Raw genomic sequence first — 288,358 nt, 5'->3', positions numbered from 1 at the left:
TTTGCCTGTTGGTAAGCACCTGAGGCTTTCCGTCCTGGTGACCTTCTGTACTGGGCGCATCGTCCTTGCTCTACTCTTATCAGTCTAACTGCCTGCCACAGATAGAGTCAAGAAGGCTTGAAATGCCAGGCCGTGGCAGGGTAACCCAGAGTGGCTGAGGATGAGGAGGCAGAGTGACATGTGTATCTTTTATCATTCTTTTCTCTTTTTATTGTATTTTTTCCATGATCATTTATCCCTCTTATACCCACCTCCCCCCCCCCGCCACAGTCACCACCCTGCTGTCCATATCTGAGAGTCCATTTTCCTTTTTGCTTGATTCCTCAAACCCCCTAACCTTCCACCCCGCCCCTGCCCCCACCCCCAGCTGCCAGCCTGCTCTCTATCTATGAGTCTGTCTCCACTTTTTAGTTCAGTTTGTTCACTAGATTCCACATATGAGTGACTGGCTTATTTTACCTAGCATAATGTTCTCCAGGTCTGTCAATGCTGTCACAAAGGGCAAACTTTTCTTCTTTTTAACTGCTGAGTAGTATTCCATTGTTGTAAATATCCCATAGTTGTTTTATTCACTCATCTGTTATCATTCTGAATATGAGGTTCTGACCTCATCAATATTTCTCCAGAATCCACAAAAACTGATGTATCCATTTAAAGCCCTGATTACTCTTGTGAGAATATTACATGGAAATGGGTAGGCAGAAACATCCACTCTACACTCTGTGGGGATTCGACCTGTCTCTGAATTTAGCCTTCAAACTTCAGCAGAGAAGAACATGGAACAACCAGGAAAGTTCTTCCTATTTTCTCCTTCAGAGGATATTCATTTCTTGTAACTAACCAACCTTGCGCATTCACTTCTCTGCTTGGATTTCTCTGCTGGTGGTAGAATCAATTCTACCTTTAAGGCCTCCTGGATCTGAAGGTTTCCTTTTTCTTTCAGACTTTCTGTTTTACTAGGAACTTTAAATAAAGTCCAACAAAGCTAATGAAAGCCAGATCTGTTTAAATTTTGCCCAGGTAATTATAATTTATTTAACAGTGGCCATTTCTCTGGGAACATGTATTCACGCTAAAAAAAGATATTTTGAAGTTCACTACATATTAAAATGCAAATTGGTCTTCATATTAAAGATTTTTGGAAGTTCTCTGACAACACATTTAAATGCGAGTTGCTAAAGTGTAGATGCTAAAATTAAGATTGGAAATGTGATACACCTCCACGGAGGGGCCAGTGCTCTGACAGCAGAGAGAAAGCAGTGCTCCAGGCCCATTGTATTGTCGTCACACAGTCGGTCAGTGAGCAGGTCTGGACAGCAGTAGGGGGAAACGTCCCCCACTCCCAGTCATTCCTGTCCTATCCACACTTAGTTCTGCAAAATGGATCCGAGCAGAGCAGACTCATTGCAGCCTGGTAACCAGCATGTCATGTTGCCTGGACAGACAGGGGCAGGCAAAGCTCCTGACCCCCTCGTATGATGTACTTTGCCACTCTGCTTTGCCCTACTCACAGCCTCGCTCAGATTTCTCCCCTCTTTCCTGATGTCTCTGGAACTGGATTTTTACAGGAAACAGATCCCCATGGCAATGATGCAAGCCGATGCTTTCCTAATTCTGCTTTTGTGACACTGCAGGGCCCTTCTCATTATTCCAAAGGGTGCCATAGGATTCTCAAATAAAATTAGTTTTAACTCTCTCTAAATTTGTAAGTACATATGTGTCATTCTGTGGTCTGGGGCCTCTGGGTGGTGGAGGATGTGGGATGGCAGTTAGAGTGTGATAGAAATGAAATTAGTGATTTGCTCAAAAGACTCAAACATTTAATGTTAGTGATCATTTTTAGGATGGTGTGATTGCTTAAGAACAATGTGGAATGTGCTCTTAATTCCTAAAACATAGCTCACAGGTGAATATCTAAAATAGTCTGAGTCACGAGGAGAGCCCTAACCAGAGCCTGGTTCTGATATGGATCACTGACGCTTGCCCAGTTTCTTGTGGTTAGGGCCATTTCTTATTTAAGCAGGAGCTGCAACTACCAATGTCCCTAAAATTCTTATAAAAAACTTCTAATGTGTGAATCTTCTATGAGTTTGTTGGTACAGCCTATTCTATAATTTCCACCTGATTAGTATGTTTACTTCAATCACTGATACCTCTTCTCTTGAAAGTCACACTGTACAGAGACTGACTTCTGCCAAGATGGAGGCATAGGTGGAAACACTGTGCCTTCTCCCACAACCGAGTTTGAATACAACAAAGGTTTAGTAAACAAAGATGCAGCCAAAAAAAACAGAAAATCGAATTATACAGAAGTCCAACAACAACGAACAGTTCAACCAGGATCGGTAAGAGGGGCGGAGCCAGCAGTGGAGCAGGGTCAGGCAGGAAAGATCCCCTGACCCTGGTGTGTAGGCAGGTGGGGTAGCAGTGCGGACCCAGTGAGGGTGTGGGACAGGCTGACTGCAGTCACACATTCGTGCACAAATAAACCAGCATAGGAGTGAACAGTGGGACCTCGCAGCCCCAGCGATGGGAAGCAGCAGAGGGGACCGTCATTGCTTTCCTTTGACCCCGCCCCCGCTTACAGCAGCACAACCCAGCAACTGAGTTGCCCCACCCTGGTGAACACCTAGGGCTCCACTCCTCATATGTAATGGGCACGAACAATCCAAAATATGACTCAAGAAGAACTCAAAGCCCCAGAGCCGATAACTCTAAGTGAAAAAGAAATAGCGCACCTCTCAGATGCACAGTTCAAAATACTAGTGATCAGGATGCTCACAGAACTGGTTGATTATAGTCACAATTTAGAGGAACGTATGAAGGCTACACTAATTGAAATGGAGGGAAATGCACAGGAAACCAATAGTGATGGAAAGGAAACTGGGACTCAAATCAATGGAGTGGACCAGAAGGAAGAACAAGACATCCAACCAGAAAAGAATGAAGAAACAAGAATTCAAAAAAATGAGGAGAGGCTCAGGAACCTCCAGGACATCTTTAAANTCGGTCAGTGAGCAGGTCTGGACAGCAGTAGGGGGAAACGTCCCCCACTCCCAGTCATTCCTGTCCTATCCACACTTAGTTCTGCAAAATGGATCTGAGCAGAGCAGACTCATTGCAGCCTGGTAACCAGCATGTCATGTTGCCTGGACAGACAGGGGCAGGCAAAGCTCCTGACCCCCTCGTATGATGTACTTTGCGACTCTGCCTTGCCCTACTCACAGCCTCGCTCAGATTTCTCCCCTCTTTCCTGATGTCTCTGGAACTGGATTTTTACAGGAAACAGATCCCCATGGCAACGATACAAGCCGATGCCTTCCTAATTCTGCTTTTGTGACACTGCAGGGCCCTTCTCATTATTCTAAAGGGTGTCACAGAATTCTAAAAAAAATTAGTTTTAACTCTCTCTAAATTTGTAAGTACATATGTGTCATTCTGTGGTTTGGGGCCTCTGGGTGGTGGAGGATGTGGGATGGCAGTTAGAGTGTGATAGAAATGAAATTAGTGATTTGCTCAAAAGACTCAAACATTTAATGTTAGCGATCATTTTCAGGACTCTGGTTGCTTAAGAACAATGTGGAATGTGCTCTTAATTCCTAAAATGTAGCTCACAGGGGAATATCTAAAATAGTCTGGGACACGAGGAGAGCCTTTCTTGGCAGTGCCGACCATTCCAGCCTCTGGCCTTGGTTTTCCAGGTGACGTGTCTCTAGGGCCTTTCTACATGGCTGTGTGAGAAAATTTCCATGTGAACTAGGTCTCTCTGGTACTCTTCACTGAATTCTCTGTTTGAAGGTAATGTTTTGTTACACAAATAATACATGGGCACATTTTCCTCCAAGAGCTCTTTTGTTTTAAAACCAGTCCCATCCTCTCCCCTTTAAAGTCAACCTTTGTTGCGAATTGAGTATGTACCCTTGAAAACAGTTCTACTATATACCTCGTCTATGTATATTTACAGGGTGGGGCAAAAGTAGGTTTGTACTTGTTTGTATGGAAAATAATACATTAATAACAATAATAGAACAAACTGTTTTATGTACTCACAACTGTATATATCTTGATGACACATAGAACTATTGTATATATTTTAAAAGAAATTACACTCTATAAAATGATTTTTGTCTCTTAATATTTTTAGGGGGTTATCAATTTTGATGTTTGAAGCTTTAATATTGGCTTTTAGTATTATTTTACATAATTATATCACACTTTATTTAGCCAATCCCTTAATGGCAGACATTTAGTTGTAATTTTTTACTATTACAAGTAATGCTACAGGGAACACTTTTGCATGTGGTTCATATTAGGATAGATACTTAGAGCTGGAATTACTATGATCCTAGTGTGTCAAAGAATTTGCCCCTTTCTCTTAGCCCTCTATATCTGTCAGAAACCTAGAAACATTCCTTTTTGACTAATAGGTTGTGGTTTCCTGGAGGAAGAGATCTTATTCCCTATTGCAACTCTATTCCATAAATCTGCATAATTAAAAAATAACAGTACTGCAAGAAATTACACCCTGTGTTTTATCCACAGACATAGGATAGGCATGACAGACACACCTGTGTTTTATGCACAGCGTAAATGACAAGGTGGGAAGCAGAGCTCTGAGTGGTAGAGTCAGTGTCTGTTCAGTGTTGCTGCGCATCCATTGACTCTATATTCTTCCCTGAGGGTGAAAACCTCACTATATGGTCTTCCCCTAAGTGTTGTGTTCCTCTGTGGAAACTTCGCTAGAGGGCAGAAATAAAAGTTTGCAATTGTATGATTCTTAGTGTTCTTTGGCGAGTCTCAGTCTGGAAATACTGAGTCATCTGGTGAAGTCAGGCAGTGCCCATAGCTCCAAGTTGATGATGACGGCGATGCTCCATTGGGCTCATTGGAGTCCTTGCTGAGGAAACAAGCACCACAGACTAACTGCTGAATGACTTCCTCTTGTAGAATGCACGCTGAACTTAGAAAACAGGCAGGCATTTGCGTGCGGAAATACCAATCACAGGCAGCTGAGCTTGGAAAAAAACTTAGACCAATACCTTCATATTTCATCCCCAAAAATTGGATCTCAGAGGTGATATATCCTGTCCAAGATCACTTAGCAAGATAGGGCCAACATTATGAACCAGAGTTTTAAAACTAAACTTATTCGATTTTACATATAGTAACAATTCACTTTTTTTCTTTTTTGGTATACAGTTTTGTGAATTTTGACAAATTCACCCACAGAAGATAAAAAACAGTCCCATCATTACAAAAAAAATGATGTGCTGTGCTTTTGTAGTCAAATCCAACCTCCATCCCTAACTTTAGCAACTACAGATCTCTGAAACAGTGCTATTTCCAGAATTTCATATAAATGGGAGCATGCAGTATTTATTCATTTAAGCCTGGCTACTTTTATTTACATAAAGATTCCTTCATGTTTTTTAGTGTATTAGAAGTTTATTTCTTTTTGCTTCTGAATGTCATTGAATTATATGGATATACAGCAGTTTGAATTGTTCGTTCACCCACTGAAGGACAACTAGGTTGTTTTAACTTTTCATGATTACAAATAATGCAGCTCTATATATTTGTGTACAAGTTTTTGTGTAAACATAAGGTTGTATTTCTCTAGGGTGAATTACTAGAAGGATTATCATGTCATATAGTATGTATTGACGTGATGTATTATGTTATGTTATAGGCAATGGACGAATTGTTTGTCATTGTTACTGTACTCTTTTGCAGTTGCACCTGAATAAGGAGCTTTAAGTATTGTGAAGATTATTGGTTGTGGTGGTGGTTTTCCAGGCTGAGTCAGAAATCATGCCCTAGAAAAATAAAACAGATGAACCTGAAAAGTAGGATGGACTCAGTGACCTCACGAAGGAGAGCAGATGACGAAGATTGGAACCAGTATTGAATTCAGCAGAAAAGTTCACCACGTCCTCTAAAATGTGGTTGGTAATCAATCTGATTTGAAAATGTCATCAGATATTTAGGATGCACGTCCTTTTGGTTCTTATGATCCACAACGAGAAACCACAAGTACAGACCCTCCAGGTATGTCCCTGTCTGCTGGAGCATAAAACATCAGAGGAGGTGGTTCAGAAGAGGGATAGACAGACATAGAAAACAGCCATTAGATGTCCCCAACCACAGCTACTCTGCTTAAAGCTAACTGTGACCTCGGAGGGATGGCAGAAGGCAGACACTTTGCAGCAACCTTATTCAGGTAACATCTCTTCACCTCTATCCTTAGGCCAAGCCTGCTCTGGGATCTCTTTGGCTTTCTTCTCTGTCAGTAGGTTTCCCTGTATGTTTCTTTTCCTCTCCCACCCTCTTTTTTGTTCCTCTGCACTTGAAAGTAGGGCAAACCTGGCAGCTAATGTTGTTCTTCCTCATTTCTTTGTGTGCCAACCAGCCGTGCTTTGGGGAAAAGAGAGAATGTATGGAGTTGGGCATGAGGATATTGATGACATGACTTGGACAGTGTCTTCTTGCCTGGGCCTCAATATTTCCATCCTTACATAAGAAGAGTCTGGCTAAAGAAATTTACAATTGAATATAGTTACCCTATTTACTTTTATTAATATCACCTGATCCTTTCAATATCCTATGAAGTTCATATTTTTTTAGGCTCACATTTCTAAGAGATGGTGACAGAATTTGAACTCACATATGTATACATACATACATACATATGTATATATCTATCAATGAGTAGTTATATGTGAGTCATAAAAGCGTTGTGTACCTATGTATGAATCATAAAAATTATATTTAGCTATAGATATATATCCTGATTTTTGCTTCAGGATACATAATTTTTATGACCCAGGACCAACAATTCCATTATCAATCCATTCTTTGTGTTTGAACACATGAAGCTATCCTGGAAGCATAAACTTCACTAGGAAAAGAGGAACTTCAGGGTGGGAGGAACTGGTCCATCCCAGGAAATCAAATGACTTGGGTGACATCTTCCTGATTATGCAGGACAGACCTGCATTCACACCTGTGATCTGAAAATTCTTATAAATTCTTCGCATCCATATATACTAACATACATGAGTGTCCCAGTTGAGATGGTCTGTTGTAGGGTTGAGGGAGGATGGTAAGGAGCTATGAAAATTCCTAAGCAGGAGGAGTGGGGAAACTGAGACAAGAAAATTAAATGAGACCAAACATTTTGAGCAACTCACAGCCAAGCTGGTGAATCACAAGAACATTTATCTCTCTAGCCAAGTACTCTCGAGTGAATGGTTTATAGCACTTTTCCCTGACCAGAGAATGCATAGCTTAAATCTCCCTGGTCTGGGAAATAGAGAACAGAGACCCAATAAGTGCCACTTGTGCCAGCTAAACCTACGGACAGATGAAGTCACGGGAACAAATAACAAAAACCCCATTAAAAGCCAGTCAGACCCAAGAAAAGTAAAACAGTATAGCAGACTAAAGAATATTCCCACCGCCCCATATGCTCATTTTGACACATCAGCATATTAAAAAATGCATCTGGAAAGCTGATGAATATTCTGCTGAAGCCCTCTCCAAAGGTTCTCTCTCACCTGGAGAAAAAAGATTAAAAGCCCTCAGGATAAAAACTCAGTGCCGGGCATGTGTCCATGCCCATTCTCGAGTATCAACCTTTTACTTTCTCCTGAAGTCTAAGGGTCCCCAGGGAACAGTAGGCAGTGGCAGCTCAACTCAGGCTCACCCTCTAATCCTGTCTCCAGGCCTCCCTTCCTCTCTGACTTCACAGTGAGCTGTCGGCAGCCCTGCCTTGGCTCACTGCTGTTGCTTCTTCTACCCTAAGTCTTTCCTGTGTTTCACTGTCCCCAGTCCTCAGCTGGGGGACAGTGTTTAACTGTCAAAATCACCTGGACTCATGTTATGAAATCTTTCCTGTGGGAAGTCAAGGACCCACACACTGCAGGCTGGCCTGAAGCAAACCCGCTCTGGCTGGTTCACGTCCAGTAACAGGGTGAACCTATTTATAGGTAACATGCCTGAGGTGAGAACCCTGAGCCTAATTCCTCTTCCAAGCCAGGATGATGACTGTAAACTAGCTACTGGCAGAAAAAAAAGAAAAGAAAAGGAAAGAAAGACTTGTTTTAATTTTCTTCCCCTCTTTAGAACAGAAGGGCATTCTGGGGTCTGAATCCCTGGAGACCAGACCAGGGTGAGATAGTCATGGCCCAGTGTATGGAAGTGGCGTCACCTCCGGTAGGAGGGGTTGGAAAGCTGGCTTGGCAAGGGATTAGGAATTAACTATCTCAAGCATTTCCCCAGGCCTCTCCAAGCAGGACCTTAGGTGAGATTGAATGGCTGCCTTTCTTCAAGTGACCATGTTTCTTCTGGTATCCATCACCGGGGAACACGCTGTGTTTTCAGGTAAGCAAATGTATAGAGTCTTCAGAGAGAAGTGCCGGCTTTTCTTTTAGTTGTAGGGAAGAAAAGGAATACCTGGACTGGACGGAAAAAGTTTGGCTGAAACCTAGACCATGGGCTTGACTGTGCAAATTGCTATAAAATGGGCATTACTGTTAGAAATAGCATGATCTGAAAACGAAGCAACCCACTTCTATCCAAGGCACAGGTCAGGAAAAAACAAAAGGGCAATTTGAAATTATTTTGAACATACGGAAGATGAAACACAAACAGAAGTTTAGATGGAAATGAACATCGTTGCCTCCATGCCCTTTTGCTTTGATCCTACCATCCTGTATGTCCCCAATCTCATTAGTCTTTGTTTTCTTTCCTGTGTTTCTTTTTACTCAAATATACATACATACATCTTGTTATTTCTCCTCCTTTCTAACAGAAAAGATAGCATGCTATAGAGGTAGATGCCTGTAGTGTCTGTTTTTGTTTGTTGCTTTTTGTTTAATGCCCCATGTGGGAGTGAAACCATAGGTTCAGGTCCTTCCCTGCTCACCTTATTTCACTTAACATAATACTTAGTCTTGGATATTTTAAGTATCATCTGATGGGGAGAGACAGGGAAGGGCAGAACTGCAATAGGTCGTCTTTCCTTCTGCCACAGCCAGCTGGTCATCCTCTCTCCCCAGGCAACTCTCGCAGCCCTCACCCACACCAGTGAACCGTGTCCCTCAGCCTCCCTAGAGCCAAGGAGTTCCTAAGTTTTCTCATCATTCACTGTCATCTTGAGTCCAGCCTCTTGGCAGGAATAGGCCTAATACCCTATGTACTGTGTCATATTTAATTCTTATAATAGTGTTTCAAATGTGTGTACTTATGCCCGTTGTAGGGAATGGGAAACTGAAAACAACAAAAACGGAGTCACATAATAAAAAATGACATGGTTGGCAGGTTATGCCAGCACAAACCTAAACAGTTTTTACTCTTTTCTCAATGTCACAGCAAAGTTACGAATGAAGTTAGGACTATGAAAGTGAAAGAAAGAATAAATAGGTAGATAAAGTAGTTACCACCCACCAATTCTGTTGTAGCGCTTTGTGCAAAGGTATAATTAAATTACGTTTCCTTATTCGGTTAGTAACTTCACTGGGTGAAATCATATTCCATGGAAGCTATTTTTTAACGTGTTGTGTCTTTATCTGTAGGATTCTTCAAAATACGTGATCCCTCTAGATGGCCTAAGGTAAATTCAAATTTCTCAGTTCTGAATTCTGATTCTAACCTGATCACTCTCTAGACATAGAGACCCAAAACTTCACAGTGGGAAAGTAGAATGGGAAGGTTTCTGTGTGACCATGGAGATGTATCTCAACCTCTCCAGACTTAGATGTACTGTCAGATGACATAAGCATGACAAGAGAAAAATGTACCTCTGAGCATTAAGTGAAACAATACCTGTCACTTGCTCAGGGTCACAAGGTTAAATAGTACTATGTACAGGATTTATTCTCAGCCTCAATACAGGCCCTCATTCTTTTAAAAAAAATTTATTTGTCACTTGCAGTTGACATTTAGTATTATTTTACGTTAGTTTCAGGTGGACAGCCTAGTGGTTAGACAGCAATGTAATTTACAGCATGATTCCCTACTATTTCCTGGACCCACCTGGCATGGTACATGTACTTGGTACAATGTAATCGACTCTATTTCCTGGGCTGCACTTTACATCCCATGACTGTTTTGTAACTGCCAGGTTGTACATCCCCACACCCTCGCCTTTCTCACCAGCCCTGCAAGCCCCCTTCACCCTGGCCACCATCAGTCTGGCCTCAGTATCTGTGAGTGTTTCTGACAGACCCTTCCCCTTAACAGCCACATGTGAGCCCCTGTTCTCTTGAAGTTCACACCTTCCCTGTGATGAGCGTCTAGCATTGGGACTCCACGTTGAGATGAAAACTTTGCATTTGGGGTTTTAGCTGAGTGATGGGATGTTTGAAGACACTTCAGTCAGAAAAAAACTTTCCTGAATAAAGCCCAGAGCAGAGAAAATCCTTGAAAAAGATCAACTGACTAGTAATTTTTTATGTTATTTCTGGGTGGGGCAGAAGTGGCAGGATAGGAAAAATTGGGGGGTCAGGGATCTATCCATTGTTATCTACATAATGTTTTATAACATTTGCAGCCCCCGTGTGAAATGTACTACCCACCAGATCCTCTGAACGACTTGTTCTGCCCTAATGTCACCGCGTACGTGTGCAGCACACGTGGCCACACTTACCAGAACGAGTGTCACTTTTGTGTCGCTCAGTGGTAAGTCCCAGTTAAAGCGGCAATAATTTTCTCTTTATTTCTTGATCATAGAAATTTCAAATAATCTGAGCAAAGGAACTGGATTTACTAATGCATGGGATTTTAAAAAAAGAATGGCCTCTATTCACAAAATATTGCACACAGACTTCATATATAGTGATTTCTTTCTTTTTTTAAATGTAGTGCACAAAGTTGACTCATTAAAAGAAAGAAAATTTTACACAATTTTTTATCAAATTGTGTAGAGATATTAGTAGATAGTCTATATTCTAGCAATGACTAGAAATCCAGGCTTTAGAAGTCACTCAAATTATCTGTAGAACTCACTCTGACATACCTGTGAATAACACCTGTAATTGTTGTTTGGTATATACAAACAGATACAGACGCAAATGTAGGCTAGGTGTAGTTGTAAATATACATATGAGTAACAAAGTAGTTATGTGGTAAAATTGACAGTTGACTTTCAAGTAAATTCAATAGTAAATTTAGATTAAAAAATTAGTACTATTTGTGATTTATTTTAACTCCATTTGAAATTGTTTTTTATAAGTCAGCCTTGTTTCTTGTCAGTAACTCTCTTGTGACCAAGGGCCCCCTCAGGTTCAATAATTTGCTGGGAGAACTCAGGGAGCTCAGAAAAGCTGCTCTGTGCATGACAGTGGCTTACTGCAATGAAAGGACAGAGATTAAAGGCAGCAAGGGCAGGGAGCTCACGGGGTGGAGTCCAGAGAGGCCAGGCACAAGCTTCCCGCTGTCTTCTCCCAGTGGACTCACACAGGCAGTGCTATGTCACCCAGCAATGACATGTGACCGTATAGAGGAGGCATTGACAGCCTGGGAAGCTCACCAAAGCTTCAGTGCCCAGGCCACGTGTTGGGGGCCAGTCATCGAGCCATGCAGTACCTCGATGACTGACCCCCGAGGAAAGGGGGTCAAACTGATACAGAGTGGCTCAGGATGACAGGCATTCATCTGAGCATAAACTGCCTGGCCTGGGGTACAACCTGGACTACAAGCACACTTTTACCAGGCATGATATTCCTGGAACTAAGTGAGCACCCCAAGCCTGCTGAATTAACTGACTCTTTCATGCACATCTTCCTTTGGGAAGAATCCACATAGGCTCATGTGACCACCTCATGAGGACAGCAGCTGAGCACTGAAGGAAATAGGCTCAGGAGCTAATCCCAGAAAGAAAACTTTGCTCATCTTCAGAGCAAGGACTAGCCTCAGAATATGATTGAAATGTCCTCTCAAGGAAAAGCCTGAGAACTGGACATTGTGAATGAACGAAGTTTCTACCATTGCTGGCAGAGGAAGATGAATGGGTGATAGAAGGAGGGGAGTAATTCCTATGTCCCTGCTCTAAGCAGTGTTTTCAAGAAAAATTCTAGGAAATTGGACTCACAATCCTGACAGATACCCACCATTTATGAATAGTGTAAATCCTTTGGGAAAAGACAACTGAAGAGTGCAAGCCTTAGCCAGAATTGATACAGAATCACTGCCGCCATCCTCACAGGCCCCCAAACCTATTGAATATAGGGCCCTGATAATAGCAAGAAAATGGAGAGTTTATGAAACAGACACCAGACCCTTCAGAAGTCTGCAGTCTCACTTGGCGAAAAGAACATATGCACAGGAAAATCCATAAGAGAGAATGGCAGTGGCTGTATTCAGCCAAAACAGCATTTTAAGAAGTTTTGAATTGGTTGACAATATTTCAAAAATCAGACTTTACCCAAAAATACAGATTTCCATCTCATTTTGAAATATCAAACGTTCCACTCATAGTGAGCTAGGAGTTTGTATGTTAGAATAAGCAACAGTTGCTTCATAGTAGCTTCCCTTCCAAATGGGCTTGAAGCATTTCAGGCAGCCAGAAACCCACCTTCCTCCATTATGGTAAAGGTGGCCCACTTCACTTGTTTATATCACCAGCTTGGCTTGTATAACCAATTGCATGTATAACCCCTGACCCAAGTGAGTATTAAAGGTGAGCCTGACATAGGGGTCAGGATGGGGAGTCTCTGAAAGGAGGAGGAGGTTAAAGGCTTCTTAAAGAAAAAAATGCATAAGAAAATAGAATAGGCAATTCACACAGGGCCCATTGCTTGAGAAAACATTTGAAATTGATCAAATGTGTTATGCCTTAGGGAAATAAAGAAAAATTGTGTTGAAAGGAATGTTATGTATTCAGAGAACAGTAAGACGTAAGGATGGAAAGTTAGACAGAGGCTAACTTCTGGAAAACATAAATATTAGAGTGAGGAGAACAGACTGTAGTCTATGGACGTGTAAACTCAGCAAAAATTTAAGCAGAAATTATGAAATATGTGAATTATTATGCATTGCATTATTGCTATGGTTATCTTTTACTTCTTGGTAGAAAAATCTGGCGTTGCTATGCTGAATGCAAGGGCATCACAGTGGGAATGGTTTCAGGGATGGAATATTCTCTGTTGAAAAACTTCACAGAATGCTACTTGAATAGTCACAACATGGAGGAGGCCCAGGCACACTGTGGTGGTGGTGGAGGGGAATGGAGAAGAAATGGGTGCAAAGGGAACTGTAAAGCAGCACCTTGTGTTAGGGTATCATTCAAAAGATAAGAGAATGTGAAACCACGAGACTAATCTTTCCCTGTGATACTAACCTTCTTTTCTCTTCTCTTTAGGGACTATGGTTCACATATTCAATTTGATAAATATGGGAAATGTTCTGATAAGTAACAGAGTATTATACTTGCTTCTTCTTTCCACTACTGAATTCTGCAAATCATTTCATTTGGAATGTATACATTCTTTTGAGACTGTATAATAAACACTGCCCTATGCTGCACTCAGATTTGGTTTTTGTTCATTTTCTTTGGAACCCAAATCTGTAACAATTGGAAGACAAATCAAACTAATGGAGAATCAAATATTGCATTTATTACAAATAAACATGACAAAAGGTGGTCAGCATTCATCCCTGTTTCGAGACAGCTTTCCTTTGGCTCTGGTCTAAGTTCTGTTACCAAGTAGGCTCACCTCTCACTCTCCTGAATTAAATTAATTGCAGATCACAGGCCTACCTATCTGCAAAGTCAGCCCCTGTCTCTGTCATCTCACATAAAGACCTGAGCAAAAGAAAATATCCTGCACACATGTACCCACAGCAGTTGGAGGCTTTCTATATGGCATTCATGAGGGAAGCCCACCTTCACTAGGAGAGAAAAATTTTCACATGCTAATAGGAGGGATAAGAACAGCCAAGTGTTTGGGGGCAGACATATTTTGGAGAGAGCTAAAGAGCATTGATGTCATTTAACCACCTAATTCCAGGGTACCCAATTTTCATTCCAACCCATCATCACTATTACACAGATCAATAAAGTTCTCTTTTTTGCTTAATCTGGCTCATAATTTATCACCTAAATTGAAAAATCTGGACTAATACAGGATGAGGGAGTCATTTTTATGTTTCAGGCTGGGGAAATGAACAGTAAAAAAAAAAAAAAAAAGCCTTTGGCTTCTGTGTGCTCTGAGTCATTACTTATTATTGACACTAGATGTCAGCCTCACTCTTCCCGGTCTGAGTAGGTATTGAACTAGCAACTTTCAGAGGGAGAGGTACAACTCTGCCATCACCTTTCCAGCTAAACACAGCCTATCTTGGCAGGCAGCAGAGCACACCCTCCTCTCCTAGCTTCCTCCTTCCTGGCTCTGTACAAGCTTTTGTTTAGAGACCCAGGCTTACCCTATTTTAATGGCCCTGGGCTTCTGTGTGCTGTGTGAATTCTCCTGGTGGTCCTAATGCACATCTACATTTAAAAACTACATTCGTTCTCTTTTTAAATTGTATGAAATGTACTGGAGTGACTTTGGTTAATAAATTATATAACTTCCAAGTGTACAACCTAATCTATCATTTGTACACTGCATTGTATATTCACCACCCAGAGTCAGGCCTCCTTCTGTCACCATATATTTAACCCCCTTTACTCTTTTCTACCTGCCCTTTTCCCTTTGTGTCCATGAGTTTTTGTTTGTCTTGTGTATTCTTTTGTTGTTTTCAGTTTTACATCCTATATATGAATGAAATTGGATTTTTTTTACTTTTTCTGTCTGACTTATTTTGCTTAGCATGATATTCTCAAGATCCATCCATGTTGTCACAAATGCCAGTATTTCACCTTGCTTTATGGTTGAGTAATGCTGAGTTAATATGTCAGTGCAGGGAAGACTTACAGGACTATATACTGTAAAGGAAATATTAAAGAAGCTGAGCCATATAGTTTGGAGGGGAATAAAAAGGCCTTTCTAGGCACTCTAGAGCTGCCTTTCCATATCCGAAGAGGTCTACTTAGGAAGAGAGCAGACCCGTTCTATTGGGCTCGATCGTAGAGAACTACTAGGATGTATATAGAGATGGAGTTCTTTTCAATGGGGAAAAAAGTTTTTTTCAATATGGAAAAGCAGTTCAAGCTGAAAAAACAGCAGTAATCTACCTTGGCATGAGTCTGTATGTCAGATGTTATGAAAGTATGGGAAATTGGAGTGAATTCCTTCTTAATGCCCAAGAAAACACTAGCATCCCTTTAGATAGTAAGTGTCCTGTGAAATATGTAAGTGTCCAATACCAAATTAAGTTTGGGGAAAACTGAGTTAGACAGTGGAAAGAATTCTGTATTGCAAGAGCCTGTCATAAATAATTCCCCCAAATAAAATAGATTATTCAAGGTTTCCCAAAACTGGCTGACCAGAGAATCCTTTAGTCATGAAATACTAACTAACTTTTCATGGGATACCAGTGTCTTGAAGATTGAAGATCTGTGATTCTTCAATGGCTTCAAGAAATGATTGAAGAAACAATTGAAGAAAAGGATTCTTGGATCCTTTTTACATGCAGATTGAAGATCTGCATGTAAAAAGGACACGAATTTGGAGGTGGAGCTGCAGAGTCAGAATGTTCTAAATTGAATTGCATCTCCCTCAATTCATGTGTTGAAAACCTAATTCCTAGTGTAACTACATTTAGAGATAGTGCTTTCACAGAGGTAATTCAGGTCAGATGAAGTCATAAAGGCAGGGACCTAATGTAATAGGACTTTAATGCTTGTTAGAAAAGGAGGAGACACCAGGGGTCAGGCACATAAAGCAAAGGCCATGTGAGGACCCAGTGGGAAGATGGTTGTGTACAAGCCAAGGAGAGAGAGACCAGCCTGGCCAACACCTTAACCTTAAGCTTCCAGGCTCCAGGACTGTGAGAAAATTAGTATCTGTTGTTTATATCACCCATTCTTTGGTATTTTGTTATGGTAAGCTGAACAGACTAATATATGTGCTAAGGTTTGCCCACTCTGGGGTTACAGGTGTTTTCCTTCATCACTGAGCACAATAGACAAGATTTCACAAATAGGAGCTGGGAGGTGTGTGTGTATGTGTGTGTATATAGCCTAGATCCAGGTTCTGTGAGGTCATCAAGGAGCAACATGAACCAATAGGAAGAACTAGTCATAATGTTCATTCAGCAGTTCCATGATTGCAAGTATTTAGCTTCAGTCATTCAAAAACAGAAGAGAACCAAAACACAGTATGCCTGTGTGTGCTAACTCCCTGTTCCCAAGAGATGCAGGAGAGGAGGTCCTGCTAGACACAAGATCAAAATGCAAATGTCACTGTGCCTCAGTGCACACAGAGGTGCGATCACAGTGGGGGTTACCTTAAAAAAGGAAAAAGAGAAGCTAGAGTGTAAAAGTATCACACAAGAGAGGGAGAAGAGGACAGACCAAAAACTAGAGATAGTCCAGCCAAAACTAGGCCGCCAATTTTAAAACTGTCAAAAGAAGGCCCCCAGGTGTTGACCGGGGGTGTGCTGAATGCTGAGAAGGAAGGAGCTGGGGTGGGGTGGGGTTAGGGATGGGCTGATGCAGCTATGCAGAGGGAAAAAGAGAATCTCAAAGAAGTGTTACAACTTCTTGTCACTCACCCGAAGTCCTCAGCCTCATCCATCATTTGCACATGTTAGTTTTCCAAGGAGGGATTGTTAACTGGGAAACTTGAAGCCCTAACCCTAGGCTGATCTCACTAGATATTCAGGGAGTGGAAAGCACAGCATGGAAAGAGGAATGTCACACATTGCCCCTGCGACAGATGAGGGTACAAGGACAGAGAAAGAAGCCTTGTCTCCCTCTGGGCTCTCAATCATGCCCTGTCCCCATTGGGACCCTCCTTTTTTCAGGATGTTGCTCACACAGGGGAGGGCCAGGCACTTGGACCTAGTGCTCAACTCCCTCTGCCTCATTTGAGACAGCTGCTAACCTCTGGTTCTAGCAGTGTAACTCCTGTCATTCCAGTTTTCAACCTGTCTCCAAATCTAGGGTTTAGATTCAAGTGCCAAGGCAATACATGGGAGTAATTAAAACCATTGGCTCTTAATTTCAGCCATTCATTCCTCTAACTCTGTGCTGCCATAGCTATGTCACAGGGCAAACAACCACATCCATCCCATATGATTATTGTAAGTCTTGAATGCGACAGTGCACAAAGCAGGTGTAGCACAGTTCTAGCACCTAGTAAGTGCTTAATATATGGTTGATTTTCTTATTATAACTCTCACTTCCTATGGCCATTATTATATACTCACATTACTGCCCAGCTGTGGTTCCAGCTTCCCCATTTCCCTCCCACTAACTGACCCAGGAACTCTTCATTCAAGCCCTGCTCCAATTCCATTCTCTCACCCTTGTCTAACCTTCTAGTGAGCCACCTCCTCTCCCCATGGCACCTCAGCTCCATGGGGGAAGAAATGAGGGATTCGACATTCTCAAGCCTTTTCTTCCTCCATGTTTATGTTTTGATGTTTTCAATCCTTTCTTGCATTCCCTGGAGTGAAACCATTGTCATAGTGACCCCTCTGACAAGGCCTCAGGGTTTGGCCCCTTGCAGGAATATAAGGAAGAATAAAGAAACTGTCCTTGGCCAAAAAAATAATAGCTTGATAAAAAGTCTCCACAGGTTTCATCTTTCACTCCCAAAGGACCCTCCACAATCTGTGGCTCATTATGCAGCTTGAAAATTTTCTCTCCATGTAAAGGGCTGCCAAACCCCAAAGCAATCCACACCTGATCACTTGCCCTCACTTTTCCTCACCTCTTTAAATCCAAAGACATTTACCTCCACCCATTCTTCATCTATTTTATCTTTGGATACACCCTGAGGATCATTATCTCAGTCTCAGCCTGAGAAATTCTCCTGAAACTTAGCCTATGAGCCAAGTCTCCATACACAGTTGTTCATATTTCCCATACCCATTAAGTTCACACATAGCCCAAATCTTGACCTCTGAGCCCTCAACTACTCACAACTTGTGTGATCCACCAAGAACCTTCCTGAACACTTGGCTTCTTCCCAAGCCTACCACAATCTTCATGGCTCCCCCTCAAGTCTCTGATGTACACAGTCTTTATCCATAAAATCCCTCTTTCCCCATTTCTTACTCAGTGTCCTAACATACAGTATTTTGGGAGGGATATTCAGCATGGTACTTACTGGGCCTGCTCATGTCTACTGCTAATTTTGTCTAGTGGCCATTTTTATATTCCTGTCAACTCTGTGGTGTACTCCCATCAATGTCTGTGCCAAGCCTTCTCCATCCTTCTCTAGCTTGCAGACCAACCCAGTTCTTCCACTGCCAGAGTCAATCCAGCTTAACAGCTAGAGCCAACCCTATGGGGGCTCCCCTACTTCTTTCTCCCTCACCCTTTCAAAATATCTGTCTTTATTTTCATCTAGTCTTCTCTGTCCCTCATATCAGAGGCAACTGTGTTTCAAGTCATGCTTTTAATCTCACTTCCTCCTTTTCTATACTCCTATCCCTTCCCACCCTCCACCATGTGTCTGAACTTCCTTCTTCCCTTTGGCTTTGGGACATGCACTGTTGTCTCTCCTACACAGACCTTGCTGAAGGTTTAGCTTCTTCCATTCCCTCCTCCCTTTTACTATAAAACATCTAAAAAGTATTATAACTGTGTATTTCCACTTCACCCTGATCATCCTTTGATCCCATTCCCACCCACTATGTTAAAATGGCATTTTCAATCTGCAACAAAGACTCCACTTCTTGAAATGTAGTGGCTTTTTCTCAGTATTCACTCTCTCCACACATTCATTGCAACAAGAAAGCATATAATTAAATCCCTTTATTAGGACATTTGCTTCCCGCTTTTCCATGACTGACCTCAACACAGTCTTCTCCATTAATTCGTATCGTGATCTTGGGTGAGGTTACTTAAATCCTCTGAGCCTCAATTTACTCACTGGTAACATTAGACTCAAAACTTCCTTCCTCAGCAAGTCATCATGAAGCCCTTATTGCATAATTAGGCACCATCCTCAAGATGGGATTGTGGTCTAGGCATTCTGCCACACACTTGAAATTGTGTACATAATTTCACTTAACACTCAGAACCACTTTGGAAGGGAAATTATTTCTCTGTCATAGAGATGAGAAACTAACATATCCAGAGCTTAACCCATATACTCAAAGTCACAAAGTCAACATTTATTAAAAAACAAGATCCCAAATAAAATCCACTGGATCCCATGCCTATATGCTTACCTACTAGATTATATTAATCCTAGCCCTGGCTGGTGTAGCTCAATGGATTGAGTGTGGGCCTGTGACTCAGACGATTGGGGTTCGATTCTCAGTCAGGGCACATGCCTGGGTTGCAGGCCAGTTCCCTGCAGGCCAACTCCCAGCAGGGGATGCACGAAAGGCAACCATACATTGATGTTTCTCTCCCTCTCTCCTTCCCTTCCCCTCTAAAGATAAATAAATAAAATCTTTTAAAAAATAAAAATAGATTATATTAATCCCCAAACAGGTGCAAGAGTCGAAATTTTAGGAAGTCATGCAATGTCATTTGTTAATTAGCCTATTACCTTTTGTAGACACTGTGTTTCAGAATGCACTGAACATTAACCTGCCAAGCAGAGTACTGGTGGAGGAGAGTCAGCTGCTGTCCCCTAGGGCTTCATACACACGTCCTTCAGCTCAGCAGACAAGCAACCGCCATTGGGACATTCATGCCTGCATTGCCCAGTTATAGGCTACTCTCAGGAACCCAGAGTAGAGACTCGGCTCATCAGTCATCATCATCACCATCATCACAATTACAATAACACGCACTGCACTCTAGAGCAAATTTCTCATGAAAATGACACCAATTGTGTGAACTCTGTTGTGTCAAGCAACAGTTCCCACTCCACATGGGATGGAACTGAAGTTCCAGTTGTCAAGGGACAAGGTATGATCTCCTTCCATGTCCTCTGTGGTTGGGGCAGGCCACACAGGAAGGTGACAGTGGTGTCCCTTCTGGGCCTAAATACTTGCTTGTTGAACACAGAAACCCTCAAGGAGATACCTTCAGTTAACCTTGAGAACAAACGACATTCCAGACAATGACAGTTCTGCTCACCAGGGCCTGTTGAACACCTTGAAGCACTACCAGCTGATGACCATACAACTATGTGGCTCAATTAAAAAATAAATAGATTGTTTTAAGTTGCATAAAGCTTGGGATTAAATGTTACCACAACATAACCAGGTATTTCTGGTTGATACAGGCTCACAGCACACAGACAACTTGCCCAGGATCACGCAGCTAGAAAATGTCAGTATGCTTCTCCAAACTTCAGAAATGCCAAAGTCACTCTCTCTCCTACTAGGTCCCAACCTGCTTCATAGGTTTATTTCCTCAAAAATAAACAATAGTTTCCCAGAAGCCAAAATATAAGCATAAGTATGGTCTGTCCAACCTGGATTAAATATTCTCTTTTCTTGTGAAATAAAGAACTGATATTTTCACTCATTTCATAACTAGGCTGAATAGCCTATACTTAAGATCTTCTAATATATGAGGTTTAGAATTCTAACAGTTCCCACCTCTAGAAAAGACTGACAAATACTTGTCACCTCAAGTAATTAATGTGTTGGTCAGACAGGAATTAGCAATTAAGTGACAAGGACTGCAGCACCACCCAGGGTGTGACACTGTGCTTGCAGAGCTACTCAAAGCCAGCATTAACTCTAGATGACCTCATAGGAAAGGTGGAGAAGCCAGGCTTTGCCATATAAACATGGCCCCTTCCCTGCTATGACAGCCCTGAGCAGCCTCTGCCTCACAGCCACCTCCACCATGAAGGCCATTGGGGCTCTCCTCCTGCTCTGCATGGCGACCTACTTATGCAGCAGCTCAGGTGAGTGGAGGGTAGGTAGATAGTTTACAGCCATTAGACTTATTGTTCCAAATAACGTCTCTTGGGAGGTGAGCACCATAGAGAAATGTCTAGTCATGTGGATTTAAAGTATACTGGTTTAGAATAAATAGCATACTGGTTTAGGAAAGAAGCAGTCCTGGCCTGGGAAAAAAGAGAATCTTAGGTCCCTAATGGAATTGGGGGATTTGAGTTTAGGGTCTAAAAATCCTATCAAGGATTTTTATTTTCATCCAGGGAACAGAGAAATGAGCCTATTTCTTCCCAAGTGTTCCATTTCATAAGGACACTGGATGTTGCTATATACTATCAGGTACTAGATACAGAAAAACTTGGATGCCTCCCCAAATCAATCTGGGAGGAGTGTAACAGAACACAGTTCTCCAGAGGCCAGGCATCAACAGTTAAGCTTTTTATGTGGCTGGAAAATTAAATTTAAAAAAGATTCTAACACCTTAAAGACATTTTATTACATTCCTTTAGCTCATTTAGAAGGGGAAGAATATCAGAGATGGTGCTTCAGGTTCTTGGGAGTGGTGACTGCACCCTGCCTGTTGCTGTCTGACTTTGAACCATTATCAAAGTTACAATGAGCTTCCAAGAACAACCCTTGGGAATGAAGGGAGGAAATGTGGGTGATTCTCTTGCCTGAACCAAGGGTTTGTCTAATCCATTGGCCATTTGGCTTCCTAGGCAAACAGCTGGAATTTTGTGTAAGAATGGGGTGTGTGCTGAGACTTATTGCCAGAGGAAATACAGAGTCTTAATCTTATGGGATCAAATTTACATTAGTTCATGAGACTTCAAGACTTTGCTTTATTTTTAACATTTTGTATCTCCCTTTCAGAAGCTGCTAGTCTGCCTTTAACAACCGTGAGTACATTGAATTTCATTTTCATTTCAATCCATACTGACTGTCATTTGGTCAACCAATAATTATCAAATATATATGTAGGAGTAAGTCAGTATGTTTAGGGGGTAAAAGGTGGAGGGAAACACTGATAAAGAAATCTCTTCTGCTGTTTGACAAAATATGACATACATATAAATAACTAGAGCCTTAAAAAATTCAGAGTTAAAGGAGAGAGAGAGATGACTTTCAGCTGATGAAGTCTTCATGGAAAGCAACATGGAAGAGGCAGGACTTTGCTTAATTCACAGGCTCTGGATTCGGATCCCAACCTCATCACTTTCTAGCTTTTATGTTCTACAGATTCCCCCCCCCCCTTTTTAAATCTTCATCCAAGAATATGTTCATTGATTTTTAGGGAGAGAGAGAGATCAATCAGTTGCCTCCCATACACACTGGGGATTGAACCCACAAACTAGGTCTGTGACCCAACTGGGAATCAAACCAGCAACTTTTTGGTGTATGGGATGATGCTCCAACCAACTGAGCTACCCAGCCAGGGCCAACTTCCATCTTCTAAGCCATCCATTTCCCCTGTCCCCATCCCCTCACCTCTGTAAATAAGGATAAAAGTAGAACCTATTATATTTGGTTGTTCTGAAGATTAAACAGAGAAAATGCATGTCAGATTTAATTTTAATGCCTGGCATGGAAGTACACAGCAGTTGTTAACTGAATGTACCAGTCATAATAGAAGTGGTGCTAGCATTACTGGTTTCTGTCATAGTGATGGCATTAGTACCAGTAGAGGCAGTGGCAGCAGCATCAGAATATCTGAGCTGGAACTTCCAAAATGATATTTTGCTGCCTGTGCAACAAAGGCTGGGTTAGCCTAGCTTGGGGGCCAGGAACAAGGCAGGACATTTCTCTGGTGTCTGGCACAGGTGGACTGTGACATTTACAAGAAGTACCCAGTGGTGGCCATCCCGTGCCCCATCACCTACATGCCTGTCTGTGGTTCCGACTACATCACCTATGGAAACAAATGCCTGTTGTGTACTGAGAGCTTGTGAGTACCTCATGGGGGAGAAAGAAGCGGGGGCCAGTGTCCTCCCCTGCAAACCTCTCCTCTCTCCATGAGCCCGCTTAACTCTCCAACTAGAAGCAGCCTGTGCAGGTAGCAAACTGACTGTCTCACAGTCAGGCTAGGGCTGGGCCCCCATGGCTGCTGGCTTGGACTAGTTCTGTCTATCCCAGAACCTCCACTTCCTCTCTGTCAACTGAGGAAGTCCACTGGGACCATGTGTTTTCAAATAGCTGTCCCAGAGCCCAGTGGCTCTGTAGAGGCAAGTTAGAAGTCACCGAAAGTATTAAGGGGAGTATTCTGGGTCATCTCCAACTCCAAGTTCAGCTTTTGACTATTTTAAGTAGTGGAGTTCATACAATGTCTTGCTTGAAGTAAGTATCCTAAACCCCACACTAAAAATAATTGAAAACCACTATCCTACACAACTTTTAAGAGGTCTTAGCACAACTTGTTCCTTAGACAGACTTGTTCCTTAGAGGGCCTTCATCCTCCTCAACTTCCCAGTGGCTGCAAACATCTGTAGCCTTCAGAGGGATAGAGGGATAAGGCTATCACAAAGGGTTTTTTCCCCTTTTATCTAAAACAGGGGGATGCAAGCTGTCAGTGTTTGGACCTGCATCCCATGGACATGTTTACTTTGTGTATTTTATTTGGCTGGTGCAGTATTTTTTAAGGCAAACAAGTAGGAAGATATCACTTCTTTGGTACACAGCAGGCAACTTATCATTTACTGTTTTACAGCAAGTCCACTGTACTCACTGTTACCTCTCTTAGACCACGAAGTTGAGGCCACTCACCTTAGCTTTTGTCTCTTTCATCTTTGTGGTGGTCTTAACAAGCTGAAATATCAAGTTAGACCCTGAGCCCAGAAGGATGTGTCTGTTTTTATTCCTATGTGCAGGACATTTAGTTGATAAAAGGGAAGCTTCTCTAATGTGCATGCACACGGGGCTCTTGGCCTGGAAACTAGCTCATATTCAAGGACACTGGTGGGGACACTGAGGGGCAACTGTTGTCACCGAAGCAAGATCCAGCTCTGGCATAGGGCCCACTGACCAGGAAAGGCGAACGGCAGCCACTCCAACTTCCCTGGGCAGGATCCCTCCGTCTTTGTTGTTTTAAGACATGGGATGATGATCCTGGGACCTGGGATCAGTGGAAGCAGCAGGTGGGGTGTCAGTGTCACTAGACCAGGGAATTCTGCTTTGCCTCAGTCAGAGGCTGCCTGTGGCAAGAATGTTTCTTTTCAGATACTCTATTACCTCACCTGCAAAATGAGGTTCTGCCTCAGAAGCTCTGTGGGTCCCTTTCAGCTCTACTATTGTGTGAGATTTCCTCTAGGGCTAATGAATCTTGTTAACTGTGTCTTCCTGTAGGAAAAGTCATGGAAGGGTTCAGTTTCTTCATGAAGGAAGATGTTAACTCCTCTGCAGATGTGGGTGTGGAGCGACGATATCCTCAGCATCATCTTCATCATCCTTGGGCTCTGACGACCTTCTCCCTCAACATGGCAGAGATTCAGGAGTGGAAGGCAGGGGTGGAGTCATCTGTAGGGGGACAGAGTGGAGAAAGCTGTGTTTTCCTTCAAACTCGTACCTTAGTGACTAACTGGTTCCTTTTTGCATCTCATTAAAAGACCCCAGAGAGTTTATCTTTACTTTGGTTTGTCCTTGTTTCTTAGATTAAGGTGTACTATCTCAGTTTGCAAAAAAAAAAAAAAAAAATGAGGAACATATAAGTCTGATTGTTCAAACAGGAGAAAGTTTCGTACAAGGAATCCGGTTCAGTTCAATTAAAGGAGTTCGGTTCAATTAAAGCTCAACCTCTAGACAGGGAGATATACACAAATTAGAAAATAATTATACCCTCTAATAAATGCTTGTGTATAAATCTATACTAGGTACCATATTGGAGTAATCTCTTTGTGGTGTAAATCTGATTCTATTACTTCTCTTTTCAAAAATCCTTCATTTGTTACCCATTGCCCTGAGGATAAAACCCAGACTCCTGAGATGGCTTTGCCCGCCCAACCCCCTGTCCTTCTGTTGTCTCTGGAGGACACTGGCTCTAACATTCTCCCCCACCCCCGCAGGCCCTCTGTGTCTGCATGTGCACGGTGTCCTCTGCTGCAAATGTCCTTTACCCTTCGGTTTCAGCTCAAGTGTATCCCTCCTAGGAAGCCTCCTCTGAACTTTGTTTGGCAGAGAAATGGCTGAGGAGTCATGGGTTTGTTTGTAACCCAGTTCTGTCAAGTGCAAGCTGGACAACTTGGGCAGATACTTAAACCCTATGCTGGGCATATGGGGCTATCTCTGTCATGATTAAAGGAAGTCACACAAAGCACCCTACATGTGATGAATACACACAATAAATATGAGAGCCTTTTCCTGACTTCTCACCATTTGCTCATCTGCTATTTCATAGCATTTTGTATTAATGCTACTTGTCATGTTGTACTGAACAGTTGGTGGGTGTGTTCCCCTTCCCCTAGTAGATTGTGAGCTCTTTCAGGATAGGCCTATGCCTCTTTATATACTTAGTGATTAGTATGATGCTTCATCCATGGTGTTTCATAAACATTGCCAAGCTGCTATAGGCCATAGAGGAAGGTGAGTCCAGTTCTGCCTGGGGTATTGAGGAAGCCTCTCCTTGAGTTGTAATTCACCAAGCATGCATCAGTCAGGTAGGGGACAGGTGATTCCAGGTAAAGGGAAAAGCAAATACAAAGGCACAAAACTTGAACAACACATAAGAATTAATTACTGAACAGTTTCTCAATTCATAAAAAAATATAGATTGAGCACCCACCATGCTCATATCTGAAACCAAACTCAGTCTCAGCTGCCTGGCTTGCTCCACAGGCAGCACCCCAGTCTCAGGAAATAGTACAGCCACTCGGCAGTTGCTCCAACCAAAACCATGAGAGGCTTCTGTGAGTCTTCTCTTTCTCAAACTCCACTCCTAATCCATTAGCAGGTCCTGTTGGTGCCACTGTTAGGATAACTGCAAAGTCTAATCACTTTTTGCTGCTTCCAAATCTCCCACCGTAGTTAAAGTCTCTGTAGTCTTGCACTAGAACTACTGAAAACCCCTCCAGGTGAGAACTTTGGGGGCATCAATAAATCTGTGGCATAGACAAAAAAACTGAATTTGATAGTTTGGGGTGTATAATTAGCAAAGATATGGTAATTAACTGGAAGTGTTTACTGAGAGAGAGGAAGGCATTAAAGGTATGCAGTTATGCATTCAGTGGTCAGGTTTCTAGTTTCTGGCTTGAGTAGTTGGGTATTGAGACAAATTCTTTATGTCAAAACTGTCTTACATATTAAAATCTTAATTTTGTAATATTGCAGTCACTTTTAGTTATGAGAGTTTAGTGATGAATGTCTGTTCAGAAAAAATATGGATAGAGGCTATTCTCACATTCAGTAAAGGAATCATCCCTGTAGGCATTCTAAAAGGTAGCCCGCTGGCCTCCACCGGGACACTTAAATTGATAAAATTCTCATCACCTTTAGTCATTTTCAAACATCTCTGTTCATTACAAAGTTCCTTTTTCCCATAATATCTAGATCTGTCATTTCCAGTAAGGCCACAAAGATACATCATTTGCTTATTTTAAGATGGTTCCTAAGTGCTTTCTGAGTGTTTTCTTCTCCAGATCACTCTCTCCATCATTGTCTTCATTATCATTATCAAGCTTATGGTGATGCTGTTGTTATTAACTTTATTGTAAGTTTGTTAAAGACAAATTATTTGATACTTGTTAAAATGATAAGAAAGACATTATTCAAGGTATAGTCTCTAGTACCTTTATTCAATACACTTGTTGTAATAGGGGAACAAGATTTGGCTCATCTCCAAATACAAATGGGGATTTATTTCCAAGGAGCAGGATGAGGAAGCCAGTAGGTCAAAAATTACTAAGAGCAGATACCAAAGGTAGAAGATTCTTGCTAAACTAGATGGATGGAATTTTTGCGAAAGGCAGGCCAAGGGTTTATACATTACAGGTGGGGGATGAAGAACCTGACCATATGTCAGGGGTGATCAAAAGTCAGTGGTAGGGGGATTACTTAGCAGGATTCCATGCTAAGAGAGACCTGGACAGGCCGAAGACATGAGGTGTGGGGAGAGGCTGGGGGCAAGGTCAAGATGTAATAAGAAGAGAACTCAGAGAAATATAACTAAAGTTTGGTTAAAGAGAGTGTTTGTCAAGTTATAATGGGGACAGTGGCAAGGCTTCTCATTAGTCATGGTTGAATGTTCAAGTTGTAATACAGTCTTATCAATAGTTACTAAATGATTAAATGAAGATAAACTAAGGCTTCTAGCAGTTAAATAATTCGCACAAGGTCGTGCAGGGAATGGTAGACCTGCCAATGAATTTGTGTCTGCAAGACTCTTAAGGTTTCAGCTCTCAGTAAGAATATGACACCTGCTCTTACCTCCCACCTCTGACCATCCCAACACTGGTTTCAGCTGTCCTTATCTTTTCCAAGGGAAACAAATGTGAATTTTAGTCTCCCAGCCTTTGATACCACTTCCATTAAACATGTAAAGACAGTGACTTCCAATTTCTATCTACCAAAACTGCAGGAGCTGCTTCCAAGATTTACTCATAGGGTCACTCTATTCGAAAATTGTTACATTCTAAAATAAGTGTCCTTGTAGCCTTTATCAAAGTTTTTCAATGAAGCATGGTTTGAAGAAAACACAATTCAATTTGTTTAAAACATGGGAAAAGGATTGGTGGCTTGATTACTAAAAGTCACTGTATTAGCAGAAGATGTCACTCTCCATGTATGTGACTATGGCCCTGGTAAAGTCAACATCTTATTCTCCAACTATCAGTCTGCATTTGGGGAGTAGAGAATCACAGCCAAAGCTTTGGGGACAGTCCAGCCACTGCAGCCATTAGGTCCATTCTTGGTTAAGATGGTCCCAAAGCTTTTTATTATTGGCCTCAAAGAGGCCCTTCTCCCAGGGGCCCTTGACAAAGAAGTGTCCACCAAGGATCTGGAAAATAAACGTGGTTTGAGCACTCACTAGTTCCATTCATTGTGCCAGCTCCCCAAATTTGAGATTCGTGGGAAAATTATCTCCCTGATAAAGAGTATGGATCACCGCTAGTTTTAGCTTAGCCAAGACTTGGGTGTTGATGGGAAGAGGTCTGGAGTATAGACAAAAAAGGTGAAGAGATTAAGAAGTACAAGTTGGTTGTTACAGAATAGTCATGGGGATGTAGAGTACAGCATAAGAAATATAATAGCCAAAGAATATATATATGTGGCCCATGGACAATGGACAGTGGTGTGGGGATTGCCTGAGGGAGTTGGGGGTCTGGGTGGATAAGGGCAAAGGGGCAAAATTGGGACAACTCAATAGCATAAACAATAAAATATAATTTAAATTTAAAGAACAGCACAACATGACACCTCCCCCTCACCCCAAAGAGGAAGTTATTCTTGTTCCTCCTCGTTTAACTAGTTGGGTTGTCTTGAGGTTCAAAAAAAAAGACTGTGAAGGTGTTCTGTCAAAAAAAGAAAGACTTGATACCTTTTCTCTGTGCCCAGTCTGGTGTCTCAGTTGGCAACATTTTCCATTTGATGCTGGACAAGGAAGGGAGAAAGAGGGAAACCTGGGAATATGCCAACACCCATAAAGCTGCCATGCTAACAACTGTTCCTGGCAAAGGCAGTGCAACTGGCAGAAAATGCAGTAAAATTAACTTTCTTGTAACTTCACTTCCTTATCTGTAGAGCAAAGAAAATAGTAATAACTGTGTGACAGACTCATTATGAAGATCAAATTGTGTAACAGATGTGTAACTCTGAAACTTTTAAGGACATAAAAATAAAAGGATATAATGCCAGTTTTATTGGGTCCTATTACTTTTTACAAGGTCTTATGACCTATTAGAATGTCTTTCACAATAAAAGAACTTCTATACCCAGGAAAGAGGTGTTTCTGGCCTCTTTTCAGGATTCTGATTCCCGCACGTAGCTGTTTCACAATTGAGGAAGGAACTTTTGACACTATATAAGGCTGTACTGGCAGACACCAGAAAAACACTTCCCTTGCCTCCATCTGATTGCCCTTGACATCTCCAGCAGCATGAAAGCGACAGCCTTGCCCTGCTCTTGGCTCTGGCACTCACAACTACCGTCAGTGAGTATCTACCTCATAGCACTGCCCCTGCACAATACCGATTGCTCATGCCATCCTCTGCCTACATCATTCTGGGATGCATACATCACATAGATAACAAGGGGAACTTTTGGAAGGGCATTTTTTTTGTCTCCACCAATAAATCACTAAATCGTTATTGTATCAGACACTCAAGTGGACCTAAATGGTCAACTAAGGTGAAATTCTTACCCATACACTTTGTGTAATTTCTTTAGAAAGTGTCCATCCAGACTCTGCTCTGACTTGATATCATTACTTATAGAGACCTAATTTCTTCACAGAGCAGCCCAATCCATTGTTCGGCAGCATGAACTGTTACTCCCCTTCCACTATTGAGTTAAAATCTGACTTTCTAGAATCTTCAACCATGGTTGTCTATGATTGCTTACAGAAGAGCAGATGCTTCCTTAATAGAAAACTCCCTTGATTTTTAAAATATTTTCTGAGCTCTGATTATCAGGTAGAAAAGAATAAGACAAACTCCTTATTATTATAACAGCTTTTCTATCCTTTTGGCTACATTCTAATCCTGCTCCAAAATAAATAAGTAAGTAAATTAATGTGTTGAGCCTCAACCTTTGATATTATCTGAGACAAAAGTTCTGAAGAGACTCTTATATTTTTAGGAGAGGTTAAGAGAACTGAGACATTAATCAAAGATTTTTTCAGGTAAGATTAGATTCTTCCAGAGTTAATTTTTTTCTTGTACTTGTTTTTCTTACAGATGTAGAATGTGCCAGACATGGTCAGCAGGTCAGTACATCTATCTTTATATGAAAGTCCTACTTTTATGTAATTTTAAAGCCAGTATCAGTATATAATTACATTTTTAAGTACCAAAATTGCTTCTATTCAAAAACTGTAGACAGACCTTTCTGAAATGGAGGTAAAGGAACAAAATGGTTAGAAACTTAGCATCAGAGTTATAAAGTCCTTTCAATTCCAGCTCTTGGAACATGTGGCCATGGTAACAGGACTTGCCCCGTAAGATTACTGTGAGACTTAAAGCCATAGTGTATGGAAGGGTTCGGGGCAGTACCCACACAGAGTAAAACTCAGTAAGGACAAGTCCAGATTCTTATAATTTTTAAATGGACCACATATATCTTCGTCCTCTATCCTAAAGAATGAAGATTTTACAGTAAGCTTTCCTTCATGGTTCATATTAAGTAATGACTCCTGTTGAGAAAAATGTAGAAGTGAGAGCAAACATTTTTAAACCAAGTGCTTATCAGGCACTTGGGGTTCCTTTCTAGCTGTGTGACCCTCAGGCCTTACTCACCTCCTTTCACTGCTTTGAGTCATTTGTTTCAATACATTAAAGGAAACAGTGAGGTTAAGAACATAAATTTTGGACCCAGGCTAGCCTGAATTCAAACCTTCCTTCACAACTTAGTGGATGTGTGAGGAGGAAAGGGGTTCATGGGCATGAAGCCTTGGTAGTTTCCTGATTACATTGTAGTACATCAGTTCTGGCACTGGGGGCTGAGCAGGCAAGGAGAGGAAGGGAAATCATTCACGCTGGCATATTCTCAGCATGGAGCGCCACAATTTTTGTTCAGCTCCACTAGCCCATGAGGTCACTCTGCTGATACATCATGCTTCCCAATCTCTGTATTGCCAGCATTCAGCTCAGCCCAAGGATTTAGAAGGTTGCCTAGAGCTTAGTAACCGAAGGAACGAATAACTTAACTCCTACAACATAATTGAAGGGCAGGAGGAATTTGACTTTAAGGTTGAGCATACAGGTTATCCAAGTAGAAATATTCACCAATTAGTAAAATATCATGTTAGGAGTTCTTGGGTGGAAAGAGCTGGAACCGCAGTCTCCTGTATGGAACTGGAGTTTGTGCAGACCCGGAAGTAAAGCCAATGGATAGAAATAATAGCTATTATTCATTCAGTATTTTCCATGCCATGCAGTGCTAAACATTTTACACATATCTTCTCAGTTACATATTTGCTACTTAAATCTGACAATGTAGGTATATCACTTTCATTTTGCAGATAAAGAAACTAAGGCTTAGAGAGGTGAAATAATTGTCCCAGGGTTATATAGGCAGGATTTGAGTTCTAATGTATATTATTTTACTAGCCATACTCAGTTTGCTTATGGATGAAAATCCAGAAGATTCTTTCATGGTAATGGTCTTTTTCCTCCCACCATGTCTCATCATCTTGGCTTTGCTCCCTGAATTTCAAACAGTGGTTCACAACTACAATGTTAGCATACATTTTTCTGTCTATGTGCTGGTGATGGGTAGAATAAGTAATTTATTACCAAAAATTAATGGTAAAGTTGCCAGTGATGTGCTAGTTATTAAAACTATGGTATTTATTTTTATAACACATCTCACAATTATATTCAGATACAACTTTTCAAGTAAAAGAGAGAAATAGCAGGAAGGTGAATGTGACATGGGTGCTAAAGATGGATGCATTGGTGCTGTGGAATAGATTCCACATCTAAATAAATTTTGATTTGGTTACTGGCTACCACAAAGAAATTTACCACTCATGATTTTATATCTGATATAAAAATCTTGTATACTTGACCTATTTCAAAGAGATTAGAGGAGGACAAACAATGGGAATAAGAAGTGAATGCATTGAGAACCTTCTCAACTTGCTTGCAAAATTCTAAATCCTGGGAATAAAGATTTGGCTGAAGAAATGGAAGGTTTTTAATATGTATTTTCAGATTGATTGCAGTAAGTTTAAAAAGGCGCTACCAGAAGAAGGGAGAATTTGTTATTCCATATATGCACCAATTTGTGGATCTGATGGCAAAACTTATAGCAATGATTGCACCTTTTGTGATAAAGTTATGTAAGTATCAAAATATTTTTCTTTTCTATAGTTAAGGTCTAATAATTACGTGTTAAGATAAATGCATGTCTGACTTCTCCTTGCCCCGGCTGGTGTAGCTTGGTGGATTGAGCTTGGGCCTGCGAACCACACAATCGCGGTTCGATTCCCGGTCAGGGCACATGCCTGGGTTGCAGGCCAGTCCCAGCAGGGGACTCACAAGAGGCAACCATACATTGATATTTCTCTCCTTCTCTCCTTCCCTTCCTCTCTAAAGATGAATAAATAAAATCTTTAAAAAAAGATAAATGCATGTCAATTCCAAGAAGTGGTTTAGGGCATAAGGAATATGGTATCATCTCACCTTGACCCTGATGAACAGAATGCTCACCATTTACGTGATCTGGAGTCGCCCCCTGCTGTTACTGTATCCCAATGCCATCTGGTAGTAGTAATCAGAGAAGCCTAACATCTCTGCGTTGGAAGGAAACTAAAGGGTTATTTCCACTTTCAACTACTAATTGATTGCTTGAACTCCCTATACAAGAAAGTCACCAAGTCATCTCATAATCTGTTTCCTGGATTGAGGAATGTCCCTCCTCCTAGGCGTGCCAGTCTGCACCTATTAGAATGAGCCCTGTTTATTGTTGAGCTTCAGCTAAGTTTGAATACATTAGAACCACCTAATGATTGGTACCAAAGGGGGATGAGATCTAGAAAACCTAAAGAACTTCTTCTATTTTAAAGTATGATTTCTCCACAAAATATATATGTTAGAGCACCAACAAAAATTGAATTTATAAAATCAAATAGCCCATAGTAGTTTAAAGGTTACAAAGTAATTGTCTATAAGGTATATTAGCATCAGCTTAAAAATATTAAATGATAAATTATATACTGGAATGTATAGAAATATATAGTTCCTTTTAACTCTTTTCAAAATATACACGAATGAAAACAAACATCTCATATATGTGGTATATCCTTCTGGTTCTTTTTTAATAAGAAAAATATTATAATCATATCATAAGAGGTATCTAATTGTGCATCCCCTTTAAATTACCATTAAAATGTGTTTTCAGGGACATATACTGTCATGTATCTGGAGTATTGACCTTATGTAACCAGCACGAGCTGCTGAAACATTTCTCAATTGCAGTCACTCCTCCTAAACGCATCAGTAAATGCAGTGATATGTAAGAGGTCATTGGTGAAGTTTAGATGCTAATAAAGTGCCTATGGCTTCAGCATTTCTCATTTGCTACTCTTTCCTCTCCACAGGAGAACTGACAACAAACTTAAATTTGTACATTTTGGAAAGTGTTGAATCTATCTTGTGGTTTTACTACAAGAAACACATTTCTTCTTCCATACAATCTTGCCACCATTCTATCTTGATTTCTTTCTAGAATAAAGTAGACACATGTGAGATGAACATGTCTGACCTTTTTTGTTTACATTGAATCTTATAGACTTGTTTCACTTTTGAATGATGTCTGATAAGCCATCTCAGGGACACATTCCAGTGGGGAAAGGCCGATTACAACCGGTGATGGGAATGAGATGATCAAAAGACCTAAAGCTGATGCCTTCTTTCTCAAGCTAGGAAAACACTCCCTGGCATTACTTAGTTCTGAAAAGTGAACAGATAAAGAGGGTATTCAACTAATGCTTTATGAATGAACTAAATTAAGGTGAACTGTTGGGAACTTCTCTGCCTGGTTTCAGGAGTTGTAACTGCCCCCCATGGCTAAGGCTGAGTGAGCGACCTCTAGAATGCGACCTCTGGAATGCGAGCCACTAAGGAGACAAAGCTTGTCTCTGCTCCATCTCCTGCCCCCAACACTTGGTCAGTTAGTCTGTGGTGGGTATGACCTCTCAGAGGAGGGGCAACCCAAGCCAGGCATGATCACTGGGGAGGCCATCATGGAAGGACTCAGGGAGCTGCAACAAAGAGGGAGTAATGGACCCTCGCGCCCCCAGCTATTCTGACATAGCCTGAGTGCCCATTTCTGTCTGGGAGAAGCCCTTCCTGGCTCTAATTCACTTAAGCCTGAAAACCTGTGATGGGGAAGGCAATGCAGCCCTTTGCCAGCTAGAGTGGGATCCTGGGTGATCAGGCCTAAGAAAGAATAGGTAAAATCCTGTGAAACCTGCTTTGTTTAGAATGCTCTTATTTAAATGATAAGGGTCCAAGCAAGAAGTTTGTTCCTCAAAGCTTTATGGCTCTTTAGCTATCTGACCCTGAAAATAAGCCCTCATAGTTCTTTGAATGCTATCTATTGTTTGATCCTTACCTATATTCTTGTGCAAACGAACCCATAAAAGCCCCTTGAGGAAGGGGCTCTTGGCCTTTCTTCTGTGAGAGATTGGCTGCCTCTCCTCCCCAAACAGATCATGTCTTGGTAGTTTCACTTTCATCCGTGGTGAACGGGGGGATTTGCAGGCAAAGTTGCCCCCACAGTGAACTGAATTTGACTTCTATCAACAAATAAGCAAAGAAATGATAATGTCTTATCCCAGATCATCCTGAAGTCACATATCAACTCCTGATCCAGCTGTGGAATTTCTAAGTGCAGTAGCATTCTAATGAACAGCATGTAGTTTGCTTTCAGACTCTAAATGGTTTCTTGTAGTTCCCATAAACGAACCCGCAGACACTCAGAGAGAAAGGAATGCTTTTCTAGAGACTGTGGGGGAGTGCCCCAGATGATGAACACCTTGCACACCTACAGCCTAAGACTGCTCATTACATTCCCACCCTCTTGCAACACCACCGAGCAAATCCTTGTGATCTGGAACATCAAAAGAAAATTGCATAAAAGTTTAAAGGTGCAAGAATAAAATAACATAAAAACAATTCTTTGCCAAAATGTGTTACTAGAAGTGAAGCCTACTCAAACTCTAAGAAAGCTCACTCTGTCCCCTTTTTAATTAGTTATTCCTCATATTTAAGCACAGCAGGCATTACTACACCCAGTAAACCAGTCCTTCTGGAACAGGTAACTCCTGTCTGTCTCAGAAAACAAAGTTGAGCCAAAACATTAACTTCAGTATTTCAATTAACAATAGAAGTACAGATCGAGGAAATGGAAGTCAGATCTATAAATACATGTCTTAGCAAAACACATCCACCTGGACACACCCTAAAGACTGTTTAGAATTTCTTAAGGAAAACTAAAAAACCGAGTCAATATAAAATGAAGCTTTTTAAAGTGCCTACTTAAACACAAAAAAATAAAAAATGACTTTTCATTTTTTCATCCAAAAAATGAGAGATGCTTTTGAAGAGTTTGGGAAATTATCCTATTATTCCCAGTTGCTTCTCTCCTGGGACATGAGGCATTACTGCCCCCACCCCCCCCAAAAAAGTCTCAGGCTTAAATCTAAGGCTGGGTGAGCCAAGCCCTGTGTGACTCAAGACAGAGCAAGCCTGTGTGTGGGGTTTTGTTCAGCATGCACCCAGCTCTTCAATCTCACCCCACCCACATGCTCAAGCCTGAGGTTCTGACCACCAGCTGCCTCCCCAGCCTGGGGCCCCTACCAGAGCAGCCAGGCTCTGGTTCTCCATACATCCAGGTTGTGTTCCTTGCTTCTCTCCTCCTCTCCACTTTACCTCTTTTAGAAATGGATCCCAGTGGCAGACACCCAAAACACGGCAGACTTCTGCTGTGCCACACACCTCCCTGGACACCCTATCTATGTTTTGGCTGTCTGCCTGGGTTCCAGTTTTTCTTTTTGAGGTGCACAGATTGCCTGAACTACCATCCGTTTGCTGCCACACCCTGTAGATATTAACATGTGCACCCCGCCAGATTAAAATTATTTGGTTATAATACAAATGGTTAAGACATGTAAACGTTAATTAAGATAGTGATCATTATGCAAAATATATAACTATCCAATCATTATGCTGCACATATGAATCTAATATAATGTTACATATCAGTTATATCTTAGTTGTTTTTTAAAGCATTAAAAAACACCTAAAGATTTTTTATTTTTTATTTATTTATTTTTTATATTTTATTGATTATACCATTACAGTTGTTCTATGCCCCCCCTTCATTCCCCTCTCCCCGCACACTCCCTCCCCCACCATTCTCCCCCCTTAGTTTATAACCACGTGTCTCAAGTTCTTTAGATTCTATATTTCCCCCACTATTCTTGCCCTCCCCCTATCTATTTTCTACCTACTGTCTATGCTATTTTCTCTACCTTCTCCCCCCTTCTCCTCCTCCCACTCCCCTGTTGCTAACCCTCCATGTGTTCTTCATTTCTATGGTTCCACTCCTGATCTAGCTGTCCTCTTGGTTTGCTTTTGTTTTAGGTGTGGTTGTTAATAACTGTGAGTTTGCTGTCCTTTCACTGTTCATATTTTTCATCTTCTTTTTCTTAGATAAGTCCCTTTAACATTTCATATAATAAAGGGCTTGGTGATGATGAACTCCTTGAACTTGACCTTAACTGAGAAGCACCTTATCTGTCCTTCCATTCTAAATGAAAGTTTTGCTGGATAGAGCAATCTTGGCTGTAGGTCTTTGGATTTCATGACTTGGAATACTTCTTTCCAGACCCTTCTTGCCTGTAAGGTCTCTTTTGAGAAATCCACTGACAGTCTGATGGGTACTCCTTTGTAGGTGACTGTCCCCTTATCTCTTACTGCTTCTAGGATTCTCTCCTTCATTTTAGTCTTGGCTAATGTAATTATGATGTGCCTTGGTGTGTTCCTTCTTGGGTCCAACTTCTTTGGCACTCTCTGAGCTTCCTGGATTTCCTGGAAGTCTATTTCCTTTGCCAGACTGGGGAAGTTCTCCTTTATTATTTGTTCAAATAAGTTTTCCACTCGTGGCTGTTTCTTTCCCCCTTCTGGTACCCCTATAATCCGGATGTTGGAACGTTTAAAGATGTCCTGGAGGTTCCTAAGCCTCTCCTCATTTTTTTGAATTCTCATTTCTTCATTCCTTTCTGGTGGGATGTTTTGTTCTTCCTTCTGGTCCATTCCATTGATTTGAGTCCCAGTTTCCTTTCCATCGCTATTGGATTCCTGGACATCTCCCTTCATTTCAATTAGTTTAGCCTTCATATTTTCCTCTTATTTGTGACTATAATCAACCAGTTCTGTTAGCATCCTGATAAACAGTGTCTTGAATTGTGCGTCTGAGAGGCTGGCAATTTCTCGGTCGCTGAGAGTTATCGGCTCTGGGACTTTGAGTTCTTGCGCCATCTTTTGGGCTGTTCGTGCCTGTTCCGTAGCAGGATCGGAGCCCTAAGGTGTTCACCAGCGCAGGGCAACTAAGTCATTGGGTTGTGACGCTGTATGTGGGGGCGGGGTCAAAGAGGGACTATGGCGTCCCCTCTGCCACCTGCCACCTCGGCCCTCACCGGTGCCACAGCTGCTGCCGTCACTGGGCCCATGCATTTCGTCCCACTGCACGCGAGTGTGTCACCGCCGTCAGCCCTCGCCCCCTGGGGCCTGCGTGGTCCATCTCACTGTGCGTGAATGTGCGACCTCGGTCAGTCTGCCCCACACCCAAACTGGTTCCGGGCTGCCTGAGCATCTAGGTCGGGGGACCTGTCTTGCCCGACCCTGCTCGCTGCTGGCTCCGCCCCTCTTACCGTCCTCGTTGACCGTCCTCGTTGAACGGTTAGATATAGTCAGACTTCCGTATAATTCAATTTTCTGTCCTTTGGCTGTGTCTTTGTTTATCCAAACCTTAGTTGTATTCAAACTTGGTTGTGGGAGAAGGCACAGTGTTTCCACCTATGCCTCCATCTTGGTGGAAGTAAAGATTTTTTAAAATAAATAAACATGGGGGCTTTGGAGGTAGAGAGCCCTGGGGTCAAATCTAGGTTTGCCACTTCTGAGTAACTTTGAGTTAGTGGTTTGACCTCTGAGTTTCAGTTCCTGCATTTCAAAATGGGGGCAGCAGCAGTTCCTACAGACTGGCATGAACCAATGTGCATACACTACATAGTACTGGGCTAGGCACATAGTTGGCAAATAATTACTAAATGGTTTTAAAAATAATAAGAGCAAAATTCTGTGGTTGTCCTACATTTGCATCTGAAGCACAATGGATGGTTTTAATTTAGGTTCTGGACCCTGACTATCCTCTTGCCCCCGCATCATGCCTGCCTGAGCCCTGCCTGGCTGTGGCCTGAGAGGACATGCACCATGAACCTGCGGTTGGAGCACATGGTCACTGTTACAGCCACAGATGCCTGCAAAGTAGTCTGATTGCAATAAAATGAAAATACACAACCTCCCATCCAGGACTTCGGAAAGACTTTTAAAAAGTTATTTTCATTTTTGTTTTCTAAAAAAAAGTAGTACAAAAATATATATCATCTGGCTTTGAGACCCCTGAGAGCAGGAAATTGGGTCCTACCAATTAAAATGGGTAGTTGTTCTTTTCTGTCCTTCCTGACAAATGATAGGCAGTGCCTGACATATACATACATGGAATTTTTAAACTGTCAGGAAAAAAATCAAAACACACTTAGACTTAACGTACTCAAAGCTTTGTGATTGACATCCTAATGGTATTGAGAGTCTCACACTAAATTCTTCAGTGCTTGGAAATAACAGTAAGGAAATAACCTGTATTATTTGGCAAAGGACAAAGAGCCAAGAACCAACTGAATTCCTTTCCAGATGGAGAAATGTTTCTACATTCCATAGCTTCATAGAATCTATCCTGGGGGAGAAGAAAATGGGTTGGAATTAGGTGGGAGCTGGCTGCCTGAGTAGCAGTAAAGAATGGGAGTTAGGTAAGCAGCATGTAAATACTTGCAGAAACAGATCGTACTATTTTATTTCCTCTCATGTAATGTGAAACATTTTAAATTATTTATTTATTTTACTGTTGGAATTTCTATAGAAAACAAATTTTATCTTTATTGTTTAAAATACAGTTGCCATACAATATTATATTAGTTTCAGGTGTACAACATAGTAATTTGACTTTTATGTTCCTTACAAAGTGACCGTTCTAAGTCTAGTAACCATCTATCACCCTACAAACTTATATAACATTATTGACTATATTTCCTATTCTGTACATTACACCCCTGTAACTCATTTATTTTACAATTGAGAGTTTGTACCTCTTAGCCCCCTTCACATTTTTTACTACTTGTGCCATTTCTTAAGTTGCACGATAGACTTACGAGCATTTGTGTTGTTGTTTTATTACTGTTACTATCATTTAAACTGTGTATGTGTATTCTCTATGCTCTTTTCTAGATACGATATATGACAAAATAGAGGAAACGTAAGAAGGAGGACAAAGGAAAGAAGTAGGTGCTCTTAATGATCAACTGGCCCTGAATTTGGGAAGATTTGCCAAAGTGAAAAGCACCAACATTTTGGCCTGTAAGGCTTTCTCTTTCTTCTCCAATATCCATAGACCTCTGACACTTTTTCCTCAAGGACAGAAACTTACTGTATTCTTCTTCTAGAATGGTTCTACACTGGTCAGGAAACTAGTCCAAACAGAGGCCCCCTTCATAGAGAAAGTGAATATCTCCACTTTCTCTGTGAGAGTTCCCATGAAGAGCATGGCAAAAATTCGAGGGTACATAGAATATTCATGGTAGGGTACATAACGAGCACTCAATAGATTGTTTAAAAATATAAAACATTGATAGCCACCATCCTCATATTCAATGAAGGATTGTCTTAATGGGATTCCTAACAGATAATCACACAGCTTCTTCTCAGACTCAGTGAGAAGGGGCTCCCTCCTTCCACAGGAAACTCCTACTGTCAAAATTTCTTACCAAACTCAGATTCATCCCACTGACTTACCCTCATTTTTCCAGACTATAGTCCTTGGAGCCACAAAGAAAAGGTCTAATTGAGAAACCTTTCCATATTTTTAAGGTAGTTCTTACTTACCTCCCAAATGTTCTAACATTACTTGAAGTAAACTCTTGGGCCAGGTTCCTACACTAAATCATGGTCTCATTTCATTCACAAAACAACTCCAGTAATAAGTGTGTCTAAATACAATGTGAGTGCTTTATTATTTATCATGGTAATTCTAGCATCTAATTTAGTTCTGGAACGTGACAGGAGCTCCCCCCACCAAAAAAAAAAGAAAAAGAAAAATAAGTTAATGAATGAATCTGATTCTTTTTCCACTTAAGAAAAATAAGGTTTCATGGTGACAGAATTGCTGTCCAACATGAACAGGAAATGGTAGTTTATGATTGATAAGAGCTCTCTTTGACTCTAGAGCTCAGGCTCCAAAACACTGCACTGCTCTATTCCTTAGGCAACATCATAAGCTCTATCCTCAGAGGCGCTACCCGAAGAGATTCTGGCTGTCTTTATTCATTTGCAGGGAGATAAATGCAAGTTCTCTGTTGTACAGCCTTTCCAGGCCGTGGGCACTATGTCCATGAATGTTGAAGAACATCCTACTAGTCCACGAATATAAGAGGCAAGAGGAGCTGCCAGTGGTTTAGTCGTAGATTCATGGAATGGCTCTTTGAAATTGTCCTTTTGCACAGTCAAGAGGCCTTATAGCATTTAGCAAATAACATAAATAATTTTTTTTGAAATACTGATTCAATAGAAGTAAGTTACTTTCTAATATCTGACATAGTGAGATGAGCAAATGATGCCCTTGCTTTGGAAAAGGGCAGGGAAGTTGATGATATCACTGCCCTGGACACTAAATGCAGTGAGGGTCTCTGGCTCTTGATCTATCAAACTGTACTTGGCTTCTTAGTTTCTGTTTGGAGACAAAGCAATCACAGCCCAAAACATCCGGGACAGTCCAAGTTCTGCACCATTGTATTCTTAAGCTATCTACATGGACACTCATTCTTGTGCTTGAGGCTATCAGTGATCTCTCCCTTAGAAAACCTGAATAAGCAGCTTCCAACAGAGAGCAGGTATAGTTCCAGTAGATATCTGGCTAGCCCTCTCACTAGCTCCACTTGTACCACAAAATTTGGGGCTCTCCAGAGAGCCATGGTCTACCGTACAAGCATAATGGCTGCTTAAAGCTTATCAATCAAGATCAGTGATTTAATCTGTCTTGTGTCTAGTCTGGAACCAGATGAAGACTCCAAGTAACAGGCCCAGAGAGCTGTTGCTGATAGCCATGCTGATCACTCACCAGACACATGAAAATGACACTGTTGCAGAAAATGAGGACCAAACCTAGGAACCTGTCTTTAAGACTTATTTCAGACATTTGTTGATTCTGATACCTTAGGTAACTTCTCTAACACCCAGTTTCCTCTTCTGTAAACTGGAGATGATGGTACTACCCAAATCAGACTTACATGTGAATCAAATAACACATATGTGAAAACACATAGAACTGTATGTGCCATTCAAATGTAAAGTAGTATTAATTTGGGTCATATTATGTAATCATCTTTCACAATTAAATCTTTCCCACAATTCATTGAATTTTTTTAAAACCCATTCTAGGGTCTTGTTCTGGGAAATACACATTTCCTAATAGAGATGACACATCTGGCCAGGATATAATGCAAGCCTCAAAAGGGCTAGGCTAATAATAGCAGGTCACTTCTCCACCCCACCTTACTGTCCTTGGTCACTTTCAGGATCATAGGGAGCAATAGCCTTTTCTGATCCTAGAACTTTCAGTCCTCTTTAGACTCTCAGCTGAGAAGCTATGTCCAGGAACTTCTGAGATTCTTTCATTTTGGAGATGAGCAAGTCTGTTTTTTAAAATGCATTTTCCTCTCTCCCTCTGAATCACATAAACTCAGAGTTGAAATGGACCAGAAAGCTTATCTAACCCAACTTCCTAACACTATATATAAAGCTTCTTGGGAGATTCCTGAGAAGTGATCATTATTTAGTTTCTGCTTTGATACAAAAACTCTTTTAAAAAAACAAAACAAACCGCCCCCCCCCCCATTCTTGACCTGTGGAGTCAATAGGATATTTTGGTTTTATTGAATACAAATCAACATTGACTTAACTTTTTATCATGACTGTGAAAAGATTTTAATAATTTAAAATCTATTATTTATTTATTTATTATTTATTTATCCATTCTCTATTTACTGAGCACTGAAAATATGGCCTGACATCAATGAGCTAAACTAGCCCCTCATTATGATGACCACCTTCCCAGTCCAAGGTCCTTTTGTCTGTACTTCACTTTTACTCCAAAAGAGCTACCACGGCATCCCACTTTCGCTGAGTGAGTCAAAGCTGATTATTATTTTGATTCAAAACTGTGCGGAGAACCACATGTCAGCTGGCACAAAACTAATAACTGAAGCAAAATCTTTTTTCCAAAAACATTTGGTTCTGATTAGAGAAAATGACAATTTCACATATAATACAGATTTACTACTTTTATGTAATCTCAAAGTTGAGGTGAATTTTTCTATCTCAAAATCAAAACCTCTTCCATACATCTTATAATATGTAAAAGATCTGATTTAGAATCATTTATCTAGAATTATCACAGATAAATGATATGCCACGTAATTTTGTTATGTAGCTGAATATTTATCCATGTAGCTGTCAAGGTCAGTCTTATTGAAAGAATTTTAGATTTGAATCATTATTTAATGGAGTCAACAGAGCATAGTGTCCCAGTGTACTGGCTTTAGCATCAGACAATTCTGCTGGTTCCCGGCTTTGTGGCTATGTACATGAGTACAAGTTCCTCATTTATGTAATGAGAATAATTATTATACCCACATCATTGAATTACTATGAACTTAAATGCTATAATTTTTGCAAAGGGATAAATATTGCCCTTTGTGTATTGTAAGAATTCTAGGAGGTTTAGGTAGTATTATTATAAAATGTTGTGTTTCTTTACTTACTCTCCAGGGGATGAAGGATATGATTTACCCTTTTCATTTTGATTCATTGTGAGAATTGTTAATATTTTCATAGGTGGTAATAAAAACGTTCCACTGAGTGACAACCTTAATTCTCTTTAAGGCTGTTCCTTTTAAGTAAAAGAGAATACTACATAAGCAGAGAAGTTAAGAATATGAACTTGAAAGTCACAGACTTGGGTTCAAGTAATGAGTTCATCAATTACTAGCTATATGATCTTAGGAAATTTACTTTTCCTGGTTTAGATTTTCTTTTCTTAAGTACATATTAATAGTATCTACTGCAAGGATGGCAAGGGTTAAAAGGTAAGCCACATTTGGTGTTTTCAGAGGGTTTCCAGCAGTTAGCCAGGAGTTCCATAAATATCAGCTATTAGCATTTTGCTTCCCCAGGAAGCATGCAGGCTGTAAAAATGGCAACAAGAGTGTTGGTGGGATGAATGGGTGAGCTGGTCTTGAGAAATAAGTACAATTTTTTCCTAAGCAAACAATGAAAGGCAGTGAAGTACATGAACTTGATTTGTATGCAATGAGAATTTCATTGGACCTAAAACAAAAAATATCTGGCTGAGGATAGAGGGTGGAGGTTGGGTCGTGGGACTGAAGAGTTCTCCTAAGGCTCGGAAGGGGTAGCAAAGATCAGTGTGTGTGGTATTAAGCCATTCAGCCTCTGTCTTGCAGGTAGGTTCCTAAGTAAATCTGTGCTTCTGGAAAATCCATCTCTAAGCAAGAATTCCAGAGGTAGTAGAGATAATTTTAGCAAATACATATAGCCCTTTCTACATGCTAGCTACTATCCTAAAAATTATTTACTATTTGTGAAAATGCTGTATGAAATAGGTATTTATACCACACTTTACAGATAGGACAGTAAGCCACAGAAATCTTAAATAATTTCCCCACTGTTACAGAGAGAGGATTTGATCTGAAGAATTTTAGCAGCAGAGTCTCTACTTTTAACCACCAAACCAGGCTGCCTCTGCTTGACTATGAGGTCAACAGATGCTGAGAAATAAAAACAGGGAGTAGAGGAGGGAGCAGCTGTCTGGTGAACTGTGGAGGGTGGAGGCAGAGTGGAGAATGGGGAGAAGAGAGGAGAAAAGTTAAGGGATGTTTAGAAATTATAATATGCTTCTGCACAAGATTAGTGAGCAGGAAGACAGGAAGATAATTAGGGCATGGGTGATTATAGACAAATTTCAGTAACAGAACTGAGAAAGAGCTATAGCTCAAACAGAACTTTGAAAGTATCGACAAGTGAGGGACAAGTTTTCTAAGCCTAGTGGTAAAGTTTGATGCTAAGTAAATGCTTACCTGCTTATTATCTTATTTGTATTTATCATCTCTCCAGAAAATATGGAGTAATAAATTTGAGTTTTTATAGGCTGGAAGCTGAGGTGGTTCTGGAATAATTTATAGTGCATTCTAAGCCCCAGAGGTAATTATTTCCCAGGAAAAGGAGGCCTGGTTTTATGTACCACTATACATTTTATTGCTTTTAAATAAAACAAACTGGAAGACCTAAAGGAAATTCTTCCTGAAACTTTTTGGTATGAGAACTAAATATTTCGGGTTTACTATAGACCATTGTAAAGACTCTCTTTTTTTGTTTTGGTTTGCTTTTTCTAAACAGCAGTGAGACTCAGTAGCTCAAAGGGCTCAAGACACATGTTTTTTTCTAACCTAGGTCAGGGAAATAAGCCCTGTGATTTGCTTGGTTCATGTGAATATTTTTTGCTACGTGTCCTTCCCCCCACCCCCAGCAAGAATTAAGGAAACCTCTTTAAGCATAAGAAACTTACATTCCTGACTTCTGACAACCAGAAAGTCCATTTTTACCAGGCATGGTGGGTATCCCCTGTTTAGGACACTGAGAACTGCCCTGAATGGGACTCTCTGACTCTTTCCCCACTCCCAAGTAGATAGGGCTGAAGTATCTAAGAGTGAACCAAGACAAAGTTGTGCACGTTCTAATGGGTCAGTTTCTGTCTTTCCATCGCTTGTCTTTTTTCTGGTCCCTACAACCAGATCTGAGGTGTGTCTTGTACCCTAGTTGATCCCATGATCCTTGGCAATCAGGGAGGATAACTCCACCATCCTGAAACCCTTTCACATATCATTGACCAAACAAACAATTACTGGATGCCCAAATGAATGTTATGTGCTAGGCTCTGGTGTTCAAACAATGAACAAAATAGACATTGTCCCTGCTTGTATGAGTTTTTTCCATAGTCAGGGAGACATGACGTACCCAGTTCAGTAGCTTGAATATAATAGCCATCCAATATTGAATGAACAATACTTGGGCTTGAGCAGCATTCTCATTGTGTTATTCTCTACTTGAAAATCCCCCATGAATACTCTGAAAATTCATAAAAAAGGTTCCTGATTTTATGGAGCTTGCATTTGAGCTTGGGAGATAGGTAGTAGAGGGTATTTGCAAAAGCAAACAGTAATACAAGAACAGACACAGGCCATCAGAGGATGAGATAATTCCTTGGCTGGAACACTGTGAGAATGCTTTTGAAAGACCTGGGCCTTACTATGTAGATGGCACTAAAGCCTCTTACCCATCCTTCTCTTGGAGCCTCTTCCTGGATGAATTTTTGGCTTCTCTAACAATATTTTCTGTCTCTATTTTTTAAAAAGTATTTATTTTTTAATTTTTAGGCAGAAGGGAAAGGGTGGGAGAAAGAGAGGGAGAAAAACATCAATGTGTGATTGCCTCTTGTGTACCCCTTGCTGGGTACCTGGCCTGAAATCCAGGCATGTGCCCTGACTGGGAATTGAACCAGCCACCCTTTGGTTCGAAATCCAGAGCTCAATCCACTTAGCCACATCAGCCAGAGCTCTGTCTCCATTTTTGATGTTATCATTCCATGTTATGTATTTTTCTAGATAATCTAAACATAACTCTCTGCTAATAATCAAAACACCACTGGAGTATGGACCTCTTAAAGAAGAAGAGTGCATCTTGATTATCTTCTGCCCCATGGCCTAAATGAGTCTATGCATACCTAAAGGCCATTTAATAAGAAAGTGTTGAACTAACATTGAAGGTTACCCCCAGCCCAACTACTCATGATTTAGAGCTAGCACCCACTTAAGTCAAATTCTCTCCTCTGATGTTGGCAAATGTAGCTTCATTAAAATATTAAGGACCAGACCAAGATTTAGAATTCTCAGCCTCTGTCATGTTCCAGCATAGAATTAGTGGCATGGGAGAAGTTGTCACCAGGGCATTGCTCCCTCTTTTGGCCTGCAATCCATCCTCTCTCTCTACCCCTGTTCTCTCTGCCCCTTGGAAAGCCATGTTCACATGCACCTGCATACTGAAGCCTACATGTCCAATCTCTACCTCAAGCCCAGCACATAGTTCACCCCTGGGTCACATTGGGGTAAAGGGTATGCAGAGTAGCAACACAGTTTGCCTTGGGGGAACGAATTTGGAGCAGAAGTTCACAAAGGCCCTGTAAGCAGGGTCAAGTCTGCTTGGAAAGGGAGTTCAGGAATTCAGGGTTTCAGCTTATAGTCTAGAAGGGAAGACAACTGTGTATAGGGCATATGTCTTTGACCTGTAAGCTCTTAGCCCTATGGAGGTGCATGGCTATGAATAGCCAGAGGGAAGCCCTCTGGAACTTGCAGGCCTAGAGCACAGAAGCCCCTTTTGCATAGATTTAAAGATGATACTTAAGTGATACTTACCTTTCAGAACTATAATAAGTATTGACAAATAACATGGAAAGTATTCAAAACATATAACAATGTTAACAATGTTAAATAATATAAATGTAGCTGCTGCTGTAGCTATTATTATTGTTACTGTTATTATTATTATTAGAATGTACTTGAAAAACCATTAGATGCTACAGGAACTTGAGTATTATTTTGGTAATGCTGCCTCCTTAGAGGAGTCTCCTAATCCATTGGTTCTCAAACAGGTGAATCACACTCTATCATGTATTTTAAATGGGGTGTGTGTGTGTGTGTGTGTTTTACATGTCTGAGTCACACTCTGGACCTACTGAATCAGGATCTTTGTCTTACAGGGAGCAGGTGTTGAAGGCAGACACGTAAATATTAGAAAAATTCCCAAGAACAATTCATCCTAATTTTTCCCCCACACTTGTTTCTCTTTGCTAGTTAAACAACCAGAATGTACTTCTATGGAACTGAATTGAACAACAAAACAACGTTAAATCATGCTGCCTTGGCATAGCCTGTTAAGAATAAAATATGTACCCTGGGAAGCCATCTTGGTCTTTGGTGACCTGATAACTTAGCTCTCAGTATCTTATGTAAACAGACCATTTGAAGATGACTTCATAGTGGGGTCTGAGGCAGCACCGGATTGTCTAAAGGATGGAGCCTGTTGAGTTGCTAGGAAACTCTTGACTGAGGCAACCCTGGTGGGTGAGTCACATTGTTCATCATGGAAATGAAGAAAGCTGTCTTCCTTGTCTTCTTGGCCACTGGCTGTTTCTCATGTAAGGATTTACTAAAGAACCTTGGGGAGGAAGTAAACTTTTGACCTTCCAAGTGAAATAACAAGCCAGAGATAACTATTTTCTAGGTGTAGGGATTTTTGAAACCTTGAAGTTACTTTCAGAGATAAAGAATTTACTATTTCAACTACAGTGAATATCAGTGATTGAATCCATTTTTTAAATATTCCAAGATCTGCCACAGACAAATACAGACTTGAGATATTTTAAGGGATGATCTATAAGAAGTGTAATTAATATTTGACAAATAACTTGGCCTTTTGAGGCCATGATAATCAATTTCATCTCTCCTCCCTCTACTTCCTGATACTTTCCAGCCACACTCCCCCCACACACTCACACTGGCATTTCATGTGAGTGTGTGCACACACCTGAAGTGAGAGTGTCATCTACACAAAACAGTGTGTATTTCCAACATCACTTAGTAAGCAAACACAACCCGATGTTATCAACTCTCAAGAGAGGGCTCAGTGCTTCCTGGTTGGTCCAACAAAATGACACCAACCATGGAAGCCCGTGATGAGAGACTGAGTCTGCTGGCAGGTGGGCACAGGTGGAGGGGGAGGCAGGGAGGCTCCGCTGCAGCCCCTCAGAGTAGTCAAGGCTGTGGCGCAGAACATGAAATAGGAAGGGGCTGTTGATAGTTTGGTAAGCAGTTGTCAACACAGAGGTCCCAAACAAAGGAAAAGGCTTCCTCAGAAGCAGAGTTTGGGGAAAAAACAGTGTATTCAAGGCAGGCAACCATCAAAGACAAAGACAGGTAGCTAAGATTTGTGTCCACATGTAGCCAGCATGGCTATCAAGAGCTAGACATTTCCTTTTTTTATTGTTCTTCAAGTCCAGTTTTCTGCCTTTTGCCCCCATCCCTCCCCACCACCCTGTCCGTCTCCGTCTCCCTCCCCCATTTCCGCTCCCCCTTGCTGTTGTCCATGTGTCCTTTATAATTGTTCCTGGAAACCCCTCGCCCTTTCCCCCCTTTATTCCCTCCCTTCTCCTTTCTGATCAGACCCTTCTCTTAAATGGCCCACACAGTGAGGAGCCCAGCAGTAGATATACTGAGTCCCAGAGGACAAAGCTTGACTTTAGACCTCTCCTGCCCAAGGGTGGATTTTCAGATGGGATAGTAGTGTCCCAGGCATGAGGAGGGGAAGGAAGCAGTGTTTGGGAATCAGGCACGGCCAGATAAACCTTGCGTGGAAGAGCCACATGTTTTTCTCTGATGTTCATGGTTTATCAGATTTATCTGGTTACTTAATTTATCAGATTACTTAGTAAGCTAGTTAACTGTTCACATCTCACCGATACATTGTTTTATTTAATCCTTTTTTCTGAACATTTTTGTTTCAGATAATTTTGGTCAAATGTCACATAAGGTAAGCTTACTACTTCTTGTTCAAGAACAATTTTTCCAATCTTAGGCTTATAGTATTTCTAGTTAGTTGAAAAATATTAAACCACATGAAACTGCTAATATTTGACCATTTTTTAAATATCCGTTATGGCTCAATCCACTTTTGTCAAATCCTGGGGAAAACCAGGACTCATCCCCGTCTCTTGGTGCCCTTTTATCTTCTTATGCACCACTGGCGATTAAAACTCCCAGTTTTTGTTTTTAATTTTTTTCTCCCTCTAAATTTGTTTTTGCCCATATTTAAGTTCTCCTCACTTCTTGCCCAAGGCACTGCAGAGGCTGTCCTAAAGGAGGACACATTTTGATTGACTAAAAGGGTTTCAGAGGCACCTGGATAGTGATTGTGGTCATTTTCATCACTTCCCATCATGGTCTTCTTTCCTTTTAACAAGTTACAGGTTTATAGTCCACAGTCAAGGACCCCAAAGAAATCCCCAAGATTCTGGCTGCTGAATTTAAGATCAGGAAGTTGTAATGTTTGAAGTTTAAAAGGAGCCACTTTTTATTATTATCTCCACTCTGCACAAAATAAAATTCCCAAGGATTTATAATAGAAGCTATTAAGGGATTGTTGCAAGATGGAGGGTTTGACCTGTGAATTTTGTTTTAGAACATTTCGTGCAGTTATTATCAGAAGAAGTCCATACAACAGGAACGAATATGCTCCATGAGAGTCAGCCCACTATGTGCCACTAATAATGTTACATATCCCAATTCCTGTGTGTTCTGCTTTGCTCACATGTAAGTGAAAACACCAAACCCAAAACAGAATGCTCTTTTGAGAATATGCTGTGTAGCTGGCTGATAACGCTTCCACATATTTTAGAGAATGTGCGTGACCTCCTCAAGGTATGGTTATGTAAACGGAAAACAATGTCACTGGGGTTTCAGTTTCACTACTGAACCTACATCGGGAAGGGTAGCAGGGTATAAACAACCAAGATTCTGAGTCACCTCCTCCAACTCCAGCAGAGAAGCCTTCCTGGATCCATTTTGAACATTAGGTTTCATTACGAGGTCTTATTTGAAAAAAGGCTTTGTTCCTAAAATGTCTGAAAATCATAACTATAAGAAAAATCACCCTTTTCAAGATGAGACTAAATCATTGAGTCTCAGCGTGTGGTCAGGAGACCTTCGGGTGACCCCCCCCCCGTGGTTAAGTGACCTGGGGAAGTCCCCAAATCCCTCCATACCTCAATTCTTATCTACAAATCTGAGACTATCTGCATATTGTATATCTGCTTCACTTGCTAAACAAGCTCGGAACACACTGATTCTTTTTCCCTAACGTTTCCAAATATACAAAATTCTTTCTTGCTTTAGGACCTTTGGTCAAATTGTCCTCTCCCACAGGAATGTTTTCTCCATGCTGGCCTCAGGGCTGGTTCCTTATTATTTGGGTTTCAGCCTAAATACCTCTTCCTTACAGGTGCCTTCCTTGACCATCCTACCTAAAATAGATTTGCCTCTAATAGTTCCCATGTTAATATGCTGCTGTTTCCTTCGTAAGTCTTGTGTATAACTCCCAGATATTTTATTTTCCTGTTTCATTATTTTTGACCTATCACCAAATATAAGTCAAACAGGCAGTTTTGTGACTTAGTCCTAGCACTTAACACAACATCTGGCATCAAGTACGCATCATAAGTACCTGCTGAAGTACATACATACATACATATGTGGGAACTACATATTTTGGGGGAGAATGAATTGATAATGGGTATAAAAAGCATTTTTAAACTTAAAGCACCCTTTATAGGTAATTTTAAAAGTTTTATTACATGTATTGGTTCAATCTCTGAGAACTGAATATGTGGGTAAGAGTGGACACTGGATGTGTATTGGAATTTCAGGTCTTCTATTTAAACTCTGTGACCTAGGACAATAAGTTAACCTCAGTAACTACCTGAGAGTTTGGCTGTGAGAATTGAAAAAGATGATGCATAAAGGGGGCTTAGCACCGTGCCTTATATATACATGTCCACCCCATCTCAGCAGACAGCCATCACTTTGGTCACTTTACAGGTAAGGTAATATCTGGTTCAGAAAAATAAAAAGATTTTTCTGGGCCTCCTCAGTGATTCATTGTTTTCCCCTCCCTTCATTCTTTAACATATAAGGTTGCAAATTTGCTAAAAACTCTAATAATGTCTTACCATGATTACAAAGCAGAGGCGTCTCTGGGGTGAGGGGGTTGTAAGGGGAGAGGCAAATCTCCAGCTATGGGCTATGTATAATATAACATAGGCGCTTACAAACTGAGGCCTCTTCCCTTAAACTGCTTACTGTAGAACAGCCAGGCCAGTAGGAAGAAAGGTCTTATTCTACCAACGGTCTCTGAAGTATTTATGTCAATTTCTCTTAGAGCTTTGAATTTCACTCTTCATATTCAATACAACAGAGAATGCTAAAACCTCGAATGGGACGTGATTTTTCTTCATTTGTCATGAGTGGACCTGTTTGAATTGAGCATCGTCTTTCCTTTGAAATGTGTCATTTATTATTTGACCTTAATTTTTTTAATCAATAAATCTTACCTTATGGAAAGCTCCTCTTTAACTCAATATGTATTTAATGAGCTGTATTTAAAGGGCTGAGTAGAAGTGACCCCTGGCTTTAGGCAAGTCAGTCTGATGGGCTAATTAGACAATTCATTCATTTATTCAGTAAATAGTCTTTAATACTTAGGAAACTGAGAGACTTGGCTAGACTCTTTGTCCTCAGGGGTAATTAAAAGAGGTCTGGGCCCTTGTGCAGTTAACAAACCAGCGAGGGATCAAGAAAATGACTTATTTGAAACAAAATGATATAGCCAGGAGCTGAGCTTGACATTGCTATAGGTTGGTCTCCTACCCACAGCTAGGCCTTCGTGTTCCACAGAACACCAATATCTGACAAATCTGGTCTGTAACCAAAGATAATGCCGTTCCAAATGCACGTGTGAACACAGGTATTACATGAACATTATCCTACTTACAAATACCAACATCCCCTATCTAGACCAATACCAATGACTGCTGCTGCTTCACCAATTTCACTTCTATCCTTTGACTATCCTTTCCTCCTCCTAAATAAACTTTTTAGGATGCCAAATTACAGAATCACTCCCACTCCTAAGGAACTCCAATCCAAAGCAAAGACCATCTTCCCCCGAATTTCCCCAAATTAACCCAACAATCCCTAATCCTACACTCTTTCTAATGCTCTTTCAATGAGATGCCTTAGGGCTTACCGTGGCCATTCTCTCTCCCAGCAGTGAATAACAAGTTCAGCTGAAGTGTTTCTAGTGGTCTTTGGCTAGTGAGCACTGACAAATGTGACACTTGAAAATGGCTGCCGTGTTATGCCTGTAGCTCAAACTCCCTTTTCTCTCCTCTCCAGGGGCATCAAGAATATGAAAACAGGTGACACTTGAACTCTCAAATTAGGGGGTAGGGAATATTTTGTTCATGTATTTACTTGTTCATGGATTCATATGCTGCCTTCTTCCAAAAATAACATAGGCTGGCTAATATTTAGTGGGTTCTGGGGTCAGAGGGCAGCTCTCTGAGAACTGTCATCTAAAGGCATTCTGAGCAAAGAAACACCTACAGATAATGGAACCCTAAAGTAGGAGGGTGTCCAGAATGACACTGATGCTTAACAAGACACCCATTTCCCCACAGCTGATGCTCCCTCTACACTTTCCTCAGCCAGGGATGACATTTTTATCACACCTGCCTGAGTATCTACTCAACTCCCTGCTCCCACAGACAATGCTGGAGAGTCTTCATTTCCGTCTATATGCTCAGCCCCTACCCCTTTTCTGAAGGTAAGCTCAGTCAGGTCTCAGGATCTTTAAAAAATCACTTTTTTTCTTTAATCTTAAAGAATTTTAAAGGTTCTAGTTCAATCCTCAGGTAAATCAAAGTTACCTGATCTTGCTTGAACCTAATGATTTTCAAATAGAGCAGTACTATTCTCATAAGAGGCAGTTAAAATATGAGGGAACTTGATTTTTGCTCATCGCAGTGGCTGGAGGGGAACAACTAGCACCTAGTGGACTAAGGCCCTGCAATGCTCTGGACAGTCCCACCCAGTGGAGATTGAGCCATCGAAATGCCAATGGTATTCCTGTTGAAAAACATCTCATACTGCCCATGGACAGGCAATATCTTTCATACCCAATCTTCCTGCTTCTCCCTGTGCCCAGAATACCAGTAATCGATGATAGTATGTACACTCCACTGAGCTGGATGTGTTCTTAACACATCCCAGGCATGCCCTGACAATCAGATTTGGTATGGAAGACAAAACCTAATTGCCATTCCTGCCCTCACCTTTTCCCCTTTTAAGACTAAGAAAGCTTTGTGGTTCTCAAGACCAAGTCTTCACCTCGCACCTTAGTCCTATTTTATTATCTATCTCTGTATCCATGCCTTGGTCACCTGACTGCTCTCCCTGCACTTCTAATAAGACAAGGGCCCTGTCAGGAATGTGAGCTCTCTGGCTGGGAACCGCACCATCCCAATAGCTCTGTCAGCAAATGCCTGCATGCCAGCATTACCTCTCCGAACAAATGCAGTGGGTGAGCTACACCCTCTAGTGGGAAAACCACATATATCAAATAGTATATGGAACTTCTTTGGAAGAATAACATCCAAAAGAAAATCCAACTCAGAGTAAATGAAGGGAAGAAAGGCAAGGGTTTGAGGGTGGGTTCCATGACTCCTGGAAAGTGCAGAGGAATCTCTGAATTCAGACATAGCGAGATCCAGTGTCTCAAAAAATGTTGCGAAAAGTTTTCCTTCCATTGTTTGTATCCATGCATGTTTTCCTTGATGTTGTCTTCATTCTTGGATAGGCTTTGACCACCACCCCACTCAACCCACATCCTTGGAACAATTCCTGAATCAGTTGTTAAGGCTACAAGCATGCCTAACTCCCATTAAGTGAACTGACTCACAAAGCACTGTGGGAGCCAGGTGAGACAGTCCTCAGTATAGGATTAGAAAAAGGCAAAGAATTGTTGACCTAAGAAATATGGAGGCACCATTGCCAGGAGAATTGAATGCAAGTCAAGCAAAAATAGCAGATGTTTTGGCACTATCTTTTCTGGATACCATATTTCCACCCTCTGAGTACGAGGTTGCCCTCAGGCCTGCCTGAAGCTCCACCTCCTGCTATTTTCCTGTTTCACTACAATTAACTATGTAACCTATTTGCATCATAATAAATTATGACACTCCCAGGACCTGAAACACTACTATCCTGGTGGAAAGCAAGGAAATGTCACCCAGAGATCTAAGCCTCCTAGAAAACACACTTCATAACAATAGAAAATGATTTGACTTTCCCGTCCACAGACAATGGGAGGTCTGTTGTTCTAATGTCAGAGGACCCCAGGCCTTCATGTTCTCCCTCTTAAAACAGATAGTGACCAGAGGTAGGCAATTAATTGAAGTTGCATTATGGGCTTTTTTGTTGGGCACTGTGGACTCCCTCCTCTTCCCCCTTCCAGGCCTTGGGATGAATACACAGGTTCAGGGCTTTCTTTCCCAGACAGGGGAAATGATATATAGAATTTCAAGGGCTTCTCTCCTTCCCTGCCTTGGTTTACTATCCACCCTACCTAATTGCTAAAAGGCCTTTTTTGGTGACCAGGATGCCAGACGCTGGCCGATAACAGCAGCACAGTCTCCGAGTTCTTCTTATATTATCTCCTGCCTCATTTCAAGGCTTATTCAGAGTGGAAAAGTTTTCTGAAGATCTGGGATAATAAAGGGGAATAATGGTTAATACGGAATAAGAAATATGTCAGTGTTTTGATTAAGAGTGATAAAAATCCAACTGAAACTTAGTTTAGGCCAGACAAGAAACGTGTGGGGTCATGCATTTAGGAGGAATTTGGGTGGGTCTTAATTCAAACAGAGCAATATCCACAAGCTTAAGCAATACCAGGAGTCTTCCTCTCCACCTCTGCCCTCTGCTAGTCTATGAATTTCATTACCTGCTGGTTTCATCATCTTCTGTACACACTTCATATACACGATGAAATGATGGCTACTACCACACCAGGCCTGTGTCCTGACAGCTCATGAACCAGAAAGGAAAGCACTGGGAGTGAGGAGGATCCTGAGGCCCAGCCGGACACTCTTCTGATCAACATGCTACCACAGCCCCTGGACTTGGGAAATAGAAAGGCTTTGTAGGTGGTTGTCTTATAGCCCCCAAAAGATTGAATTTAAGCACAGAAATGATTAAATCACATCTATATGATTACTTCATGTTAAGAAAGTCTATAATTTTCATTTAAACTATTTGTCATAGATTAAGAAAATATGGCATATTAAAGAATATGCCATATTCTGTATAACTCCAATTTGAAATTTTTGAGTATTGATTTAAGCTTAGAACTTTAAGTTGAAAGAATAAGAATTTTATCTATATTATTGTTGGCATTTTGAGGAGAAGTTGTCATTTGACATATTTATATGTTTAACTGATTAGAGTTATAATATTTACTTGGCAGGGTTTTGTTTGTTAAATTTAAATGCTTAAAAGGAAAATTTGAGTATATTAGTTTTATCCATTCATTAATTCCTTCACTCAACAAAGCTTAACTGTATGCCAAACCCCCTCCCACTGCTTATTTTTGAGAAACTGATTCACCTATATAGTTACTTGTCTGTCTCCCCTTACCAAAACGAAGGTACCAACTTCTCACAATTGTTTCCTTGCCCCCCGTCCAGTGCTTACCCCCAGAGCAAATCCTCAGGAAATAATTAAGTGAATGAATAAATCATGTCAGGCTCAAAACACAACCAGCTTTTGAAAATGACAACTGTTTTCTCCCTGTCACTTTTGCAATTTAAGGACCACCCATTTCTGGCCCAGGATTGTGCACAGCTAGTTGGGCCCCAGGCATCTTCCATGTCTTTCCTGGTAACAGCTGAAGGAGGTTCATACACCTTTTGCCTACATGGGGCAATTTGTTCACTCCACCAAAAGCAGGAGAGTCATAGGTGTTGAGGGCAAACATGAGTCCCGTGTGCAGCTGAGTCCCATGTGCAGTTTGGGAAGAAAAATGAGATGGAAATGGTAGGCTAATACCAAAGCATTTGGGGCTTTGGCTGTCTCATACACAAGGTACAGGTGTATGCTTTGAGGTTTAAGGTTTAAGCAAAAAGGAGCCATTGCCACAATTCACAGGATACCTTAGGAAGCTACATCAGATTGTCATTTGGAGGAAAAAATTACAACAGTGCACAATTTAGTAAGCAGGAATGTGGGTTTTGAAGTCAGATTGCTCAAACTTCACAACAATTCTCTGCAATTCACTAGCCATGTGATGTTTAGCAAACTACTTAACCTCTCTGAACCTGAGTTGCATTACCTATAAAATGGGGCAGGCGATTACCTCATAGAGTTCATAGGAATTCAGTGTAATGATATATTTAAAATGATTGGCAGAGTCATATGGTGATTATGAAAATGCATAAACAAAAACAAACACAATTAAAACAAAAACCTATGAAAGAGAAGCTAGAGCCAGGATGAGACAGAGAGATGCAGTGAAGAAGTACTGAGACAGAAGCCTGTGGGTGGAAAAATGGTTGAAAGGAGTGTTTGCAATTATTTCAAGTGTAGTTGCCTGGAGACTGGACTGATTCAGCACCTTCTGTGCTGCTCTGGCATCCAATACTCCACTGTACCAGGATCTTCCACATTTCACTGAAATGTTCTCTCTAGATGAGGTCTCCCAGCCTGCCTAGGTGCAAAGAGTTTCCTAGCCACCTTTGCAGTCCTGGTATGGAACAAATTTCCAGGTCCCATTTGGTCTTTTAGTAAATGTTGGCATGATGAATAGCTCTTGGTATTTCAAAGGATTTTCTTTTCTCAAGAATAACCTCTTTAGCCCTGGCTGGTGTAGCTCAGTGGATTGAGCGCGGGCCTGCAAACCACACGATCGAGGTTCGATTCCCAGTCAGAGCACATGCCTGGGTTGCAGGCCAGTTCCCGGTCCCCGGCAGGGGACTCATGAGAGGCAACCATACATTGATATTTCTCTCCCTCTCTCCTTCCCTTCCCCTCTAAAGATAAATAAATAAATAAAATCTTTAAAAAAAGAATAACCTCTTTACCCTCATGCCTCTACAAATCAGGCTAAAGGACATGCACTAGATGTAGTGACAGGGAAAACATGGTAAGGTTAACTGTTAAAAAAAAAGCAGGTTCACTTTCCTAAGTTTCATCCTTAATCTTTTCACTTTCTTATAACATAACCTTGATCTTGTGCAGCATGGTCCAGATTAAAAATGAAAAGTAAAGGCTTTGTTACTCAATGCTCACTCAGAGCTCATGTTTATAAGATTCCCATGCAGGTTTTCTTCTTTTTCTTTTGCCTAATCTACCACCTTGTGTTTGGTTTTGAAACTGCAATCCTCTGCCTCTGTACCTATATACAACATCCTTTACAGGATTTCCTTATGTAACTTGGAGAACTTAGGGCACTTTAAAAGAAACTTCAGACACATCATATGCTAAAAATTCAGACTTTGTAACTTCAACTATAGCTGAGAAGAAAGGAAGGAATAGAGCAATCAAATAATAACTGCTAACCTTTGTACAGCTTTTGCTCTATGCCAGGCACTGCTCTAAGTGGATTACAGACATCACCCACAAAGAACAAATAAGAGCAAAGAATGTGCAAAAATTGGAACCCTTGTACACTGAGAATGTAAAATGGTATAGCTGCTATGGAGAAATGAAAGGCAGAATTGATCCAGCAATCCCACTTTGGGGGGCATGTATCCAAAAGAATGGAAAGCTGGATCTAGAAGAGATATTTGCACACTCACGTTCATGGAAGCATTATTCAACAATAGTCAAGAGATGGAAGAGCAGCCCAGATGTCCATCCACGGATGAGTGGGGGAAATGTAGAATATACATACAATGGGATATTATTCGGCCTTAAAAAGGGAGGAAATTCTGACCTGCTACCACATAAATGAACCTCAAAGACATAATGTTAAGTGAAAGAAGCCCAACAGTAAAGGACAAATATGATTCCACTTACATGAGGCACCTAGTGACAAAAAGTACAATGGGAATGATGGTAAAGGTTGGGATTAAAAGAGGAGCTGTCCTTTGGTGGGTACATAATTTCAATTTGGGAAGATGAAAATGTTCTGGAAGTGGCTGGTGATGTGGTTGCAGTGTTAATATGTATCCTTAATGCCACCAAACTGTTCACTTAAAATGGTAAATTTCATGATATGTATATTTTACCACTATTTTTTTTCTTTAAAAATCACTCGTGCAGATTTTTACTGGAGGGGCTACCTGCCTTCCTTTTTGATACCTGTGCTAATAAAATCTACATATGCCCCCCCCCCAAAAAATTAAAACAAACAAATGAGGTAGTTTGGTAAATTAAAGATGGTCACACATTCGATGCTGCTCCTTCAATAAGAGGTGAAATCTTATTCTTCCCTCCTTGACTCTGGGCTGGCTTAGTGGCTCTTTGACCAGCTGAATGTGACATAGGGTAAGTTCTGGGACTTTGAAGGTTAGATCTTAAGTCTTGTGCTGTCTCTTCCTTCTGCTCCTGATTACTTCCTGCCAGAACCTCAGCGCTGGGCTGTGACAAAGCCAGACCAGAGGGAGAGGTGGCCTGTAGGCATTCTAATACATAGCGCTAGCTGAGCTCGTCGGGGGGGCGGGGGGGCGGCTTCCAGCCTGAATTGGCAACATCGCAACACCCAGTTTTTCCTAAACTTAGCTGCAGTCTCAGCTGACATATAACCTCAAACTGAAACTGCCCCGCCGAGCCCGGTCACCTCACAGAATCATAACAAACTGTGCTAAGCACTAAATTCTGCAGTGGCTTGTTATGTAGGTACCATAACGATGTCCATCTTCACCTAACAAACCCGAGGCTTAGAGGTGAAGTGCTTGATTGTGGTCTCTGCGCCAGTTAAGTGGAGGAAGTCCTTCTTGAATCACCTCTCTCTGCCCCAAACCCTGCATTGCTGACCACTAAGAACAGGTTCTCAAATAAAACAGCTGTAATCGCTGGAGTCCTTACTATTTCCTCGGCGTCGGACTCTAGCGGCTTCCGGGGCGGTGACACTGTCTTGGGAAAGGACTGCCCCACCCATGCAGAGATGCCACTCTTAACATGGCGGCAGGGTATCGACGCCTGTGTCCCACGCCTAACAGGGTCCGGGTGCCGGCCCCGCTCCGGACCGGGGAGGGGGGTGGGGGGAAACAGCACTCCGGAAATGCCCGAACGACGGCGGAAGCGGAAACACAAAGCGGTGGGGGCCGCGGGAAGCGTCAGTCCCGATTCTCCCTCCTTCTCAACAGCCACAAATAACAGACGGAGGGTCGGCTTAGGTGAGGTGGCGGCCGGGTGGGCCCGCGGCCGGAAGGCGGGCCTCGGTGCCGGGGGCGTGTGCGGCGGCTGGATGCGGGCTCCTGGGCTCCCGGGCTCCCGACCGCCCGGGCTGTCGGTCTCGGCCTCTCTCGGGCCTGTGGCTCCCGGGAAGGCAGGGAATTGGGTTTGTGGTTCTTGGCCATCTAGGCCTTCGTTGTGGGGTTTGACTCCCTTTCTGAACGCGGCCCAAGATACGGAACACGCTCTTGCTCTCGATTTCTTGAGCAAAATGGGAGTAGTTGGCCTGGACAACGTGGGGGACCCCCATCCCACTCCCGGCGTCAAGAGTTCCACGATGTTAATGTTAAATCAGTGTTTAAGCCAGTAAATTGGGAAAAGCCAGAACCCATCGTAGGTAGAAGATGTCCCTGGGCAGGACTGAACGGATACGTCCTTGAGAGGCCACCAGTCCTGGGCTCCCAATCCCCGAGTTCTAGTCTTACTTCGTCCACTTTGCCCAGGTCCATTACCCTTTCTATGACACAATTTGCTTGTCGGTACAATGAATGTATTGGATGCCTCTGTTGTCCCTCCTAGCTCAGAAAGTCAGGTTCTCTACTCCCTCGCCGCGTCTTTCCTTTGGAGACAGACCTGAAAAGCATGTGTTTCTGGCCAGGAGGTCACTGATGAGAGATGTCTACCCTGTCTCTTTCCAGACCCCAAGCAGGCCCAGGGCAGTGGGGCACTTGGGAAGGTCCCCGAGCTTCCTGTGCAGTAGGAATCTGCCCTGAGGACTTTGTTTATAAACCCATACCGCCAGTGTAGAACATTCCAGTGTGAAAACTAGGAGACTAGTTTTTTTAGTCTTAAAACTTTCTCCTAACTTGCTCGTTCACTTTGGCAAATCTCTTCCTCTCTTTAAACTTGAGATTTCTCATCTGGCAAATGAAGGTGTTGGATTAGGGTCACTGGTTCTTAATCCCCTTTCCCATACTCCCAGCACAACTAAAGAACGAAATAATGGTTCTATCATATCAAGATTTTCTGGGGGATGGAAAATGGGGTTTGGAGGATACATATGTAGTCATATAGCCTGAAAAATCTGTGCTTATAATTTTTAACTTTCATTTTTGGACAGTTACTAAGGCTCTTTCCCACTCTAAAGTTTGCAGTGCTGTAATTCTTATGTCCTCTTTAGCTGAAGTATATAGACTTGTGTGTGTGTGTGTGTGTGTGTTTAAATGACTGTATGCCCTGGAGGTACACACTTTAGTAACAAAGGTACTAACATAGAATAGGAGAAAAAAGAGCAACTATATTTCACTGTGGTAAAGTGACACTGAAATAAAGTTGGACCGGCACTAGAGCTGAAGAGCTGGATCCTCGCTTCATTTAGAAGTGTTACTTTCTGGCTCTATGGCTTAGGGCAACCCAGCCTACTTCTCTGGGCCTCACTTTCCTTACCTGGAAAACGAGGGGTTGAACTGGATGATTCTTGATCCTTTCTGCACTATAATTCTGTTTTTATTTTTTGTTTTTGTTTTTTTAAATCTAAGCAGTTTGGTGAATATGGTGTGGCATTTCTTTAGGAAAGAGAGGCTACCCTAGGTAAGAGACATTGATGATTTTTGATATGAGAAAAGTGACCAAATTAAGTGACATGCAAGAGATTACTTTGACAGCAGTAAGCTGAAGCCCATAGAAACTGAAGAAAGGCATTAAACTGGAAGGGCAGGGAAGCCCTTGACCAGACAGGGTGATGAGGACATTGGGAAGTTTTAAGTGGGAGAACATATTTTTTATGAGGGTAATGAAAAGTAATTGAAGTTACAATAATTGAAATGACTTGAGTTGTGAGATACTGGTAGTAAAAGTCTAACTCCTTTGGGAGATTGAAAGCTTCATGGAAGGAAGACTTTGTCACCACCTACCCTCAAAAGGATGTATTACTTAAATGAGTGGTGATGGATAGACAGTAGCAATCAAGAAGAGGAGTTGCCACAGAGTTTTTAGTTACATACAAAATGAGAAATTGATTCAGAATTGTGAACATTTTTAAAAGAAGTTCCTAAGTTCTCTGGTTAGTTGTAAGGTAATGTGTATAATAAGAGACAGACATGTATCCTAGAGGGGCTGGTGTGATTGAGGAAAGGAGTAATTAGAATAATTTAGGGGTGGAGGAGGAGGTGGACGAGATGGAACAGAGATGGGAAGACTTTTAGGTGAAACAGTAAAGAAGTGAGTTTATGTAGGTCTTTTGTAGGTATCAGATGTTGTGAGAATTGTGAACAAGTGTTAAAACCTCTATAATAGAAATAGAGGATTAAAATGAAAGTAAGTTGATTTTGTAAGCAAGGAAATGTTGGTGCTCCTGTACAAGAAGTGTAGATAACCTTCAGGGCTAAGGATTAAAAGACTGGGATAAATTTGGGAGCAAACAGAAGGAACTGATTTAGTAGAGAATAGTGTATTTCTATTAGGAATGGGAGGAGCTTTGAACAGGCAGGTTGAAAAAAGAGCTTGCACGCCCAAGAGAAATTGTGTTATGGAAGGATCCAAGTTTAAAGAGCACTCACAAATAACACAGGATTGATATTTAGGATGTACTTGGGCCTCCAGGACAAAGATAATGCTTCCTATGGCTAAGGTCCTTCAAACAGATAGCCACAGAAGTAGGATGCCCCGTGCTGAAACAGATAGCCACAGAAGTAGGATGCCCCGTGCTGAAACAGATAGCCACAGAAGTAGGATGCCCCGTGCTGTTGTGGGCTACTGTGTGGAAGCCTTACGCAGATGGACCACAAACCTAATGTGTGAAGGAGGCTGCAGTCAGCAGCAGTTCTATCAGAGCACCCAGAAGTCCATCTGCAGGCATGAGGGTATATCTCTAGAATGCAGGGAGACGGCCCAGGTGCAGAGGACTGACTTGATAGGATGTGTAGTGTGGGTTCTCTGATGCTTAATCTATGTCCTGGAGTAGGTGACTGGTACTGTTGTCCATCTGCAAACTGAGGGCACCAGTTTTGGACAGGGAGCTCTGCGTGAGCTTCACTGTGTCTGTGCAGGGCCTGAAACTGTGTGTGTGTGTGTGTGTGTGTGTGTGTGTGTGTGTGTGTGTGTGTGTAGTTCAGCGTACATGGGTGTGGGTGTGTTTTGTTTTTCTCTGGGGATGAAGAGGTACAGCTTTCATCATAGTCACATACGGGTTCAGGGCCCAGAAAAAGTGAAGAAGTGTGTGTCTAGGTCCACCGTGAAGGCCCCTTCGACTTGGAACATTCTGTGATTCTACAGTTCTGTCAGAATGACATTTCTTTGAGATTTAGGGCCTAAGCCCCTAGAACTTGCTAACTTTAGAAATACCCAGTGCTGCACATTATACATTCTTCACATTTTTATTATACTCACCTGTTATTTATACTCAGCTCTTCCATTTTTATTAATTTGAATGTGGCCTGTACTGTATTTTTTCTGTGTATATTTTAAAATAAATGTTGTTTTACCTAGGCTTTATAGGGATAATTTCTGCCTTTGGTTTTCTGCTTTAGTCTACTCTGTTCTCTGCTTGCTTTCAGGTACTTTGAGCTCAAGTAATCAAGAGGGGAGATTTGCTCTTTGATACTGGAGATAACACAGCAATGGGCCCACGAAAGAAAAGTGTTAAAACGTGTCTCATGAATAATGACATCTCAGAGGAAACAGTATCAGATGAAACGAAGGACTATATGAATCAACTTTCACATGAAGTGCTTTGCCATATTTTTAGGTAAGATGATTATTTTGTTGTAGAAAGTTCTGTTGGACAGACATTCTCTAGACTGTGTTAACATTCTAGGCTTCTTGGAATTTTTATTGATGGGAAGATTTGTTGACTTTTGTTATTATGGTACTGTGTATACATAAGGCAGTGTTACAGATTTTTTTACTACAGCCTTTACAGTGAGAAACACATTTTTGCTCAGTAGACAAATAGTATGTGATTGAAACCAAGGTTTTGTGAAATGATACCCATCATCGCCATATGCTGTACACACATGAAAGTTGTTTTGTGGTAACATTTTTTGAAACCTTTTTAAATTATATTTTTGTCCATACTGCATTATAACAACAGTTAAACAATACCCCCCCCCCCCCGAAAAAAAAGAAGAAAACCTGACTTTCTTGTTTCCCCTGCTCTATTCTTTCAATCATTATCCATTCATTCAGTAAACAGACCCGAATATATTTTGTCTCTGGAGTTGAGGACCTGAGTTTGAATCCTAAACCTCTCATTTACTAGCTGTGGACCAGTGATAGGTATAAAGATGTTATAAGAAGGGTTCACTGAGATCATGCTTTTAAAGCACTTAACACACTGCATGCCATAAATGCTTGGTGTTTATAGTTATGCCTACATTCTACCTTTTTTTATATTGCTACAAGGTCTTCATAATTACTATTTTAGTCGTGTAACACAATAATTATCTTTGCCCTTATTTTCTGGCATCTGAATTGCTTCCAGTTTTTCTCTTATGCAATTAACTTTTGTAAGCATCTGGATTTTCAGTTATTTTAGATTATTTACTAGGGGAAATTTTCATATGAAGTTCTTAGAAATGTTTTGAAGTTTTAAAAAGTATTATATTTGCAAATTATGAAGTGTTTGAAAAGTAGAGTTCCTTTAGGGAACCGTGGCTACTTTATTTCACTTGGTTTTTCTTCTCTAATATAAATGTGCACTAGTCTTTATTTTCTTCAGTTTGTCGTTCTGTGACATAATGCAGTTTTTGTTAGTTCAGTTCTGTGTGGGATTACGAGGCCCAATTAAAATAACAGATTTTTTTCTTAAACATAAAAAAATGATACTAAAGTTCATCTTGTAGAAAGAAGTCTACTAGAATAGCCAAAATTTTTTGGAAAAAGAGTCTAACCCTACCAGATCCTTAAATATATTCTAAAATATACAGTAATTAAAGATCTGGAATTGAAAAAGATATCCAGACAGTGGGATAAAACAGACAAACTCCATGTGCAGGTTACATATGTGGATTCAAATATATTTGGGGATCCAGTTTATGATAAACTTGGTATTTTCATCAATGAGGAAAAACAATGGCTTACTCAGTGACGTCACAACCTGAAAACCATTTGGAGAAAATAATAAAAGCATGTTCTTATCTCATATCTGACAACTAAACTCTAAGTGCATCAATAAACTAGACAATAAAGCTATTAAAATTCCAGAAGAAGTCACAGGTAAAACTTCCCAGGCACGTGTGTTAGATGTTTGCTGAGTGACAGGAGGACATACTATGAACAAATTGGACCATTTTTAAAACTGAGAGTAGATCAGGTCATATTTCGCAGTTCAAGCAGAGTACTCGGATGTGAGGCAGTCCAGCAGAAGGGTGTTACTTGAGATCTAGTGCCAAAAAGCATGCAGCGAGTTGGCAACCCGTAAACAACTGTGAACTAAGCTGAGTACTTGAATTTGGTGTGAGATGTTTATTCTAAATAAGATGTATTTTTTAGGCTTCTAGAGTTTTTATCTGAGGACCCAAGTATTAGTTTTTTGATAACTACTTAGCATATTTTCATGAACCAAGACAAACCATGGTTTCCTTAAATAGGAAACCTAAGCCTTGCTGTGTGTGCTGTGTCAAACACAGATTTACTGAAATGTATTTGATCTGCTTTTTGAACTCAAACCCCTTACTACGTATCTATGAAGGAAAAGTAACATTTCTTTTTCAAAGGGTGAACGTGACATAACTTCACATGATTACCGAACTATTTGTACTTAAAGGGAGTGTAATGCTAACTTAGGCAAACAGTTTGGATAATAGTGATTTGGGGGAAATATTTTAGAGGCAGAAATTGATTTAGAAAAAAATTCAATATTTTTCATTGTTCATAAAATATGTAGTTGTATAGTTTCTATCCTACTTATATTTAACTTTTGGAGACTATAAATTAACTTAGAAGTAATACATTTTTTAAATAGAGAAATTAATTTGATTTGATTCTTTTTATTTAAAAAGTTTTAAAAGGGAAGAGACATGAGCTGGGATAGGGAAAAAACAGAATAGAGAAATACTCAGCAGGCATACTTGGACTTTTCTTTTAGAATGAGCTTAATTTTTAGAAATTAGACTTGACCCAGTGGTATGGACATCTCTTTCTTCCTCTTTCCTAGCTGTGGACTTTTTGTAGGTCATCTTCTGAGCTTGTTTCACTACTTGCAGAATAGAAAAATCAAAGCACCTACTTTATCAGTGAGGGTTCTAACAGGACACAAGATACACTGAGCTGGAATTTGAAGATAATTTAACGAAGGGACTGGTTAGAGTGGTGTGGGTAGGGTTAAGGGAATCAATGAGGAATGTTGAAGACTTCAACTAGGGGACCAACTAGAAACAGCAGAAAGCCTTTGCTGGGACCTGACTTGGCTAAAGTCAGCTGATAGCCAGAGGGGCAGGGCACACTGCCCAGCAGAGAAGGGGAGGGCTGTGTGGGAGGCACTGAACAACCTGCCTTGTAAAGTTGTGAAACAGTGACTTCCGTCTGCGACAGGATACCAGCCTAGTAAAGGGCAGCTTTTCCTTTTCTTTTTATTTTTATTAATCTTGTTATGCATGGGGGGGTGAGAAAGAGAATGAGATATTCTGATTTTTTAAAATATATATATATTGGTATTACTGGAAACAGAACAAAGGTAGAAGTTAATTGAAAAGTTTCAGGAAGGAAAAATAATGGGAGGTCGGAAAGAGGAAATTGCTGCTCAGATGAAGTGCTCTCACTTAACGCTTATGCAATACTTTTATCAGAGTATGTGATCTAAAAGGTAAAAGATCTAGGGAAAAAATGACCTACTACAAACCTAGTAGACATGTCTGTTGATGAAGAAAATAGAGCTTTTGCAGGGTGTGGTGTTGAGGGAGCAGAGAGTAGACTTTTAGCCACTACAGATGGATTCAGTGAAAGCTGTGAAATAAAATTGGCCACCTCAGATTGATCAGTACTCTCATTGTCCTTTTGTTCTCTTATCATCTTGCTTTGAATGCACAGAGCTTTCTTCCTTTTTTTTTTTTTTTTTTTTTAATTTTCTTTGTCCTTAAAAACGTAAAAGGAGAAAGGCAGGTTCTATCAAATGCCCTATGGAGGAAGCGCAATACTTTATTTAGATACTTGAGTATTTACTGACTTAGCTATTTTTAGTACAAAACCATAAATGCATGTTGAGCTTAAAACCCTGTGACTATTCCTAAGGTATTATTTCATTTGAGGAGTAGGAGAATGGAAGAAGGAAAAATAACCCATCGGGAAGAGGAAGTACTTAGCCACTTGATAAATTTGAGTTTCTTTCTCTCACAAAGGTACCTCCCTCTGCAGGATATCATGTGTATGGAATGTCTTTCCCGGAAGCTAAAGGAAGCAGTGACCCTGTATCTGAGAGTTGTGAGGGTTGTGGATCTCTGTGCAGGGCGGTGGTGGGAATACATGCCAAGTGGTAAGTAGATTTAACGTGTACATGTAGTTTTCTACTGGAAATTATCGATGTTTCCATCAAAGGTCACTTGTCATCAAATATTACTTGTCTTGACCTAGGCAATTGGACTCACCTTGTAGGTAAGGAGGCAGGATTTTATGTGAATTATTTAGGTTGGGTAAGTTTGATAAAATACATTTTGCCTGATGTATTACTATTTTAGTCATCTGTCGTTTTCATTTCCTGTTCCCTTCAGGAACTATATCAGCCCGTTCCACAGATACGTAATTAGAGAATATTATTGAGACTTATTAACTACGCATATGTTGACCATATTAGACAAAGTGTCCTTTGTTTTACAATGCAGGTTTTCATAATTTTCCTGTACCCCTTGATGGCACCCTCTGGTTAAACAGATATTCTAAAATATCAGGTAAACTAGACCAGTTTTTCTAAAGCTGCTCTAGTAGGCCACTTTTGGAACTTGAATTTCTTAAGCACTTTAAAAAGGCCTATACTAGCCCTGGCTGGCATAGCTCAGTGGATTGAGCCACAGGCCTGCGAACCACACAATCGCGGTTCAATTCCCAATCAGGGCACATGCCTGGGCTGCAGGCCAGTTCCCAGCAGGGGACTCACGAGAGGCAGCCATACATTGATATTTCTCTCCTACTCTCCTTACCTTCATCTCTAAAGGTAAATAAATAAAATTTTTTAAAAAGGCCTATACTAGGTCTTGGATATTTTCAAATAAGGTATTGGCCTTGCAGATGAAGAACTCGAAGTTAGTAGCCTTTCCACAACAAACGGACCTCAGATAAAGAGACTGTGAAGAAAGAAAGTTCATGACTTCAGTTAAGCAGAACATGGCTGAAAGGGAAGAATCAAAGTTAAGGACCAATCAGGCTTTTTTTTTTCCAGTTAACATCAGTCCATTAATTAATGCCATTTGGTTACTGTTCTTTGGCAACTTTAAATGTCTTATTTAACCATGTTTCATTGCATGTCTTTTTTAACCGCCTTTCAAAATATCCAGATCCTGATATTTTGAAAATGTGATGGGGCTGGGCACAGGGAGCCTTACTGATTGCTAAGGGCTGAGGAGATAATTGTTTTGCATTGTCCTATATGTGGAACAGGACAGACTACCTCTGGAATGCTGGAATATTGCACAGCTTGGGGTACTATATCTTTTCAACAGTGTCTTCTGTTAACTGGCAACTCTTGTCAGTTGGCAGTAGTTGGTTAACAGTATATACCCTTATGCGAAGCAGAGAACTGAGAGTAGAACTGAGCTTGGGAGAAGGCAAACCTTGTCTTTAAATACTTGAAAGAAACCATCTTAAGGGAAAGGGATTCATCTTATTCTGGAGAGTGATAATTTACTCCAGAAAAGAAAAAAGTAGGGCAGTATGAAAATGACTGGTATTCCTTACATTACATTGGCTTTAATGGAGGTTAGGCCAGCAGGAGTTCTGGAGAGGGGATCAGTGCACGGTGTAAAGCAGCAGGAGCAGAGGAGAGCTCCCAGTGGATACAGTTTTAGAAGAATTCGTATGCACACTGCTGGCTTCCTTCACACTGTGAGCCCGTGAGCCCGAGGCTTCCCAACCCTGCAGTGAATATTTAAAAGAGAGTCAAAGCAAACAGTCTCTAGTCTAGAATAAACTCTTACTAACTACTTACTAATGTCATCCTGGCCTATTCTTTGGAGTTTAAACCTTGATTCTTTATATAATCATGCTAAGATTTTTATATATTGATAATACATTATGGTTTTCTTATGTGATCTCTTTGGATTCTCATACCATCTCTGTAAAGAAGGTGTAAACTTTATCCACATTTAGTGTGAGTCAGTGTGTAATGTACAACAGAAGAGATTGGACATTGGCAGTGGTCAGATTTAGTTTTGAATTTGGGCTCTGTCACTTGGTGGCTTTTAAACTCTTTCAAGCTCTTTTTTTACATTTGTAGGTGGGATGATAACCTTGTTCATTGGGTTGTGATAATAGATGAGAACAAATGTAAAATTGTTAACCCATTGAATGCTTCAGTCAGTAAAGCTTACAATATAGGATAGTAATAACGTGTACATGTTAACGTGTACATGTTAACGTGTATAATAACCTAATAAAAAATCTTAGGTTTTGTTTTATTATTTTTTATTATTAGAGAGACCAAGTCATTTCTGAGGTCCCTTCTTACTCTTTACTTTTATGATTATAAAGTTAATATATCTGGATTAGCCTTGTACAGTGGTACAACTTTTGAAAACTTGAGTATGTAAGATTTAGTGATTTGGGGCTTCATTTTTATTAAGAGCTAATATTTTTATTTGTCATTAGTGAGCAGTTGGCTTTCTGACAGACTACATTAAAAAACAAAACACCCAGATAATAAAAAGTGTCAACTGTATGAGACTTTTCTCCCACCTTACCTCACCAGCACTTCTGCAATGGGAGTAAACTGCCTCCTCCTCTTCCCAGGTGGCTGATCCCCACTAGGGAGCATGGCTGGCCTCCCACATGAATAGACGTCTGTCAGTGCAGCATCCTCAAAGGGGGCATCACTTATGTTTTCTTAGGCACTGACTTGCATCCATCTGTCTTTTCCAAAAGAATGAATTGTCTAAAATAACAATTTGCAACTGGTGTGCACCCCCCCCCGCCCCCCCAGTTTTTAAGTGAACAATACCTGACTGTTTAGTCAGGGGCACAGACCTCTTTCCTTTTCAATGGTCAAATTTTAAAAAAAGGCATCAGCCAACACAATAGCTGTGAGGTGTGAATGCCCTGTTTTGAACCACAAACTTAGATTATATAATAGATTTGCATCTTATTGGTCATGTCACATAATAAGGCTGCATCTGTTAATCTTCATACCAGATATTCTTATATAGGCATATAAAAGTTACTTTTTAAAAGTCATTACTATTATTTTAATTTTTTTGTAAATCAAGAAATATGCCTCTTTTTTTTAAAGATTTTATTTATTTATATATCTTTAGAGGGGAAGGAGAGAGGGAGAGAAACATCAATGTATGGTTGCCTTTCGTACGTCCCCTGCTGGGATTTGGCCTGCAGGGAACTGGCCTGCAACCCAGGCATGTGCCATGACTGGGAATTGAATCGTGATCGTGTGGTTCGCAGGCCGGTGCTCAATACACTGAGCTGCACCAGCCAGGGCGAATTATACCTATTTTTTGTCAGATTGGCAAAAATATATATTTTTTGGTGTGCTACAGAATTTTAGTAGTTAGTTTACATGTGCCATGAGATGAAAATTTTGAAAATCGCTGGTTCAAAATATCTGAGGAGCAATAGTTCAACACAGGACGGAGCAGTTACTAGGAAATGGACAGACTAAGAGAATCTGGGTTGGGACAGATTGGGGTTAAAACAGCTTTCTGAAGATGAAGATCACATCTTACTCGTTTTTTCAGTTGCCTGCTCCACAGAGCCCTTGAGGTTTTATGAACCAGAGAGTACCTTTTGGGGAGGACGAAAGTGACTAGTAAATGTTGACAAACAGAAAAATGAACCTGGCACTAAATATCTTTGACCTTTTCAGGTTTCACAGATTCCAGTTTTCTGACACTATTGAAGAAGATGCCAGATGTCGAACAACTCTATGGCCTTCACCCTAGATACCTTGAGAGGCGAAGGGTACGGGGCCATGAAGCTTTTAGCATTCCAGGTGTTCTGGAAGCTTTGCAGGCATGCCCAAACTTAGTGGTGAGTGCATCTAGCTGAATACTTAACATCAACTCATTGATGAAATAAATCAAAAGAATGATAACACATGTTCACTCACAGGCAAATTTTACCCATAGCAAACTTTTAAGTTCCATTGCATGCTAAACATTTTATGGTACAGAAGTAGAAGCTTTGATGCTAAATTAAAAGCCTTTCTTATTCTTGCTTTGGCATTACATTCTAGGGTGTGGAGACTTCTCATTTGGAGTTGGTAGAGTCCATTTGGACATATATGCCACATGTTCATATTTTGGGGAAATTTCGGAATCGTAATGGAGCATTTCCAATCCCTCCTGAAAATAAACTGAAAATTCCTATAGGAGCAAAAATTCAAACTTTACATTTAGTTGGTGAGTACTATTTGTCAATTCACTTGTGGTTTCTTGAAATGCCATATAATTGAATATTCACTGAAAGGAAATAAGGATAATTTTAGAAATGGCTTTGTTGATTGGTGATGGCAAAAGATATGCCTATGAGGCTTGTAGAAAAATATCCCATTAAAGAGCCCAAGGTGGAGAATGGGAGAAATACTGCTTTACAAACAATCTATTCTCTTTTTGAAGACAGTTGGAGTAGTTTTGAAAGTTGTTGTGGGTTTTTTTATTTGTTTGTTTGTTTGTTTTTTTCAATGAGCCAGATCCTGCCCTGGTTTCCTGATGTTCATCCTTTGGTTCTGGCTCTGCCCTCTGGAGTATAGCCCTCCGGTGTAACTTTCTGTGACAGCAGCAACGTCTTCTCTTTGTACTCTGCCATATGGTACCCTCTATGGCTGGTGAAACAGAGGCACTGAATGTTTTATGTTAATTTATCCACTAGCCACATGTAGCTAGTGACTACTTTATAATACAGCTCAGCCCTAGAACATTGCATAATAAAAAATATCCTCACGATAAGGATTTTTTAGTAATTTTTTTAAAGAAATTGAGGTTTTTTTTCTTTTTAAAGATTTTATTTATTTGTCTTTAAGAGCGGAAGGGAAGGAGAGAGGGAGAGAAATATCAATGTATGGTTGCCTCTCATGAGTCCCCTGCTGGGAACTGGCCTGTAACCCAGGCATGTGCCCTGACTGGGAATCAGACCAGCAACCCTTTTGTTTGCAGGCTGGTGCTCAGTCCACTGAGCCACACCAGCCAGGGCAGAAATACTTTTTAAATCCTATCTTCCCATTGCTGCTTCTAAAGAAATAACAAGGTACTAGTCTGTTTATGGTTTGTTTTGATCGTTCTTTACAGGAGTGTTTTAAGCAAGTCAAACTTGATAGGCTTTAATTGGGTAATTCTGATAAAAATATCCCCAAAGGACACATTATCAAATTCAAAAATAGACTCTTTCATTTAGAAACAGAATACAGAGTTTCCTGGTGATTTTCTTGCTTGTTCTTTTTTGGAATATGTTTTAGGGGTGAATGTTCCTGAAATTCCTTGTATTCCAATGCTAAGGCATCTTTATATGAAGTGGGTAAGACTCACTAAACCACAGCCGTTCAAAGACTTTCTTTGCATCAGTTTACGGACTTTCGTCATGAGGAACTGTGCAGGTAATGGGTCTTTGTTATGGTGGAATTATACATATGCTATTCTAAAAATACCCTAAAGCAAACTCCACATCTACATTCATAAATAAAATTATATTTTGCAACTACTGTATGTTTTATAGTTTATTCCCCTCATGAAGATAAATATACGTTTTGTTTTAAAGACAGTAGATGCATGATTTGTGTCTGACCCATGAGAAAAAAAGGCATCACCATGTCTCTACATATTTCTAGGCACTTCAGCACTTTTACTTTTTATAGGAGTGTTTTAATATATTTCTGTTTGCTTTCTTTGTCTCTGGTCCCCTAATCATTCTGTGTGTAAAAGTTGTCTGATCTAATCTATTTACTTGAAAGCGTAAAACACTATGGTGCTAGTTTCCTAGTCAGAAACCTCCAATGTCTCCATTTCCCAAGAGTGTCAGCTGCAAACTATTCTGCTTTAAAGTTCACAATAACCAGGGACCTTCTTGATAGCTTTGTTTCTGCCTCTTTTCCGAGCCACACTTTCTTTTGTAGTCAGGTTTGCCTACGCACTGTCCACAGCCAAACACTTTCACTGGAGTGTTTCTCCTTATTCTCTCTGCATTGTCTTGTCCCGAGCGACATGCTTCCTTCCTCCTCTCCACTTGTACACGTCCTTCAGCTGTGCCTCTTTCCACTTCCCTTCCTCTTTTCTTTCTTTTTCATATGATATGGAAGATGGTGTTTTTGTACTTGATATGTTCTGCCTTTTTATATTTTTATAATTTTTCACATTAGTTTTGTCTCCGTGTCAGTCACAAGTTCTGTGATAGAACCATCTGTTGTGAACTTTTGTATGCTCAATATAACAGTCATTACATAGATGTTTAAATGACTGAGCTATGTTACTTGAATGAAGGATTAAACATCCAACTTAGTTTTTTCTCCCTTCATTATTTTGAGCTCAAAACTATTAAGACTTCAGGGAATTTATTTAAAAAAATACTGACTACCTCTCCCATGTTACTGACAAACCCTTATGCTAAATAAGTATACAGTGAGCAAGCCAATGCTTTCATTCTAACAAGTATAAACGGGAGAGAGCCGACTACTTGGTTGTCATTTCCCAAAAAAGAATTTAAGTTATTTTAGCTTCTAATTTGAAAATTTGTTTTTAAGGCAGTTTATATCATTTGATTGAATTTTGTTTTCCCTTTCCCCAGGTCCCACAAATTCCTTGAAATACGTCCCTTTAGTAACAGGCTTGGCCTCTGCCCGAAACTTGGAACATTTAGAAATGGTTCGAGTTCCTTTCCTTGGAGGTCTTATCCAGCATGTAGTGGAAGACAGTTGGAGATCAGGTAATTTTCTTTAGTTACTAAATATGCTATTTTATTAAAAAAGAATTTTAAAGGTTTCATTTATTTTTATAAAATGGAAGAGAGGGAGAAAAAGAGGGACATCAATGTGTGGTTGCCTCTTGTGCACCCCCTACTAGGGACCTGGCCTACAACCCAGGCATGTGCCCTGACTGGGAATCGAACCAGCAACCCTTTGATTAGCAGGCCAGCACTCAATCCACTGACCCACACCAGCCAGGGCTAGGTACTAAATATTTTAAAAATAGATTTTTAAAAATCAGCAAGCTTTTATTCTCTTTTGAGTCTTTTCAAAAGAAGATGCTTGTTAGTATTGGCACGTTCTATCTGGTGTATTTCATGGAGAATAAGTAACCGTGAGCACAGGCTGGCATTCATTTTCATTTAACAGTGTTAAACCTTCTTAAAATCATTGTAAGGCATGTTTTCCGGCTTGTCAATACTTTTTACTTAGTTAATAACATATCTGTTATATTTGGAATGTTTCTGAGAAATGTTAATAGGAATGTCTAATGTACTTTAGTATTAAGAGATGTTTTTTAACTTGGATACCTTAGATCTATGAAAGAATTCAGATATTAGTAACATGTTTTCATGTTTATCACTTGGCTATAGATCTGTCCATTAGATGATGGCTTTTAAAAGAAAAAAAAACACTTTATTCTCTAGGTCCTTTAATTATATTTTAAATAGAATGTTCTCCATGTTAATCATTTTTTTTCTCCCCACCGCCCCTCCATGTTAATCATTTCATTGAAATAAAAATACCAAGACATTTGGCTAGTTAGATAATTAATAGTTGAGAACTAACAATCTAACTTTGGATATTCAAAGTATAAATGAAAAATCAAGTACCATTGGTAACAGACATTATTATTAACAGTAGTAATGATGATAATGCTTGAAACCCAACAGAAATGCACACATATCTATGTTTACCAGGGATTGTTCCAGATTGTTTATAGTAACATTGTTCATGAATACCCCAAAATGGAAACAACCCAAATGCCTACCCGCAATAGCATGGAAAATTAAAATATAACACAGTCTTGCAATGGAATACTGTGCAAGAAGGAGATGAACAAACTAGCTGTAGGCAGCAATGTGGGTGAAATTCATAAACACAATGTTGAGTAAAAGAAGCTAGACAGTAAAGTGTACATATGATGTGATCTTATTTGTAAACATTCAGAACAAATCAGTCTTTCGTGAAAATTCGTGAGCCATATACATTGATAATTTGTGTACTTTATCCTCTGTATTTTGTACTAGTCTCAAAAACATGGAGCAAAACCAGTTAAAGTTAAAGTCGTGTAGATCTTATTCCTTATAAATACATTGGAGGTTCATACTTTGGCCAGAAAGTGTCAGGATCCCTTGTTTACAATTCTCTTGTGAGCTCTGGCTTCTGGAAATTCTTACCTAATAATCTAAATAGTTTGGACTAATTTTCACACACCATCAGAATGTCTTTTCAGAATGACAATATCTGTTTTCACTTTAGGAGATGACTAGTAGTCACAGTTGATCTTGAGATATTAGTTTGAATGGAAAAATAAACTTAGATTTACTTTTAAACAGATAATTTTCTAAAGTGTGAATAAATGATTTAATAAAAATACTGTGGTCAAGTGAAATGTCTTTTGTCTTGTTCCTTTTCTCCTTTAGGTGGTTTTAGAAATTTGCACACCATTGTTTTGGGGGCTTGCAAAAATGCTCTTGAAGTAGACCTTGGTTACCTCATCATCACTGCTGCTCGTAGGTATGTTTCCTCCTCACCTGTATCTTTTGTCTTAGAATGATATTTTTTCCCTGTTTTACAAAAATTGGGGGGGGAATATGTATGTGTGAAGTCCTATCATGCTTCATTCAGATTTAAAGTACACAGGAATTGTTTAAATAGCAGCATGGTTGTCACTTAGTGGTAGTTTTAAGCTGTAAGAGGTGACCAGTCCAGCTCCTCTTCAGACCCCGCAAGCTCTAACAGGCAGTGGTCTCGTTAGAGAAGAAAGCAGCCAGCCGTGGGCAAGTGCCTGAGTGCAGCACAAGTCAGCAGGCACACTGGTGCCCACAGCCCTCTCGGGAAGCTTTGTCTCAGCTGCGACAGCCTTCCAAATAAGTTTAGTTAGTTGGAGTTATTATTTGCTATTGAGGAACATTGTTTAAAATCAGCCTTTCAGGTTCTAACCTTATAACACCTTTGTATTTTTAATACATTTTCATATCATTTTATGCCACCATTCCTATTTCCTATGTTATTAAGAAGTCTACCTCTACTTTCTAATGTTTTATTTACATTGAATTAACTATTTTTCAGTTTATTAAAAAGCAGAGTTGTTTCATCAGTAGAATATTAAGAATATAAATAGAACAAAACTATTTTCTAAGTTTGAGTAAGTAGTTATTGTTACCTACTATAGAACTGTACTCTGTTCAAATGGACTTAACAGCTAGCATAGAAAAGATATGAGAAAAATACCAGCAGCAGATTCTTACCTAGACTTAATCAGGTTTAAGAAAGCACTGGAAAGGATATACGATTCTTATGGTGTAATTCATTGTTATTTAATAGAACTTCAGTGCACCACCTAAGATGTGCCCACACTTTGCAGAATGCCCCTTTAAAGGAAACATCTCTGATATTTTTTAATGGAGGGGAGAAAAGTTGTTTGCATTTGACACTTCAGTAAGGTAAACTTCTTTCAGAGCCTTACATTAGGAAGAACCTTTGATTCTGGTTGCTTTTATTTTACTGTAGTATGTATCTCTTTGTTCGTAGGTTACATGAAGTTCGGATCCAGCCTTCCCTCACCAAAGATGGCGTCTTTTCTGCCCTAAAGATGGCAGAATTGGAGTTCCCCCAGTTTGAAACCCTTCATCTGGGATATGTAGATGAGTTTTTGCTGCAGAGTAAGACTTACACCTTCTTTTATTCCTTAGAATTGCTGTAGGAAACTTTCTTGACAAGTGGAAGCCTGAACTGGGATGTTCTGTATTATCCTGAATATAAGGCAACTTAAAATCTTATGTGCTCTCACTCCTTGAAAAAGAAATTACTAATTTAAGCTTGAAGTGTCAGTATTTTTTTCGATATTGCCTTTGATTTTAGCATGTTATAGAAAATATGGTGATTATCAGAATGCCCTCCCCCTAAAAACCTTTACCTACATTTGATATTGTCTCCGCTCTGCTGCACACATTTCTTTCCCATTCTGCTTCATTTTTTTCACAGAATGTCATCCTTGGTTCCATTTGTTGAATTTGACCTACCACACTTCTTGAAGCTTTTGATGGTCCTCTCAGATGAGGTCCCATCCCCTGCCCGTGCTCTTCATTTCCATAATAAGCCCGCTGGGGCTTCTGGATTTCCCAGATAGTGTGAGCACGTAATGGTCAGTATTCATTTAATGACGATTGCTGTTGGAAGGCTTGTTCAGAGCCCTTTCTGGAATGTATTTACAATGGGGTCCTCACCCTTCGGGTTTGAGTGCATGTCAGTTCTTTATTCAAACATGACGTTAGTCATACATGCAAGAGTACCAGCATGTTTTTATTTTTACAAGAATTAGTTTCTTCCCTGTGTAGTCGACAAGAAGTTTTTTCTTCATCTGTCGCTATCATTCCAGGTGTTTTTTTTCCTGTGGATATAATTTGCGCTGTCAAAGAAGGCTTTGACAGAAGGCTGACTCCTCTGGTCAGGACAGTCCAGGTCCAACAGCACAGCTGTTGTCCTTTTTCATTTCTGACGTATGTACTATAGTGGGAGTTTTCTTTTTTTTCACTTTTTTTTAGTTGTAGTTTTCATTTATACAGGTAAAGGATTTTTAAAAATCCAGTCAGCTAGTTTACACAGCAATCACTTTTAATCTATATAGCTTTGACAAAGATCAGCTTTTCACTGACATAGCTTTAAAATGCTAAACTACTATAGTAATTTCATATAAAATCAGTGTATAGCAAGGCCTTCCATAAAGTTCTTAATAAATTCTTGGAACTTCAGCGAAAACAGTATTTGTATGATGAAACCAGTCTCACCCTAGACTCATCGATACAGAGACAGTGAAGTTCCTTTGGCATCTCATCAGCACTGTGGGGAAGGTGCTCTAATGCCTGCTATGTTTGGTGTCAGGGTTTTTTTTTTGGTTTTGATGAGGTTGCTCACATTCTCTGTCCTTCTACAATATCTGTGTAGTAACTTAAAATTGTTAGGTTGGTAACTGGTCTTTCTATAATTTTGTATTTTGTTCTCAAAAGCTTAAAATTACAAATTTTGTGTATTTAAGGTGGCCACATTTAGGCCCAGGGAAAGGTTATCTTTGAGGGTCACCTTTATAGCCAGATATTTCCCTATTGTGCTTGTTCCCCTCATCACATGTTTTTCAGAGAAAAACATGTTACCCTTGCCTACTATTATCTTGTACTTGCTGAATAACTCATTTCACAGTCTCTTTCATACTTAATAGTCTCTTAGCTTTGACCCTTCTGTAAGCTGTTCTTTTCTTCACATGTGCTGCAGTTCATCCATTTTTTCTCATATAAGTGCCCTCCTCTGCTTCTCCAAGCATAGCCCAGGATTCTCATTATCAGAATAAGATCTGGGTGCCTCTAAAAGACTAGAGAGGAAAGAGCGGTCCCAGGCCACACTCTTTCACTTAATGTCATCCTTCTCAGTAATTTAGATTTTGAATCAGCTCTTCAGGTGCTCCCCTAAAACTTGAGTCACTTTTTTGTTACACAGGGTCTGGCAAAATATAAATGAAGCATCACCCTTGTCCCTGATACATTTATGGTAGAAATGATAGTGCTCAGATGGGGAAATGGGCATCTGAAAAGCAGGCACTGTGTGTTAGGAATACGAGAAAAGTGACCCAAGGATCACTTAGTACTTACATGTACTAATACTGAGAGAGGGGTTCTTTGTTCACCCAGCCTTGTGGTCACAGAGCTGCATGCAAAGGTGATAGCACTCACTGAAAACCAGAAGCAATACAGAGTAGTCTTTAGGGCTGAAGCTTTGGAGAGACGGAGAGAGGTGGCTTTGAGGCCTGCCTATAATGAATCATGGGACCTCAGCAACTTACTTCTTTAGTCTATGTTTTCTCATTTGTTAAATGAAGGTAAAACTAACAAATGAGAAAATGTGGACTTTTATTATTACAATTTCTTACACTTAGAAAACATTCAGTAGTGTTTACTGAATGTAAAAATTTAGCATATCTATGGGCTGAATTAAAAAGAAACAAAAGTGAGTCCTTAGTGATGTCCTCAGAGTTTTGAAGGAATGTGATAATCAGGAGACCCCAAGAGCAGGAACACAGTGGTTGTCTCAAAGCACTGAGTGGAGGACGTGGATTTTTCATGTTAGGATGCAGCCTTTACCAGTCCTGTTAGCACTTAAGGAACAGGACTGGTCCAAGATTTACCTGGCCAGAGGGAAAAGGTAAGTTTTGAGTCCAGAGGGCAAGAAGAAACTTCTTACCAGGAGGTTGAAGAAAATTGCTCAGTTAAATTGTAAAAGATGGGTTAAGGTGAAATCTGCAAAAACTACTAGTAAATACGCAAAAGGGAGACTACAGGAGACAGACCATAAACTATATGGAAAGTGGAATTGGAAGAGTTTGGAGTGGGTTGGTTGTTATAAACGTGTTCCTAACTAAAGTTATAAATCCCTGTAATGTGCAGGGCGACTTCACCAGAGCAAGTGGGTTTCTCTGTGCTTTCATCAGTTGGTTACAGACTGTGAGAGATGTTTGAATTCTGTATTCCTAGTCCTATGCTGGACATTGAAGACATAGATGTGAACTAGACATAGTTTCTTTTTTCTTCAAATTGTTCATAGTCAAGTGGACCATCCTGCATGGTGAAGGGCAGGTAGATGGGAGAAGCGATGATAGAGGACCAGGAATGAGGTATGATTAACAATGGCATGAACTAGAATGGAGGGACCTCTTCTGCTTATACACACCCCCTCATCTTTTACCAGACAGTAGGCACTACAGCCCAGTGGCAGGGAAAGCGGGTGTACCTGAGTTAGAAGTCCATTTTCTCAGGATGGATACGGATTTACTAACCAACACAATGAGCTCTAAAAATTAATCTGAATTCCCCAAGTTTATTCTTCTGTACGTGCAGCCACACCCAGCTCCAAACACATGGTCCTTACACCTTTGTGTAAGGAGAAAGCTACCTTTTAAGGTATTATTTTCCTTTTTAAAGATAAAACTAAAACTTTACTGTAAGCATGCATTAATACAAGATATCCCTCAGTATTGCTTTAATTTGGCTTTCTTTTTGCCTTTTCTAAACATTTGGAAATAACTTTTCCTATTAGCTGCCCCTTAACTTTTAATATAAATTCTCACTTTGCAAAATAAATGTTAGTGTTTATACAGTATACCTAACCAGAAAATGTACCAGAATGACACAGAGTGATCTCAAATAGTGATCCTACTGGATGTTAAGATAAAGAATTGGAAATGCCCATGACACTTAACCTTCCTTTTTTTAATTAAAAAAAAATGGATTTCTCTTTCTAGGCAGAATGGCTAATGCGGATCTGGTGAAGTATGGTTTGGCTGATGTGGTAGAAAATCCTGGCATTATCACTGATATAGGGATGAAGGCAGTCAATGAAGTTTTTTCCTGTATCAAATATTTGGCAATTTACAATTGCCCCCATCTGCATAATCCATACAATTGGATCTCAGGTACTGTGGTCTTCAATATGGCTGTTTTTATATCGCGATAATATGTATCTCTGTGCTGTGAGTAGCATTCCTCGTATATAATGTAGATGATTTACATGATTGTTCATGCAAGTTCTGGGAACCTTTGATAACCAACTTGGAAGTATGTTCAGTGCTTCTTTGAATTCCTGATGTTTCTACCTAAAAATTTGCCCTGTCCAGGTTATGGATTCAAGTGCCCTGATCTTTATATATACTTCTTTGGGCCAGGTGCATACAATGAAGGTTAGAAATTGCTGCTTGGGATATTATACTTGTTTTCTCTGAGTTACCTTTCAAATGACACATTATCTGAAAGGATAAGGACAAAATAGGTATGTGTATATATGTATATAAATATATAAATTACATGACATACTAAACATTGACTTGTATTTAAATTTTTCACCTTAAAATTTTAGGCTGTTTGAGATACCTGCAGTGGTATTTTTCATTATTGATGGGGTTCATTTTTTTCCTAAGAGAGTGTATGATTTGTTCTTTAAAGGTCCTTAAATACCTAAATCCACAAACCTTTAAAGAAATCCAGAACTAAAGAATTTGCATTGTGATGTCCTCTTTAACCACACCACACCCCCTCCCTGGCACTTGCAGAACAGCCTCCTCTGCTGTGTGAGTCGCCTCCTAGGGGTGTTGTAGCTGCTCACAGTCTCGTCTCCAGGTCTGTTTATGGGCTCTGGGCCTCTGCTGAGGTCGACCCCTCATTAGAATGACCATATCTTACCCCCCAGAACTGAAACATCCTTGCCCCAGCTGTACCAAGAAGTTACTGGGAAATATAAACTTTAGGCTGTAGGGGGCATATAGATAGATCACTTAAAAAAATAACATTTATTGGGTTTTTGATTTGTTTGTTTTCTTCAATACAGAAGAGTATAAAGAAGAAAACAAAAAATGGCCTATAATCCCATCACTCAGAACTCCTGTTAACACTTAAAATAACTAAAAGTAATACATGCACTTGATAATATCAAACAGTACAGAAAGGTACAAAATGAAAAGTCTCCTCTTCTCAAAGGTAACCACCATCCACAGTTTCTTGTATCTTCTTCTGGACAGATTCTTTTGTGCATATTGTGGCCTATACATGTATAGCATTTAAAATGATTTATATGTACAAAAGGATCCTGCTATGTCTATACACTGTCCTATAGCTTGTCTTTTATAGTAAGAATATTTTTAGAGCTTTACATATCAGCAAGCGTCTTTAGTTCTCCATTCTATTAATAGCTGCATAATGTCCTATTAAGTGAATGCACCCATAATTCTTTAACTAGTGTCCTACTGTTGAATAAATATGTAGTTTGTTGAGTGAATCACATTTAAATAAAGGCAGATTGGTTACATGCTATCTAGCTCTCACAGTGAAATTAGGTAACAAACATCATAGTTTACAGTCGTCCAGTTTTAGAGAGCATGAGAAAAGTTACAGGATTTGAAAGTCCTTGTGACCTGTAGCAGAATTCATCAGTAATGGAAAAAGTATTACCTCAATTCTCTCTGGCGTTTCATCAACAGACCACTCAAGATGGACTCGATTGGTTGATATCAACTTAGTGAGGTGTCATGCTTTGAAGCTGGACTCCTTCGGCCAGTTTATTGAGTTGTTGCCCAGCCTGGAGTTTATTTCACTGGACCAGATGTTTCGGGAACCACCCAAAGTAAATCACATTTGACATCACTTTTGTTTATTTATTTTGGTACCCAAGGAAGAAAACAAACCAAGTGATATTCTTCTTTTTAATGACTTGCCTTTACAGTGTTATGGGACTCTACTGTCAGTGCAGTGAAGGCATAAAGGTTATAATGCTTGCGTGGCCTCTTTTCCTTATAAATGAGTATTAAGGGGTCTCTAGAGAAGGGGGAAAAAAGTAAGGAAAACTCTCTATCAGCCCTGTAAACGGAAGGTAAGGTAAGGTAAGAGAGCGAAGGTGGAAATTTGAGCTAAGACAAATTATTACTTGGACTATATTAATTGGGAGATTAAATCTAATCGGGAACCCACCTTGGAAGTGGTTTACTTTGCTGCTGTCTTTTTATTTATATGTACGTCCTGCAAAATTTGAGATTGCCTAGTTGAACAAAATGTTATTTTAAAACTGCTTAGCAAATAAAACTTATATTCCCACTGTAATAAAAACTTAATGCTTCAACTCACTATGTTCTGTGTTGTCAGCCCTTAGTGGCTGCATCCTCACTGTTGAAGCAGTGCAGTAGAGTGGGGGAAGCTCAGGATTTGGGGTCAGGATACTGGGGTTTAGGGTCCAGTGGCACCACTTACTTGGTCCTGTGCCATTGGGTAGCTCTCCTGCCACTGTGCATCTCATCTGTAAATCAAGCTGAGTAACAAATTCTCTTGCTCGAAGTGTTGTGAACCTTAAGTGAAGTCCTGTGTGTATATGTAAAAGCATTACATAAATCACTATGTAAATACTCTCAGAGAGAATGAAGCAAGGGGTTCATGTAGAGAATGAAGCAAGGGGTTTAAGCATGTGGTTTTGTCTTGCCTTAGGGCTGTGCTCGAGTAGGTCTGAGTGCAGGCACGGGAATTGGGGTGTCCTCGGCTCTCGTCAGCAACCAGAACTCCAACAACGACAACGATAACAATGCTCAAAATAACGCCAACATCCACGACAACAATCACCATCATCCAGATGACTCAGATGAGGAGAATGACTTCCGGCAAGATCTGCAGCCAGGAGAGCAGCAGTTTGCAGCTGATGGTAACCCAGATCTTTTGTGAGCTCCAGATAGAAACGAGTTTTACTTTGGATCACATTTCTCTGATTCTATTTTGTCCCCGCCCCTCAACTTCATTTTGTCACTTGACACATTGGGGTTCAAGTTGATAAGGTAAATGAAGGGGTGGATGAAATTTGCCTGTTTGCTTGTTTCAGACTTGTCCATGCAATGCCTCTTGCCACAGAATCCTTAAGGGTGCTTACCAAATGGGGAGGACTCATAGAACCCATGGGAATTAGGGTACAATGAGCCTCAGAGGCCTGGCTTAACTGAGATTTTACTTTGAGGATTTGGGCAAAAGAACATCTCTTTACCAATAGACAAGATTATTGAGTTTGACTATGGAGACCATTTTTGGACATTCCCAGAGCTGAAGAAAAGAATACCAATGATGTGGTAGACATTGTGTTAGGCATCTTTTACTTACCTTTCATCATTAAGTCCTTTACAACCATCAGCAAGTTAATTACATAAACTAGTAAAGGCCTGTGGGATTTCACTTATGTAACTATCCAGTTCTTAAAGAACTATCCAGTTCTTCAGTATTGACTGAGCACCTGCTGTGTGCCAACCCATGTGTTAGGTAGTTTCATTGGCCCCTCTGTTGGTGAGTGTGGAGAGAGTGACATTATTTCCTCACCAAATTGTCCACTTCTGCTAGACCTGTAAGAACTAGAGAAGGAATCTCTTCTAGCCATCTGTCTCTTGCTCATTTACCCATTCTTGTGGGCACAGTAATTAGTGAGAACTGGGAGCGCTGGTGGTCTGGAACTGCTCTTATAATGAAAATGTACTGTGTGTGGAGCATGATTTCCTGTAGGGTCGCTGTCAGGGATGCGGGCCCTTGTCTAGGAATCATCCGTGAGCACCGCCTTCACTTTTTCGCCTCTCAGTTCACTATGGAACTCTCGGTTTTGGTTCTCAACAAAGTCAGCAGTGACTTTATAGAAGCTAGTGGTCATTTCTCCAATTTCATCTTCTTTGACATCTCAGCAGCATTTGTCATTGATGCCCACTTCTACCTTCCTACGATAGTTTTGAAACTTGGCATCTCTGAAACCATTTTCCTGGTTTTCTTGCTAGATCATTGGGCATTCCTGCTCCGTGGTCTTTGATTGCACCACTTCCTCTATTTCACATTTCTTCTTGATCTCACTGTTTTTTCTACATGAGCTCATTCCATCTCATGACTTTCATAGCAACTGTATGCTAAGAATTCTAAACTGTTTTTGCCATCCTTCCTCTTCCTACTTATTGAAACACTACAGTAATATCTGGCTTCATGCTTCTTATTTCCACATGAGTACTCTTAGGCACTCAAACCTACAGCTAAATCTCTCCCCTGACACTCCCCCCTGCCAAGTTACATAGAAAGTTCTAGGGGTTAAAGAGGGAGAGTGAGGTCAGGTCAGGTATTATCTCTTTTGCCTTGTTGTCCCTGAGTGCCGTCATACTGGTCACTGGTTCCATGAGGAAATGGATTTCAGAGAACATAGACCGTCCGTGGGGCACTGACGGTAGATGTAGTGCAAAACTGCCCAAGCCCTGTGAACCAGTCGTTGTGTGGTTGGAGCTGATGAACTGATGGGCAGATGATGGAATCCACTGGCAAGTTACTTGGTCATAGGCTTCTCAGTACATCCTGGAGAATGCCTTTCATTGTGAAACGACTTACGGGTGCCAAAGGGGTCCGACATGTACCAGAACACTGTGTTTGGTTGAGGAGAGAACAATGGGACTCCAGTCTGCTAACGGAAACAGAAGCTTTTAGTTGATTAGAGACCCTCGTTTAAACAAATACTGAAAGTATTGTATTGTTAAATAAGAGCTTCAGATGCTGTGAAAGGCTGAGAAACAAAGCAGTGAGCCACATAAAAGCCAAGATTGAAGAATTAAACAGCTTCAACAAAAGGAAGTCTAAGAATACCAAAGGTGATGGCAGCATTTATGGAGAAATGAAGATTGGTATAAAATGTTAGGTTCCATGAGTCTCTCCAGGTTGACAATATATTCATTTGTACGTATTGCTGCATACATATCAATTGTGTTGATTCTTTTAAATAAAAAAATAAGCTGGAGAAAGGCTTTGTGACTTGTGGTCAAAACTGTGAGTAGAAAGAATTCAAATAAGAGAAACAAAATAAAGCGAAATAAGAAAAAAAGGGGGTACAGGGATTCAGAATTAAAAGGATGACCGAGATTAACATTTGAATTGACATGCTGACTTTCCTTAATGTAGAATGTTAAAACTTTCACACGAAGGCCTTTACTTAGTTTTGGACCAGCCCTGGAATCAAGCAGAGCTGCCCACTCTTTATTACCCGGTTGTATTTAACTTCATCTGCTTGCATTAACTTGGCTTGCCTCCTGAACGAGATTCTTTCAGGAACAGGATCTCTTTCTCTTTTGCTGGTTTTTTTTTTTTCCCCCGTTTCACTTACAGGGTTGGATGGCTGACTTCTCAGCAGTGCTTATTGCACACCCCTGGGTGCTAAGGATTTAGTGGTGCCCCAGGCAGCCGTGCACTGCCCTCTGGGGTGTGGCCGAGCCATGAATGTAGCGTCGTGTCAGCATTGTCCTGATGCAACCTGAGGTGATGCACACAGGCACAGGGTGCCAGGGCACTGGGTGGTGTGCCTTGAATCCTGCCTTGATGCCGTTAGATGTAATCTTACAAGAAGCTGGCAAAGCCAGGAGTTCTTTTATTTATGGTCCTCTTGAAAAAGTGACCATTTTATTTTAACACTAGTAAATTGACTGACTGAAGCTTTAGTGTTTATTTAGTAAATGGATTGAAACTTACTGGTCTGAAATTGCTCACTGTGCTTATCCCCTGGAAAATGTAAATAAAATGACACATTTGTATTTATTGATAGACACTAATAATTGTAGTGAAGACTGATGCAAAAAAAATTGAGTAATATTAAAATGTTAAAAATGTACTTCAAGGATTTGTTAGTAATCCTTGCCACACACTAGCCAAAAATGATAACATAGTCTCTAGAGAGTAGGAGAAGAAGCAATTAGAGCTTGCCTGCTCAGCACATCCTGGGTTAGCCAGCAGGTGCTATGAGACTAATTGTCGATAAGATGATTCTAAGGTCTTCCAGGAGTTGGCTCTTACTACTTTAAGGCAAACCAGCTTAGGGGAGACAAATAGTTGTCTCTTACAGCCGTCCCTGGTAGCATCTTCAGGAATGAACACGGTGCTTCCTCTCAGCTGTGTGCCTCTGTCTCTGCTTCCAGCTTCCAGGGATGGGCTTGCTCCACTCCGTGCTCCTTTCCCATCTGTGATTTCCTTTTCTGCGGAGTAATTGCATATATCTTGTTAATGTTGATATAGTGAAGCACAATTGTATGCTATTTTTCCATAATTGGTCTTACAGTCATGGGGCTGTTCATTTCTCAGGGGTGCCCCAGTTTTGGCTGCCATTTGTGGTTTTTTTAGACCTCTTCTGGTTTGACTTGGACTGTTTATTTTGTTTAAGCATTGAATGAGATGGAAGACATGGTACAAGAAGATGGAGAGGTGGTGGCTGAGAGTGGACACGAGACTCCAGCTCACGGTCAGGCAGTTATTCCTGTGGATGTTGACGAGGAGCAAGCAGGTAATCATGTGACTTTCATGATTCTGAAAACTAGGGCCTGGCTGGGCCAGGAACAGTTAACGATATGCTTTGTGCTACTTATTATTGAGGGTTGTGTTATGTTGATGTTCCCCTTGCTTCATGTGTGTATATTTTATTAAAGTTTGCTTTTGACTTTTTGTAACTGTGGTAACTCTTTATTGGCATGCATGTACATGCGTGTGAGTACAAAGAAAGAAAGCTCTCAAATTGTTGATGGGAAAATAAGTGACCTGATTAAATACTTTGATTTTCGTACAGCGTAACGGGAAAAAGGTAGGCGGGGTTCCTTGGAGCCTACATTTTATCGATAATATAAAGAGTGAATATCAGTCACTGTCCCGAGAGAGTTGGCTTGGACAAGCTACGGTTTACAGTGTGTTCTGGCAAGCAGATAAAACATTTTGTACATAAATATAAACACTCAAATAACCAAACTGTAGCATTTGTGTAGCCTTTCAGGAACATGTCTGCTCATCCAATGAGATGGACCTGTCTTTGGTTCACAGATGCAGAGTGCTCACCAGTCCCATGGGTGCTAAAGGTCCATCTACATTTCCTTTGCCCTCTGCTGTACATTTGCAAAGTTGGAAAAACAGCCCATTTTTTAAATGATTCTCATGCCTGTCATTTTGATTATATTAGCATGATTTGAGACTTCGAAATAGTGAAGGTCTTAAAGGGGGGTGCCGTGTAGCCTATTTCTATTTCCCTTTAGAAATGCATAATGTTGGTTGGCATATTAATCATACCTGAAGTTTCATAATGCTTTAGAGTCAGAGTGCTGTCACGGTGTCTCATCCAAGTGTATAGTCCATTGAAATGAGTGCTAGGGAGGCTACATGGAGCCAAGGCACCTCTGCAAGCCTGGGTTCCTGGAAACAGTGCTTTCAGTGAGAGCCTTTCTTGGGCAAAAAGTAACTATTAGGCCTGTGCTTTTTGTTTTAGGACCCAGTGGTCTTCAGCGTGTAGTGAAACCAACCCCCATTACTGTTCATGATTCAGAGAGTGATGACGAGGAAGACAGTCTAGAACTCCAGGAAGTCTGGATTCCTAAGAACGGTACTCGGCGTAACTCTGAGCGCGAAGAGAAAACTGGAGAGCCAGTGCAGTCCAGGGAGTTGTCAGGTGAGAGGTTATGTTGTCCTCTGACCTGTTAGTGGGAGTCGTGAGAACTGACCCACGAGGCCTTTGTTTTTTATGAAGCTGTCCCTGCTGCAGCGGTGGCGGGAAGCAGGAAAGGCAGCAGCCCGACAGAGAGGGACCTGGGCGGTGCTGTCCAGGGGGAGTGTCGCACAGCAGGACTGTGGGATCAGGGCTCAGGGCTCAGGGAAGAGCAGGCATCAGGACTGTGACTCCCAGGTGGAGGCTTTAGGATGTTGTGACATCAGGGGCTCAGGGATTAGTGGGAGGGATTAGTCATTGAGCCAGCCAGAGCACTGAAAACAGACATTGCCCAGTTCATAATCTGTGCAGCTGTGCTCAGTGAATGTTGGTGGCTAGCTTGGTGCTTGAGGGAGTCCTAACATATTTTCTTAAAATCCTCTGCCTCCCTTTAAATCTGGCCAGCAGCCTTCTGCCAAAATTTGCCTCACCAAAAAACTGTAATTCTCTTAATTTTTAGGTTCATACATCTTTCTTGTCTTTCCTACCCTTCTGTTTCTCAGAACCATATGCTTACCACTTTCAGCAAAGGATTAGGCTTTTATAAATTATCCACTCATTTTTCCTTGGGCACCCTACTCCTTAATATGCGAGGGTGTTTGATGCACATTTAACACCAAACTAGTAATATACATGCCCTTCTGTGTATGGAGAGCTCAGTTCTGTAGACTTGGAAAATTTACTGACCCTTGACTGATCACTCCATTCTTATTTTATTCCTTTTAAGAAATTCAGATATTTTTACACTGTGGTTGAAAGGAGCTTTAATGGAAACTCGAAGTTAGGGGAAGTAATGTGAACAAACCAGCTGACTAACCTCATGTTTCCTTGAAAGTTCAGTTTCTGAATTTAGAAACTAGATCTGTCAGCCTGACAAAACCTGAGTTGTTTAAGCATTTTTCATATATTCATTGAGCCTTACTGTGCCCCAGGTGCTGTATTAGGTGCTGGGAGGGATGCAAGGATGTGCATGTAATTCTGGGACTCTCTGGGGAACCTCTGGTCTGGTTGAAAGGTCAGGTCCGACATGTGTATAATAATGTTACAGGGAACATACTGCAGCAGTTTGGGGGTGGGGTGCAGAAGAAACTTAACAGAGATCCAAAGCTGAAGAATTGGTGAGAATAAAGCCCCCCATGTAGTAAGGCAGGGGAATGTTCAGGCCGGGCTGGGGTATAGAAAGTATCCAGAGGGGAGGAAAGTGGAATGTAAGTAGGGAATCAGATCAGATCATGGTGAGCCTTGAAGGCTGAGTTGAGGAGTGTATGAACCATGTGGGCACTAGGGAGCCATAGAGGATTTTTGAGCAGCTGAGTGATGTGGTCACTGTTAAACTTTAGTAAAATTAGTGTACATTGTTCCCTGTCCAGATTTGCTCTGACCTATTGTCCAGAATTTATACTGAAATCTTTTCTTTTCCTCGGGCCATTCTTCTTTTTCTATAAGCAGTAAGTGGAAAAGGCAAGACTCCACTTCGAAAGAGGTACAACTCCCATCAGATGGGCCAGTCGAAGCAGTTTCCCCTCGAGGAAAGCAGCTGTGAGAAAGGCTGTCAGGTCACCAGTGAGCAGATCAAAGCCGATATGAAAGCAGCTAGGGATATTCCTGAAAAGAAAAAAAACAAGGATGTTTATCCCAGCTGCAGCAGCACCACCGCCAGCACAGTGGGAAACTCCAGCTCGCTCAGCGCTGCTTCTCAAAGCCCTGACTGTGTAAGGATGGTGGACAGCGGCGGCTCTTCCGAGCCTAGCCCTACAGAAGTGGATGTGTCCAGGCAGTGTGTCTGCTCCCCCGCTGGGTCAGAGGACTCTGAGGCCATGGAGGAGGGAGATGCAGAGAGTTCTGTCTGCCCCAGATGCTGCTGTCACAGGCCTCAGGAATCCCAAAGGAGAACTAGCAGGTGTTCTGATGAGGAACGTCCTTCAACCAGCCGAGCCTGTGTTGTGAATGGCCCGGATGGTACGAGATCCGCCTTTTCCTTTAGGACTCTGCCACAAGGGGGGTCTTCAGGCTCAACACATGATGAGAGGACTAATGGGAGTGGCTCGGGGGCTACAGGTGAGGACAGGAGGGGGAGCTCCCAGCCTGAGAGTTGTGACGTGCAGTCTAATGAAGACTACCCTCGGAGGCCCCTAACAAGGGCCAGGAGCAGACTGTCCCATGTGCCGCTGGTATCTGAGTCAGGTATGATAATGCCGCCAGGACTGGCACCTGCAGGGTAGGACTTGAGGAGGAGGTGTTAGTGCGTTCCATGAGGTTTCCTATGTAAGGCCAGCTGGGCAGACTGAGTTCTGTGTTGGGGTTCTGTGATCCTACAGGTTTTGGGCTAATTTTCAGCAGTGATGGGGGAGGAGAGGGTGTGTAAAACAGCTTGCAAAGGATCCAACCCAGAAAAACTCAAAAAGTTAAGTTTCTAAGAAAAAAATGACACTGTGTATATTCACCCTACTTAGGACTCTGATTCTGATGTGTAAGTCCCAGCAGATAAACTCTGCTTCCCTCCCACACTTAGGAGTCTTACTGTGAGTGAAGTTTGCACCCTCTGCCAGGAGTTAGGACCTGAAGTTGCTGGGGTTGGAATATCCTCCTCCACAGTTACTTAGTTGTTTTTTCTGAGGTCTGGTTTCATTTCTATCTAGTAAAGTTTGCCAGGATATAAGCAGGTAAGTACTTCAGCTGAGAACTATTTTGATGAAGATACACTGAAAGCATATATATGTATATAATTTCATTAGTATTTATAATGTGTATACTAAGGCATTATGTTGGATGAGGGTTAACATGTTTTCTTAATCATAATTCTGTTTATGTATTCGACCTTATTTTTAAGTCATATCCTCTGCCTTTATTAAGTCATGTCTAGCTATCAATGAAGAATAATACATTTTTATTTTACCCAAGTCTCCCTCAATTTCGAAATCTTAAAATCAGCCCCAGAACATCACATCAGTATGTTTTTATATACTAAGTAGAGCTGATTGCATTGTGTAAAATTAAACTAATAAAAATAAGCTTTTATAAGATAAATATGAGAACTTATGTGCTAATCATCATAGTAGCATAAACTCAGATTTAAAGATAGGGGTTTTATTTGAAGATTTCATTATACTTTGCAAAAACTAGTCCTGCCATATGATGAAAATACATTTTTTCCAGCTTGAAGTTTAAATGTTCTGTGATATTTTTTATCCATGAGAGAATTCATCACTCTCACCATTTCGAAGTACGCGGTTCATTGGCAGTCAGTGTGTTCACATCATTGTGCAGCCGCCACCACTGCCCCTCAGAACTCTGGTTGCCCTGACCTGGAGCTCTGCCTGTGAAGCAGAAACTTGCTGGGATGGCCCTGTTGTTGCAGAGTTTTATTTTTTCGTATTTGTACAGTCAGATCTGTGTGTTTGTTTACCTTTATGATTTTTTTCTTTATGCTATGGAAGCTTTTCTGTCCAGCTGTTTCAGATAATTGTTCACCACTTCACATTCTTTTATTTGTTTATTTTAATCTGTGGGAACTAACTTGATTTATTTCAAATTATCTCCAAGTTGTGTCAGTACTATTTATTGGCATCCATTCCCCTGTCATTATTTTGAAATGCTTTTTTATCATGTATCTTTGATACACCTGAGTTTGTCTCTGGGCATTCGGTTCTAGTGCTCTGTCCTCTTTTATTCTTTGTCAGAACTTCCTTGATTAGTCATTTATTACTTATTTTCATAGTTGTATTTTATAATAACTTTGTCAAGCTCTCAAAACAAATCTTGGTTTTAATTTGGAATTCTGTTACATTATTGAAAAGATTATTGTCATTTTTGCAGCATTAAGACTTCCTATGTAGAGACTATTTTGTCTCCTATTTTGTAGAACTTTTTTTTTGGTTAAATAATTCCCTAGAATAAAAAAATTTCATTTATATAGTGCTTTTTCACTTTTAGTAAATTTCATGTTATCTTGATTTTTTTCAATTAGGGAAACTTCTAATGTATGTAACTAGTGTGTATATAGTTGGTAAATTTTGTTCTGATATTTTTTTAAGATTTTTTAAATTTATTTATCTTTAGAGGGGAAGGGAAGGAGAGAGGGAGAGAAACATCAATGTGTGGTTGCCTCTCATGTTTCCTCTGCTGGGAACTGGCCTGCAACCCAGGCATGTGCCCTGACTGGGAATTGAACCACGATACTCTGGTTTCTCAGGCCTGCACTCAATCCACTGAGCTATACCAGCCAGGGCTAAAAGAACAAACTTGATTGAGTTTTTAAATTGCTTTAAAAAAAACATTTGAAGTATTTATTTAGTTTTCAATTTATGGCCTTATGTAGTGTATGTTAGAAGCTAATATAATTGTCTTGTGAATTTTTATTTTGGGAATAAATAGCTATACGTTTTCTGTTTATCCTAATTGTATAATACTTTATAAATGTCACAGATTGACTGATTAGATTGTCAAAGAATAACATTTAGTATTAATATGGCATGGCTGTCATAAATACTAACCTGTTTCCCTAACACCTGAGATGGGAGGGGTCTACTTTTTTGGGTTTCTGTAGCATCTTCTTTGCTAACTTTAACTGTAGTATGTTGTCACTCTGTGTTTTACTGTCTTTCCAGTAGATTCTGAGCTCCATGAGGGCAGGGACAGTGTCTGCTTGTTCGCCATTATACTCCCAGCTTCTAGCGTAATGTCTCATGTGGTGTGGGACATGGTGAAAAATTGTGCAGTTAATAAGTGCTAGGAACCATCACATGAAGTATGTTGATGCTGGATGTTGAAATCACTGACAGTTGTCCCTAAACAAGATTAATTGTCTATAAACAGAGCAGGGGGCACAAAAAAAATAACAAGATAAATTCTGTTGTCCTTTTACATTGGGAAGCCTTTGTTTTTCAAGGTTATCAGCATATAAAGTATAAAAACATAAACCTCCACTTTGAGTGCTCTGGAGAGCAGGCGCCTAGTTTAGCTTTGTATCCCATATTCTAGTGAGGTAAGGGGGAGGGGAGTTTGAAAATCGACCCTAAAAGGAGAATGCTGCTGGAAGACCTTTCTTTCAACATGTCACAAAGGAATGGGGACCAAACTGCTGTTGTGTGTTTGTTCGCTTCCATTTTTGTGGTACAGGGACAGGGGGAGCGGCACCTGTTATTGGTTGTAGTGAGTGTGAATTTTGTCGGGTGAAATAAGCTGCCTTTCGAAGATGCCCTGTCAGTGAAGAGAATTTGATCTGACACGGAGTTCCCACAAGAATGGCATGTGAGGCAGCCTTTCCTGGGTTCCCAGATCAGTAGTTTTTATCTTTTTCAAGAACCCCAGGGTTTTGGTTGCGTTCAGGGAGATGTTGGAAGTTTGCTGGGTAGAACTTTTGAGTTGCATTTTAGACTTTTGGTTTCATGTGGTAAAAGTTCACAAGGATTTTAGGTGGTGGAGGAAAGGTTTGGTGTGTTTAAAAAAAAACAAACCTCGGACTAACTACAGTTCTCTAGAGTAACCCCAAGCCTTTGGGAATTTGTAATATTTGCATCTTATTTCCCTCTCTTTCTTAGTAATCTGTCATGTTTGAAGTTAGAGAATTACCAAGTGGAATGCTGTGATCTAGTCATGGTATGTGAAAGAGCAGTATGGTGGGATTTTACTCATGAAACTCAGTCTTTCTTCATTGGGTGTCTGCTGCAGAAAGACTATCAAAAATGAGGACTGACTTTTAGTGTCTTGTCTTAGAATATATACATGCTTGTTAAGTTGTGGAGATGAATTTAGAACTTGTATATAAAGTCATATTAGCTTTAATTAAACTGTAATGTTTTAGAGCACTATTGGCACGTGAGTTAGGGCCATGCTAACTAGGGTTTGGCAGATGAGAGACTGCAGATTCTCTAACATAGTGACTGCCACCAGATGTCCTGGGTTCAGCTGCTGGTTGCACTGGTTTTACCCTTTGCCAACTTCCGACACTTTACTTCCCTAATTTGTAAAATAAGGGGAATAATAAGTCTGTCTCAAAGGACTGCTAAAAGGATTAAATTATTTTAGTGCTAGTGAAACCCTTAGAAAAGTGCCTGATACACAGTAAGTGCTCAGTAAATATTTGTTGTTATTATTGTGTCATTTATGTGTCTGCAGTGCATTCATTCGTTCATTCAGTGAATGAGTGCAATTCATTCAATAAATATTCATTTTAGATTATTGCTAGTGGCTGACATGGATACAAAAATTGAGACAGCGTTGTTGCCCTCAAGGAGCTTTTTAGTTTAAATGGAGCAATAAAAGAAGTATACAGGGAATTACAGAACCTTATTAATGTTTGGGAATCCAGGTGATTTGTCAGAAAAAGTGACTTTTGAGATGGTGTTTTCAGGGATGGGTAGTATTTTCTTTCCAAAGTGGATTTAGGAAAGTTGTTCTGGGCAGAAGGACTAGAATGATTAATGGCTTCAGAGGCATTGACAATGGGGGCTGCCTAGGGTATGGGGCAGATGAAACTGACAGGTGGGCTGCAGCACGGCTCCAAAGCTCAGGCATTGAAATGCATTTATTAAGCAGTAGTTGAAAATTTAAAGTTGTTGGCAGGACACTGGTGAGTTTCTTTCACATGGCTTGCATGACTAGAGGTGGGAATGTTATGTAGATTGTTGGAATGGCCCAGGGGTGAGAAGGGGCTACCGTGTTTGTGACCATGGAGGGTAATCTGGTTTTGGAGCAATCAGCTGGGAATAGTGGTCTGACTATTCCCCTGGGGACCACGTTGTAGATTTGAGGGCTGCCTTGATGGAGTTTATATACATACAATTGAATGTGCTGTCTTGAAGGAAAGAAAGCAAGGCTAAAAGTTCCATATTCCTCTTGCTTTTTCTAGAGGTTGCTAAAACAAAGCCACGCCATTCTGTGAAGCGGAAGCGGACAGCAGATAAGTCCACCAGTACCAGTGACCCTGTGATTGAAGATGACCATGTGCAGGTGAAGAAAAAGCCCTCCCCTTTCAGTCCCGCCAAGGGCCTGAGTAATGTAAAGGAACCAGGGTTTCCACCATTGTACGCTTTCCTTGCTCTAAACAAAAGAAATCGGTCACAGCAGGTTCTCACTTGTGCCAGTGAAAACATTTAAGTTTTCCAAAGAAAGTACAGAAAGAGACCTCTAACTTTAAAATCTCTCTCCTCATAGGTCCTTGTGTTAAAGTCCAAAAACCTGGTGGGAGTCACCATGACCAACTGCGGAATCACAGACCTGGTGCTAAAGGACTGCCCCAAGATGATGTTCATCCATGGTGAGTACCAGGGCCTGTGTCGAGCATGGCGTCGTGAGCGCATGGACAGAATTAAGGGCTCATACACACTACATTACTGTGCTATTTTTCAAAGGAATCACAGTGTCGGATTATTTTTAATTCTCTCCCGCTCCGTAGTTCTTAAATAATTAGTAGTGTTTGTGACAGAGACTTGCTCTGTTCATCCTTTAAAATAGCCTCTCCTTCAGTTTTCAGCAAATGGTATTTGCTGCCTGATTTGACCGAATCAGATGGGCCTCAGCTTGAATCCTGTCTCTACTATGGGCCAACTGTGCAAGGCTGGATTTGTGTTGTGCGTGACTGTTTTCGGGGGGAGTGGTGACTAGGCCTTAAGCGCTTAACTGCTCCGGCTTTGGTTGACATGCTTAATCACAACCTGAATCATGGCACTTTATCATCAGTCCAGTGGTCCCATCTGTCCCTCGTTGCCAGGCCCATCAGCGTCCACCACCCATCCTCATGTGTTTAATGTTTGCCCTTTCAGTCCATCTTTCATGTGTTTGCTTATACACATGTTTGTCTCTGAAACCCTGTAGGGTGTTACTTTGTGTGAGTTTAAAAATGTTTAAATACATAGTATGTCCTGTACATGATCTGTTTATTTTTCTCTTTTCACTTATAATTACATTGTTGATACTTATCCATGTAAAATTATGAAGATATGACAAGTGTCTTGCCTTGGGACAGTTATATATAGTCTCTGTGTTCAGTTTTTTTCTGTTGTAAAGTGTGCCAAAGATGCTTACCTTATAAAGCATTTATGAAGGTTAAATGCTGTGATTGATGTGTGTGTGTGTGTGTATACACACATATACATCCACACAGTAGAGGGTCTGACCTCTAAAAGCCTAATAAGTAAGTGTTAAGTTGTATTATATTAGTATTGCAGAAAATAATTAGAGGCTTTCTTTTCTTGCACTTCTATAATACTGGTAGGAAACAAAACAAAACAAATTGTTGTCAAACATTTTACCATAAACTAGGAGACTCCCAGAAAGGAGAAATAAAACTGAGATTTAAACATAGAACCTCTCTCTTGAATTCTAGAATACACCAGACCGAGGTGGGGAGCCTGAGGCCCACTAAGTAACACCTTAAGAGGTGCATTCCCACCAATGAGGTCTTAACGCATCTAATAAATTATAGTTGCCTATGGTAGTTTCCTCCTAAAACAGGGCAGAGGCCCTTTAAAAGCTCAGAAGATCATAACAGCAGGGGAACCCAGCCTAGCTTAAGGCTGCAAATAAGAGCTTTTAGCTCTGTCCTCAGAGGTCACCCCTTTCTCTGTGATGATCGCTCTGAGAATTTTCACCTCTGCACTTGACTGGGTGGCTCTCTCTGTATCTTCTGTGACCTAGTGGTGGATCCCATCACCTCAGGCTCAGTCTTTTGCCCTTAAACCAAATCGTTTAGCTCACAGGACAGGGAACCTTAGATGGACAGGGAACCTTAGATAAGTAACTCAGTCGCCAGAAGACAGCTCAGTTATGTTGGGTGAGATGACCAAATGAAATTGGAATGACCTTCGCCATGTCTGGTTTTACAGCTAAGAACCATTGAACCCTCATCACCAGCTAGTCCTCTCTGCCTCTCCTCCTCTCCTGCCTCCTTTCTCCTGCCATGTCGCAGAAGAGATGAGTCGGAAAGGCTAGAGACTAGACTTGCCCCTTTTTCGAGTATCAGGTTAGCTACAGGGCCAGAGTGAGCAAGACGATGATATCTGGGTTAGAGGCCTTACAGAAGATGCCCTTATTGAGTTAAAAAGATCAGACACACCGGCCTTACAGTTTTATAGTATCTTTCACCTGATTCTCGCTGTTGAGTTGGACCAGGTTATAATCTATGATAAAAATTAAATCAGATTGAAATTTGGGATGAAAAAAAATGAAGATTTTTTTTCAACTTGGCATACTATTTTATACCTGCACTATTTGGCACAGCAGCCGGCGGCAGCATATGACTGTTGAACACTTAACCTGTGGCTAGTGCCTGGAAAACTGCATTGTTCATTGTAGTTAACCTAACTTTACGTAGCTGCAGATGGCCGATAGCTACCACATTGGACTACCTTCAGACCAATGATTACATATGTTTCTGGGTCTTTTAAGGTTTTACTTTTATACCCAGTGTAGGAATTAAAATCAGCTCTGCTTGTTTTCTGTGGGTAAATATAAAATAACATGTGAATTATTCCAGGTTTATTTGACCATCACCATAAACTGTAGACTGTAATTGTTACCATCATTTATTCTTTTCAGTAAACATTTCCTGAACAATTCCTATGTTTAGGCAAGTCATTCTGTGGGACCTGGATTCCTTGCCAGTAAAATTTTAGATGAGAGAAGGTACCTGACCTTCTAGCATATGGGTGACCCCCTTCTTTTGAACAGAACAGAGTCACATTTTCAAATTACTTAGAGAACCATGTGTTGTACTTTATGACAGTACGTAATGTTTGAGAGATTTATTACATCTGTAGTATTTCATGCGAAACACATTGGGCCAGTCCTCCAACTATGACTCTAGATAGGCTCGACGTTGCTCTATTACTTTGCAGAGATTTTTTGTGCAGCTTACCGTTGTTTTCACTTTGTAGCTACCAGGTGCAGGGTTCTGAAACATTTAAAAGTCGAAAACGCGCCAATTGTGAACCGATTTGATTACGCACAATGCAAGAAACTGAACATGGATCAGGTACTAGACCAGATACTCCGCATGCCTCCTGAGAGGAACCGCATCATATACCTACGCCCAATGCAGCAGGTACCAGGCTCAGCCCCTCTCTCAGGACATCTGAACCACAGTGATACTTTCTCTTAGTCTTCAGCCTTTGGGGATTTGGCGTGTACTCATTCGCTCACCCCACAGTCATGCTTCTTTAGATTCTACAGAGTTCTCTTAACCAGGCTAGGCAGTCTTGCCAGTCCTCCTTCATGCCTCTCTGCTCTATTTCAATGGGTTTTAAAAGGAAGTCACATGACGAGGGTGGCAGTTACTCTCACATTTTCATCCTCACTCCAGTTGCCTATGGTAACAGAACAGGTTGGTGTCACTGCCGGATTCAGTTCTGGTTCACTGCCCTATAGCTTGTGACTTAGCTTTTGTCTTAGTGTCTTCATCAGTAAAATCAGAGGAATAAAACCCTGGTGGTTAAATTCATACATGTGAAGTGTGGAGCAGTGGCTGGCATGTAGTAAGCAGTCCTATGATAGCTGCTATTATTACCATTTTTGTTACTGTGAAGAGTAAACATTTTATTGTACCTATACGAAATTATGGGTGTTGTTAGCTGAACCTTTCACAATATTCCTAAACCAAACTTGCTGTGTGTGCCTCTAATTTATATACTGATGTATATGACTTATTTCTCAATAAAACAATAAAAAATGTAGAGTAAACTCTACATTTAATGCCTGAAGGGAGTTTAAAGGAACTATCGAACAGTCTCTGCCTCCAGTGTTCAAGCCCAGTCCCCAAAGAGACGTTTGAACAAATTGTCGAGTGTCTACAATGTGCTGGGCTGAAAAAGACCAGGCAGCATCCTTTCCTTAGGGAGTTTGCCCTTTCCAGAGAAGGTGGGCATGAATGCCACTGGGCGGCCACAGGGGGCTTTCTAAGTAGAGATAAGGAAGAGGGCACTGCCTGAGGAGAAAGCAAGGGGAATGAAGGCCAGTGGGGTGGACGAGGAGCTGGGACTGTCCATGGTCAGTTTAGACAGGACCTGTGGTTCTGTAGTGCAGTCAGCACTTAACCCTGTGAGGACAGGCTCGGAAGTGAGCTCTGTGCTTCTGGGTGATTCTGGGTATTTACACAACAATGAAAGGTAAATCGCTGAGTTTGCTGAGCTTGCTGGACCTGACCTATTTGCTCAGCCTCCCTGCCAGCCTGTGTTCAGGTCCGAATGGGACATTTGATTTTCAGATCAGCCAAAGGTTTTAAAACATAGGGCCCCAGGAGATACTGTCCAAGCTCTAAGAGGTGGATTTCTAAGGTGCTCTGCTTTTTGGTCCAAAGCTCTCTGTGCTGTGTTCTGTAGGTGGACACACTGACGCTGGAGCAGAAGCTGTTCAGTGGTCCCTACCCCTATCACATCTGCATCATTCATGAGTTCAGTAACCCTCCCAACGTGCGGAACAAGGTGCGCATTCGCAGCTGGATGGACACCATAGCAAACATCAATCAGTAAGTCACCTGGGGCCCTTGGAGGCCCTTCTGCAAGGGCTCATGGAAGCAAATCCTGTTCTCTGTTTTTAGGTGATCTCATCTGGGCGTTTTCAGCACTGAGACCCATGAGATACAACATGTGAAAAACTGAGGCAGTGAGAGCCTAAAACTAGAAAGCCTGCATGTATTTGCAGCTTTTATTTTCAAATGTAAAGAAAAATTCCAGGAGCAGGCTGTGCTCGTACAGTTGACTTCCTTTTTTTAGCCTCAGGGCATAGAAAAGAGAGCCAGTTAAAAATCTTAAAATTGATTTTTACAACATCATAAAATTGGACTTTTAAGGCATTTGTTATATAAGCATTATGTTAAGCAACTTATACACCAAGACATTTGCTTAGAGAGTGGCTCTGTTTCTTTACCTGAAATGACTTTGAAGATAGTGAAGAAAGTGATTTTGGCCTGACTAGATATGTATTCTCTATATTCAGTCTTCTGTTAGGTATTTATTATTTAATTGGATATGTTCATTAGAATCTAGGGCTAGCACAGTTTTGACAGTTTGTTTCTACCCCACACCTCAACATAATTTCCAGTTTTGTAATTTTTATTTGATTTTTTTGTGCTGCCTCCAGAGAGCTCATTAAGTATGAATTCTTCCCTGAAGCCACGCGAACTGAAGATGACTTAAAGAAGTACCCCAGGTACCCCTGGGGCAGAGACATCTATACTTTAGAAGGTGAGCTGGCACAGATTGGTTGGAAAGCTGAACGTCTGTCACCTACGTAGGTGGAGAGTCATGTCCTTGGGAGATAGGAACGGGAGCCTGACAGTTGGTCCAGATATGGGTGCTTTGACCATCTGTAGGTAGCAGGGACCAGCTAACAGCTGCTCTCCCTGGATGAATCTTTACTATCCCAAAGGTAATGCAAGCAATGTTGAAACAGAGGGGAAGGAAATTAGAACTTGCTCTAGTTTGAGAGTTGGGAGTGGCTTGAATGCACCTGTCTCAGCCTCTTTATTTTATATACATCGAGGGAGGAAAAAAACATGCTGAGGCTTCATGAAAGCAGAGCCTGACCAGGACCCCATGACCAGATAGTGGCAGAATGGGAACTGGAATTTATATGTCCTGGTCCGATGATGCTCTTTCAGCCAAGAGGGGCGAGAGCACATTTCACATTCTGCTTACCAAGCACTGCATGTCCGGCCCAGTTACTACTTCCACAGTAGCACTGTTGACGTCTTCTTGTAGGTGTGGTGGACGGCGCCCCGTATTCCCTGATTTCCGACTTCCCTTGGCTGAGATCACTGCGGGCAGCAGAACCTAACAGCTTTGCCAGATACGATTTTGAAGACGATGAAGAAAGTAATTATGACCCCATTTGTGTTCTCTGGTTTGAGCCAATCCTACTGTGTTAGATACATCAGCTTGTTTGAGAGTTAGGGGCAGCACAGCTTCTAAATCACTTCCCATGTAAACATGTTTGTTTGCTTTTTGTTAATGTTTGGTTCTCCTCCAACAAAAAATGCCTCTAAATTTGTACAGTAGATAATCAGTTGCCTTACCAGGGATCTCTGAAGGCTGGTGGGAAGGACTCCTTCAGGTGGATTTCCCTACCTCAATGTTTTTATTTCCTATTTATAATTTTGTTACTCCTTATTGTCAATTATATTTCAGTTTTGTTCCACTTACATTAACTGTTCTTTTGCTACTTAAGAGCAGCCTCTTATTGGGTAGCATGGAGGAACTTAGGATTTAGATGCAGGAATTTGGGGGGGGAGCTTGAAGGAAGTTGTAAATGTTGTTGCTCTAGGTGTTGGCACCCTTGACAACTTACAGGATGTTTTCAAAACCTGTTTTATGAGTAAATGAATTTTATAAGCTCCATGTACATCCATGACTTACTGAACCTCTTGGGTGGGTTTTCACCCCGGGCCTCTACCCATCCATGTGTGCTGCCCGGGACATCAGCCGTGGCTGTGTAACCAGGCTGAGGGGCCTGCTCCATGGTCTCTGTGCACACCAGTGCCTTCCCATCACTGTGTATAGGCACGTCTCATGGACCAGCTTAATCGAATGACTTTCCAAAAGAGTCTGATAGTCATCCATGTTTCCCCTTTTCTTTCTCATTTCCAAGGCACCATCTATGCTCCTCGAAGGAAAGGGCAGCTGTCTGCAGACATCTGTATGGAAACGATAGGAGAAGAAATTTCAGAGATGCGTCAGATGAAGAAGGGTGTGTTTCAGCGAGTAGTGGCCATTTTTATCCACTACTGTGACGTCAATGGCGAGCCGGTCGAAGATGACTACATCTGACTGGGGCCTCCCGATTCCCAGCGTCTGCTGGAAAGCCGCCGGGCCATCGCTGCCAGAGAGAGCTCTGCGGGGACTGGGACCTCGGCTGGGTGTGGTGTACAGGAAATGCATAAGGAACCTTGAAGTTGTATACGGAGATTTGTACATAAAGGAACTATACAAAAACACTTCCTAAGTACCAGCTTTATATCATATGTTTATATAGTTTAATTTAAAAATTCATTTTAATGAAGGCAGATCATTGGAAAGAGTTCATTTTTTGACTTAGTTCATAAATGTCACTTTTTGGCTGAGCCCCCATTTACTAAATTCTTAATAATCACTGTCATCCCCTTAAATCTGTGCCTTTTCCTTCTCGAGCAAAGCAGTTTGAGTAAACCTGTTGGAGAGTCTCTGTGTCCCGTGAGCTTTCTTTGTGTTCCTAGTGAAAGAGCTGAGCCCTGTGGTCAGAGGCAGCCACACGTTTCTGTACAAAACTGTGGGGCTTTCTCCTCTTGGTATTACAGTTGCCATATTTCTTAAAATCAAATAAAAAGACTTGTGAGTTTAAAAAAACTGAGTTTTGAGGGGGAAATGGAAAAGTTTGTAAAGCATTTCTAGTTATTTATTTCCACATTCAATTGTGTATATGCTTTATCTTGAATATAAAAATAAAAGTTTATTAAAAACCTTTTTCTTGCTGTGGACCTAATCCCTCTTTTTAAAGAAGAATAGCAAATTACACAAGAAAGGAGGGGGTGGAGTGGTGTCAGGTTCCAGTGTAACTCACTCTCCTGTCTTGCGCTCTGAGTTCCGTGGCTGCACGGTTTCCAGCTCACAGAACCACAGGACGGAGAGAGCATGGAACAGCAATTCCCAGACCAGTCTCCGGAGATGGCTTCTGTCCTTCCTCAAGGAGAGAGGTTAACCTGACCTGGCAGCGGTCTCTGCAGCTTTAGAGTATCTGGTTAAGACAAAAAACCTTTTCAAAGCAGCACCTGCTTTGCCACGTGCTGGCTAAGTGACCTCAACAATTGCTTCACTGAAGGTCTGGGGGAAACCTTCCAGTCTTTTCAAAGTCATGTGCCATGTGATGACATTTCAGTTGACAGCAAACCCCAGGGACAATGGTGGTCCCACAAGATTATAGTGGAGGGAAAACATTCCTGTCCCCTGGTGATGGCATGGCCATCTGGTAGAATCCGCCCAGCACACTACCATCGTGGGGGCCCTGGCAGGTGGCTCTTAACGTTTCTGTAACTGACGAAGCTTGGACTGCAAGGGTCCTCTTTTAAAGCGGCTGGACTTCAGCAGCCACAGCCACAGCCCCAGGTAAAGGAGCCCAGCTGCATCCTGCTCTGAGGCTCCTTTGTCTCAGTGGCCTTGGTTGATTAAACTAACTGACCATTTGGGCTGCTTGACTCTTTTGTCTTCCCGTGCTTTATATTTTTGCTCTCAAGGTTTAAATTCACAAAGAACCCTGGAGACCCTGAGCTCCCACCCTGAACCCCAATTAAAGCAGAACCTCGGGCTCATGATCTCTACCCTCAAGTTTGCTGTGTGGCCTCAAGTGTCATGGGTCATTTCTAGGTCTGTAATAAACCTTATCTTCAAGTTTGCCTGGGGGTCATTGCTGAGGGCCACCTTGCAATCTGAAGAACAAGTCAGTCCAATCACAACACTGGTTGATGATAGGCTGAAACTGGCACAAAGCAATCACGTGTTTGCTGGTGTCCATGGACCCGTGGGCAGCCCCTCCTGGGAAAGTACAGTTTGTACAGCTACAGTAGTAACTACAGCATGTGGTTTTGTGTAAGTGCATCCTGCTGTTTGCACAGCAACAGAATCACCCAAGGACACATTTCTCAGAGCCTAACCCCCTTGGTACGTGGTAAACAAGCAATGAGTATGTGAGCGTGGTCTGTCCAGGCAGCAGCTCTTTGTCTACTTCAACCCCCTCCTTTACAGGAGAGTAACAAGCCCAGAGGGACGCTCACCAATGAATGGTCCAGAATTGGTTAAGGACAGATAGGACAAGTCCCAGTGGCTGATCCCCCTCTCCCACCCCAGGCTGCCTCTTTCTCCTTAATGTCTATAGAAATGCAAGGGTACCAGCAAGTTTTCTTAACACTAAAACAGTGTAAACAATAATCAGTGTCTTTCTCAAGGCTTTAGAAATTCTTCCCATTATGTTAGTAATGGGCATCTCTTCAGTACCTTGTTTTTAAGTCAGCTAACCTCCCTTTTACCTAACAGACCATGTCCCACTCTCCAGGTTATAACAATGGTCATTAAAAACAAGAAAGGTATAGAACATTCTATAATAGATATTTCAAATTAATACAAAACCCCAATCCTCAGTTTATTCAAACTTTCTCCACTGTAACCAAATAATCTAACTAATGCTTAGGTGAGCCACTAGAGGTCGCTGCTTTCTAACTTTTGTTGATCCATTGCGCTGTCTCACTCAGAGTAAGTGCAGCAGTTAGAGTAAGTACAGCAGAGGGGGCGCTGAAATCACCCTACAGCTGCCCAGACAGTGCCAACTGAAAAAAACGAAAAAGAATTTGGGAGATAACTACTACAGAAGGCAGTTGAACCGAGTGCTACAAAGCGATCATCCTGCAGCAGAGATCAGCACAGTTTTTATTCATAGAGCCAGATAGTAAATATTTTAGCCGCAACTACACACCACCACTCTTGTGAGAAAGCAGTCACAGAGGCTCCATCAACACATGGGCTTGGCTGTTACCAGAAAACTTTATTTATGGACACACATTTGAATTGCACATAATCTTTACATGTCACAAAATACCTTTTGATTTGTTTCCAGCCACTTAAAAAAGTAAAAACCATTCTTCGCTGACAGATTGGAGGCCTTACCTACCACTGGGCTGTGTCCTCTTTGTCCCCTCAAGGATGTGGAGCTGGCACATTCTGAAAGACCTTACGGGATGTCTTATGGAGGGAATCGTGAATTCATGCCAATGTTGGGGGAGGACTGGGTTTCTCTCACAGTGCTCAGGAGTCCTAATAACCCCTCCAAATAAGACCTGGCACCATCGTTCATACAGGGCTTTTGCATTTGGACTTGGAAGGCCTGGCTTTGGATTCTAACTCACTCACACGACTTCTGGGTGACGAAGAAATAAAGGGTCACAACCCTGACTCTGGAGCCTCAGTTTCCTCATCTGTAAAATGGTTAACAATGAATGGTATGCCCACAGCCCAGGGCAGTGTTGAGGGCCCCATGAGAGCCATCGGTGCATAGAAGGCGTGATGAGTGGGGGCAGTGTTGCTCCTACTGTAGTTCCCTTCAGTAGGATAGGGTTTTCCCTTTTCTAGTCCCTCCATATAACCTTTGCTTCCTCTGACCACACACCAGGCTAGCGGGAAGCAGAGAGAACTGGTGACTTTATTTAGAGGGAAAAAATGACACTATGAAAGCTTTTTTAGAAGTGTTTACCAAGTGCTTTCTATATATCCTCATTCTGACACTTTAAAATATGTCTTGTCCTTATGTCCCCCACTTTACTGTTGATGAAATTAGGGTTGAGCAGGTTAAAAATTTTGCTGAGAAACCCAAACATAGGAAGTGATGGAGCCAGCAGTCAGACTCCAAAGCCCATGCAGCTTGAGCGAAGTGTCCTGGCCCCTCAACGGGAGGGAAGAGGCCAGTGAGCCAGGTAAGGGAGTTGCCGCTGCCACTGAGACCTGAAGTCGTGCCAGCTGACCTTCACGTGGTTAGCACAGTCCCAGAAAAAGGAGGCTACTGAAATTCCGATGCCTTCAACACCCTGCTCAGATATGGGGTAGAGCTAGAACATAAAAGGCAATGCCACATACCATACAACCCTGGTCATAGGAAGTACACGCACAGCAACTAAAAGGAATGAAGAAGAGTCTGTGCTGATGTGAAATGATGTTGGAGGTGTGCCACTGAGAAAGGCAATTTGTAGATTATCTTATACAGACTCATCTTATTTCTACAGAAGAACAAAACTATTCATTTTATACATACATTTACACATGTGTAAATGCACAGAACAGTCTTGGATGATAGAAGCCAGGCAGTAAGAGCAGTTACTTCTTAGAGTAAGATCGAGTTGGAGTCAAAAAGTATTTTGCTGTATCTATATTATAATATTTTATAATGAGATTAGATTGCAGAAATACATTATTTGTATAACCCATCGTTTATATAGCCTCAAGATGTAGAATTTGTATATTTAGAAATCAAGTACATTTAAAGCAGAGGAGAAAGAAAACACTGTTAGAATGGAGTGGCCAGAAGTGACTCAGTCTCGATTTCTGTCCCAATACATACTCGTGTCCTTGCACAAAGTCTGTTTCCTTTTTGATAAAATGAAGTCAATGATCCCCCAACTCAAGGGGTGGTGAGAGGCTCGGAGATCCTGGGGTGCAGAGAAACCAGTGCGAGCACATCCACCAAGTGCAGTTTCCAGCCACAAAGGTGGGATGTCAAAGGGCCTCCCATGGGGGTCCCAGGGTGGGTCTGAAATATACAAGCATTAGGTCTCCCTGGTTCACACGTCTGACTCTCGGAGTGCATCACTGGTTGTTCAGTGACTTCTGGCTCCCAAATACTAAACAGGCTGGGAAAGATCAGTGCAGAAGGGCCTTTCCTGCTTGTCAATAATCTGCCTGTGTCTCCCTGTTGTTTAAAGATGGAAATTGACGACAGAAGGGTGCAGGAGAAAACAATCGAGCAAGCGAGATGCAGCGTTTCCCCTGGATCAGGCATTCCTTAGGTGCTCTCCGGGTCCCACGCTGGTGCAGAAGGGAGAGGATGCTTAGGCAACATGGGATGAGGGAGGCGACCACATCTGGCTTATCTGCTGCTCTCTCCCAGCATTGGGTCTGCCATGTGCATGTGGAATAAATTCAGCCTGACACTGAACAGGGCTGAGGCTTGAGCATCAGATTGCCTGTGTTCACAGTCAAGTCCACACTCCCCAGGTCTGTTTCCTTGGGCAGCAGATCTCTCATCCAAAGTCTGCTCATCTGTGAAGCAGGGGTGATTTGGGTATTTACGTTTATGTTGTACAATTTCATGGGGATTAAATGTAAAGCACTCTCCACAGTGCTAGCAGAAAGATGCTCAGTAAACGGTAGCTTCAGTTTTGATTCTATGTTATTACTATTATCATTAACTAAGATATGTTCTTGGTGAGCTGAAAAAGAAGGGAAAAATAAAACCTAACCTAGATCAAATATGAGGCGGGACCCAAAACAACCCAGAATTTATTTATAAAAAATTGTATATTTATTCTTACATGTTGAAACTTCAGTCACCTTCAAAGTACTCTCCATTTGATGTAATACACCTATTGAGACATTTTTCCTACTAGCCAGAATAGTTTCTGAACTCATCAGTTTTGATGCATTTTAGTGTTTCTGCCTTTTTTTGTTCCACCTCGTCCACATTGGTAAAATGTTTCCCTTTGAGGCTATTTTTTCATCCAGGGAAACAAACAAAAAAGTTTCCCAGGGTGGGATCAGGTGGATAAGGAGGGTGGGAACACAGGGGTCATGCTGGTTTTGGTCAAAAACTACTGAACATTCTGCACACAGTGTGGGCAGGAGCGTTCATAAATCACCCATCATGAAATTGGCAAATGAGTTTAAAGAGTCTTCCAAAAAAATTCACTGAAGCCTAATACAGCTTCTCACAACAACACCTGCTGGCACACCGATACAGATGGGTTCCTAGAACACTCACCTAGTAAGGAAATCCTGAATTGTAAGGGGCTCACCCTCCAGAAAATAATTCCAGGTATTTTGGGGTCCTCCCTCATATAATATTTTTTAAAAGATTAGTTTAGCTTCCCTCCTCTTTATGTTTCCAAAAGTGTGGAATACAGCTTGCAATTAAATCACATTAACTCATAAAGTTTGAAAGTTCATTCCTGGCAAATTCTCTCTCAACTTTCTTGCTCAAAGAGCCCATCGTCAGAGGCAGGGTGCCCCCATCTGCTCTCCCACACTCACTCGTCTCCCTTTCAACCATGGGCGCCTGGGCAGGCGCTGAGCGCTGGCTTCTCATCTGAACATAATAGCCTTGCCTTGTTGTCCTCTGTCTCCATGGCTGCTTTCTATTTATGGCAAGTAATATGATTTTCTATTTTGGGTACCGACAAAATGTTGCTTCCTGAAGTAAATTTATGTAAGTGAAGACTTGAATTGACTGAAATAAATATATTACATAAATCACAGTACCAGCAAGACACACATTTGGTAAAAACCCTGATGGTGGCCCTCGGAGAGTGCACGTTGGAAAACTCACAACCCTCCTAGCAGCTAGAGACTTTCCCCATTTTGTGGGTAAGACAAATGAGGCAAGTGCCCACAGTGATGTGATGTCCCACACTCAGAGTCACCCCTGATTTGTTTAAATCAAACAAAATGTTCAGCCTCAGTTTTCTAGGCGGGGTGGAAGGAAGATAGCAAAGTATGGTTAGGAGAGGTCAATGCATGTGCCTTTTTTTTTTTTTTTGGCACTCGACCAGCTGTTATTGGAAGGACTCTGACTGAGCAAAGCTGAGTAGTGGAGAAAAAGAGTAAAGCCACGCTGATCTCTTACAAAAGAGAGATTCAAAGAGAAAAGAGAAAAATAGGTTGGTAGACAGCACAGCACCAAGGAGACATCACTGTTGTTCTGAAAACAATATTAAAGGCCATTTAGTTGCAGCCTCTCCCAGTCCCTCCCTGGATCGCTCCCTCACCCCGTTCCCATCCCCACCAGCCCAGCTACACAGCAACTTTCTCAGGAAACAGCAAGTTAGCAGCATGGAGAGGACATGTCAATGAGATGAGGTGAAATCTCAGAAAGGACGAGTTTTTCTACCAACACATACTTGGGTGTCAGTTGAAGACATTGGTTTTTGATCTCTTTTCTAGCTACTAACCATAAGCTGGACAGGGAGCTTCTGGGCTGCTGCCTGGACAGCCTGTAGGCTGGAGAGTCAAGGTGAGAAGCAGCAGGGGTGAACCCCTTTATCCCAGTGTGGGGCAGTCTGGTTGCAGCATCCCTTGGTGATGGTCAAGGCTCTTCTGCCCCTCATCCCTCTCTTCTTGACCCTCCACACTCCCTGAGAAATGGTGGTCTTCTCAGAGAAGAGGACCAGATATGGGCCTTTTCCTTCCTTGGATGAGCTCCAAGTCTCCCCCTGCTGAGTCTTTCACACTTGTCGTAGGTTACCAGGATTCCCAAAATGCTGGGCTAGCAGCTGTCCAGACAGAACACATCTGGTCCTGTCCAGGGAACCACCAATGTGGGCCTTTGAAGCATCACCCACATCATCCCATTCTTGGTCAAAAAAACCCATAAAGTTTGCTGATGACCCTCTCTGCAAAGGAGACCATCTTCTTGACAATGACAAAGCCTCCTCTACCTGCAATGGCTGTCCTTTCCCTGGCCCGAGTGGCTGTGATCTCTATAGACACCCATCACGGACTGGCCCACAGAAGCGAGTCTAGAAGATATGGACCAGCGATGAGGTAAGGTCTCATCTTCCCACCTATCCTGCAATCTATGGGCCCTCTGCGTCCAAGTCACCCTTTAAGATGGTATACCTGCCACTGAGAATAAGATTTTATATAAGCAGGTACGGTTGCTAAGCTTCTGGGACAAGGAGCATCTCATAGGGAAGAAATCCTGCTCACACACAAATTCATGTGTGTGTGTGCACATGTGCATTTAATAGCAGATCCTGTTGACTTGAGGGGCATTAAACCAAGTTTACCTGTTGCCTTGAAGTGCAGCCCCTACTCCCCCTTACTGCGGTTTGGTTCTTGTGACTTGTCTTGGCCCCTCCTGAAGAAGTGCCCTGTGATTTGGGGAGAGCAGAAACCACCTCCAGACAGCAAGTGGAGGACTCTGGACCCCCACATTCTCTTATCTGCTCCTTTCCCATAAAAGTGAAGAAAGGAAAACAACCATGAGGAGGCTTGTGAATCCCCAGCGAGGGAGGGTCCCGTCAGTGGGGTAACTAAGCAGCCTCGTTTGCCTGGGTCTAACGAGTTGCTGGAATGTGTGGACTTCTGGTGTTAAAACCAGGATGGTGGCCACTCTAGTCCTATGTAGAGTTCGACCACCCTTCTTACTATGCCTGGGGGCAGAGAGAAAAGAGGGAGGGAGAATAGGTTCTGCCCTCCTGGCTGAAATAGGTGACAGCGAGGCAACTGTGGCCTCTGGGACTGCTCAGGAAGGAAAGCAGGGTCAGTAGGCCCAGTGGAGGGACAAGGGCAGCTGGTGAGGAACTTCTGGAGCACCTTTGCCTGCGTCTCACGTATGCACCCCACCTCCCACACACTGTCTGCTCCCGGGGCCCCTACCAAGACCAACAGTCAATCTCTTCCATAAGGCTTTTATCAGCAACCGAATGAAAGGCAACGGAGCCTCAGCCTGGGGGCAAAATTCACCCCAAGATAAGTAATTTGGTGGTAATGTGGACATCAGGAAGGCATCTCCTTAGGAGCCTGGAGAAGGGATGAGATGCTGGTAAGAAGATGCAGAAAAATGGTAGCTTAGCAGCTTCACAGGCTGGCCCAGTGGTGCTTCCCAGAAAGTAAGTTGGTCCAGGGCTCGGTCTTTGCCCAGATAAGCAAACTCCCCTGGCTGAGACAAGGAGCTTGAAAGCACAGGTCCTTGAAAGCCCCTAAAACGTGTCAGATTGCAGCAACTCAGTTCTGCTCTCTAGATCCAAGTGGTAGGACTGTTCTCAATTGCCATTCTTAGGAAAGGTGCGGATTCATTTGCATTGTCACGGAAGGGAAGTGCATTAAGATTCATTTCAAATGACCTCAAGCCAGTATGCCAATGAGAAAGTGTCACCTTTAAACAGACACACATACCAGGCCAGCTATAAAAATGCCTTTTGGTATTTGGTAGTGCATCTGAAACCAAAACCGAAGCATTGTTTCCAGAGCCGATACATGATTTTAAAAAGAAGACAAGAAAAATGTTCATGTCTATAAACCAAAATACATTGACTCCTCCATTGTCAGTACTTTGGTGCTTCTGGGCGGACCTCTTGGCTTTGATATCAACCTAATTTTGTTAAAAGAGCTTTGATTAATTCATCCACCAAAGCATGTCCAGAAGCAGATGGCCAGAATGGAGAGAAAACAGGAGCTGCCTAGTTCAGGAAGAATTAAAAGGGTGACTGGGTGGCAGATCACTGTTTTCTACTATCTCAGAGTTATGGAGAGGAAGAGGGGGCTGACTGCACAGCCCCAGTGGAGCGAGGACAGTCTCGTGCGCCAACAAAAAAGAACTTCTGTTACTCGGAGCTTCCCCACAACAGAAGGAGCTGAATTTGGGGGCAATGCAGTTCCCCGAGCTCCTGTCCCTGGAAGTATGCAAGCAGACACCGCCCTACTTCAGGGGTGCTGTGGATGATGCTACTACCCCTGTGTGAGGTGGGAGGCTGCACCTGACGACTCTCGAAGTCCTTTCTCTACTTTGGATCTGGTCCAACGCTGTGCTCCACATACCTGCCCTAGGCCCTCGGCCCCGCTGCCTTGTGCCCCACAGGTGGTGATGAGGGTCAGGAGAGGTGCCAGGGTGTCCTGTTCATGCAGACACGAATGAAATGAACGGCTTAGTTGTGTGCCATGTCCTCGATCAGAAGCATGATTCCAGGGACTCTGGGTCATTGTGTATGGGCAGTTTCTCGAGTTCCTGGTGATGCCCACTGTGCAGAACTGAGTACCTAAGGGGAAGGATGGAAAGCGTGAGAGCTCAACAGGCATCTTTCAAATGCACTAAAGAGAGCGCCCCACCAATCCTGACTTCCTTTCTACTGTGTGCTTCTGAGAGCATGGCCGAGTGGGGTGGGGGCACATATCATCAAAGCAAAGTTCAAAGAAATGCATCTAAATTGCTCATTTTAAAGCTGAGGAACTGACCGTCTGGAGGAAACAACAGGCCCAGAGTCACTCAGACAGTGAGAGGCAGAGCTGGGCCCAGAAGCCAGATTTCTTTCCTCCCTACGGAGCCTGGGGCTCTCGTGTTCCTCACAAAAATAGACCCTATGTTCCACCTCAAGCTGTACCCACATACGTCCACCAGGGTCTGTTCTGGGTTCAGCAGCATCAAAGATCTGGCTGAGGTCGCTAAACCACTCAGATCCTGGAAGACAATGTAGATATATCTGCCCCTTTGATTCCTGCTGGTGACATTTGGGACAGTAAACCCATTAGATGAATCAAACAGCAAGTTGACTCTAAGCATCACAGTGAAACGGACTGCTGACAAGTGCTTCCTGTTTTTCCATAGTACCACGCGGTGGTGCTCAGTAGGTTCATTGCATTTAGGTCGCTCTCGGTTGCAAGTGGGTCTTGTCATCAGTAACCCAGATTCCAGCGTCTGGCTGTGCTTGTTATAGAACTTCTAGAGACTTTAAGAGCTCCTTTGCCACTCACTTCCCTGAGGCCAATGTCAAACCCATTCAGTAAAACACACACACATACACACACCAGTTACTTATTTGACTTTATATGTGGACAACCAACTTGATGGTTTGTCATAAATTACATTAATGCTTTACTTTGAATTGTGATAGTTAATTGCTGACTTGTATCGACTGGCTGGTGTGTCTCAGGAGCAGTACTAAGCCCTCTCTGCGTATGAACCTTATTTAATCCCTCAACAGCCCTAGGAGATAGTATTGAGTTCATTTTTCAGTTAAGCAAAATGACAAGGGCTCACAGGTAGTATGTGAAAGTACAGCCTATCAGACCTGGTCTGTCTGATGACCCCGAGTGCTAAGCTGGTTCCCACGTGGCCATGGACAAGATGTGAATTTAGAGAAGTGAGTCTCAACAGGAGCACTGAGTAGGCATCCCTGGTTGCCATGGCACAGGCAGTGCCATTGGCATCTAGTGGGTAGAGACCGGGAGGCTGCTAAACATGGTCTAATATATGGCACAGTCTCCTGCAACAGAGAATTATCTGGCTTCAAAATGTCAATAGCACCAGGACCCAGAAACCTCAATCTAGACCGAGTCCCCAAACCAGCTTTGAGATATTCAGCAAGTTATTTAATCTCCCTCTGCCTCCCTTTCCTCCTCTGTGATGGAGGGTGATGACACCCACCTCACCATGCTGGTGTCCAGATTAAAGGACACAGTGCATGGAAACATAAGCCCGGGGCGTGCACGGGGAGAACCTCAACATACTGAAATGGGGAGGACTCTATTTCTTTCTTTACTTCACATCTCACTCAGTTATTGGTATATAGTAACAATGATGGTGATGTATGTACAGCAGTTTATCAGTTAAAATTTTTTCCCCTTTATTTTCTTGGACTTGAGATATAAAAGACAACCAGATGTTTTTTAATTTGGCAAGTCAGCATATTAAAGCAGAGCTAATTGATTTTTCCAATCATGGGTCCTTTAAAAGTAGCTCTGCAGGCCAGGCAAAGTGGGCAGTGAGACCATTTACAGGGAGGACAAAGTGAGGCTCTCAGCGGTTGAGTGAGTATTTGAGTCCCCTGGCAAGAAAGTGGCAGAGCCGGGCCAGGACCCCAGGGAGACTCCCACCCACAGCTCTTGCCCCCTAGTGGCTCTGTTAATGACTTAAATGCAGGTCTTCAAGAAAGGGCTTAGAACCTAACACCCCATTAAATGAGGATGCATTCCAGCACCTGAGGTACAGGGATATCTGTGAAATGATGCTTGTGCAGGAGAAAACTGAATGATAATAATGAGAAGTCATACACAGCTCAATCCACTGAGGAAGGAGGGTGTGTGTTGGCACTGGTTTTAGTAATTACATATGTGATTTCATCTGTATCATTCACTTTCATAGCTCTAAGTTGTAGCTACTATACTTAGGTCAACTTTACAGATGAGAAAATTGAGGATCAGAGAGGTTAAGCAATTACATAAGGTCATAGTTCCCGTGCAGCCCCAACTCTTAATCTCAAAACACACTTCCAAATCTGACCAGTAAGTCATTTTCACTGGCAATCAATGGCACTTCCTCCTTCTGTGTGGTCACACAAAAAGAGTGTCCCGCACTTCTACCGCAGCCTTCCACACATGTCTTGTGCTAATGAGTGAGTAGCTCAGGAGGAACTAGGAAGAGGTGTGGGGCTGGAGTGGCTATTCCAAGGAGTAGTTCCCTTCAGCCAGCGTGCGGTGGAGAGGCAGCAGGCCTCATTAGAGATGGGGGTGAGCAGACACACATGTTTCCTTGTTACAGCACCGGTGGGTCCTGTCACGGTGGTCTGGTGTGTGACACACAGGGTGCAGGGATCGTCTGAGATATCCTTGAAGGACTTCGGTTGAGGACAGTGCATCTCGAACAGTATGTGGCCTGCAGAGGTACTCCCCAGGTGTGGGTATGCCCAAGTCACTGTGAGATACATATCTTTGACCTGGTGTTTTCCCTTTGGTAGTTTGAATGGCTCTGGGATCATCTGGATGGCCACTTTACAAATCCACACGGCCTTGTGAATTTCAGTACCACATGCATTCAGGTTCCCCCAATGTCACAGTGACAGTGGCTGACTTTATGCATTTCTCTAACTGGTGTGCATGAACCACAAGCAGTGTCCGGGCATATTCATGGGGACCTACTCAGCCCTGATTCGAGCGATTCTGGGGAGAAGGAAGTACATGTTTCTGCAGACAAACAACAGCCTTTGACTCTGGCTCTACCACTGAATAGTTGTGTGACCTGGCTAAGCACATTAGTTCCAGATACCTCACAGCTTTGGTGTGATGATAAAATTAACATCTTTCAAGGGCTTAGCAAAGGGCTGGATACACAGTGAGTGCAGGAATCATCACTGTTAAGGAAACCAAGATCCAGAAAATGGGACCTTCTCAGGGTCGAATGGATGGGAGTGCAGGCCCTGGAGGCAGAATGCATGGGGTGAAAACCCAGATCCGGTACTGATGAGCTCTGTGCTTACTCCCAATGTTCTGGGTTGTTGTGGGCGTTACATGAGATTGTGTCCATAAAATGCTTAATAGAATAGTGCCAACCAACTAGAAAGGGCCCCACAAATGTCAATTACTACGGCTGCTATTTAATGACTAAGGTAACACTCGAACCCAGTACTTCATTGCTGATTCAGTGCAGAAATCCGTTCCTTAGCGGTTGATTAAATGTTTGTTCACTTAGCAGTTGATTGAAGGGCTGAAAGAGACCTTCAAGAGGACTTCACAGATCAAGAAACAACCCCCAAAAGGGGCTGTCATCTCTACAGAGTGGCAGTCTTGGGTCTCTATTTGGTGGAGGATCTTACTTGCAGCCCTGCAACTGCAGGTGGGAAGCAGATCCTAGAGGTGTGGGTGCACCTGGACAGAGTCAAGTCCAGGTGAAAACTCTCTTGTTGTCTCTCAAGCAACAGCAAGGCAGGAAGCAGCTCCCTCCCAGCTGGGTTCGTCCCCGCCTTTGCATTAATTTACTCAAACATGACAGGAGCCACATTAGGGTTGACAATTACCTGAGTCTACAGTTCATTCCCTGAGCAATTACCATCACACTCAGAATAGCCTGCGTGTGGTAATTAGTGGCATAATAATAGCCACCTTTGCTTGCCCAGCCTGGCATTATAAGGAAATGGTTCAACTTTATTTCCTATCACACCCTTATAACAGTGATCACACGGGGGCGCTTGTGAGATGTTTTAATTATTAAAATATAAGGTGCAAGGATTTAGAGATTCAACCCCAAGACAGAGAGCTTCATGGAAGTTAGAGCCCCAACACCTGAAAACAAGGATCTCATACTGGGTGTTTTCTGGACGTTCAGGAGGAAAGAGACTATCAAATTCTGGACATTTATGCATTTCACCACTTACTTACATAAAGCTATATTTTGAGTGCCTACCACAGTCCATACCCTGTGCCATGCCCTGGAGATATCAGGGCAGTTAGGAAAATCTACGCCATTCTTGTCCTCGTAGACCTCACAGTGGAATGCAGGAGACCCACGGTTAGAAGCCCAAGTGCTGCCATGAGAAGTGCGGGGAGGGAGAAGCATTTGATGATGCTATGAAAGCATGTCACAGGGCATGTGTCCAGGGTAGATTGTCAGGGCTCCGAGACCAAGGAACTGATAGAGATGAGAACTGAAAGATGGGTAGAGGTTAACCAGGCAGTGGGAAGGAGAATGGGTCAGCATGGGCCAGCAAAAGGGTAGCATGTGCAGAGGCCCCCTGCTGTGGGGGCAGGGGGCGCTGTGAGAACAGAACAGGGTCATACCAGTCTAAGCTGAGGGTTAAGGCTTGGGAGGCTCCCCAATGCTAAAGACGGCTGTGCTCACCCTAGGGGCGGTGGGAGGCAGACCTAGGCCGAAAGCAGAGTGGGCTCATGACGTCTTTATGTTCTGAAGAAACAATCTAGCTACAGTGTGTAGAGTAAACTGGAGTGAGGATGGCATGGGAGCCCAGAAGCAAATTAGGAGGTACATTAGCTTCCTGTTGCTGCTGTAACATATTACCTCAAACTTATTGGCTTAAAAGAACACAAATTCAGTACCTTACAGTTTGGGGGGCCAGACATCCAAAATGGGTCTCAATGAGATAACCCAAGGTGTTGGGTATAGCTCATTCTTTCTGGAGGCTCTAGGGGACAACACCGCTTCTTGCCTTTTCCAGCTCCTAGGATCTGCCCACATTCCTTGGTTTGTGGCCTTCCTGCTCTGACCTCTGCTTCTGTCATCACATCGCCCCTTCTGTCACTGACCCTCCAGCCTCTCTGTGACAAGGATGCTTTGGGATTGTGGTGGGCGCACCCACATAATCCAGGATAATCTCCCCAAGATTATCACAGCTTCCAAATCCCTTTTACCACCTAAGGTGGTATAGACCCAGGTTTTGGAGATTGGGATGTGGACCTCTTTGGACAGCTATTATTTTGTATGCCATGGGAGATTTTCAAGGTGTCCAGAGATGCTGGGGGCTGAGACATGTTGCAAAGTAGTCAGATTCAGGGTATATCTGGAAGGTAGAGCTGATGGGACTGTTGCTGCATTGGACACGGGGGCATGGGAGAAACGACATGGCCCAGGCAAAGGCACAGAGGCAGGCAAGAGCCCCGAGGGGCATGCTTCATTTGAGAAGTAGTCAGTGCTCCAAGAGGGCGTCCGGCATGGTGGGACACTCATGATGAGATGAGTGTCCTTATAGAAGAGGAACAGAGACCAGAGTATTGGCACCATCTCCACTAGCCCAATGTGAGGATGAGATGAGAGAGTGGGGACAGGAAGAGCATCTTCACCAGGAACTGAATGTGCTAGGACCTAGACCCTGCGTGTGCCAGCTCTAAAACTGAGAAACAAATGTCTGTTGTTTGGCCCCCAGTCTGTGGTGTTTTGCTAGAGCAGCCCAAGCTGACATATTCAGGGGTTCTCAAGGACTCAAAGAGAGAATGCGTATAAAGGGACAAGGAACTCAGTCTGGGTGGTGGAGTGGTGACTTTTTGCCCTTAGCTATTAATTTAGGAGAACTTGAGTCATGAAGAGAAAATGAATAGTCAGAAGGGCATGTATATGTATGTGTTTCTGTGAATCCTTCATCAGCAACCCTTCATTTATGCAGAGGTCAGGCACCTAATGACCAAAACCATCCAGAAACCTGCACTGAGCAGTTTTTTGTTTGTTTGTTTGTTCTTTGGAAGGTCTCTGAATCATCAGAGTAGTTGTCACAATGATGTGGACTTTTCTTGTTGTCTTCCTCAGTTTTTCACTCAGAATATTGGAACTTGGTTTGCACACAGCTCTCAGAATACGTAGAATCCATTTTGTAGGAAGAAGTGAATGGACAGACACAGACAGACTCACAATACAGGGACAGACTTACAGAGCATGCTCAGAGCTAGACAGGAACCGGTCTATTGCAGAAGAGCAGGAGGAAACTGGAGATAGAAGAGCAGCCACTTTGGGTTGAAACAGAAAACAGCCACAGACGAGGAAGAGCCAAACAGAAGTGGGGAAAGAAAAAAGAAAGGAAATGCAGAGGTTAGTGGACAGGTGACCTTGGCCTGAATGAGCAGTCTAGCAGCCTCCAGGTGCCTTCGGGAGGTGGGCGGGGCACCTAGTCATTGCACAGCATGGTTATGCCACACCACAGGTCTAAAAAGCACTTGTATAGGTAGTGTCTCATTTGAGTCCCACAGCAACCTGGGAAGTTCCCAGTGCAGGTTACTACCTTAATTGGCCAGCAAAGGAAACAGACACAGAGAGGAAGTGACCTACCCAGGTAGTTAGCAGCTAAGGCAGAACATAAGCGAGGTGTTGAGTTACTTTTCATGGGGTGAAAGGGCACTCTCCTCCCTCCCCTTCCTCCTCCTCATCACTAGCCAGGCCCATCCTACACTCCTCCCAGAAATTACCCCATACAATATGCCCTTTTATAATGTCCTCATATACAATTTTCCATACAATATTCATGTTAACCTTGTTAAGTAGGTTTATTAACCCCCATTTTTTTGACGAGGAACCTGCGGCTTAGATGCAATGTGACCAAGAAAATGTTCTTAGTGAGAAGGAAGACCGGCACTCGACCCCAGGACCCTCTGATTCAGAAGTTACACACCTTTAATCTCTAAGCATCGAGACTCTCAGAGACTCACCTCGCAAGACTGGCCTTTTTGAAACCTCAAATCCCCAGTCAGATTCTGGGCCAGGTCAGCAACAAGACGCTTTTCTTCTTGAACTCTGGATCCCATTCCAAAAAGGAAGAACCATCTGTGGCTCTCCCAGGTTTCCCAGAGATGCCCAAGGTCCCTGCATTAGGAAATCCCATGCAAATAGCCCCTTCACACCTTAAGGGCTCCCAGTTCTGCCACACTCTCCTAACTCTGCCCACTGGTTCCCTCAGCAAAACATTGAGCTCCATTTCAGACAAGGCAAGAGGCCAGGCAGAAAGCCAGGACCCTGGAATTGGGAGTTTTAAGGGATTTGATTGGATCAATTCAGCAAAACAGAAGCACAGATGATACCATCTTGGACCCTTTTCTTCAGCTCACCTTCTATGATATGTCTATGTTGAAGATATTTGAAGTATAGTTGGATAGGCATGGCTACTTCCTCCATACAGCCACCTCTGACCATCTTGGTGTGATATTCCCTTCCCCTCTTTCATATAGACATAGCACCTTCTGCTTCTATGATTTATTTGGCAATACAAGCAGCCTTGTGACAGCCGCTTATGTAGCTTGTTAATGGCAACCTGTGTGTGCATTTACACAGCATGTTTCCAAATAAATTATGAGACTGTTTGGGATAGAAACTATGACTTATTCCATCTAGCCCCATTAGGTATTTTATTGATCATTAGGGTGGTAGAGAGTCAGACATCCAGAATTCTAACCACAGCTTCATTCCTTGGGAGCCCCTCCTTCAAGGGCCTCCCCCTGCCCCACTTTCCACATTTATTACAACAGTCCCTCCCTGAGTGAGTTAGGGAGAGTGGTAACTGAAGCCAGCCATTCCCACTGTGTGCTCATTGTGCTGGGCGTGGGCTCATTAATTATTGGCTAGTACAACTCTCTAAGTTCATGATGTGGTTAGATAGTGATTCATACCCTTATCGGGGTTTCTCTAGTCCTTCATCAGCCCAGCGACAAGTCCTGGTATCTGCCCTTCCCCGACGAAGCTAAGGGTTACCACCATGCACATTTGATGAAAATCTCCCATGAAAATTTAAGGAAAAAAACTCAGAAACTTTAAGTGGACTTTAAGTAATCACTTAATATTTAAATATATGGGGATCTTTTTGCATGACATGCCTTCCTGGAAATCAGGCAGTCAGGACCTGTCCAGCCCATGCTGTGGTTTTGTGCAGGAGGCATTGAAGCCCCCCCTTGCTCTGGGTCTGCTGCACAACCCAGTGGTTCAAGTGTGCTTGTGGCTGGGGTGACAAATGGGGTGACGCATTGTAGAGTCTTACATGTATCATATATATAGTAAGTAGTACTTGATGTGTATATACATATTCACATACAGACATACAATCACACATATGTTGTTTTATGAGGCCTTAATAAGTATTTAATTAAAAAATTAACTACTCTTGCATATTCACATATATGTTTCCTTCTAAATGCAAATGACTATGTTGCTTTTCTTGAATTAGACCCTATGGAGTCTAATGAATGAACTTTTAAGAGTGCAACATATAGGTAAGTTATAAACATCTGAAAGTAGGGAGCAAATTCCAGCAAATAACAAACAAAACATTTCCCTGAGAAAATTTCAGAAGGTAGAACCCTTACAAACACTTTTCTGCAATTCACTGTACTTAAAAATGGGAGATGTGGTTAATGGGGTAGTCTGAAACAACAATTTAAAATAATAATTTAAAATAATAATATAAAATTAGAATCTAGATTTTCAAAAATTTAAACATTTGTATTAAAGGCCTTATTGATTGCCTCCCATCCACGTCAAGCTCGCTGAATCAACAGCCTGGTTTTCCTCTGACCTCTGGCTGTTTGTGTTTTCTCTGCCTGGAGTGAGCACCTAAGACACACCCGGTTGAATCTGTGTTTTCCTAAATGGGCACTGTTCCTTACATTTGTATCCCAGACCATGATCTTGCAAAGACCCTTGACACTGACTGTTTTACTTTTTACTCACCAAAACCCCATGAGTTTGGTATTGTGTAGATTTGAATGGAAAAGAAGGCACACATTCCTTTACCTGTAAACTTGAAAGAATCACACTAGACCATGCTGACTCAGCGGCCTTACCTTTCTTAAGTTCAACATGTTTGGTCCAGGCAGGGCCTTAGCCTGACAACAGAGGATGGAGCTGGGGTAAATCGCAGACCCAGGAAGCAGCACAATGAGGCTGCTGGGCTGTAGTTTGGATGGTGAGGTGGCAGGCCAGGGGCCAGTGGGTGGTTAGCTAACTGCCTGGCAGTAGGTATTAGAAAAACTCAAAGCCAAGAAGACAAGGCTTGGGAAACACAGAGGGAAGAGGCCAGGCCCAGAATAGAGACTCAGTATGCTTCAAACACCTGCATAGCTCCCGCAACCAGTTTGACATTCAAAGAACCCTACCTTTGCTGGTAAGCTCCACCTTCATTATTCCTGGAAGAACTCTTTGCTACTTAAAAGTGTCTGACCCACAAATATTAAGTTAACACCTTAAAATAATTTCCTATAGGCTCAGGAGAGAAGACTACTTCTTGCCCAACATAAGGAGCCACAAGAATGTTGCCCCTGGGCAGGGAGGCCATACAATCCTGTTCTTCAGACTGAGAGCCCTGGGTCTCCTGGACAATAGCTGGGGAACAAGGAACAGAGTTGATTCCAAGCAAAGCTACTGCCAGTCTCATAGGCAGACCATCAGCTTCCCCCTACAGGCAAATCCATGTCCTTAAAGGGCAGTCCCATTCTGCTCTACACATCAGGGGCAATGCTAAAGCTTCTTAAGGGTCCTTTTCATTACTTTGCAGCCATAACCTTGGGAAACATGACTTTACATACTTCCCAACAATAAACTCTATTTGAATCTACTGCCTCAAAAATAATCTGAGCCAAACTCTGGCTGGTGTGGCTCAGTGGATTAAGCACCCGCCCGCAAACCAAAGGGTCACCAGCTTGATTCCCAGTCAGGGCACATGCCAGGGTTGCAGGCCCAGCCCCCAGTAGGAGGTGAGTGAGAGGCAACCACACATTGATGTTTCTCTCCCTTTCTTTCTCCCTCCCTTTCCCTCTCTTTAAAAATAAATAAAATCTTTAAAAAAAATTTTAAAAATAATCTGAGCCAAATTTGGTTGAAATTAAACTTGCTTGGAAATGATGGGGATTCCTTTCATAAGCTGACTCTGCAACATTACCTATCTTTGTTGCCTCAACTTACTCTGAGGCTGTACCGCCACGATCTTAAAACTTGCTCCAAGCATCACTCTGAGAGCACATTTTGCTCGAATGTGATCCAGCCTTTGACCAAAACCAAGTAAAATACAGTTCAGATCCGAGAACACCAGCTCTGCTGCCAAAACGTTCTAGCTCTTCACCTCAGACATCCCCACTCCAGGTACCTCTGCTAGTTCCTCATGCACATTCTGAAGCCATTCCTGTCCTGGATAAGAACTATGAGAAGAGGGTTGGCTGCTGCTGATGAATTTCACTCCCTGCAGCATAAACAACAAGGTGCTGCAGGCTTCTCTTTGTTTGGTCAGGGCTTTTTCCATTAGACTTGGTCATCAGCCGTTGGCTGGTTACAAATGCAGTCCTGAGATCGAATGGCTGGAATCCAATTACCCCAGCTTCCTGTCTGCAGAGCTCTGCCTGGGAAGAACACAGTCATGTTTGCCTGCCCTGTCAGGCTCCCAGGACTCAAAGTATATCATTTGGAGAAAACTAACAAACAATAGATCCTCAGATGTTTTGATGTTGGAGCCCCATGGTGTGGAAAGAGGACACAGAACACAGAATCTGGTACAGAACACAGAATCTAGCACTCGTCTATCATCTGCCTCTTCTTGGCTCAGTGTCTACCCCTTCATTCTCTGAGCTCCAGCTTCTCATTTCTTAGAAAGAGGTAATAACAGCAACCACTGCAGTGCTGGGGGCTTCTAATGAGATGATGTATGTGAAAGAGCCGTGAAAACTATAACGATGGCAGGGATGGCGATGATAATAACAAGGTTAGCTGACATTTACTGAGTGCCTATCTGGGAAGTGCAACATAATGTGTATTTAATGGACACTATCTCCTTTAATACAAACATCTTTTAAAGACTTGGTGATGATGGTAATAATGATATGAATAACAACAGCTAACATTTCTCAAGTGTTTACCAGCCTCTAGCACTTCATGCATGTTAACGTGCATGACCCTTGCATTGTGGCAATAAGTACTATTACCATCTATGTGACATGACATGTGAGGAAAAGGAGATTACAGAAATTGGGTAATTGGCTCAAGATCATAGTGTTGGCACGAGGTCATAAGAATTCAAACACAGAACAAGAGTTAGCAAATGTTTTCTATTAAGGGCTAGATGGTTAGGTTTGGGAGTCATATATAATCTCTATTGGATTTCTTCTCTTTCTCCTCCTTCTCTTTTGTTCAGTTTTTTGTTGTCTACTATTTTTGTTTGTTATTACACTTCTTTACAAATGTGAAAACCATTCTCAGCTCATGGGTCACCCAGGAATAGGCCAATGGCCATGGGTCACCCAGGAACTTGGTCCACTGTAAATTTGTGGGCCCTTGCTCTAGAAATAATTTCCTTTTTTTTTTCAGGGAAACAGAAACTCAAGTGCTTAAGTAACTAAAATCAGGATTCTAATCCAGTTTTGCCTGCTTCCAGAAACCATGTCAATCCACACTCCACTGCTTTTGTGTCTGCCGTGGAAATGGGAGCTACTATCACTGAATTAGGAATGCTGGGCTCATCCCAGTCAATTTCCAGAGAGAACAGACTGTTCCCTGTTGCAGCAGACATGGAGACAAGACAGCAGTCTGAGACTGAGCAGATTCAATGGCTTGTACAGTGTCTGGCACACAGTAGGCATGCCATCAATAATTCTGATTTCTGACTGAATTCGTGATTCACCAAAACCTCTTCTGATGTTGCATTTGAATCTGTAAGTGAAAGCAATGACGCATTCTATTGTGTGGCTCATAGGATAGCTACAACCAGTTATGTGATAATTTCCATAGCACTCTCTTGAGAATAGAAAGATATTATTTAAAGAAATAGGATCTCTACAATGAATCATTCTGTTGACACAAATGGCACTTGGAGATTGTGTTTATGACTTTGAGATAAATACATCAACAAGCCAGATGCAGGACAATAGGGAGGACTCTGACTTAATCAAGTCAATATTTGTCATAGCCACTATTACAGTCTCACATTAAAGCAGACATTTTTATTTTAACCTTGGGTTTCTACATCAGGGAATCAGTGAAGTTCTTGGAATTGTATTCAAAATTCTGTGCATTGGTCCAGACTTTCATGGAAAGGCCATCAGTTTTATCAGGCTCTCAAAGAGTTTTATTATGCCCTAAATGGCCTAATGTTAGAACTATAATAAAATTGTTGCAGTATATTCGTTTCCTGATGAGGAAAAGGGAAAGATGAACTTGCTGGTGTGCAGCAATCAGAGTTAGGTTTTCCAGAGGCCCTTGTCAGTATAATGCTTTGTGAAACCCTCAGGACCCCCACAGAGGGTTCCACAGCAACTCACCAGGTCTGGGGTACACATTCACCCAGGAGATTAATCATCAGCTCAGGCTGGCTGCAGTGACCAGCACACAGGGCCAGCTGCAGGCTACAAGCAGCCACAGAATGAAGCCCCAGAGCCTCTCTCATTTCCTTCCCAGCCCCACGGCCAGGCCCAGAGACCCGGCAGTGACAAACCTGAGGCTATTTTTTTCCTTTTTTTGTATTGTTAGCACCTAGAAAAATGCCTGCCACATGGCCAGTGTTTAATACCAGCTGGTCTGAATGAACATGAAGAAAATAATGAAACTGATTAGTCCTTCCATTCCTGGGATGGTGAATAAGGTTGTTTCATTCTCTTACCTCTTGAGATACTCTATGTATATAAACTCATAGGTCTCTGTCAATTGGACAGCATTTTCACTTTGCACTGTTTGTTGGTGGTAAGGGTTTATGCCAAAGCAGGGAGTTAAAATGTTTCTTTTTGGTGTGTGGGCCAGAGAACATCTTTCTTTAGAGATTATGGTTGTGGCTCTAGGAAAGTAGGTGCTGTGGACCTAGACTGAGGTGGGCGAGAGTAGACTTTACAGGCAAGGCTGTCTGTGGAGCAGGCCTTGGCCTCTAAGTGGCAAGGGTGGGAGAAAAGCAGGGTGTGTCACACAGAGCAGGGAGGAGTTAAGTATGGAACTGACAGCTCAAAAGTGAAGTGAGACTTGGCCCATTTTTACTCATTCTGCTCTTGGTTGGACACAGTGTTGTGGATATGAACAACACATTGATGGGCTCCTGGGGGCCAATTATGTTTCTGAATAGAGTTGCTGAATACGGAAGATTTTCAGCATAAGGAAAAGTTTACAGGAGTGTCACTTTATTCTCTCTCTCTCTCTCTCTCTCTCTTTCTTTCTTTCTTGGGGAAGGAAGAGAGAAAGAGAAGGAGAGAAACACTGTATGCACCCCTATAGGGGACTGAACCTGCAGCCCAGGCATGTGCCCTGATGGGGAATCGAACTGGTGGCCTTTTGGTTTGTGAGACCATGCCCAACCAGCCACATCAGCTGGAGCACTTTACTGTTTTCTTTTTGTTTGTGGTCATGTGTACATGTGTGACTTAAAAAATGGATTAACCTATACAAGTGTAAAGGACAAAAGAACTACTGGTAGTTAAGTAGTATGAGGCAGGAGTGATTGGGAGTGAGCTCTCAGAGGTGCCAGTGAAACTAGAGGGAAAGAGGGTTTGCAGACTAAATACAGGACACACAGAAGGTAAAGAAGTCAGACATGACTTCCCACCAGGAGTACCAGATGAAGAATGACAACAACAGTAATACTTTGCATATGTTGCCTAGTCTCACATGTTTTAGAATACTGTGTCTTCAATGACTTCACTGGACTTATTACTTTTTGCCTGGCTTTTAGTTTTCATGACTGTATCTTTTCCTATCTCCTAATGTGGGAGTCATCAAAGGCCAATGAGCATTTACTGGTTGATTCACTTAATCTCTCCTGTAGCAACACAATACTTTTGCCAAGTAAATAAATACAATTTGGTATGAGTGAGGTAGGTTTGGACATTCATTTCATGGGAAATTTGAGACCAGGAGTGGCTTGCCAGAAATCCCCAGGCAGTGAGGGCAGAATTCAAGGTGGATTCAGATTTGGTGTTTTATATTGTTTTGTTTTTCCCATCACATAGGCTAACACAAGCTAAACCATCAGCTGCAGTAGGGAGGTTTGAATAACAAATAAATGCCAGGAAATTAGAAAATAAATAGCGTCGGCTCTCCACTGAGAGGGCTACTATTAGGTGACACAGAATTCTGGAATCCTGGTGACCTTTTCCTTTTGTGAGTTTGCTGTTTCTGCAGGGCTCTGGGTTGAGAGGAGATGAGTGACAAGGGTGACCCTGATAAGGCTACTCTTTCCTGGCTCCTTCCATTGAGTCACATCCCTTTGACCAACTGCCCGCCCTTGCTCTGGCTGGCTAGGACACGACTGGGACACATCTCACCAGGCCTGGGGCCTGGCTCAGCTGGCCAGCAGCTTTTCACTTGGCATTATGAAACCCTTGACTTCCTTCCCTCAAAGCCTTGGTCATGGATGACTCATAGTTCCCTCCACCACAAGTTCCTGAGGGTGATAGAGACTGGTAACAAGCTTTGGGAAAAGAATGTGGGGTGGAGGGTGGGTGTGGGCTGTGTTCTGGCCGAGAATTTCATTATTAAGCTGTGGCATATGTGTCTCCATTTGGACCCTGTTGACAAGAAGACCATATAACAATGATGACCATGCCAACTCAGGGCACCGAGGCTGGGATAAAATGATGTAACCCCTTAACGGCACTCAATACTGAGAAAGACTCGACCAAAATGAAATTATCTGACCTCTACCGAGTTTTTAAAAACAAAGATAATGTCTGACCTTTCATCCAAGTTTCCAGACCAGTTTACATGACTATCAGTCCAGGCTACCAGGATAGTCATTTGTTTTATAAAATGTCTTCTAATGTCAGAGGGAGTGTCTCTTCCAAATTTGATGGTATCACTTCTTACCTTCTACATAGGCAGAGAATTAAAAAATGGATTCTCAAGAGAGGCACATCTAAGTCCACATCCTGGCTCTGCTCATTATTACCTGTGTGACCTTGGTTCAGGGCCATTTCACTTATATACAAAAAGGAGGTTGTTATATAAAATAACAATGAAAGTGATAATAAAAAACCCCAATTATCTGGCAGGTGGTATTGTAATTGCCATCACATACACAATTTTATTTAAAATATACAACCTCACAAATTAAGTAGTGCTAACACCTCTATTTTACTCGTGAAGAAATGGAGGCTCAGGGACATTAACTAACTTGCCCAAGGAAACACAGCTGGCAAGTTGAGAAGCTAGAATTCAATTCAGACAATACTTTTATTTTTTTTGAGGATTAGATGTTATAAGATATATAAAGTGTCCAGAGAGTACTGACAACTTAGGTGCTCAATAAACAAGTCCCCTTGTCCTTTGGTGAAGAGTGACAAGGGGACCTCTCTTTACCTGAGTTTCCTATTGGTTAGGAAACTCGTGAGTTGGAGAAGGTAAAGAGACACTGAATGACAACTGAACTCCATTTCCTGCACATGCTCATCATGTCAATTGCCCCCGATTCTCTAACCAGATCCTGGACCATCTCCATCATCTTCTGAATAATGTGCATGCCCCTTTCATGAGTGGATAACTGGCATAGAAACAACCCCTGCCTTCCCCACTTCCCACCCCTGGTTCCTCAATACCCTTTGTACAGGACTCTGCATACAGCTTTGGAATTTCCAATGTCATGGGCTGCAGAGTATTAACAGTAACAGCTAACCTTCCATGAGTGCTTACTCTATGCCAGGGACTGTGCTCCACTGTTTAGCTTTGACTCACGGAATCCTCACAACCACACTCTGGGGCATGTGCCACTATTACCCTTGTGCTAAGAAGAAACTGAGGCTCAAATGGTCAAAACTTGCCCAAAGTCAAGACACAGTCATTGATGGAGCCTAAATCTAAGTCCATGTCTGTCTAAGGATAAAGCCGAAGTTCCTGACCATAGATAATTTCCCAATGTATATATAGTAAAACTTAAGCCAGAAGGGGCAGGAACACACAGAGTTGTATAGCAAGTCATCAAGATACTAGGGGAAAGGATACATTTTCTGGCATCTTCTTTAACATTCTCTATCACACTCTAGCCTGAGCTACTCTCTTGGTGTCTTGATCCCACCCTCCACCCACCCTGTGCTCAGTGCTGTCCCAATAAATGCCATTGGTGACAGACACAGTGACCAGTGGTCTCTAGGATTATACAATATCAAGTGACTCACCCAACTTTGGTCTGATTCATCACCATGTTCTATCAATACAACCTTTTAAGCTTAAGTTCTTTTTTCAATACACAGATATGAACTAAAGAATAAAAAACCTTGCTATGAGTCAGAAAAATAGTGGTATTTAAAAACCCTAATCCTTTTGCTCCTTGCAAGAAATAGGATGAATATCTTGATTTTATTCAAAACTGTCACAGAAAGGTTTTTCTCTTATCTGGAGTTTGCAGCTTTGGTGTCGGGTGAAGTATTCGAGCAGCAGTGGGATCTGGGGTTTAAAGAGCTCAGTGGGGTGGTGCAGTGTGGACGCTGTGAGCAGCTCCAAGTTCACCTGAAGATGGTGCTTCAGTGAATTTATTAGACAGCTCCAGCACACAAAAACCCGAATTGGGCATGAGAAAAAGAAATGACCTATAAGAATTGGTTCCTGTCCTCAAGGAGCCCAAAATCTGGTTTGGAAGCTCAGAAAAGAGTAGGATTAGTGAGCCCCAGGGAGAAACCTGGCTCAATGTCCTAAGAGAAGGACAAATAGAGTGCTTTTGGGTTTTGGAATAGGTCCAAAACCCCATGTTTTCCTGGAGGCTGGCAAAGACTTCAAGTAGAAGGCGGCACTGGAGATGGACTTTGTAAAAGATACTGGGAGACATACATCCAGTGGAAAGGAAGCAGGATCAATAGACTGAAGGTGGAAATGAGAAGAGAAAGTGTGTGGAACCTGGAGCACATGGTCTGCTCTGCAGGGATAGAGAAATAACTGGAGGTGAAGCTATAAATAGCAGACTTAGAAAAACTATGGAGAGCCCGGAGATTGGTAGGCAATTAATAATGTGGTAGGGATTTCAATCAAGAAATGGCTTGCTTATACTGCGTTGTGCAGCCTAAAGGCCCAGTCCAGATGAAAGATAGCATTGATTGCAGAAGGATGATGTCAGAAAGGATGGAGATAAGGAAATGCATGAGAAAAATCTGCTGATTATATAACCAGCTTGAATTTCCTCCAATATCTGATAAAATGAATAGTTTCACTAGCAAACCACTTTTGGGCTGGCCAAGATTTGGTGTTTACTTCTGATTAGATGCTATTTGGAATTACTTATTTAAAATCAATAAAGAACCACTGTGTAAATGCATCTTTGTTTACAGACAGCCAATACTCCAAGGAGAAAGAAGAGAGGCAAAGAGGGAAAATTGTGCAAGATGAGAATTCATCTGTTTCAAGGATGGTTCTCAGGATACCTCAGGTGACTCAGTTCCTTCTGCAAGTGATGTGTGGGGGAGAAAGGCTAGGCCAGCAGGGCTTGGGTAATCGCTTTGTTCTTGGGCAAATTCCAGGTCACCTTTCTGATGTGCAGCTCAGACATTTTCCCATCTACACAATGGGAAAATGATGCTTACCTGTAGGTTTTCATATACAATGCTTCCCACCAAGCCTGGCACATAGGAAGTAACTAATCAACAGTATTGAATGCTATTGAATTACTATCAGATTCCTCCCACTTTGCCCACATTTACTGAGCACCAGCCAGGCATGCACAGCTCATTTCTGCCCCAGAGTCTTGTGTTTGCTGGTATCCTTCAATGGCATCACATTCCTCTCATCAGCACATGACTGATAGCTCTTCAGCATATTGCCCCAGCTCACAGGGCTGGCCCCATTCTACACAGCTTTCCCTGACTACCCCAGAAATGTGCACACCTCAGCCTCATCTCTATTTTCCAAATTCTTTATAGTACTACACCTAAACTTGTCTAATTCATGTATATATGTTTCCTTGTTAATTTTCTGGTTCCCGATGAGAGAACAGAGATCTCATCAGTATTATTTATTAATTAACCTCTAACACAAAGTAGATGCCCCCCAAAATAAATCGGTGAACATTGTAGTGCTGTTGATAAAAGTAAGCTATATAACAAATAAAAACTATCTACCATATAGCAAATACTGAATCATTGCTAGTTTCTCACCCTTGGGTGAGTTGGGAGAGGGCTGCTCCAAAGTGAAGAAAAACTATTTAAAAGAAAAGGAAGAATGGAGACAGTGGCCTCAGGCTGGGCTGGTGGAGTGTCCAAGGTCTAGTTCTCTGTCTGGACATAGCAGATGCTTTGCAGGGGGCTTATGGCTCAGACTGTCATTCTAGGATAGAAGTTGCAAGACATTGAGCAATTTTTTAAATTTATTGATTTGAGAGGGGGGAGAAAGAGAAAGAGAGAGAGTTGTTGATTTACTTATTTACACATTCATTGGTTGCCTTGACTGGGTATTGAACCTGTAACTTTTGTGTAAGGGGACGACTGAACTACCCAACCAGGGCTAAGCTTTTTGTTTTTGTTTTTTGTATGGAGGAAGAAATTTTGTAAAAGAGTGAACAGTTGTGATTCTGAGGAAACACATCTGGATAAATACCACAGAGGCCTTATGAGTTTTTTAGAAAAACTATGGAGGAGGAAAACCAAACACCATCACAGACCTCTAGAGGAGAGTGTCTGGTTCAGCTGCTTAGAATTTTAAGCGGTGAAGGAGGCTCTTTCCAGGGATGAAACACAATGAGCAGAGATGGAGGATCCAGTTATACTGTATCCCACTGTATTTTGGCCCACGTGCAATGGATTTCCAGGTAAATTTGTGTGTGATTTGAAAGGAATCTGATTTGAAAACCTAATTCTTGTCCATCCTCTGTATCTGATATGTGAGATGGTGGAGGCCCCAAGAGTTAGACAGAGGAACTGGCACAAATACCCTGCCCCTGACCACCAATGGGTCTCTTTCCATTGACCCTACACAAAAGTAATAGCGCTGGTATTTCACTGACGTATACTCTAGGCCTAACACCCTAAAGGCTCCAGTGCATGGGGGCTGGACTCATGGAAGGTTCCTGTTGGGGGGGGGGAGTTCCTGAGGGCCCATGACACCAAAAAATGTTTCAGCAAAGAGGCACATGCTTAGTAGCCTCCATCCAAGCCCTGTGGACGTACATGCAGTTGGGAATGGATCCCAGGGCTTGTGCCCTGAGAGTGGCTGTGCTGGATCCTTCCCCACCCTCTGCTCTTGGATGACCATGGCAGAGAGATCTGTCCTAGTGCTCGGGGCCCTGACAAAGGTTCACACAGACAGGTAGAATCATGTCATCCAGTGGTCCTGGGCCTCTGGCTTCACCTTGAGAAGAACCTGATACTGGAGACAGAATGTTCTTCAGCGTCAAATGCCCAAAGCTTCAGAGGGATGGGTTGGTCTACGGAGCTTACAGAGAAGCTCCAGAGAACTGAGACAGGGGGCTGCTGTTGGTATTTTATTGCATGTTCAGAATTCAGTTATTGGTTTTAAGTCTTAAGATTTCCCTCAATATGTAATTTATATAAACATGTACAGAATGCACACATGTAAACATACATGTAATTTATTAATGTTTATCAATAAATAGAATTTATCAATTAAAAAAACAAGTCTACATAGGCTCCCATTTCTCTCAGAATACCTTTTTGGGACATGTATCAAAAAAGTCTGCATCATAAAGCCAAGGGTGCTTCCCACTGAAACAAATTGGACTCGAGGGTCCTAATGCCTCCCAAGTTCAGGCTTCAGGTAAATCACAGGTATAACTAACAATTTCATAAAGCTGAAGTTACAGCCATCATTAACATTTATAACCCTTTGAAATTATATAATGAAGTTCCACATTCTACGGAAGGGGCACACGTGTAGTTTACATGTTCTTTACAGGGAGGTTCAGTGCATTGTGGCCTGGACAAGTGGCCCCACTTGTAATTCTACTTTATTAACAATGTAAACAAAATTAAAGTGCTAGCAAAATAACATTAAATTATAACTAATAATCATTTACACAGACTGCCAGATTAGCAAAATTTCAAAAGTTATCTGGTTCAGTATTTTAGCAGATTCTTTGTGTAACATCCTTGTCAGCTGCTCATTCATAATCTGGTCCACATTTGAGGATTGTTGTTTTTTAAAATAGAATTTACAGGATAAGAATAATTTTGGTGAACATTTTCCTTCAAATAAATGTTTCATGGCAAAAGGCATTTGAATTTATTCCATGCTACTTTGAAGTTACATGAAGTTTGGCTCATTCTTACCAAAATTAGTCCCCATTATCTCCCAACCCATTCCTTTATTTTAACACAACAAAATTCCATCAAATGAAGGCTTGCAGTGGATATATTTGCAATGTCACATGGGTTGTACAACCTGGAGTAGCCAAAAGAAGAAAGATGGATGTGGAAGACTGGAGCCCCAAAAAGGTGCTCCCGTGGTATTGTTTTTTCAATATAAAAAGCTTATTCTCTAAATTGGTTCATCAAAAATTCTTCACTCTGGGGAGCTCAGAATCATCCAAACTAATAATAAACATACAGAATGGTACTTTACGATTTACAGGACGTTCTTTTACAAAAAATCATTTATCATCACAACAACTTTGTGATATAGGCAGGAGAGATTCTCCCAGAATCCAGAGGAGTCTGGCTATTAGTTCAGGGTCATACAGTAAGTCAGCCATTGATTCAGTGCATGTGCTCATGGAGGTGATGGTCAGCGCAGCAGCCGTCAGAGCACATAGTTTGGTTCTGACTGCCAGGTTCACAGCCTTGAGACTCAGAATCTTACTACTTCCTCCTTTGTGTTAGAAAAGAATCAACCTTGAAATGATCCTAAGTCCCAATCTAGTAAGGGAAGAGAACAGTGACTTGAAAATGCAAAGGGGATTGGTCTAGCAAGAGTCACGGTGCAAGGCAGGACTTAAACTTTCTTCACGTGTGATAAGAATGGATGCCTAGTTGAATCCACTTCTCGGACCAGTGAGAGTCCCGGCCTCCAAAGGAGCATTTCACATGGTGCAGTATTTCTCAACAACACTCGGGAGTTCTAAAGAACATTCTCTTGAGAGGCTTTTTCCCTTTCCTAAGGCAGGAGTTTCTCCCCAATAAAATGAAGTCTTCAAAGGACAGATTTTTTTTTCATTTGGATGGTTTGGGGTGGATCTCCTCTTCCATATTCCAAAGTCTCTTTTCTGTCCAGTTTGATTCCAGGACTAAAGTAAACATTAACAGAAATGGTAACTGACACTTCTTAAGCAGCAGAAACAAAGTGAGTATACAAAGTCCTGAGATGCTATCAAATCACAGCCAAGATCCAAGTTAAAACCTCCCATGGCTCTGGGATGTGATGTCATTTACTTCTTTGTGACATTCACTTTGGGGCAGTTGGTAGGAGCCATGGACTGAGCTTGGAATGAAAGACATCCAGATGAATATGAAGGGCAAAGCTGGCAAGGTCAAAGGTCTAGAGGCCCCAAGGAGGTGGCTAGTTTCTTTAAAACAGACAAAACACAGGTGGGCCATGGCTTTTAGAGGTAGCAGATGGCTGTAACTGCATCCAGTTGTCCTAGAAACAGAGAGGAATCTCAGAGATCCCCTAGTCCAAACTTCAGTAGACAGATATAGAGAGTGATGTCCAGGGATAGAAAGGTTGGGTCAAGATCTCACAACCTATCAGGAACAGAGCCATGTCTGGAATGCGGGTCCTTCAACTTCAAGTCAAGTACTGGTTTTCCACCTCCGGCACTGCTTGGTCCTGCCTCCTCCATGGCAGGGGCCTTGGGGTGGGGGTACTTCAGTGAATGACAGGTCTCAGCAGTGTGAGCTCCCAACAGTTCTTTCCTTCAAGAGCAACATGGCCAGAATTCAGGGTTACAAATTAGTCCTGTGGGTCACACCATGAGATCATGGAAAAGATTCCAAAGTCTGTTAATAAGCACTACAGAACGACCAGCCCTGCTCAGGGCTCCTTAGGACAAGATGTTGCTCTATCTAGTTCAGGAGCAAGGCAGGTGTCTCAGAGCTGAGGCCACAGCACTGGGGGGAAGCTATCTGTCTTCAGCTTCCTTCCATGATTGCTGCAAAGACCTGTTTTCCTTGGGCAGGTCTCTGCTGCAGTGTCTTCCATGATAAATAAGAGAAGCCTGTCCTGAAGAGGACTGCAACCAGACATAAGGCAGAGTAGGTGAAGTCTGTTGCTGACATGGGGGTTGGCCAGGAAGACACATGTTCGGACCCGGACACAGGCAGGCAAGTGTGCTGGTGTCTGGCACAGACCAAGATGAGATGAGACAGTGAACAGTTAAAACACACAAGATATGTGCACTTTTGAGCATGACTCTGACCAAGACAGGCACAAGAAGAATGTGTTTTGACAACACCTGTGAGCAGGCACAGAAAAGAAGGCATATTTAGCAACACCTAAGGCTGAGATAGGACACAGTGAGCAATCGTGATTGGAACACAAGGGAAACTGACCAGGCACAGTAAGGAGACAAGAGACAGTGTCAGGCAAGGATGAGAAGTCAGGAAGGAGTGCTGAGAAGTAAAACAAATCCCTTCATGGAAGGCAGGTATCTCTGGAACAGAACCCCCAGTGAACAAAGGGGCCGTGCTCTCCCCGGACTCTCTCAAACATCGCCTGCTGGAATCCCAGAGGAAAAGCCCCGTGGGCATGGAGGGCCTGCCCCAAAGGATGGATGGATGAATGGATGGAATGCTCTAGTGAAGAGAATATCAGGTGCAGTCATGCATGAGCAGCAGCTTAGGTAAGACCTGGCCCTCTCCCAGAGGGATGGCTGTCTTCTGAGTCACTGCCCCAGGGGACTAAGTGTCACAAGGGCTGAGCACCCACCAAAGGAGAAGTCGCTGGAGGGTGGCTCTGACTCTCCCACTGGCCACCACACTCCACTGCATCCCTGGAGAGACGAGAAGACCAGAGAACCTCAGAGTTGGAACGGGCATCACAGAGGATCTCATGAAAAGCCCACCCATGCAGAAAAGCCCCCCATGGCATGCAGATGAGGGGCTGGTTGGTCCCTGCATACGTATCTCCAGAGACTGACCAGGACATTTTATTTTTGAGCAATTTTACAGAAAGGGCTTGTTATTGTTATTAGAAAGCACTTATTAATGTTTAGCCAAAATCTGTCTTCCTAGTGGAACTACTGTGCCCTGCAGGGCCCCTTAAAATTCTTCCCTCTACTAATTATATCCTCCAAGTTTTCTCTCTCTGGGCTACACAATTCTCTAATAGTTCATGGGATATTATGGCTTCCAGAATAGTACCCATAATGAGCACTGTCCTCTGAACACAATCCTTATTTTATGATGATCTCTCTTAAAAGAGAGTACCAGGAAAGAGCACAAATCTACACAGTGAACCTCACACGTCATTCACTTTTCATCATCAGTTTAGGTGGCTTCAATGAACGTGGTCAACATTAAGTTCATTTCTGACAATGGCCATATACTATCAGCTTGTCAGCCTGTATGCTTTTGATACAAACAGTTGTCAATTCCTGTGGTTCTTTATCACATTGGTGCAGTTTATTGTGGTGCCTGTTTGAGTCAAAATATAGGACATTACCTTGGTCTCAGTTAAATTTCATTTTATTGATCTGGTATCATTTTAGCTCGTGGAGATCATTTGAAATAATAACAATCTACTCATTCAAGATGTGGTTATTTAGCATTGGCTCAAACTAGACTATAAGGATTTTACAAGCACATAGACAGGTCAGATACTTTATTGCTAACTAGACCTTTCAGTTCAGTGTCAGGACAGGGCCAACAAAGAGAATTGTGGTATGCCACCACAGACAGCCTTCACAGCAAACAGGTGACATTCGGTGCACCTGAGAATGGGCCCACCCATGGCAGGCTTTATCCAATGCCTTGCTGAAACGTCTCTGCCAAGTAGTAAATGAATGTGTCCTAATAGATACTGGAATTAGTTGGCATGCTTTCTTTACTTACTTACTTATTTTCTATCACCATTTATCCCCCTTATACCCTCTCCCATCTCCACCTACCCCCTGACCGTGCAATTGCCACATTGTTGTCTATGTTCATAGGGCATGATTTACTTTTAATGAAATGACACTGACTCTTGTTCTCACATGATCTGTGTTATAACTGTCTTAGATTTTGGGTAAGGTCTATTTCAAGCTATAAGTGTATAGTTTCCTGAGTCTAGCTTTAGTATTTCTTTAACAACTGGGTCAATATTTACTGGTTTCCAGGCTGCCATCATTTTTCCAGTCCTCCAAAGAGTACCAGTAGAGGTCCTACCAACCAGTTTCTTTAATCCCCTCTGGTATGATCCATCTTGGCTCAGAGACAGTAAAATGTTCTCCTGGATCCTGGACAGCAATTTTCTCCCTATAATGTTTTCTCATTTCCACTTGGAAGACTATTCTTATTAAAGCAGAATACACAAGACTTCTTCCCTAACTAATGAGATCTAACTATTCCTGGGTTTGCTACTTGCTCTGAATATACCTTTTGATTCATCTTTGGTTATACATTCCCTCTTCCAGATTTTCTACTTATCACTTGCAAGTATAAATTCACTACATAATTCAAGATGTGGTCTCATGTCCTCACACAGCTCCCCCAACATGTTTAACTGTCTCATTCATTGAACATACCTATTTTTTTAAAAAAAGAATGAATAGAAAGGAAGAAGGGTTTCTCACTTCTCATTAGCCAATTTCCCTTTGTATAATATTTATTTATTATCACTATTACCAATAATAAAACAACCACCCTTCAGGGCAGCCCCTGTGTGTTATGCATTAATTCATGTATTTTATTCTTTAACCAAGGAAACTGAGTTTCAGAGATTGTGCCCAAGCTTACTTCATTAATAAATGCCAAGACCAGGCCTTCCATTTAGGTCATTTTTGATACTAAATTCTGTGCTCTTACTTGTCCTGATATATCGTTACTGGTCATCTTGAGAACTGCCCCTCACAAGTCCAGCGCTGCTCTCTCTCACATTTTCTTGTTCCACTGTGATGGACTCCAAGGTGAAAGGAGTAGGTACAGGGATGCAGAGTTTACAGGAAGTCTACAGTGTAAAGTGGCCCCCATTTTACTGAAACACAGTGTGACTGAGAGGTTGACACAGGACTCTTCTGATAATCCCTCCTGCCCATTAAAGAGGCATGTGAATTTTCTGTGATGCAGGACTGGGGAGGCTAGGTGACATGGAAAAAACCCTGCAAAGGCAGAAAGAAACTATGGAGGACCAAGTCAAAGAAAAAGGTTGGGTTAATAAGCATAACAAAGAATGGGGAGAGAGGATGAAAGACCAGGCAGGAAGAGCCACAGAGCTGGGTGTCTGGGAAGGCACCAGAGCTACTGGAAGAATGATGAAGGTCCTTGAGAAGTATTTCCAAAAGGTTATATTGCCAGGAGGCGGGTAGAAGAAGGTAAAGCGGGGATAAAGGCAGACAGAAGGAGACTTAAATTTGGGTGGTAAACACACAACCCAACAGACAGATGATATATTGTAGAGTTTTACATTTGAAACCTACATAATTTTATTAACTATTGTCACTGTAATAAACTCAATAAATTTTTTAAACGTTTATGCTTGATAACTAAGCAAAAATAAATATAATGAAGGCTCTTCACTATCTACAGAAGAGAAAAAAAGATTGAGATTACTATAGGCTTGCTAATAGATGCCCAGTATCACTTCTTTTCATTCAGGACACATCAATATAGCCCTCGCCAAAGACAGAAAGAAGGGACAACAGCCTAACCTCTAACCCTATGGAAAACTCTCAACCAACTCTCTGTAGGCAGAGCAAATTGGGGACTTGAGAATAATGACAGAATGATCTCGTGTGCTGGTTGGCCTGTGTCACTGTCAGTTTACACTATTGTAGTAACCTAATTGTTAACACTTAACAGTTTAATGTCATCTGCCTTTTAGGTTTTCATTTAAGATACAAAAAATTATAACCAAATATGCTGCACCCCAAGAGACCTCTTTCCAGTACAAAAGATCACACTCAGCGCACATGGTTTTAACACTGAGTGAACCACTTTCACTTTCAGCTCCAAGGTCACCATACTAACTCAGCAAAGGAAGCAGCTGAATGCAGCAAGGTGAGCAGTCAAGCATGAGACAGGGAGCTGCGTTCTAATGCCTTTCTAGCCTCCCTCCATATGTGACTCGATGACTTAGTCCCTTGCTGTGCCTCACTTTCTCACCTTTTAAACAAGAAGGAAGATTATCTATAAGATCCTTTGCAGCTCTAACATTCTGATTGTATGAGTAGCAGAGATGGTGGTGACAGATGCAGACTTTCTGATTGGGCACCAGCTGTGTGTGGGACTATTCTCCAAAGCTGTGGGTAATTGCTTCAAATTTGGCTTTTAATATTCTATTGTTAGTATCTGATACTTTATATTCTGTGTAGAGGGAAGAGGTTTCACTGGAAACACAAGGGGGTGTAATTTTTGGATTTGTGTTAAAGAATCTGAAAGACCTCAATTTCTGAATCTGTGAAATTATATTGCAAAGCTGTTAAATGTATCTGAGCAGGATAGGCTAGGGAAGGGCTGATATGCCACAACTTAAAATGCAGCGAAATCACAACTGCCTCTCCTCAAACATATGCTGCATCAGAAACATTGGCAGAGTTGCTCAAAATCCCTGATGCAAAACACCATTAAAAAAGTATCTCCAGTACTTTAACAGAAGCATTTCTAAATAGTTTTTTGTTGTAATAGTTTTGTGAAAATCCTCTATAATTTATGAAGCATTTGTATATCTTCTCCCACATTTAATCTTCAACACAAATCTGTGAGGAAGGAGGATACAGAGTATTATTTTAATTTTAGAAGAGGAAGTAGGTTAGTGTAGGGACATGGATGGATTGATGGGTGCTGTGGATCCAGTGCTATGAATCAGGCATGCTGCCTCCCAAACCTGGAATTCTGTCCATGGGAAATGTGGAAATTATTTGTGTGGTGGGAAGAGTTTTGGGATGAAGTTTAATATTAACAGCTGATGAAATCAACTTATCACTATCTAACTTCTGTGTTCCAGAAGAGGAAGAAGGAGGAGGAGTTGGAGGGAAAGAAACACTGGCTAAGTCATCTTTCAGAGAGTGGCCCAGAGACTATGTGCACCGGAATTATCGTTGATAGCTGCAACGAACAGAGATTCCTGGGATCCACACCAAACCTCTGACAGCTGCCTGAGAGGGCAGAGGTGAAGTAGGAAGAGCAAAAATTTGAATTTTTATAAGGTACTCTCAGGTGATTCCTATACCGTGGGGGGATGATATTCCTTGACTAGGTGGATATCCAGGTACTCTACTCATCCCTGAGGCAGGGTTTAGGCCCCGAGACTTCCAGTGGGCAGCAAAGAGAAAATACAGGAGTGGGAAAGGCCAGAGCTGGCAGTATGAGGCTCTCAGTGGTGCTCCTTCTTCTACGAGGGATTGGAATGAAGTCACAGAAATGCATGCAGTTTAACAAAGTGGACAAGGGGGTATTTATTGGTTTTCATAACACTGATGAAGAAATGAGAAAAGACTTGGTGATGGATCATGAATATGAGAAGGCAAAAAATATGCAAAATGAATAAACAATATGTTTAAGGTATTCTTTATGTGATGAAAAAAATGGAATGTTTGGGTACAATGAGCTGATAAAAACTAATCAAATTGCCTGTAAATAGTTAGTACACACTAAGTTATCAGTAAGTTACCTTACTCAAAAGGCAATGCCTAAGGTCAGTTTCTTTATTCGACTTTAGATTCACTGTCAACTGGAATAGAATACTGACTAGGGAAGACCCAGTATTTTCCAAGCATGGGATATGTTCCATGGGTGATTTGCCAACCAAATGGGCTCAACATTAAATAATCTGAATCTCAGTAATTCACTATTTCTTTTGCTCTTTTGTTATTATTAAATCTGTTTTATATTGTTTTTTAAAATTTGTTTTTCACTTATAGTTGACATACAGTGCTAGTTTCAGCTGTAAAACAGTAGTCAGACATAGCTATATGCCTTCTCAAGGTGATCTGTCTGCTTATTTTAAAGAGAAAGGCTCAGTTTGGTTCCACTGTGGCTCTTCCAAGGCTGTCATAGCTAACAAATGGAGAGCAGGCCTCAGACTCCAAGCCTTTGGCAAGCAATAAGATCAAGTTAAATTTTAATAATAATTTATAGAAATTTTATTTTTGTTTCCATTGCATTATTTTTAAATCATCTTTCTCTACATGGTTTTACATTTAAGATCATGATATAATTTCCTTAACAAGTATATTTTAGAGTAAAAATGCATTTAAAGACAAAGAGTAAATCAGTAATCATACAGGTAGAATGCCAACATGGTAAAAAATTGTGCAAGGAGCAAGCAAGTGACAACAGCCCCTATCAGATGATGGGAAAACTGAATTGCAAGAGCATAATGCCTCATCAAGCACAGAGAGTAATGCATGCACTGGGTGGAAGATCTGGGATCGTGGGCCAGAGCTCCTTCTGCTATTTTGTGCTGCTTGCAGAAAGGACCCCCCCCCCCAAAGCTATGTCTGTACTGTTTAGAATGCCTAACCTTGCAGCCTGGGGACAAAATGCATTCCCAGGGCTCTTTAATTCCATCATGAACCTCAGCTATATGCATGTTTCAACCAAATCAAAGTACAAGATCAAACCAGTGGCTTATTCTAATCCCAAAGCACTTGCTTCCCTACTGCTCCACATGCACATATAACTAAGGTCAAGCCAGTCTCCTTGTGAGATGTTTTCCCATTGCTTACCACAATTCCTAAACAACAAAAGATTGGAACTTGGAGTTTTGGGGTTATCAGACTGCATGTTTTTTCTCCACAAAGTATCTGTATTATGACTGAACCTAAAAAATATCTAGGAGAAAATGCCTTAAAGGCATGGATCTGTAATAACAACAGCCCACATGTATTGAGTGTTTGGCTTATCTCACAGGATTTTCACAACAGTCGTATACCATAGGTTTATTATTTACAGGCTCTAGTTAAATGGAATGAGGCTTAGTATGCCCAGGCCCAACATCTAGAGAGAGGCCATCTAACTCAGAGTCTCACAGCATCAGCACCATGGAATGGGCATCTTCCCCAAACAGGCACCCCAGACTCCTGGACTCAGCAGAAAGAAACCAGTTCTGCTCTTGAGAAGCTGCCTAGACAGGAGGAGAGTGTGTCAGGTGTGTAAACGTCCTTAAGATCCCACAGAATCAGCTGATCTTCCAAGAGAAGGAGAAGCAGGTGGTAAGAGAGCCCAGAGGAGGAGCGGCTGTTATTACTCAAAGAATAAGGGGGCGGGTGGGGAAGTTTCAAGTGCTTGTGCTGAAACCATGCCTAGAGGAGTGAATAGGCTCAGGCAAGGCAGGACAGTCAGAGAGAACATTTGAGGCAGCAGAAACAATAATTCTGAGGCAGGACAATTCACTAGTTACTTGAGAAAAATAGATCAATCTTGCATGTATATTACCTAGGGAGTCAGGTTGGGGAGCATTGAGGGAAAGGAGCTGGAAAACCAGAGCGGGTCAAGTAAGAAGGACTTCATTCACCTTTCACTATCTGCCCACTGCAAGTCACACTATATTGCTCAAGGTTATTTTATTGAAACTCATTCCAGGTAGCATTTACAGTTTAAAATCTTATGGCCTTTCCATACTCTTAAATAATACATGAAAAATAGCTTCTCTCTCCATGGTTATACTATACACCTAGTCCCAAAAGAAAATCAGAGGTAGAAAAAGAATTATAATTTGCAAGTCTGTCAAGCAAAAGCCACCTGACAATCACCGAGCATGTGAACAACCTTGAGTACAATCCTAGGGTCCAGTCTTATGGAAAGCTGTGGATGAACTGGGTTGAATGCAGAAGTTGTCCAGGATGGTGTGTATGAGGGTGCAGGGGGTTCCAAAAGCAGGTCTTGAACCATCAGAAATAAGTGACATGGTAAAATCCCAACTGTGAACTCTTTCATGGTAGGAATCTTGCCTGTCTATAGCCCTGCTGTATCCCCACTACCTAGAACAGGGCCTGGACACCATATCCAGCATGTCATCAAAAGCTAATGGATGAATGAATAAGTTAGGCTGGAGCTAGAAATTCTGAGACTTGGATACTGATCTTTGTTCATTTGTTGATATACCAGCAAGATCTTGATTCTTTGGGGCTCAATTTTCTTGTCTGTAACATTGGATTCAGCAGTCTATTCAGGTTATTCTAAACAAGACTTTAACAAATGACTTCCTGGAAGAGCTATAGAAAACATTGGCAGGATGGGGTCTGTGCACACACACCCTCATATGGACATTTGTTTTGATCAGCGCACTTGTAGTTTTATTGTTCACAGTTCCAAGGAAAAGTCTATTGGAACAAAAGATTTCCACATCGGAAAAAATATTTAAAAACCACTGGACTGCCTGAGCTCTGTTACTACCTTTAGCTATAAAACTGATCTTTAATGAGGCTAAGATGCAGGGAAGTAAAATCTGACCAAACTTTGCAACACCTTTTGCTATTCAAACAAAAGAATGTCTTGCCTTGGGTAACAATGATAAGCTACCCCTCTTTGGGAAAAGAGATAGACAACTGCGTACCAGGTAAGTTGTAGAAGAGATCATGGCATTGGTTGGGATATTTGACCAGATCACTCCTGAAGCCCTTCCTGTGCCTGCGAATTGAATGTTCTGCATCCTTTCAAGAGTTTTCTGTTAACTGGCAAGGGGCATGGTTTCATAGTTAACAGCAAGGTCTTAGACCTCAGATGAACATTTATTAGAATCCTGGTCCTACCATTCACTACTGTAGAACATTGCCCAAGTTATTTAATCTCTCTGAGTCTCAGTTTCTTCATTGATAAAATGGGAATAATAATACCTGCTCCAGAGAGTCTATGAAGGATTCAGTGCGACAACATATGTAATGCTCTGAGATCCATGCGTGGTGTACAAATAAGTGCTCAGTAAATGGCAGATTCTAAGATGATGAGGTAAAGGTGAAGATGGTGATGTCTGGAACAGAAAACCAAAGCCAAATTATTCCTAAAGCAACTAATTATTTTACTGGACAATCACATATATATATGTACATATGTGTGTACATGTGTATGTATATGTATGTGTTCATACACATACTCCTTTCCCCAAATTCAGAAACTTAAAACAGACAACACTAATGCACAGAGAATAAAATTATTATACCAGCCAGCAAAGGAAATAAAAGTCTTAAAAAGATAAAAGGAACATAAGCAGGAATTAAACACAGGGTGGAGCAAAAGTAGGTTTATAGTTGTCCATATGGAAAATAATACAATAAATAATAATATAAGAATAAACTCCATGTTTTGTGTACACAACTGTAAACCTACTTTTGCCAACCCTGAATATTTGTTAGAGTTACCAAAATATAGATTCACTCATTCCTTAGAGAATATAAATCTCTCCAAGAACAATTCTAACTGTGAAATATTTCTAAGAATCCTGTTAAAAATAACCTGCAATAGGCATGGAAATGAGAAAAGACAGTTCTGTAATTATTTTGTGAAAACTAAGTTCTTAGCTCTTTGGGTGAACAGAGCCTACTTGGTTGGTTTGTTTACGTAACCAGAAGCCACTCGTTGGGTTTCCTCACTCAGGGGTCAAAGATGATTTCCCAGCATTTATAGTAAGACAGCAAGCAGCTAGGCCTTTCTGCACCACTCCTTCTCCCAAGTTCCTTCATCCCTGTAATTGAACTATTCTTTCTTCTTATGAACTTACTGTTCAGGAACTATTTTGTCCTTTATCAGGAGGACATTATAGGGATTTTGACACCAAACCATTTTCCTTCAGACCATGTTCTGACAATGCACCAGAGTTCCAGAAATAGGACCCTCCCTTATTAATCAGTGTTCCTGAGATTTTGCCAAGAAGGATGATGATGGGGATAATGAGAACACAACTTATCAATAACTTACATGTCCCATGCTCTGTATGCACAGCACCTCACACAACCCTCAAACAATCTCATGAGGCAAAAACCACCTTTGCTTCCATTTGGCACAGAAGGAAACAGAGGCACTGAGAGGTCAACTAACTCACCCAGGATCACACAGCTTCAAAGTGGCAGGACCTGAAGTCCAACTGAAGCCCATCAAATACCCAATGCTATGCTTTTAGCCATAACACTGAACAAAATGTTTTGCAGGATGAAGCAGGTACTGCTTTCCCTCATGTTTATCTGCACTGTAGAAGGACTCCCATGGTTCTGCCCACTCACACAATCACAAAGGGAGGGTCTGAGAACATCTTCACCCTCCTAGCCCTTTCTCAGCAATGCTGACTAATGATCTGTCAATGACTGCGGTGACTGATGGTCAGTCAACACTTCTAAGTGACAGGTGATCTTCCAACTTTCTCCTTCTCCTTTATTAAGAATTCCCTAGTAAGACAGTTATGTACCAAAATTCGTATTGCATACTAGAATGTGAGTATGTATTCCATTGTGCACTAAAATACATATTCTTAAAACTTCTATCCTCTGATCCTACTTCTCTTTCTTAAGACCTTGCAGAACAAGTTGGGTCCCTCTCTCCCATAACAGCCCTTAGATGTGTATAAAAACAGTGCTGATGACCTGGATCTTCTCTAAGCTCTAATTTCCTTACATTGTTTTTCATATGTCATGAATCCTACTAAGAAAACCATGGTTTTGACTCTCTCCCGAACACACTGTGTTGGCCCACACCTACTCTGGGCCAGGGACCCACACAGTTCCACTGGGGACTACTGCAGACTGCACACTTGGTTACACGGGGGAGTGGTTTTCTGGTGGCTCTGAGTGTGCTTTGGAGGCGATTCCTTCCTGAACAGCTGCTCTGACTAAATTGGGAGGGCTGTGCCCCTGCCAAGTACACGCTGTGAGAGAACAAGCTCACGGAGCCTGCCTTGTGGGAAGGGCTTATCCACAAAGTTACCAGCACTATAACCACAGAAACTGGGGGCCCTTCTTCCCAGAAACTCCACCAATCACCTTCTAACAGGGTTTCCCACCCCTTGTCTTGTTTTGGGAATGGATGTGGATTAAAGGGGGCCACTCGGTGCAGGGGCTGGTCTGGAGTGGGCAGATAAAAGCATTTACACCTCCTGGCATTGAGTGAAGAGGAGAGGAGGTTCTTTGCTGGGAAGCCCAGAGGATTAGTTTAAAGCAGGATTTTTCAACCTCAGCACTATTTTGTTGAGGGTGGTGGTGGCACTCTATGTGTGCTGTCATATTTCAGCAGCATCCCTGACCTCTGTCACTGCTGCCGGTAGTGCCCACCAGTTGTGATGACCAAAAATACCTCTAGACATTACAAAACATACCCTGGTAAACAAAACAGTCCCCGATTATAAACATCCCTATGTTTTTAATCCCTATATACTCAATAATATTATAATAACTATGTATACTGTCAGATGGGTGGGTAATAGATTTATTACTTTATAAAGTATACAAATGTTTAATCACTATGTTGTACACCTGAAACTAATATAATACTGTATGTCAATGATTGTTGAAAAATAAATAAAAATATTAAAAATGCTGAGTGATTTTGGAAATAAATCACTTTTAAAAGAGAGAGAGAAAAAAATACTGGTTGAAATGCACACTATCTCAGTTGTTTAACCTGTGGAGCTAGTCCTAAACTTGAAGTATTTTCTATTTGGACTCCCTCACTTTATTTGTACAGAGAGAGACAATGACTGCTTGGTGATTGGTAAGAGATGACAAGAAAAGCTTCCTGCTGTTTCCACAGCCCCAGTGGTTCCCAATCCAACTGCCCATAAGAGCTCCTAAAACATGTGCATTTTGGGTCCCCACCTGGACCAATTAGAATAGAATCTGTACAAGTGGAACCCAGGCTTGGGTGTTGCTTAAGAGCTCCCAGGTGACTCTAGTGTGCAGACAAGGTCAAGGGTCAGAGCACCACACCACACTGTCTCCATTCTGAACCTCAGATAAACCACCTTGGGCATCTCTGAGCTGAGTATTGTTTGCAGGCTTATCCTGCAGGGTGCCACACACAGCCCCTCCCTCCTGTGGGCACCAATCTCAGAGGGCTGCTGCACAGAACCCTAACACCCTAGTAACAGGTGCCCTTGAAGAACCAAAGAAGGGAAATTACACACAGAAAAGACCCAACTTGTTGGACACAGCATGTTTTATGCTCGGTCAAAGAGATGCCTACAGGTAACTTAAAAGCCAGAAGGCATATTCCAAATAATAGTCTCAACTCAACTGTTCAGCATAGGGCATGATGTACCCAGGAAACAATTGTTGTCTCATGTTGTTTAAACAATTATTTATACACAGTGTGTTTAATTTAATTTAGTTCATTTCTGGCTTTTCTTCTAGCAGAGGGAGCTCATCATTCTTTGTTTAAGGAGACATGAGTAGAACATCAAGACTTCTACTGACTAATTTCTTTAAAAATGCATATCAGGAAACCTAGTAAATAACTGGGGAAGGTTGTTTAACTGAGATAGGAACAATGCTATATATCACAATGCTACAATCACAATAATAGCAATGATAGTGGCTTCCACTCATTGAGCACTTTCTGGGTAACAGGCACTGGGCTCAGTTCTACACACACATTATGTCATATTTAACTTTACCAAAACCTCTAGAAGATAGGTTTTACTATTATTGCTATTTTACAGATGAGGAAACAGAGACCCAGAGATGTTTGGGCATATGCTAAAGGCTGTATCAATAGTAAAGGAAAAATCTTAGGATGGAAACCCAGGTGCGCGAGACTCCAGCACCTACAGCCATTAGGTCACATGGGACAGGATACAGGATGTCCCTTTGTTAGCACACCAAAGTTCATCTTTCCTAAGTCAGAGGCAGCAACTTTTCTTTTTTCTTTTTCTTTTTTATCTTCCCTTGAGGACATGTTTATCAATTTTGAGAAGAGGGGAAGGGAGGGAGAAAGAGAAGGATAGAAACATCAATGTGAGAGAGAAGCATTGATCCGTTGCCCTTTACAGGCACCCCAACTGGGGAAAGAACCCACACCCTAGGCATGTGCCCTGGCTGGAAATGAATCCATGACCCTTTGGTTTGTAGGATGACGTCTAGCCAACTCATATCTCATCTAGCCAACTTTACCAGCCAGGGCAAGAACATTTCTTGACAACGTGTCTCAGTACAGGGGATAGTGTTTAGGCCTCAGCACTTAGCCCAGAAGTAGGCAACCTGGAAGGCAGCTTAAGCCACTGATTACCAAAGTTTTGTAGGTATGTGCTATAAATAGCACAAACTTCTCTGATCCTGAATATTGGGTGAGGCATGTGGAATTCTTCTGATGTTATTCCCACTATATTCCTGGTGTGATCTCAGCAAGAACAAGGTTTTCTGGGAGGCTGCCTCAGGTTGGGATTGGGGCAGGATGGGAGACAGAACCAGCTTCATGGGTGTGTGACCAGTGCAATCATACAGGACCTCACAACCTGGTTTAATGCCCTGCTCATTGACATCTTGAAATTCTTCATAACTTTACCTTTGAACTTGTGAAGTCTGAAGGGCCCATGGAGAGTGCACAGGAGCAGAGGTGACCCAGTACGAGCATGCCTGTAGTTCCTTGTCACCCTATTGCATTTGTGATGCCCCAGGAACCCAGGATTCTGGCAGACTCCCCATGCAGAAAGAGTTTAGCAAGACTTAAACACAAAGTAAACACATTATACCTATGAAAAGTTTTCCTTTTTTTCCATCAACTCTCTGTTGGCAGCTTCTATAACATGCTTACCTTGTAACCGCTTTGAGTCTTGCTGACTACCAGGACTCCACCAGAATTGTGTGCTCACGTTTAATACCAATGCATCTGTGACTTAGTAACTGGGAATGCTGACAGCCCTGAGAGGCCACATTTTCCATTTGAACCAGGACTTGCCAAATGTAAAAAGAAAGCAGTGCTGTTCTAAGAAACAGGAGCCACCAAGGAGTCCTATCAAGTCTTCCCTCACTCACGTTGCTTCCCCGTATTAGCCAAGCACATATGCTGAAAATACCAACACAGAAAGCAAGGATAAGGGAGCAAACGATGGTTCCTTTCACTTTAAGTCCTTCTGTACTTATCCACAATCTTAAGGTAGTTGGATGTGTGTCTATCAACATGTTAAATAAAAAATTGTGTTAGTTTTTTCACTGTCTGATGAAAACAAAATACATAAGCATGTCTCAACTACAAAATACAGTTTATATAACTTGCACAATTCTGGTGATTACATATAAATACTCTGATGTTTGCATTTGAAACTGACATTGCACAATATAAAAATTAATGATACATTTCATGCTAAGAATTTAAAATGGTATTTTATTTTTCTACTAGAGAAAATAAATCCACTATGACAGGTTGAGAGAAAGACTGCCAATGAAAGACTTTACATTTTAGTACGTTAATGGCGATTTTTTTCCCTGCTCTTTGAACAAATAAGGCTCTGCATTTTCATTTTATGTTGGATTTGCAAGTTATATCACCAGCCCTGGAGGAGGTTGGGAGCGATAGGTCAAGGTCATTCTCATCTATCTTTGATTCACCCAGATTAAGTCTGCTTTGGCACAAGACAATGAGGTAAATGTTGAATCCAACTATAACCTCCAAAGTTCAATGTAAAGGCCCAAAAATGTCTTTTAAATGTCAAACAAAATTCCAACATTAGCAGAATCCTCTCAGGATCCAAAGTAAATAAAACCTAAATTATTTCCTCATCAATGGGTAATCTTCCAATCTACACAGTGTGAAGATTTTTATTTAAAAGGGGAATTCTGGTGTGTTGAGATTAGAAGTTGGCAAGTGGTGTCACTGTGGAAAAAAAGGATTATTCCAGTTATGAAATGAATATATTTTTAAAAGTGGTGAAAACTTATTTGAGTATACATAGTCCAGGTGAACAATAAGGTCTGGTAGAAACATCTACTCATTCATTCAACAAGTATATTAATTAAGCAATATGCTACATCCTAGGGAAACTTTTAGGAATGAAAAGAACATGTTACCAGTCCTTATTATTCACAGTCTGACTGGGGACACAGATGAAAAACAAGAAAAAAAGAAATACAACCATAAATTCTGATTGTTGTTACATAAAAGGAAAAACAGGGGCAATAACTCAGAAGAAGGAGTATTTATTCTCTCTCTCAAATCAATTAAAAATTTTAAAGAACCAAGAATTATAATATTTCTTAACCTTGAAGCACAATCAATGCTAGCAAACACTGGACTGTTCCAATTTATGAAAATCTATGACTATGATTCTCAAAGATACTATGCAAAAGAGTCCCTTGGAGACAATGTCATTTTCCCTAATTTGCTACAATTCAGTGAAGGTGACCCAAGATTCTCTGTTTTTACTAAATTCCCAAATGATTCTAAAGTGAGTGGTCTGCTTGCCATACTTTTAAAAAAATGATCAAGAAAAATAAAAACAAAGGCTACAAGGAAGGAGACATGATTATGTTCCCCAATCCTTCAACAATATTGCATGGAGAGTAATGGAAGAAATTGGGACACTCTGACTATAAAAGAAAAGCCTCAGAAAGGACATATAACTAAAATATACAGAAAGGACCATTTCAATGAAAAAGATGTAGCTTGGGTTTCTCTTGCTGGTCAGAGGAAGTCATAGCTGTGGAGACTTCAACTCAACAAAAGGAAGACCTTTAATCTCTAGACCTGCCCAACCATTAAGCAGGCTCATCCAGTGGTAAGATTCACTCACTGTAGGACCAGGAGTAGAGACATGGATGACCATCATCAATGATAACAAGGAAACTGTTTGTTGGGTAGCAATCCCTTTAGTAAACCTGTGCACAACTCCAGTGATGTTCACTGTACCATATATCTGCTTATGAGTTTCTTTCCTTCCCAGGAGTTCAGTGAGGCAGGACCTCTCATTTTACCAGCTCACACACAGTGTCTGACATATTAGATACTCAGTACATGGTTACTGTGAATTAAACCTCAGATTCTAATAAATCAAGTCCCAGACTGCACACCTGGACTTCAGGTGAGTTTCCTGTAACTTCAAAAGAAAACTTGAAATTAATAGCTATTTCATCTGGGTTCACAGGGAACCATTTGGTAAACCCTTGCTCTTCTTCAGGAAAGTTTTAAAGTCTCTTTCAATAAAGGTCTTACATTTTTCTTTTATATTTTTAAAGTAACTTTATTGCTTTTGTAGTTTTTTTTCTTAATTCCCATTCTAATTGGTTAATTCTAGTACATAGGAGTCCAGTGTCTAATAATGTTTGGGCTTCCTTGTGAAATGTCTCAGTTTCCTCAGTTTACAGAGGATTTTTCTGACTATATTGTTTTTAAATAATGGCAAATATCCCCCCCCCCATTTTTGTACCTCATATTTCTTTTTTCTGTCATTTGGCTTTTACATGTACAATGTTGAACAGTACAGTCAACAAGATATTCGTGCTTTATTATTGACTTGATCAGAAAAGCAGCCAATGTTTTCTCACTAGGTTCTTTCCTCTCTTCTCTGCCATTACATTTCATGTGTTTCCTAGAGTAGGAGAGACTCCCATGTGACTAAGGAGAAACTGGATGAGGCAAACCACTCTGGCACCAAATTAAGGATGTGACAAGGAGAGAGAAATTGGCTCCAAATTCACTATGGATCAGTTCACACACATGACAAACCTCTTAGAACCCACTGTCCATATGCTGGCGTTCTGCCTCTCTCAACACACATGTGCATGCACATTAAAACTGCCCCAAGAAATATTTATATATAACAATAATTCATGTTTGGAATCTATTTTTAAGAGGCTGTGTCACCTATGTGTCAAGATGAACTACTTCATCAACGAACCAATCAGTATCTTCACTTCTATTTTGATTGTGGGTTGGATATCCCTAAGAGAACACATGTCCGATAGAAGACAACCAATCACAATGGCACACATGTTTGCTACTGTGTTCAATAGTGCCATCTGAGTGATCAAAGTCCTCTAAGAAGAATGTATTGCAAAAGCATATTTTATTTCATTGACTACCCATTTGCTGTTTAATGAAAAAATGTTTTGTTGAGTCCAAGGGCCAAAGGATAGTACCAAGCATGGAAGACCTATCATTCTAAAACACTGGTCCGTTTTACCAAGCATGGAAGACCTATCATTCTAAAACACTGGCCTGTTTTTAATTCAGCTTGGAAGAATGAAATTTCACTCTTTCAAAAAAGCCTTAAGAGGAATAGGCCCCACAATGTCAGAGTGTTGCCCGAAGCTGGCTGCCCCTGATGTGATTCCAGGGTGTATGGAGACTGAGCCCTCTATACTATTGAAAATCTCAGAAAACAAAAAGCAAAAAAAAAAAAAAAAAAAACCCAGATAGTTTTCAATTTTGAGTGTTTTAATCTTCCATCAGCCTGATGACAATCATGAAGACATTTTATCAGCAAAAATGTGTTGATCATTTGATCATCACTGTTTCACAGACAGTGGACTATGTGGCACATAAATAAAAGTCATAGTTTCTACTGTTAAGAAATACTTGGTCTTATAGGAGTTCAACAGGAATTCCATTGTCTAAAGCATTTAAATACCAAGAAAAATAAAGGCTAGGGTAGGAATAGCAGGATAAAACTGATTTTACTTTTGATTGTTTAGGTTTTATGGTCCTTGGATTCATCTGAATTTGGAGATATCCCATTTATGGGATTTTTAAAGAAAAATGTAAATTTTTCTTACATTGCGTTAATAGAGTTGATCTGAGGAACTAATTGTATAATTTGTTAATTTAGCCATTAAGAGTTTAAGTTCCTACTATACATTAGGCCACAGTTTGTACACAGCAGTGAATACAACAGGCAGGATTCCTGTTTTAGGCAAGGGTTACACCCTAGCAGATTCAAGTTCCAGACAGTCTTCTCTCTGGATAGGCTGCCCCACTCTTAGAAGACTCCTCACCCCCATGGAAAAGTTCCTCAGACCAACTTCCTGCACTCTTCATGACCCTGTGAAGACAGGCAGGGACTGAGGTATAAAGGGTATATCCATAAACCCCCTCTAAACTGTGCTTTACAATCACACAGCAGACCTCCAGAAGCCACAGGGATAAAACAGTATGAAGTAGTAAAGCAGGGTTTCTGGTGCTGCCCTAGAAACCCTCAAACTCCTTCCACAACTGTTTCTATGGGAAAGGCCACCCAGTTCTAAACAACTGGCTCAGCAAACGCACTGCTGGGGAGACCTGTTTGTAAGGAGTTGGCGGCCTGAGCTCTGGCAACTGCTACCTCAAATACCTAGAAACTATCTGGCACCCACACAGAAGTTCTTGTACACATACTTTATTTTATAGTTGGATCCTTTCCACGGCACTTGCCAAGGCATAATTACTAAGAATGTCAGCCTATAGGAGTGTCCTTGGAGGCCCTTCCACTAGCCAGAGTCTTAACACCACCCTAGGCTTTAGCTGTGAGTCTGCCCACAGAGAAAGGAATCCATACTTCTGATCAACCCCTGGGGCAAGGTGTTTATGTTTCACAGCAACCCTATTTTCTCCCCTTCTTTTCTTCCACATGTCAATAAAAATGCCCCCATCTTCAGCTGCCAGAACAGCTGACTACTGTCATCACCAGGAAAATTAAATGCTTGTCTCAAAGAAGGGACCCTCATTAGAAATGCCTGTATCTCTCAGGACAAAGAAAGAAAATGCTGTTGGCAGTTCATCTTAGCTACAGGATGAATGTACTGATCACACATGGCTTTTCATGGCTGAGAACTCCAGGCCAGCATAGCCAGAAAGTTCTCAGAGTCTGGAAAGAGACATCATGACTAATCACTGAACATTCAGCTCTTTTCAACTCCAAAGTCACTCTCACCTCCATCAACTGAGGTGACCTTGGGTAAACCATGTGACCTTTCCATATTCTTTGTTATCCCACTTCCTTCCTCATCCTGTTCTCTCTCCCTGAAAAGGCTGCCTTGATTTCTCCACCAAGTCTCAAATTTCTACAAAATGTCATTCTGCAAAGCCTTCTCTGACTTACCTGAAGCCAAATCAGCTTCTTTCTTACACTTCCCCATTCTAGACTGTCCATACCTCATTAGGTCCTTTCTGACATGGCATTATTGTTGCATATGTATCATTATATTTATTTTAGTTTCTCATGTTATTTTATGGTCATCTTTGGGTATTAGGCTATCACTCCTAGACCTACTAACATTAATGACATTATCAATGGTATTAACAGTGTATGTGTTAGACCTGAATACAATCTCTAATTGTTACAAAAGCCCAGTGATGTATAATTATTTTTGCCATTTTTGCTATAGTTGAGGAAAGTAAAACCAGAAGAGATTATACAAATGGTTAGTCATGGCACCGAGAGTCAAAATAAAGTCTATTTTTCTTTAAAGTCCATGCTTTTAGCCCTTATCCTCTATAGTCCCTAAAAAATAGTAGATGATATTTACTAAGAGCTCGCCAGATGGCAGGCTCTGTACCACATACCCTACATACATTAGCTAACTTGATCCTCACAAAAACCTTGTAATGTAGATATCGTAATTATAATCTCAATTTTTAAAAAATTAAGGTTCACAATGGTTAAATGACTTTCCCAAGGTCACATAACTATGGAGAATGAATTTGAATGTAGGTCTGTCTCCTGGAGGGCCTGAGCACTTGCCCACTACTCTATTCCATGGCCAGATGGTAGGGTCTGTTTAATTTTTGCAAACACTGCACCAGTTTTCAAGAATAACCCGTCTGGAAACAGAAAACTGGACAGTTGCCCAGTTTTCTGATTCATGCCAATAAACCAAATTCACCAAGCCCCTAGGCACTCACCTTAACACATGTGTTGACCCATTAATGGTTGTGGTTGAACAGGGGACCGTCTGGCCCAGAATGGAAGGTCTTCGGTAGCGCTCATCATCACAACAGAGGATGATAAGAAAGGCACGTCGAAAAGACTTATTCAAGAAGGCGTAGAGAAAGGGGTTCAATCCAGAATTGATATAACCGAGCCAGAGGAAAGCAGTCCACACCTGCCCAGGGACAGTGTAGTCTATAAACGGATCCACAATATTGGTGACAAAGAATGGGGCCCAACAGAGGCAGAAGCAACCCATGATGATGCACAGGGTCTTGGCTGCTTTGGTCTCTGTCCGCATGCGATGAGTGCTGTGCTGGTCTGCCGGCTGGGGCCTGCCCTCCAAGGGTGCTCCTGCACGCTGTAACATCTGGATCTGGTGGGCATGCTCCTTGGCTGTGACATAGATGCGGTAATAGGCCAGCACCATGAGCAGGAATGGAATGTAGAAGGCCACCACAGAGCAGGTGATGGCATAGGGCTTGTTGACCATGAAGATACAGTATGTAGAGTTGGAGTTCTGGTGGAACTTTCTTTTTTCTATCTGAGAGGTGAAGGTGAGAGGGAAAGAGAAGGGGAAGAAAAAAGTGAAGAGGAAACAGCAGGATGGGAAGGAGGAAAATTGTAAGGAAAAGGAAAAAAAGAAGAGAAAAGGAGAAATTGAAGGTACAAAGAAGGTAGGGGAACATTGAATGAAAGGGAATAAAGAAAAAAAGGAAAAGAAAAGAAAAAAGGTTTATCAGCAGAGGTTCCTTGTTTACATCTCAGCCTACAGCACCTAGATAGAACCATGATGGTAGAAAAGGAGTATGATCAGATCCCAGGGCTCAGAGGGCTTGTTTATCCACAAGGGGCTGAAGGTCCCAGTGAAGAATGCAAATAACATAAGGACAAAATCGCTCTTCAATCTCTCTACCCAACCAGTGGTAGAGCTCCAGCTGTCTCCTACTCCCTGTCTGCTTGCATACAATGTACCTGAGAGTAAACATCTTTGAGGTGTGATTCTTCTTCACATCTATTCTGGCTATTATAATCTCAGCATTTCCCAGATAAAGTTGAGTCAACTTTATAGCTTATTAACTGCTATAAAAAATCTTTTAGGATTTTGATTGGCGTTAAGATAGAATCATTGAGGAAAACTGATAGCTCTACAATGTTAAGTCTTTGTGTACACAAACACAGTACTCTGTGCCCTTTACTGAAGTCTTTTAAAATTTATTTCAGTAATATTTTATATATTTGTGTAAATGTTTTACACTTATTTTGTTAGATTTATTCCTGAGTACTTGAGATTTCATTCTCTTGCAAATGGTACCATGTTAAAATTCTTAATCCTCACTGATTGTAGAATTTAGTGAATTTTTTTTGTATATTGACTATATATCCAGTAACTTTGTTAAATTAGTTACTAATATTTCATCTCTAGATGTTTTGAATTATCTCCACATACACACATATGTGATTTGTTAATAATGACAATTTCATTTCTTCCTTTTCAATATCAATATTTTTTCTTGCATTACTGAACTTGACAAGTCCTCCAGGATAATTTTGAAAAAAAAAGCAGTAAGATTAGACACCACTATTATGTTCCCAGTTTTAGGAGGGGAACTTTCAATATTTCCCTATTATGTACCATATTTGTAAGTTTTTAGTCAATGCTGTTTATTTGAGGAAGCTCTCTTCTGAGTCTTAGTCTGACGAGAGTTTTTTTAAAAAAAGAAATGGATACTAAATTTAGTCAATGCATTTTGGCAGTAACGAGATTATCATGTGGACTCTCCCTTCTTTCTCTATTAATACAGTGAATAACACTGACTGTGTTGCGTTCTGATGTACTAGATCCCTTTGGAAAGATTGAAAAGTTTTCTCCCCGCTCTAAGCTCTATATGGGAACAGCTGTTAGTCACCAGTCTCCTCTAGGAATAGTCCTTGGCTGAAGAGAGCTGTGTGACAAGATGACACTAAAATACAGAAGCAATTTGGTGTCTTATAGTATATTATAAAATTATAGTATATCTTTCTAATTGAATTGACATTTTACCATCATGAAATGCCTCATGTTATCTCAAGTGATGTTACTTGCCTTACATTTATTTTATCACTGATAATAGTACAGCTATATCAGCTTTCTTGTGGTGTTTGCATATTATATTTTTCTATTATTTTATATTTTCAAACTTTCTGTCATCTTATATTTCATGAGCCTCTCTTACAAGCAGAATATATTATGTGTTGATTAGTTGATGAAAATATTGTGACCAGAGACTTGGAGGAACCTAAACCTTTATTTCTGCCAGGAGTAAAGATTCAATATTTTCTAATTCAGTGTTTGCAGCAACTTTATGGAATCTAATTACCATGTATTCTGAATATGTGGATTCTGCTAGCTTCCCTTTGGGCTGATTCAATGTGCAAATGATTGGAAAACTTGAAATGCAGCTACAACATCATGAAGCAAAGACTAGACGTGTTGACAGTAAGGAGCTGCCCCATCCCCTGGTTCCACAAAGTAAACAGGAGATGCCTTTCATTCTCATAAATGGATATGCATTCCTTAGGTTATTTCCCTTGAAAATTCTACATCAGAAGGTAAGTGTTGTGCCCTCAAAAAGCTTGTGCTTCCAACGGTTTTCTCTATTAAGGAGTAAGTTTAACACAAACAGTAAGAGCTTAGTCTCTGGAGCCCAGGAAAGTTGGGCCTAGATGTGGTCACCACCCCTCCTGCCCCATGTGACCTTAGCTAATACTTCATCTCTCTGATCCTCATTTCCTGAGGACAATAAAAGGATCTACTGCACAGTCTTGTCAGGACACCCAACTTATGAACTTCACTTGTTCATAACAACAGTGATTCAACTCTTATGGGACTCAGCACACAGTAAGTGCTTGATATTTGTTGGTTGCTATTTCCTCATTGTTGGAAACTTAAATTTCATTTTCCCAAAGAATGATACAAGTAAAAGTTTGAAAGAAGAGGGATAGGATTCAAGAAAAGATCCATACAGTCCCTTATATGGGTCCCTTTTTACTTCTCCACTCCTGTGTCCCCAGCATTGCTCCCAGAAGCCCTGGGAACTCTTGTTCTGACATACCACATTCAAATCCTCGCCCAGCCTTGGTTTGTGTATCCTTTCCTGGACAAAGAACAAGGCAAGATTAGGGGCTGGGAATGGGGTAAAGAGAAGAAGAGGCAGTTCCTACTCTAACTGGTTCTATTGGGCCAGAGCTTGCTCTCAATCTCTCCTCTCTATTCCCCTTCCTGCCACAACATGTTCCTGGGATCAACTTTAAAGTGACAGCCTGACTACTTTCTTAGAGAATATATATCCCTGGTGATGAATCTAGACCTTAGCTTTTGATCATCATCACAAAGTATGTCCAAGCTGGATGATCTTAATAATCACCTAGACAGAAGGTGGTAAGCACCTGACACATGTTACCATGCTATTTTCCTACACCCTGGGGCACACTATTCTCCACAGGGGACCAATGGATCTCATCACAGCCCTGTGGAAAGTGGGTCAGTGAGAGGACTGGGCTTAGGGTTCAGCTCTCAGCTCTTGGTCCAGGGCTCACTTCATTCTCTAGAAGCTTCCACTCACATGACATGATTTCTGTGGATCACTGAAAATCTCAAAGACTCTCAGCATGAAACAGAAGGAAGACTTCTGGAAGCACTGGAGTCTGAATGCTAATCTTTGAATACCCATTTTGCTACATCCTAGGCATATTACTGGGCACGTTACTTCACCTTTCTGAGACTGTCTTTTCTCATCTGGATAAGGTGAGCAAAAGATATTTTAAGGATGATAAATAAAGAATTTTGCATTTTTTCTGGCATACAGTAAAGCACTAAAAAATGATAGCTTGCTTTTCTGCTGTTCTTGTGGCTCAGATTACTGTCAGAATCATTCTTGGGATATTCACCCAACTTGATACTGTTTGTTTATTTGGAATTCCAAGCAAACAAATGAATCAGACAGTTCACCAGTGGGAGTCTGCATGAGCCTACTCACCAAATCAATTATGCCAATGTTATTCCAGCCTTGCATTATAGGAAGAAAAGAGATAAACATGGGGATGACCCAGCAGCCTCCCAGCATTAATGTGATGCGCAGAGGTGTCATCTTGTTCCTATAGACCAAAGGCTGGCAGCAGATGGCATAGTACCTGGAGAGAGAATGGGGGTAGGTGCCAAGGGAGAGGAGAAATGAGAGGGAGAAGGAGGGAGAATAATTGATGAGAGAGAAGAGGGGAGGAGGAATGGGGAGAGGAAGGAGATATGAAGAGGAAATATTGGAAAGAGAAAAATTGGAGGGAAAGTAGATAATAAAAATAAGAAAGAAAGGAGAAATAATGGGGAGAAGGGGGAGAGTGGGTAGCAGAGGAAGGGAAGGAGAAAGGGGAGAGAAGAGAAAGAAGAACAGAGGAAAGAAAAAAGCAATTATACAACAAAATATTACACTGGCCGATGAATTTCTGTTAATATAAACATACATGTTAGATCACCCCTGAGAACTATTGCCTAGAGTCAGCCCCATATCCCTCACCCTCTTCCAGTGCCTGAGAAGCTGCACACACAGCTGAGGATCTGCTCTGTCTCAGGCACAGCTCCAACACTACCCTTGTGCCTGGGCATTTTGGGGGCTTCAGTCCAGCCCTCTGGGCCTCAGTGTCCAGACATCTGTGGTCCTCTTTGGTAACAACCTAAGGTGGCCCGACATCTGAGCTCTAAGATCTGTGTCTCAGATTTGTTCCCTTCCTCTTGATCATCCTCTTATACTAAAGGGATGCTCTAAGTCAGTGTTACATTGTGGTCTAGGGATTCCACCCTGTTCCCCTACATCAGACTCTTACCTGAGGAGACCTATTTAAAATACAGATACCAAGGATCTCCTGAATCAGAGCCTATTGAGGAAGGACCTGGAGTTTGCACTTTGACAAGCAGAAGCCATTGCTTCTATTTAGCTAAGTATGCCAGTCCCTCGTTCTCAGCACATACACTTCCTGACTGACTTGTTGTTGGTTAGGGCCAAGTGACTAATCTGGTCAGTGAGTGGTGAACAGAACTGACATATACTTCTGGGCTGGACCACTTTGTTGTATCTCTAAGGATGCCAACTTTCAAATGTTTTCTGTTTCATCATTTCCTGCTGTCTGATAGAGACTACCTCATCCCCATTTATCAGGGTCTGCTCTTTCTCACAGGACTCATTGTTCGTCTTTGAGTCCATGTTCTGTTTACCATACTGATTTTACTCTTCCAGACAGAGATGCAACCTGCCCCACTCAGTGACCAAGTCTCTAACTCCCAGGCTGTTCCTTGCCTGTTATTCGAGACTTGGAGATCACCACTTCCATTCCAGGCAGTTCACAGAATGGGGCAACAGGCAAAACATCACAGTAGGTCTATCAGCTATTCATTTTTGCAAGATTCTGAAGATTACATGCAAAAAGACAGCCTGGAGACTAAGTCTATTCTTTAAGGCTTTGTACCATTCAATGATGAGCCACCCCCTTATGCCCCTCATTTTAGGTAGTTCACTTTGTTAATTTTTTCCACCTCTTCTTTTCTTTTCTTAATTCCAAGCATAACTACTATAACAATGGCTGTATTTTTTGAAGAGGTGGTGGTGGGACGAGTTGGAGGGGGTGGAATGAGAAGGAGAGCTCAATGTTAAAGCATGAGAAGTGGGTGCCTTGGGAGGTGGGGGGAGTTATACTTTCCCTTCTAAGACACCAAGGAACAACTAGCTGGCCACACTGTGCTTCCTGTGGCCAGACTGAAACAGACTGCAAGGAACAGCAGACCAAAGAATGGAAGAGGGGATTAGTCAGGAATTCATTTTTTCTCTCTATAAAACTGACATCGTAGCCAACTCTAAATATAACTCAGTAATGGAAAGAATGATGGTTATCTGGAATTTCCTCCATGTTGTCTACTTTTAAGAAAGGCCAGTTATATCAGAATGGCCAATTTTACTGAATGGATACACTGATAATCATCAGAGGTTTATTGTTAACATGAAGATGATGAATTAGGTAGGTAGATATATATAACAAATTTTCCCCCGCCTCTTTCCTGCTAGAGGACCTGGATTAGACATTTGGCTGTGTCCATTAGCACCCTGCTTCTTTTTTCTTGGCAATAGCATCCCAAATCTTTGGGGAATTATCTCTGGTTTGTTGATGTAGTAGTGTTGGGAAAGCAAATGATGAGACTCTGACATTTCCAGCCAAGGAATCACCCAATCAGACAGTCTTCTGGGACTCCAGATGTCAGGCAGAATGACACAAAGATGTGAAAGGCAGGGCAGGTGCCCCTATTCCTGTAGCAACCTCCTGGTAGGGCTGGGAGTAGCCCCTTTCCTTGGGTCTTTGGGAAGCCATACTCTCTTGACCCTTCAGTTGCTCATTCTGTAGCTTGTACTTTAATTTAATAAGCCGTGTCATATCTCCCCAATGACTTCCCTTTGTGCTTAAGTTGATATTACGGGTGGAACTGTGCCAGCCTCTTCCAAAAGATATGTTGAAGTCCTAAACCTTGGTACCTTGGAAGGCAACTTCATTTGGGAATGGGATATTCACAGAGATAATCAAACTAAAATGAGGTCACTAGAGTGGGCCTTCCTCTAATAGGACTGACCTCCTCCTGAAAAGGGAAAGTGGGCACAGAGGCAGACATGCCCAGGGAGATGGCTTTGTGAGGACAGGGGCCTGAAATGATATATCCACAGGCCAAAAACCACAAAAGATTGCGAACAAACCACCGGGAGCTAGGAAGAGGCAGTTTATGGATTCAAATTCTTACCAAGGCCTTGGTGCCCTTGACGTAGTAGCCCTAAGTCAGCCACCTTGTATCCTTCTCATATCTTGTCTCATACCTTTCCAATTTTTGCTTTCCAGAAAAGAACCTAGAAAAATATCCTTCTGAAGGCTACATTCAAGAATCAAAATAAAGTAGATGAAAATAAATATTATTGAATAAAATGATTAATAAAAATTAAGTTCTAGTCCTAACTAATGGAATGTCATTAAAAATTCTAACTGTTGTCTATAAATTCAGGACCAGATAGAAATCTGATGATTTGTATCTATCATGGTTTTTTAAAATTCTTATATTTGGATTATATTACACCTGCAAATAACTAAATTTTGATCCTACCATGAACTTCCTCCAAAACATATGTCCAACACCATAAGACAGAAGTAGCTAGTTAAAATTTCAAGTTCTTTGGAGGCCAGGCAATGTACCCTGACTGAGTTAATAATAATAGCTCCTATCCATTTACTTAGCAAGGATTCTACCTGTGTGACCTTTTTCAATCCTCACTACCACTTTTGAAACAGGAACTATAATGTACCCATTTCACAGATCAGCAAACAGAAACACAGACTGTCATCATTTGCCCAAGGTCCCACAGGTAGTAAAAACCAGAACCAGCCCCAGCAGCCTGAATCAAGGGCCAGGATGTTAACCTCATTATATCTTTTGACTCTGCTACCTGTCCTAAATCCCCAAGGGGTTATTCTATTTCTTTACAAGCCACTTTAGGAAGAACCACAGGCTTTTGAACTGTGTGCTCTACTAAAGTAGCTGAATCACAACACATTGAAGAGAAAGGGATGTTTGTTCACAACCCAGGTGGATGGCATGCATAAATGAATGCAATTCTGCCAAATCTTGGGAAGAGACTTATCTACGGGGTCTGTTCCCTTGCTTTTCAATGGACATTTACCATCCTTATTTAACTGGAAAACCTTTACAGAATGGCTAAATGAATGTTCAAATGGCAAGTGAGGTCCCAGATGGCCAGCATGATCTGAAATGTGCAAAGTCACTTCTTATGCAAAAGATTTCAAACTATTGCTTTATAAAACTCCATTCAAACTGCCTTTGGTAGACCAGCCACCAGCTTTCCCAACTGCAGCCAGGTGTCAATGTGTGATCAAATTGCCTCTAAGTGTCTCTGGGGACACAATTTACTTTGACAACTCTGAAGACAGTTGTTTATTTTAAGCTCCATGCTAATCTCTTCTTCACTCCTGCAATTAAGGAAAAGTCTTCCTCCTCACTTCCTGCCCTCCTACCACAGGGAAGGAGCAAGCTGAACAAGTTGGAATTCTAGACTTTGTGAATTGATGAGAGATTTTAGCTTTATGTCTTCACATCAGGGGGCCTTAGCCATCTATTAGCTCTATAGCATTAGGCTGTTACTTTACCTCTCCAAGATCCAGCTTCCTTATTGTAAAGCATGGGTCATTTTGCCTACTTCTTCAATTAACTAAGGGAACTGATGACATAACATGTTTAAAACTTAGGACATTCCTGGGACATAAAGCTTAATAAATAGCAGTTATTAATTACTCCCATTCCCTCTCACCTCTCATCTTTTACATACAGGGTGGGACAAAAGCAGGTTTACAATTGTTCATATGAAAAAAATAATATAATAATTAATAAATAATAATACAAAAATAAACTTTGCAGACTCACAAATGTAAACCTACTTTTGCCCCATCCTGTATATTTGTTTTATACATATCGTAAATAGATTCAAATACAGTTTGTTTGCTTTTTTAAAGATTTTATTCATTTATTTTTAAAGGGAGGGTAAGGGAGGGAGAAAGACAGGGTGCGAAACATCAATGTGTGATTTCTTCTCAAGCATCCCTTGCTGGTGACCTGGCCCACAACCCAGGCATGTGCCCTGACTGGGAATCAAACAACTGACCCTTTGGTTCACGGGGCAGCACTCAATCTACTGAGCCACACCAGCCAGGGCTGAAATACATTTTGGAACCAGGGACTTTTAAACTATTTAACAAATAAAATAGAAGTCTCTCAGTTCAACATCTCTGCCAGTAGTTGATTATAAGAAACAAAGGTGAACGAATTGATCTCTAAAGAAGAACAGAGGCATCGAGACCACACTGACTGCCTGTAATGGAGCTGATTACCTGCAGCATCCTCTCAAGAACATAATCCAGGCCCAGCCCTCCTTCCTGAAATGGATGAAGGTGGCCTCCTGGATGATCACTGAGACCAAATCTCTAATCAGGGTCAGATAATGAAAGACATGGCAACCACAGAAGAGAAGAGATGAAATAGCAGTCGGCTGTTAAAACCCAAGGATTGGAATGAAAGCAGGAAAACAGAAACGTTTCACTGGATTCATTTTTCCACAACTCCTAATTCATAAAGCACAGCAAATGGTCTTTAAAATTTAGGACCAAGGGGATGAAGAGCTCTACTCAATTGCTACACATATGAGTTACAAGGGGGCTTTGCCTTAAGCAAGAAAATCAGTAGGTTCTAGTCCCAGCTCCTTCCAACTTTGGGGCAAATCAATTGGTGTCTGTTTTCCCTGTATAAAAGGGGAATTAATTATATCTGAGTTTTTATAAGAGGCTGTCACTGTGATTGATTAAAGGTGGCCACATATTATCTGATGGGGCCATCCACCCAGAGATGGGGAGTCTGCTCCACCTTTTCTCTTGGGTCCAGGATGCCCCAAGACCTCTGTGATCAACAGAGAGCATCAGAAGTGCTATGTGTCACTCCCAGGCTTATTTATCAAGAGGACTGTTGGTTTCTTGAACCCATAAGTGATTGTACAAAAATGCCTAACATGTATGAAACATGAGATCACATATAGAGACCTGGGACCACATGGAGAGGGGCCCAGTTGAACTCAGCTTTCCAGATGATCCTACCCAGGCACCATGTGTGTGATGCCCCGCCTTGGACATTCCAGGCCAGGCCAGCCTCCAGCTAAACACAACCAAGTGACTTCAACCAAGCACATATTCCTGAGGCACAAAATTGTGAGACTTAATAATAATGCATTGTTGTCCAAGTCATTAAGTTTGGGGGTAGATGTTATATGGCCACAGACAAATATACCATGGGTAAACAGGTGATACATAGCCTAGGATAATTGTGGGGTTCACTGGCTGGGTACCAGTTCCCCTCCTAGCAGGTGATCCAGCCAAGCACTGTTCCAGAGCTCTGAGAAAGAGATTGGTCTTTCTGCTCTTAGGTTTTGTTACATTTTAGTTCTTTGAGGAGGTGGAGAAGAGAGAAAAGCAGCAGTAGCTTCAAGAAGAAAAAAAAACCCACCCAAAACAAAGGCCTTTTGCTTTGGTTTCCAACAAGCTCAGCAAGCTGTCAGTCCTTTGGAGACTCGATAAAGAAGACCCCATCCCCGACCCAGTACAGGGATATTTGCAAGGAGACAGGGATAGGAAGGGAGGCTGAGAATATAGCCAAAAATGGAGGGAGAACTTCAGGTTTCAGGAAGGAAAAATGACAGGGGTGGGGAATAGGGAGAGACTCCTTTCTGTAAAGATCTGGAGGACATTAGACAGAGCCTTTGCAGGAATCACAGTCCCATATGCAATCTGCAGATTTAATATCTACTATGTTCCTCTCTGTTAAATATTCCTCTGTGCCATCCTGATAAGAAAACTTGCAAGAAGGGGAGTACCAGCTGTCTGGAAAAGTGCCCTACTGAGTTATCACAGACAAAGGAAAAAGGATAATCTGCCAAAAATGTCACCTGAAAACATTTTGGCAGGGCTAACTGGATACACACAAAGGTCAGAAAGATATACCTTATGACATATATGGGCCGAGCAGTCTACAGCAGACACTGGATGGCTGCCCCATGGTCCTTTCCAGACTCAGCTCAACAGTCACATCTCCTGGAAAGTTCTTTCTGGCCCCCAAAGGTGCAGGAAGAGACTTTTTTCTGTCAGAGATCTGAACTGGTTCCCCAGCTCTACCCTGGTTTTTTAGAGTACCTTGTATATATATATACATCTGTGATACAGCATTTCTCTCACTGTGTTGTGTCTGTTCATTTTCTTCTCTGAGACTACAACTACTCCTGTTCCTAGTGCACACACCACCCATTTACTGAGGGGATTATGTGTCGGGAAGCACATTCTGTGTTATATCTAATTTCTTATAACAACCTTGCAAGGCGGCTGTCACCACCCACATTTTCAACACGAGAATACTCAGGCCCAGAGAATTGAGTCCACTTGCCCAATATCACACAGCCAGAATACTGAAGAATTGAGACTTAAACCTACATGTGCTGAAGCCCAAGCCCTCATCATGCTAGTACCTGGGCAAGACTAGGCAAAAGCTTCACTGCCAGGACAAGGAAGGAAAATATGCAGTGTCCTATAAACTTTGTAAGCTGAGGACACATAGAAAGACATACTTAAAGATGAATTTGAGCCCTGGCTGGTGTGGCTCAGTGGATTAAGCATAGGCCTGTGAGCCAAACAACCACAGTTCAACTCCCAATCAGGATTGCAGGCCAGTTTCCAGCAGGGGACACACAAAAGGCAGCCAAACATTGATATTTCTCTCCCTCTCTCCTTCCCTTCCCCTCTAAGAATAAATAAATAAAATCTTTTTTAAAAAAAGATGAATTTGAGAGATAGTAACTAAGGAGCCACTGAAATAATCCAGAAATAGGATAGGGAAAAAAAGCAAGAGAAGAAGATGGATTTGGAAGATATTTATGAAAATGCAGCTATGATTTGTCATCCAGCTAGTTACATAGCTCAGTAAAAGTTGACCCCAAGGAATTACATTTAAGTGACAAATACATGCACCTTTGATGTAAAAAGTAGAAGAGGACATTAGTTTATAATAGAAATTTCCATAGTTGGAGCACTTCAGGCTTGAGAAAATAGGAAGATGCTTAAGGCAAGATGTTGAATAGACTGTTCAACAGCGTCCAGAGAACTCCAGGGCCTGTATGGGATAAGATTGCAGTAGAGACAAGAGCAGAGGGGCAAATGAAGCCAGATGATGGGTGTCTCTCCAAGAAGAGACACCTAGGGCTGGAAAGCTGAGGGTCTCACCTTGAAGGACACACTTATGGAGCAGGAAGTTCAACATAACTCTCGGTATCTGGGGAGGCACCCACAACAGCCACTAGGAATTTACATTTGGAAAGGAAAATAATAATGTCATAATACTCATGGCTAGCATTTACTGAATGCTTACTAGGTGCCATGCACTGGTTTATGTTCATTGCATGCACTCAGTAATCTAACCTTCCCAAACTCTAAATGCAACATACTATAATTAACATAGTTTTACTAATGGGAAGCTAAAACCCAGAAGATTTTAGTAACTTGTCCCAAATCACACAACTGATAACTGGTCAACTTGGCACTGAATCCAGGCAGTCTAACACTAGCACCTCAGGCCTCATTTTAACCACTTGCTATATAGTTTTCCTGAAGGGTCAGAAAAACTAACACCAAAGTTATAGCAAACAACCACAAGTCACCTGTCTAAATATGTGAAAAGCAGCTACTGTGGGCCTGTAAGGAGAACACAAGAATGAAAGAGACAAAAGCTGATTGTCAAGGAGATGACAGTCTGGGGTGGTACAGACAAATAAACCAATTGCTAAAATGAGGGATAATTTCTATGCTTGTATTTAACATTCTATGGGAGCTCAGAGGAAGAAACAACAAATCTTCTTTGGGAATGAAGCCTGGCCAGTGGGTGGAGAAGGTGACACTTTTTATCTGAGTATTGAAGAAGCGTGTAATGTTCACCAGGAAAAAGAAAGAAACTCAAGACACAGGAAGCAACACAGAGTTATGAGGAAGTACATCATACATAGGAAGTGATAGCAGACTGTTGTCATTGGGATCTGAGATGGGAAAGAAGACTGTAGACACCTTGGCAACAGCACTGAAAGACAAGGTCAGGGTTTAGCCTGTAGCTGATCATGTGCCACTAAAAAAACCTCTGTGGCTTCACACATGCTGTTTTCTGGAACTGTCATTCCCCACACCTCACCTACCGACATCTACATTGTCCACAGATCCCAGCTTCAGTATCGCTTCTTCTGAGAGCCAACCCTGCATTGGAGGCCACATGCTCCAACTTCTTCTTATTCTATTCCAATGGCCCCCAATTTTACTGTAATTGCCTATTAACTGTCTATATTCTCCATTAGACTAAAATCCCTTTGACTCAGAGGTTTTTCTAATTGTTCACAACTGTACTTCCTCAGCTCCTGGCAATTAGTAGGCACTCAACAAATATTTGATGAAATGAATATAAAAGTAAGATTCACTTTCCCTGGCATGAAATTCAACCTGGCAAAAATCATTGTGGTGTACAAAGCATGAACCTGCCCTCAAGGACCAGGTGAGAAGGAGAAAAGTACACCATGTGTTCCTTGCAGAAATGCATCTCAGTCCTGTTGGGAGAACAAATGTTATTGTGTGACATAAGTTCACAATGGAAAACACTTTTCATTTACACAAAATTGTGTTGTGCTCCAGGGATCTCATTAAGAAATGCAGAGACACTTAATTCCAGAATGGGATAGAATGTGCAACCTTAGAGTCAGAATTGTATGTTTTACAAAGTCAATCTGCTTTCAAAGAAAATCTGTGAAGGAGAAAGCACTGGAGGATTTTTGCAGTTAAAACACATCAAGATTCTGGGCTGCCAAGAGGAAGGGTGACAGTTCAGATAGATGGACATGTCAAAGAGAAAGCCTTGCAATGATATAGAGAACACCATCCTCAGTGAGCTGAAATAGGTTTTTTAAATGGAATTGCACTGAATGGCTAATGTAGAACAAAGTGCCCCAGACAAAGAGGACCAAAACGGTTAATTCTGCAGACTATGTCACATGAAGCCAGCGAAGGGTCTAGTGATGTTTAAACCAGTATAACCAAGACTTGGGGATGACACATCTCTCTATATTTTTGTGGACGCTTCATAAGGATACATGTAGGTCCTTTAGCCAGCCTAAGAGAAGTTGATGCCTATTCTTGTCTGTCCAACAGCTCTCTTTCCAGTAAGAACTGCCATTCGCCAGTGCTATATGTTGTGGGAAAGCCCACAGTCAAGGTGTCTCATATCTGCCAAGCAACTGAATGTGTCATCCCCACACCACAATGATTGGTCAAGGGAAGAGTGTTTGACTCCAGCAAAGCCAAACAAAGTTCTTCCAAACAAAGAGAAAGAGCATTTTGGTTTCTCTTCCAGTGGACTTAAGAGTTAAGGATGGTTTAAGACTCATGTTGCTTGAGACAAAGGGAGAGAGCTAAACTAGATGACATTGTTCAAATCCTAGCCACACCTGAAGCTAGACTTTTGAGCTAATTGAGCCAATCAATTTATTTTCTGTAACATGCTGCTGAAAAATACCTTACTAATATAGGATTTGAAAGGCAAGTTGGTTAAGAACACTACAGTCAGGCAATTCATTGGGGTATATACAGGGAAAGCCCTCTTCAAAGGCTAATTTAAAACATAAGTCCATTTGGGTAAGCTAAAAATATATTCATATAACAAGTCTGCTTACTACACATAAAATAAGTGGAATTTACAGGGAGCTACTATTTACAGTCACTACCTTAGGGTGTATAGCTGTGGAGGCAGTGAGAAAGAATTGGGGATGCTTTTATGTTTTACTTGTAAAATAATGATGTTTTGTACATGTTCAGATATTATATTCTTAGAAAACAGTAATGATTAGAAAAGACATTGTTGGAACAGATCAAACCCAAGGTCATGGAGATGGGTGTGAAGGTCCAAGGAGGGGGAATTTGCTGATAGGTGGGGGTGAGGGCTCCCTGGGTTGGGTAGGGGAGCTGGGGGGAGTGCAATATAGGGCATCCTATGAGAAAGCAGAGAGAACACATGTCTCAGAAGGATTTTTGCATTCCTGGTAATGCTCTGGCTTCAGAGGGAACACCCAACACTGGAGCCAGAATGTTCTCCATCAGTGAGGAATGCGCTGGCCCAGGAGCACTCTCTGAGCTAAAAGGTCACTGTGGATACTCTTGCATTCAAGAAGTGTTAACTTCCAGCAAAGAAAAATTTTCAGCTTAAAACATATAGTTCTGAAATTAGTAAAAGTGAAGCTATTTCTATCTCCAATCCAACTGACCATCCAGTCTGGACAGCACCACCCCTAGTGCCGACCCCACATAACCATCACTCATATGTACCAGATAGAAACATCTACATATTTATTTCATCAAAGTGGTATTATTTTAAACATTTAAGTCTGAAACTAGCTTTCCTTTGTTCTCACACAACACACCAGGAATATCTTTTTAGACAATACGCAAAGCCATTCCTCATGATTTTTAATAGCTGCATTAGAATATTCCACTTTTAAAACAACCACTTGGTTTTCATTCACTACAGAACCTTAGCTTTAAAATAAGCAATGGGGATCTTCTGGGCAAGACGGAGGTGTAGGCAGACACACTGTGCCTCCCCACACAACCAAAAGGACAACAACAATTTAAAAACAAAAAACAACCAGAACTGACAGAAAAATGAACTGTATGGAAGTCTGACAATCAAGAAATAAAAGAAGAAACATCCATCCAGACCAGTAGGAGGGGTGGAGTCAGGCAGCTGGGGCAGAGCAGCCAAGTGGTGGCTGGTGGACTCAGCGAGGTGGTAGATTGTGGAGGGGTGCAGCATGCAAGAAGGCTGGTGGACCTCGCAGTCCCACATTTGTGCGCAGATAAGCCAGGTGAAACTGGGGAGCAGGATGGGCTGTACAACCCAGGGCCCCAGCTTGAGGAAATAAAGCCTCAAGCCACTGATTGAGAATACCTGTGGAGACTGAAGTGCTGGGAGAAACTCTCAGCCTCACAGGAGAGTTCCTTGGAGAGACCTACCGGGTCCTAGAATGTACACAAACCCACCCACCTGGGAATCAGCACCAGAAGGGCCCAATTTGCTTGGGGGAAGCAGGGGAAGTGACTGAAATCTGGCAGAGAATGAAGTGCCATTGTTTCCTCTTGGACTCCTGCCCTACATAAAATGTCACAATGCAGCCACGTGGGTTGCCCCACCTTGGTTAACACCTAAGACTCCACCCCTCACTATGTAACAGGCATGTCAAGACAAAAAAAAAGGTCCAAACAAAAGAACAGATCAAAGCTCCAGAAAAAAATACAACTAAGCAACAAAGAGGTAGCCAACCTATCAGATGCATAGTTCAAAATACTGGTAATCAGGGTGCTCACAGAATTGGTTGAATTTGGTCACAAATTAGATGAAAAAATGAGGGCTACACTAAGTGAAATAAGGGAAAATGTACAGGGAACCAATAGTGATGGGAAGGAAACTGGGACTCAAATTATTGGTGTGGACCAGAGGGAATAAAGAAACATCCAATCAGAAAAGAATGAAGAAACAAGAATTCAAAAAAATGAGGAGAGGCTTAGGAACCTCCAGGACATCTTTAAATGTCCCAACATTCGAATTATGGGGGTACCAGAAGGAGAATAGGAAGAGCAACAAGTGCAAAAGTTCTGAGTAAAGCATAAAGGAGAACTTTCTCAATCTGGCAAAGAAAATAGACTTCCAGGAAGTCCAGGAAGCTCAGAGAGTCCCAAAGAAGTTGGACCCAAGGAAGCACACACCAAGGCACATCATAATTACATTAGCCAAGATTAAAATGAAGGAGAGAATCCTAGAAGCAGCAAGAGATAAGGGGACAGTCACCTACAAAGGAGTTCCCATCAGACTGTCAGCTGATTACTCAAAGGAGATCTTGCAGGAAAGATGGGGCTGGAAAGAAGTATTCCAAGTCATGAAAGGCAAGGACCTACATCCAAGATTGCTCTATCCAGCAAAGCTTTCATTTAGAATGGAAGGACAGATAAAGTACTTCTTAGATAAGGTCAAGTTCAAGGAGTTCATCATCACCAAGCCCTTATTACACAAAATATTAAAGGGATTTATCTAAAAAAAAGAAGATAAAAACATGTATAGTAAAATGACAGCAAACTCATAATTATTAAAAACCACACCTAAAACAAACAAAGAAAAACTAAACAAACAACTAGAACAGGACCAGAACTACAGAACCACAGAACCACAGAAATGGAGATCACATGGAGGGTTATCAAGAGGGGAGTGGGAGGGGGAGAGAGGGGGAAAAGGTACAGAGAATAAGTAGCATAGATGGTAGGTAGAAAATAGACAGGGGGAAAGCAAGAGTAGTGTGGGAAATGTAGAAGCCAAAGAACTTATATGTATGACACATGGACATAAACTAAGGGGGGGGGGGTGTGGGTGGGAGGGGATGTGGAGGGGAGTGAAGGGGGAAAGTGGGACAACTGTAATAGCATAATCAATAAAATATACTAAAATAAATAATAAAAATAAAATAAGCAATGGTACTTTATGCCTTAATGCAGTTTTGACCTCTCATGACCCATGCTATGGAATAAATGAGTTTTAATTATGCTTTAGAAGTTACTTTTAATGAGGCAATAGCTTTCATTAATAGGATTCAATTCTCAAAACACCCAGAATACCGTGGATGGAGAATGGCCATTGGGGAAAAGTTGTTTCATAATGTTCTACTTTGATCTAGGGGTCTGCCATCTGTGTGGAATTAGGAATCACAGGAAGCATTCTTGCTCAACAGGTACTACCCCTTATGAGTCATCTCCACAGATTCACAGCAGCTCTAGAGAGGAGGACAAGACACCTTGCCAGGAGTCCCAAGAAGAATGATGGCATTGCACCTCACTGAGACATTTACTCTGTGCTTTGCCCCAGCCTGGCCCAGCCCACCTGTTATGGGAGGGACACAGCCAAAACAGAGCTAGGTGATAAATACAATCATACTCTACCAGGCTAAAATTGTTGCCCTGCAATGTCCAGGGTGTACCTTCTAGCCCAATGAAATACCACTCTTGGGACAGGGAAACAACTGGCAAGTGACACAGACTCACTGAGAAAAACAAAACCATTTGACTCCATTTTACTCCTGGCATTGGAGTGTTTGATGTTCCCTATCAAAGAAGAAAATGAAATTATTGGCATCATTATTCAAAAAGAGAATATGCTGAACATTCCAGTTGTCCAACAATGTTTACCAAATACCTAAATCAGTACTTACATAATTACTGGTTAATGTCAATCTCCCCCATTAAAAGGTAGGTCCCATTAGGGCAGGGACCTTGTCTTTATTCACATGCTTGTGCTTTCTCCCACTGGGAGAGGCAGAGACATTTAAGAAAAATTAAGTGTAGTTTTAATGATAAGGTCTCCAGGGAGAATGGATTTGATGGGGTCAGAGAGGGCTTCTATAGGCCAGAGAGGATTGTGCTAAGATCTAAAAGGCACACAGGAGAGGAGGGGAAAGTTCCTTTCTCAAAGGAACTTTCCAAGCAGAGAGAGGAGCCAAGGTCTTGAGATGGCTGAGCACAGAGCACTGGAAAGGGAAAAAAGAAGGCAAGGTAGCTGCAGCCAGAAAGAAAGGCTGGCAAAAAAGCATGAAATGAGGCTGGGATGTAGGGAAGAGCACAAACCCCTACAGACCAAGGAGTTTGGTATTGATCTCCAATGTAATGAGTAGCCACTGAACAGTTTTCAGCAACAGAAAGACAGGATCAGAGTTGCATTTTTCAAAGATGGCTGTGAGGGCTTGTGAGAGGCAAGTGTCTTGGAAGGGCATAAAATAGATGTTGAGGAACAAGCAGAAGGTTCTGCAGTGACTCCCATGGAAGATGGTGTTAGAGTGGACTAGGATGATAGAGATGGGGAGAAACAGACTGGGTTCTGTTTAGGAAGGAAAACTAATAGGACTTATTATTTAAATGTAGGGGATAAAGTAAAAGCACATTAAGGATAACTATCCAGTTTCTGAATGATGCAGCTGCTAGAGCTATTCACTGAGAAGAAGGTCCAAGTTTGGCAAGAAAGATGGTGAGTTTCATGGATAGTTAAGAGAAACTGAAATTGACATCCACTAACATTGAGTGCTCTGCCAGCTGGGCCAATGCTATGCCTTGAACTCATCATCTAACTTACTCCTAACTGCAACCTTACAAAATAGGTGTCATTGCCCCTGTTTTTAGAGATGAGAAAACTGAGTCTCAGAAAGGCTTGACAAACTTATCACCAATCTCAGAGCTAAACATGGGCAGATCTGGGATTTGAACCAAATCTTGAGTTCTGAAGCAGATGGTTCTTAATGACCAGCCCATACTGCTTCGTGACAACTCAGGAAAAATTTCATGATTTCAAAAGTACTTGACAGTTAATATAGAACTCTAAAGTGAAATCTATATAGGAAACCTTTAGCCCTTCTGTCAGAGCTGCCCAGAGTGAACTCCACATCAGAAAGAGATTCTACTCTTCCCTCCATTCTTCACTCTCTACCTGGCTCATTTTCTTCCCCTGGCTTCTGCCCAAACCTCAAGGCCACCTCCAGTTGCCCTGATCCCTCAGCTTTGCCTTCTCCAAGTGTATTTGAGCAGTGATCACATGCAGGCTACCCTGGAGGATGTCTATGTGTTTTCTACTTCCTTATCTTGTATTTTTTTCTGATGTGAACTTTCACACAGTGTATACCAACTGTCATAAGAAGTCATTCATGTAATGAAATCAGATTATTATAAACAAGCTAATAAACATAAATGTCAAACTGTGACACACTATTTAGCTAGTCTAGCTGTCAACCAACCGTTCAGTTTTATCAACGTCATTATCTCCAGTTATAGATGGAATCTCATTATACATGCATTTAACTTAAGCATATTCAACTACAAGTTCCTGCAGAGGGAGAAAAATGAGAGAGAGAGAGGAGAGCAAGCACACTTTATATAACCTAGACTGTCACGCCTGCCATTCCAATCACTGAGCACTTGTCCCATTGGGATGGCTATGGATCTGCTGTTCCACCAGCTGGACTCAGTCCCTAAGGACTTCTCAGAGTGTGAGTAATTCTCTGGGAGACTCGGATTTTAGTGTTGAAAGGCACACATTTTAGATATACTACAGTCTTTGATTTTAGTCAACAATTTTCCTGTTCCTCAATGAAAGAAACAGTCACCTATCCCAAGACAGGAGGAAAAACTGGTCTGTTGGACTCTCAAGAGACAGTGAGAGATTGTCCCTGGTAATTCTGATAATGTGATTTGCACACCAGACTTTCCTTTGAGAATCAACCCCTAAGATATGGCAGTGCTGGCTGCATATGTTCGGCTAATCTTCTGACTTTTGAATTGCATTATTCCTTTACTGTTAGATACACAGGAGCTAGAATTAGTCAACAAAAAGTACTGATACAACTAAAATACCTACATCTCCACAGATGAGGCAAAGATGAAAATCATTAGGCTTCCTGAAGCCAAATGTGAAGAAAAAGAACAAAATTATACAACAGAATACAATGCTAGCCCTGGGTTTGGGGGGATTTTGTTATGATCTTTAACTTTCTGGAAAAAAGTCTCATAGTCACAGGGACATACCTAAATACACACCTAAAACTGTGATACAGCACACTTTCAAGAGAAGATCATGTTCAAACATAGAACCACCCCTGCTGCCTACCAGGCAGATGTATTAATTCTTGGCACTCAGCCCCCTCAGAACTTGATTCATGACACCAGTGTACAATTGTGAGCTCTACAGTAAACCCAATAGCTGGCACCTGTCTCTAATACATTGTAAGCCCCCTGCAGGCAAGGCCAAGACCTTCCTAAACTTTGTCTCCACAGGGCCTCCGAGAGTGCCCTCCACAAAGGCTGGAAAGTGAACGTACGTGAACAACCAGATTGAAGACTTTAAGACTCATTTCTAACAAATTGGGAAAAAAGAAAGACACACCCCAATAGTTACCAGGCCATTGTCTCTAGCCCAGAGCCCTGCTAGGCATGTTGCTCTGTCCTTACCTGTCCAGAGAAATGCAGCACAGGTGAAAAATGGATGCTGTTGTGAGCAGGACGTCTAGAGATGTCCGGACGAGGCAAAACATCTCCCCGTAAATCCAGATGTCCTGGACCAGCTCAATGGCACCAAAGGGCATTACCAGCACAGACACCAGCAGATCCGCAAAGGCAAGAGAGACAATGAAATAGTTGGTTTTTATTTTCCTGTGGGTGAAAAAGTACAAGGACGAGGCAGGGGGGCGGGGACAAAGGAAGGAAGTTTGGGAGAAAGGAGCAAGAGAGAAAAGAGGCGGAAAAGAAAGCAAAGAAAGAAGAAAAGACAGGAGGGATGAAAAAGAAAAGAAAGTCAAATGTGTAACATATCCCGTGAGATTCAGTTTCCCCTTCTGCAACATGGCTGGAAAGACCCTGCATGGTCCAGCCACTCCTAAATTCTTCACACTCTTCACTCCTCGTGTACCCAAAGCCCTCTCCTCCTCTCCCATGTGGCCACACTGGCCTGATCTGAGTCCCCTGTGTATGGAGCGACTCCCAGGGCCTCTCTACAGGGTGTTCTCCCTCCCTACTATCAGCCTAACTGCACCCACCAGTCTTACAGGTCTCAGTCTGGTCGTTCTCAGGGAAACTTCCAAGGTGTGCCCCTCACAAATGGCGTCAAACTCTACTCCCTCCGGCTCTTGGACTGACCGCCCTGTGCCTCACATTTGGGACACCAATCAGAAGTGTGCTTTTATGCTTTGTTGCACCTTACTGGATTAACACATGCCACGCTTAGAGAAGAAGGCAGTACATAAGACAGGACTGCATCTCCTATCCCCTTTCATGTCCTGGTGGCTCTCCATCCAGGCTGCATGCTGGAACCACCCAGTGAATTCTCATAAACATCGGTGCCAAGTTTCACCCCAGATTGACTAGTTAAGCAATTTGGGGTGATTAACATGCATCCACCCCAGAGCTGCCAGATAAAGTATAGGACACCTTGTTAAATTCGACTTTCAGATTAGTATAAGTATGTCCCAAATATTGCATGGGATGTACTTATACTACACAGTAGCAGTTTTTAAAAGGTCTCCAGGTGATCTTAATTGCAGTGAGTGTTCAGACTGATGACGTGGGAGGAGCCAAAGAGCCAGGTTTAAACCCTGGATGGGTCAGTAACTGGCCACTCCTTCTCTGAACCAACTGATAAAAATGGAGAAGTTAGATTAGATGTGCTCTCAACATACCATATTTTGCCATGTATAATGCACACCCACATTTTTGGCCCAAACTTTCAGGAAAAAAATCTTTCATTTTATTTTTAATTCAACGTTTATTTATTTATATTTAGAAGCAAAACCAATAAGCATAATCCAGGGTATTATTTTTTATACTGATATCATTATTGCTTTCTAGAGTTACACTTTTAATGCATAAGCATAAATAAAAGAATTAAAAACATTTATATAGATACAGAATTAGTATTACCCATGTATAATGCACACCCTTATTCCCCCCCCAAAAAAAAAATTGGGCAGAAAAGTGTGCACTATACATGGCAAAATATGGTATGTACATATAGTGATCACAACTTCTAAAAAACCCAGCCAAGTTAAACATAGAGAAAAAGACAAGATGGCAATGCAATTAAGTATTTACAGTGGTCATGTTAGAGTTGTGNGAGTTACACTTTTAATGCATAAGCATAAATAAAAGAATTAAAAACATTTATATAGATACAGAATTAGTATTACCCATGTATAATGCACACCCTTATTCCCCCCCCCCCAAAAAAAATTGGGCAGAAAAGTGTGCACTATACATGGCAAAATATGGTATGTACATATAGTGATCACAACTTTTAAAAAACCCAGCCAAGTTAAACATAGAGAAAAAGACAAGATGGCAATGCAATTAAGTATTTACAGTGGTCATGTTAGAGTTGTGAGATTGTGTCTGATCTTTTTTCCTTGCTCTATTTCCAGGTATTGTTCCCATGGATTTTCCCCCTTTTGTAATGACAAATTATAATGGATATTAGAAGTTCAGACCCCAACTCTCCACGGAGAGCCCAGAATACCACCCAGGTTTCCTCATGCAACTCACCTGAGCTGCCGGTCCCTGCACACAGCCACCATCACCAGAAGGTTGCCCAAGATGGCCATCAAGATCACCACTGAGAGAAATGTGAGCAGCACAACCTTCCCCACTGACCTAAAACCCTCCTTGGAACTGGAAGACACAGAGACAGACACACACATAAAGAAGTGAAGGAAACCTAGAGACACAGGCAAAAAAATTCATCTTTCCTTCATTCATCTTCAGGAAGGTAACTTCACCATCTATAGCTGAAACACACATTTATTGTGCAACTAGTACATGCCACTATGTGCGCCTGTCACTTTACATGATATCTTAGTGGAGTCTTACATTACAGGGAAGAGGAGGCTCAGACACATGAGTGAACTACCTGAGATCGCACCACTATTCTCCATCAGAGCCCTTGTGGCTCCCCTTCAGAGTGCTTCGTCAGCTTGTGCTTCCTCAGCTTGTCCTCAGAGATGTATTTCACTGATCCCTGTTTTGTGCATCTACCCACCTAGTAAGCTCCATGATGCAGGGACTTCATGTTTTATCCGTTGATAAAGTCAATTCCAATTTGTTATTCACACTTACTGAATGAAGGAAAGGTGGCATTGGATGGATGAATGGTGGTAATTGAACCAGGTCTGCATGAATACAAAGGCCACCTTGTTTTCAGGACCCCATTCCAGTCTGTGCAGAAGCTGCTGTGGACAGGTGAACTGTCTTCGGAACAGGCCATGGCTTGCAGATTGTCCTTACATAGCTGACCTGGCCTCAGATTCCGTGAAGTCCATTGGAAAGACAGCAGCCAATCAATGAACATAGGAACTCATTTTGCTGCCCTAAAACCACATTTCTTTTGTTGCCTAACGTAACAGTTCAGATTTGTGTTCCTGTTAATGTTGGCTTCTGATCTGATTCTATAAATACCTCTGTCCTAGTATAAATCATTTTGTTTTATCAACTTGGAAGTGAGTGTCCTCTATCAACAAAAGCATGCCTGTAGATTATTAAGAAGCTATAGAGCGGGGGAAAGGTCTTATTTCTATTAGGGTAATAAAAAGTTCTCTTTAAATGAACTTTCAAAAACTCTTAAAATTCTCATCCTCAGACCTCACATTTCAATATCAGCAACTGAGGCCCAGAAAGAGGAACCAAGTTCTCAGAGCATTTTGGCTCTGGAAGACTCTGCCTGACCTGTGAGCCCCACTACTGGACCCACAGTGTCCTAAGAATCAAGACATATCTGTCTTTGCTGAGCTCCTTCATCTGAAAACCAAGATGTGGCTGCTGGTCCCAAATGGCAGCAGCCCAGCACGTCCTGGCTCTGGCCTGTCCAAGACGTTTCCCAACCAGGCCTGATACAAAGGACTAGATGCTGACTAGAATGAGGAACCACTGTTACAATGATGGAAAAACTAGAGTGTCCCTCCACTTTGCTGACAAGTGTTTTTCTTAACTGATTGATTGACTGATTGATGGTCTATTTAGCTAGGGCTCAGATGAGAAGAAATTTGAGGTAAGTTCATGTAAATCACCCTCCCAAGCCTAAATCCCAACTATCAGCAGTACAAATATTGGACAGGGGATAGTTAATTTAATGAGAGAAAAGACCTTCATAGGGTGTTGTGGCTACCCCAAACTAATTTGACCTTTGGCATGTTAACTGAGGTAAAGTGTCTAACAAGGTAGTGACAGTGGCTTTTTCCTTGTCCTTCTCAGAGGCTCCAACTCAGAGCCCCTCTGAAACTTGTCCTCCGGGCCTCTGTATCAGCTGCGCCTTCTTCCTGGAATGCTTATTCCTGGCCTTCAGGTCTCAGATTAAGGCTAACCCCCACTTAATGTGTCACAGCCCACATTTTTCATTTTCTTTATAGCATTTGTTTTTATGTGAAATGATTTTTGCTACTGATTCTTGTCTGTGCCTACCCCCACCCCCCAGATCTACTTTACTTACCTCTTCCAGCACTATTTCCAGTGTCAGGCACAGCCTACTCTATAGTATCTGTAGTGCAGAGGTATGTGAAGTACCTAGAAGGTGCTCAATTATTTGCTTATTGAATGAAAGAAAGACATATAGTGTTCCTAATAATCAAGTTTATTCTTCAATGTCTTTGAAAACTGATTGAAAATACAAAGGAGATTTCACCCAGCAAAGACCCAGTACAAGACACAAAAGCTATTTTTAACTATCTGAAGGGCTGTCATTTGAAATAAGAGATCTGTGCAAGAATGCATTCAACAATACTTTCTGAGCACCTTCTCTGCACCAGGCATTGTTATATGTCCTAGGAAATCAGAAATAAGCAAAACAGAGAGCAGACAATGGACAGATAGAATTTATATCAAATGTCAGCTGGTGATCTGACTTTTTTTGCTTTATAGCAAAAAGTGTGGGAGGAAAGCATCATAGGACTGCCAGTATGAGGTGGATGATGGCTATTTACCAGGGTGATCAGAGAAAGCCCAGTGATAGGTGTGTTGTGTCACACTTTAGGCACTGCAGATGCTGCAAGGGAGTGGGAGGAGTGAGCAGGCTTCCAGCTGAGTTGGTTCTCAACTTTGGCTGCAAATTAAAAGGACCCAAGGATGTTGGTCGGCCCAGTGGATGTTAGGGCCCCACCCTCAAAGATGCTGATTTAATTAGCCTGGGTTGTAGCCTAATATTGGAATTGCTCCCAATTGATTCTAACTGCAACCAAGGTTGACAATCACGGCCAGAGGAGGGCAAGCTTTAGACAAGCTAGTAAGGACTTCCCGACAAGTAGGGATAACGGGCAGTAGGTTCCTGGTGCTGTCTTGAGCTCCCAGCTCAGAAAGTATTTAAGAATGCCTAGATACCACCTTGGCTGACATGGCTCAGTGGATTAAGTGCCAGCCTGTGAACCAAAATGTCACCAGTTTCATTCCCATTAGGTAGTCAGGGCACATGCCTGGGTTGTGGACCAGGTTCCCAGTTCGGGGTGTGAGAGGCAACCAATAGATGTTTCTTTCCATCTCTTTCTCCCTCCCTTCCCCTGTCTCAAAAAATAAATAAATAAAATATAAAAAACTGAAAAATTAAAAGAATGCCTAGTTGTCAATGAGTTACCACTTCATACCCATTAGGGTGGCTACTATATAAACAAAACAAAAGTGAAAAATAACAAGTGTGGAGAAATTGGCACCTTTGTGGATTGCTGGTGGGAACGTAAAATGGTGCAGCTGCTGTGGAAAACAGTTTAGAGGTTTCTCAAAAGGCTGAACATAGATAAAATTGAAAATTGAATAGATACAAACACACCAATGTTCACAGAAGCATTATTCATAGTAGCCAAAAGGTGAAAACAGCCCAGTGTCCATCAACAGATAAATAAACAGAATGTGGTATGTACATCCTATGGAATTTCATTCAGTCACAAATTTGTGACACATGCTATCACATGGATTAAACCTTAAACATACTGTGCAAAGTGAAATAAACTGCACACAAAATGATAAATATTGTATCATTCCACTTATATGAAGAGCCTAAAATAGGCAAATGAGGAGAGGAGGGAATGGGAAATTATTTAATGAGCACAGAGTTCCTGTTTGGGGCAATGCAAAATTTCTGGAAATGGGTAGTGGCGATGGTTGCGCACCATTGCGAATGTACTTATTGTCACTGAATTGCACATTTAAAATTGTTACTTTATGTATTAATGACAAAGTTTATGTTATGTGGATGACAACATATCAGGACATTGTATTGGAGGCAGGTGAGATTGTCAGATTTTAGGTCCCCTTCTCGTCTGTGGGCAATGAACATATCCTTAGAAAACAGATTGTCCATCAGCTGAGTCTTACTATTAGAACCATCTCCCCTGCACTTCTTTTCCTTTTGTAGGAGAAAAAATAGTTTTAGAGTCTGTGGTGCACATCTCCAGCTCCAGAGAAGGTGTATTTCAAACCAACTGAGAATGTCAGGGTCAGAGAACTCCAAGTTCAAAGTTATGGTTCATTTGTGGCATGCCAATTAGGAACTAGAAACAGCTAAACTTTAAACTGTGAGTGACAAGCATAATTTAACCACAGAAGGAGCTTTTTTAATTAGGCAGAAATGTCTGTGAAACTAAATGTTAAGGCCAGTAATGAAAATAAAAATAAATTAGGAATCACTTCTGTTAAATCCATGTTAGACCATTGGGTTACCTCTGACATCCTCCAAGAATTTCAGCCACTTCCAGACAGTTCCCATCTGACTGAAGATTTCTGTCCACTCCACTAAACAGGTTCTTTTAAGGTTACTTTATGGGAAAGTTTACTTTTTTTCTATTTTTCCTATTTCAGTGATGTCTTGATCCATTAATAAGGAAACTCCACAAACTTGTTGGTTCTATTTTCCATTTTCTCTGTTCTTAATAAAAGGAAACCTACAACAATAAGTCTGGGTAAATTTCCACATAGAACCCTAGTGAAAGTATGTGTGAAAGTGGACTATAAATGCCACTTTTATATTATGAATAAGTATCATTGTTATTAATATTAGAAGACCATATTAAGACCATATTAATATTAGAAGATATTTTAGGCCATGCTTTGTTATATCTCCCAGAACACACACACAGTGTACTCAGAATACTTTCTTTTCCTCCATCCCTCCTTTCTTTCCTCCTTCTCTTCCTTTCTTCTTCCTTCCCTCCCTCCTTCCTCTTCTTTTTGCACTGGCATAGTTCAGAATGGCCATGTAACTTTGAAATATCACTTACTTTTTCTGAGCCTCAGTTTCTTCATGGATCAATTGAGGAAGGCAGAATAAATGTTTAATCTATCAAATATGTATTGATTGCCAACTGCCTGTGGAGATGTGACTAAGTCTTGGGATACAACAGTACAGAGGTAAACTAAGCCTCCACCTTAAGGAGTTTACAGGACTGAAGAAGCAGACAATAAGCAAGTGCAAAACTAAAGAAATAAGGAATATGGTTTATGATCAGTGTATCAAAGTCACCCTCTCACACTTCAGTGTTCACAGGAATCTATTAGGGATATTGGTAAAACGCAGATTCTGATGCTTTTGGTTTGGGGATGAAGGCTGAAGTTCTGCATTTCTCACAAAGCCCAAGGGCCTTAGTGATGCTCAGGCTGCTGGTTCATGAGTGAGCTTCGGCTGTCAAGGGCTCTGACATGATGGTGTGACAGAAAACTCCTGGGTTAGAGGGAACTTTAGGTAATCAGGGGACACTGGAGGTGACAGTGGCTAAAACACAGACTGCTGGACCCACCCATATTTCAGTCTGTCTGGCATGGGACCCCAAAGTTTGGGGCATGCCCTTGACCCTAACCCTCATTGCAAATTACTTCCTTTTGTTCCTAAGTTTGGAACTTTCTGCTTAAAAGTGGGAAGATTTGGACATTGATTTATCAAGCACCTACCATATGGCAAACAATACACTAAGGAGGTTTCTGGTGTTGGACTGTTTCATCTTCACAATCACCATGTAATTTACTATCACGATGCTCTTTTTTTCAGACAAGATGGGTGCTCAGCGTGGTTAAGAGAGGTAAGATCCTACAACTATCAAGTCATGGACCTGAGATTTAGACCTGCACATTGTGAATATAAGTCCAATACTTTTCCCACTAAAAGTTGAACATGCTCATTTAAAATTGAATAACTTTCCTTAAAAAAAAAGACATGCTAAAGGGTTTTTTTTTTTTTTTGTCTAGACACTTAGTATCCAAAATGTTGATGATGGCAGCTTAAAATGCCTTATAAAAACATGCTGGCTATAGAAAATGTAGAAGTAAAAGAAACCCTTATAGGATGAAAATAATGCATAATAGAGTTTCTATGCGGTTCTAAAAGAACTCTTTTGGATTGTTTTTGAAGACCCTGCAGAAGAGAGCAGGAAGGCAGGTGGTTGGTACACAGCTGAGGAGGTCAGGTCTTTTTCAAATGTAAACACATGGAGGAAAATTCTTGTGGCAAGATCCTAACTGACTTTTCCAGGGCCTCAAAGATCACACGTATGGGGCATGAGAAAAACTTTAAAGCCCAAAAAGGATCTATCTGAATAGAGTGTAACGAAGTTCGAAGCTGCAAGGAATACATAGGATATCAAGATCAAAGCCACTGTTCTCTGTGGCCATATCTGAATGTCAAGCCTTGCCAAAATGCATGTGACAAGCTGAGGTCTGCATTTGGGAGGATTCTCACTACCTCGCAGTGTGTTCATGATCAGGGCTTCAACTCTTCCTGGAAACCAAATGCTCAATGATAAGTACCAGTAAATTACACCTTCAAGGTGGGTCTCACTTTAAGAAATCTAGACTTTCAAAATTGAGAATGAGCAAACAGTTCAGATAGATTGTTCTCTTTATAGTGTATTTTTATATGCAGATTCAGTGTAGGGTCTCTGGTTCATTTGTGCAAACATCCCTTTACCGACCTTGTTCAGGATGCCATATGTTCATCAGATACAGAAATGGCTTCCATTGGAATAATACACATGGCATGTTTTCAGTATTTGGCTGATCATTTCCTTGAAATTAATCTTGTGGTTATGAGAAATCCAGCCCAGGGGAAAATGTGGACCACACAAGGCCTCTCCAGTATGTTCAATCATTTACCTCAAGGATAAGGTCTCGAGGAAAAGCAGAATTTCCCATAACTTTGATAACAACCTGCTCCCTGTTCCCTTCCTACGGATGGCCTCTGTTTCTGGACCTAATGACTAATGGATCCAGCTCTGGCCCTGGCTTGCTCTTGCTAAGTATTATGATTTCTCTCCTCACCCCTGCTTCTGACAGTGTAAGAATCTTATACTCAGATGAAAAGAAGAAACTGCTTCATGTTGCTCTACTGCAAGGACTGACAAACATCAGCCGCGGGGCCGAATCTAGCCCACTGCCTGTTTCTGTAAATAACAGTTCATTGGAACAGTCACGGTCAATCACATATGTATTTTCTATGGCTGCTTTCCACTACAAAGGCATAGCTGAGTAGGTACAGCTATGTACTTTTATAAGCCACACAGAGACCATGTGGCTTATAAAGGCTGAGAATGTGAACTCTCTGACCCTTTATGAAGCAGGTTTGATGACTTCCGCTCGTTTGGGACCAGAGATAAGTTTAGTTTAAAGAAGAATATGGTATAGAAACACAAAGCTCTAAGAGCTTACTACAAGGAATGTATTTAACTGGAAGTCATTCATTTCTCTGAATTTTCTCACTCAGCAGAAAGCAGCATAATTCTAATTAACCAAGTCAGAAACCAGGCATTTTATTCCATTTCTTCTTCTCCTTTACTTGTCATTATTTATTCTGAGTATCTCTTTTTAAAATTATTTTTAATTTTTTCCAATTGTAATTTACATTCAATATTATTTTGTATTAGTTTCAGGTGTACAGCAAGAGTGGTATATCATCATCATATACATCATCATACATCATCATATACTTTACAAAGTGTCCCCCTGACATTTTCAGTACCCACCTGGTACCATACATAGATGATATTTCCTGTGCTGTACTTTACATCCCCATGTCTGTTTTGTAACTGCCAATCCATACTTCTCAATCCCTTCACCTATTTCACCTAAGTCTCCTCAAGGCCCCTCCCCTCTGACAACCTTCCGTCTATTCTCTGTATGGAAGAGACCGTTTCTGTTTTGTTTGTTCATTTATTTTTGTGAGTACCTCTTAGGTCTCTTCACTTCTCTTCAGTCTGCTGTCAATGCCCTATCCGAGGCCTTTCTGTTACCTTTGCCTAGACCAGTGGACAGCCACAACTGCCTGCTCCATCTTCAGTTATCAGTCCATTAGATGGCTTAACTTAATGTTTCCAAAATGAACTCTTGAGTTCCCTCACCCTCTATTTTCCAGCTGCTCAGGCCCAAAACCTTGGAGTAATTCTTCGCAGGTCTCTTCCTCTCATACCTCACCTAGGTCAACAAATTCTGTTCCCTCTGCCTTAGTAGCAGCTCCTGTTTCTGGCCCTTTCCCAGCTCCTCCCCCACCTGTTTTAACTACATCATCCTTTACCTGGGTGATGGCAAGTCTCCCTGCTTCCACTGTTTCTATATAAAGTCCACTCTTCTCCCAGTAAGAAGCATGAACTTGGTAAAATGCTTAGGTTGGGACATGTCATGGCCCTACTCACTACTCTTGAGATGGTTGGTTTGTCATCATACTGAGTAATACTGGAATAAACACTTGGAAACAATATAAAGTTCACCAATGTGGGAGTGGTTAATTAAATCATGGCACTTGATACACTTAGATTTCCTGCAGACTGTAAAAAGAATGAGAAGGGATCCACGCACATATAACAAAATGTAGAAAGACATGCATTGGTTCATAAACAATGAAACCAAGAAAGTGACTGTGGAGCAGAGGCAGAGAGATTTATCAGGAGGAGGTTTCAACTGTAAGCTATTGTAACATTTTATCTCTTAAGCTGGATTGTGGATGCAAAGGTATTCTTTCATTTTTCTCAGCAGCTTTTGTTATACATGAGATATTTTATTTTTAAAATGAAAATAATATATGTATAGCCCTGGCTGGTATAGTTCAGTGGATTGAGTGCAGGCCTGCAAACCAAAGGGTGGCCAGTTTGATTCCTAGTCAGGGCAAATGCTGGGGTTCTAGGTGAGGTCCCCAGGGGGTGCATGAGAGGCAACCACACATTAATGTTTCTCTCTCTCTCTTTCTCCTTCCCTTCCCTACTCTCCAATAATAAATAAATAAAATCTTTAAAAAAATAAAAGAATATATACATACATATACATATATATCTTTATGAGTATATATACATATACATATATATCTTTACATATACAATCAATAAAATTACAGAAAGAATAAAATATTAATAAAGTAATAAAAATATCTCCCAGTCACATAATTAAAGTAAAAAATCATAGACCCATACACCAATACACTGGTTTTATTCTCTTTTGAAAGAGAATAAAACCAGAAGAGTTATGCATGGTATCTATATATTTATTCAGAGGCTATGGCCATAAGAATGCACAAAAATTGTTAAAATATATTTGGAGCAGGGGAGTGGAAGCTGATGGGAGCCTTTTTCATTTGGGGTATTACTGGAATTTGAAACTATAGGAATATTTTGCACTTCCAGCAAACTCACAACCCTTCTCACTTCACACTAGAAAGTTAACACACTGCCCTTGCCAGATGGGGCACACAGGAGAGCATTCTTTTCTCCAAGCCATTGGGTGTGAGCTCTGCTCTAACTAGAAAACAAATGAACTCACTGATTCAGCAAGTCTTGGCCAAGAAATGTGAGCCTTGCTATAGGCATATATTTGCTCCTTTGTTCATTCAACCATGCCTTCATTTACTCCATCTTTTGTATATTTACTCAACAGAATATTTGAGAATCCACTCTGTTTCAGTCACTAAGAAGAGAATGAAGGCGTGGCTCCTTTACTTGGAGAGCTCAGAGGCTACTGGAGCAGACATAAATCCAATTGCATGTCTGTATAATTACAGCTGCTGTGGAGGCTATGAGAAGAAATGCACAGAGTGGCATTGACCCTGAGGGAGACCAGAAAATACTCTCCTGGGGGAGTGATAATACAGCTGTAATTTAAAGGAAGAATAGAGTGGATGAAAAGAGGCAGCACATGTCAGGGGCCAGTGCTGGAAGCACTGCAGTAAGAAGGACATGACTCACTCGGCTAACAGGAGAAGAGCAGCATAACCACAGGATGCAGTTGCCCAGGGCAGGTAGCATGACAGGATGTCAACAAGGGTCAGAACCGGAGGCAGAGCTAGGTAATTAGGTCTCTGTCATCAGTTCTGTAGAGAGTCACATTTTGTTTAATTGTTGGCATTAGACATGACATGATCAGCTTTGCCTGTTGACATGTCTGGAGTGAAGAGGGATAGGTGAGTTTTTTTTTTTTTAATGGACTTAGGCCTTAGTAATTTAAAAACCTTTTAATTATATGTCCTCCAGTACACTGATCTAGCACATGGCTCTTGGTAGAAGTAATACCACTCCTAGAGGCTGTTTGAAATATTTGTGGGCTTTGGTTGTGGTAATAACTGAGGAACACTCCAGGCATTTCAGAAGAGGACAGGGAAAGGGGACAGTATAATATGAGGAACAATCTCTTATAAAAAAAATAGCATCCCACATGCTCCATGATTTTAGAATGTCCTATCAGTCATCTGTGTGAGTGGAAAATGTGTTCATAATTAGCCAATCTAGACTTAACATCTTTTACATATAAACATAAATATTTTTGCATAGTCATTTATATATACAAAATGATAGGAAGCTTATGTTTTCATTTTGTTCAAATTAAGTGTTCACTCTATATCATAATGCCACTCATGTACTGGAGCTGCCAACACAATGTGCTTGCACCGGACTTTGTTGGTAGTTGCCACATTTCATGGTGATTTCACATACAAGGGCAGATATCTGACTGTTTTATTATGTTTTCTACTGTAGATGAACATTTACATTATGAAATGCATCTTATTTTATTATAAGTCACTTTCATTTTATTGCTTTTTGTATTCCAGTTAAGGCATTATGTGGGTAATTTTTCAAATTGTGTGCAGATAGATTACATTACTCATGATTTCACTTTAGTAGAGTCAAGCAGTGTTACAAAACACTTGTTTTAAAAGAGTGGGGTAGTTGTTGATCTATTATGGTTGAGAGCCATTGGTCTAGAACAGCATAATGGCTGTTCAAGCTCAAGAGCTTGGCTGTTTTCTTCGCTGGAACTTCAGGTGTCTTGTCTAGAATGAATGCATGACAAGCTCTTCTTGTTGGAGAAGAAGTTCCTGACTTCTCCGTACTGGGCAGTTCCAGTTAAAGAAGATCTGTGAATGTCGAAGGTTGAAAATAACAGAGCAGAGACCAAGGCTACATGCTACTACTCCTCTATTAAGAAAATTAGAAACACAACGCTCTACTTTCAAGCTTTTTTCATTCAGAGCCCTGAAGGATTTTTAATAGCTACAGTACACGCCTTCCATAAAAAGCTGTATTTCATTATCTTATGAATATCTAACTTGACAATATTGGCAAATCAAATTTGTGTGATTCTGGAGTGTGTGTGCATGCACGTTATTTTTTCTCAGAATAATTTATGGGGTGGAAATGCTTCCATGTGCTAGAAACCGCTGAGATAGAAAAATTAATTTTGTGGTTAGCTTGCAAATAAATGCTAGGATGCAATCTGTAATGTAATATAATATAATTTAATGTAGTATAATGTAGTGTAATGTAATAAAGAAATCCCTTTAGGGTTGACTGTAGCAGCTTTCCAATCCTTCAGGCCACTGTGGCCTCTCAGCTTGACTAATAAAGGGAGAAAAATAGGCTTCATTATCTAAGTGCCACTATGTGCCAGAAAGACTTCTGTTTTTCAAGCATTCTATTGTCAAAACAAGTCGATAAAGATAGGTGTTACTATTGTGTTTCATTTACAGGTGAAAAAACTGAGGCTCAAAAATCTGAATCGATGTAAGTACTAAATAGTAAATTCAGAATTTGAACCTTGGTCTTCTGAACTCCAGGGCCCCATGATGTACTAGGATAAATGTTTTAAAATGTTAGGGAAATTTTCATAATCAGTGGCATAACTTATGAAGATAATCTACATGTTAAAATGGTATCATCTGAAATATGGATGAATATAAATGCTTGCCTCTTATTCTGATAACTCATTTGAGAACTGCAAATCCTCAAACCTGCTCTCCTCCAATGAGCCTGTGCTTCATACTTCCTCAGTTACTCCAGTGTTGAAACCTTGAACTTGTCATTACCAATAGCTGCAACTCTTCAAGATCTCAGGTGTAAACATCTCCCTCTCCAACATCATTTCCTATCTTTAGAATTCATTCATCTAGCACTTTGATGCCAGCAGTTCTTTGACTCTTGGGATATTCCATCCATTGATCCTGAGACTTTTTCACTATCCCTCACCCTTCTCACCTTAAAACATGACACACTGTAGGCAATCTGTGGGGTCTTAACAATAGGAATGCTGAAATTTCTAGAAGTCTAAGGCTGCCCTGGGAATTATCCTGGATAATGATTATCCAGAGATACTAAAAAGATATTTAGACAGAGTTAACCAGAATTGTTTTTAGAAGGACTTTGAATTATTCCTTGTATCACAAACGAAATAGTTGAGGAAATAGGTATTTTAGCTTAGATACCGAGAGGCTCAGGTATTGGGGTAGCTTTTATCTCTGAAACACTGTCACATATCCCTAAAGGGTGTGACCTGACCCAATGAGAGAAGATACTGGAAGGCAGAATTCAACTGAAACAAAGAGAAAATGACAAATTCCTTTCTTCTCCCATTCTGGTTCAATCGACATGTGTAGCTGAAATGCTATATTGAGGTTTCTGAGAACGATTCTCCATCATCATTGTGTCAATCAGAATGGTTTAGATTGTACTCTGGTCACAGACAACCCCCATCTTCAGCAGCTGATAACTTTTTTTTCATCCCCTGTACATGCCCATTGTGGGTGGTCAGGGAATTCTGCTCATCGCATTCACTCAGGGACCCAGACTGATGTCACAGGAAGAGCCACCTCCTTAATGTTGTCAGTGGCCACACTGGAGGAAAAGAGAACTTGAGGAGTGGGAGGGGATGTGTGTCTGCATGTGTCACAAACTGGTAATGAAATGTTCACACCTGAAAGTGACTTACATCACTTCTACTCAATAGCTCATTGGCCAGAACTAGTCACATGGCCCCACCTAGCCATAAGGGAGCTCGGCTGTTCAAACCTGCAATGTGCCCAGGAGAGAAGAACAGTGAGTAGCACAACAAACACCACCACAGTGCTATGAGCAGCAGTGTACCTCATGGGTCCAGCTGAAGCATTCTGGTACTTTTCATTCCTGCCCTACACCAGAGTTGCCCTGCGAAGCCTCACAATGTAGTGAGCTCCCCAACACCAGAAGGCTGCAAGAAAAGGTTTCAGGAGTATAAGTCAATGGCACTGTCAAAGCTGTTCCTTCATCTAATAGACTAGAGGAACAATAAGGAAGCCCACACTGAAATGACAGGATTAGGCACAGTGGAACCCTGAACAACAGGTGCAGCCTGACCTTTAGACAGCAATAACTAGTTCTCAGACCAGCTACATGAATAGCCAAGCACTGTGGTGAATTTTGCTCAATTCAATACACCATAAAAATTGGTTGACTGTTCATGTTGAATCATTGCTTCTCTTCTCCACAAGAGAGTCCATCTCATTACCTCTCTCCCTAAGGATAAATCCTAATCAAAAAACTCAAACAGAAGGCAAGGCAAGGATTTCCACTGGGAGAAACCCCTATGACAAGATTTGTAGTGCTATCCATATTTCTTTGTAAAAACCGGAACCCAACTAGCAGACTCCCTATTCAGCTACAGACAGGACAGCAAGTGGTTGGGAGAGAATGGTCTGCGATTCACCCAAGCCCATTAGCAGCCAATCAGACTAATCTGTGTTGGATACAACACCCCAGATAAGGACAAATATGCATCTCCAGCCATACACATGCACACACACATAAAAATGACACGCCTGAATTCAGCCTTCAGTTAACAAATGCGTCCCAGCTATTCCTGTTTAATGCACCAACAGAGAGGTTAGGATTATTATTATAATTGATGCTTTCAGAAAAGAAAACTCAGATTCAAAAAGATTAATTTTATTCACTCATTCTTATCTAAGTAGGCCTATATATGTGGTGTTTCTGAGCACCTATATGGGTGTGTGTCAAAAACTGACTTCCTACCCTGTTGAGGTTTGTTATGGGGGAAAAACCACCTCATCCCCCACCAACACTTCCCCATTGCCAGAGTTAGTGAGAGAATATTGGGCTTGAGGGACCATGAGTCCTGTAATACATGGCACTTCTTATGTTCTCAGGGAAATTATTTATCTTTGACATTTTACATTAAGTCAAATTCCCACCCACCACTGAATTTATTTTATTTCTCATAAATAACCAATTGCCATAAAATAATTTTTTCTGGTTTCTGCTGTTAAAATGCCCTCACAGTGGAGCTCATGATAACACCCCAAGAGCAAGCAAGCACTATAGGATAATGAATTAAGTATGTGCACAAGAGAGTTAAACACCAAGCACTCTAGAAAATGAGCAACTCAGCTATAGATACAATGATTGCCTGGCTGCTGGTACTATGGCTCATTGACCAGTCAAGAGACTGGTGTATCTCTTCTCTGCCTCCCTGGCTCTACTTGTCTCTTCCCTCCAACTTGGAGTAAATACAGGCTCCTCTCAGCTTCCAGTTCTGGAGCTAGTACTGTCCTTAATGAAAGGAGAGGCAAGCAGCCCCTGCTCAGTTACAAAGAGGTCTGAACCTTGACTCAGCCTGCCTGTGATTGCAGTTTGGCCCCATTCAAACACCAGAGTTGCACACGAATTCACTAGTTCGCACTAGTGTGCACACTATTTCAGAACTGGATTCCTTTCTTTTCCTGTGCCTGATTTCTTTCTCCTCCCCTTCCATCATTAAGAAGCCTATGACACAGGAGTGAAAAAAATCAAACTAAACTAGGTAAACATAGCAATATTGATACATTTTGCACATATAATGCTCAGTATTCAAAAAAGCAAGTTGTAGGACTTACGCCAAGATGGAGGCGTAGGTGGAAACACTGTGCCTTCTCCCACAACCAAGTTTAAGGACAACAAAGTTTTAGTAAACAAAAATGCAGCCAAAACACAGAAAATTGAACTATACGGAAGTCTGACAACAATGAACCATTCAGCCAGACCAGTAAGAGGGGCGGAGCCAGCAGCGGAGCAGGGTCCGGCAGGAAAGATCCCCTGATCTTTCATGTATATTTGGGCACATTTGTGCACAGATAAACCAGCAAAAGAGGGAGCAGTGAGACAGACCGCACAGGCCCCAGTGGCCAGAAGCAGCAGAGGGGACCGCCATTGCCCTCTTTGACCCCGCCCCCACATACAGCATCACAACCCAGCCACTGAGTTGCCCTGCCCTGGTGAATGCCTAGGGCTCCACTCCTCATATGTAACGGGCACAAACAGACCAAAATATGGCTCAAGAACTCAAAGCCCCAGAGCCAACAACTCTAAGCAACCAAGAAATAGCCAACCTCTCAGATGCACAGTTCAAAACACTGGTGATCAGGATGCTCACGGAACTGGTTGATTTTAGTCACAAATTAGAGGAACAAATGAAGGCTAAACTAATTGAAATGAAGGGAAATGCACAGGAAACCAAAAGTGATGGAAAGGAAACTGGGACTCAAATCAAGGGAGTGGACCAGAAGGAAGAAAAAATGACCAAACAGAAAAAATGAAGAAACAAGAATTCAAAAAAATAAGGAGAAGCTTAGGAACCTCTAGTACATCTTTAAACATTCCAACATCCAAATTATAGGGGGACCAGAAGGGGAAAAGGAACAGCTATGAGTGGAAAACTTATTTGAACAAACAATAAAGGAGAACTTCCCCAGTCTGGCAAAGGAAATAGACTTCCAGGAAGTCCAGGAAGCTCAGAGAGTCCCAAAGAAGTTGACCCAAGGAGGAACACACCAAGGCACATCATCATTACATTAGCCAAGATTAAAATGAAGGAGATAATTCTAGAAGCAGCAAGAGATAAGGGGACAGTCACCTACAAAGGAGTTCCCATCAGACTGTCAGCTGATTTCTCAAAAGAGACCTTACAAGCAAGAAGGGGCTGGAAAGAAGTATTCCAAGTCATGAAATCCAAAGACCTACAGCCAAGATTGCTCAATCCAACAAAGCTTTCATTTGGAATAGAAGGACAGATAAAGTGCTTCTCAGATAAGATCAAGTTCAAGGAGTTCATCATCATCAAGCCCTTATTATATGAAATGTTAAAGGGACTTATCTAAGAAAAAGAAGATAAAAAATATGAACAGTGAAAGGACAGCAAACTCACAGTTATTAACAACCACACCTAAAACAAAAGCAAACCAAGAGGACAGCTAGATCAAGAGTGGAACCATAGAAATGAAGATCACATGGAGGGTTAGCAACAGGGGAGTGGGAGGAGGAGAAGGGGGGAGAAGGTACAGCAAATAAGTAGTATAGACAGTAGGTAGAAAATAGATAGCGGGGAGGGCAAGAATAGTAGGGGAAATATAGAATCTGAAGAACTTGAGACATGTGGTCATAAACTAAGGGGGGGTATGGTGGGGGAGGGGGTGTCCAGGGTAGAGGGGAATGAAGGGGGGGAATAGAAAAACTGTAATGGCATGATCAATAAAATATATTTTTAAAAAAGCAAGTTGTAGAAGAATACATTCAGTATATTATTTATATAAAGTTAAACCCATGACACATGATAATAATTAACATATTAATAATTAATCTTGTTTCTCCTATTTTCTAAGCCCAAGGATGGATGTGTGAGAATCTGCTACACTATGCTACATGTTATTCTGTTAGTCTTACCTATTTTATAATTAATTAATGATTTATTATGAAAATGTTAATTCACCAGGAAAAATTCAAACATTTCAAATAAACTGAAACCATACTTTGACTACCAGCTAACACCTAGTGCCAGGCACACTCCACGGGTATCTCCTGTTATTGGTTATTAGTTCTTTTCTAATCAACATTATAGCACTGTTTGAACAAGTGTGCCTTTACTTGCTATATAAGTAATAATACAACACGTATACTTTCATTAAACATCACCTCTTGGCCATGTAAAAATACCTCCATCTTAAACAAAAAATACATTTTCCTTGGCATTTAGCATTTTTTTCCACGGAGAAGGATAGAACAGCTAAGAAAATAATCTTTGGAGTCTTGCCTGGCTTCCAGTTAGTGCTTAATATTTACCGAGAGCAAGTTATTCAAGTTTTGTGTGTTTTAGGTTTCTCAGTTTTCAAACAGAAATAATCACAAGTACCAACTCCTAGGATTATTTGAGGATTAGAAGAGTCAAGTAAGGAACTTAGAAAATTGTCGGGCACATAGTGAGCGCTTGGTGATGATGACAATACTGATAATGATGATTTACAGCTACAGTCTAGGACTTAAGAGGAAGGCATCCTTATACCTTGCCCAATTCGCTGCTAGTCCATAAAGGAATCATGGTGCTCCTCTGCCCGCCTCTGATAATTGTGCTGCCTTTGGAAACCAGGTGCCCTTCAAAACACTGCAGAACCGTGGCAATGCCCACTCTTCTGGTTCCTGCACAGCAAGTTCCATTTGTCCAATTCCAGGCATTCTCTTCTTGCAGGGGAATTTCTTCAACTCTAGCTGCCAGTTCCTGCCAAGTTAACTTGACAACTGGAGAAATACACTTATGTATTTATATGCTACTATTATTTCTTTAAATTAATCCTGGGGACATGGCAAACCTTCCTTTTTCACAGTCATTCTAATAATGTTTTATACTGAGTTACACACAGAATACGTAACTTTCAGTCAATGTATTTTTCTCATAGTTCTCAGAGATTACTCCAAACTTATCCCATTATTTATGTGCATTTTATGATTACATTTAGCAATGTAAAATATCTAAGCCTATTTCTTGCCTACTGTAAAATTTGGAATTTGCATAAGTCCCCAGTGTAAGAGAGATTCAGAACAAAAGCTTTGAAGTCAGCCAGGCCTGAGTTCAAATCCTAGCTCTGCTATAAGCTACTGTATTTTGCTGTGTATAATGCACACTTTTTTGCCCAAATTTTTTAGGGAAAAATCAGGATGTGTATTATAGATGGGTAGTACCTGAAAAACTTTGTATCTGTTCTTGTGTTTTGTAATTATTTGTTACATAAAATTTCTCATAATTAATTTTTTAAAAGATTTTATTTATTTATTTATCTTTAGAGGGGAAGGAGAGAGGGAGAGAAACATCAATGTATGGTTGCCTTTTGTGTGCCCCCTGCTGGGAGTTGGCCTGCAGGGAACTGGCCTGCAACCCAGGCATGTGCCCTGACTGGGAATTGAACCACGATCCTCTGTTTCTCAGGCCTGTGCTCAATCCACTGAGCTACACCAGCCAGGGTGATATTTGTTACATAAAATTTCTTGTATCATAATATGTTCAAAAATAAATGCTAAAATTCCTTTATAATACAAAAAGTATATAAATATAAATAAATTAAAAATTGAATGGACTCACATGAACAAGTATAAAAGACACATGGACAATAACTAAGGGTGGGGGGTGGAAAGGAGAGGGAGGCGGGGAGCATGGGGTGGGGGGCGGGCAGGGTTGGGAATATAAGACAGAAACCTGTACTTGAACAAGAATTAAATAAAAATTATATTTTAAAAAAATTGAATTAAAACAAAAAAAATTTTTTCTTAAAGTTTGGGCCAAAAATATGGGTATGCATTATACATGGCATAATAATGGTAGTTGTGTGCCCCAAGGTAAGTATATTCATTTTCTATAGGTAGATAAGATGCTACCTCCCACTGAACAGCCTTAAAACAATACCTACTCACCCATTCACAGTTCTGTAGATCAAACGTCTGGGCCTGGTCTGACATGACACAATTAGGTTCTCCATTTCCGGTTTTTTCATCTGTCTTTTCATCACCCCTTTTGAAATGAACCTAAACTAGAAACTGCTTGGGTGCTGGTTAGGTCCCTAATGATTATTCATTATAGAATAGATAAAACAAAGCCTGTATTACCCACATTTTATAGACAAGACAACTGAAGAAACTGATGACATCTGTAAAGCAGTTATTATAGGCTCTGGCACACACACTGAGCAACCATAAATACCAGTGGCCACCACCATTGTTATCATCATCATCATCATCACTTACATAGTAAGAAGGAGAACCCCAAAAGCCTACAGTAGCAGCTACCACACACCCACTATTCACACAGTCCTGGCAATGACCATGGAGATGACAAGTACTTTGCAAGGCATTGCTGAGAAGCCACTGTTTTCTAGAAAGATGTTTGTTTTTTTTACTTATTTGTTTGTTTATTGACTGCTTTTCCACCCCCAGGAAGGGCTGCTATTGAAGCTCTGGGCCAGGAACACACCATAGCAAAATCCAGAAGCTTCTACCCTCTTAACACTGACTTGATGGTAGAATTTTCATTGCCCAGAGCAAATTACAGTCCTTTTAGCCTTTACATTTGATCTCTGTTTTCCGAGTAGACAACCTTCTTTATCTCATTTTACCCACCATTTATTTTCACTCTATCTTACCCAGCTCTCAGTGGAGACAAGTTGTCTTCAGAGGTTCTCCCGTATCTTATCAGAATCCATTTGGGGCCCATTAAACTAACTTCATTCTTCCCAAATGTCAATCCAGAATTGACTTAAACAAGGTCAGCAAAGAGTGGTACTCAAATAAGCTTTAGATTCCATCTGGTGCAAACTCTTTTTACTGATGGAAAAACTGAGGAAAGGCCTTTCTTCAAGTCACAAGGTCGTAGCAGAACCAGGACTTAGATGGGCATCAGGACTCACCTGGCTTCTGGTTTAGAGTCCTCAAGGCTCTGCTCAGTGACCTACTTCTTCCATCCTGTGTGTGTATGTGTGTGTATTTATATCTAAAAACCCAAACAAGGAATTATAAAGTACAAATAGTGCATAATAGCTTTAAAGTACTCCAGGGTAAACAGAGATTTTCTGTGGCAATTTGGGGGCCAGGCTATTCTACACATATGTTATTTGCTGACCAAGTAGATCAACTCTGCATATACCCCCAGGTTAAACATTGGATAATAATAAAGTAGTTTTAGAGACAGATTCCTGGATTTAACCAGGCTACCATATATGGAGGGCTTGCACTATAAAATGCATTATGAGCATTTTATTTGCATAAACTTTTTAACCTTAAAATAATCCTGTGATTTGGAAAAACTGACACTCAGAGAAGTCAGGTAATTTTCTCAAGGTTAAGCAGCTATCCAGGATGCAAGCCCAGGTCTGTTTCAGGCAGTGCCTTCAAGCACTATCACACTGCTTTCTGCATGATTGTTTCTTGTCCTGGGAAAAATACATGGTTCAGAGCTGGTGACGGAGGTTAGTAATACCAAGGATCCATATTCCTTTGAGCTTTTCATTTTGTCCCATTGAATGGCTGTTATAGCTCCAGACATCAAATTCAAGTTCAAGGGTAAGAGAAAGTAGGGATGATTCAGTAATGTCCATTCCTTTGCTTCAGAGAACAAAAGCCTCTCTCAACCCCTTAGCTGACTTAATGTTTTTTGGCTAAAATTCTACCTTGTCACCTCAGAAAGCACAATATTTTGGAAACATCGCACAAGAATGCCTTTCAGCAGGCAGACATTCTCCGTTTCCCACCCCCTACCTTATGTCACACCTGCTTGCTTCAGAAATTTATGTCACGTCCCTGGTCCATGAAGACATGTGAGCTTGCCATCTTTATATTAGGGCTAAGATGAAATTTTTTCAATTGTTAGCAGTAGATAACACTTGAATATGAGTGAATGATTCAGAACTAATTTTGTGGCATGGAGGACAATATTGTAAAGGTGTTTATATTGCATAAAATATCAGAGGCAGAAGAAATTTGAAAATTGTCTGGTTCTACTTCTTTCATTTAAAATGAGCAAAATGAAGCTTAGAAAAGGAAGGTGACTTGCTTAAGGTCACAGAGCAAGGTAGTGGCAGATTCAGGATGGGAACCCAAACTTGGTGGCGTAGTAGCACTGGAATGGCCTGATGCAGAGCACAGATGCCCTGAGGCCCCAGCAGTTAGAGGAGGCTGGGCACTGAGTGGCTGGTTTTCAGGTTTCCCTCCCAGCTGAACTCTGAAAGGTGGGATGCTCGCCCCTCCCCCATAATGATACATCTGTGCCTTCATCCTTCTTCACTAATTTGTATCTGTATCTGTCATTTTATATAACTAATTACTATTTATTCTTTCTAAGTAGGTTGTGTGGGAATCTAAATGGTGGGAGAGAAAGATGTTCCTTTAAGGAAGCCTTGGAAAAAAACAGGACAGGAATGAGGGGGAAACTCAGGCTACAGAATTCTCTTCTCCCTTCTTGCACACCCTCCCTCCTGAGCTCCAAGGAAAGTTCTATCAAGAAGTGAGAGTCAACAACACAGACTCAACATCTCTCAGCAGACATCAAAGCTGTGCTCAGAAGGTGCCCTCCAACCCCTACACTTTCCTAGCCATGCCTGCCTCTGCAAAGAGATTACGGCCTTCAGCTTTTTCTACCTATAGCTCCCTTCACTATGAGCCTCCTGCCACTACCCTTCTAACCGGATTTAGGGATCTTTGAAGTAATTTTAACCACGTGGGCAAGCAAGGTGAAAGGAATAAAAACACCACAACTCATAAGATTGCTTTTGCCACCACCCAGGTCTGGTTCTCCCTGCTCAATCACCAATCAGCTCTATGGTTATAGGACCAATAGATTTTTCTCAGGATCTGTCTGATTCACTCTCAGCACCATGTGGCATTGCTGATTAGGCTCTTTAAAAAAAACTTAAAACAATTTCTAATTATGAAACATTTCAAACAGTCTGAAAAGTAGAGAAAATAATACATTGAGCTGAGGAAGGAAGGATGGACTGACCAGACACCCAAGCCCAAGAAGTGTTTACTGGGGGAAACGTTGCCCCAGTGCAGAAGCACATCTCAGGGCAGGTCTCTAACTCAGCCGACTGAAGAGTAGCTTCCGGACTGGATGGTCCTGGACTTTAGAGCTAAAGCCTCCATTCCCTCACGCTGTGTCCCCCAAAGTTACCTCTAGAATAAAGTCAACATATACCACTCACAGGTATGCATTAATACTTTTATTATATATGGGTATAGACAAAACATCTACTGTTTTCAGTTTTCATATGTTTTATGTATTATGTTTCTGTGACTCATGGTATTGTGCTGCTTGTATTCTTTGTTATTCAGTGTCATGCTTTAGAGACCTATCTGTGGTACACACGCAGAGTTAGTTCATTTCCATTGCTGTGCCACCATATGAATAAAACACAAGCTATTTGTCCATTTTCTTATGAGGGACAATTAATCTGTTTCTACTCTTTTGCTATCATAAACAAGCTGCTATAAATATCCTCGTGCACAAGTTCAAAACTTTCTCTAGGGAAGAAGCCTAGAGGTGAAATTGCTAATTTATTGGGTATATGGTCCTTTGTTCTACTGCTTTACAAAACAGTTATACTAAAATTTGGCAAAATACAAATAAGGAAATTTTGACAAATGGCCTTTCAAAATAATTAATTCGCTCATTTAATCCTTCCACAAATAAGATTTCCTCTTTCTCTATATTCTGCCAACATTTGGTGTCTTTGATTTATTAATGCTTCCAATATGATGAATATCAAATTGTATCTCATTGTATGATAGCATTTACTTCCCTGATTTCTTGTGAGATTGTGTAGCTTTCCATTTATTTATTGGCCACTCAGTTTTCTTCTTTGGAGAATTGCCTCATTTCTATTTTTTACTTGGCTCATTTTGATTCTTCTTCCTATTCTTATATTGGGACTCTATACTGTGGATACTAATTCTTCATTGGTTCTATGTTTTACAAATAAGTTCTCTGTTTGTAAACTGATACTCATACTGAACATATATTACTTTTCCCTCTGTTCTCCATGCCGTCTAAATTTCTAGATTCTCTGTCTCTGCACTACAACTGTGACAATTTCCTCCCTTCTGTCTCTCAGTTCATTAATTCTCTCTTCACCTGTCGTTCAACTCACATTTAATTTTCCTGTGAGGATTTTTAATTTTAATTATTGTATTTTTCTTTTTATAAGTTTATTTGGTTATTTTTGCTTATTTTTATCACACTATCGCATGACTGTCTTATGATTTTGATTCTTTTAAAGCTTTATTGATTTTAAACAATGATTTTAAATTGTTTTTAAAAAAAGTTGGTCTATTATCTGAAGTTCTCAAAGTTAAAATCCTGCTAATTTGGGGGCCCTGCTGACTCTCACTGAAAACAACTCTTTCTGTCATATATTTTTCAATTTAGGATTGTTGAGTATGTATGTGGTGGGAGTTTATCTGCAAGAATTCTAGACATCCTAAGTCATCATAAGTATCTCCAGAGGAGTTTTGTTTTCTTCAGGCAAGAAACCTGGCAGGTCAAATTTTATTATATTTTCTTGGCTTACCAGTTCCTTGTCCACAGAAGCAGCAGAAATTTGAATCCCATATCTGTATCATGAAATGAGGCTTTTCATCATTTGTTTCTAAATCTTCTCTTCCTTCTGATTTTGTTCTAGTCAACTGACTAAGAAAGTAACACAGGACTTCTGGCCAAGATGGAGGCATAGGTGGAAACACTGCACCTCCTTGCACAGCCAAATTTAAGGACAACAAAGATTTAGAAACAAAAACACAACCAGAACAGACAGAAAATTGAACGGTGTCAATGTCTGACAACAACCACCCATTCATCAACCATTCATCCAAACCAGTAAGGAGGAGGAGTTGGCAGCCAGTGGAGAGGGGTCCCGGCAGGAAAAGGCGGTGGTTAGCAGACACGGGTGTGGGGAACAGACCCAGTGAGGCACACAAGACAGCTGGCTGACCAAGGACACACATTCAAGTGCAGATTAACCAGGCAAAAAAAAGGGGGGGGGGGCAGTGAGACAGACTGTGTAACCCAGGGCCCCAGACATGGGAAATAAAGCCTAAAAGCACCAATTGGAAAAATGTGGGGGTTGAGGTGCCAGGAATGGCTCCTAGCCTCACAGGAGAGTTCATGGGAGAGACCCACAGTGTCCTAGAATGTACACAAGCCCACCAACCCAGGAATCAGCACCAGAAGGGCCGAATTTGCTTGTGGGAATTGGCAAAGGGGACCGAAATCCGAGAGAGAACAGAACAAGCGCCATTGCTCCCTCTCTGACCCCACCCCCACATATAGCGTCACAACGCAGCAACTGGGTTGCCTTGCCTTGGTGAACACCTAAGGCTCCACCTCTCATACATAACAGGCATGAACAGACAAAAACATTATGGCTCAAACAGAAGAACAGATCAAAGCCCCAGAGTCAATACTTCTAAGCGACCAAGAGATAGCCAACCTATCAGGTGCACAGTTCAAAATACTGGTGATCAGGATGCTCACAGAACTGGCTGATTTTGGTCGCAAATTAGATGAAAAAAATGAAGGCTACACTACGTGAAATGAAGGAAAACGTACAGGGAACCAATAGTGATGGAAAGAAAACTGGGACTCAAATCAATGGAGTGGACCAGAAGGAAGAAACAAACAACCAAACAGAAAAGAATGGAGAAACAAGAATTCAAAAAAATGAGGAGAGGCTTAGGAACCTCCAGGACATCTTTAAATGTTCCAACATCCAAATTATGGGGGTACCAGAAGGAGCATAGAAAGAGCAACAAGTGCAAAAGTTACTTGAACAAATAATAAAGGAGAACTTCCCCAATCTGGCAAAGGAAATAGACTTCCAGGAAGTCCCAGAAGCTCAGAGAGTCCCAAAGAAGTTGGACCCAAGGAAGCACACACCAAGGCACATCATAATTACATTAGCCAAGATTAAAATGAAGGAGAGAATCCTAGAAGCAACAAGAGATAAGGGGACAGTCACCTACAAAGGAGTGCCCATCAGCTGTTCAGTTCCCAATCACCACCAGCTGATTTCTCAATAGAGACCTTGCAGGCAAGAAAGGGCTGGAAAGAAGTATTCCAAGTCATGAAATGCAAGGACCTACATCTAAGACTGCTCAATCAAGCAAAGCTTTCATTTAGAATGGAAGGGCAGATAAAGTGCTTCTCAGATAAGGTCAAGTTCAAGGAGTTCATCATCACCAAGCCCTTATTATACGAAATGTTAAAGAGACTTATCTAAGAAAAAGAAGATAAAAAATATGAACAGTGAAAGGACAGCAAACTCACAGTTATTAACAACCACACCTAAAACAAAAGCAAACTAAGAAGACAGCTAGATCAGGAGCAGAGCCACAAGAACAGAGATCACATGGAGGGTTAGCAACAGGGGAGTGGGAGGAGGAGAAGGGGAGAGAAGGTATAGAGAATAAGTAGCATAGACAGTAGGGAGAAAATAGACAGGGGGAGGGCAAGCATAGTGTGGGAAATGTAGAAGCTAAAGAACTTATGAAACATGGACATAAACTAAGGAGGGGGAATGTGGGTGGGAGGGGGTGTGCGGGGTGGAGGGGAATGAAGGGGGGAAATGGGGCAACTGTAATGGCATAATCAATAAAATATATTTTAAAAAAAGAAAGTAGTGCAGCATCATCCTTAATGCTTCCCATTTTCTTACTCATCCAAATATATGAGTCCTATTGCTTTTCTCTTTTTACTTTTTCAGTAATAAATCTACTTTCCTCCACCTCTAATGCAACAAATTTAATTTTTTATCTCATACCTGAAATAAACCTCCCAGACACCCCCTCTGCCACAAGACTGGACCTCCTCTAACTCCTTATCTACACAACTGCCTAAATGGACTCTCTAAAATTCAAATCCAATGTCACTCTTCTTAAAAACCTTTACTGCCCCTTCACTGACTTCAAAATAAAACCCAAAATCTAAGATGAAATTCAAGGCCATTGGTACTCTGATCTCTGTTTTAGGCTCTTATCTCTTACCAGTTTCCCCTCAATGCCTCCAAATGACCAATGCCTCAACCATACTAAATTTTCAATCTATTTCAAGTTCCCAAAATATATTTTGAATATGCTAGAAAAATCAATGAGTTGATCCATCAATCATAGCATGAGCTTCTCAGCATGAATTATTATCACACCTTTCCTGATGATGAAATTTCTTTAAATATTTGTCACTATACTTAGTAGCAAAAGCACATTAAATTGTAGTCAGTAACAATATCAAACATTTTAAGTGCTAGTAGAATTACTTTCATTTGTTTGTACTTTAGTCACAGGATAACATATATTCCTAATAATGATATATTTTATGTCCTACAAACATCCTGTCAATGACAAACAGAATAATAGAATCCTCATAAACAAATAAATGTTTGTCTTAAAGCAAGTAGGCTCTTAAAGAACTAGATTCTTAGATAATATGATTCACATTTATAAGAGTAAAAAATTGAGCACGGGGCGGGAGGGGGGCGGGCAGGGCTGGGAATATAAGACAGAAAGCTGTACTTGAACAAGAATTAAATTTTAAAAAAGAGAGTAAAAAGTTGAGGTTAAAGGAGTCTTTTCTAATTCAAAATCCTGTGAATCTGTGGGGTGTGTGTGTGTGTGTGTGTGTGTGCATGTGTGTGAAGCTGCCTAGTATCACAGTAGTGGCAATTCAGAAATTGAAATCATAGCATATTAGAACTGAAAGACCTTAGAGGTAATTTGGCCTCAGTGTTTCTCAAATTTTTTACTAGCCAGGAAGCTGTTTTTCCAAAGGAAATCTTAAAATCTAACACACAAGACAGATACATGTGAATCTACTCTGGCTTATTTTAAGGTATGGAAACACTGCAGCCCTAGACACATGCAATCCTTCGCTCCTCCACCAGGAACACACAGGATACACAGAGCCCAGTTTAAAAGTCACTGATCTACCCCAGCTCAGTCACTGTGCAAATGAAAGAATGGAGCCAAAGGGGCAATGATGTATATACACTCAAGCTCACTCTGTCAGGAGGAGGCAAAACCAGAACAGAACCTGAGCTCCCAAATCTCAGTGAATTTCTACGGCTGTGATTCTTCCTTTTTATAATAATTTCAAACCAATCTAAGAAAGCCAATAAGATTTCTCATTTCTAATGTTCCACACAAATGGATTAGTGTATGAAGTAACAAGTTTTCCCATTACTTTACTCCCCAGAAGCTTTGACGTAAGAAATGGTTGCTCATTGTAGAAAATTTCAAAAATAAAAAAAAGCAAACACATAAAAGATTGAGAACTCCAGAAATCCCACCTGGCAGAAATAACCACTGCTGCATTTTTTTCATATGTAAACAATTTATTTTAACCAAATATAATCACACAGGGGGTACTTGTCAGCATTTCTACTTACAAGTCACAAAGTCTTTTTTAGCTAATTTAGGTAGAGAAGACATTTATTAAAAGACATTAGGAAGTTCAAGAATCTCTAGGGAAGTTGGAAGGTCAAAGTTGGAGTCAATCCAACCAGGAAAACACTCAACAACATTTTGGAATTGCTCCAGAGAAAATTCCAGCACAACTACCACCACTGGGCACAGAGGCCACAGCTCACACTTTGGACTCTGGGATAGGCACAGGGCCAACACCACCTCTCCTGCCCCCCAAAGCAAGACAACGTATCTCCTATGGTAGCTGTGTCATCATATTCATCCCTTCCAAACACTTTAATAAGGTGAACCTGACTAACAGCACCAAGGACATGGGACATACCCTACCCACAGAGAGCAAAAAATGCCCCAGATGCAGGAAAGGTGTTCAATAATCCTGTGATGCAATGACATACATCTGTAGTAGGAGAAATCCTTATTTGTTTGTGTGGCTTTAATTTGTACTGACATCATTATATTAATTATTGGCTTGACAAAACTGACACATTGACCATCTATATAAATTATCTTACAGAAAGCAATTAATATTGATTCCAACTGTAATACCGAATCTGATTTGTCCTTTCCTATTCTCTTATGTGAGATATGAGAATATCTAGATCCTTTCTCCACCCTCTAGCATCCTCAAAATATTGTTTTAAAATCCTTTGTGGTTTAAATAATATAAATCCTAAAAATGATGTAACCCATTTATCGGTAGAAAATCCATTAAACTGTGGGCAGTAAGGGGAGTTACAGCAGAGGCACACTTACTTACTGCCCTGGCTAGTAATCCTTGCTACATCATGTTTTTATCTCTCTGACTTGGTTAAAAATATAGTATAGAAAATTGGTTGCCTCGGACACCAATCAGCAGCCCACAGACATCCAATTAATGCTGGATCAATTGCAGCATATGGCACTTGTGCTTGTATTACAACCTAGAGCAACAGCTGAGGACATAGTAATTAAGCAAATGCTAATGAGGTAACAATCCAAGAATGTGTAGATTATAGCTATTTGATACTCATTTTAAGTGACAAGCACAGTCTGTGCCTTAGAATGTGATTGATGATAGTGGCCTATTACTGGTCTCAGAATGTGTCCTGAGAAATTCTTTATTAATATTGTTATTATTATTATTCATTAAAATAGTACAATTACCACTAATTCATTAACGAGTAATCCTGCTTCATCTTCCTGAGGCAAACCTTAATTTCAGTTACTCCCAAACTTCGCCCCTTGATTGGCTCTTACTGTGTATTGGCTAGACCCTCCCCAGTCATTTGAAACTCTCTTCTCAAAGCCATTAGCAGCAGATGAAGGGTCACCAGTAAAAGAGTAGGTGGGATAGGACAGTCAGAAGAAGTGAGGAGAAAATGAGGGAAATAGAGATTGAGGTTCAGTGGGAGACAAAGAAATGGGACTGGAAGGTGATGCTCAGAAGGCCAGAAGTGAAGATCAGCATTAAGGGAAATCAGTGAAGGTGAGTGGTCCATGAGACCATCAAGCCACATAGCTTAGCATTTTAAAAAGTGCCTTGGTACATAGTAATTACTAAATAAACATTCACTGATAGATTCTGACCAAATTCTCTTCTACTTTAAATATATCTTCTCTTTAGTAGTGTGGCAGACTTGGCTGGAATTGCTGGCCTTCCTCTGGTAACAGAACTCACATGGAACGGTAGCATGGGTCATCAGTGTGATCCAGGCACAGCAGTTAGGGACACATATTTTAAAATGACTGACTAATATGTTCAAGGAAATAAATGACAAGATGAACAGAATTTCACAAGACAATTTCTGAGAACTTTTAAAAACTTAAGTGAAATTTCTAGACTATTAAAATGTAATTATTAAAATTAAAAATTTAATAGATGGATTTACCATATTTTTGGACTATAAGAGGCACTTCCCCCCAAATTTGGGAGGAAAAGGGAGGTGCATTTTATTGTCTGAATGTGGCTTACCTGGCTCCCTGGGTGGGGGGGCGACGTGGCAGTGGAGGAAGGTCACAGGAGGCAGGGGCAAGGTTGCCACTGCAGGAAGCAGGCAGCAGCAGGAGTGGGGAGATGCTGTAGGCCCTGGGCTGGAAGGAGGGGGTGTCCCAGAGGTGTGAAGCAAGGGAGGTAGGAGCGGAGTCCCCGCTGCAACATATTATAGTGCTAGGGAGGAAGGTATGGGAGGTGCGGGCACATTAGGAGAAGAAAGCCTGCAGTGCCCGTAGTTGCCTCCATCACATGACTGCTGTGTCTCCCCATTAACGTTAACATAGGCAAATCCCACTGCAGCCTCACCTGTCAATGAGGCCCTGTAGCTGTTGCAAAACTACAACTCCCATCATGCTTGGATAGGTTGGGGTGATGGGAGCTGTAATTTGGCAAAAGCTGCAGAGCCACACAGGTTGTGCAAAACTGTTGAGTTCTGTTTACATTTACATTGGTGAAAAATATGTTATTTATATTATTAAACACTTTACCACATTTTTTGCTTCATTTTTTCCCTATTTTCCTCCTCTAAAACTTAGGTGCGTCTTACAGTCCAGTGTATCTCATATTCCTAAAAATATGGTAATAACATATTAGATGTGAATAAGAGCATTAAAAACAGGGAGATAGATAAGTAGAAAACATACTGACTGAATAGTGAGGATAAAAATAGAATGGAGCCCTGGCTGGTGTAGCTCAGTGGATTAAGCACAGGCCCGTGAACCAAGGGGTTGCTGCTTTGATTCTTAGTTGGGGCACCTACCTGAGTTGCAGGCCAGGTCCCACATGAGGGGCATGTGAGGGACAACCACACAATGATTTTTCTCTCCCTCTCTCTCTCCCCTGACCCTCTCTCTAAAAATAAGTAACTAAAATCTTTTTTAAAAATAAAATAAAAATGCCATTATACGATAAAGTTTAAAAAATAGAATGGAAAATATTTTTTTAAATCTCATGGTAGATAGATAGGACACACTGAAAAGCCATACACTAACACAAAACCAATCAATATTTGAGGAAAGTGAAGAGATGGAAGAGGCCAAGGCAGTATTTAAATAAATTTCTGTAACTGCTAATATATACCAGACCCCAGATTCAGGAAATACTACAAATCCAACCAAAATAAAAACTAAGTAAAGGCACACCTAGGCACAACATAAAGAATAAAAATGCTTAAAACTCAAATACAACCAGAAATTTTCAAAAGCAGCCTGAAGAGAAAAGAGACACATTCTTTCAAAGGAGCAACAAAATTTAACACCTGACTTCCCAACAGTCAGTATGAAAGTCAAAACACAACAAAATTATATTTTTTGCAATGCTGAGAGACCACAAAATTGTCAACCTAGACATTGTATATCTAATAAAAATATCCTTCAAAGGTGAAATAAAAATAAAAACACTTGGAGGAAAGTAAAACTAAGAGAATTTATCACCCTCAGACCTGTACTATTAGGTAATAGCAGTAATAGCAGCAGCAGCAGCAGCAGCAGTAGCAGTAGGCCTGTACTAAAGGTAGTACTAAAGAGAGTTTTCCTCTCAAGGGAAATGACCCAGAGAAAACCATGGAAATGCAGAAAATAAGGAGCAAGGGGAAAGGTAAATATGTGAGTAAATAAAAATTATTATCACTGTGAAAACAATATAACATCTTGTGGTGCTTAAATTATACAGAGAGTTAATATGCAGAGCATAAGAGAAGTGGAGACACAAAGGAACAGACTAGAGTCCCAAAATAGCCCCCAACATAATCTTTACTGATTTGGGGTATTGAGTGCAATTGGAAAGAATGGCTTTTTAAATACATGGATATATCTTCTTGACCTTGAAGTAACCAAAGATTTCTTAAATAGAACATTAAAATAAAAGTCCAACTATAAAAGAATCCAATTGGCAAACTGGATTGCATTTTTAAGAACTTTTGTTCATCAAAAGCCCTGGCTGGTGTAGCTCAGTGTATTGAGCGCGGGCCTGCGAACCACACGATCGCAGTTCTATTCCCAGTCAGGGCACATGCCTGGGTTGCAGGCCAGTTCCCAGCAGGAGACTCATGAGAGGCAACCATACATTGATATTCATCTCCTTCTCTCCTTCCCTTCCCCTCTAAAGATAAATAAATAAAATCTTTAAAAAAAAAGAACTTTTGTTCATCAAGTCTCCTTTAAGAGAGTGGCAGAAAATATTTACTGTACATGGATTCGGGGATAGGAGGGAAGAACTTTAATTCACAAAATAGAAAAAGCCCTTAACAATCAATACGAAAAAAGAATGAATTCATAGTGAAATGGTCAAAAGACTTGAAAAAAAGAAACTTCATTATAAAAAGATACCAGCATTGGGAAGGATGTGGAGCATTAGGACCCTCACAAACTTTTGGTGAAAAACAGGTAACATCATCAGGCTGAACATTCTCGTATCTTGTCACTTAAGCCATCTCCCTACTAACTCAATGCACAGTAGAAATGGCTACACACACAGATACAGACACAAATCTGCAGAGCACTAATCATAATAACCTAAACCAGTAAACAACTCAAAAGCCCAACAGGAAAATGAATTAATAAATTAGGGTACACTCATATAATGGAATACATGCTTAAGTCTCATGAGAATGAACTGATTCAACAAGCAACAAAATGAATCAGTCTCAAAGATATAATGGTGAATGAAAGAGGCCAGACAGAAAAATGACAGAATGTATGATTCTGTAATATGAAATTCCAAATTAATCTATGACATCAGATGTTGGGATAATGATTCCCTTTGCTGGGGAAGGATAGCAACTGGGTGTTCTGACATTGCAAACACTGTATCTGTTACATAGGTTTTCTCAAGTTTCAGAAAATTTATCAAGATGTAACCCTACTGGGGCACATTTCTAGGTATATTTTATGCTTTAATAAAAAGTGTCCTAAAAAATAATTAATTCAGTTGCTTTCCTCACCATGCTCTTCCTCAATCTGTTTTCTTGAAGCCATTTCCTAGTCCTTCTGATGTTTCCCTGTGACTTTGTAACCCAATTTTCATTTGAAAGGATTCCCAAAACACCCTTATCAAAACTGACATTTTAACAGGATAATAACACCACTTACATAATATAAAAGGTTACAAATATAGAATGCATCATCCCTCCTGTAGCTGCAACTGTTGTAGAAGCAGGGAAGTCACAGCACAGCTATTCCAAAACTTGCATTTCTTGTACCACTTTGCTGAGCCAGCTGGGTAGGGGCATGGAGAAGATGGCTAGCTATGGAGTGTGTTAGATGAGAGGATGGAGGGAAAGCATTTTGTCAGCCACACACCATCATGTAAAATAAGATGAAATCACTATACCCATTCTATTATAGAGCTCAGGCATTAGAGAAACTCACTGAAATAGATCACATAACCACAATGAAGGGTGCTGACCCAGCTGGGTATCAAGGCCAATTGGATCTAGGCAATCTAATGTGGCGAGGATACTCTCCTGTGTGTTTCTCTTGGGTGATCCACAAAAGCTTCCTGGAGAAAGTGACATCTAGGGTGAGCCCTGGAGGATGTTGCCTAAGTAGGAGATGGGGAAGAATACTCCCAGTAGCAAGAGAATGAAATATAATGAAAAATGGAAGTGTAATAGAGTGCAGACAAGAGGGGGGACCAAAAAAGGGATTTGGAATGGGGTCCAGAACTCAGGTATCCAGGAACTATTAAGATGTCCTCCCCCTCCCCCCACCACAGGTGTGAGTTGGGGAAGGGACAAATGGAGCAGGGCCATTGAGAGCTGTTTTGTACAGCAAAGGCTTTACAGCTAACCTCTGGCATGGTCATTTAACATCTCTATAACCTTTAACTGGTTGCATAGATATGTTAAATAGCTGTGGCCATGCTATGAGCCAGGAGGAGGGAAGTGATTTCCACTCAAGACGTAACTGGAGGCAGGTTTCCTGAGTTACAGTGCCTGCATGAGAGCTTGGAAATGATTGGCTCCATGACATGAGGCCACACCTGCCCAGATTCACAATGGCAGCCCAGTAAACTTGGAATAATACAGGAATGCTGGCAAGTGTAGCCGATTGTAGGAGGAGTTGGAAATGGGGCTGCAAAGGTGGACTGGCGTGGGGCTTTAAAACTCAGACATGGCAGCCATTTAAGGAGAGGGAACCATGCCGCGGTGGCAGTGCAGAGAAAGAGCTACATGCTTCTGTCAGAGTGGAGACGCCCGCGGCCATGTGAAGGAAAGAACCACGTGGTTTTGGCCAGAGTGCAGACTCCTGCAGCTTTGGTAGAAAGGACCATGCAGCTTTGTGATGCTCCCTTTGACCACATGGCCTGGGAAGAAGGAGAGACTTTGCCTGGAAAATGGGTACAAAGAACTCTTGCCAGTAGACCATGAGAAGGTGCCACATGGCTTTGGAGTAATTAGAGATCCTGCTTGGACAGCAAAACAGCTGACAGTGCCAGTGGCCTGAAACATGGACATGTGCTTCTTTTCCAGAGTTACAGTACCCTGAATTAGGGCAGGGGGAGAAGGGAGCGCTGTGGGCATCTGTGGGTATCTTAAAGGACTTGGATATTTTAATGAAGACATTATGTCACTACTTCAAGCCTGTATAGCTTTAAATATACCGTTATTTTCACAAATCTCTGGCATTGAGAGATGTCTTTCCTCTGGTGGTGGACAGACAAGCCCAGTAGGTGGTCTGGACGGTATTAGTATACCATCCTCCAGACTCCAGGCTCCTGTGTATCTGTTCTGTAACAGAAGCACTGCATCAGGATGAAATGCAAGCAGTGAAGTGGAGACTGGTATAACTCATTACAGACAGACCAGGGGTCAAGTCAGAGAATTCTTTAAAAGCCATGTTTAAAGTTTAGACTTTAATCTGAGAACAAGGGGGCATTGCTCAAGTGTTTGAAGCAGGGAAGTGGCATAACAAGATCTTCCCTGTAGAAGCAACACTCCAGATGTAGTCCACAGAAGGGACTGAGGGGCGACCCTCAGTCAGTGTGACCAGGGCTGAGGCTGCTGCAATAAAGCAGGGGAGAGATCAAGACACTGAAGAGACTGTCAGAGAAATATGAAAATATTTCAGAGGGATCAGGGAGGTAGAAGCAGTGAGACTTCATATTTTATTGGTTTTTGAGTTTGACTGATGTTCATCTATCAGTTCTGAGGGCACTAATTAAGATGATAGATTCTATCGAGAATGTTAATACCTAAGGGATTCTTATGTCAGGAAGGGGACTGCTTGATATCTAACTCAGGATCCCTTTCATGTCTGCAGTACTTCAGTTCTGTAGTACTTTGTTTCTTGGATTCTGTGAAGATGGGGAATAAGAATGAATTATTACTAATTATTAATTTACCAGTTTCTTAAATAATAAAAGTAGAGATCCCCTTGTTGCCTGAAAATTGGTGATACATTGGACATAACAATAAAACACTACTTATAATGGAGTTGTATCATGCACTCATTTAACCTAATCTGAGAGAGAGGCGCCAGCTGAATATTGCAGGCAATTCTGCTCCATGCTCTGTGGAATGATCACATGCCCCCCAAATAAGCATGAGAAGAGAACTGGGTATCTGCTATTCCTTCATTCAACTGAGCTCCCACTGGCCCTCACTGGGTACAAATCTTGCCAATGTGCTTGTAATGCTAGTGATCAACATGCCCCCCCTCAAATACAAACTCGGCTACTTCATATAGTTATCAAGAGTGATCTATTGTTCCAACACTAGAAAAAATGGTGATGTCAGTTTATTGAAAGAGGGCATATTAATGCACTTTTGTATACCAGGCTTTATGCATACAGTTTAAAAAAATTTTAGGGTGATTTTTTTTACTATGTGAAAATACACCATAGATAGTGGCCTTAAGAAACTTTTGAGTAAAATCTGACTCCAGAGAAAGGTAAATTAATGAAATTCACATTCACTATCAGAGAAGTTGTAGAACCTAAAAATGTAAGTTTCACATGTTCCAGGAAGATGATAAGGGAAATCAGATAGTTTTCAAGAGCAACCCTAAGATGATGTTGTCCTTTCAACAAAACAATGCTCATCACAACTGCCCAAGAGAAAGAGGGAGTGGGGCTCTCTTGAACCCTCATGGCCTTGTAGATGGAAAGTTCCTGAAGGAACAATTAAGTTTCTAGGACTTCCTTTCTTGCAAACTGTTCAGATAAGATGCTGACTCAAGACTTTCAGTTGCTGATTGATTCCTCAGGTGAGATCAAAATGGTTTTTTGAAAAATGTTCACCTGCATAAACTTACTCAGATGCTCTAATTTAATTTGCAGCTGGGTACTTTCTTTTTCACTTTGTTTTCCATGGTCTCTTCCTCCTTCTACCCATTCTAGTTTGTTGATATAAAATAAAGGACAAGACTTTTCAGGGATTAAGATGCACACATACCAATTACACTAATGTTGCTAGGTAACAAGGGCCATGCATGAACCCAGTGAATGGATGTTGATCATCTGCATAAAGGAGAAATAGGAATCGGTGAGTTGACTGTCTTGATAACCAGCAAAGTTAGTACCTCTGACACACATGCTCCAGGATTCACCTGAGATGGGAAATGGCACACTTATGATAAACATTTCTGATGGTTCATTTTTCTAAAATGTATTTAAAATTCTCCTTGATGGAAAGTTGATAAAATATCACTTAATGATCATCAACTCAAGATGAGAAAGTAGTAAAAATGGCCTCTATTTCCCTAGTTCAGGACAGCATTATCTGTAGCTTAGTCTATTTTAAAAGCCTCCAGCCTGAACAGGCAGGTTTTCTCCCTTCCCCCTTCGGTGCATCTCATCTAGTGGACTAATTCCAAGGGTATTTTTTATATAAATACCCTTGCCCTATGTCAGTAACTCCCATGCTCTTTGATTAGCATTTACCCCCTTCAGTTGCTGTGAAAAATATTAAATTCTTGACAATATTTGCATCTGTTTTATTTTGTTCTTATTACAAAGCAATGCACAAACATTAAGAAAAAAGCAGAAAAACACAATACATAAACAAACATTCACATCCATTATCTTGTTCACAAGAGATAAACCACATAAATATCCTGGTGCATAGATTACTTTCTGTGCAAATATGAGAGATCTTTTTTACAGAATTGCATTACATGTATAACATAAGTAACAACTTGCCTTATAAACTCAATGATAGCCAATGTAGTTTTCAATAGCTTCTATACTATACCATAATTTAACCATTTCCATAAAACATTGGATAATTAACAGAATAAATGACAAGATAATTTTACTAATCTTATTGCATCTTCTTGTTCATCCCCTGAACCTAACCACATTTAACTGTATTAATTCCCAGTCTTACACCACTACTTCCTTCCCATTTCTACTAGTATTACTCTAGTTCAACTCTCTTAACTGGCCCCTTGTAGTGATGAAATAATCAGAAATCTCTAGCTTTAAATGGCAGAAAGCCCAACTCAAAGTGGCTCCAGCAAAAGTGAATGGATGGCTGCATGGCTCACAGTTTCAGTAACAGAGGACAGGTGAATGCAGAGTGGGCTTACAGACTTAGATAAGGTCAGTGGGACTGGCCTCATTCCCTCCCATTTCCAGCTGCTCTATCTTCTATAATGCCTTTGTTCTTGAGCAGGCCATTCCCTAAAGGTAATCAAATTGCTGTCAGCAACTCTAGACCTCTATGTTCTCAGGAACTTCAGGGGAAAGAACATTCCTCTGATTTATTCCCAGAAGTCACTGATTATACCCACCTGAACCAATCACTGTGGCCACCCTTCTCCACCTGGGCTCTGGGTAGGGTGCACATCAATCAGCTCCCTTTCCCTCAGGCTTCTGCTCTGGTTTAGTCAATAGGAGGCATCAGCAGAAAAGTGAGGTTAGAGAATGTCTTCATCTCTACTTGCTGAGACACAGACTGGCAGTAGCTATGTTCCTCTACTGAAGACCACATATCTTACTGGGTGAATTTCTACAACCTGCTACAGACATTTTGGGGTTCTGGTAATAACTCTCTCCCTTTATGCTTTCATGCATAGGGGTGGCAAAATCTCACTGCTGTTGGAAGCTCCTTGGCACTCCATCATCCCTAGATGTTTCAACTCTGAACACACATTTATCCCATCTGTATGTGCCTTCTTTTTCCTGTGGGACCTTGACTGGTGCAACCTCCAACAGGTTGATCATCCTATCAGTGCTCCTTCATATCAAACACAAATCTTGTTAACTGTTCAAGTCCTCATTCAAGAATTGAGTGAGAACATTAGAAATTCAAGGCTAAGGACTTCTGTCAACTTAATATAAATTATCAGTCACTGTTATTAGGCTTTAGGAACCAGAGAAGTACACTAAACAGTGTAATACATGTTAGTGATTTCAGTTGCTTTCATAGGTAATTTAGTAGGGTATATCTAGAATACACCTATGAAGGTTATACTTAAATTTAGTTGATCCAGCTTCCCTAGTAGAAGTTAAAAGGAAATGAAGGAAAAAAGAAGGAAAGACAGAAGGAAGGAAGGAAGGAAAGAACAAAGGAAAGGAAGGAGCAAGAAAGAAACAAGAAAAAAATACTGGGATGAAGAGTTTTGACTCAGAGTCAGGAAACTGGGAAATCTATCCAGCTTTGCCTAGGACTCATTGTAGGTGGCCTTGGGACTTCTGGGCCTCTTTGTTCTGATCAAACACTGGGATTGGATCAGATCATCTTAAAGTCCCTTTCAGTGTTAATAATCTATTAAGTCCAAATGAATTACAGTTAATGATGCCTGCAGACAAATGCATGTACAAACACTGCTAGTTCAAAGAAAATATAGATATTTTATTAAGTTGGGTGAGAATATCTCTCCTGACCAAAAAAGCAAATTCTTTTTGAAAACTAGGCAATCATTTACATGAATAATGGAATAGAAATTGAAAGCACTGACCTCAACTCAAAACAAAATTGTTTTTATTCAGGTTTTTGCTGCAGACCAAATTTTATGCAGAGGTAATGTGGGGTTATCAACAGGATCTGCAGTAAAGCCCAAGAAAAGCACTAATGATGCCAGTGGGGGCCCACACAGCCTGACTGTGGGTACAATGAAAGATTAGAACTACAGCCGAAAAGCTGCGGAGGAGAGGGTTCCCACACTTCTTAATGTAGTTTGCCTGGCCCAGCCCAAACAGTGGAAGCTGTAGAAGGAAGATTTAAAAGAAGAAGAAGGATAAGGGGAAGAGGAAGGGGAAAGAAGAAAAGGCTAAAGCAGGATATGTGCTATAAATTGACAGAGTCACAAGAAAACAAAAGCACGAGATACCTCAGGTCCAATGAAGTTGCTTGGAAAAATGTAGCCTGTTTATTGAGAAATGAGGCAGTTGTTATTCTAAAAAGAAAAAAATGAAGATCTATGGTATTTTGTGTTAAAAATATCCATTATAAATAGGCAGCTGTAAAAACATGCAATAAAGAAAATTGAGTGTGTGAAACTAAACTTGGTTCATGGTGGGGTGGGGGAGAGAAAGAAACTTTGTTTCTGAGGGCCTGATGATTACTCAGGGACAGTAAAGCAAGAACAGAACACCTGCACCAGAACTGCCAGGCTCACATAGGCTGGAAGAATACGGAGGAAAAGTCAGAGGCTGAGCTATATGCATTGCCAAAATGTATATAGTCACTCTTTAAGTCACCTGTCAAGGAACTACTTGAGACACCTGTCATGGATGTCTTAAAAACAGTTCAGAGGGATGGTCAAGTCACAGAACCAGGACAGGGGAAGCAGGAGTGATATATTGGCAGTGTTTGTAGCTGGAAGAGGAGGTAGGATAGAAATGGGGAGTGATGTCATATTTGAATAATTTGTTGACCTTTGAATATGTTCTAAAACTGCTCTGTCTGTTATGGTAGTCACTAGCCACAGGTAGTTATTATCGAGCAATTGAAATGTGTTCCCATTCACATGTGCTGTAGGTGGAAAATACACACCAGATTTTTAAGACTAAGTAAAATGTAAACTTTCTAGTTAATAATTTTCATATTCATTATGTGCAGAAATAATATTTTGGGTATGTTGAGTTAAATAAAATAAGTTACTAAAATTAATTTTGCTTGTCTCTTTTTACTTATTTTTAATATAGTTACTAGAACATTTTATAAATTTCTTTATTGACTGATTTTTTAGAGAGAGAAACATGGATTTGTTGCTCCACTTATTTATGCATTTATTGGTTGAATTTTGTTTGAGCCCTGACCTAGGATTGAACTCGCAACCTTGGTGTATCAGGATGATGTTCTAACCAAATGAGCTGACTGGCCAGGGCAGAAAATTGTAAATCACATAGGTGGCTCACATTTGTCGTTCACATTATATTTCTACTAGGCAGAGCTATCGTGTAAAGTCCCCGGCTCTCTGTCTCCAGGCTTCTGTGAAAGTAAAATATTGGGCAAGATTTGACTTAGTTCTCGCTGTCTTTTCTGCCTCCAACAGAGACTAGTTTCAGACTAAGTGAAAGAAAACCACACTGAGACCCAGCAGCTGCTGTATCCACACAACTCACACCCACTTGGGAATATACACTTACTTAGAAGAACAGTCACCACCGCCTCCTCATGTGTACAGCCACTTACCATATATGTACACAAGCATATTTGTATGTGTCAGAATAACATCCATAAATAGAGAAGGAATATTACCAGAATCCTTTTTTACAGTGAGATTTACATTTCAACTGTCAACCTTAATCATTTGTTTGAACTAGTGAGAGTCATTAGTACTTATTAATAAGAAGAGGTTCTTTGAAATTCAAAAGAGTGTTTGAACTTCAAGTCTTCCATTTTCTAAAAGGAAACTAGTTCACTGAGAGGTGACTCTACCTTACGTCTTCTACCAAGAATCAAGAGTTCCAGAGAGTAAAAATCAAGCTTCAGTCTGGTTTGGGGATAAAAACCCCTGGTGTGATCTACCAGCTCGCACAACTGGGTTTCACTCTCTCTAAACCCTAAGAGCCACCTAATCCTGCCAGCCTTGTCAATTCCACTGGCACACCTACCACCTGGCACACCTCTCTCTCAGTACCTGCTAACTGAACCAAACTCCTGGTGGAAACACCATTTGGTCAGCCCATGGTGACACAATCATTTTACATAGTAATACAATCCAGATCTTACTCAAGTGAACAAAGAGTTTCCTTCACAACTAAACTTCAAAGAACTCTGCCTTTTGAGGTTAGTCTCCTTTACAAACAAATTTTGGCTTTTGATTGGACACCTGCAGTGTTAGACTAACAAGAAGTCATTCTCCCTTCATTTGGCAAAAGAACTCCATTTTCATTGGAGGAAAAGTGGTTTGGGTGGGACTATTCCTATTCTCCTACATCTCCCCCAGGACATCACATACTTAGGCTGGGCCAATTACCATATTTTATTCCCCTGGAAATGCCGTTAGAAACATAATGCAACCACAATGGTTCAAAGATGGCTACATGAATGAAACTAGACCAATGGTCTTATTCTGGTACTTCATTGCAACCATGGGCAAAGAATACCTTTGTTTTATCTGCGTTTAAAACTGATAGGATGTAAGCCTGGAACTTCAAGTCACTGCTACCTGAAAAGACTCTGCCTAAGAGTATGGCAGAGGAGAAAGAAAAGCCAATTCCATAAACATTGTTTGAGGCCCTGGTCCAGCAAGTTGCACTCCTAAACTTTTCAGTTTTGTGAGCTAATAAAATTTCTATTTTTGCTTAAATGACTTTAAATTTGCTTGAAACTCTGACTAATAGCACTCATCAAATATTTAGCCACTGCATGGATCATCTATATTTTTCCTATACTTCAAGGAGCAGATAGATTCTCATGAACTCTCCCCTGTTGATGTAAACTCACCCTGAAATTTCTTTTATTTTTGTCTCTTTCAATAAATAGCCTGTAAAGCACATTATCATTATTAATATGTGCCTTGGAGATCTGGTCCATCCATAATCAAGGGCATCCAAAGGTTTCTTCAGTATTTAATGCTGATGTTACTGATAATACTGGACATCAAGTCATCCTTGTGGTTCATTGGATTATATACCAGTTCTGGACTCTTGGATTCTGTATGGCTCCTGAGACCCGGCTGCCAATTTGCATTCTAGCTTTGACTGGTATCCAAATGTGCCCCTATGTTCCTGACAATCTCTTACAGTAATTGCCCCCAGTCCCTGTGACTTCAGCATCTGGGTTCTCCCTTAACTAGTCCTTAAACTCTAAGAATTATAGATGGGCCCCTAGTACATTTTGGAAACTTCTCTAAGGACAACAATCTACATAGCTTAAAGTAATTAACTTCCAGATTCCCCACTGCTGTGTTCTGAACATTACCATTTGCTGAATCTGACTGATGCCAGCTGCTCGTTATAATATCACCTTATGGACTAATCTTTCCATCGTGAACCTGTTATGTTTCCCCCAAACCAACTATATCCTGATGAATAAATCTGTCTCTAGATCTCAACCACTTCTCACTTGACGTGGTTTAGGACAAGCTTCCCCAAAACATGCCACTTTGGCATGTAGATTATTTTAAGCTGAAGGCAATCAAGACTGAGCAGATTCAAGAAAAACATTTCTTTCTCCATTAATAACCTAAAAGAATTTACAGAGAGGGCCCAGAAAGAGAGCTATTACCAGAAATGCCTTTTTATCTGAATGACCTGTCTGTATGGCAGGTCATACTAAACATCTGCTCTTCTTATCGTCCTGTGAATTACTCTCCCTCCCTTTGAAGCCTCAGAATGGCATATAGGGCTTAGCTCAGAATGGCATATAAGGCTCAACTGCCCAACTTGCCATTGGGTCTCATTGTCTTTGTGAGAAGACCATATATATATAATGAAATTTGTTTTTCTCCTGTTAATCTGTCTTATGTTAATTTTATTATGAAACCAGCCAAAGAACCTTGACAGTTACAGTGAAAGTTTTCCTCCTCTATGCACCAAACTTCAATGAACCTTTCCAAATATCCAGCCTAGGCCAAACACCATAAAATCATCATGCCTCTCTACCTATATTCTAGCATTTTATATAGTGATTATATCACTATATCATTATATGTCCTTATGATATGCCTGTGTTCACTTACTGCCACATATATAGTGAAAAACCAGTGAACAAGACTCAAAACACCTTGATTCTAATCTTGATTTTGTCCTATACTGTGGTTGACTTCATGTGCAAAAAAATCTCTTTCATAACCCCATTTCTTAATTTTTCAATCTATAAGCTAGGTGAATAACACTTGCCCTACTTCCTGAATGCTATGAGAATTAGACAACAACACATGTGGAATCACATTGTACACTTTGAAATATTGTGTAAATAAGTTATTGACACGAGGTCTTATCACTAGCCGGAACTGTTAGTTTACCTCTTTGTAACTATAGCCAGTCACACATGTTATAGACAGTTGGTAAACACCTGTCAATTCACAAATATGTATGCAAGTACTTCATAATAAACTCACTTGCACAGTGAAAGGGAAATGTCTGCCAGTGGTCCAAATGAGAGGCTAGGGAAAATAAAGACATTGAGAAAAAAAGAAAAGTTAGGGAAACAGGGTTATGAATAAGAGTGCAATTGTTGTGCAGAGTTAAAAGTCAAGAGAAAGAGAGAACTGGGGGAGACAGGGCAAGTAGGCTGTCAGATGGCCTGCCAGTAACACAAAGTGGGGGAGGATGAAGAGAGGAAAGACAGCAGAAAACAGGAAGATATGAAAGAGCCAAAGGAATCAGTCAATCTTAGACCAGAGTGATCTGCTTGGGAAATATCAAGAGACTGAGAGGAAATGAGCTCCATGCTCCCCAATGCCTTTCAATGAGTAGGAATTTGAAATTGTCTGAAATAAAAGCCACCAGCCCACAGCAGAGCCAGCTGCTGGACTCCCTTCCAAGAGGCCAATGCAGACAATGTGCACTTTGTGGGAAGAGACAGGGGCAGCAACAGGACAAACAAAAACATAGGTGTTGAACAACAGCACAGAAAATTAGAGAAAGAGTAAAGCAGATCTGTTGCCAGACCCGACTGTGGAATATTGCATAATTTCACCCAGTCTCACTGTGGTTGTTTGTCTTCACTGAAATACCTAATGGTCTGGACTAAATTGATTGTGAAGTCCAATTTAACCCATTACCTGAGCATAGTTTTTAAAAGGACTGGAATTTTCTGGCAGAAGCAAGTCACTACTTTCTAGGACACAGCAGTGGGAATCTGACATGTGAGGCAAGCTGCAACTTTCTCAAGGCCTCTGAAGGGCCATTAGTGTGTACTAACCAACATTCTAGGTTCCCAGCTTATCTGGGCCCCCTCTGGGGTTGAAAAAGAGAGGACAGGGGGAATTCAGCTAAAGGATTTCTGATTAGAGGGACAATTCCCAGAGAATGAGTCAGTCAGAGAAAAACAGAAAGTCTACTGAAAGGGGACTAATCTCCTCTAAGGGGCCCTGATCACAGAGCACCCGAGCTCCTCTCTCTGGGATGACACAGGCTCTATCTCAGAACAGTCTACTGAATTGCCCCCTGCATGACACGAGGCACTGTTGTGGTAGTACAGACAGCAGAAATAATAGAATGAATAGAAACAGTTGAAATAATAGAAGCTGCAGCCATAACATGAGTAATGGCGGTCTTCGGTCCCCGAGTAATAACCCCAGTGTCTGTAATAGGTGAGATAGTGGTGCAGAGGAAGTTGCAGCACAGTAGTCAGGAACTCAGGAATCAGACCTGCTACATTTGGATCCTTGGATCCTCCATGTATTAACTGCATGAATATGGGCAAGTTAATTATGTTGTCTATGTTTCTTTATTTATTTATTTATTTTATAATTTTTTAAATTTAATTCTTGTTCAAGTACAGCTTTTTGTCTTATATTCCCAACCCTGCCCACCCCCCGCCCCGTGCTCCCCACCTCCCTCCCATTTCTGCCCCCCACCCTTAGTTATTGTCCATGTGTCCTTCATACTTGTTCATGTGAGTCCATCCCCTTTTCCCCTATGATTCTCTCCCCTCTCCCCTCTGGACTCTGTCATCTATGTTTCAATGTTATTACCGATAAAATGCAGATGGTAAGAGGACATTCATAGAACTGTTGTATGCAGTGAATGAGAAAATACTTATGAAGGGTTGAGCACAGGACCTATGCTCAGTGCTTGTTACTAGAAATAGCAGAAGAGGGTGGGGTGGGGACAGCACTGCAAAGGAGTCCACCCCAGGTAGGGGACACAAAATAAAGGAAGCACCAACCCTGTCACTAGAAGTCCTATGCCATGATATCTGGAAACACATCCACAGACTAGGCTTTCAATTTCAAATAAAGAACTGGTGTTCCTTCCATCCTCCTATCCCTTCTCCAAATCTCACAGCCTCAGAATCCATACTTGCAAATGAAATTGACTGGCGGAGGGTGGGGGAGATGTAAAGCTGGTCACTGTTGATATCCATTGGGCACAAACCTACCTATGATAGACCTTCAATGATGATGAGAATTTGCATAAAGAGTTGTAAAGTGAAATATAAAGGCTTTCTCAACTTTAGTTAAATTTCTCCAACACTATTATATGCCAGACAGTGTACTCAAGTCTCGGCCCATGAGGTCCAGCAGAGGAGATAGACATTAAACAAATAATTACAAACAACTCTGACGATTACAAACAACTGATAACAATTGGTACACAGAGCCCTGGGAGCAGAGAGAGGAGGTGGGGAAGCTTAGGGTTCTGTAGGAAATAACTGAGTTCCCATTTGAAATACAAGCAGGAAGTTGACAAAAGACAGGGGATGGGTAGTGAGGGATAAAGGGGGCCAAATATCTGGTGACAAAAGATGACTTGACTGGGTGGTGGGCACACAGTGCAATATACATTTCATATAGTAATGTACACTTGAAACCTATATAACCCTGTTAACTAATATCACCACAATAAATTTAATTTAAAAAATACAGGGGATGGGCATGCTTGGACTTAAGCTATAGACAGATGGCCAGTTACCTGGCTGCTAAATGAACTGGAGGTGGAACAGCTGTAGTCTAGAAATGAGTCTGGAGATGATGCCAATCACTCTGAAAAGAAATGGTGAGTGCTAATGACAGCAATGACAAAAAGGGTAGGAGAGGGTGGCAGAGTCAGGTTACATAACTCTAGATGAAACAGTGCTAAAATTAAGCTGGTGTAAAAAGGTTACTAGTTGTTTTTTTTTTTTCCACAGAGTAAAACTCCATCAGTTCAACGTAATTAGATAGAGGCATGCCACAATTAGTCAAACATGAATTACAGATTTTTTAAAAGAATATGACTAACTGCTTAGGGTTTTTGGACTCGATGAGATTTTAAATACCTTTCAATTTCCTTGTTCTTAATTAGCAGCATCAATGTTCCTGCAAACAATTAAAGTGAGATTCTTAGAAGTTGTTTGTTTCTCTTTCTGAAGTGTATTGAATGTTTCTCTCTTCTGATTTTATCCCCATAATCCTGAATTCCAAGACCAATCTCTACTCACAGTCAGTGCCTCTTTCGCTAGTGTAGGAAGCCATAACCCTGACCTCGGGCTGACTGTCCAGAAAACTGGTCTGAGAGGCCTGGGCAATCTCTCAACATAGACAACAGTCTGGCTGGTAGTCCTCCCCACCAGGAAGGGGTGTCAAACCGGGTGACGCTAACACATCAACAACACAACATTAGAACAAATCATGTTTGAAGTTACAAACAGAAATCAGCCACAATTTTCCTGAGTCTCAGGAGTCTTTGGCATTCACTCAATTCCTTTTTCAAAACTTCTGTCAATGTTCAGTGATAAAAATCAGTACAATCCCAGGACAAGCCATCAAAACACTCCATTTTAGGAAAAGAATTTTATCTTATTGTCTCCTAAAGTGCTAAATTAGTTGAAATCCACAGTTATCATAGCTTGTCTAAAACATGTTAAATGCACTATTTATTTTCCAAATACTTGTGCATTTCTTACATCATAATCCTCATGAGCCATAAATAATTTATTTACTATGAAAAATATTAGACTCTCACAATCTTATTGACTAGAAATAGAGTACAAAGGAAATAATTCCTTATTCCAGATTCCCTAAACATGTACAATGGATGGTCTCCTTGGCAGGAATATTTGGAGAGCTCTGTGCATCTCTCCCTTGTCTAGAAGATTGTTAGAGATGGGGGGGGTGGGGGGTGCGGGAAGAGAAGGGGTCAATTTCTAGTCTATTCAATTCATCATGCAGCAGGTGGGATTAGAATCTTTCCCAAAACATTTCCCTATTGTGCTCCACACCTATTTAACCAATGATCTACTGAATATTTATCACCAAACCTCTCACAGTTTTCTCCACCTCTACCAGCTCCAGTCTAAGCTCTATTTCCCCTTGCACCCTACTCCTTCTCCATGGGTACCTTTGAAATGCCTTCCTTTTCCTTCTCGTGCAATCAGTCACCTTCTACCATGAATTCTACTTCCTCTAGAATCTGCATCCTCTTCCTCTGTCCCTGGATTAGTCTTAGCCTGGCTTTACCCTCCTCCCTTGGACAAGTATAACAGTCCCCTAATTGAGTCCCTAAGCCCTTAACTCCTGTTCTCTGCTGTTATTCAGGCTAAACTCAACCAGAGTCATCTTCCCAGTTTATGTGATATGGCTTCTCCTTCTTCTATGCAGAATGAGCACATTTCTGGACCTTCCATATTGAGTTTTGTTCACTTACTATTACCAACATTTTCTGAGTGCTAAGAAGTTCCTTTTTTTCATATTGAAAAACTGACTTTCTAGTTTTTCTACTTTTTCTGGAATTCAATATTTGAAGATTTGGACTGCAATAATTATACTGAATCAACAACAAAAAATAGTGACATTTGACACAAAGGTGACACTAAAAATATCAGTTACATTGTTGATAGTGAAATCTTATAATAAATATGCATCTGTATCTAATATGCATAAATGCATGCTAGTACTAAACATTCAAAGGTGAGTACTTTGTATAAAACCTTTTGCAAGCACTGAAATTAATAAAGCCATTATAAGTTAAGGAGCAAGTGAGTGGGCAAAGGAGAAAAATAAGATTATTCTTACAGTTCTTTAGAGATGCAAATCAGAACACTGACTGACATCATTACCTGACTGATAAATGGTACTCATTTAACAGGTATTTATTTAGAAACCTGTTCCAATTCCTTAATTGAAAAAAAGCTCTTGCATTCAGCACAACCCTTTTTGCAAAATGGTAATAAAACAAATTTCCATGGAGAAAATTGCAGGCACAAATGTCATGATATGCTTTCTAAGTTGGAGGTAATTCTCACCACTGTCTCCCAAATTTAAGTCATAAAATGAAAAGCCTCAAGGGCCTGGGGAGCAGGTGGAATGCTCTGACCACAGGAGGCTGGTCTGCAGAAGGAAATGTAAAAGTTCAAATGGCTTCTCCTCAGACAACAGGAGTCACTGTGACTCTGGGAAACAGGAGAGGGCCTGGCCTCCTCAGAGGCATTTGAGTTGATTTCTAAAGACCTAGGCAGGCCAAACAAACAAATCCAAGGGGCCTTCAGTGTGGGAACCCATGTCTGAAAATGAGTAATGACAGACCCACAGAGATCTTGGCAACAGCAAACTGCGAAGCTCAAAGGAGAGACTCTGATATCAAGAAAATCTGGGTAAAAATCCTGGCTTCACTTCTCATTAGAAATGTAACTTTGGACAAAGTAATGATTCCTTTCTGCCTCAGTCACCCACCTACATAATAACAGGGACACTGTCCATGAGTGCCGTAGTCAGTTTGGGCCGCCATAACAAGTTACCATAGACCAGGTGGCTTAAACAACAAACACTTATTCCTCACACTTCAGGAGGCTGGGAAGTTCAAGATCAAGTTGCTAGCAGATCTGGAGTCTGGTGTGCAGTTGGCCATTTTCTCATGGAGTCCTTACATGGTGGAAAGCACAGAGCTCTCTGGGGTCTCTTTCATGAAAGTGCTAATCCCCTTCACAAGGTACCTGCCCTCATGAACTAGTTACTTTCCAAAGACCCTACCACATTGGAGATTAGGATCTCAACATATAAATTTCAGGGGGACATGAACATTTAGCCCATACAGGAAGGAACTCACAGAGCTGTCAGGATTAAAGGTGATCGGGTAGGTCATGTGCTTGGAGGAGCATCTGAACCTCCAAACCTCAGCAAACTGTTCTTGTAAAATGATCAAGGCAGAAAGGAACAAGCGATTTAATATTTTCCCAGTATTGTCTACATCCATTTTTCAGATTTAGGCAGTTTAATTAAATAACACTTTAATCTAAACTATATACCCTTTATGAAATAGTTTGCTGTCTTTGGCCAGCTGGAAAGTAGTTTGAAAAAAGCAGTGATTTCAGAAGCCAAGGCTTGGGTTTTAGTCTCAGGTTAATCACTTGTTAGCTGGGTGGGCTTAGGACAAATCAGTTAACCTCTCTGAAACCCTCTGTATTTCTTCTGTATTCTGTGCTTTGTGAGACTTCAAGATGCTGCAAACCCCACGCAAGGCTTCTGATTATCAAAAGGAGCTTGGAAAGGATTTCCAATAATTCTCAGCATCAGTCATATGCTTCTTGAATCTCACAAAGACCTATTCTTAAAAAGTGGGACAAAAAGACCCAGTTTTTCTGGAATCCAAGTGACCCTTCAATACAGACCATATTATAATCCTCTTAAGTAAAGAGGGAATTCTGACTACACTGGAGCTGAGAATCAAAGAGATCTTGTAAAAGCTTTTCATAAAATTAGGCAATGCCTCAGCACCCCACCCCCAGCTATTTGCATGCATAGATTCACACATAAGTAAAAGTATCTAAAAAAATCTTATTGAAATTTAAGATTTAAATAAGGCTTGGTGATGACTAGCAAGATTCCAAAAGAACCAAGCTGCAATGAAGGTCAACAAGGTGTCACAAGAAAAGGAACCAGATTCACCAGTGTTGAATGGGCATGAGACTCAGAATGTTGCACGTGAGTGGTAGTTCTGAGAACTTGTAACAGTTGATATCAACATTCTGTGTGCCCTTGGAATAAGCTTAGGTGTGAGATCAGGCAATTCTGTATTGCAGGTTTCTGAAACATGTCCATCTCAAGCAGTTTTAGTAGGGGACCCACTTTGATCAGGTATTAAATAGAATGCATGTTTGTCTCACTTTACATGGACAACAACTGGATTTTCAGTATCAAGAAGCTTTCTGCTTTACTAAAGCCAACTCACAAACAACCTTTGAGTCCTGGAGACTTGTCATTCATCAAGATAGATTCCGATTAGCACCTCAATGGAATGGTTGGAGCCAGAGGCTGGCAGAATTCAGCTTGAGAAGCTGAACAAATTCAAGAGCACTTAGAAGCACACATTTTTAGTGATAGCCCAATGCCCAAAACACTTGGACAAGGTGAACTGGGCAAAAGATAGCTTCTGTCAGTCAAGAAGATGAATACTTAGAGACACAGGTTCCAGTGTTTATATTACTGTGATCACACATGAGCTTGGAGGCTTGTGAAGCCCAGTGCATCAAGTTTCAGAGCTGTAAGTTCCAGAAGGAAGCGAGGTTACAGGGAAGAAGCCATACTGTTATTTGCCACTTTTCAGGCACTCTGCATCAGAGTGGGAAGAAGACTGAGAACTACATTTTCCATACTTCCTTGCCCACTGGCTTGTGGTTGTTTTCCAAGTGGGAGGCTCAGAATGGGAAATTGGACTGGGAAAGAGGAAAAAACCACATTTTTCCTCCACTATCTGGAGGTGCCTTCCGCAGTAAGCACAGCAGCAAATGGTTTCTTCAGCCACCACCACCAGAAGTGGTGGCAACTTGTGGCATGGGTGGGGTTCATGAAGCTTCCTGACCTCTGGTTAACACCCCCTTTTTCCTGCCCTTCCAGGGAGCTTTGTGGACAAGTCCCTGCTTGAAATGTATACAATGGTGTCCATGACCAGTCGGGAACAGGTACAAAAGCAGAAAGAAACAAGTCAGAGAAGTTTTCCTCTAAACAGAGATCATCAATCAAGGAGTTAATTGCATATGAAGGAAACCTGGCCAGCCATACTGAAGAGAGACAAGGCTAGGAGTGAAAGAGACAGTTCTGAGTCCGATGTCCTCCAGTTCCCAAACAGGAATGTGCCAAGGTGATGGAAGGTGCACCGTAAAGAGAAAATGGGACCGAATAGGGTCTAATAGGATCTCAGCCTGATTTTGCCATGTATGAGCCCCACTACTGAGGTGTCCTATCACCTTTGAAAGTTGCAGTTTTTTTACCAGAGAAAGGGCACTACTGGGGACAAAGAGTCAAAATATTTAACAACTGATTGAAAAAATAATGTCATCCAATCAAATGGATACTGAATTTAAGTAATCAAGGAGTGTATAGCATGTAGTAATTGACCAACAGCCCTAAGGGTAATAAAAGCCTCCATTTCACAATTACTGTGATGACTCAGGATGATATCATTGGTTTGATGCCTACTATGAGTGACATACTGTGTTACCTATATTACTTGCAATCCTCAAAAGAATCCCATTTTCAGATGCCAACACTAAAGGCTTAGAGAGATTAAATGATCAGTCCAAGGTTCCACAAGCAACACATTTCACACATCACAGGAGACCACTTTTGAAAATGGGTGTCCTCCTCAGGAGGGCTCCGCCTTGAGGTCCCCTGGGACTCTGGGAAGCAATGGAGGGTTTCCACCACAGGGTGAGTCCCAGTTCATTGCCACTGTGCTCCCAATCTAATCCAAAGACTAAGAGAATTATCAGCATTTTATCAGTCAAGCAATAAAGTTGAGTGTTATTCTGATTTACATTTTAAAACAACATAAAAATATCTCCTTTTAAACAGTACCCACTCACTTCCTCCTTATATGCTAATGTATGTCACAACCTCAAAACCTGAAGAGAGATTTCCTGCAAAACATTTCACTGCCTAAAAGTTGCACATATTCACCATTCAAATTGCCAGGTTACAAACATAAATTACCTCTGCTTGCAAATCAATTACATATTGATAAGTCTTTAGGGCTGACAAGTTGTACACATGGATTTCAAACTCTATTAGTTATTTCAAGGCTTTGGGATATGTACCATTATTCCAACTTCATTCTCACACTTTAGTGAAATACATGCATTGTCATCAGTATTAATAATCAAGCCCCAAATCAACTCTTTTATTTTCAAAATTGTTTTTTTTCTTTGTGTAGAATCAGATAATTTCAATTTATTCTTGTAATCACACTGATTTTCAATTAATTCATTTCTTGATTTGAAGAAATGAATTGTAACTCATGCCATGACAGAATTAAATTAACAACTGGGTAGTTAACTTAAGGTCAGCTACTCACCTTTGTTATGATTTTTAGTTCATGTTGTTACACGTGGACCTTGAGTGACTGCATTTATATCAAGCCTATGTACTTTATGTTTAAGGTACTCAACTTTTGGTATGTATTCAGATGTTCTGTGTTTTATAAATAAGCTTGCCATTTTGATCTTCTGTTCAAAAATGTTTAGAGACTTTCTAGCACATGGCATCAAGTTTTACCAGAGAAAGAAGAAAAAATTATTCTTCTTCCTAGAAAACTGGTTCTTCCTTGAATTCCTCTCTCCCTTTCCTTCTCCCTTCTGTTCTTCCTTCCTTAAAGTGGCTTACAAAAATAATCAATATAAGATATTGCTAAGAAAGCAAAGGAAATAAGATAAAACAACAAAAGGAGTTGGAAACATAAAAATAGAGGCAGGTCCAAACCCCTGTGAATGCCTGGAGATCTTCTATACATACTACAAGTAATTGCAAATTTGGTTCTGAGTTTTTCAGAAACTCTAGCAAAGGGAGAAATATGCTGCAATTTATTTTATGTGATTTATCATTCCTACAAGAGGCTCTATTTTTGGCTTTTAAATAGGAACCATTAATAAGAAAGCAAAACAGTTATTCTGTAGAGGAGAAAGAGAATCCTAAACCAAAGAGATACAGGGCAGCAGGAAAATGTTGGGAGCCCATGCAGCAAGGAGACGAGTCAAGGGTAGGAAGGAGGCATGGGTAGAAAGAATCAGGATACAAAATAAAGTTTTTCTGCACTCAGAGGAGCTAGTATCCTGAGAAATCTTCAAAGAAAGAATGTATACATATTTGAACTTTCCCCCACTCATTTATCTCCTACCTGAACCCTATATTTTCTGGAACTAGAAATTGACAGAAAAATTCTTAGAAAGCAGAAACTTTGTCACTGTCATAAATAGCAGGAAGAAAAAGATGGAGACCTGGATTGTCTTTAGGGACAGTGCTTAAGCTGAGGCAAACCACCTGCCAGTGGTGGAAAAAAAACAGATCTCTCACCAAAACAAAATGAAAAGCAAGCGTGGGCTATATCTGATGACAAACAATAAGCCGTGCTCAGTAGCATCTAGGGCTTTAGGCACAGCACTGGGGTGAGAGGTACCACCAGGTTCACTGCCCAAATGCAGGCTGATGGTGTTCTCAGAGAGTTTCTGCTGAAAAGTCACCAAAGCCACTGTTTCTACTTTCAAAAAAAGTGCAGCTGTCCAGAGCCCCAACAAAGAGGCAAACGGACCAAACAACGTATCAAGTGGGTGTCAGATCATCTGCAAAGAGCTGCCAGCTGACTGCTAAGTTTATGAGACACTATTTACCAAAGGAGACTCATCAGCGACTTGCCCCTCCAACCATGGCATGATTCACTGCTGGCTTTTCATCCTGACTCAGTTCATCCTACATTTACTGCTCTCTACAATGGATGCCCTTAAGGGAAAACACTAGTAAAAAAAGCTGGACAGCAAGCCATCACATGACTTGGCTTGGCCAATCAGATGTCATCCCCCAGGACTCCGGCTCTTGAGCAGCACATAGAAAGAGGAGATGCTTGGTCATTATCCACTTCTTCCTGTGGTTGGCCATCATTCTACTTCTGAGCTCAACAAGAACTCCTGAAGTTCTTGTTTATTTATAAGCCCTGTCCTCCAACATTCTGTCCTTAATTCTTTAAGCACATCCATTGTAGATTCTCCAAAATTACCTTGGGATACATTAGCAAGTTAGTTTCCAATGCTTGTAGCCAAGAACACTGACAGATACATAATAGTAAGGGTCAAACTGAACTGGCAAACTCATTCAACAAAACCAAATGAACAAAAAAAGAAGTGGCTAGGATGGCCTGACAAAATACTTAAATGTTAGGCCTTTTATTTAGCTCTAGATGCCAAGTAGGACCTCCCTGGTCCCTGATATCTGGGAAAAATTGGCTGGAGTCTTTCAATTCTACAGCCCGTTGAAATCTAAAACTTTTGCTCAGAGTTCTGAATTTCCTTGCTATTGGTCTAGTCTTTTTGTCTGGCCTTCTGCCATCCCATGCCTTTTGGGTGTCCCCTCTGCAGTCTTTCTTCCAAATCACACGGACCCAGACAGGCCAGCCAGCCATCTCAACAATGCACACTCGCACACACCTACATAGGCTTATACCATGTTTGTAGTGTAGCAGGAGACCATGTGGTTCCACGACCTTGAGCAGATTGCTGAACCTCTTTGTGCCCTGGTTACCACACACTGTAAAATGGGTGTAATAAAAGCACGTGCCTCATAGGGTTGTTTTACAAATTAAACAGGTAATGCATGTTAAGTTTATAGCTCATGATGTACTAACACATAGTAAACATTCAACACTCAATTCCTAGCCAAGCTAGAAAGTTTTATTGAAGAGCTGGATCCTAGGAGAGGTCAGCACACACCTCACACACATTTTTTAATTTTTTCTTAATTTTTTTTATTTTCATTGTTGTTCAAGTACAGTTTTCTGTATTTTACTCCCATCCCAGCCACCCACCCTAGGGGATGCAGCCCTCCCCTCTCCCTTCCATTTCCACCACCACGCCACCTAGTTTTTGTCCATGTGACCTTTATACTTGTTCCTGTAAACCCTTCCCTTTTTCCCCTGAAATTCCCTCCCGTCTCTGCTCTGGTCACTGTCAGCCTGTTCTCTATTTCAGTGTCTTTGGTTATATTTTGCTTGTTTGTTTTGTTGTTTAGGTTCCTGTAAAAGGTGAGATCATAAGGTATTTGTCTTTCACCTCCTGGCTTATTTTGCTTAGCATAATGCTTTCCAGTTCCAGCCATGCCAATGTTCATAGCAGCACAATTTACAATAGCCAAATGTTGGAAGCAACCTAGGTGCCCATCGGTAAATGAATGGATCAAAAGACTATGGTACATTTACACAATGGAATTCTATGCAGCAGAAAGAAAGAAGGATCTCCTAACCTCCCACACATCTAAAACAAGCCGGCAAATACAGATACCCAGCCTGACCACTCCCCAATCCCAGACAGCTACCATGGTGCTGGCTGTTCATTTCACCCTTTTCCAAGCAGAGCTCGGCCTCACCTCTGAATCTTGTCTCTTCTCCAACCTTCCCCCTCCTTGGTTCACTCATTGTCCTATCTCAAAAGAATGTAAAAATCTCCTATTTTTGTGCCAGGTATTTAGGCCCTCTGGCTCTCACTTTATGTAGGCATTTTACCAAGTGAAGACATTTTCTTACCAAAAAAAGAATTTCTGGTTTCTGCTCTTAAAGTAATTAACATTTACTCTGTCTAGGAGTGCCTAGAATATCAGTTTCTAGACCCTGGTCATTTGCCTACTACCCTTAGAATTTTTTTTCACATTCATTTGTTAATGAGTATTTTTAAATTACATGACATTTTCTTTAAATACACTTAATTTTCTATTTTAAATAATTTTAAAAGGAAACTGTAAGAGTTCAAAATAGTATCAGTTATCATATTAAGATGGTTATATTAAAATAAATATTTATTTTAAAATTAAAAATGTTCATATACCACCTAAAATCATTATGTATTACTAGACAGCCACCATCACAATCTGGTAAATGTAAGCTTAAAATATGTCCTTTCTCCTGGACACCCCCACAGGCTGGACTGAGGGAGAAGTGTGGAAAGTCTGTGGCATTTGCATGTTACTAATATTGTGGGTAGAGAGGGGGAGTGGGCGAGGATGAGCACATGTTGATGGGATCAGGCTAGAAATCTGACAGCAAAGATGGTCCGGAGATGAGATTCTGGGGAGTGATCTTGCATCCTAAGTGATAAAAGATGCACAGCACCTGAGGCTTCATTTAATTGAATTGTATTCTGCCATTAGAATCTAATGCTGCTACAAATAAATGTTGGAAAGCTAAAAACATTAGGGGTCATCCACAAAAGAAGTGCATTTTACCAAGTGATGCAGCTTGATACCATGTCTAAAACTTAAAACGATTTCATAGCTTATCACCATCGATATTTCTCACTTTGACCTTTTGATTAACCAAAAAGAAAAGTAAGACTCTCTAGATTTCCCTCTGCTTTCCCTGAACAAATAATGTCACAAACTTTTAGAGGAAAATTAAACACATGGCACCAGCCTAAAAAATCTACACTGAGGTCCTAAGACTCTGCACCAAGTTAGTGTGTTGGGTAAATTAAAAAGTCCACAATGCTTCTATTGAGAATGTAAAGTGCTTTACATAGTCAGAGCCTCTTTGCCCAGCAAGGTGCCACAGAACTCAACCACATTTGAAACAGAGTAACATCAATGGCAGTCGGATCAACAACCCTTAGCTAAATACCTGCCATGTGCCAGAGATTAAGCACGAGACACATTCTACCCTTAAGGAGTCCCTGGGTTTAGTGAGCCTTTGGAACCGGTCGCATTACACTAGAGTTGCTGTCAAGACATTTGACAGCTCCCTTTTGTCACAGTGTTCTACTAGGCGAACACAGAAGCACAGAGCCCCTGATCCGAACCTGAAATGTGCTTTTCTACAGGTGTCAAGTAAAAAAAAGTACTGTCCTGTGATTACACCAGGAATGCTTTTTTTTTAAGAAAGTCTTCCAGCTATTGGTATCTTCAGCTAGTCCTCAACCTCACATGTCAATCCATAACATTTAAGCCTTATTAAATACACTATTTGTTTCCACCAAATAAAATGCAGCAAGCCTTTCAAAGAAATAACTTCCCCAGAGCCATCCTACTATTTGATCTCCATGGGCAGCTGGAAATTAAGAGAAAACAAAACAAAAAGCATTCAGCTTTGTATAACTATACCATGCAACCATCATGTCTCATTTAATGCCTGGCTGAAAAGAGAAGTGGGCAAACTAGAGCTTGCTATAAGTAGCTATTTAAATGCATACTCAAAGTGTGGCTGTATAGATAGATATTCTTAATCTATTTTTATGCCATTTAAATATATCTTCTTTCTCCCTATTACAGAGATGAATATCTACTTTCATATAACTTATCTGCTATAGGGCAGAGTTTTTGTATAGGCATCTGGAAACAATTATAGTCATAATTATTTATCATTTAAGCAGAATAGAAAAACACACTAATAATCAAACAGAACCATATTCATGCTTATGTATGAAATGTTGAAGAAAATCCACACCCACAGCTTTGTTTTAGAGGCCTCATAGTGCAAATGACCACAGTTTATAGCACAATATACACAGAACGGTCACATACCTCACATTAGCATCAAGTTCGTCCATTACAGGAAATAGGCATGGGTGAGTTGGATTTCAGCACCCAAAGGGTCCTATAATGTGGGAATAAATAAGAAGTTAGACAACCAGTTAATGTAGGAAAATAAAAGTCCCTGGCAAAGGGGAAAAAAGGCCAAAGAGTCATTGCTTCCTATTTATTAGGACTTTGTAGAGTATCCGTATAAACTATTTAATGAACAATGTGACAGCAAAAAGCTATTGGCAAATTGATGTATGGCACCTCTAAGTGTTGCAGAAAGTTTTTATTAATTTCCGGAGATTAAAACATACAGGTATTTTATTTACTCTGTGTTAATCAGTTTATTTGTTATTTTTTGCTCTTCTCAGAAACAGCTTATTTATATGATCTGCATTAGGACACTAACCAGTGAAAATACGCAATCACATTGTTATGATTAAAATAGCACATTGTCTAAAATAGTCACTTTGTTTCCTTTAAAAACTTTTCACGTTTGGGTTTTTTTAACCCTTTTTGAGGGTGGGTAATTGTGTATCCCTTTGAGAATCTAGTAAAGTCTTGAGAATATTCTACCCAGAAAAAAATAGATGAGCATGCACACACACACACACTTTCAGGAGAGCCCCAATTCCTTGAGGCCCATCCAAAAACCCCAGGCTAAGAACTCCCAGTCCAGAGGGAGTTAACTTTCAAAGTACCCAAAGATCTGCTAGCACAGACTTTATGCTCTTTAACAGATGGACACTCACTGATAGTCACTAAATCGGCTCTAAACTGACTGCACAGTTTTATTTTCCCCAAGAATCCCTGTTTTTCAACACATTTGTCCCACAACATAATGCATCAGAGAATGTTGGGGCAAAGCCTGGTCTGTTGCTTCTGGGGTTACCCTCAGCAAGCCCCTTTTTCATTCCGAGCTTCATCATCCACTTCACAAAAACAGAAAGGATTAGAAGAGATGATCTCTGGATTCATTTCCAGCTCTGGTACTCTATAATCCCATCTGTTGGGTGTCTAATTAAATCTAACCAAAATGAAACTGTAAATCTGTTTAGCTACATAACAGAACCACGAAGCTCAGCCTGGGCCCTGAGATGCTCTGATTGGGATGGACTGAACACGCCTGGCAGCCAAGAAGAGAATGGCAGACCAGCAGAGTTGAAAGGATATAGATCTCACTGAGTTTGTTCTTTAGAGCCTCTAAGACTAACAGGGGCTCCTGTGGGCAGTTCTGGGTCTTGGTCAGGGGTGGGGAAGGCTCAACCTGCAGGTCTCTGAACCCTGATTCTGACGTCAAGCAAAGTAGTTCTGTTCACTTCTCTCTCTCTTACATTTGAATTTGGAATAATCTTTTATTTGAAATAGTTAAGTACAAAGCCCTAACAACTGAAGTGGCAGGGCTCTATTCTCTTTCCTCTTCTATCTAAAATCATTGCTCATGTATGAATGACCCATGGACATGGACAACAGTGTGGGGTTTGACTGTAGGAGTGGCCGGGGGGCTGGATAGAAGGGGAAAAGGGGGTAAAACTGGGACAACTATAACAGCATAAACAATAAAATATTTTTCAAAGAACAAAATAAAATCATTCTTGAAGTGAATACATCCATTTCCATGGCTTAAAATACCGCCTATTCACTGAAGGTTCCCAAAACAAGAAATAGCTCTAGCCCAGGCCTTTCCCAGACTTGCATGGCCTACCTGACATTACACCTGGATGATTACAAAGCATTTCCAACTAAACTCTTCATTTCCCACTCCCAGCACAAAAACCTACTCCTCCCCTCGTGTCTCCAGCTCAGTAAATAGTTCCATAATTTATCCAGTTACTGAGACTGAACTACCTCTTTTTCTCACATCCTACAATCAAACTATCAGCAAACTCATTCTCTTGGCTTTGATAATGATTCCTTCATCTGACTATTTTTCTCATTACCTCCAGAACCAGCACCCTGGCCCAGGCAAGCGACCACCCCCCTTCACCAAAATACCATACCCCCCTCTCCCTGATCTTCTGGTTGCTCCACTGGCATCCCTTCTCCCCACAGTAGCCAGAACAATATCTTAAAAATGTAAGGCAGATCCTTTCTAGCTTGAATAAAATTCTTCTGGCTTCCTGTCACACTTGGAACAAAACCGAAACTCTTATGATGGCAAACCAGAAACTCCTATCATGGCCAACCAGACCTGACATGATCTGGCCCAGCTCCTCTCTGATCTCAGCATTAACCATGGCCTCCCCCTCACGGCCTTCGAACTCACAGGTTCTGCTGCTTTCCTTGACGACAAAAGTAGGCTCTCACCTCAGGGTTTGTCACTGACTGTTTCTCCTCCCTAGGATGCTACCATGGGCAGACCACTTTCTCAGGTCAGGGAGACTCTGCTAGAATGTTACTTCCCACAGAAGTCTTCCTTGGTCACCTCAGTAAGATTTCAGACCTCATTTTCTATAAGCTTCTATCCTCTTTAATCACACCATTTTATCTTACTAAAACACACATTACATATACTCAATTGCTCCTTTATTAGTGATCTGTCTCCCTCACTAGAATGTAAGTTTTCAAGAGCACATACGTATATCTTTATTGCTATTATATATATATCCTCAGTGTCTGGAAAAATGTCTGTAATATTCTCTTCATAGATATTTGTTGAGCCATCTAAGTAGTTAATTCATTTTGTAAATAGGGAAACTGAAGTTTGAGAATTTGTGACTTCCCTGCTGGGAGGTAATGCACGAACCATCCCAGAATGCAATATTGTCATTTTTTAAGGAAGTAAAAACCATTCTATTTTTAAGTTAACCTCTATGAAGTATTAACAACTGCCAATCACAGTCCTTTTTCCTCCTCTTCCAACCTCTGAGTTTTTCTCTTTACTGTTAGGTGAAGAGACTAAAGGTCAAAGAGGTGAGTTGACTTACCAAAGTCTCACAGCTAGCCAGCCCTTGACCAAACTGGGAATAGAATCCAGGGCTGTGAATTCTAAAACTCAAGCTTTGTCCTGCATGAGTTCTTCCTCTCACTAGAGCCAGGGAATCTCCTCATGAAAGTGGGCTTTTGCTGTAACATTTTGCTGATCATCGATTCCTTCTTTCTCTGAAAACAGTGCTTCAATTTTCCTTTGCAGAACTACCCCTCCCCTGCCTCAGTTCCTAGTTGCAGTGATGAGCACATGACCAGGACTGGCCAATTAAAACAATCCATTCCCTGGTCACAATAAATCTGTTCATCAGATAGATTAGTGAAAGCCAGACTGGGATTTCTGCTAGGAAGGGTCCCTCTAACCCCTGGTGTTGCTAAACCAACAGACTTTCAGTGTGAAGTTATTGGTGGCCATCATTGCCACTTCATCATTGGAGGGAGAGCCTGAATAAAACTGACCCAAAGGAGAAGCAACATAGAGAATACCTGTGTCCTGGTGACATAATCTGAGGCTTCAGATTTAGCAGTGTCTTAAGACAGTTTTATACTTGAATGAGCCAACAAATTTCTTTTTTTCATTCCATAAGCCAGTTTGACTTGGGTTCTAGCATTATTTGCAACAAAAAAAATCCTGTGAAACATACTAGAAAATCAATATTGTACTTCTATATGGATTAAAGGGAAAAATTGGAACTAGGTAAAACCAGTTAAAAGCTAGCTAAAGTTCATCTCACTGAAACTCTATTTTAAAATGTTACAACATGGTGAAAACCTTATATATTCATAGTGTGGAAATTAATAAGAAAATCTCAATTAAAATTGGTGTTGAGGAGGCCTATAGAGGGAGCTCTCATGCCTTACCCCAAACAGGAAGGGATTATCTTGCATCTCCAACAGGAAGATGTATCTCCTTTACTACCCCAGCCAATGAAAAACACTGTAGCTCAACCAATGAAAAGTTGTTGTCACCTCAAACTCTTATTTTCCTCCAACAAACTTATTTTTCTTTTACTAATGATTTTCTTGCTCCATTCTCGTTTCTTTAAAATCCTTCCATTTTGTATTACTCCCTGCTCCCTAGATGAGATGCTGCCTGGTTCATGAATCATTTAATAATGCCAATTAGATCTTCAAATTTGCTCAGTTGAATTTAGTTTTTAACAATCGTGATGTTCAGTGTTATATTTTACTTATCTAAACCCAATGAAAAAATTTTAAATCGATTGCCATTTATTAAGTCAGCATGCATTCTGTCAGAGAGAAACAGTAACAGAAGAGAAGATGGTGTGATTAGTACCTATCATGATTTGATCAGTTGCTCACCTTCCACTCTTTTCTGCCGTGATCCCCAGCGACAACTAATCAGAGCCAGGATTATAGGCACACCTCTTGTTAGGAAGACTGCATAGAGTAAGAGGGCTTTGCAAGGAACCATTGCTTTTAGCTTGCATACTTACATTTCTAGCTCCTTAAAAAAACACTACCTAGTTAATTAAATCAACCAAGAGCATTTCCTATGCGTAGGTACAAGCTGTGTCACTTCTAAGAGGTGTCAATTTGGAATTCAATTAAACTGTGTATCTCTATGTGTGTTTTAGTGATAGCTGTGCTATATCCGATGACATGGTCTAAGAGACAAGGAGAGATATACCTTCCATGTCAGTTCCCTTCAGAGAAACAGTCCCAGAAACAGTCCCAGAGGACCAGAAAAAGAACACAGCAAATCCTGGCAAAGGAGTGGAGGAGGGAGTCAAACAAACCCTCGACCATGTAAAGTACAAATGAAGGTCTCAGTATCTTTCAAGGCTAGGACAAGCTCATGCCATTGGAATTATTCAAAAGTAAAGCAACAGCAACACACAACTCGGTTAGATTCCTTGGAGTGTCTCCTCCTTTGTGAATATACATTCAGACTCTGATCTTTACCTTAAAAAGGAGGAGGAGGAAAAGATGGTTTTACTTATGCTGCCCAATGTTTATTCCAACATGCACCCAATCTTTTCATTTATTTATTTATTTATTTATTTATTTATTTATTTAATTCTTATTCAAGTACAGTTTTCTGTTTTATATTCCCTACCCTGCCCCCCCAGTGCTCCCCACCTCCCTCCCATTTCCACCCCCCACCTTAATTATTGTCCATGTGTCCTTTATATGTATTCATGTGAGTCCCTCCCCTTTTCCCCTATGATTCTCTCCCCTCTCCTCTCTGGACCCTGTCAGCCTGTTCCATATTTGAGTGTCATTGGTCATATTTTGCTTGCTTGTTTGTTTTGTTGTTTAGGTTCCTGTTAAAGGTGAGATCATATGGTATTTGTCTTTCACTGCCTGGCTTATTTCGCTCAACATAATGTTCTCCAGTTCCATCCATGATATTGCAAAAGGTAGGAGCTCCTTCTTCCTTTCTGCAGCATAGAATTCCATTGTGTAAATGTACCATAGCTTTTTGATCCAGTCATTTACTGATGGGCATCTAGGTTGCCTCCAACTCTTGGCTATCGTGAATTGTGCTGCTATGAACATCAGGGTGCATAGATTCTTTTGGATTGGTGTTTCAGGGTTCTTAGGATATACTCCTAATAGTAGAATTGCTGGGTCAAAAGGCACATTCATTTTTAGTTTTCTTAGAAAATTCCATACTGTTTTCCATAGTGGTTGTACCAGTCTGCAATCCCACCAACAGTGAACTAGGGTCCCCTTTTCCCCACAACCTCTCCAGCACTTGTTGTTTATTTCTTTGTTTATGATAGCCATTCTGACTGGTGTAAAGTGGTATCTCATTGTGGTTTTAATTTGCACCTCTCTGATAGCTAGCGATATCGAGCATCTTTTCAACATGCACCCAATCTTTACCCTTGTCCTTTAATTCAGAAAACTCTGAAAGATTGCTGTGGAACAGTCATTAATGGTTAACAGAAGGTGTGTAGTTGCATCTCTACTATAAGAAGTGTGAGTGCAGAACTCACCTGTGAATAGCCCCCACCTACTGAAGTCAAGTATCAGTATAGTTTGGTGCAGTGCCCACATCTGCCAACCTGGAGCTATGTCATAACATCAGTTTGCTTTGCTGCACTTTGTGTTTCTTTTCCCTTCATTCTGGATGCATGGGTGGATATTCATGCGTAACTGTGCATGGATTGACCACATTTCTTTATAGAGTATGCCTACATGGGTTAAATTTCTACATCATGGGGAATATTTCAATACCTTTGTTTTGGACAAGTGTCAGGAATAAGTGAAATATTATTTACTTAAATTGCCAAATTGAGGGTGAGAATCTGACATGTAATAGAAGCACTGGACCAGGAGTTACATTTACAGGCCTGGGTTTGCAGCCCAATCCTGTGGCTAACTCTCTGTTCTTATTCTCAAGCAGGTGTGGGGGAGGAAATACAATTTTTCCTTAACCTTCTGGGTTCTTGGCTGAGACCCCTTTCCCCAAATAATAAAGACAGATAAACAGGATGAAGACACATGAATATAACAATGTGTATACCTTTTGAGAGGTATACACAGGAGAGGCCCGGACCCTGAGTAATGAACAAATAACTCTCCAAAATAGCCCAAGTCACCACCTTAAATAATTATGTCCAGCTAAAGACAAAAGAAGATGTTGGGAGTGGGGGACAGTTACAGGAGGTCACCACAAAAGGCAAGGTAAGCAAAGGTGAAGTCCTTATGCCAATTAAATCCTGACTTTCTCCAATGATAAGAATTTCCAGAGATTTAGAGTCATCCTTCCCTTCCTTATATCAAGAGGGAGACATCCAGACAAATGGAGATTTCCCTTATAAATGTAAATGTTTCTTACAAAGGGTAACTTCTACTTAGTTTTCAGAGCTTTTCCTTTGTCTGCTGTTTCTTAAAAATAATCAGCCCCAAATAACTCTTATGCCAGAGTGGAAATTCTGCTCCCTTCACAAGTCTGTTCACCGATCTGGTCTTAATTTCCCCAACTTTAGAATGGAGTAGGCTAGATGGTGTCAGGCAGGGTAAGCAAAGGGAGAAATTTCAATTACCAGTTTGTGGAAGTTAAAGGAAATTTCCAAGAGGTGAGTTTCTCATCATTGGAGGCATTTAAGCAGCATGTGGGGCCCTGGGTCAGGATGTCTGTCTAAATGATAACTGATTCTGGTAACTGCTAGGGTTTCTTCCAGTGCTATAATTATAGGACTGTGATGGTCCATGTTTTTTCTGCCTCATATCCCCAGAAAGGAAAAAAAACCCAAGTGTTTTGAATCATTTTCCAATTAAAAAATAACACTCGCTCAATTCACTTATACTGTCTCAAAAAGGTGTGATCACAAGCATTTCTGAGCAGGTAAGACAAAAGTAAGAATAATGTAATGTGTAATCAAATAAAGCCAGATATTTGGTAAGACTTCAAAAGCTGCTCAAAGGTCTCATTACCTCATTGCCATAACCCGCCATTGGCCATATGCACAAAAGCACACAGTCTTACCAAGATCAGATACACAAACATGGCCAGTCTTCAACACCCCGTGGTGATCGTGATTTCCTTGTACACTTCACTGGGAAAATAACTCTTGGAACATCTGAAAAATTACAACTGTACAAATGCTCACTAAGTGGAAAAAAATATTCCTCTTCTTGGCTATTTACTTGGACTTCCTTTTCTGGAAAGTAGTTGGCAATGGTAGGATGCTGTCTCAGCAAATATTTTTGTGACCTCTTTGACAATGGCATGAATGGAGCCATTTCAAAATGGAGTTAGGATTACTGTTCCATATGCCTCACTATTTGAATCTTTAGACCGTGGGCCAAAAAAGGGTTCCTATATAAAGTAACATCACAGGGTGACCTGATTGTGAATTCCTGACTAGGCAGGTCATGATGGGCAGTTACACCCCAGGTACATAATTTTAGTGAAAAGGTTTATCTTTGCCTTTACCAAGTCCTGTCCATCATTTCTGTGCATCTAGGTTAACGCACCTTTGAAATGCCTCTTTTCAGGCCCTTTGGAAGAGAAACCACCCTCAAGAGAGCACACAATCTTATAACTATCCAGTAATCCAATCCAGCTTTATTTCTTCCCACCTTTGTGTACTCTTTCTTGTTGGCTCCTTAATTCAAAATGCATAAAAGCAATGGCAAACTCATTCTAAGAAGCATTATTTTTCTTTGTCTTCTGAGATCCTGCTTCCAGGCATAGACTCTGTTTGGCATAAATTGTTATAAAAATTCTCTACAGGTTTTGGCATTCTTTTATCAATGAGACTGTTTGAACTGGGTCAGACCTTTGGACTGGGCCAAACTAACATTGTTTTACAAGCAATTTTTTATAAAGCCATCATACAAGTGGATATCCTGACCACAAGGGCTTGTAATTATGGACTCTTAGTCTAAAGATAGAACCATTTACCAATTACATATAGCCAAGAGTAGCTCAGTGGATCAGCACCTATTGGAAGTCCTTCTCTTTTAAGTAATCATTCCATTCTTTTTCTCATAAAAACCTCTGCCTTCACCCTGTAATTAGGACACTATTTGGTTCTTGCCTGAATCTGCACTCCCTGAAATGCAATTCTTTGACCCTGTACAAAAGCTTATGGCCATTCAATGTGGCTTTTTAATTTTAAATTTATACCTTAGTCAGTTGATATATACTCTTTAAAAGAATTTTTCTCTGTAAATTAGTCCAGAAACTGTGCCTTCTGTGTCTCTTTATAGAGCTGATAGTCAAATGCCAGTGTTGCTAAATCATTTAGAAAGATTTAGTCCTAAATAAAAAAGCTTCTAGCCATTTTCTTCTCATAACTGAAAATCCATACAGATGCCAATTCAGTTGCACTTAAGGGACCACTGGGCTGATATGTACAATTAGGATGCAAAGATTCAGGAAGTATTTATTTACATGTTGACTTTTCAGATCACTTGATTAACATGTTACTCTGAATTTGGCCACAGGTCCTATGAAGAGACATGGTACATGCTCAGTAAGTATCTGTCAAATGACAAGGCATGACATGGGATGAAACTTCTGTTTGTTAATTAAAGAAGGAATCAGCCTTGTCTTTGTGTCTCCAAAGGACACATGGTGTCTTAAGAGTTTGAGACTCGCTAATGAAATAGATGATCCAAGAGCAGAGCTGTCCAATTATTGACCTGAGTGCCTTGGCAAATGACAAGATCCACCTTAGTGGGAGGCTAAAACAGAAGGCAGGAAACCAACATCCAGTCATGTTTTAGGGGATGAAGAAAGTCTCAGATGACTCTGAGTTCTGCTGAAATCCAGGGATGCAATGAGATCAGAACTAAATAAGTGGCTCTTTATTGTAGAGCAGAAGTTCTCAGGTTTAAGCAAGCATAAGAAACCTCCCCACCCCAAGCTTGTTAAAACACAACAGCTGGGCTCCACCCCAGAGTTTCTTATTCAGTAGCTTTAGAGTGGTAGATGTGCATTTCTAACAAGTTCTCAGGTATTGCTGATGCTACTAATCTAGGGACCACTCTTGAAGGTAAAAAGTCAGTTTCCCAAGGATGGTTCTCTGTCATGGAAGAAAGTAGAAGATATTAGGCAGCAGGCGGATGGAGCATTAAGCACTATTGGATCTCATGATGAAAAATGTGTTCTCTTCACATTTTCTACTTTAATCACAGTTATTTACAATGAAGAAAAGGACTCACATAAGTGTTAGCTTACCTCTGAATTCCTCCCGATATCTACTAATCTCTCTTTGACAATAAAGAACAGGTCTTATGCTCACAGTCTTTTGTGAGAAGCACTGTTGTCTATCTGGGATCTCCCCAAGAAGCAGATCTTGGATCCAGGATTAAGTAAATGTACATATTTATCTGGTAGGTGCAGATACCCTGGCAGAGAAGTAATGATACAGGGAAGGGAATGAAAGGCAGCCAATGAGGAATGTGTTATTAAGCCACTGAATCTTAACTTCACAGGGAAGCTCTGAGAAACCATGCAAAACAGATGCCTCAGAATTATCCTAGACAAGTGGGGAGGGAACTGAGTTACTGATACTCCCACACCCATCATTTATTGGTTAAGGGCTGTCCACAGCAGAACACAGATTCCCAAGCACCACCAGCTAATTGTGCATGTGAGCAAAGTTGACTCCAGCAGACTGAGGGCAGGCCTCCAAAACAAGTCTGGGCTCAGCATTGGAAATCAGGATGGTGCACACAGAAACAGTGAGGTGATCTGCAGGGAAAGGAGAGGGACAATGACAGCATCTGCCCCACTGTCTAGCTAAAACCCGAGACACTGTTGAGTGTGTGTTGCATTAGTTTGTACAGTTATCTTCTATCTCTTGTAGTAGGAACTGGTTTCTACCTCCATTTCTGTTTCTTTATGAAATACAATTTATTTAAGGAAAACTAATAGATTTAAAGAAAAGTGCTATGCAGATGATGCTCTCGATGACACAAGTAGGTGGCAGGAATCACAAATAATTGAAGTTTGGGAAATACTGGTACTGTGGTTTAAAGCAGAGGTTGACACATGTTTTTCTGCCAAGGGCCATGTAGCAAATATTTCAGGCTTTTGGGAGCAGAAGGTCACTATGACAACTATTACAATCTGCTATTGCAGTGTGCAGACAATATGCAGATGAAAGAGCATGGCTGTTTTCCAATAAAGTGTATTATGAACACCAAATTTGAATTTCATATAATCTTCACTTATCAAGAAATATTCTTCTTCTTTTGATTTTTCCAACAATTAAATTATGTGAAAACTTAGCTCGAAGGCCATAGAAAATCAAGCACCCAGTCAGAAAGTTTGCTGGCCCCTGAGTCAAAGCACAGCCTTGGAATCAGTCCCAGGCCTATCAATGTGCAGCATGCCCCTGGACAAGTTACTTACTTTTCTTCCCCTCAGTGGCCCTATCTGTATGATGGAATAAACATAATACTAACCTCACAAGGATATTGCAAAAAATCAGTGAAAGTGAATACTGATAAAGCAGGTGTGCAATGAGTTCACAGCGTAATGTGGGCCGGCTGTTGTAAGAAGGTGGTCTCCCGCTTGGAAGTGCCCCACTCATTGGAGGCCGCATGTTCCCCACTCTGCTTCCTCACAAAGGCAGCTACACATCTCGGGGCTGATCTCTCCTGCTCTGAGATATGAGTATAGAAATTATGCCTCCTCGTTATGGAAAAGTCCCCTGAAAGCTGAGCCTGAGAATGCCCAAAGGGTTAGGTTACTTCTGATTTCAGAGGTCTGGAATGGGGGACAGGTCAAACCAAACTTTGCATTCCATCTCAATAAGTCTTCAAAGTTACTGTTTTGAGCCTTGTGTAATTCTGCTACAGACTGCAGTGATTCTCAAACATTAGAATACCTAAAAATCACTTGCAAAATTGTACATTTGGGTGCCTCACTCAAAGCATTTTGAATCAGTATGTCCAGGAAGCTGCATTTGAACAAATAAATGTCCCAAGGATTTTGGTACAAATGATTCATGAAGAGCAGTTTGGGAAACACCACAAGGGTGGAGTGCAATCCACCCAGGTGAGTACATCCTTCCGAAATCCTCTTCAGTCATTTTTCCATATCTGTTTAAGTGCTTCTTCACCTGGAAGACCTAGATATAGTAATTTGCCTTGCATGCCAAGGGAAAAGTCTCTGCCAGCATTTTACCTCTTCTGTTCTTACTCTTTTCTAGTTCTTCTGAGCCTCCTGGATTAGAACACAATTTGTACAGAACTCTCCACCAGATATCATATGCTGATCACCATATCTAATTAAGCATATCAGTGAACTCTTGCATGAATTGGGCCATTTACAGCTAAGATGAGAATTCTTGAGCAGAATCTACATCTTATAATTATAATGAACTAATAAGATATCGACCCAAATGGCTGCTGCCCACAATGTCCCAATAGTTCTCAAACAAACCCTTCAGGATCAAGATGAAACTATACACATAGATTTTAGAGCAGCCTATTTAATACAAGAGAAGACTCCTGAGGAGGGGGCAGGAGGAGAATAATAACACAGTCCTATCACTGATATTTGTTGGACACATACTAAGTACCAAACTTTTTACATATGCTACCTCATATGTCTTCACACCATGCCTTGAAGGAGTACTGTAATTGTCCCCACATCACAAATAAAGAAACTGAAGCATAGAAAGGAGACGTTGTCCAAGGCCATGCCAGGAAGTGGCTTCAGAACCCAGACCTTTAATCACTAACTTATCCCATAAAGGATCAGATCTCTAAAGTCCCCTATCTCAACATTTCCAGTACAATTTTATTAACTACATAGTTCTGTAGCTCCTCAAAACCTACAGAATGTCTACTGGAACTTGAAATAAATAAATAAATAATAAATGTATCTTTTTTTACCATGACCCAATTTACTCTTAACCCCATGTGACTTCAGGTTCTTCCTTTTGCTTCTATAAGCCCTAGAGCTTCAGCTGGTCAGTGTGGTTAAGAAATCCAGCCCAGTTATCTTGCAGATCTGCTACTCCACATGTCGTTTAAATATGATAACTTCAGTGAAAATCCTGTGAGCTTATAAAAAGTTATCTCAAATATTAATTTCCCTGCCTGTTATCACCATAAGTTATTTTTAAATGTTGAAATGGAAGAAAGAGTATATTAGTTTTGTAAAATCATCTATGTAAAAAATCAGATTTTCCAGAGATTTGGAGTAGGTTGTAAAGTACTAAATTTGCAGATCTTTGCAGACAGAGCAAGGGAAGTACTACTCCTCCTTGGAAAGTAGACTATTCGTCATGGGTCAAAGTGATGGGAACTTCAGGAGCTTGATTACAGCAGATGCCCTGCCACTAACAAACCCTGAGTGAGTCTTTCCTCTTCCCTTCCAGGAGATACAATGCTGCTTGGTGGCCAAAAAAAAAAAGAAGAAGAAGAAGAAGTAAAAATAAAAGTAAATAAATCTGGATTCCATCATTTTCTCATGAAGTGGTGACATTGGGTAAGTCATATAACCTATCTTGGGTTCAGTTTCCTAACTATAAAAATGAGAATAAGAATAAAAAACTTACTTCAAAATCATCAAAATATGAATTGATAAAGTGGATAGAGAGGTAGATAGAAACAAAATTAAAACAAGGTAGTAAACATTAATTGTAGAAATTCCATGGTGACTGTACGTGTGCTCACTATACAATTCTTTCAACACCTCTGTTTGAAAAATTTTAAATAATAAATTGTTAGGAAAATAAACCCCAAAAGGGCCACAATACATTTGTTAGGAGAGTCGGATGAGATGTGGATCTTTCAGCAATGCTCACCATAAGAGCCTGGCACACATTGCCACTGGTTATTTACTGCACAGGTACAAGACGGGACAAGATAATAGATCCTTTCAACTCTTGCAATCTGTGAGTCAGAGTTTGGTGAGCTGGAGACAGGACCTGCATGAGCAGAAAGAGAAGCCAGGCCACATGACACAGAAACCAGATGGACAGAGAGGAGCCAGGGTGTAGCCACAGACATTTGAGAAACCAAGAGTTAAGCACAAAGAGTCGCAGCAGGACCCTATGCAAGAAATACTTGATCTGGGGAGACCTTGAAAAAAAAAAGGCACATTACCTTTATTACATGCCATTTTAATGTGCTTCTCTATCAATCATCCCCTTGGTAGGAGAAAAGCACTGGATTTAGAGTGCAAACCTGAAATTAAATCCTGTCTCTGCCACACTAGTTTTGTGACAACAGGAGATATTCATTCAAGTATCTACTAGGCCACCTGTACAGAGAATACCTACAATGACAAAAGTGAGCCCCATGGTAACTATGATGCTTCTGCTATGACCTCTTGCCCATAAATGATTGGGCCAATCAGATTTTCTTTCTTGAGAATCAACCAAGAGACACACTCCTGGGAATGTGTCACATTCGTGGCAGAGAAATAAAAAAAAATCATGAACTCTTGGAACTGAGTTCTTTGGAAATTACCTGGTTTCCATCCTTGAATCCATAACAAAACCCCATTATCTTTCCAACAAATTTCAACTTTTGCTTAAGCAAGCCAGTACTGACTTTTATTTTGTGTAATCAAAAATATTTATTCACTAATACAATTACCCTTCTAAACAAGAGTTTTCCTGAAGTTTTCAGGCCTTGGTTTCATCATCTATAAATGAGAAAAACACTTCTTTCAGGAACTGATGCAAAAATCAAAGAAGACCAGGTGCATACCACATTTTTCAGACCATAAGATGCACATAGGTTTTAGAGGAGGAAAATAGGAAAAAAAATTCAAAGCAAAAAATGTGGTAAAATATTTAATAACATAAATTACATAATATTTCATCAATGTAAGCATAAACAGAACTCAACAGCAGGATTAACAACCATTATTCCTCCCAAATGGGGGGTGGGGGGCAGTCTGTCTTATAGTCAGAAAAATACGGTACTTAGAAAATAATGAACATTTAAAGTGCATCTCAGTTTCAACCTGCACATCTCTTACAGTAATACTTGGAGTCCCTTTGATTAGGTGGAGGACTGCTGATGGTGAAGAGAGAGAAAAGTGAGACTTTGCTAAAATCTCTCAAACAAGCAGCACCTGGCCTCAGTGTGCCCTGTACCTCTTGCTAAGTGGCCCCAGGCCCAGCGCTAGTGGCAGCAAGCATTTGGTCTGTAGCTTGACCTTGCCTGACCACCTCCCAGCCCAGCACAAGTAGCAGCCATCTTCAGATTGCTTTGTAGCTCATGCTGGGAGGTCCCAAGCAGAACATAAGTGGTGGCTGACCTTGGCCTGTACCTCCTGGGAGGCCTCAGAGCAAGCACACCCAGTGGACAGCTTTGGATCATGTTGAAGCACTATCCAACTGCCTCCACAAGTTACACAGTCAAGGGGAGGACTCAGTGGGTACCAGAGCCCTGTTGAAGTAAGTCCTGCCCTATGGGGTTGGCCCATGCACAGCTGATCCTCCATGGTGGCTAGTGGTATGTGGTCATAGCTAATCCTTGCAGCTGATCAGCCTGGGGGTAAATCCATCCCACTGATGTGCCAAATGCAATCAGGGCTCACCTGCAAGAGAGTGTGAACAGCCCACATAGGAGTGTGTGCACCTGGAGTGCCCAGCTTGGGTAACGGGGGAGGCTATGCCACTGGACCCTACAGAATACCTACTACATAAGGCCACTCTACCAAGCTCTGGAGGTGTAGCAGCTCTGCCTAGAAACAAATGCAGGGAGGCTGTCGAAATGAGGAGACAAAGAAACATGTCTCAAATGAAAAAAATAGAACAAAACTCTAGTAAAAGAACTAAACAAAATAAAGACAAGCAATCTACAAAGATGCAAAGTTCAAAAAACTGGTTATAAGGATTCTCAATGAATTTAATGAAAACTTCAAAAGCATTTTAAAAACATGGAAACCATAAGAAATAACCAGTCAGAAATGAAAGATAAACTAACTGAAAATGAAGAATAATTTATAGGGAGTCAACAGTAGACAGATGAAGCAGAGAATTAAATCAGTAATTTGGAATATAAGGAAGCAAAAAACACCCAATCAGAAGAAAAAAACAGAAAAAATATTTTTTAAAAATGAGGGTAGTGTAAAAAGCCTCCGGGGCCATGTCAAGCACATTAACATTCACATCATGGGAGCACTGGAAGGAGAAGGAGAGCAAGACATTGAAAACCTATTTGAAAAAATAATGACAGAAGACTTCCTCAAACTGGTGAAGGAAATAGAAGACTAGGAAGTGCAGAGAGTCCCAAACAAGATGAGCCGAAGACACATCATGATGAAAATACAAAAGGTTAAACACAGAGAGAATCTTAAAAGCAACGAGAGAAAAGCTACCTGCAGGGAAACTTCCATAAGAGTGTAAGCTGATTTCTTAATAGAAACTTTGTAGGTCAGAAGGGATTGGCAAGAAATAGTGAAAGTGATGAAAAGCAAGGAGCTACAACCAAGATTACTCTACCTAGCAAAACTTTCATTTATTGTAGAAATGAAGGATAGATAAAAAGCTTCCAAGACAAGAAAATGCTAAGAGAGTTCACCACCACCAAACTGGTACTACATGATGTGTTAAACAGTCTTCTTTAAGAAGAAAAAAAAAGATAAAAAAATATGAACAATAAAATGGCAATAAATCTATATCTATCAACAACTGAATCTAAAAAGCAAATTAAATGAACAAGTAGAACAGAAGCAGACTCATCAATGCAAAGAACATTTTGACAGTTGGCAGATGGGAGGGGGTTGGGGAGATGAACGAAAAAGTGAAGGGATGAAGAAGTATAGGTTGGTTAAAAATTAATAAAATAATCAATATCCAAAAAAGGCATGTTTTGGAGTGACAAATTCTGCTTCCCTTCAAAACAATCTAGTCATTAAAAAATACAGTATTTATATGAGTTACCTAGAATAGTCAAATTTATAAAAACAGGAAGTAAAATGGTGGTTGTCAGAGGCTGTGGAGAATGGGAAATTAGGAGTTATTGTTTCATGGATATAAAGTTTTAGTTTTGCAAGATGAAAAAGTTCTGGGGATTGGTTGTGCTATGATGTGAATGTACTTAACACAACTAAACTGTGCAGTTAAAAAATGGTTAAGATGGTAAATTCTATGTTATGTGTATTTTACCACAATTTAAAAAAAATTAAAGAGAGGCTTTCCAGTCTGAGTGAATGCATAAAAATCTAGCAATAACACAGTATGTCACTAGGGAAATGGAAATTAAAATAATGATGAGTTACCAATAGAAGCCTAATAGGCTTTCTTCCATTCTATTAGAAACTTCCAAAAGAGTGTAAGCTGATTTCTTAATAGAAACTTTGTAGGTCAGAAGGGATTGGCCAGAAATAGTGAAAGTGATGAAAAGCAAGGAGCAACAACCAAGATTTTCTTCCATCTAACAGAATGGAAGAAACCCAGAACACTGATAACATCACATGCTGTGGAAGATGTGAAGAAGCAGCCACTCTTGTTCATTGCTGGTGGAAATGTAAAACTTTGCAGCCATTCTGGAAGACAGCTTGACAGTTTCTGGCAAAACTAAACATACTCTTGCCATAGGATACAGCAGTTGTGCTCCTCAGTATTTGCTCAAACAAATTGAAAGTAATGTCCACACAAAAACCTCTGCATGGATGTCTATGGCAGCTGTTGAATGAACCCAAAAGCAGTCTGGAGGCTTTGGCTAGAAATATATAATAGATTTATTAAAGGATCTTAGGGTTTGTAAACCGGAAATATAATTAGGCAGAAATCCGAAAGTGTTCTAAAGAAAAAAGAAAGTTAAGAGTTCTTAGAGTAAAATGTACAGTCTTGAGAATAGTTAAGTTCTGCATTGTTAGCCCTAGTGTAACAGGGAGCAGCCAAGAGGGAGGCCCCAAATAGGGACTTGGAATAGGGTCCAGAACTCAAGGTTTCCAGGAAATATTAGAAAGATATATAAGATGTCCTCACTCATTCCCTGCCATAGGTGTGAGTTGGGGGAAGGGACCCATGGAGCAGGAACATGGAGAGCTGTTTTGCATAGCAACAGCTTTGCAGCTAACCTGTGGCATGGTCATTTAACATATCTATAACCTACAACTGGTTGCATAAATATGTTCAATAGCTGTGGCCATGCTTTGAGGCAGGGGGAGGGAAGTGACTTCCACTCAAGATGTAACTGGGATGCAACTCCCTCTTATAGCACCTGCATGAGAGCTTGGAGATGATTGGCTCTACACCATTGGGCCACATCTGCCCAGGCCCACTGTGCCAGCCCAGTAAAGCTGGAAGGATATGGGAATGCTGGCAAATGTAGCTGATTGTGGGAGGAGCCTGAAATGGGGTTGCAGAGGAAGATTGGCGTGGGGATTAAAACCCAGACTCAGCAGCCATGTCAGAGAGAACCACGTGGCTTTGGCCAGGGTGGAGACCCCCAGAGCTTTGCAAAGGAGAACCACTCAGTTTGATCCTGGCCGACGACACAGCTGGTGGTGTCGGGAGCCTCAATCTACTTTGTTTCCTGAGATTCGGTACCCCAGTTTAGGGCAGAGGGAAAAGGAAGGACTGTGTGCATCTGTGAGTATCCTAAAGGACTTTGATATTTTAATAAAGACATTAGGTCACTACTTTAAGTCTGTATAGCTTTAAATAAACATTTCCTTTTCACAAATCTCTGGCATTGAGAAACATCTTTCTTCTGGCATCAGACAAGCAAACCTACTGGGGGAGTCCTTCGGTAATAGTATAGCACCCCCCTTGGCCCTGTTCTGTAACACGAGGATTGGCCCAGGACAGTTATCAGTCAGATGTCAGGCAGTTTGGATAATACAGGTCAGGAAGATGGGTTGCCCACACTTGGAAGCAATCGAGATATCCTTCAGTAGGTGAATGGATAAACTACAGTACATTCAGACAATAGAATATTATTCCACACTAAAATAAATGGGCTATTAAACCATGAAGAGGCATGGAGGAAACTTAGTTTATTACTAATGGAATAAAAAGGCCAGTCTGAAAAGGCTATTAACTATATGATACTAACTATATGACATCTGGAAAAGGCAAAATCATGGAGACAGTAAAAGAAAAAATAAGTGATTTCCAAGGGTTAGAAAACAGGGACTGATAAATAGATGGAGAACAGGGGATTTTTAGGGCATTGAAACTATTCTGTATGATAGTGTAATGATGGTACATGTCATTATACATTTGTCAAAAACATATAGGACATAGGACAATACCAAGAGTGAATCATAATGTAAGTGAATCATAATGTAATCATAATGTGAATCTTATGGACTTTGAGTTATATTAACATGTCAATGGTTCATCAGTTGTAAGAAATGTACTACTCTGGGGCAGGTTGTTGATAGTAAGGGAGGCTTTGCTTATGCTGGGGCAGGAAATATGAGTATATAAGAACTCTGCACTCTCTGATAAATTTTGCTGTGAACCCAAATTTCCCTGCTGTAAAAAATAAAGTTTATTAAAAAGTTTTTAAGAAGAAGGAGGGGTTGATTGAGTTTGAAATTTGGTTTAAAAAAAGCTTATTCTGCTTGAAATTTTAAAAATTTAATCAGTTACATATAAATGTCTGACTTGAGTTTCTGTTTGGTTTCTTCCTGGTGCTGATATTGATTTGAAAGAGAAAGAAATACAAAGTAGCTACATAGGAAACAAAAGCTGATGGACAGGTAACATACATTTTTTATATAGGGGGCCAGTCAGAATTTATTTGGCAATAAGCAAGATATTAAAGAACTTTTTATTTGGATTATACTATGAGTCATTAGAAATTCTATCTTTCAAATTGAGAATGTGGGGGTGGGTACAGGTAGAAAGCATGGAAAGACCTGAGATCAGAATTAATCCAAAGCAGAAAAATAAAGGTTTTTCTGAAATTCAAAGTAAGAGGCAAAGCTTAGATGCTTACTGAGAGATGTCAACTAGTCCTTAGCATTTATTGTTCTTTCTATCTTGCCCTATCCATTGCTTCTCATAAATCCATATGCTCAATTATCTAAAAAATAAGATCTCTTTTATTTAAAAATAATCTCAGGTGAGTGAGTAGTGACCTTTACTTATTTAGGTCTTCACCATGTGGTTCTTGAATTCTGGTCTCTGGACCAGCTCCATCAGTATCACTTAGGAACCTGACAGAAATACAAATTCTCAGATCCTAACCCAGAAGCAAGGAATCAGGGACTCTGGAGGTGGGGACCAGCCATGTTGTTTTAACAGGTCCTGTAGATGATTCTGATGCTTACCAAAGTTTGAGAACCACTGTCTTAACCAAACTCTGAGGCTTGCAAAACCAAGGCTCTACTAATTATTCACTGGCAGCCACCAGGCCTATGGATTTGTAGATATAGGGCCTTAGAGGCAACAGCCAACCTTCCTAGGGCATGTCTTGGATTTTCAAGCTTATTAGTTATTAGTATGGTAGTATTTCTTACCCTAGTCATATAAGTACATAGCACTTATAGTTCACTCTATCCGTAGGTGTACCACTTCCTCCTGCCTGTGTAGTATAAAAAAAAGCATGCATAATGAAAGAATGAAAGGGCAGGCCAAGAAGACTACAGAAGGAGGGAGTTGATAAAAATATGGCAACTTCAAATTCATTGGTACAAGAAATAGCTAAAGTTTAGTTGATGGCAATGGCCTAATGGAAAAAGAACCATCTCATTCTTTGTTTGCTCCTTTTCACCACCCTTCCCTTCCCCCTGAGTCCCACTCCTCTAATTCACCCAACTCTGCCCCTACAGCTCTCACCCTACAGATGCCTTGAAGCTACTTCTAAATAACCTGGATTCAGAAGACAAGAGAGGAGAAGACAACAAAAAGAGAAACCACATTGTTTCAACTGAATAAAACTGCTAACCTCACAGTCTCTAGCCTTTATAGATGAGGCATGGTTCTATAATTGAATGAGATGATGTTTGAGATTGTTTCCACCCTGTAACACCAAAGAACCATTTGTGGAAGACAGATCAAAATATGGACTCCAGAGTCAGAAAACATATCAACCAACTCCAGCTCCAGCACTTTCATGCTGAGAGAACCTGAGCACGTGATTCCACCTCTGTACCACTGGGTTACCTCATCTCTAAAATGGGGAGAATCAAAGCATCTCTCTCATAGGGTCATTAATTAATATTAAATGAGATCATCCATGGAAAACATTCAGAACCATGTCTGGCACATATCAAGGGCTAGATTAATGTGAGCTGTTAAGCTTATTATTATTGTCCCTAAAATGCTTTTCAGCTTTCAGCAGCATCTTGAAAGTTTCCAGGCACAGCATCAGGGTAGTGAGAAACCAGGAGGCATACATGTGTGAGGGTGACCAGGATGGAAGGCTGTGGAAAAGCAGTGCAGCAATAGCTGGTTTATTACAACACTTTACTGTGAGGTGTTACTGGACAGGGCCACAAGACTTGTATTTGAATTACAGCAGTGGTTTTCAAGAGGAGATGAAGTGGGGGTGACTTTGTCCCCCAAGGGGGCATTTCATAATGTCTGGAGACATTTTTTTGTTGTCACAGCTGGTGCTTGCAACTGGTATGGGATAGGTGCCAGAGGTACTGCTAAACATCCTATGATACACAAGACAGTACCTCATAGCAAAAAAATTATCTACCTCAAACTCCCGACAAACAAAAGCCCTAGACCAGATAGTTTCACGGGAGAATTCTACAGAGCATTTAGGGAAGAGCTAACCCCTATCCTTCACAGACTATTCCAAAAAATCCAAAAGGATGGAAGACTCCCAAACTCTTTTTATGAAGCCAGCATCATCCTAATCCCAAAACGAGGTAAAGACACAACAAAGAAAGAGAACTTCAGGCCAATATTGCTGATGAACATAGGATTTTATTGCTAAAATCCTCAGCAAAATATTTGCAAACTGAATCCACAATACATTAAAAAAATCATACGCCATGACCAAGTGGGATTCATTCCAGGGATGCAAGGATGGTTCAACATTTGCAAATCAGTAAATGTAATACACCACATAAACAAAAGCAAAGACAAAAAACACATGATCATATCCATAGATGCAGAAAAAGCTTTTGATAAGGTACAACACCCATTTATGATAAAAAACACTCAGCAAAGTGGGAATAGAGGGAACATTCCTCAACATAATAAAGGCCATATATGAGAGACCTACAGCCAATATCATACTCAATGGGCAAAAACTAAAAGCTTTTCCACTAAGATCAGGAACAAGACAAGGTTGTCCACTTTCACTACTTCTATTTAATATAGTATTGGAAGTTTTAGCCACAGCGATCAGACAAGAAGAGGAAATAAAAGGCATTCAAATTGAAAAGGAGGGAACAAAACTGTCACTGTTTGCAGATGACATGATAGTGTACATGGAAAATTCTATAGACTCTACCCAAAAAACTGCTCGAACTAATAAATGAATTTGGCAAAACAGTGAGTTACAAAGTCAATATCCAGAAATAAATGCCATTTCTGTATACCAACAGTAAAACAGCAGAGCAGAAATCAAGAAAAAAATCCCATTTGATATAGCAAAAAGAAAAATAAAATACCTAGGAGTAAACCTAACCAAGGAGGTAAAAGACCTGTATGCAGAAAACTACACAACACTGAAGAAAGAAATCAAGGAAGACACAAACAAATGGAAACATATACTGTGTTCATGGATCGGAAGAATTAACATCATTAAAATGTCCATACTATCCAAAGAAATTTACATATTCAATGCAATACCTATTAAAGTACCAATGGCATATTTCACAGACATAGAACAAACACTTTAAAAATTTATATGGAAACATAAATGACCCTGAATAGCTGCTACAATTTTGAGAAAGAAGAGCAAAGTAGGAGGGATCACAATACCTGATACCAAACTGTATTATAAGGCCGCTGTAATCAAAACAGCCTGGTACTGGCATAAGAACAAACATATAGACCAATGGAACAGAACAGAGAGCCCAGAAATAAACCCAACTCTCTATGGTCAAGTAATATTTGACAAAGGGGGCAGAAGCATAAAATGGAGTAAAAATAGCCTCTTCAACAAATGGTGTTGGGAGAACTGGACAGCTACGTGCAAAAAAGTGAAACTCGAGCACCAACTTAGACCATACACCAAAATAAATTCAAGGTGGATAAAAGACTTAAATATGAGCCATAACACCATTAAACTCCTAGAGGAGAACATAGGCAGGAAAACCTCAGATATTTCATGCAGCAACATTTTTACTGCTATGTCCCCTAGAGCGAGGGACATAAAGGAAAGAATAAACAAATGGGATCTCATCAAAATAAAAAGCTCTGCAAGCCTAAGGAAAACAGTATTAAAATAAAAAGAGAACCAACCATATGGGAAAACATATTTGCCAATGATACCTCAGACAAGGGGTTAATCTCCAAAATATACAAAGAACTTAACAAGATTGCACTCTAAGAAGACAAGCAACCCAATTAAAAAATGGGCAAAGGACTTGGACAGATACTTGCCCAAGGAGGACATACAGAGGATCCAAAGACACATGAAAATATGCTCAATATTGCTAGCTATCAGAGAGATGCAAATTAAAACCACAATGAGATACCACTTTACACCAGTCAGAATGGCTATCATAAACAAAGCAACAAACAACAAGTGTTGGAGAGGTTGTGGGGAAAAGGGGACCCTAGTTCACTCTTGGTGGGATTGCAGACTGGTACAACCACTATGGAAAACAGCATGAAATTTTTCTTAGAAAACTAAAAATGGATTTGCCTTTTGACCTGGCAATTCCACTGCTATTATTATACCCTAAGAACCCTGAAACACCAATCCAAAATAACCTATGCACCCCAATGTTCATAGCAGCACAATTTATAATAGCCAAGTACTGGAAGCAACCTAGGTGCCCATCAGTAAATGAGTGGATCACAAAGCTATGGTACACTTACACAATGGAATTCTATGAAGCAGAAAGAAAGAAGGAGCTCCTACCCTTTGTGACAGCCATGGGTGGAACTAGAAAGCATTATGCTAAGGGAAATAAGTGAGGTGGTGAGAGACAAATACCACATGATCTCACCTTTAACAGGAACCTAAACAACAAAATAATCAAATAAGCAACATATAACCAAAGACACTGAAATAGAGAATAGGCTGACAGTGTCCAGAGGGGAGAGGGGAGGGAATTTCAGGGGAAAAGGGGAAGGATTTACAGGAAAGAGTATAAAAGATACATGGACAAAAACTAGGGAGCACAGAAATGGGAGGGAGGGGGAGGGGAGGGAGAGGGCTGGGTGGGTGGGCTGGGATAGGAGTAAAAGACAGAAAACTGTATTTGAACCACAATTTTAAAAAATAAGCAAAATGATAAAAAATAAATTTCAAAAATATATTAAGAATACAGAGATTTGAGAAACTTTGAATTATGACATTAGGTGATATTATCTTAATAAAACTTGACACATTTTTCTTTCATTCTTCAAAAAGGCAATGGCATGGAAGATTCTGCACTTGATGGGAGGAGAGAATGGGTGACATCTAAGATTCCTTTAACTCCCAAGCTTGATATATCTAGTTGACCCTCAACCACAAACTTAAGTCAACAGGATACTTTCACCCTTTTCCCCTTGGCTTATTTCCTTTCTTTAAAGACAAACAGAATTTTTGAAAAAGATGGTTAGGTATTAGAAGGTAACCCTAAGGCCTTAGGAAAAATGTTTCCTGCTAAAACAAAGACCATCAATGACAATTAGAGAATTTTAAAGCTGGAAGAATCCTTGGAAATGATCTAGCAACTAGGTTTTAGTTGAAATCTTTCACTACATTCCACAAATGAGGAAACTGAGATATAGAATGGCCAAGCTACTCCATGTAGGTCATAATGCTACAGCATAATGCTACAGCCATCAGAAGGTCTAGATTCTTCCAAAATATTTATTCAACTTATTAATCAGATGGTGATACTATCAAGGCTATTTCTAGAAATCCCTGAATATGGGTGTTGCTTCACAGAGTGGTGGCAGTGGACATTAAAAAAAATATTCAAGAAGTACTCAAGGAAAAAGAATAAAACCTCCCTGTTAAGCTGTGGCCACTACTGATGAAGGAAGAGGAGAAATAGAAAGGTGACCAACAAGGCAACACAGATGATGTTGCCTGCGGAACAACAGATGGGAAAATCAGGAGGGCTGGGGTAGCAGGTTGCTCGGGTTGAGTTCCAGGTGCTGTTCTTTGGGGAGGAAGAAGAGGGGGTGAACAGTGTGTGGGAGGTCCAGTCAAACTCAGGTGGAAGAAAACACATTTAATTTGTTGGTTATGAGTGAGGCAGCCATGGCCCTTAGAAGAAGCAGCTTCAGGAGTAAAATCCAGACAACTCGGAGATACAAGAGACCCCGCCTCCCTGGGCCTTGAGCCCTCAGGAAGAGCCTGCTAGTTCTGACACACTTCAGTGGAATGACAACCTGCTCAGCTGTATAATAATAATTATAACAAAGATGTTTCCCATTGGAGGAAATGATGCAAACACAAGAGAGAATTAATTTAGGGTAAGGGTACATGGAGAAAATAAAGATAAGATTAAAAGGTGCCTTGAGAATTCTGCAAGCCATCTTTGCTTTTTACTAATTTTTCCCTACACTCATCACTTCCTAGGGGAAGGCTGCTTCTCAGAACTCCAGGAGCTTCTCAGCCTGTCCTGAATTTTTCCTTGAGTCTAGGACACCGCATCCATCACCAGTGTCCTTCTCCTTCAACACCTGTGCTCTCTGGCAGCAAGCGGCAACTTCTCCCTCATCGCTAATGCCAAGTCCCATACAGGGGACTAGGGGAACACCACCCACAGCCCCTGAGAGTCACCCACAGCTTTATGACCCAGGCAGAGATAAAAGATGAGGAGGGCAAACTTGCCTCAGTGCCCTCCCAACACCTTTGGTTTATGGCAAATCTGTACCCTAGGAAAGATTTTTTTGGTACATTCTAACGGATTAGACAGAAAACCAAACCATCATTTTTTCTTAACATTGAACTCTATAGCAAAACCAGCCGGTGCCCGTGACTTCCCCACCTCTGCCAGCCTCCACTTTGAAAAGGCAGCCAACAGCATGGTGCCACACACTGGGTAGCAAGCTGAGGGGAAATGCATCTTAAATTGGGTTGGGATTCTGTGAGAGACAACCGCAGGACGCTAGTACTGGCAGTGACAGGAACGCTTCATGCAGTACAGCGTGTCCACACAGCCAGTTAGACACTCAGGACACGCATATCTTGTCACATACACACTCACACAGTTAGACAGAGTACACTCATCACATCACACACCCAGGACCATCCACACAGTCCACATGTGTCTGGTTACACACACACATTATGGATGCACAACCTACGTCTCTCTCTCTCTCTCTCTCTCTCTCTCTCTCTCTCTCTCTCTCTCTCTCTCTCTCATTCACACACACTCACCCGTACACACACAACCTGCCATAGTCAATGAACACACAAGCAGTTCCACGAGTACTTACGTACCCAAGCGCAGGGCACTAGCCCCAACCCTACAGTGGTCCCACGCTGGAGACATGTCCTGGACAGGCAGCAGCCCACCTACAACCTGAGCCACCGCGCAGCCCATCTCTGCGGCAAAGCCCAGGCTCCGGAATCCAGAGCGCCCGAGCCCCTCACCTGGTCGTGCCACCCTGCCCCCACCGCGACCCCACCGACACACGTGGGCTCTCGGGCTCCAGGCCCCCGCGCACCCGCCGCACCTACCCGCTGCCTGAGGCGACGGAGCGAGGCGCCCTGGCGGACTGAAACCGCCACCCAGAGCCACGGAGCCGAGCTTCTGCCGCCGCCACCGCTGCCGCTGCGCTCCCAGCCGCTGCCTGCGCCCTCCCTGCCGCCCCCTCGGGTGCCGGCTCCAGCCCCCGCGTAGGGAGGCTGCCGGGCTCAAGGCGCGGGCCCGGGGCCGCGGGCGGCAGGGCCCCCCGCCCCGGCTCACCTGGGTGCGCCTTGCATAGTCCTCCTTCCTGGCCCTCGGAGCCCGCCCCGCCGATTCAGCAGCCCCCCAGCTGGAGCGGTCCCCGCTGCTGCCCCCACCGAACGCGGGGGACCGCAGGGGCCCGGCTGGGGAGGCCTGGTGCACAGGGGAGTGGGCACAGACGCAGTGGGGGAAGGACCTCACCCCCGGGGCTGGCCAGCCTTCTCTCTCCGGAAGCAAGCGCTGTCCTGGGCTCCCTGCTGGCTCCTGGGTGACCTTGGGCAAGTTGATTAACCTCTCTGAGTGTCCATTTCTTCTATCGTAAGATAAGTATGAGAGCGTTTGTGTCGGGGCAAACCCTACCCCTTACTGTATAGCTTACTTCCTTATGCCTCTGGCTGCCAGGGCAGGTTCAGTTTGGGAGCAGGGTTCAGAGTGAGCTCCGTTGTTCCTTAGCTACAGGCTCTCAAGTTTTCCAGAGGCAAGGTTTCATTATCCTGAAGTCTTCAGAAGTGATCCTGCCAATATTTGTTAGTTCACTCTGTGCTTCCCAGCTCTGTCCACTCGTGGCCTTGAGGATGTGATTAGGTCTATAAAATGGGGACCCTAAACTGGTCGCTGTGTTGAGAGTGTCCAAAGCTCCTACCCGCGCGGCACCCAGTGCCTGTGATATCTGTGAGGAACCAAAACATTTTTTTCCTCGACACATCTGATAAAGTCCTGGAATTGCAGGAGAAAACAGGTCAAGAGTTAAAACGTGTTGGAAAGGGAGGAGGAAAGAACCTGCCTTTGGTGAGACAGGTGAGGGAGCCAAAAGGCCTACTAGAGGGATATTTCACCCCCTCAAGGACCACGGGGCTGCCAGGAAGCTTGACATCGCAGAGAAGCCTTGACAGCAGTTAACCTTCAAAAGCAAGTCTTCCGAGATGATCTTAAAAGCTATTAACTTAAAATCGTGAGTACAATCCAAGTGAACTGGACATTTAAATTGACCAACCCACTCACACCAGAAACTCTGAGCCTGTCCTTTTCTCAGCTTCTTTCTCTGCCAATATTCCTGCCTCTCATTTCCCACTTCTTTTGGGGGGATACGTCTTCCTCGTGGTCTATATGTGTTCCCCATCTTACTCGTACACTTTCTCTCTCTTCCCGTTACAGCCTGCCCCCATCCTGTTACCTCTTCTTTATCATCTTTGTGCTTTGTCTGTCCCAACATCATGGTGTCACTCTCAGCCATTCTGATTCCTACCTGTCACTTCTCTCCCTGACATGTGTATATCCTAAATTTTTATTCCTCTTTTATCCCCCACTCAAAATTTAAAAGTGGAAATATTAGGTTATTTCTCAACCAAGATGCTAAGATCCAAACTTGAGTTAGTCATTATGCCACTTCCCTATATCACATGCATGTGACAACATGACATCATTATCCTGACCATCACCTTTGGCAGCTCTACCTCTGTTCCCCTTCTCCCCACACTCCACTCAACTGCTCCCTGGTTCCCAGGGAGTCTGTCCCAGCTCTACCGCTGGCATCTGTCCTCTCCTCCCTCTTCCCACAGAACTGAATCATATCTTTTCTGGAAGCACCAGAAAGATCTTCTAACTGGTCTGTGCCCTCTAGTCCTTCCTCTCTCCTGAGGTCAGCATGTTCAGATCCTCAGGATATCACACTTCCTCCAAAGCCCTAGTGACATGAAGACAGAAAACACCTCCCCTAAAACAACCACGTCCCAAGACCAAGAACCTGGGAACATGTTCCCTCACATGGCAGAAGGGACTTGGCAACGGTGATTCAATTGAGGACCTTAAAACTGAGAGACTATACTGGATTTGACCATTGGGCCCTGAAAAGCATCCTTTAAAGTGGAAGAGAGAAGCATCAGTGATTCGGTGTGAGATGGAATTGAGCAGTTGTTGCTGGCCTTGAACGTGAAAGAAGGAGTCCCGAGCCAGAGAAGGCAGACAGCCTCCAGAAGCTGGGGAAGGCAGCCCTGCAGACACTTTGAGTGAAGTGCAGTGAGACTCCTGTCAGACTTCTGATCTAGAGAGTTGTGTGATGATCGGTTTGTGTTGTTTGAGCCACTAAGTGATTTGTTGCAGCAACAATAGCTAATACAGTGGCTTTCTTCTACTCATGGAGGTCCATGCAAGTGTCTTATCTTGTTATTAAGAGCAATCCAAGGTAGCCCTAGTTTTTAGCTATCTTGCTATACCCACACCTTGCATTTTCAAGCAATTTGTCCTTGACACACTTTCTTCTCTTGTCTCACAGTGTTCTCTCCAGAATGCCCTCCAGGTGTTGCCACTGCCCCTCCTCAATGCTCCCAGTTTCCATGGAGTTGTCCTGATCACTCCCTTCTTTGATTTCCTAGAAAAAGTATTTCTTCAACATGGGTCCCATTTCTTTTTTTAAGGGTTTATTTATTCATTTTTAGAGAGAGTAGAAAGGAGAGAGAAAGAGAGGGAGGGAAACATTGATGTTCGAGAACTAAATTGATTGGTTGCCTCTCATACCCCCCCAACTGGGGTCCTGGCCTGCAAACTAGGCATGTGCCCTGACTGGGAATCGAACCAGCAACCTTTAAGGTTGCAGGCTGGCACTCAAACCACTGAGCCACACCAGCCAGGGAAGATCCCATTTTAAATGGTGCTTTTTAATGGGGAGTAGGGAACAAAGAGAAGAGAACTCCTGATGCACAGGTAGAAACTGCTCCTGGCTCTCTGCTCCCACAGCACTGTGCTCATCTCTCTCCTGTAGCAGTTACCACCACACTCAGTATTTGTGGAGTTATTTACGTTTCTGCATGGCCCAGGGTGGTGAGTACCTCCCAGGTGGAGACCACATCTTAACCCCCTTTCTGTGTCCCAGTCCCTTGAACCATGCCAGGCACACAGTAGGGACTCAGTAACTGTTTTGTAAGTGAATGGATGAGGAGAATAAGTGTGATGTCTGGTTGTGTTGAGCAGTCAAAGCTATTAGTAAAATTTTCTTGCATCCTCTGTCTCTGTTTAATACAGCTGGTTAATTGGAGCACCTAAGTTAATATGATGTGGGTTTAGATGAGACTGCTTTAATGCACAGCTTGAAACATAGGCTTTTCATTTTTTTCATTTGTTTTGGTTTTGCTTTTGCTCAAGAAGACTCCCACAATAAAAGAGCTATTCTTTTTTTCCACCAATTTTATTTTAAAAGGGATTTTTTAAAGTAAATTATTATAGACATGCAAACTCTTTGGCCCAACAATTCTACTTCTTAAGATGTATCCTAAGGGTAATGAACCTATGCACCCAAAGATTAACCTAAGAGAATATTCACTGCAGAACCTTTTATAAGAGTGAATAGTTGGTAATAACCCAAATGTCTAACAATAGAGTATTAACTAAACATATTACCCATACCATGAAATACCATTCAGGTATTAAACATAATTTTGTCCATTGATACTTCTTATACAGAAATATGTTTAGAAATATTTTTATTTTTTATGCCTACCTATATTTTCTAACTACCATATAGTAAGCATTAGTTTAAAGTTAAGTTCAATTATTTTTAAAGAATAGTTTTGCCTCCAAAAGGAGGGTTATAGAAAGCTTTGATGTTTTTCCAAGTTCCAAGAAAACCCACCTATAGATGAAGTTTAGTTCTCTGATTATGACAAAGGAGGGAATGTCAGAAAAGGCTTGAAATATGACCTGAGCCTGTCTTCATTCCATTTATTTATTCATTCTAGGAATAGTTATTGTACCATCTCAATTAAAGCCTTTAATGGCAAGTAACAGAAAAGGAACCTAGCTAACAAGCAAAAGAAAAATTACTGGACTTATTTAGGGGTTCACAGAATAACTGGGATTCTAAAAGCCAAGCTTGGACAAGCCAGTGCCAGGAATGCTCCAGAGAACCAAAAAAAGTAAAGCACATAATTCACAAGAAATAATAATTCACTGTGTCATCCTTCCTGACACAGTGAAGGGCCTTCATCAGTCCTCCCTCCTTGAGCCACTCACCCACGTTCAAAGTTTCTGGAGAACACACCAGACTGGCCAAAGTCAGCTTTTGTCTCCTCCTTTCCCCATTGTGAATCAGAGTGAGGAGGAAAAGGATCTGGTCCCTCCACCAAGATTACACACAAGAGGGGGACTTTATTTCCCCAACAAATTTGGGGTATTGTTAGGAAATTCAGATGGAAGCTGGCAGCCTGAAAAAAGTAAGTGGCCACTATGAGCCCCTGGAATGTGCTGGGCTGTTCTGGTCTCCTGGCTTGGAACAGCCTGGGGAAACTGAGTCGCCAAGAAGTTGTAGCAGTGGTTATGCAGTGCAGTGGTCATTAGGAGTTGCCCTTCTCTAGCCAGTCCAGGTGGCAGGTGATGGAAGAGAGAGATCGAGGGGACCGAACACACATGTCTGTGTGGGGTCTTCCCCAGTCCCTGAAGGAGGAGGGAAGATGCTCAGGGCAGGACCCTCTGGTCCAGCAGCTCACCGGCAAACTGAACCTTCAGCTTCAGTGGGCCAGAAACACCAATCAGAGGACATGAAGGAGCCTTTAATCCCATGACTTCATTTTTAAACTTGAAACGTGTTAAGGTTTTCTGTTGCTGATTTATTCTAGACTGCAGACACAAATACTGTTTTTTTCCTTCTGGTTGTTCACACCCGGCTTAACTAGTACAAATGTCCTGTTATGCTCTCACTGCCTAACAGCTGAAGCACCTTATCACACCACTCCCTGTGGTTATCTTTAAAGTCTCAGAACTTGTTTTCACAAAATTCTCAGAAGCTTATTTCACTTTGGGTGTCTTAGCTACAGAATTAGGTGTGTGTGTGTGTGTGTGTGTGAGAGAGAGAGAGAGAGAGAGAGAGAGAGAGAGAGGAAGCAGAGACTAAAGAGGAAGGAACAAAGAAGATGGAAATTAAATTCCAAACCCAAATTGCTAAAATAAATCACCGTCTCTCTTGAACTCACAAACTTAAAGCCTGCATACCTTCCATCACTTAAGAGCTGCTAAAAATTTAAACAGGGTGGCTAGCTTCATTTTAATAAAGTCCACAGAAAAAAATACAACCCTAGAAAAGACACTGTGACATCCACAGGTACTGGGATCATTCACAGAAGTCCTCAGTTTACCTTATAGACAATCTTTCTATCGATATTTCAGAAAACAACTTTTAATAAAACCTTCTGTAAATGAAGTTGTGATGGAGAAGGCTTTGCAGCTTATTGTTTGAAAGAGTCAACTCTCCCATAGAGGGCCATGTTTATTCTTATTTTCTCCATGTCCTAGGGTATGGGTACGTAATTATCTCCTCTCCACCAAACCCAAATCAAACCTGATTAGAGAGGCTCGTTGCCCAGATTCCTCCACTTGGCCACCAGGAAGCTCTTCCGCTCCTGCCCCAGCTGGGCTACAGCTTTCTAGTCCTGCAGAGCTATTTCTGGCCTCAGGACTTCTGCATTCACTGTTTCTTGTACCTGAGATGCTCCTCTCATTCAGTCTAAGTACCTTTTTTTACAGAGAAGCCTCCTCTTGCCCACTTATCCCCCGTACTATTATTTTCTATCCTAGCACTCTATTTATGTTACAGCCCTTATCTTACTCTGTCACTAATTCAATGATTTTTTTTCACTTGCTTACTCTCTGACTCTCCAGTGAAACCTAAGCTCCTAGAGGTAAGAGACTCTGCACTTCTCCAAGAGCCTGGCTTAGAGTGGCTGCTGCCTTGGTTAGAGTTGAACAGATGGAACTATATGAACTGGACAATTGGATGTGCATGCAGAGCTTCTGTGCATTCCAGAGGGCCAGAGGTGCCTCGTAACCAATGGATCCCACATTCTTGTGGATAAAAGGATGATCATCACTTCTGTGAGAGGATCTGGCTTCGGGGGAGATAGACTCATGTACAGGAAGGGCTGTGAAACAAAACAGGTGGTCCAGACGCAGTGGCATAACATCTGATACTGACCAGTGGATGAGGAGCCAGAGAAGGAGAGAAGGTCAAGCTGCATTGAACTTAGGAAAAAACTGTGGAAAAGTTAGTCTATCCCAATGGGAATTAACCTGGTTGAGCAAGAGAGTAGGAGACCAGAGGTTCAAGACAGGATATTCTTTTTTTTAATATATTTTATTGATTATACTATTACAGTTGTTCTATTCCCCCCTTTCATCCCCCCCGCACACTCCCTCCCCCACCATTCTCCCCCCTTAGTTTATAACCACCTGTCTCAAGTTCTTTAGATTCTATATTTCCCCCACTATTCTTGCCCTCCCCCTATCTATTTTCTACCTACTGTCTATGCTATTTTCTGTACCTTCTCCCCCCATCTCCTCCCACTCCCCTGTTCCTAACCCTCCATGTGTTCCTCATTTCTATGGTTCCACTCCTGATCTAGCTGTCCTCTTGGTTTGCTTTTGTTTTAGGCATGGTTGTTAATAACGGAGTTTGCTGTCCTTTCACTGTTCATATTTTTCATCTTCTTTTTCTTATATAAGTCCCTTTAGCATTTCATATAATAAGGGCTTGGTGATGATGAACTCCTTGAACTTGACCTTATCTGAGAAGCACTTTATCTGTCCTTCCATTCTAAATGAAAGTTTTGCTGGATAAAGCAATCTTGGCTGTAGGTCTTTGGATTTCATGACTTGGAATACTTCCTTCCAGGCCCTTCTTGCCTGTAAGGCAAGACAGGGTATTCTTAACAACATGCTGTGTGGCAAAGTCTGCATGGACCTGCTGTATGAACACTGCAAAGCCTACCCCCTGAAGCATCAGAGAACAGAGGCAGATAAAGGCAGAGCTATCGAGGGCCAGATAAGAGGCTCCAGGCCCTTCTTTTGTGTTGAGCTGTTCTTTGTCCCATAGTGTTCCTGATATTGTTGGATTTAATCAGTTTACGTTTGAAAAGGCTGTTAACTAATTCATGTTTTACTATCAATAAAAATAAAATAAAAATATTTTTAGCCTACCAGGAAGGAAAGCTAGAAAAATAAAGTCTTCCAGGAACAACTTGATCAATGAGAGAGATGTCATGAAGGTGACCTGCGAGACAAAGCTCTGCCGCAACTAAAATTTTACTTATTTTTAACTTTACATGAAGAAAAATTTGTTTGGGCTTTGGGGTTCAGTGCTGTGAGCTTTGACTAATTTATAGAGTTGTGTAAATGCTACTGCTTTCAGGCTATGGCAAAACTGAGTTTTAATATGGACAAGGGGATGAATTATACATATTCTACTTAATGGGACAGTTTTGACTGGCTTTGGCTAATATAAATAAGTCTCTCCTCCACAGTGCCCATTCTCCCCTGCCCTGTACCCATTGGTCCTGTTCACAACCCTGGACACTGTTGTCCTGTAACTAGGAGATGTGGCTCTAAAAGAAGTGGAAGCTGCAGGGGGAGAAGAGAAAAGTGGGCAGATATGGAATGGCCTGTCACCCTCCAGAGTCTTTGGACTGGTTTGATCTGCAGAGAGAAGGGATTAGAAGCAAAAACCAACAGGAACATTCAGAAAGGATTCATGAGAGTCTGGGTGTGCAAGTCAAGACTGTGTTCAGGACTCAACTGATGAAGCAAAGCTCAGACCCAAGGTATGTTTGCCCCAGAGAGGCAGGTCTTTCAGAGCCAGATTCCTTGGTGCAGACACTGGTGACCTCATGAGGGGTAGGGGTAGTGGTGACCAGTCATCAAGCAGCAATGGCAGCAGTGGAGGTGGTCAACCCAGAGAGTGACAAGATAAGGATGCTGACATGTTTGGATTGCAGGAACACGTGTGGGATCCCTTTGGGGTCTTCTGAAGATAATAAGGGGCACTAACCCTATGATGGTTAGTGGATGATTTGAATGGTCACTTCAGGTTTAAAGAAGGGCAACCTGGATCGCTAGAGAGCTGGCAAATATCTGCCTCAAACATTCTACTGGTTTTCTATGAGGCAGGCCCTGTGTTCAACCATGGATCTTCTTTTCAAAGCACTCAGAGCCAACCAGAGCAGATAGGATTGGACACTGATAATTTCAACACATTGGGGAGTTAGTAAAATAAGCACAGGTGGCAAATGAAGTTCATGGCCTTTATTATTTTGTTGTCATTATTTTATTATTACACAACACACATTTATTGAACACATACCATTTGCTAGTCACTGTGTGTGCTAAAAAAGGTTAAGGAACCAACATCCAGGTGACATGACATGGTTGGGAAGGGCCAACACCAAGATTAGAACTCAGGCTGTCTGACTTTAAAATCTTTGCTTTGATCAATCATAAAATAAAAATCATAACAATAATGACAACAATATATAAACAACAGGAATGGCTGATGACCTTCTTTAAATGGGCACTTCTCTCATACTATTTTCAGAGCTACTGTACAGGAGGAAGCAATAAAATCAGACTGAATTTCTGATGTGAGAGCAGAACAGGGTGCAGGATATTAGAGAGAGACAGTTCAATAAGATTGTCTCACCATTTGGAGCCGTCTAGCGCTGTGGGCACCACGGCACAGACTGGGTGCCATCTGTCAGGAACACTAAAGCAAGAACCCCTGTTCAGGTACAAGCCTCAGTATCACTTCTCCACTCCCCCAACTCATTGATTCTCTGGTGCTGAGGTTTGAGAAGCTCAGTCTTCTTCTTCTGTTTTATTTTTTTTGCCAGCTCCTTCTCAGGCTAACACTTGAATGTTAGCCTTCCCTTTTTTTTCACTCTCTACAGGTCCCCATACAATTTCATCCACAGTGCTTGCTTTAATTATCATTTGTATGCTAACAAGTCTCAAATTTTGCACTCCAGCCCAGAATTCTTTCCTGAGCTCCAGGTCTACCCTTTGGCTGTAAGATATCCATCCTGCTGTGTGTGGGAGGACTTGGCCTAATATGGCCTGGATAACCATGGAAGAGAGATCTTTACAGGGGAAAGAAAAGAGGTAAATTGATTTAAATGGAATCTTAGAAAACTTACAGAAATAGTAAAGGTGTTCAGTGGTCTTTAAAAACAGAAAGATTTGAACTTGAGTGACACAGACTTGTTTCTTTGACCACTTAGAAAGGAAATGTAACCTAGCATACTTTTTGAGAATTCAGGGACGATATTTACACACAGTGATTTAAATGTGTAAATAGCTTAAGGATATTTAAGAAGACTAATGTCAACATTAATATAAACAAAAGTACAACTGGTAAACCTAACTGATAAAAGTGGAAAGCTATAATAAGTAAATGGAGGAACTCTAATGTCCTCATCATACAACACAGGAGTCAAGAGGTGTCCATCTCTGTGGTTAATGGAATGAGTAATGATGACTGAATTGTACTATTAAAACTGCAAATGTGATTACAGAAGAAACTGAGAATGTGATATTGAGAGCTTCATAAACAAAGAGCTCAAGAAATAGCAATTCAAACATGTTACATAGAAAGAGGAAAGGGGCCCTGGCTGGGTGGCTCAGTCAACTGGGGCATCATCCCCTATACCAAAAGGTTGCAGATTTGATTCCAGTGAGGGCACATCCCTAGGTTTGATCCTTTGTTGGGGGTGGGGGAGCATGTACGGGAAGCAACTGATCGATGTTTCTCTCTCACCCTGATCTCTCTCTCTCTCCCCTGCTTCCTAGCCCACTAAAATCAATAAACATATCCTCGGGTGAGGATTAAAGAAAGGAGGGAAAAAAGGAAGGAAGGATGGGAAGAAGGAAAAAGGGAAGGAAGGAAATAAGGAAGGAAGGAAGGGGGAGAGGGAGGGAGGGATGGAGAGGATTTTGAGAAGAGATGTAGTGAATGCTGGTTTCTCTATATACCTACACACATTTTCATGTACAGTAGTCGCATCTTCCCCATCCAGCCAATCAATGTTTTAAGGAAGTTTGGCCCATTGCTAGTCCTAGGGATGACTTTGACTGGCCTGGCCCAGTTAACACATTCCATCTACCTAGTCATAATAATCAACACAGGCAAATGCCCCAGTTTGAGGCAGTGATGCACAAAGAGATTTTGCCAGGAATATGAGAAGAAAATATTTTTACTCTACTGTGAGAAGACTCAGAAGGAACGTCTCCCTCCTTCTCTGTATAGTGTGGAGTGAGGACACCATATCGTGAAATGCTACAGCCATCTCTGCCCTCCTAGGGAGAGCCAGTATAGGGGTAAAATCATGAGGGGTAAAATCTGACTCATGAGGAGGATGAGTCAGAAAAAAAATGGAACAAAAGCCTGCATGATGTTGTCATCAGCTGGATTGAACTGTACCTGAAGCCATTATAGCCATTCAAATATTCAGTTATGTAAAGCAATATGTTTTCTGGTTGCCTCCCCAATATTCTTCACCTACTTCTATGGGTAGTAAACCCCAATTTTATCAGTGGCTCACTGATCCCAAATAGGTGAATACATTCCCAGCCCCTCAGCATTGGCTGAGCTCTGGCCAGTGAAATTTAAACAGATGTGCTGTAGGAACTTTCAGAAAGACGCCTTCAAAGTTCTTGATGTGGCTAGAGCATGCCACATTTCTCTTACTCCTTACTCCTTCCTGCTGTGGACAGGGGCATTCCAGCACCAGGCCTTTGGAAACCGTCACATTGAAAGCCACAAGGGAGCAGAAAACTAGCAGAGCCTGTGTCCGTGACAAACATGGAGCTTCCATAGCAAAGATGAACTGAGTATCTTCAGATTTCTTTTACCTGAGAAAATAAATGATACATGTTTAAGCTACTATTACTTTATATTTCCATTATATTCATTATGTTCAACAGATTAAACATACTTCTAACCAATACAGCTGGTTTTTCTGTAATTTACAAATTAAACAATCTTGATAGGTGAACTTAAAAAATTCTCTTCTCTGGAGACAACTGATTCTTGGGTAGTAATAAGATAAGCAGATGACTGTCACTTTTCTTATAAGCATTGTATTATTTAATTTAAAAAACTCTGATGAAAAAATAAACTGTGGAGACAATTCAGGTAGGCCTGGAGAAGCCCCAGAGTAAGCAGTCAAACATCAAACTGTATATGGTATGTGGAAGCTCCCCAGCTACCGCAAGTGAAGATTAATGTTACCCGGGAATCTTGTGCAGTTGTCTGTCTAAGGGAGATTTGCAGTTACGGAAGAAATCACTAGAAAGTGCTATGTACGTGTATATCCTCACACAGAAACACATAAAAACATAGCCTTATAGACCATTAGATGGTACAGGAAAATACTCACAAACTGTTGCTAAGAGAACAAGGCAGGATGCCTGTGGTACAGGATTAAAAATCTTACAAAACATTAGCAGTGGTTGTCTCTCAATGACACAATCATATCATACTTGGGTTTCTTTTTTTAACTTACATTTTCAGTATTTCACAAATATTCTACATTGAGTATGTCTTACTTGAGAATAAGGGGGAAAAAGGCAGGTATTTTCTTCCAAATCTTGTAAAATTACTTTTTAACTGAAAAGAGCCCTGGGCATTGATGACATAGCTATTTGGGAGTACCAGCTGGCATCAGCGGTATGGGGGAGACCAAAGAGTATGATGGTATCACACCTGGGCTCAGAGCAATGGGAAATGGAGTAGCGTGGCTCCGAAGGCAAACCAAGCTGTCCTCTCGGTCACACCAAGGGCCACTCTCCCAGGGCTTGCAGCAACAGGCATGGCCAGAGACAAGCCAGCTGAAGCAGAGAACGAGTTCCACATGCTCTAAACAGATATGCCCATGGGAAGATAGCAACACCTCTGGGTATGGGCAGCTAGGCCCAGTCAGATTTTACTCTGGCTTCTTTCATTTTGTCTCCAGGGGTGGGCCAAGAGATAGGAGTGGAGAAAACAGAAGAGCACATGACAGACACACAAGGTGGCCACACTCAGGGCCAGGGTCCTTCTGCACACTCACGTGATAACAAAGCCTGGCTTTGTGTGTTTTATAGCTTCCAGTATCTCCCTAATCCAGAAGGCAGCCTGGGTCATAAAGTACTTTGAGGATAGAAAAACAGACGGCACCAAGTTGATGTAGACATTCTCTCACGTTGGCACCAGTAAATATAATAAGCTCCAGATTAAGAGCAGAGAGTCAAAGAAGCACCTTTGAAGTGAGTCAGCCAATTAGCTTTTTAAAAACAAAGAAAATATCAAGATCTTATGGGGAAAATTAAGTATATATATATATATATATATATTTAAAGGCAAACATCTACCTGGCAAGTAAACTAAAATTTTGATAGCTGTCCTTCTAAAGTTCATTTTATAGTCCCCAAAATGAGATAATTGGACAAGATTAATGTTTTTGGACTTTTAGAAAGCTACACGACAAAATTATTCAAAGAGCAGGATTCCAATATAAGATTGACACACCAGTTCATTAACAGATGAGTTCTTTCATCTGCTTTTGTCCCATGCAGTTTAAAACAGCAATGTTTTAAAAGGCAAAAAGCCACAATTTTCCATTTCGGTGTCTCTCTTTTCCACATAAGTGCTCACAATATGTGTGCTGCTCTGAAATGTCTCCCCACTCTGTGGCACTGCCTTCCACCATCGGACCCATCAGGTGCCAGGGATTTTTCTAAAGCTCCTTTTCCTCCTTGCCTCTGCCTCCTCCTTTTCCTAATAATAATAATGACAACAATAACATAAAATGTAAACTATACATCTGACCTTTCAGGGACAATACCACTAACGTTCCTGGGCATTTATTTTTTAAAATGAGCAAATCCTTTAAAATTTCTGAGAGGCTGAAGGAGAAAGATGGTCTCTTAATCCATCTGTGACTCCAGTATAGGGCAGCATCTGGGACATGAAGACACTCGGCTCTTCTGCAAATGGTGAGTGAACTCATGGATCCTTAAGCCCACCGGAGGTAGATAACTCACACCCTACTATCACAAAATCCTTTCCTGGAGGACCTTTGCGTATAACAAACCTATAAGAAGCCAATATTATTTACCAGAGGGGCTGGGAGGTAATGTGCATGTTTATTTAATTTGCACAAATTCAGTTTGTGCTTGTTAAAAAATAGAGAAACAACAGTTAAAATATGTAGGGGCCATTCTGTCCTCCATCCCACTCAACAGCTGCATGTCTGAGATTCAGCATGACATGGGAGAAGTGAGGTGCCTCTCCATCATTGGCTCTGTTTTCCTGTACCTCTCCTAAAATGAACACCTCACTGTGCTAAGGATGATGTGCTTTTCATGTGACATGTCCCCTAAATACAAACAAGCAACATTGTCTGACACAGAGAAAGGAGCAACAACCCGTTCTAAACTGGAGGAGGAATCAGCTGAGCTGGGTTTACTCTTGAGAGGCACGCTGGTTTCCAATATGGTCTTTTAGAAGGAAATTTACTGATGCTATTTTTTGCCCATATGTTGTTTTCACCTTTCAGTGAACTTTGGAGACCGCAGTCTTTGGTGACTGCGCTGTAACTGTCTTCAGCATCTGGACAGAGTGACTTGCTAGGTGTGTGGGTGCATGCATGCATACTCATGTTGCTGTGATAAGAGGCAGCTTTAGGCAGAATAGAAACTCACCTTCCATCTCACAGCTTTACATTTTGCCACTTTCCTTTGCCTTCACAAGTTAAGAAAATAGATTTTGCCATCATTGTAGAGGCTTCTACTCCAAGAGAATGACTTCTTTCTTTAAGTTGGGCCATGTTCATTTCAAAGAGAAAATGGGGTCACAGTTGGGGGCAAAGACAGTGGAGAAATGAATCCATTACACAGTGGCTATCAGAATCGATACAGTGAGAGAAAACCATGGGGACATACACATGGCATCTGCATCTTGGAAAGTCCTCGTGCGTCCCATTAGTCACAGGAACTGAAGCTTTGCAGAGCCTCCAGCTACAAGCTATGTAACACTGGACAGGCTACTTCCCCTCCATAGAACTCATCTCTAACATGGACATGACTGCAGTACCTACCTCAGAGCATTAAATGAGATGATGTGTGTCAGTACTAAGGCATGGCATTAGGCAGGCAAAAGTTACTCAATAATGAGCTATTATTATCACTCTTCACTCATTAAATGAGGGTGGGATTCAACACTCCCTCCCAGTTTTGATGTTTTAGCACAGCACTGTCCAATAGAAATAGACAAACCACATGTATAATTTAAATTTTTCTAATAGCCACATTTTTAGAAAGTAGAAACAGGTGAAATTCATTTTAATAATGTTTGGTTTAATTGTATACATACAACACATAACCCCAGCTTGTAATCAGTATAAAATCATTAATGAGCTATTTTGCACTCTTTTTCTTGTACTGAGTCTTTAGAGTTGAGTGTGTGTTACACTTACGGTACCTCTCAGTTTAAACCAGCTACATTTCACATTCCCAGTAACCACATGTCCACTTTATTAAATAGCACAATTCTAAGTAACACAATTCTAGGTAACATTTAAAATTCAGTTTTAAATTTACTTAATTACTTTGGCAGGTACAGCTCAAAAACAATGCTTTCTAAGCACTTGGAAGTTAAGCCCTAAGATCGTGGGTGAGAGACTGGGCTAGAAACAGAGATAAAGGAGTAACTTGCATCGTTAAACCTAAATGTATGGATGGCCACCATGAAGCCTGAAATCCTTCCTAGGGGGCCATCTGTTGGGTTAAGGCATAATATCCACAGAGGAGTCACAGGAAAATGCATTACCTTGAATAAAGAGTTGCTACCACTATTTGGATTGCTACCTGGGCCTATGACAACAAAATAAATAAATGGCACTGCATTACACATGTGTTTCTGATTAAGACCTAGTTACTCATTAGTGACTGCAGTCCTATTTATCTACAACAATAATTAAAAGTTAATGGACAAGCACAGTTGTAATAATCATTAAAGAAATATAAAGATAATTTGTGGTTAGAACTTGAACCAGGAAAACACTGATAATGAATTGTGAAGCAAAAGAGGAAAACTGTGGTGCGTGCGCACATGCATGTGTGCATGATGCATGTGCATGACAGGTGGGGCCATGTGACCTTCTAATGAAGGACTGACTTAGCTGTTGACTCAAGACCAAAAAAAACTTCTGAGCAGACACATGCATGAGGAAAGAGGAATGAGTAGGTAGAGTTGCAGTGCAGGACTCAATAAGATACTGAAACCGTCACCTGTGGCTCTCGGGTTGGTCTACCCCAGCCAGGCTGACTCATGAGACTTCTCATAGCCTGTGGAAAAGAGTTCATTGAAACCAGGTCTCTCTCAGGGCTCAGCACACAGTGGAAACTGCTCCTTCATGTCACATCCATCTGTGACACACAGACTGGGGGACTGGGTGTGCAACATGACTACACCTTTGAACAAATTACTTGCCTTTTGATGGATAAAAATAGAGAGATTGAAGCACTCAAACTGTAATACTACCATTCCTGGACTTGGATGCTGGCTCTAACGTCTGACCTAGGCTTTACCTTCCAAACCTCTGCTTACCTGTGATATGGAAACATCAAGGTACCTCATTCATGGGAATGTTGTAAGCTTGAATGTGTCTTTAAATACAAACTTCTAGGCTCAGAGCCAGGCACCTCATGATTCTTATCACTTGTTTTAAACTTTCTTCCTGCAAATTTAACTTCGATAAAGGCAAGTCTTTCATTTGGCATTTCATAACCAGGAATAAGCATTTGGATGATTCTATACACTTGACTCCATGTTTAATTATTTTGGGTAGTTGAGGGGAAGAACCAATAAAAATGCCAACAATGAAGTCAATTTTTTAAAATGTCATTACAATATTCAAACATCAAAATAGAAGAGAAAATATGTGTTCTGGCTTCATGATAAGAATCTTTAAAATAGCATGTGATCCCACTGTGACACAATGGGATCTTCTATGGGTAAGAATTAAATAGAAGGAAATTAAGTCCTGAGTCTAATTCAAGGGAGTTTAGCTATTCAAATGTGAACATATGCCTCACTTATCGGATGGTTCCTGGCCTGAGAAGCTACTCTAGCATCTCCACCAAGCATCTCAAATTTCTCATCTGTAAAGCAAAAAGCATTACACTAAGATCCCCAATTTCCTTCTGTCTCTCACATCTTAGGATTCTACATCCATAGTAGACTTGAGCTCCACAAATTTGACTAATGAGCATGTGACAAAATGAAAATAATTAGCTTTGGAGGGTCCTCCGCACTTGGTAAAGAGAGACCCTCCCTATCGTTCTTAGGATCATACCATGCAGGATCAAGAAGAAATGGTGTGGGTGAAAGGAACAAGAAGGACATGAGGATCTGGGGGGAAAGGAAGGCAAAAATGCAGCATTCCTGCATTTTGAGAGCTGGCTGGGAGAAAGCAGGAGAAGAGGGAGTTTAAAGATCCCTCAGGATTAGGTTTCCCCTACACGTTGTTAAGACATAGTTACAAAGGATTTCGTTCATTTTCAAATGGCTGTATGGGGGCTGGTGAAAAACAAAATTATCTTCTGGAGGGCAGGCCCCTTGTATTACAGGCTTCCCCCACTAAGTGACTGTTCTGGGAACCCATCTGTATCAGTGTACAGGAGCATTTTTGTGAGAGGCTGTCTTGGGTATCAGTGAATTAGTTGAAGACTCTTCTGATGTGTTTGCCCATTTTATGATGGTTGATTTACAAGTGCACCTGCCCATGCTGTACTGAGTGTGGAGCAGTTTTTGACCCAAAACAGCGTGACCCCATACTTCACCCTCTCTGTTCACGTGTTCTTATCCCAAGCAACTTTTTTTGCTTGGGATGCTGAAGAGGTGAAACTAAAAACTAAAAGGTATCAAAATCGATGAGTTCACAAACCGTTTTGAGCAGTAGGAAAAACATCTTGATAGGTGTATTACTTAAAATGGAGAGTACTTTGAAAGTGACTGAAGTTTAAACCTGTAAGAATACACAATTTTTTATAAGTAAGTTCCATTTGGGAGTCCCCCCAGTAGATAGCTGGGTGTCTTGATGGAATACCAGTCCCTGACCAGCCAGGTGGGCTGTCATTACCAGCGTTCCTACTGGTTGTGGGTCTCTAACAGTCACGTGGACAGGTTTACTCCCTTTCAGTCTGATGCACCTCCCCCCACACATAACTCTAAGATGCTCTCTTACATGAGACTAATAAATGTATCCCATAGGTGGCTATTTGACCCCTTTTATCTGGGAAAACCTAAGATGACCAATATGTAGGAATTTATTTTTTGCTTACATAGTTCACAACTTTCTTTACCTAGACCCATGTCCATCCTTTGCACACAGACATAAGCCATGAGCAGACTGCACGTTCTACTTTTTGGAGGCTTAATTTTTCTCTCATCTTTTCCTCATGTGTCCCAACTCTTAAGACTTTTGAATTAAAATTAAAAAATACCTGACAATTGATAAGAGACTTCTTCTCCCTCTTTTCTCTCTGACCTTTTTAGACTAATTCTAGGACAATTTTCTTTTTTCCTTCTTTTCTTTTCTTTTCTTTTTTTTAGAGAGAGGGGAAGGGAAGGAGAAAGAGAGGAAGAGAAACATCAATTGGCTGCCTCTCCATACCTTGACTAGGTATCGAACCCACAACCTAGGTATGTTCCCTGACCGGGGAGCAAAGGGGCAATGCCTCACCCTGTGGGATGATGTCCAACCAACTGAACCACACTGGCCAAGGCACAATTTTCAAACAGTAAGCATTATCTATCCCAAAGTGTTCTTGATCTCTCTTTTTTTAACATCTTGTGCAAAGCCCATCACATGACTTATCACACTGCAGTGAAATTGTTTGTGTAGTGGCAACCTCCTCTCCCTGGTAAGCACTGTACCTTGCTCCCCTCCTTTCCCACAATGCCAAGCATAGCATCTGGCACTGAGCAATCCCAGTAAGTGGTTATTGTCCTCAATCACCTGATGAACAGTGAATTTTGAAGCAGTTTTTGCAGACTCCCTTGTTGTCCATTTTTCTTTGTGGAAGCCCAAAGGGGTGGGGAAAGTAGGAAAACTCCATGTCTAGGTTCCCATGGGAACTGAAATAAGTCCAGCAATAATTAAGGAGAAATGAATACACTAAAAATGTCATTTTACAAAGCAAAAGAATGTCACATCTTCAAATATTCATATTAAACCTGCCGCCCTTTCTTTCCTTTAAAAGAATGTTGAAAACAGCTTATAAAATGATCTTTGTTACTTACAAAGTTTACCTCCTCTATCCTAATATTACAATTCACATGTATATTATTATGGACTGAATTTTTATGTCCCTCTAAAATTCATACGTTGAAATTCTAACCTCCAAGGTGATGGTATTAGGAAGTAGGGCCTTTGGGGCGTGATTAGGTGATGAAAATAGAGCCCTCATGAAGGAGATTTGTGCCCTTTTGAGAGCAGACAGAAGAGAGATGATTTTCATGTCAGGGCACAATGAGAAAATGACAATCAGAAAACTAAGAAGAGGGCCCTCACCAGACATGGGATCTGCCAGCACCATGAACTTCTCAGCTGCCAGAACTGTGAGAAATAAATGTTTAAACCCCCTAGTCTATGATATTCTGGCTAAGGCAGAAATATATATATATATTTTCACTCAAGGGTCTGAATCTGTCTGTGACCCTCTCTCTTGCTGTTATTTATTCATCAGTCACTTTTACTGAGTGCCAACAACATTGTGCTGGAAATAGTGGTAGGTTCTGGGGACACAACCATGACTAAGATAAAACAAGAGGAGTCCTAGCCTCATGAAGTTCACAGTCTAGCAAGAAAAACTGGCAACTTAAAAAGCCAGTAAACAAATAAATACATTCTTACAAATTGTACAGGTGAAATCCAGGACCTTGCAAGGTGCCCTGATGGAGACCCATGGAGACCCATGGAGACCCATGGAGGGATGGTGAAGATGGGCCTTTCTAAGGAAGAAGCACCAAAGATGAGAGACACCTAGAGAAGTCAGGGGACAACCCCCTATGAGAAGGGGACTGGGGGAGGGAGGACTATTCCAGGTAGATACAAAGAGCCCAAGGCAGGGAAAGTTGGAATTTTGAGGAATGGAGAGAAGTCTCATGTGGTCATAGCAAAGTGGAACAGAAGGAGGTTTTGACTACATATGGTGAATAGGAATTTAGATTTTGCTCAAAGTGCAAAGGGAAGTCACTGAAGCATTATAAGCAGAAGTGTGTTAGCATCCAATGCACATTACAAAGGTCACAGTTTTGAGGGGGTAACAACATATATATGCCAGCTAGGAGATTTTCGAGAAGTTCAGCAAGAGATGGTGGTGGTCAGACAAGGCAGTAGAGTCAAGAAGATGTGGATGGAGATTTTGAAAGTACACATGTGAGGCCTTGTGTCATTTCTCTGCACAAAACCTTTTGATGGCTCTTGCTATTGCTCTTCTTAAGCCAAAGTTGCTGTAGAATCTGCCCCTTTCTCACCACTCTGTCCTCACCTCCCACTCAAGTTTCCATTCCCATCACACTGACTTTGCTGTTCCTTGAACGTACAAGCCATGCTCTTCTGCTCCCTCTGCCAAAAAAGGTTTTCCCAAAGATGCTTGGATGCCTTCATGGTTCAGCCCCTCAACTCTTTCCATCTTTGCTCAAATGTTTCTCAACAAAGCCCTCTGTGACCACGTACATCAAAATTGCATGCCCCCACCCAGCAATCCTTATAGACCTTTCTGCCTTATTGTTCTGGGCACCTTCCATCTTCTACCATATTGTGTCATTTTTATTTTGTTCATTGTCTAACTCCCTCCACTGGAAGAGAGGAAGCTCCCATGAACAGAAAATAGAGGGTGCTACATGGTAAAAGCTCAACAAATGTTATTTTATGAATATAGGAGGCCAGGGAAGGAGTCGAAGATGATTTCCAGGTTTCAGGTATAGACAATTGGGTTATGTGTTTTAATGAGCTAGGAAACAGAAGGGGGGATTATTTTATTCTATGATGGAATGCAAATAAATTCAAATCCATATTGCGTTATGATAAAGTCAATATTTAGAATACCATGGGGTTGAACTAATTTTTTCAAAAAGGTAAGAAATGTTTGTTTTAAGGAACCTGAGAGGCAGAAGTAGAATAGCTAAAGAGAAAGTTAGGTGGTGAGTCACTCTCCTCCCCATTCTCCTTTCTCTCCACCACTTGCTTCCCTCCTGCACACATCGTTGGGCCGTCCTCATCCTTCCTCCACAGTGAGCCGTACATCCTGTCACTTCCCCCTGTTGCCTATTAGAACCTCTGGCATTGGCTTATAGCTGTCACTTCCGACCACACAGAATTTGGCTTCTGAGTCCCCTGCAAACAAACATAGTAATTTTATCATACGATAAAGCCTTCTTGCTAATTTTCTTCAACTCACCTTTTCAAAGTACTCACCCACTTATAACTGCATGAACCATGCCCTGGGTGAATAAATCTGTACCAAACACATAACCCTCTCCACCTACTTGCTCAGATTTTTCCCTCCTTAATAGGCCCACCTCATTTCTCTCCATCATCCTACCTAATTAAACATGGGATTTAAGCTGCAGTGACATGGGATAGCTAGCGGCTTTTCCTAAGACCAAGAAGACTTCTAGGTGAATAAAATAAATACCAGTGTTTCACTGCAGAGCCATGAACTCATAAAAATGCATTCTTAATTGCTTCCTTAACACTTTCATCATGATGCTAAGCATCCTGCTCCTGTCTGGCCCTGTTAGAAAAGAACTCTTTTAATTTTCTGTTTGAATGATACAATGTTGCAGAGAGGATTAAATGGGGTAATGCAGGCAGAGCAATTAGGACAGTGCCTGGCATCTTACAGGTGCTCCATAAACATTAACCATTCATAATAATCAAAGCCCTCTCCCTCTCTCCCTCTGCCTGGTACTTGATCAGGGCTTGTCCTGAGAGAAGACCACCCCCACAACCTCTCCTGCAAAGGATCCTCAAACTCAGTGTGAAATCTTCCCTTTGCTGAAAGAAGTTCATTGCCATTGCATACCTTAGAGCTTGTTAATCTTCATCTGTTTTCAGCCAGAGATCTAATAAAACACTGAACATGCTATTTTGGAAGTGTTGAATAATTAAGTTTAATAAAACAAGATGGTTATTAAACTAAAAACCATTAATCTTAGTGGGTTTTGGGGGGACGGGGGTATTCTCAATGATAGCCATACAGTGATGGGTAGAAAGTTTGAAAGTGAGTCCTGAAAAGAAGATCTTACCCAAAATTTATCCAATTTTTTTCATTTTCTTATAGAAAATTAAGATCCAGGAGGAGAGACATCTGCCTACAGCTATGTAGTGAGTCTGTGGCTGAGCCAAGATGAAACAGTTTCCAACTTTCAGTCCAGTACCCTTCCGACCTCCTTCCTTCACTGGCAGATTTCTCATAGGGAGCTGGAGCCAGACTTCACTGTTGGGGTCTCATTCCACACAGATGCAGAGAAGGGGGATCCTCAGGCTGGGGAGAGGTCATGAGACTGACCATCCCCCTCACTAATGGAAATATTCTGGCACAGAGAGAGAGAGCCAGAAACCAATGTAAATTTCATGGTTGGTCGCAGGCTCTCGGACTTGGCTTAAACTGAATGCAGAATCAAGAGCAAACCATAACAGGGTAGGGATGGGGAAGGGAAGTGGTATGCATATTCCACACTGTGCTTCTTTAAGGCAAAAACCATAATTTCATAATCTTACATTTCTCAGTATTTGTTGAATGAATGAATGAACGAACAAATGAATGAATGAATACATTCTCAATCTTTTTCTGGAATTATCTTTAAACAATATATTAAACACATTCTAAACCCCTGTCAGAAGTTATATTAACTTTACAGTGCAAGACCTAGACAAAATTAAGAGCTGAAAAATAAAATTGACCCACACTGTGTTCCAAATAAATGTACCTAATAGACTCATTTTCCAGTTCATTTATCTCATTTTATGTAATTTCCTAGTTCTGTGTTTGTCTTAAAAATCTTCTTATTTTAACAATTTGAAGACAAAATATACATAGTCTCTCCAAGTCATGGAGGGAAGACAGAAAATAATCAAATGAGCACACAAATAAATGCATAATTACAACTGCAGTAAGGAGCAGAAATTAGGAAGAATTATGACCAAACAAAACCTAATTAATAGAGGTCAAGCTTGCAGAGTGCAGAAGCTGATGGTCTGTTGCAACTCATATTCTTCTCTACATGTGAGTTCTAAACTCAGTTCTAGCTGCCTTCATTTTAAGACTCAAGTAAGAAATCCTCCCCTTGCCTCCACAGTTAGTCTGACTTTTCAAATGCTTTCCTTTAGAGGCTAAATCAGAAAATAGATTTCATTTATTCAACACATAGCTATGGGGTCCCTGCTGTAGGTTAGACATTACACCTTAGGATATAAGGGATGGCAATATGGGCCTGGTTTCTATTCTGCTCACACTACAGTCTTGTAGGAGAGGCAGATGATAATTTCATGATTGTACAAATAAAGATATAAGTACAAGTTATAAGTGCCAAGAAGTACAGGAACCTATGAGAAAATGTAAGCTAATTATATTTAAGGACCTTGAAAGGCTTGTTTTATGAATTGAAATTGAGAGATTTTTTCCAAAACCACTTTATTAAGGTATGGTTGGCAGATAAAAAGCCATATGTATTTAATATATATGAGTTTGGTGACAAGTATATAATATACTCATGAGACCATCACCACCATCAAAACCATACACAATTCTATTACTTCCCAAACCTTCCTCCTGCCCTTGAAGGAACACCTAACATAGTATCTACTCTCTCAGCAAATTTTGAGTATACAGTACAGCATTGTTAGCTAGAAGCCATGTGGTACAGAGTGGATCTCCAGAACTTATTTATCCTGCATAACTGAGACTTTGACCATCACCTTCTCACTTCTTCCTCCCCAGCCCCTGATTATTTTAGATTGCACATGTAAGTGACATTATACAGTATCTGTCTTTCTGCGTTTGCCTTATTTCACTGAGCATAATGTCCTTCCCATCATCCATGTTGTTGCAAATGGCAGTTTCCCTTTTTTTAAGACTAAAAACTAGTCACATGCAAAAGAATAAAACAGAACCACTATTCTACAACAGGCATACAGCCCAACTTAAAATAGATTAAAGGCTTGAACATAAGACCTGACACCATAAAACTCCTAGAAGGAAACATAGACAGTAAGCTCCTTGACATCAGTCTTGGCAGTGATTTTTGAATTGGATACCAAGGCACAGACAGAAAAAGCAACACAGTGGAAGTGCATCTAACTGAAAAGCTTCTGCACAGCAAAGGCAACCACCAACAAAATGAAAAGGCAACCTACGGAATATGAGAAAATATTTGTAAACCATATATCTGATAAGGCATTAATCAATGTCTTAAATATATAAATAACTGAAACAATTCAATAGCCAAAAAACAAATAATACAATTTTAAAATGGACAGAGGACCTGAATAAACATGTCTCCAAAGAAGACACACAGATGACCAACAGGTACATGAAAAGGTGCTCAACATCACTCATCATTGTGGAAATGCAAATCAAAACCACAATGAGCTGTCACCTCCCAGCTGTTAGTGTGGCTCTTATCAACAAGACAGAAATGACTGTCAGTCAGGCTGCAGAGGAAAGGGAGCCTTCTGACTCTTGGTGGGAATGTAAATTGGTACAGACATTAGGAAAAGCAGTATGGAGGTTCCTTTAAAAATTAAAAATAGAACTACTCTATTGAGACTTAAAGATGCTTAATGGTGAAAGCAGAGACGAGTGATGTTTTAGGACAGACACTGGAAAGCACTACTGGAGAAGCAGGGTATCCCTGGCGGATTGTTTGACCTGGTGGGTTAAACTGCAGAGTACAGGGAATCGCGTATCCCAGAGTAATGCATTACACCACTGGGGCCAGCGAGCCCGATCTGGCCCTGCTGCCCACTTTTGTGCAGCTTGTGACATTAGCTTGGTTTTCATTGAAGACTAGTTTGTGACATAGGGAAATAATGTGAAATGTACACTTCAGTGTTTATAAACAAAATTTCATTGCCACAGGGTCACACCCATTGCATATGGTCTGGGTCTCCTTGCCTTCAACAGCAGCAGAACTGAGTAGCTGTGATAGAGATAACATAGCCTGCAAAGCCCAAAACATTTGCTATCTGGCCCGTTACAAAAAACATTTGCCATTATTTTTCTCCTCGATTACAAGAAAGGGTTTCCTTTGAAAGGATGATATTGTCAGTATTGACATTGCTACTTGAGAAAGGGGTTTGAATGTTTAAAGTGGTGACATTATATTAGTTTTTAGAAAAGTGCCTTCCACATGTGTAAAAGTGGCCTGCTTTCTGGCCCCACATGTCCCTATGATATAACTGAGGCTTCAGTTGAAGGCTTTACTTCCATGTCATAAGCTACTTTGTCTGCACTAGGAATCAGTGAAAGGAATCAGTCATTTACAGGGGTGGGTTCCAATTGCAGACTCCCATCTTAAAAACAAACAAACAAACAAAAGACAAATCCCCCCTCCCCACCTATAGGACTTGTCATCTCCCGGATCACAAGTAGACAGACCACTTCTGGTGACACCAAGGCTGCAAGGACCTGTGGTCCTCATTCTCTCATCCTGCCATGCAGACACAGGAGGGGTAGAAAGGTGCTTGCGTTATTTGGAGTGCTAATGTTCTCTGTTCCCTGTGGTCAGAGGCCATGGCTCCAGGTGGAGGGTGTGAGCAACCAAAAGTGTGCATTCTTGGTTGCTCATTTGGACTATGTGAATCTGACAGCTTGGAGAAACAGGGCCAAGGAGTTTAAAACAGAAAGGAATCCTGCTTTGATCCTTCCATTTGGGAGAAATGTTATAAAAAGGGGAAGAGTCTTTCAGGCAGAGGAAACAGTGTGCTTGCAGGCTCCCAGGTGAGAGAGAGGTTAACGTGCTGGAGAACAGAAAGGAGGTTGGTGTGGCTGATGCTCAAAGAGCAAATGAGAGTGCAGGAGGTGAGGCCAGAAAGGGGCTGGAGTCAGGCCATGTCACATCATCAAGGACATTGAACTTCATCTTATGTGCCATTAGAAATCATGGAAGGATTTTAAGCTCTGGAAGTTGATGGATGATATCAAAAGGTACAGGATGTTGTATGTTCCAGAGATGGCCGTAGCCCATATCCCATCCCACATGCTCTTCTTTCAATGTGAGGTGGCTACTCCTCCAAGGAGATACATTTCCTCCCCTTGAATCTAGGCAGGACTGTGATGAGAAATGACTTCTTAGGCTAGGTCTTCAAAAGTTTGCAGTTTCTACCTGGTTCCCTGAGGAAGCAGGAAAGACCACGTGAAATGTGCCTGCCCACACAGAGGCCCCAGTGGACATCGGGCATTAATCTCCAGACCCATGAGTGAGCAAGCCTTGAAACAAGTCCAGCCCCCAGTGCTGAGTCACTTCAAACCTGCTGGAGTTCCCAGCTGTGTGTTCCAGACACTGTGAAGCTGGAACAAGGTTTTTCTGACTTCTCAACCCCCAGAATCCATGAGCATAATTAAATGGTTGGTGGTGTTTTGTGCTCCTAGTTTGCAAGGGGGCAGGAAAGTTAGATTATATGGCAATAAGTAACCAGAACAAGAGACTAAAAACCCTAAGATCTAGGTTTCCTAAGACCCGTGCTTGTCAATGCCCTTCCTTTTTTAGTTTGTGGACTATCTACTGGTAATGTTTTCTCTGTGTTTAACTTAGCTACATAGGAGGACACAAGGACCCTTTCCACTCCTACCCAAGGCTTCCCCTACCAATTCTTCTGTAATGGCTTCAGCTCACAAATTCAATTCCATTACATAACCTAAAAACTTACAGTAAAACTAGAAAGGGCAATTGTAAAAGACATTTTAACAGAATTTGTGATTTTATCTTGCTTCTCTTCAGAGGTATAGCTCCTCTAAGAAGGAAGAACAAACCAGGAAGTCAAAATCACTCTTGGTAGCTCCTGAAGACTAGGAAAGAAATGAATGTTATATGTGGCTCTAGTTCTCCCTAGCTGCAGGAAAAATTGGTCAAGATGAACACTTGCTCACAAATTGTCACCTTTCTCACAAACCCCGGCATGACTGTTCAATCTGTATGCAGATTTGACCAGAGCACTGCTTTCTTGCTCGTCATAACCTGTTTTCTTGAAAACTGATCCCTCCTGAGATTGCAAGACATTTGACGTCAGCTCCCCGGTTTCCCCATGTGCTGGCAGGGAATGGCTCTGTGGGTATCTGGTGCCAGCCACAGCCTTTCTTGCTCAACATCTGCCTGTCCATCCTTCTTGCACTGACACTTCGAGGAGGAAGCTGCTAGCAAACAGTAAGGAAGGAGAGGCAACTAACCAGTTCTCTGCTCTGGTTCTTGGGCTTTGGTTTTGCAGCCTCTCACTTCACAAATACGAATGAGTAGAGAATGAGACAGCTGGTCACTAGTTTCCCACCAGAAGAGAGTGATTACCCTTAGAAAGGGAGAGCAACTTACTCTGCCTCCAACAGTCTCTCCTGCTGCTTTTGAAAGAGCTGTTTGATTTACATATAATAGCCTTCTGGATCAAATGCGTTTCATTTCTAAGAGTAGATCAATTCCAATTTATTTCTGAAATTCTGCTTTCACGAAATAACCTGTTTTGTGGTTTGATAGGATTCTGGCTTTTGTAGTGGGCCTTATTGAGCTGCTGAAGACTGATGAGGGATATGTGTGAGAGGGGTTCCACAACCTAACCAGCCAGGCTGAAAGGGAAGATGAATCCAGTTGACCTCCCCGCTGACATTTCTGATCATTCATCAGGTATCAGGCCAGGACAATAACCACTGTCCACAAAGGAATCTGTTTATTTTTCCCAACAATTTTACAAAATTAGAAGTAAAATGGTCACTGTTCTACGGATGAGGAAGCTGAGGCTGGAAGAACTTAAGCTCCATGTGCTCACCCGGCCGGGTAGAGACCAAGCTGGGATCCCAGCCAGGTCAGGCAGTGCCAAAGCCAGCACTTCTCGGAATCCACAGTGGACTCTGATGTGGAGCCAAGTTTGGGAACCAGCAAGCAAAGGCTTCCAGGTTTCATTCAGTTCCAATCAGGCAACAGACCAGTGACACACAGCACAGTTTTTGTAGGATGTCTGATCTCAGTTGATGAATGATAAGCACTGCCCACGATGTTTGCAATTTTTCTTCTGGACTGTTTGGATATAGTTGTTTTTAAAAACCCTTGAAAAAGTGCTTAGCACCTAAAAAACACCCCAGTGAGCTATGCAATGTAGCTTCTAATTTGATCTTACTTAGAATGGAATGCACAGTAATCATGATATCAAAAGTAGAGACTGATGATAATGGAAGAAATACAATAATTAATAAACAAATAAGTAAATAAATAAGGGGAGGGTAGAGGCTGCCCAGGATTGGTGTTTGAAGGTCTGGATTATTATTCTTGGGCAGTTTTGCCGGGTAATTTAGGCAAAGACAACTATGCCACCCATGCTTTGCTTGGTCTCAATGGAGATGTTAGTCAAGGTCCCCTAACCTCTCTGGTCTGTGGGGTAGTTCTGTAGCAGGATGAAAAGGAATTAAAAATTAGGCAATTTGGCATTTTCTATACACATTTCAAAATAGCTAAGTAGCTAAAAATCTGGGAAGGTTTGTCTGAAATTTCCAGTCTTTATGTTTACTATAAAATGTGATGGTGGTTAAGTCTGAGGATATTAGAGTGAGCTTTGGGGATGAGAGATCTGAATTTAAAATTATCATTGTCACTTACCAGGTAACCATGTATGGGTTGCTCCCTCTCTGAATCTGAGGGTCCTTTATCTGTGAAATGAAGATGACACGTGATTGATTAAGATATTTGTGTTTTATTCTTGCTCTATTTTTGCTTTCCATAAATGCCCATGCACATAGTCATGTGCACAAATGTGTGTGCACAAACTCTCACTCACAAGTGCACACACAGAATTCCAAGAACAAGTATTCCAAGAATTCTAGGCCTTTTGTGCCTCTGAGTTGGAACCCAAAGAATGTCTGCAAATAAAGCCTGCCTCTGGGCCTGGGGATTTGTGCTAAGGGAGGGAGGAGTCTAAGAAGGACAGTCCTCAGGACAAGACAGGAAAGTCTCTGGACTCCACAGGTAGTAGGATCCTGAGCCCTGAGTCCTAGAGCTATCCCTAAGGAGGGACAAGGACCTCAGGGGAAAAGTCTGGTCTCAGCAAAGTGTCCCCTCCAAGCTTACCATGAAAAGTACCTTACTGCCCAATCAAGGACACATGCAAATATGGACAAAAATGTGTTACCAGCAGTCACCATGGAAGACTGGGACCAGAGGGTGTGACTCTAGGAAGAGAGGAAACTCCCCCAAAATCATGAGGATTGAATTTCCTGACTTCCTGTCAAGATTGGCACTCAGAATCAGATTGCATTTTATTTAAAGAGAACAATTTGACACTTCTTGGATGTGTATATGTGTGTGTATACATACCTATATATACACACATATATTTTTCAAAAAATTGAATTGTTCATTATACAACATTTACCACTTGCTTTTTTCCATGATCAATATATTCTGGATTTATGGCAACACATATAAATATGTCTAATTATTTTTTAGTAGAAGTAGTGCAGGCTCATGGTTAAACAATTTTCATATGTAGAAGGTATAAAATACAAAGCCAAATTGTCCCTCTCAGTTGCAGAAGTAGCCACTGTTTACTATTTCATGTGTATTCGTTTGAATATTTTAAACATATGTGAGCATGTCTTATGTCTGTTTTTAATTAGATTTAACTAAAATTTATTATGGTGGCCCCAATTTCTTTTTTCCATGTGGCTCTCTGAATTGTCTACCTACCAAAAGACCCTATTGTCTGATTTTGAAGTCATTCCCCAAGTAGAAGAGTGGTTAGAAATAGGGACTTTGGCCAAAGATCTTTGTTTCTAAAAGGACCAGATACTTTGTCTTCTGAATCTATTTTGAAGCCATAAATAGCAGGTAGTGATTAAAATAAGAATATACAGGCTACTAAACAATACACATATAATTCTGAGTATGACCTAGTGCTAAAAACAGACCTTACATGGCTGTCTTCAATAAGCTCCACCTACTTATCCTCAATAATGGTGATCCCAAGCCCAATTCCCAAGCTCACAAACCTGTAATGGAAAAGACTTTCTAATCTGTTTATTCAATACATCTCTCATTTATCACATGGCATCTCAGCTAATTCCAGTTACCCAAGCCAAAAGTCATTCAGGAACCTAAACACTGCTAATGACCAATGGAATTTTCAGAAAACACTATTTAAAAACAATTTTGATTATATATCCAGTCTTCTCTGTATTCCCTACAATGATTTTTTTTTTTTTTTTTTTTTTTTTGTCTGTGGAGGCATCTTGACCATGTCAAGAGCTTAGCTCTAGACCACACTGCCTTAAGCCTCCTTTGACACTCAGTTATTTGTTTGGTCATACAAGTCCCAGTATATCCCCCAAAAGGCACTCACTGAAATGTCATGGAGAAGAGGGTACACTTCCTCAGGTAACGGAGTCATCAGACACTTTCAAGCAAGGCAACAGCACACATAGCCTACTTCCTGGGAAAGAGGCTTTAGCAGCTTCATGAAAGGGTATTAAAGTGATTGAAAGCTAGATGCCCAAATCCATGGTCCAGGTGAGATGTGATAAAGGCCAAAGCAAGAAAGTCACAGTAGAATGAAATAGGCCAAGCAGATCTAAGATGATAAAATCAGCAGGATTTTTTTACCTTATTCTAGATAACAGGCTGACAGGGTCACAATAACCTTGAAGTTTGTAGCTGGAGTGGCCCAATGGTGGCATGGTATTACAGTGCAGGGGAGAATACTGCTGAAGGTAAAAATAGACAGGAAGGAGTTTCATTCAGGAACGCTGTATTTGTACATCTACTATATACCCTCCACTTCATTTCTTGCTCTTATAAAGAGAGCAAGAAAAATAATCCAACATGG

At 41.2% G+C, this 288,358-nt stretch overlaps 5 protein-coding genes across 13 annotated transcripts; 4 read left to right on the top strand and 1 right to left on the bottom strand.

Annotated features, from left to right (window-relative positions):
- The first annotated feature begins 8,250 nt into the window (after positions 1–8,250).
- On the top strand, positions 8,251–13,524 carry SPINK13 (serine peptidase inhibitor Kazal type 13). Its single transcript, XM_037045018.1, has 4 exons — positions 8,251–8,382; positions 9,576–9,613; positions 10,553–10,680; positions 13,361–13,524. The coding sequence occupies exons 1-4, from the start codon at positions 8,313–8,315 to the stop codon at positions 13,413–13,415; spliced, it is 291 nt and encodes a 96-aa protein (XP_036900913.1). The 5' UTR covers positions 8,251–8,312; the 3' UTR covers positions 13,416–13,524.
- A 7,273-nt stretch (positions 13,525–20,797) lies between these two features.
- SPINK7 (serine peptidase inhibitor Kazal type 7) lies at positions 20,798–24,536 on the top strand. Its single transcript, XM_037045016.1, has 4 exons — positions 20,798–20,930; positions 21,796–21,821; positions 22,743–22,867; positions 24,262–24,536. Exons 1-4 carry the CDS (start codon positions 20,828–20,830, stop codon positions 24,305–24,307), a joined length of 300 nt encoding a protein of 99 aa, XP_036900911.1. The 5' UTR covers positions 20,798–20,827; the 3' UTR covers positions 24,308–24,536.
- Positions 24,537–27,698: 3,162 nt separating this feature from the next.
- Positions 27,699–33,301, top strand: SPINK9 (serine peptidase inhibitor Kazal type 9). Its single transcript, XM_037045003.1, has 5 exons — positions 27,699–27,707; positions 28,999–29,056; positions 29,802–29,830; positions 31,779–31,906; positions 33,167–33,301. The coding sequence occupies exons 1-5, from the start codon at positions 27,699–27,701 to the stop codon at positions 33,210–33,212; spliced, it is 270 nt and encodes an 89-aa protein (XP_036900898.1). The 3' UTR covers positions 33,213–33,301.
- A 25,634-nt stretch (positions 33,302–58,935) lies between these two features.
- On the top strand, positions 58,936–101,547 carry FBXO38 (F-box protein 38). 5 transcript variants are annotated; one of them, XM_037044975.1, is made up of 22 exons: positions 58,936–59,037; positions 62,590–62,780; positions 66,370–66,503; positions 70,053–70,216; positions 70,422–70,587; positions 71,640–71,777; positions 72,962–73,099; positions 74,786–74,879; positions 75,897–76,027; positions 79,654–79,824; positions 81,382–81,524; positions 82,376–82,586; positions 86,094–86,213; positions 87,180–87,359; positions 88,845–89,453; positions 94,246–94,346; positions 94,551–94,653; positions 97,271–97,437; positions 98,711–98,856; positions 99,471–99,574; positions 100,091–100,204; positions 100,977–101,547. In XM_037044975.1, the coding sequence occupies exons 2-22, from the start codon at positions 62,653–62,655 to the stop codon at positions 101,153–101,155; spliced, it is 3,441 nt and encodes a 1,146-aa protein (XP_036900870.1). In that variant the 5' UTR covers positions 58,936–59,037; positions 62,590–62,652; the 3' UTR covers positions 101,156–101,547. The 5 variants fall into 5 exon arrangements, with proteins under 5 accessions (XP_036900870.1, XP_036900869.1, XP_036900872.1 ...); XM_037044974.1 differs by having other exon boundaries at positions 88,845–89,579; XM_037044977.1 differs by having other exon boundaries at positions 88,845–89,354; positions 100,977–101,155.
- A 9,080-nt stretch (positions 101,548–110,627) lies between these two features.
- HTR4 (5-hydroxytryptamine receptor 4) lies at positions 110,628–259,321 on the bottom strand. Of its 5 annotated transcripts, none has more exons than XM_037044969.1 (8): positions 258,678–259,321; positions 232,160–232,232; positions 175,680–175,805; positions 173,598–173,798; positions 156,893–157,046; positions 155,969–156,010; positions 152,849–153,417; positions 110,628–110,871 (listed from the first exon to the last, which is right to left on the bottom strand). In XM_037044969.1, the coding sequence occupies exons 2-8, from the start codon at positions 232,183–232,185 to the stop codon at positions 110,784–110,786; spliced, it is 1,206 nt and encodes a 401-aa protein (XP_036900864.1). In that variant the 5' UTR covers positions 232,186–232,232; positions 258,678–259,321; the 3' UTR covers positions 110,628–110,783. The 5 variants fall into 5 exon arrangements, with proteins under 5 accessions (XP_036900864.1, XP_036900863.1, XP_036900866.1 ...); XM_037044968.1 differs by lacking the exon at positions 258,678–259,321 and adding an exon at positions 258,266–258,331; XM_037044970.1 differs by lacking the exons at positions 110,628–110,871; positions 258,678–259,321 and adding exons at positions 130,624–133,908; positions 258,266–258,331.
- Between the last annotated feature and the right edge of the window lie 29,037 nt (positions 259,322–288,358).

Source organism: Sturnira hondurensis, unplaced genomic scaffold (genome assembly GCF_014824575.4).
Source record: "Sturnira hondurensis isolate 20B ecotype Veracruz unplaced genomic scaffold, ASM1482457v3 Scaffold0004152, whole genome shotgun sequence".
Taxonomy (NCBI): Eukaryota; Metazoa; Chordata; class Mammalia; order Chiroptera; family Phyllostomidae; genus Sturnira; species Sturnira hondurensis.
The sequence above is the reverse complement of the archived record's forward strand: the minus strand, read 5'-3'. Positions and strand labels throughout refer to the sequence as shown.

Coding starts and splice junctions, on each gene's coding strand:
- SPINK7 (XM_037045016.1), top strand. CDS start 20,828: ATGACAGCCCTGAGCAGCCTCTGCCTCACAGCCACCTCCACCATGAAG. Junction 20,931..21,795: donor CTACTTATGCAGCAGCTCAG/GTGAGTGGAGGG, acceptor TCTCCCTTTCAG/AAGCTGCTAGTCTGCCTTTA. Junction 22,868..24,261: donor CTGTTGTGTACTGAGAGCTT/GTGAGTACCTCA, acceptor GTCTTCCTGTAG/GAAAAGTCATGGAAGGGTTC.
- SPINK9 (XM_037045003.1), top strand. Junction 29,831..31,778: donor GTGCCAGACATGGTCAGCAG/GTCAGTACATCT, acceptor ATGTATTTTCAG/ATTGATTGCAGTAAGTTTAA. Junction 31,907..33,166: donor ACCTTTTGTGATAAAGTTAT/GTAAGTATCAAA, acceptor TCCTCTCCACAG/GAGAACTGACAACAAACTTA.
- HTR4 (XM_037044969.1), bottom strand. CDS start 232,185: ATGGACGAACTTGATGCTAATGTGAG. Junction 157,047..173,597: donor TGCTGCATTTCTCTGGACAG/GTAAGGACAGAG, acceptor TTCTCTCTCCAG/GTACTATGCCATCTGCTGCC. Junction 153,418..155,968: donor TGGGCGAGGATTTGAATGTG/GTATGTCAGAAC, acceptor TTCACCTCTCAG/ATAGAAAAAAGAAAGTTCCA.
- SPINK13 (XM_037045018.1), top strand. CDS start 8,313: ATGGCTGCCTTTCTTCAAGTGACCATGTTTCTTCTGGTATCCATCACC. Junction 8,383..9,575: donor GGAACACGCTGTGTTTTCAG/GTAAGCAAATGT, acceptor CTTTATCTGTAG/GATTCTTCAAAATACGTGAT. Junction 10,681..13,360: donor CACTTTTGTGTCGCTCAGTG/GTAAGTCCCAGT, acceptor TCTTCTCTTTAG/GGACTATGGTTCACATATTC.
- FBXO38 (XM_037044974.1), top strand. CDS start 62,653: ATGGGCCCACGAAAGAAAAGTGTTAAAACGTGTCTCATGAATAATGAC. Junction 87,360..88,844: donor GCAGTCCAGGGAGTTGTCAG/GTGAGAGGTTAT, acceptor TTCTATAAGCAG/TAAGTGGAAAAGGCAAGACT. Junction 89,580..94,245: donor GCCGCTGGTATCTGAGTCAG/GTATGATAATGC, acceptor TGCTTTTTCTAG/AGGTTGCTAAAACAAAGCCA.